This window comes from Uloborus diversus, chromosome 7, assembly GCF_026930045.1.
Source record: "Uloborus diversus isolate 005 chromosome 7, Udiv.v.3.1, whole genome shotgun sequence".
NCBI classification, from domain to species: domain Eukaryota; kingdom Metazoa; phylum Arthropoda; class Arachnida; order Araneae; family Uloboridae; genus Uloborus; species Uloborus diversus.
In genome coordinates this window covers 138,780,061-138,993,518 of record NC_072737.1, presented here as the reverse complement: position 1 = coordinate 138,993,518, position 213,458 = coordinate 138,780,061, and the positions used below count along the sequence as shown (strand labels likewise).

Sequence of the window (213,458 nt, the reverse complement as noted above, 5' to 3'; positions counted from 1 at the left end):
TGTTTTGACTCCTCTGCTCTATTTTCTGGCTAGCATGGCATCTTCAGGCACCATGCTTTCACCTTAGAGGGAATATATTCACTCGTCTGGAACCCCTGGTTATAACAGTGTAGGACTCTCCCTCCATAGGAACATTTTCAAAATATAAGTTTTAAAAACGCGACTGTAAGCTATTTTGGCAACGTGAAAGAATGGATCGGGGGTCAATGACTATCTCATAGCAATCTTTTAAAATGAAAGCTTCAAAACTCAATTTCAGATGGTATTCGAAGATGTTAGAGGTGGGAGGGGCTCTTCGCCAGTAATTTTTCAAAACTGAACTTCTAAATAGTTTTAGAAGAACTTTAATCAGGCCTGACTAATACTCCGTCAGTCCGTGCCCCGGCACGGAGTAAAAATTTTTGAGGGGCGCAAAATTGCCAAATCAAAATGAGAAAAACATTTGCAACTGAGCGGCTGAAAAAAAAAAAAAAAACTAAGTTCTCTGGAAAAAATACTGGCACCATCAACAAATGAAGAGGATGCATCGCAATATCCCTTTATACCGTAGTCTGCACAAGTTTGAAGTAAAAGATGTTAATTCTTTTACAAATTACAGAGACTTTAAAAGCATTTGAAACGAAGGAGAATCATCAGTTGGATCAACACCAGCAGGGGCGCCCCGAAGGATTTTTTGGGAGGAGACAAATTCTCTGCCGAACGGAGCTCCAACTTTGCAGAATGATAAATTTTGAATATGCACACATGTACTTACATCTCTAGTAAATAGTTACATTTAGGAATTTAAATGTTTCAATTATGTCTCCAAATTTGCAGAATCGTCAGGCAAAATTTGCCGGATTATGAATTTTTTGGAAGATCACAATGACCATCGGAGTGCCCATAGTCTCCAGGAGGGGGCAGGGCCCGATCAAGCCTAACTGGTGCCCAGGTCCTGAGTAGATGTTGGTGCCCCCCCCCCATGAGAAAATGCACACCATAATAAAGTCAGTATTTCATACTAGAAACCTAATATACTAGAAACTACATTTTAAAGGAACATTACTACATTTGAAAGGAAGCCTGGGATTTGAATACCAAACACTTGATGGTCACCACACTAATCACAGTTAAAATTGCCTTACCTTAAGACGAAAAAAAGTTAAAAAACAATTTAAAACTGCAAAAAAAAAAAAAAAAAAAAAATCTTACTAATTTTGACATCAAGCTTTAAAAAGTCTTCTTTCTGGCTTTAACAGAGGCAAATGTGTTGATCAAATAATCGAAATCTATGTTTGATGTCACAGAATTTTTAATGGTCAATAAGGAAAACGCCTGTAAAGTACCCTGAGAAACGCAGCTTTTCAAATGATTTTTGATTCTTTTCAAAAAGGAAAAGGAACATTCACTGGAAGAACTGCTGATAGGCAAGGTAAGAAGAAGCTGCAGGGCTGAATCCACATTCGGAAATGTATGTGTAATGTTTAATGATCTTATCCTTCTAAAACATTCTCCAGGAACATTCAACATTCCCAGAAGGGTTACTTTTTGCAAAAATTTGAAAGTGTGTTATTCTTCTGGAAAACGTTCATACATGTCATCTGAGTAATTATTTTGAAATTCCGGAGCTAGGGGACAACGACTTCTTTACGCGAAATGTTTTTAACTTTATGAGGTTTTGAGCTGATTTTTAAAAAAAATTGAGCCTCCTTTCCCTTAAAGCTGAGAAAAAGTAAAATAAGCTTTTAAAAAAAAGTAAGTAAGTGAATTTAGGCTAGGCTATTTTGGTGCCCCTAAATTTGTGGTGCCCAGGTCCGCGGACCCGCCGGACCGTGCGTTAATCAGGCCCTGGGAGGGGGGAGGAGAGCGGGGTAAACATCCCAGTTTTTCAGAAAACGGGCAGCCAATTTGATTTTACTAATGTAACGAAAGGAAATCCTTCGCGGCGTTAAGATTTAAAAGAAAAAAAATAACGAAAATTACAATTTTTTTTCTGTAAAATTTGAGAACAAAATGCAAATTTGAAAAATATATATACATATATTTAGAAAAAAATCAGAGAACATCTGTACTAATAAGAAAAACCAACTAAGAGCCGCTGAGATGAACGTTTCAATATCTTTAAACAGAAAAAAAAAAAGCTACTGTTGTAGGACTAAATTTCGCGAGCCGTAATTTTCACGAAAAGGAAGATAACGGTGATTTCGCGAGTTGAAAATTTCGCGATTTTTTTGTAAACAGAAGCGAAAGTTGAAAAATCCGACGTAAAAAGGTTTTTTGCTAGATTTAAAATTTTCGATTATGACGGGGTTGCGAAAATTAAAACCTCGCGAAAAAAGTGCTTTTACAGTATTCCGTGCAATTCGGAAACTCATAGCAAGCTTTAGATAAAAAAATGCATAAATTTATAAATAAACAAGATAGCGTCTGGGGAGCTGATGTTTTTCTGTTTCTGTTTTTCTTACTTTTATTTTTTTTCTTACTCTGAAAATCTCATAGCTAAATGCTGAAAAATGTATGTGCCGCTGAAATACAGTTCAAACAGATAAAAAATCAAAGTAAGAGAGAAAGAGAGAAGTGAGATTTAAACGATTGTTATGAAAAGTCGCACCAGAAGTTGTTAAATAATTGAAGGGAAAAAACGAAGGTTAAAACAAGAATTCTGCAGGAGATTAATGAGGCACGATATTTAAAATGAAACATAGTAGAAAAAATGACCATAGTTACCGCACAAAAGTCAAAAATAAAATAATAAATAAATAAAAACACCTCCACCCAAAACAATGAAATATTCTACTGGGACTGTAAGCGTTTGAATTCAAACATGTTAAAATATAAGGTAAGGGCGAAAATTTAAAAAAATAATATTGCGCTTTTAGGACTGTAATTTTGAAAGAGTTCCTAGGACCAGGGGCGGCAAATAGGGGGAGCAAGAGGGGGCGGTTGTACCCCAAATATTTTGCGCAAAATATTAAGAAATCGGGAAATTCAATTCACATAAAGCGCGAATCAGTGATCATATGCAATAATTAAAAAAAAAAAAAAAATCTGCAGACGATCTTTAGTAAAAGTTGATGAAATTCGAGACCTGTCCAGACACGAGCAACTGTTTTTCGCTATTTAGGGTAATAACTTAGAAATTCATGAATCATTTTCAGAACTTCCAGAATAAAAAACAGATGGAGAATAAGTTTGTTTCAACTGAAGAAGAAATTTCCTCATATGGGTTAAAGATGATGCGTCTGCTTCTAATGTGAAAGGGCAGTGCACAGGTGTGACTGGCCCGATTTTTACGAGAAGTTCCTTGGTATTTTGAGTTCATTGTTGCGATTATGTATTTAAAATGTACGTTCAGTTAGTGAGTGAACATTGATTCCTCCTGTTAAGAGGCATATTTGAGCAATTCAATACATTGTATACTTTCATGGACGCTATTTTTGAAAAAAATTCGTGCATCAACAAGTACTTTTGTTGGGTTTACTTTTGTATTTCTTTAACTGAGAGGTACAAAATGGTATTCAAAAGTTAAAGCTAGAACTCTTGATTGAGCTCCTATTAAGAGTTTCTTGTTAATTTGGAATTATTAGACCCATTTAAAAAAATATTTAAAAAAGTGACAAAAATTCACATGATGATGCAAAGTCCTATGTTTGGCTCAATATTTTGTATCAAATAATAGATTCATTCAGTGTCTAATGAAATTAACACAAGATTTAGTGATAAATCTAAGTTCAATATTATATGTGCAGGTTATTGAACAAGATAAATAAAATATTTCAGTTACATGTAAAAGTTGTTGAACGAAGCAAAAAGAATTGTTTTGTGAAGAGCCAGTGTACTTCAATGATGAAAAATGAAGACTACACTGTTAAAACTACAGGATGCATTCGGCACCTTTCAGGAGTGAAACGCTTGTTCACCAGCGGCACCCAATACGGAGCCGAAATCGCACCTCTAAATAGGGTGAAAAACAGGCACCTTTTAAAAAATAGGCAGCCGGGGTGAAAAGAATGAACCTTCGGAGAGAGAAATGGCACCCTTACTGTAGATCCCCCCCCTCCCCCGTATTGTGTGCGTTTTTGAATACAGTTGTGTATTTTTCTTTTTTTAATAGTTTTGTTTTGATTCATGATAGTCTACGTTTTGCACACTTTTCACATTGCATGAATTCAGTATTGGAAATGATTAAAACTTGTAATTACAGCATTTGACCATATTTCAGAGTTTTCAACATAGTTAAGAAGTGCTCACGGCCTTAATTCATCTGATCGTTCTCTACATCAGTGTTTCTCAACCTCTTTTGACCCACGGGTCGGTAAAAACAAATGAAAAACATTGCGGACCTGTGAAATTTTTATCCTTTTCTTAAAAATAAATAAAATAAATAATAATAATTATAATAACTCTCGGCGCTGTAAAAAACTTGTGAAAAAATTCTGCGTACTGATGAGTTTTTTTTTTTTTTTTTTTTTTGTTTTACAAAGTAATATTAAAAATGAATAAAACAATAAATATCTACAGACTTTATTTGGTATCAAAGAGTTGTCACAAATATATTTAAAGTTAAAGACGAGTAATTATTTGAATAATCATAGTTAAGTTAATGATCATTTATAACCGCACCGAAAGTAAAGTGTAGATGTACATATGAATTATTTACATGAACAGCCAAAAATATTCTGGGATATTAAAGTTACGGAAAAACAAATTCGTTTCTCAAACGTTCAAAATTTCAATCAAAATAACAATAAAATAAAATGCGCATAAAATTTTTCGACAGTTAAAAATTTAAAGAAATTCCTAACACTATCGAATAACCGCTAACAGGAAATGATTCAAACACTTGAACGAAAAAGCAAAAGAAAAAGATAGACGGAGAGAGATTTCTTTTTTATTTTTTGCGCTCGCTACACGAAGCACAAGAATCATTTTTATTTAGGCTCTCACTTGTTGATTATTGCAAATATCATTGCGGTTACTATTTCGGTGATTAAATGTTGCTTATCGAGTACTCAAGAAAATAATGATAGATACATTTAGTAGCGTTTTGAATGATGGAATTTTCACGACAGTAACGGTAACCTGAAAATAAACAACTAACGGTACTACGGTATCGTAACGGACTAACGGTAACTAAAAACCATTAAACGTACTTTTAACTATGTTTGAAAGCCCTAAAAGCTACAAAGTGATCAAAAGCTGTACTTACTTGTTATTTTAAAGAATTATCCTACAAAAGTTGAGATTTAATCCAATAGTGTACTTCATTCAATGTGAAAGACGTAGAAGCCACGCGTAGTGCAGCCTATCATTCGTCCGCCATATTGAAGTGGTTGAATGGTGAATGTATGCCGGAAGCGCATGCGCCAGCAAGTCATTTAGCGATTGCTTGCTGTTTTGGCACCCCTGTCTACGACTGTCTGCTACTTTCGCACCTCTGCTTTACTTCCTGGCCAGTATGGCACACTTGGTCACCATGCTTTCACCTTAGGGGGAATATATTCACTCGTCTGGAACCTCTGGTTATAACAGTGTAGAGCACAAATTTTAAACTTGCGTGGCTTTTTTTAAGAGAAAATTTTTAAAGATGCATTTTCTAACATAACTTCGTAGCTTCAATTATTTTTCACCAATTCCAATCAACTCAGCTAACTGTGAAAGATCATTTTCGTGTCTCACAAAGTGTGCAAAACGTAGACTATCATGAATCAAAACAAAACTATTAAAAAAGAAAAATACACAACTGTATTCAAAAACACACACAATACGGGGGAGGGGGGGGGATCTACAGTAAGGGTGCCATTTCTCTCTCCGAAGGTTCATTCTTTTCACCCCGGCTGCCTATTTTTTAAAAGGTGCCTGTTTTTCACCCTATTTAGAGGTGCGATTTCGGCTCCGTATTGGGTGCCGCTGGTGAACAAGCGTTTCACTCCTGAAAGGTGCCGAATGCATCCTGTAGTTTTAACAGTGCAGAAGGTTAGAGATTTTTTTTTTTGGTGCATGATGGGACAAGCAAGACTTTCATCTTCAGCTATACTGCCAAGAGCATGCCACTGGACATTGACGGAATATAGTACCAAGATTTCCTTTTTTTTTTTCTGGATTCCAAAAATCGAACATTAAAAATTTACTTTAGAAACGGCAGCATCAAGATCTTTTCCGTTACAGTTTACTATAAAATAAATTAAAAGCGTGGAAATTAAAATTTGAATTTCTTTAATGACCTTACTTAAAAAAATGTACTGGTATTTTATTTCATATTGAGAAAATTCATGTTTAAAAAACTCGACCCCCCAAATGAAATGTTGAAATGCCGCCCCTGCCTAGGACTAGTGGAAAACCCTAGAACCCTCTAACTTGATTCCTATAACATCATCGAAGATTGTGTACAGTTGTTTTCAAAACTTTAATTTTGAAAAATTTCGGAGGAAGTCTGCGCGAATCTTACCCTTTCCCCAAACGTCATCAAAGATTGCTTACAATTTGCGTAGTTATAATTTCAATTTCGGAAAGTTTTCGCGGAAGTTCTTCCGAACCTTTCCTTTCCACTATTAAAGATCAATTTTTGTTTAAACGATTTCAATTTCGAAAAATTCCGAAGGGAGAGGCACTTAACTCTCCTCATCCAGACATTCCGAAGATCGTCTAAAACTGTGATTTTGGAAATTAAAACTTCTGACAATTTACTATGGGAAATTCTCCAATCCCATTCCTTCTCTTAAGATGGCTTACAATTACGTATTTTGGACGAAAAATGTAGGGGGATGATCCCAGACCCCATCCTGTTTCCTTGCTTCAACAAGTGTTGCATGCCGACCAAGTGGTGCAATGGTTAGGCGTTGGCATCTTACGCCTGAAGACACAGGTTCAAACCTGGCTCCAATCGATGGATTTTCAAGAGGCATAGAATAGACAGCGCACAAGTCGTATGATAATGCGGCATGTGAAAGATCCTTCGATTATTCGTTTGGCTTGAAGTACTCTCGGAAAAATTAAATTCCCAGCTCAGTTTCGCATTGTAAGAGCCCAGGTACCTCCATCTGATACGGAAACTAGACGTCGATATTATCGTGGTACGGTGCCACATGAAAGAATGGATGCTACATCGGGAGATCGAATTAGGTCTACAAAAGTCAAAGCCTCTAACAAAGCGCCAATAGAAAAAAGACAAAGATTGTTAACAACTACAATTTGGGGGGGGGGGGGAATTTTCCTCTCTAGACGTATCGACAACTCCTTCTTCCCTTCCCTTTTTCAAATTTTGTTTACAGAAATAAAATTTCGAACCGTTTAAAATTTTGTTTTGAGCTTTCAAGTTCGAAAAATTCCAAAGTAAGGTCCCCTTAACATTCCTTCTCTTCCTTATATCATCAAAGATTGTCTAAAATACAGTGATCTCTCGCTTGTACGCGACCTCTGTTATACGCGTTTTTCAGTTATGCGCGATTTTCTCACGGGCCCGGCCAGTGATATAGGAAAACAATGTTAACTCTTGTTCATTTATACACGAAACCTAAAACGCACATTTCACTTATGCACGATATTTTTTTTTCAAGCTTTAGTTAAATTACGTATATTTACGCTTTGTTTATCGGAAGATTTGTACACTTCTTGTTCTGTCTCTTGAAATGCATTCACACGCCTTTATTTTATTGTTCGGATACTTCAAAGAACGCGTTCTTTTTTTGCACAAGTGTGCAATTGGGGGTGGAATTAGTCTTGTAATTGACATCGAGAGGAGAGAACGGATTACATAAGAAAAGGTTGACGTCACTAAAAATCGTGGTCAAGCGGTAAGCACTGACGTATTCTATCCAGGATCTTTTACATCCTCGTCTGAACACGTGACATTTTTTAGGTTTTTGGCGAATTCGCTTACGTACTGTACAGTGCATAAAAAATGTCAAAACGTACAATTTCAAATTTTTCCTTTTTATTAAATTACAATGCATAAACAGAAATTATGTGCGTATTTATTCATTAGTATTCATAGTGAACTATTAGTATTACTTAACAGATGTGAACTTATTGCTTTTAAGTGGACTTACGGGTTTTTCACTTATTCGCGAAAATTTCGTTGTCCCCTTTGGTCGCGTATAAGGGAGAAGTCACTGTAGTGTTTTCAGAGCTACTGTTCGGAAAATTTTCCTGGGTGTAACCCCTGAACCTCCTATTTATGCGCAAAATTTACCCATGACACAATGTTCACATTGCTCTTTTTTTCTGAGCAATCACGAATTGTTTACTATTTTCAATAAAACGTTGTACGATGTCCGTCCCTTGATTTTATTTTTCTATTATAATGCAGGCTTCCACGTGCCTCGGAATCGTATTATTTATACGACCTTCTCGACTGTACACAATCTTTTTTTCACGAAAAAGTACCCAGCACACAGCATTCAGAACATAACAACCAGCCCCTGTCATTCATTTGATTTTTAAAGTCTTGAATTCCAATTTTCGTTGCGATAAGAGCCATTAGTAGAACCCAACGAGTAAAACCTAGCGAGTAGGGTCCTATCGCAATTCGTGATTGCTAAAAACATAATCTGATTTCAAAATCTCAAAATTCAAACTATTTATTTATTTATTTGCACATAGAAAAAGGATTAATAATATGCATGTAACACACAAGCATAATTCTACTAATTCCAGATTCCACATAGATAACACAAGTCCCCTAATTTGTGTGCTCATATTCTAGTAAGGACTTCCACCTAAACCAGACAGTAGATCCACTCTCTCTCAGACAGCTGTCTTATGAATAGAGAATTGGAAGTCACCAGAATCAAATCTGTCAACCGATTTAAAAATTATTATTAATATTTACAATTTACATTAATTGCCAAGTTACTTTGACACATTTTATGCGTTTGCCAAAAAATGTAAAAAAGAGTATGTATTTTTTTATTTGTTGGGAGGGGGGGGAGGCTCTTTATACATGCAGTTCACAAGGGGCGCAATTTTTCCCTTTTGCACAGAGTGGTTCAAAAGTTAAATCCGGCTCTGCTTTAATGATGTTGAGAGGAGCAGTTCCCCGGAATTCTTTGTAAATTGGAGGATTATCAAAGCGATTGTAGGCCATCTTTTGGAAAGCGTTAGGCAAAAAAAAAAAAAAAAAAAAAGATCTTTTAAACTTTCCAATGCCAGTTTTTAGAAATTGAAGTTCCCAAAACGCAATTTTAGACGATTTTTCGAAGTGTTGTGTAGAAAAGTGTATGGGGCATTACACCGGCGTTTTTTCGATATCTTGAAAACGCGATTGCAGGCCATCACTGATGGATTTCAAAGACCTTATCTTTTCCCTCCTTGGCAACAGGGGCGTAGCTAAGGGGGGGGTTTTGGGGACGAAACCCCCCCCGAAAAGTTAGTCTCAAAAAAAAAGAGAGAAAAAGAAGAGAGAAGAGAAAGAAAAAAAAAGAAGAAAAGGGAAAAATTCCAAGCGATTATACATATATATATATATATATATTATATATATATATATATATATATATATATATATATATATATATATATATATATATATATATATATATATATATATATATATATATATATATATATATATATATATATATATTATATATGTATATATATATATTATATATGTATATATATATATATATATATATAAGAAGTAACCCCCCCCCGAAAGTCGGGTCTAGCTACGCCACTGCTTGGCAACGTCCCTATTTTTATTTATTTTAAATAAAAATTTTGTAAAAAACTTCCTAAAGTTTTTCTTTACCAAAAACATTTAAAAGTAATTCGATAGTAATATTTTAGATTTATACCCTAAAAACTTTTGTATTTGTCGAAAACCAATAAATCTCTAGTTAAAGTTTTGTTTTTACTTTTGAATATTGAACCACTGGTGTAACTTTTCATTATAAACCCTTAAAATCTTCTCTCTTATCTTTTCTTCTGTTAGAAACATATTTCTGCGCTGTGATTTTTTACATAATATTTTTATCAAGAAAATAAGAAATATAAATAAATATATCAGAGTTTTTTTAAATATGATTTGCCATTGGTTTCTACAATGTACTGAATACTTTTTTGTTCCTGTTCCTTAAAAATTGTTTTAAAAGGTACAGTTTGGCCGACCTTCAGTTAGGTGTTTCCATCGGCCATTTGAAACAAAAAATAATCGGCCATCGGCCGTCTTTGAAACATCGGTTAACACCCGGCATCGGCCCATAATAGCCATCGGTCTAGCCCTAATTGATACACCACGTGATTTGCAGTGCGAAGCAGATAACACTGTAGTCACCACTGTACCTCACTCCCTGTGTCCTGTGTCTCAACTTGTATGGTGGGAACCTGTTGCTCCCATGCTGCTTTTCTTAACTCTGGTTTGTTCTATCGTAAAATTTTACAGTAAAATAGGATTTACGACAAACGTTACTGGCAATGTGGATGCTTTTACCGTAAAATTTCAGGGCTGCGGAGTCGGCAGAAAATTGCCGATTGTAACACCACCTGGATTTTGAAACGTCCGACTCAGACTCCGACTTTTTTATTTTATTTATTCATTTCTCAAATACCCCTTCTTCATGGGAAGGTGGTAAAACCCCTAAACAGAGACTGAAATATTAATCCTTTTTTTATGAAATTTTCGCGTTGTATTTTATTGTAAACCTAAGATGTTATACAACGTTAGAAATTCAACTTGAAAATCACATTATCCAATAGCTGCGATTTCTAAAGTGAGAATACTTAGAAATGCCATTTTAAAAAAAAATATTGAATAGGAGTAATTTGCTCCCCTTTAATATTTAACTAACAGATGTTGATCAAATCCTGTGCTTTCAATTTTTGAAAGCTGTAACTTGAGTGATTTTTTTTTTTTTTTGCTTAGTCAAAACTTTTTTCTTGACAGGGGGCGCTCCTCCCGGGTGACACCCATCTGGCGAGTTCCACCTTAACTTAATCTCAAGAGTTTGTAAAAATTGAAATACTTTAATTCTGAAAATTTTCCCTATAATATTCCCCTAAATCTTAAATTTCATCTCAAAAATTTCAAGGAAAATATTGCACTATATTGCGGGGAGAGGTCGGGTACATGTACGTCTGGAGCAAATTTTACCCAAAATGCGGCGGATACAGCCAGCTTTGTACGAGTAGCTTTTACTATAGCTACATTTCCTGGCTCAATTTTTAATTTTAGTTTTATTGGCAGCTTTAGAATTAACCTTAATAAGAAGATTTTAGATTAATTACAATTATTTAGAGTTGTAACCAAGAAATCATGTACTGATTTTATTTTAATCTTTTTAGTGATAATGAAGCTTTCTTAGATAAAGTCTTTAGATTTAAAAAAAAAATAACATTTATATTTTATCAGATCTTTTGGACTTGCGTTCTCGGGCCAAACCAGCACTTATTTGAATTTACTAAGCAAAGTAACTCAGACATAAATGAATACATAGATACCTACATAGGTACATACGCTCAGTTTTTAATTATATAAGATATTTAATGACTTAAACAACCATTTATGTGATAGAATTTTTCTTTTCATTTTAATACAACTTTTAATCTTATGCAATGGTTTTGCTTTGTTTAAATATTAAATTCAAACTTCGGTAATATTGATTTTGGCTATGTTTGACGATTAAAAAAGCGCTTTGTTTCGACCAATTTGACGAAAAATTTTAAATATGAGTCAATTGTTTCTCGTTATGATTATTTCCCCAAACGTACGGCATACTCTGATTTGGATCACAGGAATCAAAAGATCCCAAGGAAAATAACATTGCAAAAAAGGACAAGATTAGAAAAAATAATAAATTTAAACAAAGATAGCTGGGTTATTCCAAGCGAAATGAGCAAATCAGCTGTGGCTGACATGTCACAGATTTCAATGAAAATTTTTATTCAAGTAAACCATGCATATCTATGAGGGAATGCAAAATCTTAATATATAAAAATCAATGTCCTGAGATAACATATATCAACGCACAGCCAATACCGCTGAAGCCTCGGATTTGAAATTTGGCAGGCATGTCCACATGATTACGAAAGTATCCACTAAGAAAGGATTTTTCGAAATATCAATTAGTTCAGGAGAAATTAATTAAAACCCCTTAATTTCTGTGAAATTAAAACCTGTCATTGAAATTCAAATCCCTTATTTTTGGAGGCTTTCCTCCATTCAAATCATTATTCAGTACTTCTTCTCAGTTTTGCTCGATACTGAATTTTAAATTTGATATTGTTTTTGTTTCTCACGCGATTCTCGAGGCTTTTCTCAAGTCAAATAATAATGTTTCTGTCTTTTACTTTCGTTTTTTCAAAACTAGAAACGAAGTTTTTAAGAACATCATCACAGGTCTTTTTTTCAACACGACCAATTTTATGTAGCTTGCTCGAAAGTCAGTTCATCAAGCAGCTTAATAATTTTAGCACCAGAAAAAAAAACTAAATATGTTGTATACAAAGAAGTTCTTGCTTAAACACAGGCATAACAATAAAATGTGGATGGCCTGTGTTTGCAAAGATAATCAATACTTTAAAAGGATCGTTAATAACAGTTAAAGATCGGTTAAGGACAAGTGCATATATATATATATAAGGAGTCCAGGGGCCCCCGTATCCTCCCAAAATTAGAAAAAAAAATATAGGTAATAAGTAATTATTATAGGGGATTTTCGAAACTAGGTGCACCAAGCAAAGCCCGTGTCCAGGATTTCATAAAGGGAGGGGTTTTGGTTTCAATATTTTTTCATTAATTTCAGCATTTTCAGGAAAACACACTAGTGTGCCAAAAAATTATTCATTTCTGTTTGATGATCACAATGAGGGAAGTCAAATTCCCAAAGCGGGGAGTCACATTCCCAGAATATTTCACTTTAAGTAATATTACCATATATATTATTGTATTTTTTTCGGTGGAACGTCGTTTATCCGGCCCCCATTTAAACGGATAAAATTTGTAGAGTTAAAAAATATAGACCAAACCAAACCCAGTGGCACGACAGCCCATGGGGACTAAGGCCTACTGTGCTCATCTCAGTCTTCCTGACTAAGGGCTCTGGGGTGCTAGGCAGATGTTCCGGTTAGGTGGTCAGCCTAACGCGTAACCTCCAGGATTTAGTGCCCAAGCGCGCTTGGTACTCATTTTATCGGCAAACCAAAGGGATGAACGGCTAAGTCAACACATAGGGATAGAACCCGGACCTGTGGCGTGAAAGTCTACCACTGAGCCACTGGGCTTCAAAAAATATATACGCACTTAAATAATAATTGTAAATTATGGTTGGTGCAAGAGCGGAATTATAAATGCGACAAATATTCGGTTTTTGTTTTGATTAAACATACAACTCCTGCATAGAACATACAATATAGAACTATTAATTTAACAAACAAGATGGAGATTTTGGTGCGTCACACTGACACCGCTGCAACTGAACTATAAATGATAAAGTATCTTCGAGAAACGGTACTATTTAGATTTGTTAGAAAACATTGTTTTTTTTTTTTTTTTTTTTTTTTTTTTTGGTTTAATCTATACTAATATTATAAAGGGAGAGGGCGGATTTTTGTGTGTTTATATGTTCGAGGTAATCTCTGGAACCACTGCACCTATTTGAAAAATTCTTTCACTATATGAAAAGTGCTTTCTTACTGAGTGATATAGGTTATAATTCGAAAAAATTCAATAAATAGTTCTTTTTACTTCCTTTTACAAACGAGCTGATATGTGCATCACGTGACTTCCTTTTACTTCAATTTAATGTCATTTTCCCATTACTGGCAATTTTAATGTGATTCAACAGTTTACTCTCTGAAAAAAGATCTCTTTTTCCAAAATATGATTTTAGTCGATAAAGAGAAGGCATTTCTAAATTTCTAGGAAATTTAAAAGGGAATGGTAAAAAAAAAAAAAAAAAAAATGCCGTGCACAAACTTTAACATTCAAGTTAATTTTAAGTCAAGTTTGCACTTTTCTTCATTTGGTTTATTATTTTTTCACCAATGGGAGGGGTTTAACCCCTAAAACCCTTCCCTTGGACACGGCTCTGCACCAAGCACTGTTAACCCTGCTAATTCCATTACCCGAGCAATGCCGGGTACGGGAATGCTAGTATCTTATATAATTACTAGCAAAAATACCCGGCGTTGCCTGGGTCAGTAATAATTATTAGAAAAAATCGTTACTTGCTTTTGTTTTCTGTTTTAAGTAAAAGAATTTAAAACACATCTTTTTGACGTGATTAAAAATCGAGTTTCTTCCTTACCCATAAAACTAAAATAGCAATCAGTATAAAAACAAATTAGTATTGATTAAGAAACGAAAGCACTATATTTAAGCATATACAAATTTAAAAAACATGAAATTAATCTTCTCATGTTTTAAAAAGATTAATCTGTTGATACTTTTTTTTTTAACATGGAGTCGAAAACCTTCTCTGTATGGCTAATGAAGTACGAAGTGATTAAAAAAAAGTAGCTGCGCTCGTAATCCCCTTATACTTGCTTTAGTTATTTCGGGAAATTTCAATCATTGTGGCTCTTGGTGCGATTTTACCGAATTTGCGAAAGTCGTTTCGAGGTACCTTCGATGATGCTCCCCCATTCTTTCCTTACTTTGTAAAACGATATGATATTAATTTTCGTTACAGAGATATCGTCGCCAGATGCTGAGATATTTTTGGTCACCATAAAATGGCGCTAAACAGTTTCATCCCAAATGTTACCAAAATAAGTAATAAAATTTGGTAATTGTTTGAAATTGTGCAAAAAGGAAAATTAATGAAAGTTTTTGTGCTGTTTATGGATTTGCCTAATTTAGTTGCTGGATTATTTAACACAGTAAAAAAAGTCTTTTGAAAATTCTTTGATTGGCGATATTTTCTTTACATGGTGAAAGCTGAGAAACATTATGACGTAGTCTTCGGCTTCAAAAACAGCAACGTTGAAAAAAACTGCCAAATGCATCAGCTACGGAAATCTTTCTGCAAAAATTTTGGCGATCTGCTGGTTGTTTGGATAATGAGTAAGTGTTCAATTAGCATAAATAATAATAAAAACCATTAATTACTTTAAAGTTCCGTTTAAATGGAAAATCATCAGCCAAATCATGTATTATTTGCCAATCTTGTGCAAAAATCTTACTTCAAGATTTGACTTGAGAAAAGCCTTGAACAATCACGAAAAGCAAAGAAAGTCAACAATACAACAATTGTCGCTATCGACAGGGAGTTGAGATGATACACTAAATACTGTATTGAGTTGAGGAAAAGCCTTCGAACATGGATCTAAAAAGCTCATAACTCGTTTTTTATTCTACTTAGAAATTTCGAACAGGTGTCATCTTCAGCAGAAAAATCAGAGCTTTCGATGGACATATAATGTAAATATGTGCAAGTATTTTTTCATCCCAATGTTAGAGAATTTATACAAAAATTGTGTTTTATTGCCCCCCTAAGGGGGTTTTGCCCCCCATAACGGGACGAAAACTACCCTATGTGTTATTCTGATGCATAAGCTATATTATTGTAAAGTTTCATCAAAATCCGTTCAGTAGTTTTTGCGTGAAAGAGTAACAAACATCCATCCATACATCCATACATCCATCCATACAGGACAAACTTTCGCATATATTAATATTAGTAAGAAAAACTGAGCGTATGTATCTATGTATGTACCCATGTCCAAGTTTCTTCTCCCGAACGACAGTGCACTGACCATCGATCCAGGTATCGATGGATTCGTAATATTCCCGTCTTTATGTTTGGCTATTTAACATCACCCTCTCATAATAATTAGCGGAGATATTAATCAAAAACTATATTAATTACTAGCAAAAATACCCGGCGTTGCCTGGGTCAGTAATAATTATTAGAAAAAATCGTTACTTGCTTTTGTTTTCTGTTTTAAGTAAAAGAATTTAAAACACATCTTTTTGACGTGATTAAAAATCGAGTTTCTTCCTTACCCATAAAACTAAAATAGCAATCAGTATAAAAACAAATTAGTATTGATTAAGAAACGAAAGCACTATATTTAAGCATATACAAATTTAAAAAACATGAAATTAATCTTCTCATGTTTAAAAAGATTAATCTGTTGATACTTTTTTTTTAACATGGAGTCGAAAACCTTCTCTGTATGGCTAATGAAGTACGAAGTGATTAAAAAAAAGTAGCTGCGCTCGTAATCCCCTTATACTTGCTTTAGTTATTTCGGGAAATTTCAATCATTGTGGCTCTTGGTGCGATTTTACCGAATTTGCGAAAGTCGTTTCGAGGTACCTTCGATGATGCTCCCCCATTCTTTCCTTACTTTGTAAAACGATATGATATTAATTTTCGTTACAGAGATATCGTCGCCAGATGCTGAGATATTTTTGGTCACCATAAAATGGCGCTAAACAGTTTCATCCCAAATGTTACCAAAATAAGTAATAAAATTTGGTGATTGTTTGAAATTGTGCAAAAAGGAAAATTAATGAAAGTTTTTGTGCTGTTTATGGATTTGCCTAATTTAGTTGCTGGATTATTTAACACAGTAAAAAAAGTCTTTTGAAAATTCTTTGATTGGCGATATTTTCTTTACATGGTTACAGAAACATTATGACGTAGTCTTCGGCTTCAAAAACAGCAACGTTGAAAAAACTGCCAAATGCATCAGCTACGGAAATCTTTCTGCAAAAATTTTGGCGATCTGCTGGTTGTTTGGATAATGAGTAAGTGTTCAATTAGCATAAATAATAATAAAAACCATTAATTACTTTAAAGTTCCGTTTAAATGGAAAATCATCAGCCAAATCATGTATTATTTGCCAATCTTGTGCAAAAATCTTACTTCAAGATTTGACTTGAGAAAAGCCTTGAACAATCACGAAAAGCAAAGAAAGTCAACAATACAACAATTGTCGCTATCGACAGGGAGTTGAGATGATACACTAAATACTGTATTGAGTTGAGGAAAGCCTTCGAACATGGATCTAAAAAGCTCATAACTCGTTTTTTATTCTACTTAGAAATTTCGAACAGGTGTCATCTTCAGCAGAAAAATCAGAGCTTTCGATGGACATATAATGTAAATATGTGCAAGTATTTTTTCATCCCAATGTTAGAGAATTTATACAAAAATTGTGTTTTATTGCCCCCCTAAGGGGGTTTTGCCCCCCATAACGGGACGAAAACTACCCTATGTGTTATTCTGATGCATAAGCTATATTATTGTAAAGTTTCATCAAAATCCGTTCAGTAGTTTTTGCGTGAAAGAGTAACAAACATCCATACATCCATCCATACATCCATACATCCATCCATACAGACAAACTTTCGCATATATAATATTAGTAAGATGACATTTAGGTTTCGACATAAAATCCCTATTTTTCGAAGGCTTTCCTCCATTCAAATTATTATTCAGTGTTTCATCTCAACTTTCCGCAACAATGCTTTTATTAAAATTTATAGCGGATGAAGAAAACCATTGAGACAAAAGATCCGTTGCCTTTTTTTTTGTCTCAAATATGAGTAAATAAAATTCTGGGTTTTGTTTTAAGGGCTTCTTCTGTAATCGGGGGATTTAAAATGTTTACTTTTTGGTTATTTTTCCGAAATCTGCCGCAACATTTTACTGATTTTTTTGTTTTTTTGTTCAAGCCTGATTGTTGAATACGCGTCACTAGACATAACTTTTATTTTCGGAGGTGGGCGACGTAGCTAGTCATTTTTAAACGCTGTTTCAATATGATTTCTGTTAAAAAAAAAAAAAAAAAAAAAACAGTATGGAAGGATGACATTCAGCAATTATTAATGTTAGCGTTGTTAATTTGCAACGAGCGCCAGGGCCCGACTAACTAAAAGTGAGGTCCTCTAGGCCCACAATAATTTCGAGACCCCTTGAAGACTGATTTTTGGGGGCTCTTTGTCTATCACAGAATTATATAAATCATTTATCATGTGTATTCATGAATGCCCTTTTAGGCATCTCATAATTGTGACATGGTAAACTCGCTACTGGTAGAATTAATAAAAATTATCCTATAAGTAAGTTTTTTTCCAACAAAAAGTTGTTTTTTTAATTATTAATAAAAAAAATACATGTATTTTTCGCGTAGTTGTAATGCTATGCATAATTCTTTGAGTAATTTGGTGCCCGTCAAGATAGGCCCAGGCGGCCTGTGCGGTAATCCAGGCCCTGGCGATCACGATAATAACGCAAACAGAAACACTTCGACACAAGAGAGCAGGGGCGGACTGGCCCTAAACTTTTAATGTGGAAAAAAAATTCATGCCGGCCCCATCCAAAAACGTTTGGCTGTAGTTTTCCAAACCTAAAAAGTTTCTAGTGTGTTTTTTCAACAAAAAAAAAAAAAAAAAAAAGGTTCCTCCAGCAGCCCTCACCTTTCTCAATCCCGCTGAAATACCTAGAATTTTTTTTTTTTTTTTTTCAGAAATCCTTATTTAACTTTTCATTTCAAGCGAACTAGTGGGCAGATTGATTTAAACTAAGCATACAGCAAACGCCCATAATATACAGATGATATTTCAAGGATCTAACTTTCTCAAAAATATTTGCAAGCTTAAATTGCTCTACGCAATAAAAAAACCACTGTGAAAACTGTGTGGCTTCTTTGAAAATCCGCATTTAAGAGTATTTCGTTTATGTAAAAGTGAATAAAAATCTTTTTTAAAACAAAACGTAATACATTTGAGGCAGTAAGAAGCAAAGGTGTGTAAGCAGACATTTTCAAGTTTTGAGTAAAATTCGTATAAAGATTACATCCTAGGTAGGCTTTCATTGAATTTTTTCTAAATCATGCTGTACAGCGGCACCTACCAGGGCTGCTGGTACTATCTCTTGCCCCAAGACAGAGGAGGGGTCCACCTACCATTTGTACTGGTTACCTCCAAATTTTCAAATTTTCCTCTTGCATCCCTTGCTTCTCACTACCTCATATGGCCATGAGCGGTACTATTTACCCTTCAGAAAAAACTCTTTTTTTTTAAAAAGTCTTTTCTTAAAATTGTATTGTACGTATTCAAACTAATGAAAATTTTCATGTAAACCAAACGTAATATATCCGTTCAGAATGAATACATCACAGATCATGAGACAGTGAGAACTGATCGGAAATATCGGATAAGCCCGAATTAATCTACAAAAAAAAAAAAAAAAACGAATGTCGCCCGAAAAAGTCGCCATTTGTCTCAGTGAGAAAACTGATTTTCAAAGGTATCTCTCAAAATGTTATCTAGTGAGTGAAATTTGGGGGTACGGCAATGCCCCCGCCAAGTCGAGCGCGAAGCAAACACTGCCGTACCATCCTTTACTGGAACCATTTCGCCCAGGCCCCTATTTGAGAACCTTCTGATGAGACTAGAACGCAGAAATTTTCGTCATCCAGTAAGCTATAATCACATACTTAAAATTCGAAATTTCAAGTCTGTAGGTCATTTAGTTCCGAAGTTAAGCGAAAGCAAAGTTTCGCATTTATGACCCTCACTCACGATCATCAAAATAGAACTAGTACTTCCCATAAACTCAGAGAGGTGAAATTTGGTACAGAGTTAGGGTTTGATGACCACATAAAGGGAAAACTATAAAAACTAGGCTAATTGAAGATCTGGAGTGACCCTGATTAGAAAACACAAGAGCCCAACCAAACTATAAGAGATCGACATACAATCTTTACAAAAAATATTCAACTTGGCGGGCCGCTTCATTTGATGTCAAAAATCGAAAGCTGAAGTATCTAATGAAGAACCCTTAGGTGTATTAGAGATATGGTAATGCCCCCTTCTACTATCGGTACATAAAAAAATCGACTGTCATTGCAAAAGTCCAGCGTTGTGGGACACCATCTTCTAACTTAATCTAGCCTAACTTTAGTCTACTCGAACATTACACAAATTAAATGTTTCTACAAAAAGAAGTGAAATCCCACCAAAAACATTCTGTAAAAAACTAGCCAAATCTCGATGGAGCTGCTTGTTTATCTCTAAAAAGTAGTGAAATCTAGACAAAGTCATGACAAGTCTAAGGTTCCTTACTGCGATTTCTTTATTATTATAGTTAATGTTGTGTGACTTGGCCGTTAAAGGGTACACAAGGGTACAAAACCAGGTGCTCCATGACACCATTGCACCAGTCTGTCGCCAGAACCGCTACCCATTGACGAGGGAAAATTGCCACTTGGAAAACGTGTAAACAAAATTGACTTGTACCCACTAACGTATAAAGAATGTTTAACGGCCAAGTCACACAACATTAACTATAATAATAAAGAAATCGCAGTAAGGAACCTTAGACTTGTCATGACTTTGTCTAGATTTCACTACTTTTTAGAGATAAACAAGCAGCTCCATCGAGACTTGGCTAGTTTTTTACAGAATGTTTTTGGTGGGATTTATTTGTCAGGTTCTAAGAACTAAAGTGAAAATCATGGGATATACACTTGGGGTGGGGGGATTGCGGTCTCCTCCCAAGGCCCTTGGTTTTAACGTAGATTTATATTGCCAATAATTTTAATACGGTAATTTATATGCATGTAAAGATGGTTATGACCAAACTCCCCTCCCCTCTCCACAGAAAGCAAGTTCTGGCAGCGCTTGTGCTTTATGGTATATGTGTGGCCTATGCTACATATTAACTTGCCTTTAATAATAATATTCCACTGACACAACGTTTTCAAGTAAGAACAATTTATTTATCAGCTTCCAAGATTTAAAGTGAAAACGAAGAAATGCATTGGGAAAAGCAATAAGATGTGCGTATTCTTTTTCGTAAGTAAATATGTTCAACTAGAGTTTAACCTACGAAGATGTTCAACAAAGTGAAACTTAACCGCTTAAACCAAAAATATAACTATTTATACTTCTATTGTACGAGTTTACATGCTTGCTGAAAATAAATAATAATCGAGTAACGAAAGAAAGCACAACACAGAAATGGTCCGATTTAAACCTTTTTAATGACATAAATTAAACGAAATTAATGAAAACGAAATAATATTTGAAAAAAGTTACTCAAGAGTAATAAACTAAAAATGACAAAATTAATATTACTCTTCAAGAATCAGTGAAAATGTTTTCATACAAGGCCCTAATTTCGTCGAACTGAAAAATCTAATAATTACTTTGTAAATTTCAAATTAGTGCTAAATCTTATCATTTTATCCGGAAAAATTTTATCCGAAATTTGAAAGTATACTATTTAACGAATTTAAACATTGCATTTATCAATTTGACACTGAATAATAACATTAAAATTGAAAAGTATATGATGATAAGATTTTTAAAAATGTACTTTTCGTACTAGTTGCAATATGGTAGTGCTACTAATAAATTAAAAACTAAGTTTCTGGGAATACTGCATTTCAGATTCGGAAATTTTAGATTTGCTTTTAAGATTGTAACATTAAAAATATAAGTAAAAATAGATACATTATTTATGATTAAAATGGGCAAAAACACTTAAAGCAATCACACTTATCAATCTAGCTAAGAAAGAAACTAGTATGTTGTGGCCATCACGAAACTTTCTTCTATATTTTTCCTTTTTCTGATCCCTCCCCATGCTTGACGAGGAAGCAATATTCCTAACAAAAACAAAATTACACATGCAAAAACTTGACGACCATCCCAATGTCTGAATTATTGCAAAAGCAAAGCAAAGAGCGAAAATTGAAAGTTATTTTAAAAGCCTTGCTTGAATTAATTACAAATATTTTATTTGTTAACAAACATAAGATGGCAACAGTTAAAAATTTTAAATCATTGAGATAATATATTTCCTATCATTTCCATACAATTAAAATCACGAGAAATACGCAGACGACAATCTATTACGATTTATCTTTCTTATTGTTGCATTAATAAAAATATTTTTATTCGCAAAAAAAAAAAAAAAAAAATCAACACCTCTTGGAGCGATCGGCGTCAAAATTAAACCAGAGCCTGTTTACATATGGATTCACATATATTCCAAATTTCAACCAGAACGTAGCATTACTTCTTGAGATAGGGCACTCAAAATGGAAAAAAAGAACGGGTGATTGCGCTACCCCCTTTTTAGCTGTTGACACAAAAATAAAATCAGTTCTTATACCCACTAAGGGCTACTTGCCGATAAATTTTTCTTTCATTCCGTTCATTATTTCTTGAGATACAGCAGTCACAATCGACGACAAAAAACGTTCTATAGCTCAACCCCCGTTTGAGTTATTGACACCAAAATTGAATCAGCACCTGTTCCTGTTAATACCAACATACGGACCAAATTTTGTTTGATTCCGCCAGTTACTTCCTGAGGAATAGCAAGCACGCGTAACTCGAAAAACGTCCCATTGCTCCACCCCCCTTGGAGGAATTCGCGCCAAAAACTAATGGGCACAAGTTCACATAGGGGCACATATGTGTACAAAATTTCGTTCGATTTCATGCGGTAGTTTTTGTTGTAGAGCGGCCACAAAAAACTGGTCACACACAGACGTGACACACATACATACACACACACATACATACATACACACACACATACATACACACACACATACATACACACACACACACACACAGACAGACAGACATTTTCCAAAAATGGTCGAAATGGACTCAGCACACCTCAAAACGTACGAATCCGTCAAAATTCGAAATTCGAAAATTTGCACGAATCCAATACTTTCTTCTATATATTAGATATAGAAGAAAGTAAAAATCTATAAACAAACATTACAAATCAGTTAACAGGAAAAAAAACTTCAAAAATAAAGATTATTTGATGAAATATTATTAAATACTTAAAATATGGTTAAAGAACCTATTTTTTTTTTCTTCTATAACTAAGTGTATCCCTTTAAAAGATAGGGAAACAAAATTTTACAGTATTTAAGACATAATAATTACTTAAATTTTTCAACATTCCTTTTTAATTTTATCAAAACATTTCTTTCAAAGCATGTAACTTATATTTTTGTCCTTAAAAGTAATAGATTAGGAATATCCGTTAAAGACTACTTGGTACTAAAGATAAAAATAAAAGAAATCGGAAGAAAAAAAACACATTTCTACAACATTAATCTTTCTTACAAAAAAAAGTCTACTTTGTTGAGCAACAGCATCAATGGTATCCTCTGAATCTATTTGATTTAAAATGTCCTTCTCTACAGACATCAACATGAGAGCTTCTAAATTTTCTTGAGAAAGGGTTAAACAAAAAATCATGAGTGTAAAAAAGAAATGAATTAAGTTCAGGAAGGCCATGCACATCCTCATATCTTGGACAACCATACGAATTGTACTCAGGGCAGGTTCTGGATACCGGAACAAACCCTTCTCTCTTCTTTTTTTTTTTTTTCTTCAAGTTTAAACTGCACAAGTTTTTAATTCTTCCAAATCCTAAATTTCATACCGAAAAAAAGGGGGGGGGGGAGAGAAAAATGTTCTGCTGTCTTTGAGAAGTACATTAATAATCTTAGTTTATTATCTCCCTTCAAAAATTAATTACTCTTGAAAAAAAAAACATAAAAAATGTGTGTAACAATAATTGGATAAAATTCGTACAGTATTTAGGCTTTAAATTAAGTACAGTAAAACCTGTAGAGTTGACCACCCTTGTAAGTTGACCACCTGTCTATGTTGACCTCTTTTGTCAGGAACGGAATTAGTCCTATCTTATATAATGAAGGAAAACTTCTGTAACTTGACCACCTGTCTATCTTGACCACTAATGTACGCCAAATTTGGTTTGGAGCATTGTAAAAAAAAAACCTTTGTAAGTTTATCACTTGGTTTTTTTTTTTTTTTTAAACTTTCTTCAGTAAATTATTTTATTTTATTATTTATTAATTTATTATTATTGTATTATTATTTGATAGCTTTCCAAGAATGTTTTTAATGCTTTGATGACGGACTAGCAATTTACTAACTAAACAGCAGCATAAAGCTTATGCTGCTCTTTATTCTCCAAACTTGTTTTTCATTTGTTGTTCTATTTGAGATAGTTTTTTGTACTTTGTTCAGTAAAAATAGGTGTCAGTAGAAAAGTACAAAGTGTTTTCTTTCAGTTGCAATAGGTTGTGGCAATTCTGGAATTGCGCTAAGACCCGTGTATCTGTACATTTTGGGCCCTCTGCAACTAAATGGGTAGGGCATCTCCCTAGTGGCACAGTGTCTATTTGTAAAGTTAATAAGTCTCAATGCTAGTTTTTTTCCTTCAATTTCTAGGGCCGTCAGCCCCCTTGAGGAAGTGAGCACCCCCCCCCCCCCGCACTGCGGGTACGCAGATATGGGCTTGCTAAAGAGCCCTTCTGGCTTATTTCGAGTGCAAGGGATTAAGATATAGGACATTTTAATTTTGCCTTTATGAACTGAGAGAGTCGATCTTGTTGCTCTTTGGGCTGTAAGTGTCGCGATCAAGGTTAGCCTTGAACTTTTATTTTTTGAACTTTTCCTTTCGCTCACTGCTTTTCTGATTTGAAGTGAACTGATTGAGATAAAAAATAAATAGAATCGTTAGAACAACGAAAATGATTTTTTAATACAGTCCGATTTGCAAAGCTTGTTCTTTGAATTTGTAAATATTGTTAATATATTGAATTTTTTTTAGTTTGATAGTACTGTGATTTTTTTAGTCAATTTTAGTAACTCTCCATGAAGTCAAAAGATGCAAACGCCCAGAAAGAATCGGAAAATGGTAAGATTTTTACCTTGAAATTTAAACTCAAGATACCGATTATTACATTTTTTGGCGCCCCCGGGTGGGCGTTTGCAATTATATTGAATTAAGTTAAGGAAACTAATAGTATTTGATAAAGATAGTTTTTTTTTCTTAATACAAATGATGGAGAGTTTGAAGAAATTACGCACTCCATTACGAAGTGGTTTTTCGAGAATCGCTAACCAACTGGAAGAGTACTTAAAAACTACAGATTGTAGTCATGATGAAATAGAAGTCTTAATTAACCAGTTGAGTGAGAAATGGTGTGCACTTGATATGAAAGAAAAAGAAATTCATGAAATATTAGCTAATGATTCTGATTGTGCTCAAGAGAATTTTGATGTTGAATATAATGTGTATGAGTCGTACAAAGAAAAATTCATACGACTTAGAACGAAAGCCGAAAAAATGCTGCGCAGTACTAATAATGAAATTTCAACTGTTGTGACTGAAACGGAGTTAAATAAACGCCGATTTAAGTTACCGCGAGTGGAGTTGAAAAAATTTAATGGGGATATTAAGGAGTGGCTCGGTTTTTGGGGTCAGTTCAGAAAAATTCATGAAGACGTAAATATAGCACCTGAAGATAAATTTATTTATTTAACTCAAGCTACTGTAGAAGGCTCCCGTGCCAGGGAACTCGTTGATTCGTTTCCCACATCTGCGGAAAATTACGAACAAGCAATTGAATGTTTAACTGCCAGATTTGGTAGGGAAGACTTGCTTATTGAAGTTTATATAAGAGAATTATTGAGTCTAGTGCTGACAAATTCAATGGGTCAAAAGAAGATGCACCTGGCCAAATTATATGATAAAATAGAATCACATATCCGAGCATTAAATTCCCTGGGTGTTACTTCCGATAAATACGCTTCGATTTTGTATCCATTAGTTGAAAGTTGTTTACCAGAAGATATTATTAGAATATGGGAAAGAAGCATGACTTTAAAAAATGAAAATACTAAAGAATTAAATAAATTGACCTCTCTAATGAATTTTTTGAAAACAGAGGTTGAAGGGGAAGAAAGAATTTCCTTAGCGAAAGAAAGTTTCAACTTCGATTCGAAGCGAATGAAGAAACATTCCTCACCACCTCGCCCGAGTAGAAGGGAAGAAGAGAAAATTCCAACTGCAGTCGGATTTTTTGGTTCCACGAATTCGAACACGTGTGTATTTTGTGAGAAGAAAAATCATGAATCATCTGCTTGCCGATATGTGCTGAAAATGAATTTAGATGATAGAAAGAAGATATTAATGAAAAAGGGCTGTTGTTTTTGCTGCCTTAAAGTGGGTCATAGAACTCGAACGTGTAAAGTAAGAATTAATTGTGAGCGATGTAATGGAAAACATTCAACTATAATGTGCAACGAAAATAAAAACCAAGAGCGCGATAAAGTGAAAACAGACGTGCTGAAAGAGAATGACGGTCAAAATGCTATCAATGACACAGTGCTAAATAACCGCACTTGTAGTCCCAACATTATGTTACAGACTTTGTACGTCAGATTACGAGGCAACAAGGGAGGAAAGATCGTGAGATGTCTTATTGATTCTGGCTCCCAACGGTCATATCTGAGCAAACGAGTCGCTGAAGAAATGCAATATGATCGTCTTAAAGAAGAGAAAGTTATACATAATTTGTTTGGTGGTAAAGAACACATAGAAAAACATTACCGACACAGAGTATTAATCAGCAGTATTAACAAAGAATATCACTGCAATTTTGAGGTACTTGACCAAGAAAAAATATGTTCTAAAATACCAACTTTGAAGTTAGATCCATGTGCGCAAGAATTGAATAAAAGAAATATAATTTTGACAGATCAATTGATTCCAAAAGAAACAGAATCTGAAGACATAGATTTATTAATTGGAGCTGATGTAGCAGGTAAGCTTCTCACTGGAAAAGTCATAGTGTGGACTCGTAGCTGTCGGAACACATCTTGGATGGACCTTGATGGGGAAAATGCCATTTGACGATCATGATGATAATTCTACAATGGTGGTAACAAATTTATTTATGAAAGATTTTATCATTCCAGAAATGTGGAACTTAGATGCAGTAGCTATTACTGGTCCGATCGCTAAAAAAGACATGGAAGAAAAAGAAATAAAAGATGACTCTGAACCTGAAAAAGATGAAAATGAAGCAAAAAAGACCACTAATGAAGATCCGGTGGAAGTTGATGACGTGCAATCAAGTGAAGTGGATGCTTCAGAAGATAGTGCAAAACCTGTTACTCCTGTCGAAGAATTGATGGACACTAAAACAGAAACAGATGAGAAAGAAGAAAGTATAGATGATTAAGAAGATAAAGAAAAGGATACACCTTCTAAAGAGAAAATAGTTACATCTGTTGAGCACGAAAATGATGCCAGTGTTGAGCATTTAGATGAAAATTTACCCATCTCTGATCCCGAGCATTTAGATGAAAATTTACCCATCTCTGATCCTGAGCATTTAGATGAAAGTTTACCCATCTCTGATCCTGAGCAAGAAGGCCGAGCTAACCAGTCGCTTTCTTCTCATCAAGTAGACTCTGAAGAAGCAAAAAGAGTTGAGAATCCTGACGACCTTCGTTCCAGGAGCTACCCAGCTAAACAGTTGCTGAAAATGAAATGGTGGGAGAATTCAATTCGTTTAAAGAAGAATGAAGACGAATGGCCACAATTTGATTTGGTTTTCAATGATGAAGAAATTTCTCGAGAAAAGCGAAGGAGTGCTGTGATAAATACCCAAGTCAATGTGGAAAGCGAAGATATGTTTCACAGATACTCAAATTATCCGAGACTCATTAGAATCTTTGGATGGATTTATAGGTTCTACTTGAATTCGAAGTCTAAAAATTCTAAACAAAAAGCAAATCTAAGTGTACAGGAGATGAAGAATGCGAAAAAAAAAAAAATAAGTCCGGAGTTGTCACACGTCCTGTGCAACGTGTGTACAGTTTAGAAATAAAAGAAAACGATGAAGGTACACTTTTGAGAGATAAAGCCACTACTCGGAAGAACCAGGAACCAGTGGTAACGCGAAGTGGACGAATAGTAAAAGAACCCAAGAGACTAGGCTCCACAGCAGATTGAGTTCTTCATAGGTGAAGAGCTCAAGGTGGGAGGATGTCGCGATCAAGGTTAGCCTTGAACTTTTATTTTTTGAACTTTTCCTTTCGCTCACTGCTTTTCTGATTTGAAGTGAACTGATTGAGATAAAAAATAAATAGAATCGTTAGAACAACGAAAATGATTTTTTAATACAGTCCGATTTGCAAAGCTTGTTCTTTGAATTTGTAAATATTGTTAATATATTGAATTTTTTTTAGTTTGATAGTACTGTGATTTTTTTAGTCAATTTTAGTAACTCTCCATGAAGTCAAAAGATGCAAACGCCCAGAAAGAATCGGAAAATGGTAAGATTTTTACCTTGAAATTTAAACTCAAGATACCGATTATTACAGTAAGTGTTACATAAAGAGGCTTCAAAAAGAAAGTTTTGAACTTGAAATTAGTAAAAAGTATGAAATATTAAAATGAATTCAAAAAGGAGAAAGCCAGAGAAAATTAGCTGGCACATATGGAATTTCTAAAACTACGGCGTCTAATATAGTTTAAAACACGGAAAAAATAATAAAACTATTTGAACAGTATTTTTAATTATGGTTTCACTTTCAATAATGTTAAACAATGAAAGTTAGTTGAACAGAAAGAGTAATAAGAGTGAATTCCTCGAAAAATGAATACACGGTGCGAGAAATGACAAAAAATATTTCAAAAAATCATTACTGCCCTTTATAAGTTGACCACCAAAGTACTTCACCTCGAGTGGTCAACTTACACAGGTTTCACTGTATGCAAAAAATACCTAATATCGATTTTACGTTCCTGTAAAATTTGATCTTTTCAAGGAAAAAAGTAAGGGGGCGACGGATAAAAAAATATTGGAAATCACTGCTTTAAATATTTATACTGTTTGTACTTTTATAAATTTTATCTTTGCTAAACGAAAATAGATGAATTGGACGGTGTTATACAAAAATGAGTTATCCAAAAAAAATTTCCAAAAAAATAATGAGTTATTCACATAGGTTGGCAGATAAACTGATACACTACAAAGACGATTTCTATTAATATGCCATCTATGAAGTTCAGTTTAGAACTCAATTTACTCAAAAGTACTGCTTGGTGGGTCCCATTTTTGTGTAACACCGTCAATTTGTTATAATTATAACTGACAGTTCAAGTTCTTATTATTTAAAGTGCTGATGACAAAAAAATTAAAAACACATGATGATTAAAAATATTAAACTTACCTAAAAAAATTTGTCACCCTTGAATTTAAAACACATGCAATCCCATTGAGCAGTCAACACGGTGTATAACAAATGACTCGTTTTTTTCCTCGGAGACAAAATTGTGGAGTTCTCAAAATTATCTAATTGGTTGAGAAAGTCCTGGATCTATCTATTGCAAAGTGCTGGGAAACAGAAGAAAAAGAAAAAAAAAACGAAGGATGAAAAGGTAAAAAAAAAAAAGCTTTTTAGCAGACGTTTTGCTCCTATTCATTCCATTCTTAGGATGGCGCCTTTCTCTTATTTTATTTGAAAAAGGTTCAATGTAATCTTTTCCCAGACAGTCTCAGACCGTCTCAGATGGCCACAAAAAAAGATCCCCACCCCCAATAAAACTCCTTACCAGAATTCCAGGAAACATCAATCCCGAACCGATACGAGAGACACCCACGGACCCTGAAGGCTTCGCTTCGGATGAAGACCACCCAACAAAGACATTGTTTCGTTTTCCCTACGTAACAAGATACGGTAATAGTTATAGGCAAGAACAGACTAACGTCCTGAGAGTGACCATTGAAAAAGGATCAGCCGTTCTCCTCTCCCTCCTCCCCGCCCCCAAAAAAAGAGCAGTTCTGGCTGCAGCCCTCGACACAAGAACGGCCGGCCAAGCTAAAAACTTTTTTTTTTAAATAAAATTGAGGAAAACGGCACGTACACATTGAATGCACAGAAAACGGCCCGAGTTAAGGACGGCCCATGTGGAATTTTCCACATCTCACACGTGGCCAGTCCGCCCCTGGCAGTGGCGGCGCTAGGCGTCGGCGACGTCGGCAACTGCCGACGGCCTCGCGCAGATAGGGCCTCGCAAAATTCTTAGAAGTAAATTCTCAGAAGTTTTAAGATATTTCCATGTTTTCGATTGAAGCTCTCATTAAGTATAACAGACGCAAAAGTAATCAAAATAGTGCGTGCAGGAGAGACTGCACAGAATCAGCCTTAGCAAAGGTTTGGCCCAATTCTGTCGAGGCCTGAATTAAAAATATTCATTGGCAACAGCTAATTGATCAGCTAACTCTATTCCTCCGCCCCTTTCTTTTTTCTCTTCTTTTCAGTTCTTTTCTTTTTTCTTTTGTTTCCTAAGTTCATCTAAAAGTAAGAAAATATCCAAAATGCTGCTCCTCCGAACTCTTCCCCCTCCACACACACACACACACCGAAAGCATTATGGAGCAACTGAAATTTTGTTTCCAGATCTTAAACTTCGCGATATTTCCAGCTTAAAGCTCCCAAATGCTCAACAACGTCGAAAATCGCTTAAAATTGCGTTTTTTTAGCTTGAATTTCAAAAATTACCGAGCGTAATATTACAAAATATGGCAATACAATCGCATTTTTAAGGATTAAATTTCAGAAAATATTCGGGCAAGGGTCCCCATATCGCCTTTCTTTTATGTCATAAGCAATTAGGCTTTTTAAACTTCATTAACAGAAAGTTCAAGTGGAATGGCTCCTGAATATAAAATATTCCTTAGTTTTTAGGACCATAATTTTCAAAAATTTTCGAGGGATCTCCCTTCCTTCCGGTAAAATCTTCAAAGTTTGTCTAAAATTCCGTTTTTGAAACTTCAATTTCGAGAATTTGCAGGAAATTGATTTTGACTTTTTTTTTTTTTTTAAAGAATCGATCTGGGACAGTCTCTGACCCTAAAGTCAATAAATATGGCCTATAATTGCATTTTTAAGGCTTCAATTTCTAGAAATTTCCACCGAGACCCCCTGTACCTTTTTTACCTTAACATCAGCCAAGAAAGCCCAAAATGGCGTTTTTAAACTACAAATTTCGAAATCTTTCCGGGGGAGAACCCCCAGACCCCCCTTTCTATCAGGTAATTTTTCCCACAGTCAAAGTGCCGGCTCCTCCCCCCACCACGAAAAAAACTTCTTTTTGACTGTGCTACTAATCACGAAATGTTTTTGTCCCAGCAATTAAGTGAATTGGGAACCCTAAGTGCCAATAGTTAGTACAAAAACTAATTCTATGAATTCAATTATTTGTCTCACAATATTTTATGATTAAAAGGGCCTCGCAAAACTGCATCGCCGACGTTTACTTTTGCTCTCGCGCCGCCACTGGCCCCTGCAAGAGAGGGCGATAACAGTTCAATGCTGATTGCGATATGGGGTCAGAAACATATCAAAACGATGATCTAAAACCGGCCAGTTTGACAGAGCATTTTTAACAACAATTTATGAGACTTTGCTCAGCTCAAGTTTTAAATCGAAACGGCAAATATGAACGGCACATTTAGCTTAACGTGAGGATATGTCGCAGGGTGGAGGGGGGGTTGGCGAGGGGAGATTCATCTACTTACCAAATATTGCTCCCAATTTAGGGAAAATAGTTTATGAAATTATTAATTCCAGAATTACTGTTAAGGTTCCTCGTGTTAAAGGATTTTTGGCGGGAGTGAAATGTACACAAACAAAACTGTACGATAGAACTGATATTCTATATCAGATGTGGTCAACTTATCTGTACACAAAACTGACTTAACATGTTGATAACAAATCGTAACACAAAACTGACTTAACATGTTGATAACAAATCGTAATCTAAGTTCTAAATTTTGAGTTTGTTGGCATTGTGAGAAACAAAAATCAGATGTAGCATATGTTGGCGAAGATAATCCTGAAGTGAATCTGCAGTATGCAGGTGTCTCAAGTTGCGCTATATTAAGGAGCAAAACAAAATATTAAGGGCACAGTTATGTGAGGAAGACATTAAGCAGAAAAAGTCGGCGCGAGAGCAAAAGTAAACGTCGGCGATGCAGTTTTGCGAGGCCCTTTTAATCATAAAATATTGTGAGACAAATAATTGAATTCATAGAATTAGTTTTTGTACTAACTATTGGCACTTAGGGTTCCCAATTCACTTAATTGCTGGGACAAAAACATTTCGTGATTAGTAGCACAGTCAAAAAGAAGTTTTTTTCGTGGTGGGGGGAGGAGCCGGCACTTTGACTGTGGGAAAAATTACCTGATAGAAAGGGGGGTCTGGGGGTTCTCCCCCGGAAAGATTTCGAAATTTGTAGTTTAAAAACGCCATTTTGGGCTTTCTTGGCTGATGTTAAGGTAAAAAAGGTACAGGGGGTCTCGGTGGAAATTTCTAGAAATTGAAGCCTTAAAAATGCAATTATAGGCCATATTTATTGACTTTAGGGTCAGAGACTGTCCCAGATCGATTCTTTAAAAAAAAAAAAAGTCAAAATCAATTTCCTGCAAATTCTCGAAATTGAAGTTTCAAAAACGGAATTTTAGACAAACTTTGAAGATTTTACCGGAAGGAAGGGAGATCCCTCGAAAATTTTTGAAAATTATGGTCCTAAAAACTAAGGAATATTTTATATTCAGGAGCCATTCCACTTGAACTTTCTGTTAATGAAGTTTAAAAAGCCTAATTGCTTATGACATAAAAGAAAGGCGATATGGGGACCCTTGCCCGAATATTTTCTGAAATTTAATCCTTAAAAATGCGATTGTATTGCCATATTTTGTAATATTACGCTCGGTAATTTTTGAAATTCAAGCTAAAAAAACGCAATTTTAAGCGATTTTCGACGTTGTTGAGCATTTGGGAGCTTTAAGCTGGAAATATCGCGAAGTTTAAGATCTGGAAACAAAATTTCAGTTGCTCCATAATGCTTTCGGTGTGTGTGTGTGTGTGTGGAGGGGGAAGAGTTCGGAGGAGCAGCATTTTGGATATTTTCTTACTTTTAGATGAACTTAGGAAACAAAAGAAAAAAGAAAAGAACTGAAAAGAAGAGAAAAAAGAAAGGGGCGGAGGAATAGAGTTAGCTGATCAATTAGCTGTTGCCAATGAATATTTTTAATTCAGGCCTCGACAGAATTGGGCCAAACCTTTGCTAAGGCTGATTCTGTGCAGTCTCTCCTGCACGCACTATTTTGATTACTTTTGCGTCTGTTATACTTAATGAGAGCTTCAATCGAAAACATGGAAATATCTTAAAACTTCTGAGAATTTACTTCTAAGAATTTTGCGAGGCCCTATCTGCGCGAGGCCGTCGGCAGTTGCCGACGTCGCCGACGCCTAGCGCCGCCACTGTTGACAACCAGAAAAAGTTACTTGGAAATAATGAAACTGGTTGTTTTTATCAACTATAAATTAGATGACATAATATTAGTTCTAATAGAGTTCAAAAATTAAGCACTAAAACTTTGGACACTTTCACACAAAAATTGGAAGTTTAAACGTGCAAAAAGTGCTTAAGAGCTTAAATTATGAGTTTACTAAACTGTCCTGAATTTTGAGACCAGCTTTGACAGCGAAAATTTACTCAAATGAAGTCTTAGTTCAAAGTAATCACTTCAAATAAAAGTGAAAATCCATATAACAGAGAATATACATATATGAGGAGCAAACATTCAAACCATGTTTTCTCCTTCGGATACAGTTTTTCAGGAAACACAAAAAACTAATATATTTAAAAAAAACTCGTATTAGACCCCAATTATCATTTTTTTAGTTGTATTACTGATTACTAGTAAGACTTGTAGGCGTACTTTACCTAATAAACTTAAAATGAATTAGAAAAATGCATTTGAAATTTGGAGAAATCGTGTTTTGACCGAACTCAAAGGAGGAAACGTGTTTTGAATGTTTACAATGTGGATAAAACACTTTTTGAATGAAAAAGATAGTAACTTAAATTGCTACGATTACATTTTTTAATGGAATAAAACTAATTAATGACATAATAAAACTGATTGTTATAAAATAAAGCTAGAAATTTATATGTGAAAAAAAATTGTCCTGCATAATCCTCATCCAAACAATCGCACACTACTTCCTCCGTTTCATCATTGCGTGCAGGTAAATTATAAATAATGTCTTTGTACCAATTAAAATCAGGTTGATTTTGCCACTCTTCGCCATACATTAAGTTTAAAAGTTTGTCTACGTCTCTTTTCTTTTCAACTGATATTCCATGGCTAAGAGGAAGAGATTGTAAGACAACACTTTTCACAATGTGCATCTATTATTTCTTCCATCCCTAAATTAATAATAAAAATTTAGGTAAAAGCACACCGCTCTAAAATAAACAAACAAACCAACATAGCACCAAGCAAACAATAACATAACCTCTGAAACACTAGACACATTGGGAAATAGCTGAGTCACGTGATCAGTAAGAACAGCTCTGATTGGTTGACTGGAGGAATCACTGTTTGACTGGAAACTGGCTCTGGAGGAAACACTTTTTGAATGAAACCTGAATTTTATAAATAGGTTTATAATGGGAAAAAATATGTTTTGGTTGAAAACAATAGCATATTTTTGTACCATTTAATGTTGAGTTCAAAGAAAAATCACTAACTCATTTTTTTTTCATTTTTGGAGAAAACACTGTTTGAATGTTTGCTCTTCATATGTGTGTGTATACAAATCCAGTTTTCGTCGGATCTGGACCAAATTTCGCAGGGAGGTACTTGGGCGCCCGAGTTGGAACGTAGGCGGAAGGGGGGGGGGGTGTTCAAACGCCAAAAAAGAACCGAACCGTTCGAATTTTGATTTTAGGACCGGAAAATGGCATTACTTGACTCTTTGTAACCGAAATAATTATCCAACCACTTTGATTATAGCGCCATTTGAAAGCCCACGAAAAATACCCATAAGGTTCATTCATTTCCTTTGAATTGTAAAAAATAAAAAAAACTAAAATCACCAGGAAAAAAATTAAAAAACATCGTTAAGCCTAACAGCCCAGTAAATTTAGGATTTTTTGCACCACAAATTTATAATTAGAATTATTTTTAGAATTAGTTCCTTATAGCATGTGTAGAGGTATAGGAATGGAATGGTCTTGGTTTTGATATTGCTGGAACCACTTGTATTGAGCTGATTCTACTTCAGGAAAGGTGCACATCTTCATTCGTTTAATTTGGATTCATGGATTAGTGCCGCTTTTGAAGAATATTTCTTTTTGATTGTTAGATTCCTTTCAATATCGTAAATAAGATTTACTTTACTTTCTAAATTTAAGGTTTTTAGCTTTCTCTTAGACATCTTTAATAATAAAGACAAATCTCTCTCTCACTCTCAGGAACTTATCAGCAAATGATCGAACTAAAGAATGAAGGGGGTCCTAACTTAGGTCAGCATTTGAATAAAGGTACAATCAGTTGAGTTGACAGCTTAAAAGCAGATTCTTTGTCCAGCAACATGTCTAGGAGTAAACAGTACAGTACAACAAAAGACAACAAGTTATACTCATTTCCGCACGTGTAACTCCTTTATTGCACATTGGCTCAACAGGTGTTCTCCTTGCTTTAGAAATCTAAATGAGCAGGAATTGCAAGTGAAGGTGAATGAATTTTTCTCTCATAGTCACTTGTGTTTCTTTCTTTCTTTTTTTCATTCCTTCGAAAAAAATTTCAAGTCATGTTTGAAAAAAACTTAGAGTTAAAGGAAGTTATCTTTGAGATATGGAGAATAATCAGCATACAATAAAAGACAAAGGGGTTGAGACTTGATAAAAACTTCGAGTTAAGGAATATTCGAGTTATCGGGAATTGACTGTATAATAAATTAGTTTTAAGTGTTGCTGACTGACTTTGTAAAATAAAAAGAAGAAAGTTCTAACTTTAACCTTGGCAGTAGAATGTTGCATTGAACTTTCTAAAATTTCTTTTGAAGTCAAATATACTAACAACAAAACAGCAAAGTTCACCTTCACCCACATGGTTCAAACTTACCCTAAATGAATGTAATGTAATTGTGCAAGCTACACCAGTGTGTCTCAACATTTTTCGACCTGCGGACTGGCAATAGATTTTGAAAACAATTCGCTGACTAGTAATGTTTTTCTTCTTTTTATTTTTTGCAAAAAAAATTAAAATAAAAACAAAATTAATAAAATAAAATGAATAAATTTAAAAATAAATAAATAATAACTTATCACTTGAAAACTGCAAATACTTGTGGAAACATTTTTTTTCTTTTTTAAAAAATTCTAATAATAGTAAGTGAATGAATAACTATTATATTAAAACTTTACTTGGTGACAAAGTACTGCTACAAAAATTATTTATATGTTAATAAGATAAGTAGTAACTGTAATAATTATACGTAAGTAATCAATGTTGCTGAAAAATCACAGAAAAGAACAAAAATTAATCAAAAAGATGTCGTGTAGGATAATATTATTATACTATGGTGTTTTCCTTTTCTTCCTTCTTTTTTCCATCAAGGAAATTTTATAACATGGACGAGCAAAAGTCTCTGTGGAATGGTCAAATTTTTTCATGAACTGGTGTTGGTCTGCCACTGGTTGAGAAGTGCAGAGCTATAGACAATTGATAAATCTCTAAAAATACAATGAAATAACAATTCCAGTAAAAAAAAATCAATTTAATGACATAAAAATAAAGTTAAAAACAACTGGCACATCTTATGTGCTATCACAAAAAACATCCAATACATCACTTTTTCCTTTACCTCGTGATTTTGTTTTTCTGATTGAGCAATTATTAAAAGAGTTTTTCTTCTGGTCTGAAGAAGTTTGAGATGATGAATCTGAATCAATATGAAAAAGTGGATAGGTTTTTCTGATTTTATGTTGTGAGAAAACAGAAACATCAATCGTTCCCGAATTATTTTTAAATCGTCTTTCAGAATTGAGTGAAGAGTGAAAACTTGTAGGCAAATATGCTCGTGGTTTCGGTTTACTTTGCCTAGGCATTGTAGCTATTAATCTACATTGCACTTTTTCAATATTTAAAGCACCACAGTCTTGAAAAATAATATCTAGATCTTTCTTTTCATCAGTTTCAGATTTTAGAGGCATTTCCGTCTCTTGCACACAAGGCATTGTGAAATCTTCCAAAATTTCGGTAATAAAAGTGTCACAAATCTCGTTCTTGTAGCTTTCATCTTGATTAGGAAAGAGAACATCAGCTTTTGCAACCAATATGTCAGCAATCCTTTCCAATTTCATTAACAAAAAGTCTACAGGAAGTTCGAAATCAGCCTCATCCACAATTTGAGGAGTATGCGGTTGAAAATGCTGGAGACATCTTCTCTTGATCATCTGCACACTGTCTTTAATGCGGATTTTTTCATAGCTTTGCATCTTTGCGCCACGGTACGTAATCAAAACAGATCTTATGAATGAAAACAAATAAACATGGATGATGAGTATAAATAACGATATGAAGAAATATAAACTTCTACGAATGATGCTTTCAGAATGCAAAATTTCACTCCTGCTGTGATCCGGAAACAGCGAATCAATGCTCTTGAGGCAAATGAGCAAAGGGTGAGGAGAAATAGTGTCCATGAATGCACATTGTTTAGCAACTATATTTAAAATGAAAGTAAGCACTAACAATACGAAAAATAGCGTACAAATTTCCCTCCAAGAACAGCTCAATTTCTTCAGTATTCTTTGCAACCTTGAACTAAAGCACAAGATCTTAAACGAGCGAATTAAATGTAAAAATACCAGAATGGCATTAAATGATCTGATCGCCGTTTCAAAGTAAATGATTCTTTCGATGTCAATGTTCAACTCGAGTTGCGTTACTTTGAGCTTATTAACAGTGTGATTAAATTCAAGTAAGTAACAAACATAGAAAACGATATACAGAATTGAAGTACCCAAAAATGTGCATTCATGAAAATTCCACTTGTCCTTTTGGTACTCTGACTTGTTTTTAAGAATTTTCCACAAATGATTTTTGCACTTAAATGCAGTCACATAAAAATAAATTAGAAGAACTATAAATTTTAAATGGTACGAAGTGTTTGTAATGTCACTTAATTTTACTGATGGTGTATCGAGATGCATTGTGATCGTTCCTTGCGGGGATGCTTCTAACAAAAATGAAACAGACGTAAGTAACGAAAAAACTGGATTAAAAAGCATGAACTCTATGGAAGCTGCCACAGATGGTAGGTTTAACCAATTTACGAGATTTTGAATTTGATCCATGCCATCAAATTTAACACTACTCAAGTTGGATGACCTTGAAATGAAGTATTGGCCATAACTGCCATCCAGCAACTTTTCTTCATGAAAATTGTGTCTATGGCTATCATTGCGAACATGTTGACCATCACCAAAGACACTAGAACACAGAGCACCACAACTAGAAGAACTGTTGTAATATTTTAAGATGCTAGTTCCAACTAGTCTTGAGCTTGTCGAAAATTCTATACCATACTCTTGATCATCATAAAAGGAATCTGTAGATCCATAAAAGCCATTCAAAAAGTCTTTTTCAAGCCAGTTCCAAACTGCTTCTTTGGAATGATGTGCATGTTTCCAAAAGAAATTCTTTGGCCTAGAAAAAATATGATTGGATATTATTCTCTTTTTAAAAATTTGATAAATAAGCATTTTTTAAAATTAATAATGCCCATACTTTGAAAATGCATTTTGAATTGCTCTTCGATGTTGATACCGCTCATTTGTATCTTCAGGCAACATCAGGAACAGCAGTAGGACAAAAATGAACAAAAACTGTGAAGTTTCGCTATAAAAAAGAGTTGAAAACTCTATTTTTGAAAAACGTTAATCAAAAATGGACAACATCAACACTTACAAGTACAAGCAAGAAATTAGTAAAAAATTACCCCACAGTAAGAAGTCTTATCATGGCAATTTAAAAAGAGGGAGGGTCGCTCTTGCTCCTAATGCACCGAGCAATTGTTTTAACTGGCAGAGACTTACTTGATGATTTAATAATCATTGACATAAAAAGAAATAACTCTTGTTATTATCAACAAGCAGACGCAATCAGAATGTTACTTTCCTTATTATCCCCCCCCCCCCCCGCACTGCGCGGTCTGCGGGTATGCAGATCCGGGCCAGTCAGAGAAACACAAACTGAAAGCATGTATGTTTGAAATTCTACACAAATTATGATAAAAATACATACATGTGGCAGTGAGAAGCAAAGGGATGGAAGTGGATTTTTTAAAGTTTTAAGAAAAAAGTATTTGAAGTTCAGTTCCAAGGTAGGCTTTCATTGAAATTGTTTTGTAAATCCTGCCGTACAGTAGCACTTATTAGAAATAAAGTCGGACCCCGATTTAACGAATTCATTGGGACAAACTTTTGTACATTAAATCGGGGTTATTTGTAATATCAGGGTGTGGAAAAAAATAGCATTTAGACTTATTTTATCTATAAGTCCTAATAAGCAATAGCGCATAAATATCTAAAGGAAGAAAGCGTAAATTTTTTGTTCAGCCTTCCACAAATTATTACACACTAGTTAATTTGAAATTTTAAAGATCTGAATAATAGATGTTTGACTATTTCCTTGATACTCGGCTTGAAATGGTTCTCTTTCGACTTTATGGAGAGTAGAAAACACTGTGCCAATTTACAACCTGCTGCATGAAGCATGAGATACGGTTTTAATTTCCAGGCCATGTAAGGCATTTGAAAAAGTAACAGTTTTAAGGGGAGTTTCATTACGGCTTTCTGCATCAGAATCGCTATTCATTGGTTGACCCCTCATCCTTTGAAAATAGCAGATTCCAATAAAACTGTTTTTCTGCTTTGGACAATATGGATATGTCTTTTGAAAAACAATCAGATATTTCCTAACTGAAATGGACAAAAAAAAAATATTTTTTTTGGCAGTTCAAATGATTTTTTCATTTGAAGTCTATTATTCGTTAAATTTGGAATTTTGCTTTCATTTTAGTTGGAGGAAAATAAAAATTCGCTAAATCGCGAAATTCGTTAAATAAAGGTTCGTTAAATCGGGGTCCAACTGAACTAATTCTATCTCTTGCTCCAAAACAGAGGAGAGGTTCTCTCACCATTTGTACAGGTTATCTCGAAATTTTTATTCTCACGTACATCCCTTTGCTTCTCATAGCCTCATATACATTAGCATATTTAATGGCTTGCTTATTCTGAAACAAAATTTTTACAAAAACATAATTTACATCGGGGCTTTAATTGTCACACTTATTCATTTAATTCCAGTGTCAGTCACCTTGTATAGTGATCAGAGAAGTCTGACTGTCATGAGAAGGTCATTAGTTGAAATCCCGGCACTCCCTGGATATATGGTCTTTTCTCTCTCCTGTCTTTGCTCTTACTTTGTGCAAATGTGTTGTGTTGTATATGGTTGCCTATCCTATAAACGTGTTCTTATGGCAGGTGTGTAATGTGGAAATACAAATACAAAAGTGACGACCAGCAACAGGCTCTGGGCCCAGCTAGGCTGGTCCTAGTCAATTTACAATCCCCAGTGAAGATCAATGGCCCTCTTAAAACTGTCTACTCCCTTGCTCATTACCACCTCTTCCGGTAAGCTGTTCCAAGGTTCCACTACCCTGCTAAATTAATTATTTTTCCTAATATCCAAGTTAGCCTGAGATTTAAATAGCTTGAAACAATGACCCCTTGTCCTGTTTTCAGTGCTAAACTTTAGCCCCATAACATTTTTCATTTTAATAAATTTATACAACTGAATCATGTCCCCTCGGTCTCTTCTTTGCTCAATACTGTATATTTTTAGTATTCTAAGCCTGGAATCGTAGTCTAAATGAGAAAGTCCATTTATTAGCCTTGTAGCCCGCCTTTGAACCCTTTCTAATACATTAATATCTTTCTTAAGAAAAGTTGGACGTTGCACCCAATTACGATACAGTTGGGAAAATGTAACAGCAGAGCACCCCAACTTTGCCAGATTGACTGGCACAAGACAACAACAACATTTATTTTCAGTTTAGCTAAGCATCAATTTGACTTTTCACAAAGCTTAATAATTTCAAAAACAAGTATACAGGCTTTGGAATTTTTTTAAAGCATGCTTAGTTCTGTGTAAGCTTATCATGTACAACATCGAAATGCAAAGAAGGTCTTTTCACATGGCTGCAGTTGGCCAATAAATACAATTGAAAACAAGTAAAATAAAATAAATTATACTAAAAATGCCAACCTGTAGAAAGAAAACATTATTTTTTCTTTAATGCAATATCTCCTAAACTGTTCCAAAATTTGCTCCCTTGGTGGTCTCAAGTATTTCTTGAAATACTCCATTCTAGCAAAACTTGGTTGACTTCCAAAATACCAACTTTGCGCTTTATTGCTACTGGAATCTTCAGAAGAACGAGGTACTTGTACTTTGGATAGATAATGGCATTTTATGGAATATATGAACACCATCAAAAAAATCTGAAATATTAAAAATAGGGAGAAAAAATTAGTTCTATATATCACAAAGTACAACAGAAACATAATCGAATACACAATATATACATCCATACGAACAATACTGGCAGGTATGGCCTTTCAAATTTTTCCAAGGAAAGGAGGGGTCAAAGGACATATACTCAGTGTATGTTCTGTCGAAAAACAACAAAAACCATACCCACATATATGTAAATACATTAATTGCTTAAAGCTGGGGGGAGGGCAATTGTCTCCTCCTGTCTCCCCTGATTGAGGGGCTTGAGTTGTGACCAAAAAGTGCGGACGCTTTTTGGAAATAATGCATTCTGAATATTCGATGGCACATAACAGCAACTACATTAGGAGTAACATCATGAAGTTAGGTATGAATTTTTAGGGTAATTGAACCAAAAATTTAATGAAACTGCTTTTACAGTGGAAATTTGCATTGTTGTTCTTTAGAAAAAATAGCAAATAAACGAAAAAATGACTTGCAAAAAATTTCTCATTTCGGGCAATGAATTCTTAGCTGGGTAATCTTTAATATCAAATAAAAGTAATCCAACTACGGGCTTGCAAAGTCTTTCTGTGAACTCAATCATACAAGTTCAAATCCTTAACTTTTTTCTCTTTGTTTCTTAGCTGTTATAATCATATTCTTCGACATAGACCACCCATTCACCCATAGCATTCAGCATACTATGACGGACAAAACATAAACAAGACTGATAACTTTTTTTAAAAAAAAGAAAGAAAAAAAAAGCTTTTACGAATAAAATATGGATGTCCTAAAATTTCTATCATTTTATGACTTCAAAATACTGTTTCCCTCATAAATACTTTGTAATACAAGGAGTATTGTTGAGCCCGTCAAGTTCCTTGTTTGTCATGATGTAATTGCACTTTACAATGATTTAGCTTGTTTGGTTCACAGGGTTGCCCAACTGGGGGGGGGGGGAAGGGGAGTGAAAAAGAAGACCAATCGTGCAATTATTGAAGCAGCAAAAATCAAGTTTTCCTGATACAGTCATTATCACAGATGAGTCATAAAGGCTAATAAATTATAAGATTACAAAATTTGACACATATTCAAAATTTCAAAAAATAGACAGAATAAAAGCCATGCCATAGCTTCCAACCTGGAAAGTTGAAAATTAGGACAATTTACTTACATATTTAGGTAATGAATCTATTAGAACAAAAAACTTCTTTCTATATACATAAAAATAAAACAGACCATTTTTAAGGAGCATTAGAGAGTTTACTTTAAGGGGTTACAGTATCTCAAAAATGATGAAAGGATCAAAAAATGTTTTATCGCTTATTTCCCCAAAACTAAAAACTATTCTGAACACAGGGGAAAAGTTTCATTGCTTTAGTTCAAATGTTTAAAAAGTTATGCGTGGTTTTGGGCCATGCTTGCTATGTGTTCTTATGCAAAAGAAAAACTTTAAATTGCTTTTTCTCAATGATCGTTTTTTTGTGTTGTCATGTCATTAGAATCCCTAAGGTTTTGTTTCTATTAAAGATACAATTTTAAAGTTATACTTTTTGCAATTGGGGATAACATATTTGACAAAACATTGCATTGGATAAGCATTTTATAAATTACTCAAATGTTTAGAGCATGTTAAACTTTTAAAAACCAAATTAAAAAAAAAAAACTTTGATTTTTTACATAATTAATCACAGAAAATTTTCTAATAAACTCATAAGCAAATGAATGCACAGATTTTTAGAGATGATTATAGTGATCGTTTAGCAAAAAACTTTTTTTAATTAGTGCAAAAATAAAAAAAACCTTAAAAATTTTAAAAAATTGAAAATTTTTCAATTTTTAGAACTTTAAAAAAAAGTAGGCAATATTTTAAAATTTTGAAAATAAATTATTGATTAAGAAATAGGTATGTATGTTACGGTTTCAAAGAAATATAAAATTTACTTAAATTTAAAAAAAATGTTTGAAAGGTACTGTGACCCCTACTTTAACATTTTAAGCAGTTTGTGGAAGGAAAGAGATTATATGAGCAATATTGATTTCATATACAAAACAGAGGGCAAAATTATGTACCTTACTCCAGGACTAAAAGACCTTCAAATTTTTATAGTTATGAATACTATTTTGACTTCAACAAACTAAAATTACACAAAAAGAAATTACTGTGAAATAGCACAACAGTGCAGCGCATGTACTTTTTAATGCGTGTGTTAATGGTATGGTTTCTTTTAAGCTGATAAAACTGTTAAAAAAACTGAAAAGTTAACTAAATTATAGTTATTTTTATGTTTGACTAGCTTTTACTGCATAACATACAAAATAAACAACTATTCGTACAATCCAATTAAAGTTACACCACTGTATGGGCGAATCCTACAAGTTGGTAGCTCTGACACATAATGTAGATTGAAAATTATGAACATTTCAAATTTGACTCATGCTAAAAATTCAGAACTACTTACCAAAATTGGTGTTATCATCAAACAAGAGCAAAGCACAGCAATGAAGACACACTGAAGCCAATAAATGCAAAACGATGTTGAAAATCTAATAAAATTTTTTTCAAGTTTTCAATAAAATTTGGCACAAAAAGTTTCTTACGTTACAGATTAACAAAGATATGTTAGTTAAATAAAAATAAGGATAAGTATCTAATGAACATGATTATTTGCTTAAAAATATTTTATGTTCTATGCAGTGACCATATGTCACCATCTGGAGCGTGATACCTAAATAGGAATTGCAAGTTTTTGAAAAATATGAAGTTAAAATGCATTTTTAAGCAGGGTTGGCAAGTTTCTGCCAAGGCGGTTAAAACCACTGGTAGAAACCGGTTAGAACCGGCACGGCAAAAACCAGTTTCTGCCACATTTGCGGCAGAAACTGGCAAAAACTCACAAAATGAAAAGAAAATTAATTATTGACACACAGTGGAAAATACATGGAAAAAATAATTAATTGCTAACTAAAGCACAATCAATTGTTACATTGCAACAAATGTTACATTGTTTGGACCCTGCAGTTGCCTCTTGGAAAAGGTGGTTTCAAAAATCCAAACAGTTTTCTCAATTTAATGTGAACAAACAAGAAACTTAAGAATATTCTTGCTACAGAAGAGTTAGTAGGCAATGCATCAAGGAACAAACAATGTTCGTGAAACTTTCATCTATTATATATTTTTTCAAACTGGTCCACCATCTAATAACTGGGAAAGTGGTAAAAATTTAACTGGAAAAATAAGTTTCGAGAAATGGGGCCAATTTGTTTTGCAAAGCTGTGACATTAGGTTAATATTCGCAAGTAAAATTCTGACACTTTCTTCTTGAAGCACATGATGATTTCAATCACAAGCAATTTTGATGAAACATATAAAGCGAGCAAATTACTATCAGTAATGCCTGTTTAATTCTGTGTGTCACTCCTCTTGCCTAAGAACCCATGATTTTTGTCCTTTGTTAGATTAATGCAAATGTTACAACCATCTGCAGTGGAAAAGTTTCCTTTCGAAACTAAATCGAGGGAATTAGCATAGGATTTTATTTTTTACTATGATGAAATGAAGTTTGATATCTCAGTTTATTTAAACAAATATCATTCAGTAATTACTTTAAAAGTTAAGTAAAGTTAAAGTTCTTAAAGACACTTTTAAGTTATTGCCAGTTTCTGCCGGTTTTTACCGGTTATAACCAGTTTCTGCCACTGGCACGGCAAAAACTAGTTTCTGCCGGCAGAAAGCCAACCCTGTTTTTAAGACAACAAATTTTAAAATTTTCTGGGGGGTAAACCCCCTGACACCCTCATTCTCCCCACCCCACGTCATTGAGTGAACACTATACGCAGGATTAGGTTCAGTCAATACTTAAATCTAGTAGCGACTTCCTCTTATACCAAAAAACTGAATCCCATTATATTACCCTGTGTTTGAGATACATTTGAAGTAATTATTTAAGAGCCATCAATTTCATACACACCTTTACTTCTTTGACCTCTCAACGGCAAGCACATTTATGTCTAGGGCAAGTTACATAAAAAGCGTTCATTTATCTGTCTTTTGTGCATTAGCCCACTTAAAATTTTGTTATAAAACAAATGTAATTGTTTCTGAAAATTGTATGTATTTCATGTTTTCATAGAACATTAAAGTTTTCTTTTTAGCGTTTGTAGGGGGAGGGGGTAACATCACAAATTACCGCCCTGAGTGTCACCCATGCTGAGTATGCCACTGGTTCTATGTTCCAAAGAATGGTCCCATGTTCAGCACTCTATTCATAAGTAAATTTATTTGGAATCAATAAGTTCTCATTTCTTCTATCTTCTAATCGATGAGCCATTCAGCTCATATATTGAAAGAGGACTGTATACTTATGCGCCTTTGTACTTTAAGAGTTTTAATTTGCATCAAAAGATGGAGCTGTACGGTGACGGAGGAGATAACATACAAAAGAGGCCAAAGTTACACAAAAAACAAAGAAATTGCCAATGGAACACCATCCAGCGATAAAAGATGTGAATCCAGAAAATCTGTTGTCAAATGAGAAAACTCAGGAGGGATAATGTTAATCAAATTGATTCTTGCCCTGCAAAATTTACTGCATTGTTGAATATGATGATTAACTGTATCTGTTACTTTGCACTGAGAACACATTGGAGATGATTCAAGCATCATGAGAAATAGTTTTTGTTGCGTAATGTAACAGTCAGTGATAAGCCTGTTTAGAAGAATTTTTTCTCTTCTATTTCTACATTTAATTTTATTCTAGTAAGGAAGCTGCCTTTCCATTTAATACAATAATATTACTATTCATATATTTCTTGGAGTTGTGTTGGCAGAAAAAATTTCACTCAGATAAAACTCAGATGACTGCTGTAATGAAACCAGTTGATTTCTTTTCACATGGGAATGCATAAAAATGATTTAAAAATTTTCAGTTTCAACCCATAAGAAACAAATACGTATTACTGTAAGTTACTAGTGCAGCCAGAAATACCTTCTGGAGGGGGTTTTATGAAGAAAAATACCTTCTGGAGGGGGTTTTTGAGGAAAAATTCCTTCTGGAGGCAGTTTTGATCAAAAGTACTTTCTAGAGGGTTTCTTTTTGATAAAAAATACCTTCCGGAGTTTTTTTTTTTTTTTTGATGAAAAATACCTTCTGGAGGGATTTTTTGATGAAAAATATCTTCTAGGGGCGTTTTTTGATCAAAAATATTTTCTGAAGCGGTCTTTTTGATCAAAACAGCCCTTTCATATGCGTAAGCTACTGTATTAGAATTTGCAATTATGTTAAATCCAATGGTTCTGGGGGGCGTTTTCACCCCCAACCCCCCTCCTTTCTGTGCCACTGCTGTAAGTATTTTAAGATGAAAAATAGTGCAGTTTAACAATGAAAATTTGAGCAATATATCTTTACTGAAAATTGGTAAAACCTATAGCTTTCATCCATTTTATACAGAGGTGTCTAAATCATACAACAATAAAATTTTCGAAATGATACAATTCAAACAACATAACAATTCAAAAGTAAACTAACAGCACAGAAAACTGCTCGAAATTTAGGATTTTTTCGGTGCTTATTTTATTTTAGAAACGTTGATGATTCAGTGCATAAATTGATAAATCCCATTATGATGGGATGCTTATTCATTAAATGCAAAATTATTCAATATGATTAGTGTGGTGCCTTTACAAGTGTTCAAATGCAAAAGTTTTGAGATTTTTCATTTTTTCTCCTTGTTCACTGAAATTCTCAGATTTTTACTGGTTTCCTGGCAATACTGAATACATTTTCATCAATTAATTAAAAAAAAAAAGATTTGAAACTAAACAAAATTTTCATACATTGAGTCGGTGAGAATCAAAAGAAGCAAGTATCAAAATTAAAAATTTTGAGATAACCTGTACAAATGGTTAGAGAACCTCTCCCTTGCTTCCCGACAAGAGATAGAACTAGTGTCCTTCCCTGATCGATGCTGCTATACAGCAGGATCAAATTTGAAAGTCGACCTATGAAGTGAATTTCAATTTTATTTTTCTCAAAACTTTAAATAGTCCACTTACATCCCTTTGCTTCTCACTGCCACAATCATGAAATAATGTTCACCGAATTTTACCTTGAGGAATATTGAAGGGTAACAAATGCAGAAGCTAGAGTGTTACCAACAAGTATCCACCAAGCAGCATAGTAGAAGAATGAAGGTAAAGTGGGAAATAGGAACTGTGCATTTAAGTACTCATCTTGTGGGACAGAATCACAAAGCAAACTATTTTTCTCTTGAGTACCTATCAAGAAAAAATAAAAACTTTCTCTTCAATCAAATGTATCTTAAGTGATATTTAATACATGAAAAAAAAAAGTACACTCATTTTGCACTTTCATAATTTCATGTAGCTAAAATTTTCTAAATTAGTACCTACTAGAAATACACCGCCAGATCAGTCAATTCCCGCCGAGGACAGTAGTTTCGTGCTTATTAGCACTCATCAGCCCGGCTTAGAAAGTGGCTGAGCTGGAGGTGGAAAACCTCTTAAGGAAGCCAAGAGTGCCAAACTGGTAGCTAATATAGAATTAGGACTGACCACACGAGTGACCAAAGCAATGGTTATGTTCAACTTGAAGATTCAAGGCAAGGCATGGTATGTTCAGTAAGTTACCGCCCTACAGCCAGGGCTAAGGCAGAAACATACTAGAAATACTTGAAAAATCAAGTATTTCTGCCTTAGCCCTGGCTATAAGGTGGTAACTTACGGAACAGTACCTATTACATTAAAATCTAAGAACTGAGGTTAGCACATCTAGTACCAAAAATATAACTTTAAAAAAAAAAGGGTTTTAGCCCATGGTTTAGATCTATGAACTCACACTTTTAGTTAGAAGCTAATAGCTGAGACACTTTTAATTGAGCAACCACTTTCTTTTCATAAGTGGTCATTTTATTTTTTATAAAAACAATAGGTGAAATATTCAGTAAATTACCGCCCATTAGCAAGGGCTAAAGCAGAAATGCATGAAATTCAACGCCAGCTCAGTCATTTCCAGCCGAGGACTGCAGTTTCGTGCTTATTAGCACTCAACTTCAATCTTCAAGTTGAACCGAACCATTGCTTCGGTCACTCGTCTGGTCTGTGCTAATTCTATATTAGCTACCAGTTTGTTTGGCACTCTTGGCTTCTTTAAGAGGTTTTCCATCTCCAGCTCAGTCACTTTCCTATGCTGAGCTGTTGAGTGCTAATAAGCATGAAACTGCAGTCCTCGGCTGCAAATGACTGAGCTGGCGGTGAATTTCATGCAATAGGTGAAATGTTGATAAAAGCATTGGTGTATGGGATGTGCTGTAATATTGTGTATGTGCGCATTTACATAAGCAAAGAGAAAGAAAACTTAAATGTTGTTTTCAGTAAGTTAATGCCCTATAGCCAGGGCTAAGGCAGAAATACATGAAATACACCGCCAGATCAGTCATTCCAGACGAGGACTGCAGTTTTGTGGTTATTCCTACTTGCTATAGGGCGGTAACTTACTGAAAATACCATGCCTTGCCTTCAATCCTCGAGTTGAACCAAACCATTGCTTCGGTCACTTGTCTGGTCAGTGCTAGTTCTATATTAGCTACCAGTTTGTTTGGCACTCTCAGCTTCCTTTAGAGGTTTTCCCCCTCCAGCTCAGTCACTTCCTATGCCAGGCTGATGAGTGCTAATAAGAACGAAACTGAAGTCCTCGGCTGGAATGACTGAGCTGGCGGTATATTTCATTTAAATGTTGTGTTTACTCTTCAATGCTTTTATGTTAATCATGCATATGAAAGCTTTTCAAAAAATCAATTTGTTTTTTAATTTTACAAATGAAAAATAAGAGGAAATTTAAAAAGTACATTGTAAACTATATCCTGCAATATGAAAAGAAGCCAAGTTATACAAGTAATTAAACCAACTGGTTGTCAATAGAAAAAATTATGAGGGGTGTCGGTAATAATTAAAAACAAAAATGACTATATATGGAGTAGGCATGGTTCTGACAACTTACAACTTCTTGAGCCCAAAAGCAGCCTGACTCAGACTTGACAGCCCTGCCTCTAAACAGTCCTAACAAACTGAGCTACTTCAACTGACTATGTTTTATGCACATAACACATACAACAAAAAAAAAAAAAATAATAATTTGAATTTCAACCTCTTGAATTCAAATTATGTTTTTCGCAATCAACAGTGTGTGTGTGTGTGCAGGCGTGTGTGTTTAGGTGTGTGTGTGTGGGGGGGGGGTATGTGTGTTTGTGTGTAGGAATATGTGTATGTGTGTGTAGTAGGGTGCGTCTTATAATGCACATTTTAAAAATTTTTTTAATTTCTTAAGGGGCACCCTTTTAATTGCTTCCTTTTGATGAAAAAACAAACATATAAATTTTTTTTGGAATTTGAATAAAATTTAAATGGTGCTACCAGTGATTAAACTTACGTTTATTGGGAAAAATTGTGTAAAAATTAATTACTTTTTATTGACTGGCATATCTTAAATTAATATGAAATTGGGTTGCTTAGTAAAGAAACAAGGCATAAATATGTACTTCTTTTACACATAATAAGATTACAAGCATTATTTCCGGGTGTGCATGTAATCTTGAAATGTCAAATGAAAAAAAAAAAAGACGAAGCTTCGGTTATCAGTCCTATCATTGGTTTCCGCTTTCACTCTTTTGCATTCACCAATGTTGCCTTTTTTCTCCCCGTGTATTTCTGTCTATATTGCTGAACTATGAGCAGTAAAAATTGTTTCTCCTCTTCGTTATTTGTATTTAGCTTGTTGTATTCTTCAATTAAAGCTACACCACGCTCTGCAAGATCATTGGTTACTTGTATGTGAGCTACATAAGCTTTTGCAGAATGGTAATTATCATCTGAAGGCCATTCCATAACATCCCTTCCAAGAAAGCTTGTAGAAAGGCCACTTATCGAGAAAAATCTTAATGTATTTTCAGAAACAAAATCCTCTAAATTTTTCTCTTGGAATTCAACTATTTCAGCAACATTCATTGAATATCGTTTCATTAAAATATTTGTTCCTTTTGGTTTCTTTAAAGCAGAGACCATTTTGGACTTGGTCTCTTCAGAAACATAGGCATTAAAGAAAGCAAGAGCAACATTCTCTTCTGACAAGTACCAAAGATGTCGAGTAAGCTTACTTAAAGCAGCAGTTGAAATGGTTGCATTTTTCTTCTTATAAGTTAAAATGTCTTTCACCAGCTCAAGATCAAGTCTGGGTGCAAATGGAGCATGGGCAGCTCTATACCAAGCTTTTATATATATATACGAATAATAAACAAACAAACATCTAATATCGAGCATTCCTCCTTTTTTGTTAATTTAAATTGCTTTTTAGACATCCATATTTTTAAAGCATAAATTGCTTTAGCCATCCATCTTGCTCTATGCAGTGCTCCAGGTGCTTTAAAAGATTTTTGCGAATCAACATCTCCACCTAAAAATATAATGCAAAGTTCTAACAGTTCACGGTAATCATCACGAGGTTGAAATTCCTTCAACTGAAGTTTAGCAAATTCTAAGATGTCTCCTGATATATCGGCTACTTCAAATTTAAGAACATCATCAGTCAGAACTGTGTCATGTTCTGTTTTGTCCATACAAAGCCACTTGTTTTGGAAACGTTTGAACAAAGAAATTTCAGGACTACTTGATACACCTGTAGCCAACTTTATTACAGCTTCTAATAATAGTTCTAAAATGTGGTGACGGCACGCAAACCACAATAAATCTTTTGCCATCATATTCTGAAAAAGAATACAAGCACCATTTTTCATCCCTGTATTAACTGATGTTGTATCAAACACCATGAATTTTATGCGATCACAGATATCCCATGATTTAGCAGCTTCATACACCTTTTCAGAAATAACTTTACCTTTTCCTGAAGATAACTTCAGAACACCAAGGAGCTGTTGAACTTCCTCTCCTGATACTAAAATTAGGCAGCCTGTCAACCTTTTCGTGTCCCGTGATATCTTCCAATAATTTTCCATCCCAATGAAATACACAGTGGAACTTGCGGATTGAATTCTCTTTTTAAACTGATAGCAATCTTTTTTCTGTGTTTGATTCGCTGTCGCCCGATAGAGGAAGGATTAACATTGTAATCAAATGGGTTTAAACCCAAAACTTGTATTGCAGGTGTTAAAATTAGTGCTGCATTTCGGTCACTAACTTTCGCTAAATCCAGACTTGCAGCCAACTTGCTATTCAATACCGTTTTTCTGCCTCGTTTAACGTTTAGTTTTTCTATCGTGAATTCTTGTTCTTCAGAATCAGTCGAAACATTTTCACTTTCAGAAGAGGCTAAAACAGCTACACTTTCATGAGCTTCTTTTGCGGATTCTTCTCGAGAAATCTTTTTTCTCAAAATTTCTTCTTTTCTCTCAAGTTCTTTCTCTTTTTTACTTAAAAATCTATCAATGTTAACCATTTTTTCTTGGCGTCCTGGTTTACGTTGAGATAAAAGAAATTTTTTATCTTCTGCAATACTAATCATGCTTAAAGCATTGGCATGAGCAATGTCAAACAAATCATCTAATGAAAATTTCCATCTATTTTCTCTTTCAATTGTTGAAATAGAACGCTTTTTCTTATTTTCTTTATTTTTTTTAAGATTTGCCCATTCTCGGAAGAGTTTTTCTATTTTGTTAACCGCATGTTTTTTTAATATTGTTGGTTTGCGAGCTTTAGCCCATACTTTCATGACATTTAAAGTTGCTGAATGGCAAGCAATTCTAATTTTTTGTTTCATAATTTGTTTGTAACGGAAAAACAAATTCATAGTTTCCCTTTTTGAGGGAAGTTTTACATGGCTTAATGAGGCAGACATTTGGCCTATTAGCCATACAGATGTTTGTTTCCTTGTGTTGATACTTGATGCTGTCGCCAAGATGAATTTAAAAACTTGTAGCTCCAAACCCAGAATTAAATAAAGTTAAAATTTTAAATATTAAACTGCAAATAACATTTCACATTGTAAGCAACTAAACAGAACATGAATTTACGAATTTACACGGGAAAAAAAATACTGATAAGTATTCACGTGTCAAGAAAGAAAACATTGACGTATGAGCTAACTTGTGGATAAGAAGTAGAGAGTTGATTGCAGTTACAGTTAAATAGCATGATTTAATAAAATGTAAAATAAACTTGATGTCAATATTTAGATCAATTATCATTGATTAAAGTTTATGATTAAGAAATCATACATAATAAATATTGAAATATACAATGCAGGAAAAAAAAGCAAAAAAAGTTTGATTTGACTTATTTTGTAACGGTGGTAGCAACCTCTAAATATTGTCCAAATTTAATTTCTGAGGTATCAAAAAATTTTTTCCATCAAAAGGAACAAAATGAGAGGGTGCCCCGTTAGAAAATCATACCTTTAAAAATAAGGTGCACCCTAGTGTGTAGGCATGTGTGTTTGTGTCTGGGTGCAGGTATGATGAGCGTATGGGTAGTTGTGTGTATGAGTGCTTGTGTGTGGTGGGGAATGTGTATATGTGTGTGTAGGCATATGTGTTTGTGTCTGTGTGCAGTCATGAGTGAGACGAGTGTGTGTGTAGCTGTGTGTAGGCATGAGGGCATGGGTAGTTGTGTGTAGGTGTCTGTCTGTTTGTGTGTATGTATGTGTTTGTGTATGTGGGTGTATGTATTTGTGTGTGCGCATGTGTGTGTGTAGTTGTGTATGTATGCGCATGTGTGTAGCATATGGATGCAACCTGGAGACGGTTTTCGCTAGAGGAGCAGCATCGTGAGGAACCGGTTGACGGTGATGCTGCAGAGGGTGCTGGCGGGAAAATAAAATGACAGCACATCAAAACAGTCCAGTGAGAACAATAAGCAATTGTGATTGCTCAAAAACAGACACAAAGAAATTTTTTTATATAGTTGAAATTAACACCTGTGGTTAAATTAGAGTTGCTTGCTGCACTAACTTCATCAATATTTTCAACTACTGCCTCCATTTGGTTATCTGGGTCTCCAATTGAGAATTCATCAAGTAAAATATCATCATTTTGTTTATCTGTACCAGACAGCTGTCCATCTGATGGAGTTAGGTCATAATTGCTTATCACATTATGTTTTTTTCTCAGCCAACTTTCACATACTTGCCATGTAGAACTTATATTTTGCAAAGGTGAAACAGACTCGCTGAAAAATATTAAAAATGAATTTGAAACATAATAAACCAAAAAGTTGTACACGCTAATAAATAAAATACAGATTAAATGAAATGGCATGGACAGTATATCAATAAGTATACAACGATTTTCAGAAGTTTAGAACTAAATAAACAAAAGTGAAAAGAGGAAAGAATGGTGAGGAAAATCGCTCATTACTATTGTTCTGGTTTTGAAAGGATAAGACGCAGAGCAAAGAATTTGTGATTGAAACTTTTAATTCATAAAAATATACAAAAAGTACTCTATGAGGTTAAATCTCCATAAAACGAAATTACATGATAAAATTAAAAAAAAAAAAAGTTAATGCACAATACTTAAGTTAATTACTGCTGTAGTTAGTAAGTAAGGAGACTCAATTCCTTGCAAAATTTAGGTTTTCATTGCAAATGTAAGGCAAAGTTTAGGTTTTTAATGCAAATGTATAGTAAGTCGGATTGAAACCATTATTTCTTTTAGTGAGACACCCCCAAACTCCAAAGTGAGTTCCCCAGAGCCCAAACATTTTTTTCCAACTAAACACTGGTCAGAAATAGAAATAAATGAAAGTGCTAATTAATTACTAAAATTTGTTTGAAAAAAAGCATACTTTTTTTGGTCAGTTTCCTCATTTTTTGAGTACATTTTTAATGAATAAATAATCTGATATTATTTGCAGTATGTATTATCAACTTTATTAGGTTTTAACAGGGTTCGAAAATATCCGATATTTTGATATATATCCAATATTTTCAGGCCGAGGACTGCTGATGACCTTTGAAAAAAGTGAGAAAGGTGACAAATTTGAAAACAAAGGTGACAAAAAAAGTAACTAAAAGGTGACCAAAAGCAATTTGTTAAGAACTCAAAAAACAGAAAAGGATTATCTCTTTTTACTGACTTTTATCGAAACAGCCTATATGCTTTTTGTAAAGATTTCTACAGTTTCACTTTGAATAGATGTTTTAATTTTTTTCCATTTTTTTAGTTTCTTCTTTACAATCCTTTCTTTTTTGCTCTTCTTTTTGCTTCTGTTTCAATTCCAAATCCTTTTTCCTTTTACATTCCTCCATGTATGTTGTGTAATTTCCGTGTGCTTGTTGTGCACATTTAATCATTTCTGGACCAATTGGTAAAGAAAGCAAATGAGGATATTCTTTTACAGCGTCTTTAACTATAAGTATGCTGTTTGAAAATCTTTCAGTCCTTGCTGTCTTATTTTCACCAAAAAGATGCTTTGAAATGAAAAATAGTCTTTCAATGTCAGCATTACCATGTGATAATGCAAGTGAAGCTTTTATCACCTTAAAAACATTGGGAAACTTTAGAACATTGGAAGTTGAGTCCTTTTTTAAAATATGCTGCTGCCAGTAGATATCAATGGTTTTGTTTTCGGATGCTTCATCATCTTTTTCCAGCTGCAAAAGTTTCCATTCATCTTGCAACCTATCGAGTGGAACATTAAAAGGCATGATTTTGGTAATCTTTATCAAATCCTTACAACTACTAGATTTACTTCTCTCTTTTGGATCCAAAAATTTGAAACTTTTCAGTAACCCGTTTGATATGCAACTTTTTTCTATTACATACTTGCATGCAGTCACACAATACTTTTTAACACCTCTTAAAAACATAACCTTTTCATTTTCTTTCAGTTCTGACAGTTCATCTGTCACCTATCCACTAACAACGAGATCTTCAAGAGGTAGTCTGTTACTAACTGCAAACAGTTTATCCGTGTCTACGTTTGAAAAATCAACTTTCTTTATGACAGAGGCTTTTATAACTCGAGCCATAAAAGTTTGAACAATGGTCTCTATTTCTTGGTACAATTTGTGTATCATAGGCGCTTGGCATTGAAAGCGTTTCGTGAACTGCATAAACAAATCAGCAGATGAAAAGATAAAATGCAGCTCAGTTTTTATAGAAGGTCTTTTTAAAACATTTGCAACAGCTTTATATGACCTGCATTGCATAGCTGAATTCTTTTTCAAAGGCACATGTTTAAAAAAATAATACTGAAGAGCATCCCACTGTTCCAGTAGTCTGTTTGCTGCAGGTCCAAGAGTAAGCCAATGGGTAGTTGTGTGTTTCAGGAACTTGTGATGAGGTGTATTTAGTTGAGCTTGCACTTCTTCGAAGTCCTCCTAACGGGAAGGCCAACCATCAAAATAGCTATAAGTACTAAGAAGAAGTTCAGATGCTTCTTCACCTAAATACTGCAATGCTTTGACATACGCATCATGCATTGTATGAATACTGCAAGTACCAATATTTATTAGGCTTTTTTCTCGTGTCTCAAGGATAATAGGGTCAAACAACCTAAAAACCTTTTTATTAACATAAGGACCATCCAAAGGAAAGCATGAGACATTTATTCATGGATAATTACTCTCGGTAAGTGCTTCACATAGCTTCTCAATCGAAATTTCACCAACTGCCTTGCCCAAGAAGAAAGTTTTGAGATGCCTTGTTGTGATGCAACATTGGCTTTCAGACCAATATTTTATTGTTCGTTGCAGTTCTTTTTTGTCTTTGACATTGGTAATTTCATCAAAGTTCAAAGTATAATAGGATAAACATGCTTCTTTTAACGTACATTCCCGAAAATAAGGAACAAGTCGATCTGTAGAAGGGATAGAAAGACTGGTTCTGCTCATAGGGTGCAATTGCAAGCGATAAAAAAATTCCCCAATTTCCCGATAGCATAGCTATTTTTCTTAAACAACAACAAGGTAGGGGGCGGGGGGGACATATTTAAGATATTTTAAAAATTAAGTTCACTGTTAAAGCTACCATTCAGATACTTTTCAAAGATTTAATTATTCTAAAAAAAAATTCCTAAAATGCATTTCAAAAAAGGTGAGAAAGGTGACAAAAGTTGCAAAAGGTGACTAAAAGTAACCAAATTTTCAAAAGGTGACTAAAGGTGAGAAAGGTGACTGACTCCTCGGCCTGTATTTTCAACTAGCACGAACTACAGCCTTCAAAATAATAAATGCATCCTCAAATTACTCTTTATTTTCAAACATTATAACTACATCATGTAGACTATTAATTATGGTTTCTTTCATTAATTATATCTAATATTTCATTCTAGATTTCTATCAATTTCAATGGAGTTAATTTAGCATTAGCTGTTTTACTCATTTTTCTTCTGTTAGATACTTTTACAGTTAAATGACTCAGAAATAAAAAATATACATTAGTCCTTACAGTCATAAGATATTTTCTTCTTTCTGAGCTATGTTTAATATTTGATTAGGCACTTTTATTATGATTTAAATTTGTTGCATTACTAATAATTTTAGAAAGATAAACTACAAGTAAAAAAGAAATATTATATTACATTTTTATATGAAAGATGTATTAATACATCATAAAAAAAATAATGCATAACTTTTTGGTTATTTTTAATAATAAATGAACAATATTACCATGATATCCCGCATTGTACGGCATGCCGCAAAATTTGGGGTCACCAGATTTTCAATAACACTTGTCTGGTCCTTTCCAGCATGCCGGAAAAATCGAGGTTAGGAAAAAAAAATACTATAAAAATTAAATCCCCATTGGTTAGAGGAAAGGGGAAAAGTAGAACTTTCTGAAATCATATATTAAGAAGATATTCGATCCTTTCTTCACAAAAGAAAAAAAAAATCATACTACGCAAGTGAAATATTCAATATAACTCAGTCCAAGTCTTGCTCATTCCATTTCTGACATTTGACATTTTTTCGCAGATATTTGCACTTTATTCCAGGAATTGGGCATTTTTGTACATGTTGTGGATATGATTTAATTTTTTCTAAGCACAATTTTTTCCTAGAAAGTTGATACTTCATTAAAAGATATCTAATAATTCCTTACATTAAAATATATACAGATAAAATAGCATTTTATCAAATCAAGTTACCTGACATCCGAGAAAGCAACAGAAAATTCCAATGCATCTTTCTCAATTGAAGAGAAACTTTCGTCTAAAACATCAGGTACAGACAAACTGCTACTACGCTCTGAGCTATATAAACTGTTTGAGTCCTCCATTGATGACCTATCAGTAGTGGAACTTGAGTTGGACAATTTATTCTTCAGCCAGCAGTTGAAACTATCCAATGACAAAGAGTGAAATATGTTGCTAAATTCTGGATCTAAAGTCACTGGTGGTGGCATGGAAAATCGAAACAGGGTAGTGTAAATCAGTTGTGGCACAGCAGCAGCGGCCGATACATAAAAACAAAGTATAAGAGTTTCCCAGGTCATGTGTAAAATGTCATATTTGTCAAGCTGAAAATAAATATTAAGAGAAGTAATAAAAACCCCTAAAAAATTTCTTTGACTTTAAGATCCAGCAACTATTAAAACACAGTACAAAGGTATCCTAATATCTATTTTCTTGAAGGAAAGGAGAGAAGTAAATCAATACAGTCTCAAAACTGTAAAACATAAGTGTTTGGTAATACTATATAAAAATTATAATAATCAAATATTTTTTTCAATTTTCAGGAAAAACATTACTGTTGCTATTATTTATTTATTTATTTATCTTTTGCAGTTTTGAGACTCGGGTGCCATTTTACCTGAGTTCTCTTAATGATATTTACTTCTCTCCTTTCCTACGTTATAGAATTGTTGAAAAAAAGGGGAGAAAAGGGGGGGGGGGTATCTGCCAAAATGGTTGATCATAAGCAATAATTGTTTTTGTTTCTAAAAACTTTTTGATCTGCTGCAGCTCAAATTCTTCTCAACTTCTCCCATTCATGATGCAACCACAAAACAAAATGATACAAAAAATAAGACCAACACAGATCAATAGATTGAACTGCAAATGAGTAGAAGGAAAACTGTTTGCTGCAGAGAATATTGGCAGAATTAACATTATCATCATTTGCAAATGGAATTTTACTTAACAGAAAATTCATTGGAAAATATTGTATGTTTAAGATGCATTGCCTCCTTTTCCACTGTTTTAATTTTTATGCTCATAAGTAGTTGAAACATTATTTTCCACAAGCACTAATATTAGAGCAGATTAAAGCTCTAGACATGCTTTCATTGAAAGAATCAGATAACAAACTTCAATTTAGTAAAACCGTTACTGATTTGTTTGCTTCAAAAAAAAAAAAAAAAATAATAATTTGTAAATGATATTGCATCTTCATATTTAATTTTCCAAATTTGTTTTGTAACTCTCAATCAATAGTGCAGTCCTAGAAAAAAAGGGTGGAGGTACTTTTACAGATAGGAGCATAAGATTATAAAATGTAGGGGGGGGGGGGGTATTATCTTAAATTAGAAAAAAGTGGTGAGATGTCAATGTAAAATCAAAAAGTAGGGCAATCCAATCCCTCTACATTCCTCTCAACTACACCCCTAATCTCTATTAAAATGACTCATGAACCACCACTGGATGTACTATAAAGTGTATTTGGCGATTAACAATCGCCAAAGGGCGACCATTTCGTTGAAAATGGCTACCAAGAAATCAAGTCTTAGTGGGCAAAAGTGGAAACGATGTGTTTCTTTATTTGTAAAAAATCATACTGTATATTGTGTTATGACAGCATGCTTCCAATCATGAGACGTTCAACCTAACAGTCGACGCCACTTTGGCAAAGTAATTCAGAGTAAAATCCCTTAAGGTAATTTATTTTTTGCGCCGAATATGTTTAAAAAAAAAAGGTTACAAAAAGTCAAAAGTGACTACCATTTTTTTGTGACTCTGGTAGCCAGTGGCTAACCTTCAGAATTCCTAGTCTAGAGCTTTAATATACTACTTAGAAGGAGTACCAAAGGAAGAAAGAACTTAGAACGAGTATATCACAAAAGACTCCGATAAATAAACACATCTAATTACACAATATTATTTTGAAAAGCTAGAAACATTAACCATCAAGGCCTCAAAGTTGGAATAATAGCAGTCCCATCACTTAGGGGGGTCAGGGGGAAGCAATTAGCTTTGCAAATTCAATGTACTTGGGCACGGCTTTTGTTGTTTTTGATATTAAATGCATTGAGTATATCTCCTCTACAGCCTACACTACACCCACCAGAAAATAATTCAAATAATATATGGTTATAACTAACAAAAAAAGTAAATATTCAATGTAATACCTCTGTAAGTATGTCTCTTTGAAAAATGCACAATAAAAGAGCTATGTTTACACAGGAACACAAACAGCAAGTAAGCCTCTGGCAAGAAGTGAAATAAGATGTTGGAGATTCAAAATACAAAACATTCCACATATTGAAGTCATAAATAAAGGTAACAATATTTCTGTACAAAATCTGTAGTAAAAGAAAACAAGTATGATTAAAACATTAATTTAGCAATATGTTTACAGAAAGGAAAATATGTAGAACGATTGAAGCAATTGATTAATAACATAGAAAAAAACTAATAGTGCACCTTCAAATATTAAAAAAATGAAATATTTCCCAAAGAGAACATAAATACATAGATTATACACATAGTTAAAGGAAAACAAAAATGTTAAAACATTAATTTATTCTGAATATATTTCAAAATTTGTGGCCATTGTCCAAACATGCCTTCTTGAAAGTGCCCAGATATTCAGCAAGGTGCTTTGATTGATGCTGCTGAAATCGAGTATATACTCAGCAAAGGAAAGAAAGTGTATTGCATGAAAAGCAAATTTGAGTCACATTTCCAGCTCTTAGTAAGTGGACAATTCAAAGCACAATGACCCCTTTTATTGGTTAGAGCCAGAAGATACTGTTTCTCCCTGCCTCTGAGAGGAAGGGTAAAGTGAGTTTTATCCACTACTTAAGACTAGTTCAGTAACGTTTCAGATCTTAATTTCAACCAAAAATTACACAAAAACAAGGTTTGGATTTCAATTCCCAGATGATTGCACTATGCTATCAATAAAAGAACAATTTTTTTTTTTCAGATTTGAAGCTACATCAACAATTAATTTGGGTAAAGTCAACACACCTTTAAAAAAATCTATATATTTTTTAAATCTTCACCAATATGTATTTCAGCGACTATATCACCGATTTTAAAGAGTAGTGCTTGTGCTTGATAAACTTGTTTCATCTACTGGAACTAAAAGGTGAGTCAAAATCACACTTATAGGACTGTTACGAGCTAAGGCGTTTATCCTGTCAGTGTCCTTGCTGTGCCCCCTTCTGCCCTTCCTACAACCTTACCTTCTACAGTCTAAACCATTCCAATTTGACAAAATGCACCATGCCCCTAGTTTAAGAATTCTCTGACGCATCTTTTTGCTGGCTCAGCACACTCAGTTAACATGTGTTGTAAGATGAGAAAAAAACATCGTAAAAGAGAAAAGATTGGTTGATAAAAACTAGCACGTTAATCTACAGCAGTGTAAAATGTAATTACGTGCAGTTGTGAGCGGTTGATAAAAACTGTAGCAAGTTAATCTACAGCAGCAGGGGGCACATATGGGGGAGGGGGGGCAAGAGAGGGCTCAAGCCCCCCCCCTTTGTAATTAGAACTTCCTTGGTTTTAATACTTTTTTCTTTGCAGAAATGTAAAAACATTTCTTTTCCAGCAATTAATTAATAAGTTATTAAAAATGTCAAATTTTAATAACTGTAATCTGTACTGAAATCGGTTTCTATGGGGAAAATATCCTGCTAAACCATGGAGAAAATATCTGAGCCCCCCCCCCCCTAAAATATTGCATATGGGCGCCCTTGTACAGCAGTGCAAAAAGTGATTGCTTACAGCTGTGAGAAACCCATTTGTGTCGAGTGAAAATATACTTCTCCTAGGTCTGAAACCCTAGGGAAAGCAGGTGTTAAGGATAAAATTCTCCAGGGTTTATCCAGTTTGTACTCAATTTCAGAAATAAAATGAAGGAGATTTGGAGGAGTTTTTAAGGAGTATTAATGGAGTGTCATTAAGTGACATCACACTTTTTTTTTCAATATATTTACCCTCTGCCCCCTTTATCACAAAGTGTCACACTTCACTAACTCCTCCCCCTGTCACATGTCATATTGATTACAAACATATTGTTGCAAGAACTAAGTGATGTCACTTTTTGTCATCCTCTCTCTTCCCCTTGTCACAATTTCATGAGCCCGTCCCCTCCTTAAGGCATGATGTCATTTGTGGATGAGCCTTTTTACAATGCCATAACTGCGATTAACTAAACATATAACTTAATATAGTACAGCTACATATGTATTTTTAAATATTTAAGCACTGATTAGACAACCTGACTTTTATTGCTGAGAGTGGTGGAGGGAAAAACAATCATAAAACTTGAAAAAATAGCTAAGCACCATTTAAGCATGCTTTACTTCACTTATGAAATGTCTTAGTCTTCTAATAAAATTTTCAGCTTCAACTTTTATGAATTAACTATGATCAATTTATAAATCGACAAAAAAAAAATAATAAAAATAAATGCATGAAGTTACTACATTAAAATCACCATTGTGGCGAAGTTTGTTGTTGATCGAAGTATTTTAAGTTACGGTCACAGAGGAAGATTACGTAGTCTTGAACTAAAAAAGAAAGAGTTTTGAAGAAGTTAAAATCAAGTTGTAGGAGCTAGAAGGGCCCTTCAAAAAATTTCATAAATGAAGGAATATTGGAGGAGTTTTGAAGGAGCGTACGAACCCTGCTCTCAAAGAACCTTGAGTCACGCATGCGGCCTTGGTGGCCTGATCGGTAAGGCATCAGACTCTTAATTGGAGGGTTCCATGTTCAATGCCAGACTCTCAAAAATCCTCTATGTTTGTTAATCATGACTGGGGCAAGTTAAATATGTTTGTGGCCACAAAGTTCCCCAAGCTCCCTTTTCCAAATCAATGCCACTGGGTGTGCTGGATCAGGGGTTGCTCGGCTCCTGGTCTGGATCAGAAACAGCGGTCTTCCCTACCCAAGTGGTTAAACAACGTATAGTGGTAGGTACGAGGGACCCTGGAGTGTGAATTCACAATACAAGCTTTCTAAATAATTATTTTAATAACTTAAATTAAAAAATCAATTCAAGGCAATGTTGATAAACAACACTATATATACTTCTAGAAGATTTAAAAATTTAAAGAAAAACACAAGCATTTTCTGTGATGAAAAAAGCTTGGTTTCAGAATTTTTTAAAATAATAAAGGAACAGAAATAAAAATTGATTGTCAAAACCATCTGAGGTAGCAGTTAGGGATTAAGAAAGCAAGTGAATATTATCTATGGCCTTGAGAATTATCAAAGTCATAGCACGAAGGTTCTGACAAATGTAGTCTACATTGTGAAAATTAATTTCGTCACTGGACAAGCACTCAAAAGATGAAAAGTGATGAACCTGACTTAGTTTTATATTACATAAATATGTAAATTATTATGTTTTATAAAAAGAGAGGAAGAAAAAATCATTTTCCTCTGGAAGCACATTTGATTATAAAAGCAATTTTTTGAAGAGTATTTTATTAAAAAATGGACAGTTATTTTTACCTGTTTGAATGTAAGCGAATTTTCCATGATTGGCAATTCTCTTTCAATTTTTCCATCATCTTTTTCAACAGCAAGCCAGTTGTAACAGTTGAAATGATAATACTCCTCTGAAAAATTCAATAAACAAGTGAAAAAAGCTGTAATAGTTGGAAATTTTCTTTCTTTCCAACCATTAACTTTGAATATCACATTTAAAAAGAAATACTTCAAAGTTTAAGTTTATTACTAGCTGCCTTTTATGCCTGGCTTGACGATTGATTTTTATCAACTTATGGGAAATCCTTTAAATTCTTAGCTAGGGCATTGCCATGCAGATACCGCTAGAACTGTATAAAATGATTAACACCAGCAAACAAATACTTAAAGAACAGTTAATTACCTTATCACATAATATGAATCAATTTTACAACATAAAATCATTTTTACAAGTAACCTAAATAAAACAAACCGTTTTCAACATAGCAACTGCCATTAACTTAAACTGTATACTATACACAAAACAAAACTGAACAGTAATTACCTGTTTTCACATCTTTTATAACAATGTTATTCAAGTACCAAGATGGAGAAGGTCCATAATTGTTATGCCACACCTCAATCTTCATTAATGGTCCCAGATTATCTTGAGTACTGCAGAAAATGTATAAAGTACAGAATGAAGAAGGGTCAGTTCAGGTAAAGGTAAATAGAATTTCAACATTTTAAATTTAGATCCTTCCCTTATTATATGAAATGAGGTATACAATTTTGTGCATTGCTTCTGATTTGGTTATCATTAATTTTTAGAGGCATCTAATTGGCTTATCTTTGATGATGGAAAGAGCAACAGTAGGATGTCTTAGTGTTATTCTTGGGATTAGATGTCTTAATGTTGCTCTGAGGAAGTGAGAAGCAAAGGGATGTAAGTGGACATTTTCAAGTTTTGAGTAAAAACGTTTAAAGATAACGTCCTAGGTAGGCTTTCTTGGAATTTTTTTTTCTAAATCATGCTGTACCTACCAGGGATACTAGTACTATTATCTTGTCCGAAGACAGAGGAGAGGTTTCTTACTATTTGTGCAGGTTATTGCCGATTTTTTCCACTTACATCCCTTTGTTTCTCACTGCCTCATACGATAGGTGCATTCTGAAGTACTGGCACCCTTAATTTGTTAACTTTCAAATTTGCTTTTTTGTCATTCATTCAAGTTAATTGGATCCTCATAGATTTCTATAGCTTTTTTGTGGTGATGGGACACGAGATTAAAACCAAAATATTGTTCTAATTTTTATTCCTCATTCAAAGTGTCTCTTCTTACTAAAGTAGCTTATAAATATTAGCATTGAAGAAATAAAATGTTTAAACTTATCTGCTTCTGTCATTTATTATTACCCCTAGTTTGGATTCATTAGTTACCATTTATCCCTACTATAACAATGAGAATGAAATACTCTCTAAAAACAAGGTAGGGATATGTACCCTTTTGAATACTCCCAACACTGGGAGGAGGGGTGCATTCCGGTGTCCTGGTTGAACATTTCATAAAATCTGGCAAGCCTACTGTTGTGGGAAAATTGAAAAAATTTGAATTTTTGGAATAAAATCATATGGAATTGTATCATAAACTGAGGTCTTGTTCTCACAAAGGAAAAAAAGTAATAACAGTTTCATGCAAAACTACAGTAAGTATCTGAAATTTGTTATCTGTACTGAATATTAATTTATGAAGAAAGTACAAAAAATAATGAAAGAAATCAAGTTAAACAAAAGAATTTATTTGAATTTACCTCAATAAAAAAGTGTCCACCGATCCTTTTTGAAATGATATACATTCATAATCAGAACCAATCAACTGCCTTGTTTCTGTCACACCCTTCGCCCCATGAAGGACTATGAATACCTATTTCAAAAAGCAAGAAAGAATTAAATGCATGAATGGAAAAAGTCATGATGCATTTTTTGAACAAAACTAAAATTTTTGTAAGTGATTCATCAAATGAGTTCATTCAAAAAAAAAAAAAAAATTACATTTCATGACATCACTGTTTGCATACAGGGACTTGAATACGGTGATTGTGCTTCGGCCACCTCTTTAAAATAACAAAAGGACATGGCCTTAGTAACCTGCAAAAACTGAATAACAATGTCTCAACTTTTGATTAAAATTGCTGTTTTAGCAGGAGTTCCAGTTATTATTTGCGCCCAGACCCCTACTTGTCTAAATCGGTCATTACTTTCAAAGACAAATTAGCAGCTTATAACGTCACAATATGTAGCAAAAAGATATGCAATTATCATGGAGTGAAATTGGTTTATTGTTGATACAAGAGAATTTCTCATATCCTATAGTGACAAGGAGTCTCTAAACAAAAATCCAATGTTTTGTTCAATCATGGAACAGTTTTAAAATTATGCTCTTGTATTTGCATTTTCAGTGATAATTTCATATTAAATTAAAAAAACAACCCTTGAGTTATTTACCAGAACAAAACAGTACTTATTTATATAATTTGCATAATAAGTCTGATTTATTATTTAGAAAGCTAACCTATTTTTTAAAAGGTAAACATAGTGAGTATACTATGAAATTATGCCGAGTGTGAAAATTAATGCTAAATCATAATTAATATTACCCTTTAATTTATATCTGTGCATTTCTTTTGAAAGTTATGATAGCTCTCTTTTAATAATTTATCAATAAACGTAGGTAAAAAAGATACAAAGAACTTAAAATAAAACAAGACTACAAAGAATTGAATAACACTCATTGAATCATTAATTCAGTTTTTTGCTCCAAGTCCAATATAAAAATAAATGAATGGTTTTTAACTCCATTTGTTAAATAATGAATACCTAGAATTCTCATCTTAGGTTAAAAAATTCAGTGGTTTTTTTCTTGATATCTAAGTGCATGTTTTCTCTCCACACTTTAAAACACAAAATGGGGATAGCTACCATTTAAGTCTTAATTTCCAAAACATATAAATGTACAGCAAATGTATCATTACGTGCATATAAATATCTTTTTTTTTTTCAATTTAATCTTGAAAATACTTTTTACAAAAGAAATTATGCATAACCTCTCTGCGTTGAAGAAGATAACTACCATTTTTATAAAATTCACTTCAGGTGATTTCCTATATTTAGAATTGTGATTTTCAACACTGAAAATTTCCTACTACATTTCTTCCCCACCATTGGTCAAAAACCAAAAAATACCTAAATGCAGTGAAATCTGTTGCAACGAAATTCAAGGAACCACAAATTTTATTCATTGTAATGGGGATTTCGTTGTAATGAAATTCAAGCAATGTAACAGCAATTATATTGGGACTAAAAATTCGTTGAAACAGAAATTTTGTTGAATGTTGTAACAGGATTTCACTCAACATAAAATAACTTGAATTAAAGAAAATAAAATATGACAGAAATTATACTTTTATTATTACTTTTTGAATGGTATTTTTCAGCGGGGAAAGAACACAGATTTTAAATAAATACTTACAGAAGCTGTAGTACCAGATGAAGAAAACATTCCAGTGGATACATATATCAAGTACAGTTGCTTATGGTCAGTACAATTATCCTTTAGTGAAACAGGAACACAAGGTAATCTGACATTTCTCTTTCTTTGGAAGTTGAGGAAAATGCATAAACAGTATATGATGAACAATGTGACAAAAACAATAGCAGGAAAAGGATTAAATTCTGTTTCAAGCAATTCAATGTTGGGTACTAACAGCAGATCCCATCGCAGAGGAATTGAATAAGCAGTAATTTCGGGTACTGAGCAGCTATGAAGAGATAATACAAAAATTATATCAATCTGTAAAAGAATCTATAACTTTGGAAGCATCTCTTTTTTATTTGATTCTAAGAAAAACAAAAAGTAAAGTAAAAATCAACTTTTTATTTCATGAAAATTCTATTTTAAAAAATATTTGAATTTAAATAATATTTTCCAACATTTTGTTGTGAAATAACTTAGTACATAAAAAAAAGTTCATGCAAAAATATGAGATAAATTACCTGCATTTTGTCCAACTATAATTTGATGACTCCAGAACGTAACAATTCTGTACAGACCAAGCAGTACTAGACTTGCCAAGGCAAACATCTTTCCAAACATAAGTATTATATTCACATACTGTTTCTTTATATGCTTTATCAAATACAAAAGGCATACTTAATACACCAAAAAAGTAAGCACCTGGATCTGAAAAGAAACATTCTAATTAAATACATAACACATACAAATAAAAATACATTTTTCATACATTTGTTTCTGAAAGCAAAAAATAGAATATCATGAATAGGACACTAAAAATGTTTTAGCACAGGTTGCAGAATCTACATGGGGGCAGGTTATTAGGAACTCCTTAAGCTCCAAAACTCAAATTATGATCAGTTCAGGTTTAAAAAAAAAAAAAAAATCTTAGAAGAAAAACAAATATCTATACTGCAATGGGAAGGTAAAGAGAAGCCAATAGCACAGCCATGGGGTGGGTCCGGAGGGGTCTCCAACTTCCCCAAAATGAGTAAGAAAATTTCAAAATGAAAAAGACAATTCTTTTTAACACTTTTTTTTTTTTGCTAGCGTAATGCAAGAAAACTTGAGTTTGAGTACATACAATGGTACTCCTTTGTATGTACCTACTCCTTTCCTACTCCTTGAATAATATCCGCACCTCAGACTTAGAGGAACGTAAGTCACATTATCATAATTTTACAGTAGAGAAGAAAAACTTTTTTTCTGGCGCAGTTAAAGGATGGGACGCATGCTCTTTTAACCCTGGTAAAAAAATTAAAAGGATTTTTTGCAAAGAATTTCGTTCACATGGCTCGATCTGGAATAGGCTTCCACATACAATGCACTGATAAAAAGAAAATCGCAATTTTTAGACTTATGTTACTCTGGCTCTGAGATAGATATAAAGAAAGTCAAATTTGAAAACTTGCTTTTTTTGTTCCATAAAAAAACATAATTACTGCATAAAAAATAGATGTTGCATCAAAATATATTCACTGAGAAGTTCTTAATAAAATACAACTTCAAAGTTAAAGCATGGTCCCAGCTCGTTTGATAAAACAGGGTTGGGGTAAAAAATTTTTAGTTTGTTACGGGATTTTAAGCAAAATCATGTGTGTGGACATCTACTATTGGGGTACGTGTTTTTTTTTATTTTCTTTCCTTTTTCAAAGACTGTCTGTTAATTAGATCCTCTGAAATGAGATCCCAGCTATGCCCTTGAAGCATAGCATCTGAAGAAATAAGTTTTTGACACATTTGATGAAACATGCTTTGAAATTCATACTACAGTATAACGCCGGAAGTTTGGAATTCATACTACAGTATAGCCTTTATAACGCCGACCTATGTAACGCAATTCTCTATAAACTGCACAACTTTTCAGAAGTAAACAATAGGTTTTTAAGTTTAAAAAATCCCTTTGTTTTTCCTCGCAACATAAAAATTGTTAGGAAAATTAAATTGTGAAACAGTTTTTCATCTTTCCAACTTACTTAAAAGCTTTTAAATGAAAATTAATATTCACAGTAAAGAGAAAATATCAGATGGCTCTTAAAAATGCAGCTGTAATGCAAACTATGAAGCTGGCAGAAGTGCAGGATAGTTCAATTTCTTTTAATTGTAAAGCATATTTATTTGTGAATGATTAGTTGTATAATTAGTGTTTTAAATTTCATTGCAGATAGAACTAATTCTGAAGTGCTAATATATATATATATTGAATATTAGTTTCAAAATTTGTGAAATGACCTACATAACGCCAAAACCTGCATTAATGCAAAAGCTCTTGTCACAAGGTGTGCGTTATAACGGTCTTCTACTGTAACAATAGGGAAATGCTGGACGTTTTTCATGCTTTATTTTCAGTGGACACCAAATAAACAAGTTTGTACAACAAAGATAAAGTACGAGCATTAGATGACAGAAAAAAGAATCCCGGCAGGATTATAGTTTCAAATGAAAAAATGAAATTAATCAGAAACACATACCTTTAATTTTATCTGGAGGAATAAAAACAGTTGTGTCATTATCATGAACATTGAAACTTTTCTTAAAGTCATATTGTTGAAGTGTTGGTAAGCTTCCATACCTAGAATACATGTTGTATGTTGTTAGATACATAAACTTGTAGCGTAGAGAAATTTAATATAGAACAGAGTTTTAATTTAATATAAATAAAACTTTAAAAGTTTTGGACAGAATGACAGTGCATTTAGTTATATCAGCATGTCACAGATCATACAATCATTTAAACAAATTCAACTTATTAAAATTTCTTGACTTAAAAAAAATGTTCAGCATTCTCATTCTAAATCAAGGAAATTAGTTTCTTATTTTAAACTTTTAGTACTTTGGCAGTAGCTTAGATACATTGTACTTTAAGCATCATACTGTTTTTTTTTTAATTAATGCATACTTTTTCAAAAAAGGTGAGCACATATATTGATAAAAACGCATGAAAAATTCAAATTTTATTGCAAACATATCTTTTGAAAATAGTCAATAAAAAAGTAAATTAAAAAAAAGAAAAACAAACACACACAAAAGTTATTCAATGGAAATCATGGGGAATGATATAAAAATTACACTAGAGGAAGAACTTTCAAAGCACAGTTGGTTCTCTATTTAATGACTTTCAAGGAACCTCAAAAAACTGCCCATAAGTAGAATGTGTCCTTAAACAGAACTTTTATAAAACTACAGTGGAGGTATCTGGAGTGTTAAGAGTCGTTAAATAGAGAGTCGTTAAACAGAGAGCCAACTGTACTTTTAGGTTTTATTATTCTATCTTTTACAAGCCTAACTACTGTTTGTTAAAATGTAAGATTCAAAACAATTAACTTATTCATTTTAATTCCTGTAAAAAGTCAATCCAAAGTACAAAAAATAAAAATTTCTTACTTTATTACAATAGAAGCTCAATTTTTTAAACATTTATTTAAAAGCAAAATAGACAGATTTAAAGCACACTAAAAAAACCCTTGCAATCAGAATGATTAAATAACGCCACAAACATGGTCATGCACAATTATTTGAAATGATTCAAAAAAAAAAGAAAAAAGTTAAAGACACAACAGTCCGTATTACTGAGAAAAAATATGCTTTTCATGCAAACAATTTTCTTCAAATAAGATTTCTTCATATAGGCAGCTACTTTTCACATAGGCAGTGCAGACATGAGCCAACCCTAGGCACCTGAAACTTTGCTCACCTATAAAAAATAACCAGGTTGAGACAAATTTTCAGGTGGTTAGAATTAACTCTAAGAACAATCAATCAAAGCAAGAATGCCTGTTGATTTCAATACTATTAGTATGTAAATGTATTCTGAAAAGATATACCTTCCCAACAAGATGGCATTTACATACATCATATACACCTGAAACTTTGCTCAACTGTCAGTAAATATAATGGTTGAGACAAGGTTTAAGGCCCACACAATGCATGTGATGAACAAGTCTATATCAAACTGGCCTTGAATGAATGCTCCGGCTTACTGCTAAACTTCTAGATTAAAATATTTCATACATCAACTTTCATACATTACACAAAAAAAGAAATCACATATGCTTCAAGTTCATCCAAATGATCTTGAAGAACACTGAACAAGTGGGAATGATATCAACAAAAATAATCCAATCAAAAAATATAACAATTTTCATCTTATTAAGACAATACACGGATGAGTCTTACAACTAGGTAACTACAAATTTGGCAAAAAAGGCCTTCTCACTTTTGTTGAAAAGTTTTTTTTCAGAAGATGCCAATACTTCTAATTAAATAAAATTTAGAAATGGTACTAACCTAATAAATAGTAACATAACATTTAATCAAGTTTTCAAATTCCCCAAAAAATCGTGAAAAAATATTAATTTGCTGAGTTAACCTCAAACAGCTGAATTGTAATTACCTACATAAAATACACCGCCAGCTCAATTATTCCATCCGAGGACTGCAGTTTCCTGCTTTTTAGCACTCATCAGCAGGAAATAGGAAGTAACTTAGCTGGAGGCGGAAAACCTCTTAAAAGAGCCGAGAAAGCCAAACAAACTGTTAGCTAATGTAGAATTAGCACACCAGATGAGTGACCGCAGCTATGGTGCGGTTCAACTCAAAGATTGAAGGCAAAGCTAGGTATTTCGCAGTAAGCAAGTTACCTAGTTGTAATAATCACTCCTTGATGTTAAAACTGATTTTGAAACTACACCATTAGATGTTCCTGTAAACAAAAAACACACTGAATTGTAGAATGCAACCTAAAATTAATAAACTATATTTTTACATAATGGTTGACAAATCTTGTAACAGTTTCCTGTACAATATGATAAATCAATTTAAAACTGCATATCTTTTCCTTCACACATTTTAAGATTTATTTATCAGTGAATGGTAAATCTTTCTAGTTAGTTAGGAACAAAGGAGGTTGGGAGCTTCGAAGAACAAGGGATATGAATAAAAAAAACTCTTTCTTCACAACACAGTGAGAATAATTGGGAGATTTAAGCAACAAATTTTTAACAAATGTAAAATTAATAAGAGGTAACCAACAAATATATTAGTTTTCAAATAATAATTATTTGCATGGAAAAAATCAAAAGGTTTTACAAAATCAAACTATTACTACCATAGTTGTATTTACACTTAGATCTTTCGAAATGATTGTTTATTTTCAGAAAAATAAAGATAGTAAATTACATATTCATCAAATACAGTTCATAGTAAAATTATAATTTATACTAGTTGGGTTTAGTTCTAGTCAAAGAGAAAACGAAGAGTAAGCCTAATTTTTGTTCTAGATACTTGATACAATAAATCTACACAGAAAATTAGCAAGCATGATTGCTTTTAGAATAACACATGGAAAAAACTAAATACCAGCAGAAAAACACAATTACAGTTTATATGTAGAAATTAATAACAATTAAAAACTGAATTGACATATTTGTTAAAATAAGTTCTAAATATAATGTTACAGACATTGTATATAACAGTAAAGAAAGAAAAAGTAAAGCAGCAATTATTTATATTACCTAAATAAAACATCCACAGAATTTGAATGATCACTTATATTTAGACTTAAATGAAACACAACAGGAAAGTTGACATCATCCTCAGAGATGTTTATTTGATGTATATTCATGTACTCTTTTGTCAAAATGGAACTATTTTGTGCCTAAAAAAAATGTGTGTCTTGAAGATTAATACTCATCGCTTCAGTCAAAAAGCTAACCATTTTAAAGGACATTTATAAAATCAGTTATTTCTCATACAAATATAAGAAAAAAGTAATTCAAATTCAGACATGCCAAGTCTCTAGCATCTGAATTTTTTAGACATATCTGGTTTTATACGGTAAAGTCAAGTAAGTGCTTACAATCATTTCATCAGCTGCAACTATTTTATACCTCTTATAGCCGGTTAATCTTGAGCATTTTTCGTCTGATTTAAGAATTCATAATTCCAAACAAAAAATCATTATGATTAAAAAATAACGTAATCAACTCTTTTATTTCAATGAATTTAATCTCACATTTTCAATTACTCTAGGCATTCAGATTTTGGTAAGGGTAAGATACAAAATTATACACGAAGACATGAGTCAGTGAGAAGTAAAGAGATGTAAGTGGATATTTTTAAGTTTTGAGTAAAATGTGTTTAAAGTTTTGATCCCAGGTAGGGTTTCATTGAAAAGTTTTTGTAATTCACGCTGTACAACAGCCCCTAACAGGGCTATTAGTACTATCTCTTGCCCCAAGACAGAAGAGAGATTCACCTACCATTTGTACTGGTTATCTCCAAATTTTTAATTTGCCACTTGCATCCCTTTGCTTCTCACTGCCTCATATGTAATATTTATGCTGGGATTTCTTTACCATAAGGAAAGATTTTAGGAATTTCTGCGGAATTTGATTCTCTTATCCAGTAAGGTTATGTATTCTTAACTTTGAGTTAACATATTATTTGAAGATAGGATATGGGTTTTAGCTTAGCACCAACAGTTGGTTCAAATAAGTAGCTTTAACTATATGAAAACATCAATCTTTAGTTACATTAGTTACAGCATGTAGCAAAGCTGAAACTGAATTGAAAAATGAGAAATTCACCTTAGAACCCTTTGCTCGATCAAAATATGCAGTAAATGGTTCCTTCGTTTGCTTTGTGACATCGACCATTTCATCACAAGACAATAATGTTATTAACACAGCCCTTTCTTCAGATGGAAAAGGCTGCATAGAGCTTTTACTAGGTAGCAAAGTAATGTGGTCAAATTCATGCACAATTAAGACGATACAACTTCCATCATAGTTGCAAGATTCATCCACACACCTGTGAGAGAAAAATATTGCTCTTATTCATATTACTGAAAATTAATGAATAAATTAAAATAGTTGTTGACCCAACACAAGTTCAAAATAGTACCTTTTGAAACGATTTTTTTCTAATGCCGGAAATGAGTAGGTTTCCTTTGTCATTGGAACTCTTATCTGGTTCAGCTGAAGATACTTTGGCAGCAATTTATTTTCTTCACTAATGTACACAGCACTGATATATGAGTGAGGAGTTCTGATAGATACAGGTTCCTCCGTTTTTAATCTATTTCTCATTATAGCCTATTGAAAAGAAAGAAAAAGCATATTTTTAACTGAACAGAAAAGTTATCTATAAGGCCACAAGAAATATTTCAAGTGAGGGGCAGTGGTTATGCATTTGAACATACATGTAGTCATACATAATTGACTACATGATTATTAATTAACAATTTACATACATACATGATTATTAATTCAGTTCTTTATGAAGAGGGTTCTACCCCCTCATTACATTACAGCTATAGGGTAACTAATCTTTCTAATTTGGTCCATAACCAAAATATACTAAAAGTACACAAATCAAGACATACCAAAAACCTACCGATTTACAACTGAAGTTCTTTGTCGTATCTGACTTGCAATATGAAATATTGAACACTAATAACTGATCCATCTTTTAATCTATGATATTAATTTGTGCATTAAGAGAAAAATCTGCAACTTATCTCCCATAATATAATATTATGTGTAGGAAAAAACAAAGCAATATTTTTTGATTCATTTCAACAGTACAGAAAAGAGAAACTTGACATGAGGACCTCCTTGGCTCTTGATTGCCTCGCTTAAATTTTAAGAAAACTTCATTTACATGCAATTCCAGATTAGAAGAACAACCCAAATTAATACTTTCATTAATGGTTTAGAATTTCATGATAATTTGGATTCTTGACATTTTAACATTATTACAAAACTATCATAAAATCAAAAAGAAATTTGCGAAATGAGGCACGCCTTGTCAGAGGTGGAAGTCTCATTGTAAAAAAAATGAAACAAAAAATACAAAAATGCCAAAACGTATGGCAAAAAAGTTTTCAAAGAGCATCAAAAACAAGTGATTGCCTCAATACACCTACAAGCGATGTACAAGGCAACATCCTAGGTATGTGGCCCATAGTGCTGAAAATAAGAGAAATTGCCATGGGGGGGGGGAACCAAGTGTCTTGTTTGTGACATAGGTAATTGAATGAAATGAAAAAAAAAAAGTTCTTATCTTCAGCACTGCATCTACCCCTGATGCCCCCCTTATGAGTACATTTTAATTTTTATAATCATGTACACAAAAGATTTATACACACAGACACATATATATGTATACACACACAATGAAATCAAATACAAATGCATAAAACTCACTATGATTTCTTCCAACATATGCTCCCTTGCTATATTAATTAATTCTGCATTCTTTACAAGTTTTGAGTTTGCTGCAAAGGCTAATTTAGATAAAAATGTCAGGAAGCCATGCTTGAATAACTCTGTTGCAAAAAAATTATAAAGTGCTTCCCTTTGCTTTTTAAGTTTGTCAAAAATATTGTATGCTTTCTGAATCTCAAACAGGTTTATCTACAAATAAAAAAGACAAAAACAAGATTAAAATAGCAAATCTTGAAATCAAAATTTATTCAGGATAAATATTTAAGTCTTAAAATAATTCACTTACAGCCTGTTTGCTAGATATAATTTCACTTAACACGGAAAGCATTTGAGTTGCTTCAACCTAAAAAGAAATATATCAATAGATTAAATTATTTTAAAGTATTTTGTTTGAAGATTACACAAATGGAATTGCTTTCTAACTTGCATTTTTGAGAACTTCCAATAGTAGGTTGATCTAACTGATGCTGATAAAACTCAATACATATTATTACAAGTGGTTACTAAAACCATTCTTAATTTAACCATTGTTCTGCATAGGGTGAAACTGTTTTACTTTCTGTTTCCATTAGAGCCATCTTAGAATTTTTATTATAATCTTAAGATTGCTCAATCCATTTGCACAAATGAGACATTTTTACGCATATATTTGCATTTTATTCTCAGAATTTTAAACTTTGAATTTTTATCTTTATGTACTTGGATATAAGGATCCATTATGTTTCATAATATGAAGTACTAACTTATTAAAAAGAATGTTTTATACCTGAAAAATCATAATTTGTACATGTTGCAAGTGTGACCTTTTCACTTTAGGGTCCCCTGTACCTACCACTATTTGTGATTTAACCAGTTGGATGGGACAATGAAGTCAGCTCTGATTTTTTGATCAAGACCAGAATCCGAGCTATCCCTGGTCCAGCAGCCCCCAGAGGTATCATTTCATTTGGAGGACTTTGTGACCACAAGCATATTTAGCGTCCCCCAGTCACCATTAATGGAGAAGGCGGATCTTGGACTGGCTAGGATCGAACCTGTGACCCTTCAGTCACAAGTCCGATGCCTTACCAATCAGGTCACCATAGCGCAGGTGTGACAGTATGATCATAGCCGCAATATGTACAAATCATTGTTTCTTAAATACAAGATTTAGAAAATTGATGCCTCATATTATGATACAAAAAAAAAGTACATTTAAACAAATGGAAGTTTAATAGCCAAAGTTTAAAATTTTCAGAATAAAGTGCAAATATGTGTGTAAAAATGTCTCATTTATTCAAATGAATCTTTGGGTATGATGATTGGGCTGTTGGTATATCACATGCAGTTTTGTCTCAGCCCTGGTTTAAGGACAGTAAATTGCTATGAAAAATACTGTTCAAGCACTAATTTTCATGAATCGCAATTTTTGCCGAGACGAATATATCAGTGAATTTGCGAGCTGAAAATTTCGCAAATTTTTAATGAATCTAACCAAAAGTAAAAGTAAAAAATATTTCGCTAGGCTGAAATCTTTGAGATTCCAATGAGTCTGCAAAAATTAAAGCCTTGCAAAAATAAGTGCTTTTACAGTACCCAAGCATTTGCTTGCAATTTACAAGTTGAACTGTATCATGACTATAGATCCTCATTGGCGAGCTAAATTTACTTTAGCTACCGGTTTGTTGGCACTCTAAGCTTGAATGAGAGGACATCTGCCTCTGATTTGGTTATTCACTACTTGAGACCGACGAGTCTGTAACAAGGACGAAACTGCAGTCTCTGGATGTGATATACGGGTTGTTAATATATTGCATGTAGTTCATAGGAGTGCATTTGGGTATTTGAAGCTTCAGATTTTTGATGTTCTACTGTAATTACTCTTAAATATTTTAGTGATTTTTATATTGTTTAAAAGGTATGTGCAATTTGAATCATTTAAATACAAAAAAAAAGTTTTTTTCTTTTTTTTTTTGGCAAAACAACACAAGATGGCACATTATTTAGCTACAAAAACTTTGACAATAAAGAACAAAAATTACAAGAAAAAATACCAACCTTTGTGGCAATTTTCAAATCATTCATGCAGTCAAGTAGACTGTGAATTATTTTTTTCTGTAACTTTTGGTCTTTAGAATTTAAAGCTAATTCACCATGTTCATTAGCATTATTTAAAGATGAAACAAGGACGTGAATCTGATGTAAAGCAGCCTGATTATGCTTCTCTCCTAAAAGTTTCTTTAAGATAGATCTTGGATGAAAGGTTTCATTATATCTGAAATTACGGAAAATTTTAAGACTCACATACTTAACATTTTTTATGCATAATATACAGTAACGATAGAAAAACTCCACAAAACTGTTAATTATAAGAGGATCATTCAAAAGCATTTAAATAATTTTGAATAAATTTTGCATTGCATTAACAGAGGCATAAGCAAAGAGAATGTTTTCAGATTAAGAGCTGAAAAAAGGAGACCAAAAGTTCATTTATGTATTATCAAGGTATGTTCTCTTTTTTGAAAGAATGCTACCATCAAAGCAAACCTACTGCTGTACATATTACTGCAATCATATTCCAATTACCGATCACTAAAACATGTAAATCATGATGACAGTGGATATTTTGAAAATATCGTAATATAGTTCATTCATTAAAATTTGTAAATAACTACATAATTTTGATTAAAATGTTTTTTTTTTTTTAATTTAGATTATTTGCAGTACGTTGGGAAACCTGAGAAGAAAAATGCATGTCCTGTCACCTGAATTTTATGTAAGAATTGTTTTTCAATTTAATTTGGAACATCCATTATATCATGAACCCTTAATGCAAAACTCACTATTTTTTTTAATCAAATGAGGCAGTGAGAAGCAAAGGGATGTAAGTGGATTTTTTAAAGTTTCAAGTAAACGCATTTGAAGTTCATATCCTAAGTAGGCTTTTATTAAACATTTTTTCTAAATCATGCTATATAGCAGCACTCACCATAGCAACTCTGTACCTCAGAACCAGAAGGATGAAAGTTCAAAAATTGCGATTTTCGGTTTATTAGTGGATTGTATGTATAAGGTCTATTCCGCATCAAGCGATGTGAACGGAATTAAAAAAATAATAATAATAATCAATTTTTTACCAGGGTTAAAGGGTTACAGTACCTCAAAAGTGATTAAAGAATCAAAAAAAAATTTTATTGCTTATTTCAAAACTAAAAATTATTCCAAACATAGGAGAAAAGTTTTTTTCATTTTAGTTCAAATATTTAAAAAGTTATGAGTGGTTTTAGGTTTCTCTATGTGTTCTTATGCAAAAAACACTTTAAATTGCTTTTTCTTGATTATTCTTTTTTTTTTGTGTGTGTGTTTTCATGTCATTAGAATCCCAAAGGATTTTTTCTATTAAAGATACAGCTTTAAAGTAATACCTTTTGCAATTAGGATAATATATTTAACACAACTGTGCATTAGATAAGCATTTTATAAATTACTCAAATGTTTAATGCATGTTATACCTTTAAAAACCAAAATTTTGTAACAAAAACTACGATTTTTTACGTAATTAATCACAGAAAATTTTTCTAATAAACACATAAGCAAATTAATGCACAGATTTTTCTGATCGTTTAGCAAAAAACTTTTTTTAAATTAGTACAAAAACAAAAAAGCCTTAGAGATTTTTAAAAAATTGAAATTTTCCTAAATGTTTTTAATTATTTTAAAAAATAGGCAATATTTTAAAATTTTGAAAATAAATAATTGATTACAAATTAAATATGCATGTTATGGTTTCAAAGAAAATTAAAATTTACTTAAATGTTTCAAAAAAATGTTTGGAAGGTAATGTGACCCCTTAAAAAAGTGCAGACCCCATCCTTTGCATGGTCCAGAAAAAAGTGTTTCCTCTCCACTGTAAAATTATCATAATGTGACTTACGTTCCTCTGGCTCGGAGAAACAGATCTAGTACAATCTCTTGCCCTAAAACAGAGTAGAGGTTCCCCTATCAGTTGTACCTCCAAAGATTTAATTTTGGCACTTACATTCCTTTGCTTCCCTTTACCTCAAAATGTAAATTTTTGACAAATAAGGTAAGCTCTATAGGGTCATGCCGTCCGTATGTGCAAGGTCATGCGGCGCACGATGGCGCTAGTTTCAAAAAGGCGCCGAGTTCTACCAATCAAAAATGCTCCAAAGAAATAGGAAGAATCTCTCTTACCAAAAAAATAAAAATGAACTTTTCATGAAATCCAGATCCTGATCAAGCCAAAGTGATGCCCAGGCCCTGGCAAAATTTGGAACCCTTCCTACAAGAAAATTTCCACATTTTTCAAGTGGAAGTTTTCAAAAAACAGAGGAAGAAATTTACCCTATTTTGGAATCCCTAAAATTGTGGTGCCCAGGTCCATGGATCTGCTGGATCATGCATTTACCAGGTCCTGATTATATCCAATTGTGGCGGTGAAATTACACTGTTTATTAAAACAAGTAGTCTGCTCGCTATCTATCCAAAAGGAAAAATGAATGCCATGTTGTGTCTAAATATGCTATTCAAAAGTGCAATCTTTTACAGCGAAAACACATGATGCTAATTATTGTATGCATTAGCAATTTTTTTCCTAATATGGAGCCATGAATTCTATTTTGGTATGTCTATAGTACACAAGTCTGAGTGAGCATATGAGGCACAAGAAATTCATTCCCTATTTTAGTTTTTGAGGTTATGTTGTATTGTATCTCAACAGTTGACACCAACAAGACACAAGCTATAGTACAGCTTGAGGACTTTGTATTTTCCAGGGATGACGTTTTATTTCATTTGAAAAAAATTAAAGAGACTAAGGCTCCGGGGCCAGATAATATTTATCCGAAAATTTTAGTTGAATGTGCAGAGGAATTAGCAGATGTAATCGCAAACATTTTCAATGCTTCTTATAATTCGGGGACAGTGCCAGAGGACTGGAAGCTGGCTAACATTACACCGCTCTTCAAGAAAGGGTCTAAAGGGAGTGCGGGAAATTATAGACCTGTGAGTCTAACTTCGGTGGTTTGCAAAATTTTTGAAACATTGATGAAAATTAAGATAGTAAATTTTCTAGAGACTAATAATCTATTGACTAGTTTTCAGTACGGTTTCAGGAAAGGTAAATCTTGTGCAACTAATTTATTACATTTCTATGACAAAGTTACCATGGCTTTGGACAATAAGAAGCCTGTAGATGTTGTTTACATTGATTTTCAAAAAGCTTTCGATAAGGTACCGCATGTTGCTCTACTTAGCAAATTAGCCGATATAGGAATAGGAGGGAAAACTTTCATTCGGGTAAAAAATTGGCTGACCGGAAGGAAACAAAGAGTAGTTGTAAGGGGAAATTATTCTAATTGGAGTGAGGTCTTAAGCGGGGTTCCTCAAGGATCAGTGTTAGGGCCTGTTTTGTTCATTGTCTTTACGAACGATATTCACAAAAATATTTCTGGGAACATGAATTGTTTTGCTGATGATGTCAAAGTTATGGGGACTGTAGAAAATGAAGAACAAGCAAATCAGCTGCAAGAGGATCTAGATCATATTACGGAGGGGGCTGATAAATGGGGTATGGCTGTTAATGTTGGGAAATGTCAAGTGCTACATTTAGGGCATGGAAATAAGTGTACAAGTTATTATTTGCAAGGTTCAGTCATTAGTCAGGCAGACAAAGTTACTGATCTGGGGGTCTTAATAAGTCAGGATTTAAAGTTTAGCCAACAGTGCAGCATTGCTAGCAACAAAGCCAATAAGGTGCTTGGGTTTATCAATAGATCTATTTCAAATAAATCTAAAGAAGTTCTTCTGCCCTTATATAGAAGTTTGGTAAGACCCCATTTGGAGTATGCTGTTCAGTTTTGGTCTCCTTATCTTAAGAAAGACATTAATGTACTGGAAAGGGTTCAAAGGCGGGCTACAAGGCTAATAAGTGGACTTTCTCACTTAGATTATGATTCCAGGCTTAGAAAGCTAAAAATGTACAGTCTTGAGCAAAGAAGAGACCGAGGGGACATGATTCAGCTGTTTAAATTTATTAAAACGAAAGATGTTACGGGGCTAAAGTTTAGCACTGAAAACAGGACAAGGGGTCATTGTTTTAAGCTATTTAAATCTCAGGCTAACATGGATATTAGGAAAAATTATTATTTTAGCAGGGTAGTGGAACCTTGGAACAGCTTACCGGAAGAGGTGGTAATGAGCAAAGGAGTAGACAGTTTTAAGAGGGCCATTGATCTTCACTGGGGATTGTAAATTGACTAGGACCAGTCTAGTTGGGCCCAGAGCCTGTTGCTGGTCATCACTTTTGTATTTGTATTTGTAATTTGAGAAATATGTCCTTTTTTGATTTCAAACTATTGTTCGTGGTAATTCGAACAATGTTATCATAGATGAAAAATATTGTAAGCCCATTTGCATATATTTATTTGTGCATAATATTAATGTATTGTGGACATCAATTTTGGTTCACTTTATAGTTCCAAAAAGTAACAACTTGACCATAATTACTCGATCCCTCCTTCACTTTTTTCTTTAATTATTTGTGCATTGAAAGAGCTATGGACAATGAATTTGTTTTATTTATCATATTCAATACCTTCTTAATGATTCCGTATTTTAGAAATATTGGTTTTACCGCAAAGGATTTCAGTTTCAGTTTTTAAGGAGGAATACCTTCTATACTTCAAATTAGAAATATGAGTAGTACCCTGTTATGTTTTAACAGGCATAAAAGTTTAATTATTCATCAGTAAGAGATTAGAGAGATATTTAGATCGGCATTAACTTTGATATTTAAAATATTTTCTTTAACAAAAACGCATTAGCATATCAGAGGAACTACTGAACTTGAAATAACTTCCGAGATATGAAGTAAAAACATACTGTAATCCAAAATTTAATACAAATCTTTACACATTGTTTTTTTCTTTTTTCTCTTTTTAATAAATTAAATGCCAAACTTTTTTTTCCACGTCATATTTGTCTAAAAATAATGTTTCCGGCTGTATGTAGCCTATAGTTTTGCGGGACGCCACTGCAAAAAGGTGCTCAAAAGACATTTGCACGACGGCGCCGATCAGGCTTGAAGCGGGTCTGGCTGTATTTTTCATGCAACAGGTGCTTTAAACTGAGGTTAAGAGATGAAACAAAAGTCAATGACACATCAGCACCATTGAGCACAGATACAAACAATGCAAGTGGAGTGTTGCTAACATCAACCTAAAATGGTTCCGCATAATTATGGTGTCACAAAAATTTAAGTCATAGAAATGTTTGTGCTATCACAGACTGCAACATGATGCATTTAAATGTTAAATTATTACTTTTAAATAATACATTAAAGCTTAAATAGAAATCTAAACACTAATGTGTTCAAAGCAGAGCCAAAGCCAATAAATTTATTTATTTATCTATTTTTTCAAATCTTTTAAACGAAAATTTGAATAAAAAATTTTAAAAACTACAAAACCTTTTTTTTTTTTACATGTTTTTAAGAATATGAAATTTTCAATTTCGAAATCAATAAATATTTTCATACTTTGGACAATTCACATCAAATCAGACTGCCAAATGACAGAAGAAAAAAATGTCATATATGGCGGTAAAAATGATTTTAACAGAAAAACTTACACATATTGCACCATACTTGTATTTAAAGGCAAGGGTTTAACTTCTCTATCTAAGGAGCAAACTTTTGTTGGTGCACCAACATTATCACGTACCAGTACATTTAAAAATACTGTAAAAAAAGAAAGAAATGCATACAGTGTATCGACATACTATAAGGAAGAGAAATAAATGAAATATTGCAGTAATTACTCATATTCACATTTCAAAACATTGTAAAAAAAAAAAAAATAAACACACTTGAAGCTAGAACTTAAGGAACAAAAATTAAAAAAATTAAGAGTAGACACACAAATGTATGTATCTATCATTGATAGCAATTTTTTTTAATAATTATTATTATTATTAACAAAGATAGTATTTACCAAAAAAAAAATCCATTCAAAAATTCATAAAAAACAACACTTGCTGAACTAATCAATCGCAAAAATCTTACTAATATTGCATAGTTACTATTTTTAGCAATGCAATATATAACTCATTAAAATTAGGTTTTTATTAATACACTAGCAAAAATACCCGGCGTTGCCTGGGTCAGTAATAATTATTAGAAAAAATCGTTACTTGCTTTTGTTTTCTGTTTTAAGTGAAAGAATTTAAAACACATCTTTTTGACGTGATTAAAAATCGAGTTTCTTCCTTACCCATAAAACTAAAATAGCAATAAGTATAAAGAACAAAGTAGTATTGATTTAGAAACGAAAGCACTATATTTAAGCATATACAAATTTAAAAAACATGAAATTAATCTTCTCATGTTTAAAAAGGTTAATCTGTTGACACTTTTTTTTAACATGGAGTCTAAAACCTTCTCTGTATGGCTAATGAAGTACGAAGTGATTAAAAAAAAGTAGCTGCGCTCGTAATCTTCTTATACTTGCTTAAGTTATTTCGGGAAATTTCAATCATTGTGGCTCTTGGTGCGATTTTACCGAATTTGCGAAAGTCGTTTCGAGGTACCTTCGATGATGCTCCCCCATTCTTTCCTTACTTTGTAAAACGATATGATATTAATTTTTGTTACAGAGATATCGTCGCCAGATGCTGAGATATTTTTGGTCACCATAAAATGGTGCTAAACAGTTTCATCCCAAATGTTACCAAAATAAGTAATAAAATTTGGTGATTGTTTGAAATTGTGCAAAAAGGAAAATTAATGGAAGTTTTTGTTTTGTTTATGGATTTGCCTAATTTAGTTGCTGGATTATTTAACACAGTAAAAAAAGTCTTTTGAAAATTCTTTGATTGGCGATATTTTGTTTACATGGTGAAAGCTGAGAAACATTATGACGTAGTCTTCGGCTTCAAAAACAGCAATGTTGAAAAAACTGCCAAATGCATCAGCTACGGAAATCTTTCTGCAAAAATTTTGGCGATCTGCTGGTTGTTTGGATAATGAGTAAGTGTTCAATCAGCATAAATAATAATAAAAACCATTGATTACATTAAAGTTCCGTTTAAATGGAAAATCATCAGCCAAATTATGTATTATTTGCCAATCTTGTGCAAAAATCTTACTTCAAGATTTGACTTGAAAAAAGCCTTGTACAATCACGAAAAGCAAAGAAAGTCAACAATACAACAATTGTCGCTATCGACAGGGAGTTGAGATGATACACTAAATACTGTATTGAGTTGAGGAAAGCCTTCGAACATGGATCTAAAAAGCTCATAACTCGTTTTTTATTCTACTTAGAAATTTCGAACAGGTGCCATCTTCAGCAGAAAAATCAGAGCTTTCGATGGACATATAATGTAAATATGTGCAAGTATTTTTTCATCCCAATATTAGAGAATTTATACAAAAATTGTGTTTTATTGCCCCCCCTAAGGGGGTTTTGCCCCCCATAATGGGACGAAAACTACCCTATGTGTTATTCTGATGCATAAGCTATATTATTGTAAATTTTCATCAAAATCCGTTCAGTAGTTTTTGCGTGAAAGAGTAACAAACATCCATACATCCATACATCCATACAGACAAACTTTCGCATATATAATATTAGTAAGATTTATTTTTAATAAATTAAGTTAATGTATTTTCTTCATGACATTGGATCTAATGGTGTGTTACTACATAAAATAAAAGCTTTAGTTTCCCAATAAATACATGTTTTAAAGTAGATATATATAAAAAGCATTACATACATATCTTTCTAATATTAACAAAATTTGCTCTAAGATTTAGTTATAACAAGAAATAAACCACATCAGAAAAAAAATGGCTAATAATTCCACAAAGGTACTCGACCCCTATTCTAGGATTTACCATTTTCCTCTGTTGTGTGCCACAAACAAATATTTCTATAAGTATAGCAGAGGTGAATTGGTAGAAGGTATCGGAACTCCATTCCAGTTTACTGCTTTTTTGGAAAAACAAATTCCCCAATAACATAAAATTGATCGTGATTCAGGATCACCCACTTCTCATTAGTGTTTCAGTACTAGAAAGTTTATGAATTCACCTCTGATGTATAGACAAAATTTTTAATATAAGAAGGATGCCAAAAAAAAAAAAAAAAAAAAACGGGAAAGAAAAATCTATGAAATAAGTGGATCATTTTCAGCAAAATTTTTAAGTATTATTATTTGTAGTTTCTCAAAACAAAATTATAACTCACCATGATAAGAGTTATGTTCATGTCCCGCAGGAAGAGTGAATCTAATATTTTCGTTTAATCCAAAGTAAATTAGATGTCCAGCTTCCTCTTCTTTAAAAGAATATCTTATTTCATAATAAAGAGGAGAGTGGTCTGTTTTCCATTCCAAGCAATGCAATCGAAAATCAAAGTTGAGGCTGTATCCACTCAAAGGCATCAAGGTACATCGTCCATTAATGGGTCCAACATGAACTTTAAAGTACTCCACAGCAAACCCTTCTTGATTATTATCTATACAGAATTATAAAAAAAAAATACAATAAGTCGTTCGTTTGACAGTTTGAAAAATGCTTCTGAGGAATCATATTAATAAATTTAGGGGGGAGGGAGGTGCATGCTGCAAAGCACTATTGAAAAGGCAAGCAAAAAAACATAAAATAAGCTCTAGTTTTTAGAGCACTTTGTCTACACCTTCAATTTCATCAAGGTAAAATAAATCATAATGTAAACAACTTTAGGTAGAAAACATTACGTGTTTACATTACTAGTAAAGCTAAGCAGAAACAAAAGAACCAATTCCATTTTTTGAAGAGCTGCTCGAAACTTCAAAGTATAAAGTTTAATTTGTACAGCAAAATTTTAAAAAAGGCACATAAAAAAGCTAATTTTACATTGTAACGGCACATGAGAGCAAAATCTCTTTTATATTATTTAGTTATAAAGCAAAATATATATTTGATTTGGCATGAAACTAAAACCTAAATGAAATTAATACAGCATAAAAGGACTGCATGCATGATTTATAAAGCTTAGTTATTGTAGCACCTTGAAAATTAAAAAAAAAAAATTAAAAGTGTTTTATAAAAGTAAGTATAAATTAAAATTTTATTTCTTTCTGTTTTAAATTTGCACGGAATGCAAAAATAACAAACAATTTTTGAAGCAAAAGTAGTTTAAAAACCAATAAATAAAAAAATTCACAAATTGCTTATGAAAAATGATGAGTCATAGTTATTTACTTAAGGCTGCTCTTCAGTGGGGAAGAAAAACGATCTCGCTTGAAAATGGGCCTTTTCTTTAAACGAAAGCAGTGTACATCAGTGAAATGATTGACACTTCAACAAACAATAGAAGAACGGTGACCGATGAAAGTGTGGATCATGTGACCTGTCACATTTTGCAGGGGAACAAACCGGACACTCCCCCTGCTGTGCAAGTCAAGGGAGGTATAGCTGTCGGCGAAATGAAACTGCAGCTTTTTACAGACCCTTCCAAGGAAATTCTAGTTCTTTCCCTCTTGAGTCTTGACTACATAGGTAAAAGAAAAATAACTCAATGTGAAAGGCGCGGAATTTTACATTGTCGCACATTTTGCAATCCTACTTGTGATATTAATTTATTTGTATTCGCGCTAAAACTAATTTTGAAATGAAGATTTTTTTTCCCCCATCAATAAGGTTTCAGATCTCATCTAGGAAAAATTAACGAATGAATGAATATTTGCAATAAATAAATTCATAAATTTGTTTTATTTTTAGAAAAATGTTCATTATTGAAAATTGATGATTTCAAAAAAGGAAGGAAAAAAAAAAGATAGCCTGCATGACCACACTGAATTTTAACGAAATGAACTCTAAATTCTAACCAAAAAAATTTCTTTAAAAATGGATGATCCTACTTAATATATTTTAAAAATCAAGTGCCGAATAAAAGTGGGGACTAAAAATACCAGTTATCGGTTGGCGAAATTGTTTCGCTTCCGCTGCCTGTTTGCCACTCTCCCCAACCCCATCCGAGTTGTCAGAAAACATTCTTCTTAAAAATGAAACTAGATCCTCTTTGCATAGTTAATACTTGATTGTACAATTAACATTAATGCCACTAATTAGTTACATTAACCTTTATTTTAACTGATAATATTTATATTTTAATGGTAAATTAAATGCTACTTTGTTGGTTATTTACCTGTTTTACAAATGGAGTGGCGACTACAAAAAATGTGGCTACTATAATTGCCTTTACTCACCACTGGTGACCAGAAAATTCCCCCAATCTTTATCTTTGAATCCTTTTCTTTTTGAAAAAATATTTATTTATCTAATTACTATATGCAGATGAGAAGGCTACGATAGCATTTCTCAAGGGGTTGTTATGGTGAAAGTTCTTTCAAATTGAGCATAACGGCAAAGTCGCGGACGGCAACGGAAAAGGATTTCCTGAATTTGAAAAATTAAAGATTTTTCTGTGATCTTTGTATGCAGGGGTGCTCACCCTGCTCCAAACTCAAAGGCACAAATCACCCCTTCACCCACTCTCAAGGTTTGTAAACTATCTTATGCTGAAATTTTGAAATAAAGCTAAACCTAGCACTTTTAGAGTCTCAAATTCCCAGTTACTAAATTCGGCAAAATACATGAGGTATTACATACACTATATGACCAAAAGTATTGGTACACTTTCAAAAATTCACAATTTTACGGATTTCTCGAGAAATAAAAGACCAATTGCATTCTGCTCTGTAATTTTTTTTCACATGAAAAGTATACTCCAGACGTCAAATCCAATAACAATTAAGTCTGCTATTCATTTAGGGGACCAGCGACAAAATATACATTCTTATCATGAATCACTCTGTAACGATGGCAGGAAAGTGTTACCAGTTTGCGAACGACCCCTTACCATTCGTCGCATATCCTAGAATTATAGAAATTCGGCTCATTAGATAGCTGATAACTTTTTAAATTTTAAAGAAATTGAGGTGGAATTTTTTTCATGGATTGTAGGAAGTATCTGAGCTTTGGATTATGAATGTTATAAATTGCTATCTTCCGTGCATGCGCAGTGAAAAATTAATTGCTTTAATTGTTCATATTTCATCAATTTTTCCATATTTTAACTTCAAATTTTATTATTATGTCTCTCTAAAATGCTGTCAAATATTCTAAAAGTTTAGTAACGTTCGACGAAATACTCTGCGTGATATGAGGCGAAAACCTTCAAAAGAAATTTGCATTTTCGAAAGAAATGCTTATATTTCCATGGGTATAAGAGATACTTTCACATAAATATAAAAATAAGTGTTTGATAGATTTTTAACTCATTTCTGAAAATTATAGCTTATTCCCAGCAATTTACAATGAAAAATGATCAAAAAACTTTTTTTTTATTTCCTCAATTTGTTGTTGGTCCCTAAATGAATAGCAGACTTAATTTTTATTGGAAAATGACAACTAGAGTATACATTTTATGCGAAGCAAATTATAGAGCAATTGGTCTATTATTTCTCGAGAAATCCCTAAAAATGTGAATTTTTGAAAGTGTTCCAATACTTTTGATCATATAGTGTATATAGTGCTTCTGCTTCAACACATTGAGTTTTTATTAAAATTTTCTAATAAGTCTTGTGAGTATTTGATCCTTGTTAGTTGTCATGTAATAAATATTAACGGTTGTCCTTTTTCTCAGGAGGTACGAAAATATTACCTTGATATATATCTGCCTGAAAAAAAAATCTCGAAATACTTAGGTGAAAAAAACCTCAATGTCTCGCTCTGCCAGATTTAAAGTTTTTATCGCTCTGCCTCGTTTTCATGCATCTTGCATTTAATGAATCAATAATAAAAAATAAAAAAAGGGCAAGAAACAGATTTGCAGGAAATACATAAAGTTACGACAAAAATGAAAATGAACAGCTTACATTTAGGAAAGCAATTATAAGTACAAGTAAGGGTATTTCGCAATTAAAAAAAAAAAAAGAAAAGAAAAACCAAGACAACTTTTTTAAAAAAGTTCTGTGTTACGCACTTCTGTGCCGAAAAATTATAGTATCGCGTCTTCAGTCACAGAATAAAATGAATGTTCTAATTAAATGATTATTAGTAATTTTATCATTCGAACTGAACAAAAATCTTTTTTGAGATCCCACATTTTCTATTCTATTGACTCCTAGTAATATGTAAATACAGCGAGAGAAAGGGTTTAGCTTCTTGTTTAAGAGAGGGAACCATTTCTATATTTAATTAATATGATCTTTATCGTAAGCATACGATAAAGATCATATTAATTAAACTCAATTACTCAGAAATACAGTCGATGCTCGATATAACGACCATCTCCGTCCCAGAGAAAAAGGTCTTTATAATGAGTGGACGTTATAGGAGGAAGAAGTTAAAAAACATATATGCATGCATCAAGCATATTACGTTCCTCCAATAAAGTTTGCATTTTTTCAAAGATTCCAGTTAAATTCCTAAAGTATTTTTTATCATAGACATTTTTTAAAAAATGGGTGAAAAATATTATGACAGATTTTAAAGTAGAAAATATGGGGAAAAACTGATTACATACTTAAAAATCATTTACTTAAAAATCATACTTAAAAATCATTTATTTTCTGAAGATGAAATCAGAAACACTTGTTTGCCTTTTTAACGCACATGATTTTTGCAAAACACAATTTTCCATTTCAGTTATAGATGATGGGTAGTGTGCCTTTGAAGGAACATTTAAAAGTCCCTTGAACATTCCAAACCTATCACACTAGAAACTTTGGTCTCAATTCCTTTTTCATCTGATCATGATACATCAATTTATTTTTATGCACAGTATCGAGAAATAGTTAATCTTCTGACAGATGCTCGACACATTCTAAATCAGAATCGATGTTAGCATAATTGTTTTAGTTTAAAGCTTCATCCAGTTTCATTTTCTTAAAAACATTTTACAGCATTTCATCTTCTTCATCGAAATTTTCATCTTGGATTGCCTGACTTCAGCAAGTTGCTTTTGCATTTCAGCGGTAGATTCCAATTCCTTTTTCTTTTCAAAATCAATATGATGAAAGCAATTCTTGATGGTCTTTTCTGGGGCTTTATTCCATGCTGCTTCAGAGAGATGCAAAACTGTAAAGATCTTAAAAACCACGTTATCAAACACTAAACTAACATAAAATGTGTCAACCCCTTTTACTTCAGAATCCGGAAGTTTCACTTTATTCTCCCTTTATTTTTTCTGTGCTGTTTTTAGTAGTAATCCCGCTCCACTCCCACCTCCTCTCAAAGTTGGATTGAACACTGAAGACTACATGCAGCTGTCCGTAAACAATAATGAAGGACATTTCAAACTACAAATTTGCTTTATTGGAAAAAACACCGGAAATAGTGTCTGCTGAATTCGGTCGTTGTATTGGATTAGAAGATACAGAACGGTCGTTATAGCAAAAGCAAATTAACATTAAGTTCATAGGGACAAAGTTTGCGCTTTTACCACTGGTCGTTATAATGGAATGATCTTTATAATGAGTGGTCGTTATAATGAGCGTCGACTGAACTCCCTATTTTTCCAAGCACTCTGTTTGGGGGCTATGCCTTTTAATTTTCTCGAAAATAAAATTTTCAAAATGCAGTTTTAAACGATCTCTGGTAGTATTTGGAAAATGGGAGTTCGGAAGCTTTCCCCGAAATTTTTCGAAATAGTCTAAAAACGCAGTCTTAGTGTGATGTTGGGGGGGGGGGGGGCGGCAAAATTTTCAAAGTGTTATAAACATGATTGTAGGCCATCTTTAGTAACGTTCTGGGACATGCAGGTTCTTGAAATCAAAGTTCCAAAAATGCAATTTTAGAAAACTTTTTTTTTATGGTCAAAGAAGGACTTTTTGCAAACTTCCTTCCCGAAATTTTTTGAAATTAAAGTCATAAAAAGGAAATTTAAGACGATCTTTAATGATGTTTTTTTAAGGGAGGAGGAGGAGGGGGGGGGGGGTGCTTATGTGACCTGAAAACCATTAATGCCTGTAATTAATTTTTTCTACATTGTATTAAAATAGTGATCTAGCTTCTGAGAATGAAAATAGAAAGCAGTGAAAACTTGTAACCCCCATTCTATATTGTTCACACCTTAAGGCTGAAAACGTCATAAAAACTAATACATACAATGCTTAGTAATTCTAGCATGGTGTGTTTTTTACATTAACCGAATCATATTAAATTACTAATATATTTTTCATGATGTCCTATGTATTTAATGAGTATGTTGGTGTACGGAATGTTTTCCGCAACTGAATAAATGTTTTTGAAAAGTATTTTTATTCTCCAAAAATACAGCTTCCAAATTCTTAAAAAGATAAATTAAAAAAAAAATAAATAAAACTATTTCTATTGCGAAAACTTTCTGAAGACATCAGAAAGCCTTCTGTATTTTTGTTTTCTTATCAATCTTAAATGTCGGTATTAGTAATCTGGAAATTTTGTATTTGGATGAAATTTTGTTTTTAATTTCATCCACATTGATGTTTTTTTTTCCCCGAAATGTAATTTTACACCGCCCTCCCCTTTTAAAAGTAAAATCTAAGTTAAACCTTGAATGATCACAAACAATTAGTAACCATGGCGACGAAAATTTGACTTCTTAGTAAATATTAAAACAACGAGCTAGAGTTATTCTTGTCATCATGACAATCTGAAAAATCAGAGCAACATCAGCTTTGGTCAAGTAAAGATAATAAGCATTCGCAATTGCTCAAAAAAAAAAAAAAAAAAAAAACTTATTTTTTTCTGGAAGAATAAATATTGTCCTGAATTTTAGTTGTTTTCCAAAAATGATAGCGCTGTTGGAGAAATAATATTTAAGCAAACGTACTTAAAAAAATATAAAACATGTTTTTTAATTGTAAAGACTATCTGTACAAGCTTGATTCGCTCTGAAAAGTATGGAATAACACAAGTACATGATTTTTTGATTTAAACACTCAAAACTTGCAGTTAATCACAATATCGATATATTTAAGCTATTTCCAAAACAGTTAATTAAAAATAAGTATTTTAACTTATTATTTTTTTTCATTGTTTCTGGCAATAAATAAAAACTCGAGGTAAAACGCAGGAATTATGACACAAAATATAAGCTAGGAAATATTCTTTAATAAAAATAAAATTAGCTACAATTCGCATTGCTGCACTGGAAAATAAAAATTATGCTATTTTGTTTCTCACGTAATGTTTTAAAAACTGTATAATATCGTACATGTCTTAAAATAAGGAGAAATATTGCGACCCCATAAGAAACGTTTCACGATTCTATTTGGGGTCAAATTATGCATCGTTTTCTTCCTTAGGAAGTTTTCTAAAGAGAAATACAGTAAAATCCTATTACAACGTATACTAATGCAACGAAATACTTGTTTCAACCAAATAAATTTCTAGTCCCCATTCTGAAATTCGATGAATTTTACCGTATATTATGAGTTACATGTTCAATGTGTATCTACCTTCTAAAGAAATTTGATGAGTCTGGCTCTTAAAGACACAAATAATTTTCAAAAACGTTTGTTGAGCTGCGGAAAGCACTTGATGTGTGTACATTTGTAGTAATATAAAACACATGTAAAACGATGCAAAATACCTAGTATCTGGAATCTGGAATACGATTTAATCCATATATAAAAATATTTTTCTACTGGAAGGGAAAAATGTCAACTTTTCGCATTTGACAGCATTGTAACAATGTTCATTATATTGTTAATAAACAATTTGACTCAGAAATATCCCTTTCCAATCTATTTCTTTTCAAACCGCAAATTTGAAAAAAAAAAAAAAAACAGATGTTGCTAATTTAACAGCTAATAGCACGCATCTACATGAAATCACTTTCAAAATCACTTGATTCTTCAAGAAAGCCTTAGGAAAAAAGAGGAGAACTTCCAGCGAAGGTCATTGAGGGGAACTAATGAGAGGGTGATAAATCTTACACCCCATTAGCTCTCTCCCCTCAAAAAAGGGGCGTTTACTATGAGGGGCAGAGCGAATGCAAAAAGTGAACGTATTTTGAAATTTTTTTCAATAGTTAGAACCCGATATTTGTTTAAAAAATGGTCGCATTATTTCAAATAAGATCTCAAAAGAGAGCTGGAAATATTTTGCGTGTTATGGCGTTCTTAAAATTTCGATAGCACGAGTTCTAGATGTTTTACAGAGCGAAATGTCCAACAGTACCTCGTTTTCAAAGAAATTCATTTTTTCTCGAATTTTAAAAAATCGGAGAATGGACACATCAAAAAAGTAAAAACTAAAATACGCAGACATGGTCTTGAAAAATACTCAGAAAAAAAAAATTGATTCGAAAACTTCACAGGAATTTGTAAAACAAGCTCCAACTTTCCTCGTAGGTTAACATTAGATCCGAATCTTTCAGACTCTCAGTGAAGAGCACCCTTAAATCTCATTTTTCTCCAAACAAAATAAATAAATAAATAATTGGAACATAAAAATGCAAATACATTTGAAAATATCAATTTTACAGTTTTGTGGAAAATTTTAAACATTAGTTCATTTTTTTCAGCAATTTTGGTACATTTTGAATGCACTGGTATACCCTTGGTTAACCAGTGCCTAACCAAGGTGTCCTAATAGAGCTACTGGTTGATGAAAACAAATAAAAACATCGTATGGACACTAATCTTGACGTCATCAGATCAACACCTGACGTCATCAATCAACCAACTGCGGTCAACCAGCAGCTCTATGCGAACAAAACTTAAATCTTAATTTAAATTCAAAGTTAATAAAAAAAGTAAGTAACCTTTATTGATAGCATTAACTTGAGCCAAGTATGAATGGCCAACTTTTAAAATACCAGGTTTCAGAATTAAAGTATCAGAGTTAAAACCAGTAGTAGTATCTGCCATATTCAGAGACAACAAAGTTTTAGGCCTATTAACAAGGTGAGGCGGAGGTAACTTCAGATCCACAGTGTTGTCTCGCACTGGATCTCCAAAGGAAAACAGATCATTTTCTAGGGCTGAAACAGAAAATGAAATTTTGGCATTTTAATATGTATATTTCAGTCAAATATGATGCTTCAGGAAAAGCAATTAACACAGTCACAATATAAACAACCACTGTCAGTTATAAAGTCACTCCACAAACAATCTAATGGGATAGTTCATAATGCAGTAATTTTGATCATATTGAACAAAACTTTTAAGGAGGAAACTTTTTTTCGTATTTACCATTATAATCATCTGACGATTTTGTACGAGGCATTCCAGCACCTTCAAATATTGTATTTTCATCAAGACCAAAGCGATGACTACCTAAAGAGTAATTAATACAATTAAATTTATTCATTAAAGAGTATGAAAGAATGCATCTATATGAAATACAGTAGAATACCTTTATAACGCCAACCTATATAGTGCAATTTTCGATAAACTGCACAACTTTTTAGAAGTAAACAATAAGTTTGGCAGTTCAAAAAAGCCCTATGTTTCGCCTTGTAAAGATAAAATTTGTTTAGTAAGTTAAATTTTGAAACAGTTTTTCATCTTCCAATCATCGTTCAAAGTTTTTAAATGATTAGTATTAATAGTAAAAAAGCATCAGATTGTTCTCACAAATGCAACTGTTATGCAAACCAAGAAGTTAGTAGAAGTGCAGTATAATACACTTTCTTTTGATAGTGAAACACATTTATTTGTGAATGACAATACATATATTATTTTATATAGTTAGCGCTTTAATACTCATTGCAGTTAAAACCCATTTTAAAGTACAAATATAGAGATATATTCTGAACATCAGTTTCAATATTTGAGAATTGATCTATATAATGCAAAAACCAGTATAATGCAAAAGCTCTTCCTAAGGTGTGCGTTATAACGGTCTTCTATGTCTGTATATGCATATCTATCTAACGCTCTATATATGTATTAGTTCATAGGAATAATAAATACAGTGAATGAAAATAATCAAAGAATAAAAACAAGAACACAGTGCATCTACCAAATGCAAATTACCATATTCTATATTAATATTTTGTAAAAAAATTAAATTTAAAAGTATAGTTTAAAAAATATATCTAATATGCATCATACCTTGAAGCTATCAGAAACTTTTTTCCCATGGAAATGGAAGCATAAAAAAAGCATTTTCTGTTACAAGGTTCATTTAGATTATTTTATCACAAAATAATTTATATCAAGTCAAATGTAAAAAACATTTTTAATGAACAAGTTCAGACTATACACTAAGAACTATGCAGTACATGAACCTGAATAAACGAAGGTTTTGGAAAAACATGGAAAATTCAAAATAATAGTGAAACAAAACAAATTAATATTTATAACAACCACCTTGAGAACAAAAATCATACTACATTACTAACAGACACAACTTATTTTGTGAAAGATTGCACTCCAGTCCAAGATTTATGAACATATGTACATTTTAATTTCTAAAACCATACAATATCAGTGGAGTAAATAAATAATCTTAATGACTCCGTTCTTATGGTTAACAAAAATAAATTTTGAGAGAACTTTAAATGTAGAAAATCATTAAATTATCTGTTATATATTCATGAAATATTTTATATAGATTTAATAATAACTAGTTTCGTACAGGCTGATTTCAGAGTTGTCTTTTAAAATAAATAGTGGAGTTTAAGTCATTCTAAAAATGATTTACAAACAATTTTTCCTTGTCTGAGGCAAATGATGCCATGCTGTACAATATTGAATCTTATAACGCATGAAAAAATTAAAATTATATAAAGAGGCTTGAAAAAGAAAAAAAAAATCTAATGATACAAAATTTTCAAGTTAAAATACAATAATTGAAACAGATTTTCAATAAAAGAGTCCCTAACATTTAAAAAATATTAACAAATCAAATGATATTTAGGGAAAAATATCTGGAGGTAGTAATCCATTAGAGGTCTGAAAAACTAAAAATGCGAAAGTTATGGCTATTTTTAAGGAATTACTGAAAATATATGTAAAGATTAATTACTTTGATGGCGAGCAGCTGCACTTCCACCTTCACCAGGTAAACCCTCTTCAGTTATGAGATAATCTGGGTTTAACAAATCAGGAACAGGGTTTGGCAAAAACTCAGGATCAACTAATTAAAAAATTTCACTGAATATAAATTTATTTTAACATATTTAACTAGAAACAAACATAAATGGGAAAAGATACATTACACAAATCCAAGACTGATAAAATTGAAAAATTCCAAACAGAAAATCGTTAAAATAAAAAACAACGACATCAATTTAATTATATAATTGTAGCAAATATTTAAACCTAAAATTAACAAAAGATTCCCAAGTAGAGCCTAATTAAAATGTTTCAAAGCTTAGAACTTATATAAAAAATTATGTTGAGCTAAAAAATATAAAAAGTTTAGTAATATTAGTGAATTTAAACTTACCATTTAAATAAATATTTCAGTAAAAAATATAATTCATAATGGATAAATTAAAGAAAAATATTTAAAAAGTATATACACCTATAAATATAGCTACTTTTTTCTTCACTTTGATGATTAGTTCACAAGCAGTTCATATGTTATCAGAAATATTATAACGCAAATTATAACCTATGAAGGTATTAAAAGTTGAGGTACCTTGATTATGTAATTTGGCATATTTAAAGCTGGTGCTTCACTGGCGCACAAACTAGCAGAATTTGCTGAAGGCATTAAACCGGCTCATTGAAGCGATTGTAGCACCAGGTATTTAACACAAAGGCTTAGAAACCGGTGATAGTTAGATTATAATTTGATTTATTGAAGACTAAGGAAATCTGCTAACTCTGAATGAGTTATGCATTAAAGACTTTCAAAGGAAAGATATTTCAACTATAATTTGATCCATCAAAGACTATCTGATGTAGTAGAGAACTTTAAAATCAGTTGACAAAGCTTTCAATTAAAGATTTAAAATTTTACAAACGCAGAACTCAACACCTAGCACAAAAACATTGAAAAAAAAAGATAAAATCTTGTTAATATTCTGACCCTTTGCCCGAGGGAGTCAGCAAATCAGCATGCTTCAAACTATTCATCAGTTGGTAGGCAACATGAATAAAACAAACATTTGTTTTTCAACAGCAGTAACAAATGTTGTGTTTCACTGTGTAGTAAAGTGTGCAGGTTCAAGATAATATTGTCATTCAAATTTATTTAATATAATCAGAAATTAACATCAGAAAAAAAGTAAAGCAATTAACTGAAAAGTAGCCCTAATTAATAAGTAAGAACTGAAAGTTCAAAACATTTCAAGGAAATAAGAAAAACAAAAGGATGAAAAATACAGGGGTGCTCTCCCTCTTAAGGGCAAGGGCGCACCCCCTCAATATCAAAAAGACCCTCCGCCACAAAAATTCCCCTCAAAACACCCTCCCCCCCTAAAAATTTCAAAGGTGCAGTCTGCGCCATCACCCCCCCCCCTCTCCCCTAGGTGAACGCCCCTGAGAAATACAAATATTTCTAAGCAAACCCAAACGGATGTAGAAAAGTTAATGCTCATATCTACAATCTTTATCTTTACTAATAATAAAGCTGAAAGTCTCTCTGCCTGGATGTCTGGATATCCAAAGGATATCTGGATGTCTGGATATCCGAAGGATATCTGGATCTCTGTGACGCGCGCATAGCGCTCGACCGTTTGGCCGATTTTCATGAAATTTGGCACAAGGTTAGTTTGTAGCATAGGGGTATGCACCACAAAGCAATTTTTCCAAAATTTGATGTGGTTCTTTTTCTATTCCAATTTTAAGAACAAAACTGTCATAAGATGAACGAGTAAATTACGAAATTATCATAAAGTGGAACCGTAACATGGGCACAAGCCAATTGGAGATACGAAATTATCATAACGTGGAACCGTAACATGGGTACAAGTCAATTGGCGAGAAAATTCACCATACATTTGTAAATATACGGGCAAACCAAGAGATCTTTTGATTTTTCTATTGCGGGTAAAGCCGTGCGGATACCACTAGTAAAAAATAAAAATTAAATGAGGAAAAAAAGAAATTAAAAAAAAAAACATGAATATACCAGTATAACCAACTTTTCTTATTACATATAAATGTGCTGGTTTCAGGATTTTATCACAGTGCTTTTGATCATATATTTTACCAACTAGTAAGATGACCCCAAGTATCATGTTGAGAAAACAGAGACGGAGAAAGGGGAGGGGAGCTGTTCTGGGAGAATATCTGATCCACATCAAATTTGAACCAAGTTGCAAATTGAATATTATTGGGTTGCTACCAATCCGGATAACATACAGTGGACTTTCTCTATTCTGAGCAATCATGGGAACAAACAGAAGTGTTCAGATTATTTGGGTGTTCATTATAGAGGGAGACTGGACAATGCATGTACCTATTTTCTATTGCATTAGTGGATTATGTTCAGTACTTTACTAGGTGAACTATACCAGTAACTGAGGTAGAGGTCTTGAATTTTGGATTGATGGCTAGTGCAATGTCTAATTCAACTCGGTAGGATCTAAACTCTTGCATTTGTTTGCTTCATTTTTAGTTTTAAAAGTTTAATGTAACATTCAACAATAAAATTTACAATACAGATATCGGTAGAATACCTAAAAAAAAGTTATTTTTTATATGTTTTTGCATTGTGCATCCTCACGCAAGGTATGTGCTATCAACCAAGGGAAAATGTTTCTGGGCAATTCTCAGCCACATTTTGCTTAAAGGTAATCATACTTTAAAGGTCTTGAAAACAACTTGATACAATAGTTGGATTCTTGAAATATAGTTCAGTGGCAGAAACTTCTGGCGCATATTACTCAGCTGAATGATTTCATGTGATGCAGTAATATCCAGGAAAATAATTTTTCTTCTTCCTCTATCTATTTTCATTTTAGTGCCATTCAATCAGTGATAAAATCGTGAATGTAGTTTAGACTTTCCAATTAGATTCATAGGAATTCCTGAGTACCGATTGTGAACATGTTCAGTATATAGAAAGGTAATAATTGAAGGGGATTGAAAATAGTGTTCATAATACTGAGGTGTTCATATTATAGGGTGTTCAGAGTACAGGGAGGTCAGCCTATGTTAAGTTAATGGAGTTCCGCAGGGACCATCAAAATGTGTTCAGAATATCGGGGTGTTCACATTAAAGAGCATTCAGATAGAGGGAGTTCATTGTAGTTTATTTCAATCACAAGAAAAAGTATTTTTAGTTTTTGAAATAATCACATAAAAATAAAATTTTTTATTACTATTCCATGTTAGGTTGTCATCATAGTGTGCTCTGCCTTCAAGAAGTGTATCAGGAAATGGCAAGAAATCCATAGCATTGGCACCTTGAAATGTTCGTGAATTTCTTTTCAAACGCAATTGTCTCTCCTGCACAGACGATTCTTTAATCTCTAAAGTGAAGAAAAATATTAGTCAAAAAAAGTTTAAGATTTCATTAAGAATTCAAGTATAACAAAATTATATGCAAATAAAAAATATGGTATTTACTTTATAATAACTAAGAACGACTTTAATACAGCTCAAAAGCTGCTGAAAAGTTAGAGTTAAAGATAGTTAATAGCTCTTCATTTAAATCAAGCGCAGATCCAAAAGGAGGGTGTTAACTTAACCCCTTTAATGATATTACAAATAAACTAAGACTAGATTTTGAGAGGCTCAAATGAAGTAGGTCTAGATACCCTATTTGTAGTTGAATTTTACATTTATGATTCCCCTTTTAGATCTGTGTGCTCATGTTTCAATAATGACCCCCTCTAAATTCAGAAGCAAGATATGTCCCCGCTTGAAAATTAATGATACAATATCATAACACTCTTCAATATACAGTTTTGAATAAAAGAAATGAATGACAAAGCATTGCAAAAACTTAAATCCCTAACCAGAATACAGTAATCCATAATTCCCGACAGTTACTTCCCCAAAAACCAAGTGAATGTCAAGTCCTAGAATTTTAAATCTACCTTACTAGAAGGGGGGGGGGGGGGGGGGAGGGGGAATATATTTTATAAAACTTTGGCTAAGAGAACTAAAAAAAAACATATATACTATTTAATATAAAAATGCATGCATATAAAACAAACTACAAGCACAATTGCAATTTTTGATTGCTTAATCAGTTTCTTCAAAAATCTTAGTGGCTGCTTTAGTTTCTTGTTCTTTTTGTCAAAAAATAAAACTCTTAACTCAGCCACAAGAACATCTATTTAAAATGTTGCCAAAAGTTTCAGCATAAATCTTTCTTACTTGCCATGAAAAAAAAAAAAAGAAATTCCTGGGAAATAAAGGCTGTTTGAAAAGTTATATATCAAAACTTTCTAGCAAAAGGAAAAAAAAAAAAAAAACCTATTGGTCAAAGGAGAAGAAAATGCCAACTAGTGTGAACAGACTTCAAATAAAGAATTTATTTTCCCGTTTCTAGTACAGAGTAAAATGTTTTTAGATAAATAAATTATTATTTGAGTAGAATCAAAACTTTCACTCACAGATATCAACATTTTATGCTTTATTTATTTGCCCATAATTAAAACTTAGATACATAAAGGAATTACTATACAACATAATTTACATATATTAGCAAACCATCAGCCTGCATTACCTTGGAACATTTTAGGATCTTCAGGGAATTCTGGCAAGCTAGGAAATGGAGGAAATTCTTCACTTGCATTCCCTAAAAGAAAACAATGTGATTTCAAATTATCATGATGATATTGATATGGTTTCATGACCTGAAGGAAATAAAAAATGATAATTTTAAAACCATCAATACAAACACAAAAGTGATGACCAGCAATGGGCTCTGGGCCCAGCTAAACTGGTCCTAGTCAATTTAACAACCTCTAGTGAAGATCAATGGTAAGCTGTTCTAAATGCCTACAGCCCCAATGAAGTAGTGGTCATTCCACGAAAAAGTCATTTGATCCCGCGTGTGACACCTCATACTTTTAATTAAATAATAATAATTTAAAAGGATATAACGAAGAAAATTTTGTTGCTTAAGAAATAACAAAGGTACGTGCGATTTCTTAAACAAAAAACTCTTTCCTCACCTTTTTTAAATCATAATTTTTTAATGAAATATATGAGCTGTCACATGCGGAATAAAATGGCAGCCTTTTCGTGAATCAGCTCTAGTAATTATTCCTGATTTCCAGATTACCCAGAGATTTGAATAGCTTAAAACAATGCTCTCTGGTCCTGATCTCCATGTACAAATTTAGCCCATCAACACCTTTGTTTGTGAAAAATTTAAACAACTGAATTATGCCCCCTCCGATTCTTTGTTCCCAGTGGCGGATTTACAGATTTGGCAGTCCGCCCCAGTACATGCTTGGGGGGCCCCTTTATCAGTCACACAACTAAAATTTATTCTTTTTATATTTCTAATGGAAAGGAAGATGACTAACTCTTTCAAGGTGACAGTAACAAGAATATAAATTATAAAAAAAAAAGAAAAAGTCAATGCCCCATCAGTATAGATGTTGAGCGCTCCAATATTGTTTCATCTCAGAATCTCCATGCAGAGAAGAGCATTCCAACAAATGGTTCCTGTACATATTTTATCTTTTTCAGAAAGAGGGCAATAAAGATATGCATAAATGCTGATTCGGTAGAGGTGCTTCCCCAGGTAGTCATGAACTAAGTAAAATATTTATCATGCACATTTTTATATTCCCTTCTGAGGTTCCTATGGTTGGGGGAGGGCTCTCACAATTGCAACAATTGTGACATGGTAAATCTGCCACTATTTGTTCCAGACTATGCATATCATGCCTTTTAAGTCTGTTAATCAAAATCTGAAAGTCCCCTTATATACTGTAACTTCAAATTCTACCGTTTACTTCAAATTTGAGCATTGCTCTGAAAATGTTACGACTCTTCTAATAAGTGGGCTCTGGGCAGGGGCGGCATTTCACCATTTCATTTGGGGGGTCGAGTTTCTTAAATATGTATAACCCCAAAGCGAAACCATACACACATTAGCTAACAAGAAGTTGTCATAAAATCGGTTTAATATGAATAAAATTAGTGTTTAGAAACAATTAAAATTTTGATTCATTGACTAAAAAGTTATCATACAAAACATCTCACTACTAAAGTTTTTATACCTTTTGGAAAAGTTATAATGCTTGATTTTTGGAATTCGGAAGAGCAGGGAATCATGTTACTTATGTATTAGTGCTCAATGTCGTGCTGTTTTACCAGTTCAGCTAAATGGAAAAAGTTTTTTTTCCCCTTTGCGCTTCGAAAATATTTCTCTAACTTCCTGAGACATTAAAAAAAATCTTTCTCTACTATTTGAGCTGTTTGTAATACAGTAAAACCTGTGAAGTTGACCACCCTTGTAAGTTGGCCACCTCTCTAAGTTGACCGCTTTTTTCAGGCACGGAATTAGGCCTTATCATATAAATCAACCTCTGTAAGTTGACCAACTGTTTAAGTTGACCACTAAATTAGTGCACTGCAAGTGGTCAACTTACACAGGTTTCACTGTAGTTAAAAAATAATTGAAGTATTACAAAGTTATGTATGAAAACACTTTTTATATCTTGCTCTTCAAAATCACCCAGGCTACTTCAAAAACTGTGAGGGGCTTAAACTTTTCATGATTGAATAATCTAGTCATGTCGGCGCTCTCAGCTTCAATGAGATATCATCTGCCGCCAGCTCTGTTATTCATTATTCCAGACTGATATGTCCATAACAAGGGCGAAACTGCAGTCTCTGGATGTGAAAACCATTCTGTCGGTATATTGCTTGTAATTTTTCTTGCCTCATGCTAAAAATTTTACTCACAGTTGAAACATTTTATTTTTCGTTTTCGAAATCCAATCCAATCATATAATAATCCCAGCCAATCATACAGAAAAATAATTATCATCAAATCTTGTGTTAATTTCATTTGAAACTGAATCTATTACTTCATACAAAATATTCAAAAACCAATGTTTAACTTCACATCATCATGTGAATTTTTGTCACTTTTTTTTTTTTGCGCCTCTTTAAAATTGACTTGGAGGAAGAATTTTTTGGAAAAACTTCACGATTGATTGAAATATACATCTATAAAAAATCTATTTTCAGTTTCAATTGTAGATTCAACTGTGGTAGTATGGTGCACAGATCAATTGTAGATTGAATTGTGGTTTGAATAGTCGAGTAGCGGATTGAAGATATAGATTTTGATAGAGTATAAAGCATTTTTCAAAAACCTTTTCCCGATGCAAACAAAGTGGATAAAAATTCAAACGAAGTCATACATCCTAAAGGGCATGAGCTTTTTCACCATTGAAAGAATCGTTTTGCAATAATTCTTCCAGTCGTCAAATCACTGCTTTGAAATTATAGAGAAATGTTTTTATCGTTTTAACGCTTGAAGATTATCTTGTGTCACTCTGCGATTGCATAATTATAGAGCCCCATAAAAGGTATTTGGTTGATATGTCTTTTTTTTATTCAATAATCACATGCATTTTTAAGAAGTTTCTATGAAAGCATCATAATGTATTGAGCAGCTGAAACCTGTTTCGAGCAGAAGAAAGCGATGAACACTCATTAAATAAATATACACTTAAAAATGAGAGTAAAAGTGAATGTAAAATATCAAGAAATTTTTTTGTGAAAACCATGCAGCCACACCACTTTTCACGAGCCTTGGAGATACCATCGTTACACTGGGCACACATTTGTGAAATATTTAGCCTATATGAGGCAATGTCTTCTTTCGTTAAAATTAACCATTGTTCTCTGTCAGTTGTCAAATAGTTGCTGAGAACCAGCGAGATTTCCTTTCATGAACATTGATTTCCGACTTACATAAATTGAATTCACCCACTTTCTATCATTCTGCTCAAAAAATTTGGGGGTGCGACCGCCCCCTCTTGACCCCCCTATTTGCCGCCTCTGGCTCTGGGGAACATGGATTTTTCAAACTAAGGAAAGCAAGAACTACTTGCAAACTACAACAGCTCAAACAAGATTGTAAAACCTGAGCATGAATCCAGTCACTGTTAGCTATTTCTGAATTTTAAAAATTCTCTGCAGCAATACTTTGTAAAAAATATCATCTGAATCTCTTCTGCTAACTGTTTTTCAAATTAAGTATTTAAAACAGAAAACTATTAACAAATATTAATGTTAGTTACTGAATTTTTCGTAAATTTGCTGAAAAATGGAAAACACATGCACTTTTTTTTTTTAATCCTAACCTTGTGGAGCTGAAGTTTATTATTATTATTTTTTAGCAAGGTATGGTTCAAAAGGTAAATCCGACCTGGCCATTGGTAAAACTTAATTGCACAACCACACAATTTATGAAGAAGCAAAGCTGCATTGTTAGACTTTTAGAAAGAGTTTCAATAGTTCCCTGCATTGCCATAGCAAGTTACAGAAAAAAAAATGTTATACAAGTGACTGTAATAGTAATAATAATGGAAATGTTTTCTTACTATTAGTACAACTGTTTGTACCAACAAGATATAACTTTGGAATTTGGTCAGAATTATAAATTTTCTATTTTATTCATATCTTAAAATAAAACAAATATTGGCATGTAATTTATATAAAAACTTACTGTCTTTGGAAATGTGGTCTAAGGTAAATGATTCTTCATCATTTTGAACAAAAGAAACATTTGTTGGGGAAGTATCAGAAGTTGAATTCGGAGCCATTATAAAGAAAGTAGATCCATCTGCTTGCACACACTCATAGTTGCCTATTAATGTTAAATATTGCTCAAATAAATGCATTTACATTATTTTCATACTACAATAAACTATTCACATTCAATAACTTAATGTAAAGAGATTAAAAGCAATAAACAAAAAACAATCTTTACTAATAATAAAGCTCAAAGTCTCTCCATCTGGATGTTTGTGACATGCATAGCGCCTAGGCTGTTTTTCCTGAAATTTGGCAAAGTTAGTTTGTAGCATGGGGGTGTGCACCTCAAAGCAATTTTTCGAAAATTCGATTTTGTTCTTTTTCTATTTCAATTTTAAGAACACTTTCCGGAGCAAAATTATCATAAGATGGACAAGTAGATTACAAAATTATCATGACATGGAATGGGAGAGCGAATGAACATGGCCAATTGACGAGAAATTCGTCATCCATTATTTGTAAATATACAGGTGAACCGAATGACCTTTTAATTTTTAACTACGAGCACAACCGTGCGGGTACCCCTAGTATAAAATAAAGCAAATGAAATCACAGGATCATTTGCTAGCTAAAATTACAATAACCTCTGTCAACAAATTCTATCAAATAATAGAGTTAGTATGTGATGTTATTGCTTACACAAATATAAAGTTACTTTCATATAATATATTTGAAGTTCAGAGAGAATAAAGAACGCTGCATTATTTTTGAAAGCCAAGAAATTTCATAACTTTTATTATCATCTCTAATGTATATGACTAAACAGATACTTGGTTAGCAGTAACGCATTTGGTTAATCCTACCATTAGTCACTACTTTGAAAATAAGTAGGTGAGGCGGTTATGGTGAGTCTGTACTTAACCCTCCATTTAGTTGCGTGATAAGTTTCCCTGATTTTATTTTTTTCCCCAGTTTGATATGCAAATGCAAGTTAAAACTGTAGCAGTCATGTAGGAAGGTAGACTTCTTCCAAGGTTATCCTTATCAACAAAAAAAAAGTCATAAAATATAATAAACTTTATCTGGTGCAGTACAACGGTATAAAGCTCTTAAACCATTTAACACCAAAAGTAAAGAAGTCTTAATGTTATAAAACTATTTCTTGATAACTTTTCAAATTCTCCATTAAATAATTTACATTTGCTTACAATTTCAACAAAAACAGCTTTTAAGGTGAGTTTTTTTATTTTAAATATTTTTTAAAAATTAAATTAAAAGATCTAATTTAGTTTTGTATAAATATGCAAAAACTTCTTAAAAACCACTATACATAACACATTAAAAACCATTGAGAAAACATCGAAAAATATCACTTCTCTGTAAGAAACAAAAGTGAAACTTTAATCTAGCAAATGAAATCTTTTGATCACAAAATAATTTGCATATAGTCAACTCTCTCCAAAAAATCAGAATTGTCCAAAACTAACACAAGATTCGAGATGCAAACAAGGAAGTTTACAACTAAACATTGAGTACGAAATTAAGATAGAAATAATAATGTGAATTTCAAACGGTAAAAAGGAATCAATTCTTATTTCACTTTTAATGATATAAACTTTCACTTTACATAAAGATAATTTGAATTAAAAGTATTGTTTGTAGGATATGTTTTACTGCAGGTATAATAATGATAGGTTTCACTCTGTGCTGCTTTCAAATACTAATTAAACCATTTAATTTTTCCAGATCATGTGCGTGTCACAGGTCTGAAATAGATTTTATTGCTAAACTAAACTTAAAACCTTACATTATAGGCAAGAAATTAAAACAGAACTATCTAAAAACAAGAAATTTGTTTTTAAAAGGAGTGATCTAAAACTCCTAAAAATACTTTGTTGAATTTTTTTATTTTGGGTATTATAATATCTTTTTTTAATGTATTACTGTCGGCTCCAAGAAATATTTGATTAAACAGGGGTATTTAATTAAGGTCGGAAATATTCTTTACCTTACCAAATTGACAATATTTGTCTTAAAATGTAATAATACTGAATCAATAACTATATAATGGAAGTAATCAATGTTATTGGTAAAAATATACAGTCGGATCCTGACTTACGCGAAGGATGCGTTCCAAGACTCCTCGCGTAAGTCGAAATTTTGCAATGTGAAAACGAGTGTGTACAGGCATGCCTGGTATAACACGGTTAACCCCGTTGCAGTTGGACAGTCCCAGAATTACATGTTAAAACGGACGATATATCTCTTCATAAACTACAAGGGGGTTAATTCGTTCTGTGTAGTATCGAAATTGTATTGCACAAGATTTTTTAAAAAATAACTTTTAAACTTATTTTTCACACTAATTAATCATGTACATAGTAAAAATCATGTCACTACGTATCGTGTTGTATCGAAACCATGTTCTACGAGACTAGGAAATAATGTGAATCAAGGGATGCATACCGTGTTATGTCGAAACCAAGCTTTATAAAACAAAGTAAACCTTATAAGAGTTATTATCAAACATTAACAGAATGTATAAAACAAAAACAAAATTCCATCTTTTTCATAAGTAACCTTTGTCTTGTATCAAACCCATGATGAATTAAATTCAAGTTTCATACCGTGTAATATCGAAACTGTGTTGTACAAGTACCGTGTTATACGAGGGACACCTGTATATGATTTTTATTAACATACCCAATTATTTTAGACATTTTTAAACACCTTTCAAACTGTTTTAGACTATTTCTTAACTATAGATTACTGTTACTTACATAAACTGCTGAAATTTAACCGTATTAAAAAAAAAGCTGCACTATTTAAGATAAAATACTGTTAAGATGCACAAAATCAATGACCAATGGGAGGGAGAGACATAAAATAAAACAGTATGGTACGTACAGTTCTGGACTTTTTCGGACTACCTTGACTTTTAATTGTACGTATGAAAGATTCACTAAAATACTCAATTGTCGTGCTACCTTCGATCCACTTTCTAGTTGTTCAAGCGTATCAAAAATATTGAGCTTTTCCTAAATTGTCGCAAGCTTTTACTTTTTGTTTCTATCTTCACAAACTTTAGATGAAACAGCACGCCTAGGAGCCAATGTTTCATCACCTTTCATGTTTAGAATAAGTAAATGAAAAATGAGGAGTGGTTGTAATACACGCAAAGCAAAGCTTGAACTAGTGCGGTATGTGGGAACTTGGACAAGTCAGTGATGCTAAAAGGATGACAATACACTCACGAATAGTGATGTAAAATACCCGGGTATTTATTTTTAGGGGTAAATACCCAGGGTATATACCCGGGTAAATACCCACAATGGGTATTTACCCGGGTATTTATTTCAAAAATTTATATTCAACTGGAATACTTTTCTTTATGTATTCCACTAAGTATGTATATAACCAACCATATGCAAAACAATAAATTTTTGTCCAAAAATTGTATTTTGATCACATATTTAAAGAATTACTGTGTGAAACAACTTAGCAATCTAATACGATATTCACATTAAATGTGTTGGATATGCCTAATCAATGTTGATAGTCAAATTTCAGATATAAAACGCCATTCTACAAAAAGTAAAAATCTTAACTGGTTACAAAAAAAGCAAACATCAATTTTTTAAGGTCCTAATCTTTTATAACCCAGTAATATGTTTCTGCATGACATCAAAATGTAACGAAATGTCGCTCAATTTATTATTACCACTAATTTATACCTACATCTTTTGCAGAAATTTCCTCCAAACCTAGTTCAAGTGTTCAGCCGTTATTCTGCATCTCACATGTGTACACGCACCCACACACATAATATACAGAAACGTTTAAAATTCAAAAATAGAAAGAATCAAACCAAAGATGTTCTGAAGAATGGATCTCGAACTAAGTGACTGGTCTACCCCGATAACGTGATCAGTCCTTAGTTCGCTTATTTCATTTTGATATTTTAACTTTCTCTTTTTATTGTATTTCAAGCATATGTATAGAGTGTGAGAAAAAATAGAGACTTTACAGCTGTTTTACAATGTTTTAATTTAAAGAACAAAACTATTTAATACTAAAAATAAATGCAGTACAACATAAATGTTAGCATAAAAATACTTGATCAATCCTTTATCAGTAAAATGTGTTTGAAGATGCTTAAAATTTTTTTAAATTAATTCTAAAGGAAAGAAACTGCTGAGGTTCGTTTCAAAATGATAAAGAACTGCTAATGGGAAAGAAAAGTTAAAAGATAGCTGCACTTGCAGCAGGAAAGAATTTTGATACTGTCTCAAATGTTTTAAAAAGTTTGTTTCAAAAAGAAAATCATCACCTTTTAATACCGCCTAATTTTTTTTTTTTTTTCGAAATGCGCAGTTACTAGGGGATTTACCCTGCCTTTGGATAAATACCCAAAAAAATATTTATCTTCCCACCTTACATCACTAATTGCGTGTATTAAAAATAGTTTGAATAAATTTTCATCATGAAGTACCGGGGAGCAAATACAAATGAGCAAGGCAACAGAAAACAATATTTTGATTTTTTTTTTGCTTATTAATTTGAAAACTGTTTCTGTATTTGCCACGTTATCACTTAAATAGCAATAAAATAAGTAAATAACATCATAGTCTTAATAACTTCTCAGTTTATTCTTCCAAACATCCCTCATGCTTCCTTTTTTTTTTCATTTTGGATCTTTCATAATGTCATGAAGTCTTTCAATAAAAAATATTATAAATGTGTAATACATATGTATGTATCAGTTTTACCAATTATTTCATATTTAGATTTTTTAAATAAAATCCCATTCATTTTTTGCATTTTTTTGTAATATACCCAGTTTTTCGGCATTTACCCAGGCCTTGGGTAAATACCCGGGTAAATACCCAAAAAATATTTACCTACCCGTTGGGTATTTACCCGATCCACATCACTACTCGCGAAGTCAATATTTTGCAGTCAATAACAAAGTTGACACTAAACATCATGATTCCTATCCAAATATTTTCATGTTTCCAGTGAGAAATTCGCTTTAGCTATAAAATTCGTTGCTCGTGGGAAACCCGCATTACAGCTATTTTGCTTAAGTCAAATCGCATTGTAGCGGGAGTTGGCTGTATTGAAACAAGCTAAGTGAATGACAAAATAATATAATAATTCATATATTATAAGTGTGAAAGAAAAATTATAAAAACGTAACTTACAACCTCATCAGCTAGGTGCAAAAAATATAATTTAATATTTTTTCATCAATAGTTGTTCATACTTGATTAATTTTTATTGAAAAGCTTCTCAGGAAAATATTGCAAAATCTGATAAATATTATTTGATTACTCGGAGAAATTTTTTGATTATATATAAGTTGGGATTTTTAACACTACCTCAATGGGGAAATATTCGGTTCCAAGAGGTTTTATTTGTATAAGCAGGGTAATTGTTTATCCGTTACCTGATTAAGCAGGGCTGACAGTATTACATTGTTAACTTTTAACATTATTAAAATATTTAAATTACTACTTACTAAAATGCAATCGATATGCAGAGTCTTCTATCACCCAGATTTTCCAGCTGTATTTTGTAGTGGATTCCTCACAGTTACTGCAAGATGCTTTGAATCTAACTGCATTATCCTGATTTACACCAAACTTATGACAGTCAGAACAATAGATGTTTAACCTACAACAAACATGGAAAACATCATGTTAGTATCAACTCCATTTTTTGTTAAAATAGAGAAAAATTTGGAAAAAAAGTGGGCAAAACTTATCAAAAAGTAAGTACAGTTTTAGAAAAACTAAAAATGGACATTTTAGGAAAAACAATTTAGAATAGAAGTTGCCATTGCCCCCATTTCAAAATTGAGCTTGGTTTGATTAAACACTCACTTTGGGACAGACTTGACTCTTTTTGGCAGAAAAAATCATTCCACCCTGTAAAAAATCATTTTTCAGAAAAGTGGTAGTAACTTTTTGAAGTGAGGGGGCAGTTGACCCCAGTCCCGCCGCTAGGCATCTGAGCGTCCGCATGCAAGACTGACTACGGCGTCCCCTCTCTTTATATAGCTGGTTCACCAAAAAAGGGGGTGCTAGCGGTGTTGCCCATAAAGCTACTTATTTGGGGGGGGGGGGGACATAGGGCTATATTACTGACTGGTAAAATACTGTCTATGGTTTGGGAGGGGTAATGACCTTCTGTATCTGCCCCCTGCCTTGATAACGTTTACCTCTTTTTCGAGTATTAAAAAAGGATAATTGGAGCTGGCTCCCGGGTATTTTTTTAGGAACATACACTAGGCAACACAAATTTAACACAACTAAGACTATAACCTTCCCAATAATTTTCTTCTTTTCTTAAAAAAAAGTGTGTATAATCGTCAGTTGCCTCAAAGCAACGGCAGGATATCTAGTGTTATTCCTAGAATTAGATATGTTATTGTTGCTCTGAGGCGACTATATAGTTTATATATGCAGCAGAGCTTGCTTAATGGAATAGGCAATTTGCCACGAAAAATTATTCAAATAAGAGAGATATTCCATTATCCGGTATAAAAATCGCACACATCAACGGTGTAGTACACTGAAATTTTATTATATTAAGCAGGATATTCTTTTATCGGATATTCCAACAAGTGGGCTCAACTGTATATACATATAGAGAGAGAGAAATCCGTCGCAAGATCAAAAAAATAGGAGGTGTATGGAACTGGCGATTCCTTACTTATTTCAAGTGAGCATATCTTAAATACATAGAAAGAATAGTTTTCAGCTTTTGGTTTAAGAGGATGGTGTTAATAGATCTGAAGATTGACAATATGAAACATCATAATAAGTGCAATATTAACTAGGAAAAACAGGGGGTCCCGGGGCTTCTCCCCCGGAAAATTTCCGAATTTGTAGTCTTAACTCATTTCAGACGATCTTTGGTAATGTTAGGGGTAGAGAGGTTCGGTGGCTCTCCCCTGTCTATTTTTTAATATTGTAGCTCTAAGAATGCAGTTTTAGACAATCTCTGATGATGTTGAAGGGAGTAGAGATTTGACAGTCCATCCCAGAAAATTTTCCTTTGTAATTTTAGAAATGCATTTTCTTTCATAATATGAAGGGATCGGAGGACGTCCCCCTAACCCCACCTGTTTCTCAAAATTGAAGCTAAAAACACAGATATTATCTCCAATTATGTTAAGGAGAGAGAGGCTCGGGGGTTCTCCGTTGGAATTAAACTGCAATTGTAGTGCTAAAAATAGAGTTTTTAATATGATAGTTTTGTGATGTTACGCGAAGAGATTCGAGAGCATAAACCAGGAAATTTTTCTAATTTGCAGTCTTAAAAATGCATTCAATTATCTTTAGCAGTGGTAGGGGAGAAGAAATTTTGAGCATTCTGCCGGAAATTGTTTGAAAATGCAGTTCTAAAAATGCTGTTTTAGACGATCTTCGGTGATGTAAAGGGGAGGAGGGAGTTAAAGACCCATCCCAGGAATTTTTTCGAATTTGTAGACTTAAAACGCACTCTAGACTTTTTTTTGGTAAGGTTAGGGGCTAAAAAGATTCTGGAGTCTACTCTCAAATTTTTTTCAAAACTGAATTCTTAAAATTGCGAATGTAGGCAATCCATGATTCATAAGTAACTTATAGAGGATCGACAATTTTTTGAAATTGAATCTCGAAAAGCATAATTTTTGAAAACTTTCAGTGATGTAAGCCTCCCCCACCCCCCAAATGCTATATAGTTAAGTAATAAAACATTTTGATATTTACGTTTTGATATTACTGATATAGCAACCAGACCTAATTAGGCAATGTCTTACAAATTTGTTTTATGGATTATAATATGAATAAGTATCAATAACATAAAAAAAGTGATATACGTGATAAAAATACGTAACATAAGATTTCGTAACTTTTGCCTCGTAGCATAAGAACATATAACAGTGCAATTTGAGTAAAGCTTGGAATGGTTTTGAAATTTGCAAAAAGGATTGAAATTATGAGATTTTTGAAAAAATATTTACATCTAGCTACAGTGTGAAATGAAATTACTTGAAGTTATGAAACGTTTAACTTGGGATTTAGTGCTCTGAGCAAGTGCCCTTTGTGCCCATGACCCCATCTCGCCCAGGAAACATGTTTACCAAAGTACAAAGCTCTGATTTTTCTTGCAGGGCCATCCAAAGAGATGACGAAGCCCAGGGCGAACACTTTCGCGCCCCCCCCCTTTCCCCATACACACTTATACAGAAATGAAGCTAGTTATTATCAACAATTAAGATATTTTCATATCGTAATTGTTGGTAATAACCAATTTTAATCATTACATAATTAAACATGTTACCTGTTGTGTATCAAAAAAGACAGGAATTAAATCTAATGTCATATTGAATCTAATTCCTGTCTTTATGCGTTAGCATTTTTAAAAACTATTTAAGAAAAATACGAAATAAAAATGAAAGTATAAAAAAACTGAAATGAAGCTCAATTTATGGTGTTCCCCTTTCATACCTCATCTCTTGGCACCCTGCTCGGCCCCCTCTTTGGAATGCCCTGTTTCTTTACGTTAAACATAACCATGCCTAGACATATGACAGAAAGAATATATCGCAGCCAGCCGTCAAACTTCCCACCACAGTCCTGCGCATTTTACTAAGATTTTGGCCTGGAGTCTGGGGCGGCTAAGTGGCCGAAATGCCTATATTCCGCTCGGTTGTTTTCTTTGGCACTGGCTACAGGTGATAGCAAGAATAAAGCTGAAAGAATTAAAAGAATTCTTGCTATTATTAAATGGTCTTGCACTAATGGTCTCCTATCGGGGGGGGGGGGGGGGCAGGGGGGGGCACCATTTGGAATCAACATTTTTTTTTAAAGACTCAAAATTTTAATTTGTCTTTACTTTTATTTATTTTCTGATTTAACAATCTGAGGCTGAATATGGCACCCCTTGAACATCGCACACCGCGGGCGGTGCAAACACGCTTACAGCGGGCCTGGTTGACCCCCTTTCCCCCCCGAAAAAATCCCAAGTTGATGCAGTATGTGCATTAAAATCGGCAACTAAGTTTCAAAATACGTTTTTAAATTCTCTGTCCCCCATAATCTTGGGCCTCCAAGTTTTTCTGCTTGCTATTCAAGGTCATTTAACATCTATGAGTGTCTCAGTACAAAATATAGAGATCACTTCAGGACAAGCACTTTGTTTGACATTTGCTTAAAGCCATCGATCCGCCCCGTGTGAGACCAAAAGTGAATTTAAGAATTTATGATATATTTCAATTTTTCAAAAATATATCTTACATTATATTTAGGACTAGAAATTCGCTTGACAAGGTATGAATGGTGAAAATTGCTTCCACATTTGAATGAAGCAATTGCCTGTTTGGTGATAGTTTGACAGTTGAAATTTTCACCCTAACTCCAGTTGATTAACCCTCAACACCAGTAGATAGTGTTAATCGTTGACCGCTTTTTCATTTCTTCACTCTCCTAAAATTAGTCTTATCAGTAAACAGTCAAGTTACCTGATCCAGTTCAGCCTTGTCAAAATAAAGCATTTTCCTGCATGTCAAACATAACCAGATCATATTATCAAATTATCATGCTGTGGTGCGAGTTTCATTGCTGATGACCACAGGAGCGTTACTCGATCAGTGAATTCGCTATTATATAGATGAGGATATCAAATTTCAGCGCAAACGGAGCTCAATATTTCAGGGATATAATCCTTACATTTTCATCTAGGACAGATTTTACATAAAATGCCTTCATAATTTAAATTTGTATTTTAATGTAAACTTTTGTGACACCACAAGAAAAACCCTTTGTTTCTGAAAATTGTATGAACTTCATGTTTATATTAAACATTACAGTTTTATTTAGTTTTTGGAGGGGGGGGGGAATACACCACAAACTACTGCCCCAGATGACATACATGATAGGAACACCACTGCATACAGTAAATGATACTTACATCAAAACTTTTTGAGCTTGATGTATTTCAACAACTTGAGAAGCAGAAATGATCTTTTCATTATTTGCAGTAACATTTATGACAGCTGCTGATAAACCAGGGGAAAAATACGAAGCAGAAAGTGCAAAATGAGAAAAGTTATTTGAAAAAAAAGCAGGTGGACTAGCAGAATGGAAGCAACTCAGATGTCCTTGATCTTTTGGTGAACAACTCCACTGATAACTAAAAATATAGACATGCACTAAGTAGTAAAAAGACATTGGCAAATAGTGATTTTTCACACATTGACAAACTATTATTTTTATAAAAATACAAGAAATGTACCTCAATGAGTTGCTTTCATTAAGACTTGACATATATTGTGCTTTCATTTGAATAGTATCATTATAGCCCAGACAACGAACAAATCCTCCATCAATAGAAATATATGGGACTGGCGCCTCAACTTCTAAGATAGCTGTGGACGTACCATATACAATTGTGCCAACCATTTCCACCTAAAATATGTTCATCAATAACCAAATCCATAACATATTCAATGCGTACACAACAAATGCAAACAAAACACTGAATTTCAAAAATATTAGGATACAAATTATTTCTGTATTGGAAAGGGTTCAAAGAAGGGTAACTAGACAAGTAAGGGACTTGTAGATTTAGATTATGATACCAGACTTAATAGGCTTAACATGTGTAGCCTGGAACAAAGGAGAATCAGAGGGGATATGATTAAATTGTTTAAATTTATCAAAATGAATGATGTTAATGGATTAAATTTTTGCACCGAAAGCAGGACGAGGGGTCATTGTTTTAAGCTATTCAAATCTCAGGCTAACCTGGAAATAAGGAAAAACTACTACTTTAGTAGGATTGTGGGCACTTGGAACAGCTTATCGGAAGAGGTGGTATGAGTAAAGGGGTGGATAGCTTTAAGGGGGCCATTGATCTTCATTGGGGACTAATAAATTTACTAGGATCAGCCTAGCTGGGCCCAGAGCCTGTTGCTGATCGTCACATTCGTATTTGTAAAAATGCTTTTTAGTTTTTAACTTTAAAGAAGAAGGGGGATAAAAGGTGACAAAGAATGCTCACAGTTAATATCAATATTAATGTTTCAAAAATGTTTTAAACTAAAAAAAAATCACTCTTCTTCAACAGTAAAGACAAAATTGTTCTCTTACTTTTAAGTGAATTTTGTACGATCCAACAGGCAGAAAATAAGCTGGTATAATAAGCTGCCTGTGATGTAATGTAGTTAAGGAATTTAATGATGATATTTCCACAGTTTCTATATCCCATGTATAATAAACATTAACTTGTTGACAAAATATTGCAATGTCAGCTTCTAGCAATAAATCTTCACCATATTTTGCCTGAAAAATCAAAATGAAGATAAAGCGCTCCACAATAACAAAATATCAAAATTCTTTAAATATGTTTACTTAGTGATTATTATATTTTTTAATTTAATATAGCTCCACACAAGCGGGCTTCGGCTTATGTTTCGCAGAAGAACTTTAAAAAGTACATGGGGAAGAAAATTAAAAAGTATCAAAAGTAATGTGAACTTACAATTCTATTTCTGGTGTGGAGGAATGTAATTTTCGGTTTTTGACACACTTGATGCAGGAAAAATGTGTTTGTAGATATATTAGCATGACTAAATTTATTCCAAACATTCACAGAAATCCAATATTCTCCAACTCTATAAAAAACAGATACAGTGATAAAAAATATCTTGCACAAATTTATGTCCCTATAACGTATGCAGAATATCATAAATAAGAGCACATTAAAGAATAGTTTCAGAAACATACAAAGTAACTGCAATGGGGTCGTTTCCAAAATTTTAAAAGTATTTTTTTCTGAAAGAGCACGTTAAAAAGTATAGGATCTGACTTTTTTAAAAATAATTTGTTTAAGTTTAATATTTTTCAAAAATTACTTAAATCGGTGATCTTTCATTGTTTACATTTCTTGCTGATGACATCACAAATGATGAAATGCCATTCAGAGTTGCCATTAACAGAGCAAAATATTTAATTCGCATCTTTACTCACGTGTATTGGCAACAATATGGTTGGTAGCGACCGTAGAGAGCAGTTTTAATTCGCTGCCTGATTATCATAATGTGGAAACGCAGTAGAAAGATGCGGCAAAGTGTGACGTCATAAAGACCACGCTTTGTTTGAAAAATCGGACATTTAAAAAAAACTGTTGGGAAAATGAAAGTATTTTCTGGGTCCATGTTTTTTTTTTTTTTTTTTGCTCATTCTATCCATTTTAATTACTAAAAGTAGTACTTTTGACTGAAGGAAACCACCCCATTGATAGCAGTCCATTAATAATGAATTCTTTGAATCAGTTTAATAGTTGAATAATATTTATCAACATTGTAGAAGTAGAAATGTCATACTTTTTATATGTGTGAGAAACAGAAGAGGTGTTAGTAGTTACAGGCAAAGAACCATCACCAAAGTCCCATTGGAAAGTTAAATTTGTTCCAAACCAATAGAAAACACTGTAAAATAACTGGATAATTTACAAGATTTGGTCCTTGAGAATGAATGGATGTGAGGTTTGCTATTTTCTGAACAAGATGTAGGTGAAGCACAAGAGATGAAACGCTACTGATATGGTTTTGAGCAGTAACATTGACTCGATACCTGAAATAAATAATGAAGATTGAGGAAAAATCAGAATTATTAAATGCTGAGAACAAAAAAGAAAGGTAGAAAACATTTTTCATCAGCAAAGTTATTGTTAAATATAAGCTGCAATATACATCAGATCAATAAAAGGGTACTGTAGTGGAGAGGAAAGCCTTCCATAGAAAGAAGAAGCAGATTGCAAGAAGAAAAGAAAAAAAAAAACTAACTTTTAATTTAGAATTCCAGAAATAATTTTAACAAAAATAGTGAAGATGGTTGTGAGTTAAAAAGGCGCTGGAATATTTTGGTGATTATTTATTGTAAATAAATTGTATATATTTATGGTTTTTATTTCAGCGGTTTTTAATGATTTTTAGATAGTAGAATCTTCTGATAAATAGTTCGATGATCAAAATAATACTTTTGACAATCATCAACAGGTACCATGTTATATGTCCAATGTAAAAAGACCAAAAATTTAAAAAAAAAGTGAAAATAGCAGTAAATTCAGAATTAGGAACGTTTTGATGAGCTGCTGTTCATGTATTAATAGTATACTTTAGTTGCATTACTTATCTAGTTATTCAAGATAACTCCATTAATAAATGGGAGTGAAAATAAAAATCCATTATGATTGCACAGAATTGTTTATATTCTCGCCTCATAGCAACAGTAAGATATCTAATCCCAGAAATAACACTAAGATATCTTACTGTTGCCTTGCGGTGACAATATGGAGATAAAAAAATAATATCCATATAAAACAACAAACCAAAATTTTATTCAAATTAGATTCAATGAATTAGAAAGAATTATATTTTAAAAATACCCTTAACATTTTTAATGCCTCAACTGAAAAACTAATCAGCATTAAGTTGTGGCCTTCTTGCATTTGGAGTGCCATGTTTATTCTTCAATAACTGCAAAATACTCGAAAAGTTTTAACTTTCTCAAATCAACTTCTAACCAAATAATTTTTTTTTCAATAAAATAGCATTTAAAAACTTTACACATTAAGCAATGTTACAAGAACTAGAAAAGTGCAAAAGAAAAAAGTGACAATATCAAACAGACGACAATACTTTGACAACTGGTTTTTAAGAAATTTTAACTAATTGAAGTATGCCCCCACATTTTAAATGTTGAGTTACTTTTCTGTCAGACTAAAGCAGTAGAACTTCGATTATCCAGGCTAATTGGGACCACTAGGGCCTCAGATGGCTGAAATCTCGGTTAATAGAAATTTTGAACAAAAAACTTGTCATGATCATATGTTTTAAAACTGTATTAAGTAAAAGTTTTATATAGTATTTAAAAAGATAAAAATGAGCAAATAAAAATATTTTACAATAATAAAAACTAAAATAGAAAAATAACTTGTAGCATGAATTTCCAGAAAATATTTTTCTTTTCAAATTGAAAATTCATTATTTTATTAAATTTACATTATTATTATTTTTTTAAATGTCTGTTATCTTTGTTACCTTTCTTTGTAAAAGACCCAAATTTTTCTCAATAGCTGCCTGATCAAGCAAAAAATAAACTTCATTATGGGTTCGGTTAACAGAAACCTCAGTTAATTAAGGCTCTTCTGTACTTATAAAATAGTATCTGAAGCAACTATTACATGACTTCCCATTAGAAAATACGAAAGGAAAAAAAAGTGAGGTGGAACAATAATAATTAAAAAAATTATAGCATGAAAGAAAAAGAACAATACCATCCAGCATGTTGATATTGATGCTTTAAATAAGGACTATTGGTTCTCTTCAGTTCTCCTATTCCTAACTGCCAAATGAATCGAAGATAACTTTCAGTTGAAGGTGTCGTCTTGGCTTTAAACACAACTGTTTCATCTGAAGCCAGTTCAAGCGTTGTGCTTCCACACATTTCAGTCTCGTTAACAATAAGGCAAACCTCAATGGCTAAAAAGTTTCAAACAATTTAATAATATAGCTAACTAAGCTAATGCCAATCAAATAATTAAGTAAAAATCAAAAAGTAAATGATAATGAAAGGGATTTAACATCCAAACGAAAAACAGACAGCCTTTGTTCTTAGAATAATCTAAACATGAAAAATGGTACAGACATAATGGTCGACAGCACATTATTCATTTCAAGCACACAAAAGGTTTACAAAAATACCCAAAATGTATAGTTGAATACTTGTTTTGAATTTTCAACATTCATTAAAACAAAATGAAAAATTAAATGAGCAATTTTATAATCTTTGAAATATTTTATTTTTCTTCCTTTTAGTTTTGTTTTAAAATTTCAAAAGCTTTGGTTGGTACCAGTGGCGCAACAACAAGAGGAAGGGCGGGGGAGGGGGGAGGGGAGTGATTTCTTTTCTTCACATAGAATAAATTGGTTTTTCTTTTTGAGTAAATAAAGACTTCCAAGTCATAAATATACATGGATGCAATGGCTTTATTTTTTATGGAGATGGCAGAATTATACATAAAATTTAAATAATTATCTAGATATTTAATCAGAATGATCAACTTCAATATCAAAATGTATCAACTAAATTGATGCAACCCTTTCGTCTCCAAAATATATATACAGTCGATTCCCGCTACAACGCGATACGACTTACGCAAAATGGCTATAACGCAATTTTTTCACCAGTAAAGAATTTTAGGCCTAACGCGAATTCTTCCCGCAACGCAAAAATTTTCGATGGGGAATCGTGTTGCACAAGTATTGGCTTTGTAATTGGCTACTATATATATATATATATATATATATATTTTTTCGTGAATAGACCTTCATTCCTTTTGCATTACTGCGAGCGGAAGTTCCCACATCGCACTAGTCTGAACATCGCTCACATAAATAACTACTCCTCATTTTCCATTTATATTTTTCATTCTAAATTAGAAAGTTGATGAAATATAATGACACCTAAGAGCGTTGTTTGATCTAAAGTTTGTGAAAGTAGAAAGAAAAAGAGAACTTGGAACGCATCCCTCGCGTAAGTCGGGACTCAACTGTAGACACATTAGTAGCATCAATATGGAGTGCAGAGGATACTGTCCGAACTACACCATTTTGGGGTGCCATTCAACATTGAAAATTGTATATTTAAATCAATTGTGTAGAACTATCTTCACATTTTTATTTCTCTTAAACTTTAAATAATATTAAATTTACCTAATATTTCATATTTTACTTTCAATATTGACAAAAAAAAAATGCTTCTTAAATTTAAATTTGTTCTATTCTATCGATTTCTTAAAATTAAAATTCGATTAAATATAATGCTTTCAATGTTAGTACTCATATATATGCAGCCATACTTATTTGTTTTTGTTATTTTCCACAGTTTTCAGAGGTTTACATTTAGAATTGAAGTGTTTACTGTATTTGCATGTGTGCTGCACACAATTTATAAAACTTCAAGATTAAAAATGAGCAAGGAAAAGAAAACAACTATTTTTCTTTTGTTTGATTTTTATTTTTCCTAATAGTTTGATTTTGAAAATAAAATAAAAAAGGTGGGGGGGGGGGGAGACACATATCAAGTGTCTCCGGCAAGTTTAACATAAATATGCATTCCAGTTTGATATAAATGTCAGGTGTTATTTTACTGTATATTAACTGAACATTTTTTTAAAACTCCCTTTACATTTTCTTTACTAATAATAAAGCTGAAAGTCTCTCTGTCCAGAGGATGTCTGGATGTCTGTGACGCGCATAGCGCCTAAACCGTTCGACCGATTTTCATGAAATTTGGCACAAAGTTAGTATGTAGTATGGGGGTGTGCACCTCGAAGCGATTTTTCGAAAATTGGATGTGGTTCTTTTTCTATTCCAATTTTAAGAACAAAATTATCGTAAGATGGACGATTAAATTACGAAATTATCATTACGTGGAACCGTAACATGGGCACAAGCCAATTGGTGAGATACGAAATTATCATAACATGGAACCGTAACATGGGTACAAGCCAACTGGCGAGAAAATTCACCATACATTATTTGTAAATATACAGGCGAACCAAAAGATCTTCTGATTTTCTATTACGGGCAAAGCCGTGCGGGTATCACTAGTAAGTAACAAAAGTTGAGATTCCTTAGATTTTCTACAACCCAAAATCATTCAAAATGTACAAAATAATTTAACTTTAGGGTAGGGGTGTTACATTTTAAGCATGACACCACAAATTACCCCACAGGGACAGGGTCATACACAGGGGGGGGGAGAAAGGACATTTGTTGGTTTGGACTCAAGCTGAAGGGGGCCCGAGATCTTTAAAATAGGGGTGAAATATATGTAGGAATGTAGGGTAAACAACATGGAGAGAGGCCCCTAAAAGTTATTTGTGACAAGTCCCAAAATTTCTATGCACGCCCCTGCACATGGAAATAACAAAGTCAGGATCGCCAGTGTGACATGTTTGCAACATTTTGACCCACAGGGGGGCATTGCAGCTGAAAGTCTGTGTACTGAAGGTACTTTATATTATAACTACAGTTTCATGGGTAGGGTATCTATATACCAGTTAAATGCTTTAAAAAAAAAGCAGAGAAACAATATTATTACGCCCTTCAAAGTGAAGTAATAAATTTTGTGCTGTCCCAAACAAGTTAAGACCTTCTTTCCAACCATCATCATAGATGGGCTGATACAGGAAGTCTAAATAAATTAAAGCTTGTGATTTTACTCTAAAAGCTTAATTTTGTACATTTCACTAGTATATATATATTTTTAAAGAAGAATTTATTATTTTATTAAATATTTTACTTGATAGCTAATGAATACAAGAAAATTGCTTAAGACAGTAAGTACTGGAGGATGGTTCTAACTCTAGCTGCTCATATTTGCTACCTTACAATAAAAGTGCATCTGTATGGACATGGACGGATACAAGGGAGGGGGGGGGGGAGAATCGTCCCTCCCTTGAAGGGTTCTATAGGATATTTTTTGACATTAAAGTTTAAGAAATATTTTTTAGGAAATCTGCAAAAAATTTATGGAGACTCTCAGCCGGAAATGTTTTGGAATATTTCAAACTTGAGTTCTTAAAAACGCAATTTTAAACCATCTTTGGTGTCATTGGAGGAAGAAATTAGGTTCATGCTTTCCTCTGCTAACTTTTCAAAACTGCAGTTCCAAAAATACAATTTTAAACGATATTGGATTATTAAAGAGAAGAAGGACCGGAGACTAAGTAGTTTTTCCAAAATTGAAGTTCTAAAAATGTAATTTCGCCCCTCCCTCGAAGGATTCTTTGATCCGTCTTTGTGTATGGACATCTACTATTTCAGAGACATATTGGAAAACTTCTTTCAAATAAGAACTCTGTTTAACAACTATAGGTCAAGAAAGACAAAATACTAATTTTCTAATTATTACATACCTTGAAGTCTTTCTTGAACATAGATTTTTGAAGAAAATGAAGGTCTATTTAAGTATTTAGAAGAGAAATCAGTAACTTCATTGTATGCTTCAACAATGACCTCATAAATACCAGGATTAATATCTTGCAGAAATAATGTGTCACCTATAACAACAAAAACAATTAATTAGAAATAAGTGCTGATTTCTTTTCTTGATTGAATAAAAATATTGAACAGCTCAGTTAATTACCAATATTAGTGAAATATTCATCCCCAATATGCCAATTAAATGAAACATTAGTTCCACGAGTTAAAGATGCTTGCAAAGTCAAATTACTTCCATATTCAACAATGTAGTATAATTTATTCAATTTAAGTCCTTCAGGAGCAAATTGCACGTAAAAGGGAAGATCAAGTTTTGTCTTCACTGAATCTAACAAGTTTGTAGCTGTCACATACACTTCATACACCCCATCTGAAAAAAAAGGCACAATTATTATTGAATAAAAGATTGTAAGTACTATCATAATATATTGATAAAAAAGTTTTCAAAAACCGATTAAATAATGAAATATTTTTTTGGCTGAGCTACCGAGTTCAAAATTTTGCAACAATTAACACATGAAAGCATAATATAATCCTTTTTATCATCATTAATTATTTATAATTTGTTTAATATTTGAAATTCTGTTTGCTTAATTTTATATTTACTTGGCTTTTTAGTTTTGCTGCGTTGCACATCTATGGGCTCTTGGTGGGATCTTTCAAAAAATTTTTTCACTTTTATTTTATATATATATATATATATATATATATATATATATATATATATATATATATATATATATATATATGTATATATATATATATATAATAATAATAATAAAAGTGAAAAATATTGAAAAGACCACACCAAGAGCCCATAGATGCGCAACGCAGCAAAACTAAAAAGCCAAGTAAATATAAAATTAAGCAATCAGAATTTCAAATATTAAACAAATTATAAATAATAAATGATGATAAAAAGGAAAAATGCAAACAGCTATTAAGTAGGAATAGATAAAGTATGAATCCAGAGCTCATCAGCCGTGGAGGTTTCTAATGAATCCTCCACGGCTGATGAGCTCTCTTTTAACTATGAACTAGAAGAGAATGTTTAAGCTCCAGTACATGCAATATAGAGCAAAAATGGGCAAAAGCATCACTTGCTAAGCTAAAAACAATAAACTAGAGCTCAAACCTAAAACTAAAAGCAGGGGGTTTCGCCTCGACTAATAAGAAAAACAAGTTCCGATAATTAGCCTTCCGATATTGTTTTCCTAATTAGTCGAGGCGAAACCTCCTGCTTTTAGTTTTAGGTTTCAGCTCTAGTTTATTGTTTTTAGCTTAGCAAGTGGTGCTTTTGCCCATTGTTACTCTATATTGCATGTACTGGAGCTTAAACATTTTCTTCTAGTTCATAGTTAAAATTTTGGTCTTTTGACCATAATTAATGAACCCTCCACGGCTGATGAGCTCTGGATTCATACTTTATCTATTCCTACTTAATAGCTGTTTGCATTTTTCCTTTTTATCATCATTTATTATTTATAATTTGTTTAATATTTGAAATTCTGATTGCTTAATTTTATATATATATATATATATATATATATATATATATATATATATATATATATATATATATATATATATATATATATATATAATATATATATTAATCATTTGAATGTTAGAGCTAGCATTTATTATTTCTCTATACCTATTGAAGTGAAATTTTTGCAAATGGTTCCTTATCCAATTTTTCCACACCTAGAAATAATATTCTTTATAATTGATACTACAGTAGCTTAAGGGAAATAGAATAAATGAATTTTATAAAACAGAAGAATTAATTTCTATTTATTTTTCTCTCAAGTTTAGCAAGCAATTTTACAACTTATACATATTATCTATGTTCTTTAGTATAGAATGTTATTTTTATGAGTTGTTCCCCAGACATTATAAACTGTTTCATGTATACTAGGTATTTTTCCTGTTTACAAGGGATGGATGGTCAGTTTAAATCCCAATCTTTGCATTATAAATTATACTAGCAGTACATCGCACAGCGATGCCTGTGCTAAAAATTTAAAGAAAACCCGTTGAATTAAAGAAAAACAAATTACATCAAAATTACATTTGCAGTAGCTTTCAAGTGTAAAAAAATCCATAATTCATTGCCAAATTCGCCAAATGAATTTCTAATTAAAAAGAAAATCAATTAACATACACACAATGAATTTAAAAAAAAGGAAAAATATTCATAAGCAACAAAGGCAACTTCCTCCAAAATATTTTAAAAGAAAGTAATTGAAAAATTGTCTGGAAAATGAACCTAGTGTTATAGTTGGAAATTTGTCTGGAAAGTGGACCTAGTGTTATAAGCAATTTCTCGAAAGAGACGCCTTGAAAATTGGCTCAATTAGCATCGCTTATATCTCCTGTTCTAATTAATTGAGAAAAATGAAACAAACATCTTGTTGGGGAAGAAAAACCCTTTCCAATGACATATAATGTTTGGGGTGGGGTGGGGGGGATTTTTTACCCTGTAATTTGCCAACATTTAGCTTAATTAGTTAATTAGAAAAAACTAATTCAAAATTTAGAATTTCGGCTTCAAGGTGCACGGCCCGGGGTACATTTGAATTTTTGTGCCAAGTTTCAGGGCTGTATGTACTATGGGGTCTTCTGGCCATCGAGTACAAACAAAGAAACACCGTCACCTTTACATATATATAGATTTCTCAAAAATAACCCTTTTTCTTTCGTACCTCCAAAGAAGTATGTATTACAAGTAGAATTAAAATTCGCTAATAGAAATTGTTTGTAGCTCAAAATGTGTATGGCGTTACACAAATATTTGCTGAAATAAAACAACTCAGGGACGACGTCCTGAACTAAAAATTTTTCAGAAGCTGAAAATTCTCAATTTGCCAAATGGAATTCTAAATTTTGCCAAACGATAAATTATGGGAAAGCAGTATGCACACATGCATAAACACAATAAAAAAGGACATTCAGGTAGCTAAAAATTGCAGTATTGCAATTATGTATCCACATTTGCCGAATCAGACAAAACTTGCTGAATAAGGACACATGTTTTGGGAGGTCAGACTAATCTTACGGGTCCTCAAATCTGGTGGCCTCCAACAACACTCTCACAAGTAAATTCAGCTAGCCTAAAGGAAATCATTTGACTAAGTAACAATGCTAGTTAATCTGACCCATTCCTCCACCAAATAAATGAATAAATAACGAAAAAAAGATAGTAAATGATGTTTGAACTACAATAGTAAGGGAGGCAGTTTTCCATTCCACACTATTGAAGCATGGGTATTTACTTCAAAAATGTATATTCAACTAAAATACTTTTCTGTATGTATTCCGATATGTATAACCAACCATATACAAAATAATAAATTTTTACTCAAAAATTGTATTTTGATCACATATTTAAAGAATTATTGTGTGAAAGAACTTAGCAATCTAATATAATATTCACATTAAAAGTGTTGGATATGCCTAATCAATGTTGATAGCCAAATTTCAGATATAAAAAGCCATTCTACAAAAAGTAAAAAGCTTAACTGGTTACAAAAAAAAACAATCAATTTTTTAAGGTCTTAGTTTTTTATAACCCAGTAATAAGTCCCTGCATGACATCAAAATGCAACGAAATGTCAATAAAAATAGTTTGAATAAATTTTCATCATGAAGTACCAGAGAGCAAATGCAAATGAGAAAGGCAACAGAAAACAATATATATATATTTTTTGCTTATTAATGAGAAAACTGTTTCTATATTTGCCACGTTATGACTTAAACAGCAATAAAATAAATAACATCATAGTCTCAATAACTTCTCTGTTTATTCTTCCAAACATTCCTCATGCTTTATTTATTTTTTTTTTCCACTTTGGATATGACTAATCTAGATTGTGATTTTAAAATCCTGAAGTTCATCACTGAATTGCTTATACTTCTCCAATTATGACATTGAAAGGAAATATTTTTTGGTTCAGGATATGTTTCTTTCATAATTTCATCAAGTCTTTCAATAAAAAATATTATAAACTGTGTAGTACATATGTATCAGTTTTACCAATTATTTCATATTTAGATTTTTAAAAAAATTCCCACTCACTTTTTGCATTTTTTTTTTTTGTAAAATACCCAGTTTTTGGGTATTTACCCAGGCTTTGGATAAATACCCGGGTATACCCAAAAAATATTTACCTACATGCTGGGTATTTACACGATCTACATCACTAAGTATGTGACTATACAAAATTCAAATTTTTTCAAATATTTTGAAAATAAGTACTGAGAACCTTTTGAACTCAGTAGTTTTGTAAATGCTCCTACAAGTTTTTAAAACTGTTTGAGGTATTGACCATTACTAGTTAAATTAAGGAGGCTGGGTATATTAACAAGAATAATAAAACTACTGGGACATTCTTAATATAATACAAAGTAAAATAGGAATATACACAAATACAAATGTGACAACCAGTAACAGGCTCTGGGCCCAGCTAGGCTGTTTCTAGTCAGTTTATTAGTCCCCAATGAAGATCAATGACCCTCTTAAAGCTATCCACCCCTTGCTCATTACCGTCTCTTCCGGTAAGCTGTTCCAAGTGCCCAGGACACTACTAAAGTATTGTCTGTCTTTCACAATAAGGCATATGACTCCTCTCTCATCCCGTGGTATCCAATGAATCTATTTCGCTGTTTTTGAAAGAAGGTATATTCGGATCATAACATTTTGTTGTAAAATCAGCAGTTTTTAAAATGTAAGAACGACTAAAATGACAACAGACAAGTGAAGCAAGTCATGTAAAGGACACTAGGACTTTTTTTTTGCACATTAAAATGCATGCCCAAGTTAAGGCTGTCTGGTTGTCTCATTTAGAAGCACGTGGATTGCGTACCGATCACCCCCGCGTAAAATGAAACTCGGCATTCGAGGGGGCATGGCGAAGTGCCTTCTCGTGAAAAACGGACAGTTGTAGTTTTTCCTAATTTCTAGTTTAGTATTAGATTTGAATAGCTTAAAAGAATGACTCCTTGTCCTGCTTTCTGTGCAAAAATTTAACCCATTAACATGTTTCATTTTGATACATTTAAACAACTGAATCATGTCCCCTCTGACTCTCTTTTGCTCCAGGCTATACATACTAAGCCTATTAAGTCTGCTCTGATATTATAATCTAAATCTGAAAGTCCCCTTACTAGTCTAGTTACTCTTCTTTGAACCTTTCCAATACAGAAATATCTTTCCTGAGATAAGGAGACCAAAAACTGAACAGCATACTCCAAATGAAGTCTTACGAAACTCCTATATAAAGGTAGAAGAACGATCTTAGAATTGTTTGAAATAGATTTATTGATAAACCCAACATTCTGTTGGCTTTGTTACTTGCAATGCTGCATTGTTGACTAAACTTGAAATCGTGATTTATTAAGACACCCAGAACAATAACATTTTCTGCCCAACTAATAACCGAACCCTGTAGATAACAACTTGTACGCTTATTACCATGCCCTAAGTATGTACACATTTCCTGCATTAAAAAAACTATTTTTAACTCACCGGAAAAGTAAGTGTGCTTCACAACTGCATAGGAGAAATCCCACAGTGGAGGTTGAGAAGGCACCAATTCTGTTGTACCATCACCAAAATCGAACAGAAACTGGACATCAGACCCTCGCCAAACAGAAGCCTTAAACTTGACAGGATCAGTAGCATAGTCATGGCCACTATCAACTTCGCTATCCGATCTTGAGGCATGCAGAGGTACGGCATAGAACCCAGACAGTGGCTGAAGATGCAAATCCTTGATTTCCTCTACTGCTTGGATAGATTGATTGAGAAAGATTGTAATTTCTTCATAATTGTTGTAAACTGTAACCGATATATTGTACACATCAGCTATGCCATAACTATGATATGCTGTACTGTTCTTGGCAAAACTAAAAATAAAGAATTCTTGTAAGAAAAATTCTTAACTAAACTATCAATCAATATAATATATTAAAAGCGACTAGAAAACAGTACAAATTTGAACTGAAAACAAAGGATGATTTGATAAGTAAGAATTGTTGAAAAAAAAAGAAAACCTAGTCTTTTTTAAAAATACTAATATTACAAGAATTTCTAACTTTTTGTTTACATAATAAAAAAAAATCACTTTAAAATATTAATAGCAATGCAGCAATGACAATTATTACAGCGAAAAAAAAAAGTGAATATTTGTATCCATTGTTAGATAGATATAGGAACAAATAGAGAAATTTAGTTGAGGAAGGGCATGAAAAATTTTCAAATTTTACACCAGATATATTGCAGGTTCTTTCTTACATCAACATGTTTGCCTTCTGTTACAATTCTGTTAGAAATGAACAAGTTTAAATCATAGTGAAGCTACTTCAACGGAGTACATTTTTTTAAATGAAAACACTGAATTCAAAAAGAGCGTCTTTTCTAAAATACAGAATTCAATTACTTTCTTTAGTAGTCAACCTTTTAATCAGGAGTGCAAGTGGACTCATGTAAAATTTTCTGAAGGCAGTGAAATTTTCGTAAACTATGAAGAAGCTACCCCCTCTCCCCCCCCCCCCCCCCCCCCGCCCACTCGTAAAAACTCTTACAAAACAAATATGCATACAAAAATCATTGAAAAAACATTTTTTAAAGTTTTTTTTAAATAATTTTTCAGTTTTAGAATGTGTTGTCGGCTTGAAATTTTCGGAAACTGCAAACCAAAATTTTTGGAAATTTCGGATCACGAACGCCCCTGGTTTTCTTGAATAATATATATCTTGGACTTATAAATGCTACACATAATACACAGATACACAGATTATGCATCAATAAATTTATGTAAAGTTACTTACCTATGCACTATAGTGTATTGGTCATCCATGTATTCTCCAAAATCCCATTCAAAATTCAAATTTGTTCCGTTTTTGACAGTGCACATTACAATAACTTTCTCAAAGAGTGAAACAAGAGTAGGAGAAAGAAGAATTAAATCCACATCACTAATATGTTCTTCCACTATGACTGTATCAGATTGTTCAAAAGCTCCGTAAAAACTTGACGCATTAAAATAAACATCGTACACTCCTGAAGAAGTGTACATATAAGCAATATTCACCACCAGGGCACCTTCCACTGCCTCATACTCAAAATTGCATTCTTCAAGATCCAAATGGCAAGTAATATTGTCTCCAAAGTCAATGAAGACATCAGGTACTGGCATAATCTGGTTGATATGCAAAGTAATGACGCCATATTCATTGACAAAGAAATCAGTGATGGTGTAATTCAGGAGAAGCAAAGCAACTGCAGCTTCAAATATCATTGACTCTTGCAGATATCCCAAACCATTTACAACTTTCAGCTGCAACTTATACTGACCAGGAGAAACTTGGTTGGATAGGCAAATCTGAAAAGATAAAACAGGTATTCAACAAAACATAAGATTTAACAACATAAACAAAATATATTGTATCAGATTTTATGTCCACCATACTATAACACTCATGAGAATACCAATACAAGAAACAAAGTTGAAGCATACTTTTGTTTCTCTGCTTCTTGTTTAAGGAGTTTTTAATTTCGGGTTTTGAACTATGCTTAATGAAAAAACTATGCACAATATTGAATGTGATACATGATTATCTTCACACACACTAAGATACATAAAAGGAAAATGAAACAAAGTATTGAAAATTTCCTACTTTGGTAAACCAGTTGATTAGTGCATGGACAACGTTAACTTGATTTTTGTAAAGAAAACACAAAAAAGAAAAAAACTCTTGTAACATGTGTACGCAACAATGTTGGCCAGAGCAGGGGAAAAACTGGCCGGAAGAAACTTCTTTTAAGAATTTATCACATAAATTGCAATTTTGTATGAAAAAGCAATAGAAGATAATAATAAATATGTATCGTTAGATCTATAAACATTAATTACAAATGATAAATTACTAATCAAATTATTAAATATTACGGTCAACTTCAAATTAGAACAACAATAAAAGTCTCCACTGCAACTAATTCCATTACAGTTCAAAGGGGGAAAGTAGACGTCATTTAAGTGGGAAAGTATTTCAACTAAATTCATTTTTTCATCTAATTATCTTGCACAAATGATGAAGAAAAAATCTAATTTTAAGAAAAGAGAGAGAGAGAAGAAAAGACCTGTTGATGATATTATCTGAGGAAAGCATTTGAAATTCAAAAGTAAAACTCCAACTGTAATGAACTTAAAGCTTAAAACAAATTCTACTTTACACAGAAAAATTTGCTTGCTTGATTGGTATCAAAAACTTAAACAGACAAGTGTGTTTTCATCTCTAAATTTACAAAAGAATATTAATTGCATTTTCAATCAGCATCATTGTTAATTACAGCTCTATAAAGATAAGAAATAAATAAATGAATTCCTTGGAAAATTCTGAATTTTTTGATATGTCTTGACCTGTAGTTCTCAGCTGTTCGAGGAACAAACACATATGTTTATTTCACATGACTCAATGCCTATAAACCCCCAAAAGGATACATCTGACATAAGGGTTACAGCAAGTTGAGGACAATAAGCACTCTTAATTGTTTAATAAAAAGCTGTAGAGTTGATTCTGAAACTGAATTTTGCTTATACCAGAATAACCTCACTTCTAGATACTCAAAATGATACAACTTTTCTTTATTTACTTTTTTTTTTTTCTTTCACTTTTCTGAACAAATTGAGTTTTAGACAAAAGTGTAAAACACACTAACTTAGAATGCACTGATATACAGATTAGAGCCTTTCAAAACTTAACATCATGAATACAGTAACATGTCAGCAAATAGCAACTTACTTCGGGCACAGCTGTCACTTTCTCTTCATTCTGTATGTTCCATATAAAAACATTTCCCAATGCATTTGGCTTCACATCTACACTCCAATTGTTTTGAAGAGGATGCCTGAGCAAAAGGGAAAAGAAAAGAAAAAAAATTAAAAATAAGATTTGACCTAACCAATGCATTGTTACATCAAAATGTGAATCAAAGAGGGGCATGAACCAGAGCTACAAAGTCTGATTTTGGAGAGTCGGAGTCGGGGGTAGAAAGTTTTAAAATTCCAAGAGTGGGAGTCAGTCATTTTCCTTCTAACTCTGCAGCCCAGGCATAAATGCTGTTATCACTTTCTGTTCGTGAGATATTAAATTTCAAAATGTGGCATATTTTTAAAAGTTTATAATGGAAACAAATATATATACATACATAGCTATCACTATGAATTTTCTATGATTTTAATTATTTACAGATTTAAAAACTTTCTTGTTGAATTTTCAGTTTTTCTTCACAAATAAAGAAAAGTCGAAAATTTTAAAAATCTTTAAGATTTAAAATACCCTTACATTTTGCTGGAATGGCTCTCAAATGAATTATTCAGCCCTGAAAAGCATTTTTTCACTCTATAATGTGGTAGTTTATCATGAAAGTTCAAAATAGAATAAACATTTTGGGAAGAGCTATCCAGAATGTTTCCCAAATAACAGGTGTAAAATTTTATAGAAAACGACCAATATAGATAAAGTGCTTACTATCACAATTGTACAGCCATCAATCCAAATGGATTCCCAATGGATCGCCATTGGTAAAACATGAGGGTCAGGACACCCCTCTCCCTAATTTTCATCAAAGATATCTGAGGACTAAAAGGGGAGAGGGACTAATTTAGGGACTTCAATTTCAACCAAGAGAGAGGAGAGAAAAAGACAGCCTCAGGTTATTTATTTGCCCTAATACCAGAGGTGACGGCTCGTACGCGGGGGGTAGGGGGGGGACAAGGAAGGCGACTGCCTCCATCACTTTGAAACGTAAAGGGGTTTTGCCCCTCCGCCGCTTTTCTAAGTTCAAAATTAACAATTGATCAAAATATAATAAAATTGGTTGACTCACATGTTTGAAGAAAGAAAAATTGACTTAATAAGAGTGAATTTCATGGGTTTTTTTGATTTTTTTTTCAAGTTTTTGTTTCACAAAAAGCATTGTGTTTTCCTGCGTATTATCCGCAGGTTCTAAAATCGGCCTGAAGAAAAAATCTTTGTAAAATCAGTGGATAATACGATGTAAAAATTAAATTTTGATTTAACATACAATTTTAGCAGCAAAATCAAAAACGGGAAGAAGTAATAACTTTTAAGGTATAATCAAAATTAATCTAAAAATTATGTTTTCTTCTTGAAATCATGATTATAGTACGATAATTACTTAACGACAATGAGTAAAGTCAAAGGAGCACACGGACTTATCCTATGCATATGAAGGCTTCTTCCTTTACTGTATGGTTGTTTACTTTACATAGAATGAATCGCGTAAAAGGAACATTCAAGCTACGTTAAATAACAACCAATAGGCAGCAAAAGAACATTTAAGCTATATGAAATAAACAACTTACAGGTCGTGAAACGTTCTCTGTTGGTGAATCCTACTGTATATATTGAGCAACCTTGCATCACTCTAAAGTTAGTGTCCCCGTTAACGTGTAAGTTTGAAGACGACAACTTCTTTAAGTTAATCTTTTTCAAAGGAATGCAAGTTTGAAGAAAACAATTCAGATTCCATGGTTTAAAATAGCATTTTTATGCGGAAAAATATTCATTGATATTTACAAATAAGAATCAAACATAAACTTAATTCATTCATAAAGTTGTTTCGATTCCACCAAATAACATTTCATTCCACTGTACTTTGGCTCCTACATCTCTAACTTTAAGAAAATATGAAGCGTCTCCCATTTGAAAGAGTGTAGTAGACTTCACAATAAATTAAAAGTGTTTTAAAATTTGTAACATTACTTCGGAAGATAAAAGTATATTCATGTCCATTATTCAATCTGCAAACATTTCTTTAATTGTTCTATTATTTTCTTTTCTTTCTCCCCATTGCAATTTTTATTTTCATGCATATTTTCCACTAAGGCTGTCAGTTTAAAGCAGATCGGAGACGGGGGGGGGGGGGGGGGGGGGGGGGGGGGGGGGGGGGGGGGTTGGATTTTGGATACCTTGTATATTTGTGTATGTATTATTTCATCCCCCCCTCCTGAAATATGTATTCAGTAGATAACCTCTTGAAACAACTGTCTTCATAAAGAGTGAAACTTTAAACGTAAAATAAATAAATAAAATAGTTATGATTGGCATTCATGCAATAAATAAAAAAGAAAATTTTGTTATACAACAGCGTCCAGCTAAATTCTCATAAAAACAAAACTGAAAATAGAGTTAATGTTCGTTTGAAGTTGTTAAAATATCTGCCTTAGCATTTTTCAAATATGTACTGTCAAAGCTATTGATAAAACAAACATTCAATTCCTTCCTTTGCTTTAACAGTCATTAGGTTTTCTTTCTCTACTAAGATGAACGCAAAACTAAAAAGACTACTCTTGACAAACGCAAAAAACTAAAAAGTCTACTCTTGACAATCTTTTTAACTTCTTAAGAAGCAGGAGAAATTTATCTGATAGCCGGAGGCTAAAAATTGAACACAAAGCAGGAGCCTCCTACCTAACACAGGAAACTTGGAAAGTCTGCCAACACAACTTTTATACTTCAGGCATTTAATACCCGTAATCTATCTACATACGGTCTGACCACGGATTGTATGGAAAGACAAACATCCGTTTTACAGCCGAAAATGGACGAATCTATTATTTTTTTTACCGATGTCAGCTTTTACAGAAGCAGAGTCTCATTCAAATGAGCGGAATACGCGCATCAAATTTTTACTTTTCCCCCTTATTCACATAGATTCGTCTTACATGGATGTTTGAAAATTCCATGCAATCCGTGGTTGGACAGATCTCAACTTCAACGACAGAAAAAGATTCATTACATGTTTCAAAAGTTCGCAATATTATTCAGGGGTGCCAGGGCCGCGCCAAGCTTGATCGGCGCCGTCGTGCAAATGTCTTTTGAGCGCCTTTATGCTCTGGCGTTCCAGAAAAATATAGTTAACACCTGAAGGGAGGTTTTGTAGACAAAAAAAAAAAAAAACTTTGGCATTTAGTTTATACAAAAAAAATGTGTGAATATTTAATTTCGCAATATGGTGTACGTTTTTACTTCATATCTCGAAATTATTCCGAGTTCAGCAGCTCCTCTGATTTGCTTTTAATGTGTTTTGGAGGAAGAAAATATTTTAATATCTAAGTTAAGCCACTTTAAATATCTATCTAATCTCTAAGCGATGAACAATTAATAAACTTTTATGCCTGCCAAAACATGACAACAGGAGCAGTAGCGCAACTAGAAAATAGTTTTAGGGGGGGGGGGAGGGGGAGGTACAAATTGAAAAAAAAATATCTCTTTTAATAAGAGGGGTCCGGGGGTTCTTCCCTGAAAAACTTTGAAACTTGTAGTTTGAAAAACACCATTTTAGACGGTCTTTGCTGGTGTTACGGGGGAAGGGGGGAGGTACAAGGGGCTCCGCGGAAATTTATAGAAGTTAATAAGCTTTAAAAAAGTGATTATAGGCCATATTTATTGACGTTGGAATAGGGGATAGAACTCTGGGATTCTAACAGATCTTTTTTTTCTTTTTTTTTTTATAGATAGAAATCGATTCCTTTTCTCCCCTTCAATTTTTCGAAATTGAACTTCCGAAAACGCAATTGTAGACAACTTTGAAGTTTTTTACAATAAGGGAATTTTGGAGCTCCCCCTGCAAAATTTTTCAAAATTAAAGTCCTAAAAACCTAAGCAGTATTCTATTATATTAAGAGAAATGTAGTTCAGAGGCTATTCTAACTTGAAGTTTTCGTAAGTCATGTTTTAAAAACCTATTTTTTTATTTTTTAAGAGAAGGAGGTTCGGAGGCCCTTGCCCGAATATTTTCTGAAATTGAAGTCGTAAAAACGTGATTGTAAGATGAAGAAAAATGCTAATGTAGGCATTAATTAGCATCATGTGTTTTCAGTGCAAATAGCATATTTAGACCAGGGTTCATACTCTATTTGGATGAAAAAATTCCATGACTTTTCAAAGAATTTTTCATGACTTCATAAAAATTTTCATGATCTCGTTGCACGAAGAGAATAGTGCTATTTAGTATCAAACTTGCCACTTTTTTTTGGAAATGAGCATTAACAAAACTTTTTCGTGAATGCCACTACCTCATCGAAGCAGTTAATTGTGATTGAAAAATATTATTGTACACCTAAAAAAGTAAACTATTCCTAGCAATAAGTTACCACCCCAAAGGCAGGGCTAAGGCAGAACTACATGCAATATATACCAACATACGCGCAATATTTCTAGATGTGATAACTAAGCTGTCTGCTGTCTGGTATATTGCACACACACTATTCTTTTATTTGTCTTCATCATATAAATTTAAATAAAGTAAAAATGCAGTGAATGGAACATAATGATGCTTAAATGTCTTTTTTTTTAACAGGCAGAATGATAATGAATAGGACAAAGATTGATTATTACTCAGTTTCAATAAATTTATTTTAAAAGTTTCCGTTTGGTGTCAACAGTACACTTAATCCTCCACATAACTTGACAGCATATTTTGATTCCTTAAAGTAAAGCCACATTTTTCAGTAAATTCATGTTTTTACACCAGATATTTAAAAAAAAAATAAAAAAATAAAATAACATTCAGTAGTGAATAAATCTTCTGATTCAAATGTACTTGTTTACTTATTTGCACATTTTCAAATGCGCATAAATTAATAGGTTCAGAAATTCTAGAACATAGTGTTTGATTCCTGACATTGAAAGTAGCAGTAGGCCGCATGGTTTAGTTTTGTGGGCCATGTGTTGGCACTACTGTTTTGGAGTATTAAGAGTTCCCTTATTTCTGCATTATATCGCTTGACAAAAGATCTTCATTTTCTAAAACCTTCAACAAATTAAGATAAACTGTGATAAATTTAATAATCAAGTTTCGGAGTAATTGAAACCAACTCAGATGAAACTGCATTGCGTTTTTTGAGTGGGTATGGTGAAATTAAGAACTTGCAAGTTCGCTACTACAGAAGTTAAAATATAAAAAGTGTTGAAAATAATGGTAAATTCAAAATGAGTGATGTCAAAGCACTATAATTGCAGACATTAAAATTCAGATTTGTTTTTGGGATCGTTCAATTTTCCAGCTTTAATAGCTTTTAAGTGCAGTACTGTTAAATCACTCAAGATTTCTAATGCTCTTTTAGCTACTGTTACTTTCTCTTTGCCCAGACATTTTTCCATGACCGAAAATAAATTTCCATGACTTTGAATTAAAATTCCAATTTTTCATGACTTTCCAGGTCTGAAATTTGCTTATTTTTTTTTCGATGACTTTCCAGGATTTCCATGACCCGTACGAACCCTGTTAGACACAACAAGGCAATAATTTTTCCTTATAGATAGGCAGCAAGGAGGATTGCTTGTTTTAATGAGCAGTATAATTTTACCGCTACTTTTATAGATATAACGAAAATTTCAATTTTATTTTTTTGGTTGGAGATTTTTCCCCTCATTTGGAGCATTTTTGATTGGTAGAGCTCGGCGCCTTTCTGACTCTGGCGCCGTCGTGCGCCGCACGACCTTGCACATAGGGACGGCACGGCCCTGAGGGGTGCCCCCCTAAGAGGGGTTATAGCGCAGATTGCGCCATTGAAATTTTTAGGGAGGGTATTTTTCTCATTTGTGAAGGGGGGCTCTTGCTTTTTTGCGGGGGGGGGGGGGAGTCTGCACGATGTTTGAGGGGGGGGGAGGGAGGAGTGCACCCTTGCTCTCAATGGGGTTAGGCACCTCTGTATTGTTTTGATGAACCCAATAATAATTAAACAGCCAGCTTTACGATTTCATCTGCACAATAAATCAATACACAAATCTAGCTACATTAACCACTATATAAAAAACTCAATATCGTGAGAAAACAAATAAACCAGACTCCTGAGTTGTTTTAAGACAAGAGCAACTTTCAAAATGGCTCCATTTACTGAAGAGCGGAAGTAGTTCTTTTCCAGATAGAAAGACGCTGATAAAATGTAATTCATATGAAGGCAGAAATGCGTTTTTAAAGCTTCTGAAAAGTAGTAAAAACGTCTGTCATAAATAACGTTTGTATCTAAGTAGAACCGAACTTCATTGTCAACTACAGTGTGTCCCCTTCCCCCCTTGCAGTGCTTTGACGCAGGTAAAACACTTGGGTCGAATGTCTCGGTTTTTACTTTTATGAGTTCTATTCTGTTTGCCTAAAACAGAAGAGAAATAATGCCATTAAGGAAAAACCGGTAGCGCTAAAGATCTCAGTTAACTCGCCTAATGGCTATGTTTACGATGCCATAAAAATCGGAATTGTGAAGTTACAGGTTATGGCAAGAGAAAAGAAAAAAACGTGAAAATTACAAAATAAGGACTTATTTCGCAGTCCCTTTCCAAAGATTATGATCTATCAAATGAGATATAGAACAATATTATTTTAGATGAGACATTATTTCGAAATAGAAACAGAATAACCACAGCATTTGCATCAATAGTGGGAGAGAATGAACTATTTTTTAAGGTATCGTTCATGAATGCAAAATAAGAACGTGTTGTTGTTTTTTAATTAAAAAAAAAATCAAGTTAACTTTTTAAAAGTAGCACATTTATAATTATTTTAATTCACACCCAAAATTTTGAGACCCTAAAAAAAGGAGGGGAAAAATAAACAGCAGATTTAGATCTTTAAACGTGGACTGTGACAATAATAGTGGAGAAAAAAAAAAGTTAGCACTTAGCAACAGTGCAAAAGAATAAATTAGTTTCCACCAAAATTAACTCATTTTGTTGCTTCGATATAATTTGATTTTATTAAGATTTTTCACAAGTTCATTTCTCTTCTTTTTCGGAAATTGAAATTCGAATTCAAAAAGTTTTAATGCTAAAAATACTTTTTAAGAGATCATATGAGTATCTATTACTGCAGGGGTTGCCCATCCCCTAAAGACGATAGCAAACTTCTCTCTAATATGGTACGGAGAACCCCCCCCCCCCTCCAAAGAACGAGAATCCCAAAATGAGAAAGATCAAAATACTCTAAAATTAATTCTTTCCCAAAAAGTTACGTCGGGCGCTGTCTGTACAATGATTCCCCGACGAGAGCAGAGGCAGGCCCCTTGTTGTTTTGGTCGCTGTGCCGTCCCCCCCCCCCCCCCCCCGAAAGACCGAGTCCCTAGTTTCCGACTAGGCTGACATGGTCTCTCGCCCGTCCTGCTCCCGCTTCCGCCTCGTAGACACTCGTTGTTTGTTGAGAGAGAGTGAGAGAGAGACGCATGTACAAATATCAACCCGCCAAACGTACAATCGTAATTCAATTTAAGCAAAACGTTGCATACATGTGACTAACCGCGAACAATTTATAATATACAAATCAAAAACTTGGCTTTCGTCCCGATAGCAGATGTATAAAACTATTCTATCGGGCATCGGAACTGAAATACAGAGATGTATTTCGCTGCCGGTAATTTTTAACCCGATACCGAAGTAAATTACCGAAGTCGCAAGATTCTGAACACAAAGTAATACACATCGGAAAAATTGCGTCATGCGTCACGCGACAGCTTCAATGGGGTCGTTTCCAAAATTTTAAAAGTTTTTTTTTTTTTTTCCCTGAAAGAGCATGCTTAAAAACATAGGATCTGACCATTTTTATTTTCTTCTATATCTAATATAGAGAAGAAAGTATTGGATTCGTGCAAATTTTCGAATTTCGAAGGATTCGAACGTTTTGAGGTGTGCTGAGTCCATTTCGACTATTTTTCGAAAATGTCTGTGTGTGTGTCCGTCCGTGTGTATGTTACGTCTGTGTGTGACCAGTTTTTTGTGGCCGCTCTACAGTAAAAACTATCGTATGAAATGGAACGAAATTCGGTACACATATGTGCCTCTATGTGAACTTGTGCCCATTGGTTTTTGGCGTGAATTCCTACAAGGGGAGTGGAGCAATGGGACGTTTTTTGCGTTTTTTACGCGTGCTTGCTATTCCTCAGGAAGTAATTGGCGGAATCAAACAAAATTTGGTCCATATGTTGCTATTAACAGGAACAGATGCTGATTCAATTTTGGTGTCAATAACTCAAACGAGGGTTGAGCAATAGAACGTTTTTTGTCGTCAAATGTGACTGCGTATCTCAAGAAATAATGAACGGATAGAAAGAAAAATATATCGGCAAGTAGCCCTTAGTGGGTATAAGAGCTGATTTTATTTTGATGTCAACAGCTGAAAAGGGGGTGGCGCAGTCGCCCGTTCTTTTTTCCCATTGTGAGTGCCCTATCTCAAGAAGTAATGCTACCTTCCGGATGAAATTTGGAATAAATAACAATCCATATGTAAACAGGCGTTGGTTCAATTTTGGCGCCAATCGCTCCATGGGGGGGGGGGGGGGGCTTATTTTTTTGTGTGAATAAAAATAGCTTTATAAATGCAACAATTCGGAACTCCAGCGCTCGAATACGCTACCTTGCGGTGATTTACAAAACTGCAAATGAAACTAAAACATTGCCACGTTGCGTTCCACGTGTGTCTGTTGACGTAAACACAGGCAGTTTGTTCTGAGTATTTATTAACGCAATCGATGTCTTAGTTTGCTTTCAGCTACAGAAATTAATTCGTCCCTTAGTAGTATTCTCGAGCTTCTCAAAATAATATTAGTTTTCATTATTTCCTTAATAATTGGTGAAAGCGAAAATTCTGGATTAACAAACTTGGATAACGTTATACAAGGTAAAAAATTTTATTGTTTTGTATGAATTTGTAAGAATATGGGGTTTTTTTCTAATCTTAAATTAATTAAACTTACCATATTTTACAGCAGCATTTAGTTGGAATGGACAGTATGCAAAATATTTTCTTGAATATATTATCGTAGAACAAAATGAATAACCGAGAAAGAATTTACTTTATTCCTTTTATTCTCAGCTGAAAGGTTTCGCCAAATTTGTTTAGGGTTATAGTTTTAGTATAGTGCGAGCAAAGTAGCCTTGGCGAGATTTCGCGTTTTTAGTTAAACCATTTTTAATTTTTATCATGAGTGGAATAAAATGGTAGTAAGATTACAGAATTCGATAAGTGAAAAGAAATAATGGTCAATCAACTGAAAAGAAAACTCCCACCATATATCCGTGAGAATTTTGTTGATGATTTGCATAACATGACACAATTAAATCGTAACTCACAAATTAGAAAAATCGAAACAGAAAATTTTTAAATTAACCGATTCGGGAATTCGAGAGAAATAACTCAGCTACAAATGGAAAACAATAAGCGCTAGCCAAGCAAGGCAAAAAAGTACCATCTTCTTTCGATAACAATTTGTAATGTCGTATTGAATTTTCTAGCATTAATTGTTATTCTTGTCAGGCCACAATTATTATTTAGTTTTATCAAGAATTGATAAATATCGAATTGAACATCGTGGAAATAGCTGCTAAGAACTACGAACTACGTAGTTTGCATTAATCTTTGACGTTTAGTAATGCTTCTTGAATTCTCATTTCTTTCTACGTGGGCCAGAATATCCACAAGACTTTGAAAATTAATTTAAAAAGAATAAAGCGAAAAAATCATACGTACGAACAAAAATCACAACACTTTTAGCATTTTCTTCGTTACCATGTGCGTTTGTTTTAGTTTTTAAGTCCGCCATTAGACAGTGACTTCAGTGCCCCCTATAGTTCGTTGGAGTTGCGAATAAGAAAGATAAATTGTAATAGACTGTCGTCTGCGTATTTCACGTGATTTTAACTGTTGGAAAATAACCAGAAAATCCATAGACTAATAATAAGAGTAGACCGAGCTTTCTCATTCTTGCTGATGAAGAAAATTGGTTCATAGATGTATCATGTGACTAGTGGAAGGGCTTGGCGAAGACTTTGGCAGCATGGTTGCTAGATGGCAGCATTATCTATAGTTTGGCATTCGACATGTATTTTAAGACAATGTGTTTTCATTTAAAAAAACTTCCAGGTGCAGAGATTGAACTGTTTTTCTTTTAGTTATGCATTATTTTGACATTAGTAATAGTTTTTGATCAGTTTTCGGTAACTTTTATTTCATTTGGAGCTGTCAGCGTTGGCGTGAACGAAATGGCGTAAACGTTTTGCGTTAACGCAAAAATGTACTAATCGGTATCTTAAATTGAAACTAGTTAAAAATCTTACCGTTTGCTGATTCTTCTTGGTCGCTTGCATCTTTTATTGCTTAGAGAGTTATTGAAATTGACTAAAGAAAATGCACAATACTATCTAAACGAAAAACTCACTATATTAACAAAATATTTACAACTTAGAATAACAAATTTACAAATCGGACTCCATAAAAGATCATTCTTCCGTGTTCCATAAATTCTATTTATTTTATTTCGCGCTGGCGTTGATCGTCTGCTACGATTAACGCCCGCTGTTGCTAGGATATTCACCAGTCACATGGTTTGGTTTATGAGCAGTAAAAGGGTTGCCATAGCTCGGTCTACTCTTATTATTAGTCTATGAGAAAATCGCGATGATTTAAAATTTTTAACTGTTGCCATCTTGCATTTGTTAACAAATAAAATATCTGTAATTAATTCAAGCAAGGCTTTTAAAATAACTTTCAATTTTCGCTCTTTGCTTTGCTTTTGTAATAATTCAGACATTGGGATGGTCGTCAAGTTTTTGCATGTGTAATTTTGTTTTTGTTGGGAATATTGCTTCCTCGTCAAGCATGGGGAGGGATCAGAAAAAAAAAAAAAGAAAAATATAGACGAAAGTTTCGTGATGGCCACAACATACTAGTTATTAAATGTGAATGAAAACTACACGCTTACTTGCTATTCTGTCTGCATGTTTCAGAAAGTAATAATTTCCCCCAAATGAAAAATAATCGAAAGTTGTTTTTTTTTTCTTTCATAGAATTTGTTATCTGTTTGTGGTCAACAATCGTCTTGTTTAAATAAGTTGCTTAAGTTTAATATTTTTGAAAAATTACTTTAATCGGTGCGCTTTCAGTGTTTACGCTTCTGCCGATGACATCACAAATGATGAACTGCCATTTGCTGTTGTCATTCACAGAGCAAAATATTTAATTCGCATCTTTACTCACGTGTATTGGCAACGATATGGTTGACAGCAAGCGTAGAGCGCAATATTTAATTCGCTTCTTGATTATCATAACGTGGAAACGTGGTAGAAAGATGCGCCAAAGAGCATCATTTGCGACGTCATCAGGACCACGGCTTGTCTGAAAAATCGGACATTTTAAAAAATTAATTTAAAAAATAACTGTTGGAAAAGTGAAAGTGTTTTCTGGGTCCATGTTTTTTTTTTTTTTTTTTTGCTTATTTCAGTGACTAAAAGTCTATCTATCAATTTCAGTGACTAAAAGTACTACTTTTGACTGAAGGAAACAACCTCATTCCGAGAGTGGCAGGCTTTCCAAATAGATGAAAGCAATGCCCTTTTAGTTACAAGTTACAGTGAGTTATACTGCCGTGGGAAGGTAAAGAGCAGTGTCTGCAAAAATGAGTTTTTGAAATATTTGAAGAAACGTGTTTTGAATACCCCACTAACAACTGACATGATGGACCTTGACTTTTGCTTCGTGCTCCGTTTTCAGCGGAAATCAAATAACATTTGATAGTAATTTATACTAGCGAATATCTACTCGGAAAAAATCCAGCAGATAATTACGTCGGATTTTTATTGTTATTTCGGGAAGAATAGGGATTTTTCATTATCTTTAGTACAAATATTCCTTACATCATGTACACAATCAAGAAAAATGATCAAAAACCAGGGATTTCTCGGAAAAACCAGTAGAGTTGACAGGTATGAAAGCAAGCTTGTGCAATAATCTACAACACGCTATATGACAAATATTTAAAAAAAAAGACAAATCCTGTTCTGTAGCTTTCCAAGGCAGAATGGTAGTCTCGGCTTGAAATGATCACTTGGGACCACAATGACGTTAATAACAATAACCGATTGACCACAATAAACGAATTTCGAAATCAGAGAAATTCACCAATAAAAGAAGCAGATACCGAGTTTCAAATTAAAATGAAAGAAATAAAATACTAGTTTAAAAAACTAAAAAAAAAACGCGCTTTCATAGCAAATGAACTAAAAAGTGAAAAATAATCTTTGGATGATAGTAGTTTACCAATCACTTAATTTTAATGTAATACAAAAAAGCGTGGGGGGGGGGGGTGTCTATTTACATTTTTGCTTGGACAACAAATGGAAGAAATTCAAGACAACTGATAAGAAGCACCCCACGCTTTTTGTATTACATTAAAATTAAGTGATTGGTCAACTACTATCATCCAAAGATTATTTTTCACTTTTTAGTTCATTTGCTATGGAAGCGTGTTTTTTTAGTTTTTTAAACTAGTATTTTATTTTTCTGTTTTTTAGTCTTATGTTGGAGAATTGTCAGGCAAAGTTTTTTTTTTTTTTTTTTTCTGTATATGAAAATTTGAATCAGATTGGGACTTAATTGACGAATAAAACGAGTGCGAGGTAATATCTTAAAGTTAAGATAAGGGCACCCCGATGGGAACCTACTGTGAGTCATCGATGTATATTTGCGGAAATCATATTTATATTACTTTGAAAATTTGAGATGCATTTGAATAAAAGTTTTGTTCAACAATGGTCTGATCAGCAATGAATTTCCAATTGAAGGCTCACCTAAATTTTGGCATGAAATTAGTTTAAAACAATTATATTTCATGTTCTAATTACCTTGGAACATTGGAACAAATTTTGTCTGATGCAGAAAAATTAAAGGTTTTGTATATATTTTTAAATAATTTTTGCGAGCATTTTTAATGTATTTTTTTTTTAATTTTTCCTTTTTCACATTGTTGGATTTATGCCAAAATATTGATTAAAATTGGACGAAACTAACAATTAAAAGAGTTAATTAATTTGATTATAGAATATTGCATTGTCATCGGGTCTGAGGTCGCGTGCCAAATTTCAAAAGAATCCGATCGCAGGAAGTGAGCAAAATTTGAGCTGCAAGATTCCGTTACAAGATACATACATACATACAGGTGAAGCTAATAAAAGCGTGTTAAAAAGAAAAACAAACCCTCATCTTATGTTTATGCATGGGTGCCCCTCAAGGGCGATGGCCCCAGAACGAGACCCCCCTCAAAATTTCAATGGCGCAGTTTGCGCCATGAAAACCTCCATACCTTGAGTGCACCTCCAGTTTATATAGCACTAGCAGTAACCGAACAGCGATGATCGTGCTAAAAATTAAACTGAGGTCCGTTGAATAAAAAAAATTGACGTCCCCTCCCACTCTGATATGAAATGATCATTTTTCTTTGTATAAAATGCGTACTCATTTTTTTTTAAAAAAAAAAGCACCTATTTAAGTTTCTTCGGAATTTAAAACTTTTCGTCAAATGATTAATTTAGATTTACATTTGCTTTAAAACTCTATTTAGCGAGTGAAGCGGTTTTTACTGCAATATAAAATATTTCGCCAAATAAACAAAAACAGACATCAAATAATATCTTTCAAATGTAAAAATAATTTCGTAACTCTATTGTTTATCGCCAAACTTGCCCAGCAACCACGCTATCAGAATCCATCCGTCTAACGAAAAAAAAAAAAAAAAACATGCCGTGGACCATTCAAAAATCATCGTCAGAAAAAATGAAAATGTCGTGAATTTCACTGGGATAAAAACAAATCAAAAGTTTCTTTTATTTCAAAACAAATCAAAAACAATGAATTTTATTAACGGTTGTCTTAAAGCAATAATCCTAGACTGAACTGATCAGCGCCTAACGCGCCAAGCGACCACGCTACCGGGACTCAGTCTTTTTGCGACTGAAGCGGATGTTTTTTCTTTGGCAATAATAAATGTTTCGCCAAACAAACAAAAAGGTATATGATCACATTAACAGTAGCTTTCAAATCTTTATATATGAAGAGTTGCGTTTTCCGGCTTTGCCCGGTCTACCTTGAGAATAAAAATTGTGTCGAGTGACATATATTCAACAATCAGGCTTAAATAAAAGAAAAAAAAAGCAACATGCAAAATTAACTTTCCAAACATTGACGACAGATATTAAAATACTTTTAAGAAATTAAAATGCGAAAGATGGATTTTGGAAACGTAACCATGGAAACATGAAATAAAATAAGTTTAAGATATTAAATGCAAACTGAGGAAATAAATGGATTCAAAAAGCGTAACCTTGGAAACGTGAAAAATTAAATGAGTGACAACCTGAATCAAAATGACATATTTCGAAATTGATTTAAAAACGCTTGTAACTTTTTTTCCTTTAAAGATAGAAGCTAATTTTTTCGACTAAAGGTCGAGAGAGATCTGGAGTAAATAATCTCGCTTTTCCAATGCTGTCAAAAAGATAACTGTGGGACAATTCCTTCACTTTTTATTGATAGATTTAATGAGGAAAGTAGTGCCTAAATTGCAGCTAAGCCTAAAAAAGTTCGAGCTAAAAAGGCAAATTACTCCCGTCGTAATGAAGTTATAGCATCGAAACAAATTGCTTAGAACGCAGGAAATTCTACCCTTTTCAACGATATATAATATTAATATGTGCAAGTAATTTTTCAGCCCTTTAATAGCCAATAATAAGCAATTTACGTGAAATTCGGGACTAAATTGGAATAAAAAAAGAACTATTTATCGGATTTTTTTCGAATTATAGCCTATGTTACTCAGTGAGAAGGCACTTTTCATACATTGAAAAATTTTTTCAAATAGGTGCAGTGGTTCCGGAGATTACCTCGAAGATATAAACACACAAAAATTCGTCCTCTCTCTTTATAATATTGGTATAGATTTTGCATGGAGGAACATCAAAACATTCTTTATTTGACTCCATCAGTTCCGTTCAGGCCCGTCATTTGTTATGACTCGGTAGGCCATTCTAATAATAATTATCCATTTATATGAAATCAATTTAAATAAAACAAGATTGATAATAGATAAGCAAAGAGCTTACCTTCATTTGTTCATCTGTTGTTCACGTTGGGCCTTCTCTCTATAATCATTTTATATTTCCTTTAATTGTGTAGTGTTGTCATTATTACATGCTTTATGTAGTCACTGCTCAATAATTTAACTAATAAAGAAATTAAATACATTTATTAGCTAACGTTACATCACATATCTACACACTACGGTGGTTCGAGAGAGACTGACTGTTTTACAATATGGAAGCGAACGCGGAACAAAAATGAAAAAGTTTTGGTTTGGATTTGAAAGTTCGCGTTTCAGTTTACAGTTTTGGTTTGCGTTTAGCAAGGTTCCTCTTCGGTTCACTTCAGAGATCACTATTGGAACGTCATTTTTAATACCCCTGCTTGATCTCTGAAGTCATTATTTGCTGGTTGTTTCTATGTCTGGTAAAGTCAGGCTTAGGTAAAGGTTTGGTTAAGATATCTGCAGTCATTTCCTTGCCTGGACAATATTCTAAGTCAATTATTCCGGTTTCCTTCAGATGTTTGATGTTCTGGTACTTTATATCAATGTGCTTTGTTTTAGCGTTATACTTGTCACTTTGAATCATTTTTATGCAGGATTGATTGTCTTCCATCATAACTATTGGTAGTTCTTGCGGTAAATCCAAATCTTTTAAAAGACTAATTATCCATATTGTTTCTTGTGCTGCATTAGCTGCTGAAATATATTCTGCCTCAGCAGATGAAAGAGCGACTGAATTTTGTTTCTTGGTGATCCATTGAATAGGAAAGTTACCAAGTTTAAAGAGATTTCCACTGGTAGATTTTCTGTCAGATATGTCTCCAGCCCAGTCTGCATCGGCATAGGTTGTTAAGATTGGATTCATCTCTTTCTTTATAATCAACTTGTATTCTATAGTTGTTTTTAAGTATCTTATAACTCTCTTAACTGCTTCCCAATCCTTCTGTCTGGGTTTTTCATTCCTTCGGCTGAGGATGTTTACAGAGGCAGATATGTCAGGTCTAGTGATTGTTGCTATGTATAACAGTGTTCCTACTGCTTGTCGATATTTTTTATTATCCGGGAGTAAATTCTCTTCATCATTTAGTTTTAGGTAACCCGGTTCCATTGGTGTATCGCAAGGTTTTGCATTTTCAAGATCAAATTTTTCTATTATTTCTTGTATTTTGTTTCTTTGATCTAACATCATGTTTCCCTCTTTTGTTATTTCTATATTTATTCCTAGGTAATGATTTACGAAACCTAAGTTTTTTATCTCAAATTCCTTTTCCAGTTCTTCAATTATGTTACTTATGTCTTTCTCCTGCTATCAGCATATCATGTACATATACAATAATGTACACTGTATTATTACTTCTTGAACATTTGAAAAGCAATTTATCAGTGTTACTCTGCACAAAACCTAGTTTTAGCAAGAAATCAGCAATTTTCAAATTCCAAGCTCGGGCAGCTTGTCTCAAACCATATATGGCCTTATTCAATTTTTAAACTTTATTTTCTTCGCCTGGTTTTACATACCCTTCCGGCTGACACATGTAAACCTCTTCTTTCAACTCTCCGTGAAGAAATGCTGTTTTCACATCTACATGGTTTATTTTCAGATTTTTGTATATTGCGTTGAATAGGAAAGTTCTTATTGTTGTGTATGCAACAGTTGGTGCAAAAGTTTGATCAAAATCCTGTCCAAACTTCTGTGAAAAACCTTGAGCAACAAGTCGTACGCGAAACTTTTCTACAATTCCTTTAGAGTTGTATTTTGCTTTAAAAACCCACTTGCATCCAATTATTTTCTTCCCTTGGGGAGGATTAACTAATTCCCAAGTGTTATTTTTGTTAATGGATTTTATTTCATCTTCTATAGCTTCAAGCCATTTTGCCTTTTCATATGGGTTTTTAATATCTTCTAACTCTTTCCAGTTTTTCGGTTCTGTTATTTTTTGTATATTTGTAGTGTAAGCAAATCTGTCAGGAGGTATTCCTTTATTTTTTCTTCCTGATCTTCGCGGTTGCTCAGTTGTTTCTTCATCATCTGAATTCTCGTTATCTTCTTGTATATCGATTTTTATTTCTCCAGAACTTTCCCCTGCTTTTGTACATTTTCCTGCAGCAGTGTTTTCATTATCTTCAAGTAAATCAAGGCTTGAATGATCTTTGATTTTCATACTTAAATTTTCATTTTCAATAAATTTCACAGTGCGAGCTTTGATTACATTTTTTCCTTCAGCATAAATTCTGTATCCTTTACATCTGTTATCATATCCCACAAAAATACCTTGAATAGCTGTGTCATCTAGCTTTCCTCGCTTAGTTTTATTAATATACGCATACGCTTTACATCCAAATATTTTTATATTGGATAGATCGGGTTTATTATTTGTCCACAGTTCATAGGGAGTTTTTTCTTTAGCTTTTGTGAGGAGCCGATTTTGAAGGTAGGTGGCTGTGTTTATTGCTTCACCCCAAAATTTCTGAGGTAAATTTGCTTGGGACAGTAAACACCGAGTCATTTCAACTAAACTTCGGTTTTTTCTCTCTGCTACCCCATTTTGAGAAGAGCAATATGGTACAGTTAATTGATGCTGAATACCTTTTTCTTTTAAGAAATTTTCAATCTCTTGATTTATATATTCTCCACCATTGTCTGATCTTAAAGTTTGTAAAATCCGCCCAAATTTATTTTTAGTCATAGCGATATATTCCTTTAATTTTGTCAGCACTTCGCTCTTTTTAGATAGTAAGTATATGATTGTAAACCTACTAAAGTCGTCTATGAAAGTAAGAAAATATATTTTTCCTCCAATAGTTGGTGTCTTAAATGGACCTGATAAATCAGAATGAATTAACTCGAGAATTTATTTTGATTTATGATGTGTTTGCTTAGGGTAAGGTGCATCTGTTAATTTTGATTTGATGCAAGTCTCACATGAAAAATTGTGTGCACAATTTTCTAATTCTAATCCCGTTGCAAGTTTCTTCGATGCTAATTCTTTAATTGAATTGTAGTTTTTGTGTCCTAATCTCTTGTGCCAAAGTTCAATGCAATTTTTCTTATTGCACTGATGAGTTAGGTTAGCAAAACATTCATCTTTAGAATTATCTAATATTACTTCATAAAGATTTTGCTTTAATTTTCCTTCCAGAAAAGTCTCCCCTTCATATGTTAATTTGCAACGATCCTTTTCAAACGTTACAGTGCAACTATTCAATGTTGCTTTGCTTACTGACATTAAATTAGTTTCAAGATCTGGAACGTATAAAACATCTTTAAGTGTTATGTTACAAGTGTTCCCATCCGAAATCCTCGTTTTAAGTTTGACGCTTCCAATTCCATAGGAGCTTAATGATTCACCATTCGCGACTGTTACCGAGCTGTGATCATTATTCATTTCAGTAAATAAACACTTGTCATTAAATAAATGCGAGCTGCAAGCTGAATCCAACAAAACACTGTACCTCTGGATCTTGTCTGAGGAGAGATAAGCCAGATCCCTACTTGAGGTTTTATATTTTTCTTCTTTTGAAAGTGGGTCATCGGAACTCGCTTCACGATATGCGTTTGATTTCGGAATTCTATTCGTCTCGAAACAGAGCGATGAATTATTTTGGAATTTTTCATTGCTTTTGGTGTTATTTGTCTGATAGTTACTTTGTTTCTTTTTTAAATGCCAGCACTCAAATTTCTCGTGATTTTTCTTGTGACAATATGTACAGAATTTTTTATTCTCACGTTTCGAATAATTTTTCTTTTTATTTGTATTATTTGCTTTGTAAGCGCTTTCATTAATTGAAGTGGAATTTTCAATTCTTTTGTTATATTCGTCTGTTAATTTACCCTGTATAAAATTTGAGTTTAATTCTTCTTCTGGCCGTGCTTCCAATGCTGTAATTAATGTATCATAATTTGGGGGTAAGGAGCATAATAAGAGAGCAGATAAATGGGAATCTTTGATATCTTCACCAATAGCTTTGAGCTTATCAGTGATCTCAAGAATTTTAATAATATGGTTATTCATATTACCACCCTCTTCTAATTTTGTGCTGTATAATTTTCTCAGCAAATATAATTTGCTTGATAAATTAGATCGTTCGTGGATCTTTTTTAACGCCTCCCAAGTACTTCGAGCAGTGACTTCATTTTTTACGTGAACTATTTGTTTATCATCAATGGATAAATTTATTAACGCTCTTGCTTTTTGATCTTTTTTAGTCCAAGCTTCAGTTAGAGGGTTCGGTGGATTACCGATTATATGGTCATACAAATCTTCTTTAATGAGAAGCATTTCAGCTTTGAATTTCCACACGGCATAATTGTTTTGATTTAATTTATCAATTGTAAAGCGTTCTTTTGAAGAAGAAGCCATTTTAATTATACCGTTTTTCTGACCTTTATTAGATGTGCTTGGATATTATAATAATTTAATTCAATTGTATTAATTAGCTTTTGCCTTTAAATGAGATCCGAGCGAAAGAGCACATCAGTCTCATAATCTGTTATGACTCGGTAGGCCATTCTAATAATAATTATCCATTTATATGAAATCAATTTAAATAAAACAAGATTGATAATAGATAAGCAAAGAGCTTACCTTCATTTGTTCATCTGTTGTTCACGTTGGGCCTTCTCTCTATAATCATTTTATATTTCCTTTAATTGTGTAGTGTTGTCATTATTACATGCTTTATGTAGTTACTGCTCAATAATTTAACTAATAAAGAAATTAAATACATTTATTAGCTAACGTTACATCACATATCTACACACTACGGTGGTTCGAGAGAGACTGACTGTTTTACAATATGGACGCGAACGCGGAACAAAAATGAAAAAGTTTTGGTTTGGATTTGAAAGTTCGCGTTTCAGTTTACAGTTTTGGTTTGCGTTTAGCAAGGTTCCTCTTCAGTTCACTTCAGAGATCACTATTGGAACGTCATTTCTAATATCATTTAGGGGGTCAAGAGAGGGCAACTGACACTCCACCCCACTTTTAAAAAAAATTATGGATTTACATCTAAGTGGGCGTGGTTTTTATTGTGTTTCGTTGTAATTTGCATTGAGTTTACACACATTGACCCCCCCCCCCCCCCCGTGGAAAACGTCGAAATGACGAGCCTGGTTCCAATATCCATTTTCCATCCATAACTCGATCTCCTCTTCAGATGTCGTATAAAAAGTTTTGTATCATTTTTTCAGTTTTCCTGGTCAACGTTTTTATTAAATCTAAGGTTGGCGAAGCATTTCCGATCGTTTCCGCTGAAACTCGATCACTGATTTGAAAGCTATCAACGTTAATCGATGTAATCTGCCATGGAAGGTAAACCGTAGTAGTATCTGCAGAAAAATTTTGTTTTGAGGTCATTTGAAGAAATTTGTTCTGGTACATAATAACAGTTCGTGTTTTATTTTCAGAGGAAACCAAATAAGTAAGCTTGTATAATAAACCTACTGTACCATAGATGATAAAAATGGGGGGGGGGGGAACAGATTAAAAAAAACTAATTTGAATTTTGGCCTCTTGAATTCAAATGTTTTTCGCAATCACGAGTGTGTGTGTGTGTATATGTAGACGTGTGTGTTTATGTGCGTGGGGGCGGGGGTATGTGTGTTTGTGTGTAGGGGTATGTATATGTGTGTGTAGGCATGTGTGCTTATGTCTGTGTGCAGTTATGAGTGTGTGGGTAGTTGTGTGTATGAGTGTTTGTGTGTGTGGGGGGGGGGGAACGTGTATGTGTGTGTATGTGTTTGAGTGTGTGTGTGTATGTGTAGGTGTCTGTATGTATGTGTATGTGTGTGTTTGTAGGTGTATGTATGTGTGTGTGTATGTGTTTGTGTGTACGTGCGTGTATGTATGCGTGTAAGTGTAGGATTTTAACGCAACCCCGAGACGGTTTTCGCTAGAGGAGCAGCATCGTGAGGCGGCCGGTCGACGGTGGTGCTGCAGAGGGTGCTGGTGGGAAAATAAAATGATAGCACATCAAAACAGTCAAATGAAAGCAATAAGCAATCGTGATTGCTCAAAAAAAAAAAATAATATTTTCAGATACTGCCTATTACCTTTCCCCGGCAGAAATGATCACAGAAAGCGATACCTACTTTAAACATACAAAACTGATAGCGAAAATCGGTACGGAGTAATTTTGAAAGCAATAAGCGATTGACGATTGATAACCGCAAACACATTTTGCCGATTGACCATGAAGACAAAATTACTGGGCCAATACAGTAAACTCTCAATAACTCGAAGTCCCAAGGGACCGGCTAAAACCTTCGAGTTATTGGTAGTTAAGTTGTGGGTTAACTATAACTTTTACAAGATTTTGGGACTCAATGAAAACTTCAAGATAAAGGAATATTCGAACTATGAGGCTTCAAGCTATCGCGAGTTGACTGTAAAACAAAAGTTAAGCGACAAAAACATCACCACATGAAATTCAATAAAGCATAATTCTTTCAGGAAAGTGTATCGCACTGTCAGTTTTGTTTATTTTCGCTTCCAATAAGCCTTTACGATCAAAAAAAGCGTTTTGGCAAAAAAAAAAAAAAAAGCTAAGCGACGGGCAAATAAACCACACCCGCATGCCTCATAGAAGAGCTCGTGGGCGTAGTAGTTAGGGCACGTGGGCTTCAAGCACAAGTCTATATGCCCGTAGATAGACAAAAAAATAAACTTCGAAGTTAGAATTGCAATAAAAGAGCTAATGAATCCACTCTTCTACTAGTAATATTCAAGCCATTTTTAATGAGGACTTCTTCAGTGCACTTTTCAAAAAAGCTTTCTTTTTATTTTACTTCCTTGTACGAAGCAAACGAAGTGTATTGTACTCTTGTTTTAATCTGATATCAACCTGAATTTTTATTCTAATTACCAGGCTCGATGTTTGGATTTTTTCCAGGGAGGGAAGGAGGCGCAAAAGGTGTACACACAATGCAAGTTTTATCGGAAAACAAAAACTAAGCCTACTTTTACGTAAAAGCATGAATTTAAAAAAACCAGCGGAGCAATTACACCCGACCCCCGAAATGACGGGCTCGCGAATCAACACTTACTGAATTATTAACTAGTTTTTTTTTTTTTTTTCTTTTTGGCAATACATACCGATTATGTATTTATGATTGATTGTAAGAATGTAGAATTTTGCACCTTTTTATTTTGAAATTTTCAATTTACTAAAAGCTTTCGTCGCAAAATATATATATTCAGAATTATTTGAATCGACTTGTCGATCGATTAGAATCGCTAATCGAAACAAGCCAAACCTTCTAGAAGATAATTAAACTAGACTGTGGAGGGGGGGGGGATGAAAACTTTATGATTCCAGATTGATTACTGCGACGAATTATTCGTGAACAAAAATGGAAGGTAGTTTATTACAGCACCTTTTATTAACTTCAACGTAAGAACATGTAAAGACAAGCTAATGAAGTAATTATAGATAAGCTCGGCACTCTGCCAAGCCATTAGGAAATCATTAGTGCACAATAATAAAGTGCAAATTTTTGATTTATTATTTTTGTATAAGCTAATGCAAAATGATAAATGCACTAAAATTCTGAATAAGTTAGAAAAAGCGCCATTCGGTCTTAATGCTGTCGTTTTAATTAACTGGATAATTATTCTGTTATCTGAAGTTAATGGATTCTATGACATGGATGCTCAAATACGGTGATAGATTTCGCGAATCCAGAAATGACATTTGAATTTTTTTTTTTTTTAATTTTTTATTTCCAATGGCTGGCAGCAAGAAAAGGTTACAAAGAACAAAATAGCAAAAACAAACACAATACACAGAACAAGGAACAATACAGGAACAACAGAGTGAAATATTTAGCTGCCGATGCGCTCTCTTACTTCCCAATAACGGTCACACAGGCTACGTCTGGAAAGCTGGGTGCAAGTGTGCAGGTGACGAATGTCCATTTCTTCGTTTGAATTGCAAAGGGGACAATTGGGACTAACAGTCAGGGCCAGTTAAAAGTCGAAACAAAGCTACTGACTCTGCTCTTGGTGCTGAAGGGACAAAATCACGGTTTATAAACCAAACTTTGTGGTTGTTGACATTTGAATATGGAATGACCGATTATACATTGAAAATTAAATGAAGACATAAAATCAAAAATGAAGAAAAAAAGTTTTGCATGTTTCAGTACAGTATTCTTTCGATATCACGCAGTTGAAAAGACGGTAAAAAATTCGAGATATCAAGTTTTCGAGATCATAATCAAAAAACAATAACATTCTAAAATTAGTTACGATAAATAAAAATAAGTGGAAACATGCAATGAAAGTTGACAAAAAAAATAGTCTTAATAAGATAACGAAATTCTAATTTTTAAAATGGGCCAAAAATGAAGAAAAAAAGAACGTTCTGCAAAGTAACAAAATGCAGTGATTTACCACGACTAAACTTATCAAAGGTTTAAATTACCAAAGTTGCAGACTGGTTTCAAACGAGTTTCGAGCGTCTCCAAACAAAAGAAGTTGGACAAAGGATTGCATCATCCCCTTTTTACGGAAGTGGAAATACGGTCAAAAGGTTCAACGAAATGGAGTGAGAAGGGTGCGAAAAGTTTTAGGTAGGTTTTGTGGGCTTCTTAGGGCTTAAATTTTATGACACCCCAGGCTTTAGAATGAAAGTGACAGTAGAGATAAGCTTCTCCAAATCATTCCTAACCTCTGAGAGAAAATGAAGGGCGTGAGAATTTTTTGGAAACATTCCTCGAGTTGCTTCGAGACAATAAACGGCGGTTTTCCCGAAAAAATTATACTTGACATTGTTGCGTTCGACGAGCACGACCGAGAGCGACCGGTTAGTTAATCACGTGACAACTAATGATCACGTGCTCCAATCAACCAATCAACTGCTTAGAATGGTAACCGGTTGATCATAGAACGCTGCGGTTTGTAACCGGTTACTTACCGGTCGACCAGTGAGGTTCGTCGAACGCAACCTTTGAAAAATATTCAACATAAGAAAGAAAAAAAACATTAGATAGACACACAAAATCAGGGGGAAAAACAATTTTTCGTCATATCAAGGTTTTCGAAATATCGAGAGTATACTGTACTTGCAAATACATTGTGCTAAAAAAAAATCACAATCACAACCAGAGATGTTTTCAACAGAGCATTTCACTTTTCACTCCAGGGTCCCCCGTACCTTCCACTATCTGTAGTTTTACCAGTTGGATGGGACCCTGAAGACAGCTCTGATTTTCTGATCCAGACCAGAAGTCGAGCAACCCCAAAACCAGCACCCCCAGAGGTATCGTTCCACTTAGAGGACTTTGTGACCACGAGCATATTTAATGTCCCCCCAGTCACCATTAATAAAGAAGGTGAATCTTCGATTGCCACCAAAAAAAACCATTCACCATTCCCAAACACCCCCATAAACACCATTCCCAAAAACTGAATTCAAAAAGTCTGTGATAAATTGGTTGATCATTCAAAACGTTGTATTGAGTTAAATGTATCCTATTTTGAATAAATATAAATTTTAAAACATATTACAACGCTAATTTCATTCTATCACTAGAAGGTGTTATTTTTAGATTACATCTATGCTTGTATAACTTTATGGATCACTTCATTTCGCCTTTGTGTGAGGGGGAGGCACCCCTTGCTACACCGGCGGACGCGACTCGACTGACTATGTTCGAGTCTGTCGACACAAAACATCGCTATGGAAACTTTGAAGTCGGATTGTTGCCAAAAAATATTTTTATTATAAATAGTTCCCCCCCCCCCACGCTGTGCAAATTAGAGCTCCTAAAAGGTGAACAGTATTCAACTCTCGCCTAAAAATTTCATTCAACATTACCCTGAATAGTCTGACCCCTACACCAATATTCTGCGACGTGTTTGGAACTAATAAGAGGATAGAAGGTTTGGAATTGGGAGTCCTTCGAGTTTCAACTGCACGTATGGGACAAATATGTCTGCCGCGCAGCTAGACCCGTCAACTCAGGGATTCAGAGAGATCGGTTTTGACCTTACGAATATGTCACTTTGTCTAAATGCATTTGTCATCGTGTTTTGTAGCTCGACACAACTTCAATTAATAAACCACGTGATGTAAAGACAAGGGTGCGTAATTGTTCCCTTTTCTTTTTCCTTCTGAGGTTTAGAAAAAAATAAAAAAATCCTCTGCTGCAGACATTTAAAACTGACGACGCTATAAGATGAATGATCTTTACACGGTTTTCATTGAATTATAGGATTCGGGTGCGGGAGGAACTGGATATACTCCGACATAAGGAAATGCACATACGATGACATATTGATGCAGACGCAGAAAGAGATGTGGCAGGAGGAAAAACGCTCGGAGGGGAGGAACGGAGAAAAGGAAATTACGGGCTTGTGTTTTGTAACAATAATGAACAAGAGTGGGTGGATTCTGTCAGGAAGAATCGAATTCGGTAGTTGGTGATGGAAACTATCGCCAAGCCAGTAACGTATGACGTAGTGAGCAATCGTTTCTATTTTTCTTTTTTTCCACATACTTCTAAAATCATTTAAAACATCGTACTTTATGGCGGATCTAGATCTAGCATTTGTTTTGTCAGGAACTTGTCGGATGGGGCTCATGACTAAAATATTCTTTCATAAATAGGGGGTTTGGGGCCAGGATTTTTTCGAAATTGAAATCTCCAAATCGCAGTTCTGCGTTATCTTACTCCCGTTAAGGGCAGTAGAGGAGGGAGAGCATGCACACTACTTCAATCCTGGATCCGCTTTGATTGCACGATTTTATCGTACACTTTTTTTTAACTTGTGAAAAATAAATTTAGTGAAATTTCTAAATTTAAACCTGTAGCAAATGTTGCATTATATGGAAAGATTTCGGATTGATCTGCCATTTCCGTTGATAATTTTGAGAAAAGCTCGAGTTGGTCAATCATAACTTTGCGAAGGATTCGTTCTGGTTACTTGTAGTTTCGTGAAGGGTCCGTTTTTTTGTAGAGAAACCAGTTTAGATGGGTTAAAAAATCCTCTTTTTTATGTCATAAAATGTCAGTAAAACTATTCAAGAATATGTTACCAAAATTTCAGTAAAAAATTGCAATTAGTTCCGATGCTATGAACATTCAAAGTGATTGTGGAAATTCGAAAACGTTCAGAGCATTTTTTTTCAAACGCGTTTTTTTCGAAACAACTTTTTTTCAACTGGTGAGCATTTTAGCCCAAAGATTTATTGATGAATAGTTCGGAAAATTTGTGTGAATATTCTTTATTCAATTATACTCCATATGACCCTAACCTTTTGATGATATTGTGAATAAAAATCTATTTTTAGCAAGAAATTTGAAAAAAAAATGATAGAAAAATATAACATTGTAATCAAACACCTCAAAAACGTACAATTATCAACTTTTTTTAAAAATCACAATGAGGTTTGTCTCAGGAAATATGTTGTTTTTAAGAAAGAAAAATTGTAATAACTAACAGACAAAAATTGTGGCTTCGGTAACGCCCACCAGCAACAAGCTCTGATGGAGACTGCCCCATGGACAGCAGCTTCTAACTCCGCTAATTCTGGTAGAAATGGCTTAAAAAAAAAATAAAGCACTTCAAAAGATCAATAAAATATCCTCCAAAGTTTAAAGAAATTCTGATTATTTCTTTCCTGTTAAAAAAATTCAGAAATAACACCAAAATTTTAGGCTCCTGAACTGGTCCTTAATTAAGTGAAACTTAGTGATAGGTCCGTAAATTGCTCCAATATTTATTTTTCCAGAACTATTTTTGTTAATTCTGGCCAATATTAACCTTCATTATTTTCAAATAAGATATCTTCATATAAATAATAGCCAATGATCGAGTAACCCGCGAGTTTAAACAACGAAACTCGTGCCACGGCATGATAATTTGATAATATGTTTTGGTGATGTTTAATATGCAGAGGAAAGGCTTTATTGTGACAAGGCTGAACTCGATCCGGTAACTTAACTTTTTTACTGGAAGAGGCAGTGTCATTTAAGGAGAATGAAGAAACGAAAAAATGGTCAACAATGAACGCTATCTACTGGAGTTTAGGGTTGATCCACTGGAGTTAAGGTTACAATTTCAACTACCAAAATATCACCAAACAGGCAATGGCTTCGTTCAAATGTATGTAGAAGCAATTTTCACCCGTCATACCGATTTTCTAGTTACATTTATATTCCCAATTTTATCTGAGATAACAGTTGAAGATGCCCTGATGCTAAAATTGGAGCCGAATGCATGTTAGAAATGCCTCAGTAGCAATATATTCATATCGATTCGCCAATACCCGAGCAGCGGAGACATCATATCCCTTGCGCGGGGCTCACAAATGCCTTATCCATTAATGGCATTTGATTTGCATTGGATCAACAGCCGAGTCCTCGCGCGATTCACAATTACTCACCAATTGCGCGCACGCCGATTAAATGACACATTACGGCGAAGGACGGAGATCCAATATCCTGAGGAGGTATCTAATACTGGCAGGGGGGCACACTGATTACGCTGCACAAGCCACAGAAGGAATGAAACGCGGACGGCACGGTTCGATTTCCATAGAAATGTGTACCCTCCTCCTCCTCCGACCGAGTATTCTATTCCTTAAAAGGCAACTAAGGCTTCGAATTACTGCACAACGAGGAAATAATGATGCAGATGGAGATTCGTTCTGTAGCAATATTATTATGCTTGAGGTTTTTTATTATTTTATTATTTTTTTTTTGTCTCTTGAGATGTAAAATGAAAATTCTCTCAGGATAAACGGGTTAGGTAAATGATATTGTCAAATTATTTTTCCGTTTTGTGTAAGTTAACCCTCTACTACCCACAGGTTCGACGAGAAGCCATGTCAGCCGAGTCGGAAACAGAGTTGGCAAAAACCCGGGTTTTTTTAAAAAAGCCCATGGACCCAGGGTTTTTTGGGTTTTTTAAATAAAACCCCAAAAAACCCTACTAAAGCTGGGTTTTTTAAAAGAAATGTGGGTTTTTTTGTCTTTTTTTTTAGGGAAAATGGAGTGCTTGTAGCATATTGTAGTGTAAGTATATGGACAAAGCACAAAAATTGTCTTGGGGTAAAAATACTGGAAAATTCAGCGTTTTCTGAAGAAAAGTAAAAAAGACAACGAAACCCAAGAATAGTGAAGTTTAAGATTTTTTAGTTTCCATGATTACCAACAGTTAGGGCAAAGTTACTTCTCGAGTGATAAAATCTATTGTTCGTTTTTAATTACTACACTTTTTTTTTTTTTTTGCATTTTACTTTATTGTATTTCATTTTGTTATGCAAAACTACTGTAGAACGTCAAAGTTTCGTTAGTTTAAATCCCTTTTTACTGAATTCAGCTTAATCAAGACATTTCTTTGAACTTTATGTTGACTGTTTCTATTTCTGTGTACAGAGTAAGAAATATTAAACTTTTTTTAAGATAATGAAAGTATTGTACATCCTATTCTGTTTTCTGTTCGACTGTTAGAAAAACCTGTTAATTTCTAAAACATATACGTTGTTTATTTGAGATTTGTGACATGTTGGTTTGCAGAAAATAATTCACATGAAAGACTTATAGCTAGCGTAGTTTCTTCTGTACAATCTACAAATATCGAGAAAATCAGACGTGACAGGACTTAGTCCAGAAAATTTGAGTTATTTATTGACCAGTTAAAGAAAAAGTTAAATATATTTATTTAAAATCTTTGAAGTATTTTTTTAATGCCGTTAAGAGTTAAGAAATACTATTAAAGTTCAAAATTCCTTTTTTATGCCCATTGTCTGTGGTGAAGAACAAATAAAAAAGAAGTTTAAATTGTGAAAGTATTTAAATTGATTATTGTTTTAAAAAACTTCTCAGAAAATTTTAAAAAACCCAAAAGTGGGTTAAATAATGGGTTTTTTTAAATGGGTTTTTTGAAAAAAACCCATTGGGTCCAATCTGGCCAACCCTGGTCGGAAACTAGGGGCCCGGGTCTTGGAGGAGGGGCCCGGCGACACTGATGCAAAAAAAAAGGGAAAGAAAAAAAGAAAAAAAAATTGAAGGAAGTATAAGGAAGGGGGGGGGGACTCTGAATAAGAGAAAACGTAAAGATTAAGTAAAATTTACTCTTTTGGTATTTACTGTTGTGGCACTTAAAATAGAGTTGAATTGTTTTCGAGTAAGCAGTTTTGATTTTTTTCTCTCCCCCCCTTTTTATTCTTCTTTTTCCCCTTTTCTTTTCCCTCCTTTTTTTCTTCTTTCCCCTTTTTTTTTTCTTTTTTTAATTTTTTTTTGGGGGGAGGAGGGGGGCGGCGACATAACTGACAAGGGGCCAACCTGTCAGGGCTGGCCCCCTGTCAGTCAGGGTCGACCCTGACTGCCCGCCATGATTCTGAGGCAGGGTTGAATTTCCAAATGGTCGGGTAAGCAGCTGCCTAGGGCGGCAAAATGCATCTTTTATCACTTTGTTTTTACTATTCTTAAAAATAAAATATCAGCACATTTTTTCAAATTTTCTATAGCGACATCATTTTTTTTTTACATTAAACAGATAATTCTTACGTTCATACATTTTTCGAAAATGAACTATTTTTCAAGCATGGTAATAAGTTAGTCGAAGATAACTGTTAAGATTTTAAGTCTGCCTAGGAGCGGCGTGAAGCTAAATTCGAATCTGCTATGAGGTCACTACTAAATTTCAGCATTATATTTCCCTCTAGGAGCGTTATTCCCAATCGGTAGGGGTGCCCCCCCTCCTTCGAGCAAAGGCGCACCCCCCCCCCTAAAATCGCGAAAACTCCCCCCTCCAAAGCAAGAGCCCTCCCTAAAAAGAAAAATATCCATCAAACACCCCTTCCCCTAAAAATGTCAATGGCGCAGTCTGCGCCATGACCCTTCCTAGGTGGGCACCCCTGTAATCACAGTCACAAACCTACTCTGAAAATATGAAACATTTTTCAAACAAAATCCCACATTATACGTGTTAAATACATTATTCTTTAACAGTATGTGCATCTGCATTCTGCCACAGTATTTGCTAGGCTTTTAACCAGAATATGCTACGAGAAACGAGCTTATTGACTTGCTGGGTAAAGCCGCTAAGGATGCTGTGTAAAACCGTTTTTTCGGGTACAACCTTTTTTTCTCATGTGAACGGTGAATTTTCCATTTTTTCGGAGCAAAAGCGCTGATATACGAGGCACGAAAGTCTCACGTGAACGCGACTATAGAGACGTAGTTGTAGTATTTGGCTCGCTTTAACGGAACTCGGTGTAAGTGGGTTTCATTGTGTTGTGAATCCTCTACTGCTCAAATTATTATTTCCCATAGGAAAAAATATGTATTTGGGGAAGGGAAGACCCATAATTCCACGGGAAATAACCGGAATGCGGTTAAAAGCAAGTATTTTCTGAGGTAGAAAAGCTCCATGTGAACTGGGCTACAGCTATTAACTCCTTTCTTACAGAGTTATTAAAACTAGACCTTTTGTTTTTGAAAATCACTATTCTTGAGACCAATTAACTACTAAAGCCTAACGTGAATTATGCTTTTCTGATGTGTTATTAAACCTATAGTTATTTCTGATGGTCACTCTTGGCTTTAGCAGCTATCTGGACAAAAAAAAAGGAAAAATAGTACGAAAATAGCATTTTCAATTGTCCTTTCCCTGCAAAGCATGAGTAACCCACCAAATTGTTTGTGCTAATATGTACTAAGTAGTATCTATATTTTAAGAAATTGGTCATGGGTTCCTTTAAAGTAATGCGACCATATATTTAACCCAATAAACTCACGACCTCAAATTTTAACCTTTGCTCAAGGATCAACAAGTCAATTTTGAGAGAAAAGAAGCGCCAGTTTTTCTTATCACAATGCTACTAACATATCCTGAAAGTTTTGGGAAAATTGAAGGCGCAACTACCAGATCCATATTCATTTTGTCCAGCTTTGGGAAAACGACTCTTAAACCCTGCTTTAGGGTGAGGGGCATGTGTGTCATGTATGTATACAATGGTCTATCATGATAAACAAAAAATTGTTTTTAGGGCATTTAGGGCACGATTAAGCAAAGCTGATGCCCATGTCCTGGCAAAATTTGATGTCCCTGTCACAAGATAATCCGTTCATTTTTAAAGTGGTAGCACCGAAAAAAAAAACCCTATTTTTAGTACCCCTAAAATTGTGGTGCCTAGGTCCGCATATCCGCAGGGACTGTAGAGACTGCTTTAATCAGTCCCTGAAGTCATTGAAAACATGGCAACACCACAACGCGCGGCAAGAAATCAATTTGTGTGCAATATGAGGCGATTAATATAAAGCACATAATCTTCAAACACGCATTAGACATACGTTATTTAATGCAAACTTATTTCAGAGGCACTTAACATCTCCTTAAGTATCAAACTTCAATTATCTATCATTAGACTTGCTGAAATTCGAATCTCTTTCGCATAGAAAGGCATTTGCATTTAAAAAGAAGAAAAAAAGAAAAAGACCAAGCACAGGATCCTTACCACTCTGCAGGAAAACTAGCTTGACAGGGAACAGGAAACGTTTCGAACAATGGAGAATTAATTACGACCAAGAACAAGCAACAGAAGTGTAAACAAAATACCAAAAAGAGTAGGCTAATCGAGAGCGCGGAGAATTAACTTTTTACTAACTGAGAAACAGTTCCTCAACAAAGCTCGCTTTTAATCGGCGCTGAGTGCATTCAGTGTAAATACACTCATTCTAAATTGTTCCTTTCTAAATAGCTGGAGAGGTGAAAGTTAAAAGTGCTAGCCTTGTAGAGAGATAAAACGTACTTTCACACACACACATACACTCTCTGGCATAACTACGGGCTTGAATAGAGACTGAGCGAAAGTGTTTTACTTTTATCTTCAAGGGACAGCCGCGTTTCTGCTGAAATTTAATATCTTTTCCCGCTTTTACGTTTATCTGGTTCTGGGCATCGGCGCTGCATGCTTGTGCTGGATATTTATGCATGTGTGAGAGGAGGAGTTTACGATTTTTGAAGCGAAGTTTAAATTGTCGCTATCTAACGGGTTAATCATGAGTTGCTGCAAGCCAGAAAAGGATAACATTTTGAGGGATAATGGGTGGGCGCGATTTCACGGAGAAGGAGGGGGGGGGGGATTCCGCTTTGGCGGTGGGAATTCTTTTTTGCAAAGGGGTAACAGATAAGGGGCAATGAACTGAAAAATAATCATAGGTTAAATATCAAAAGGTAAATGGTGAGACCTGAAGCTTAAAAAAACATTTTGTAGGACTGAAATCCTTTTCTCGAACGATACGTGTAGCGGCAAGGTCAGATTTTCAAACGAAAAACAGTTTTTGACCAGAAACAATCAATAAATCATCAAATAATAAAAATTACTATAAAAATTTGTTTTAAGCTCTTCACGTAATTTACCAAATTTGAGAAACGTTCAAAGAAAAGTAAAATTTCTCGAAAATTAAAGATAACTCAAATATATGGAGACGGGACTTTTAATTGCTACGTGTCTCAAAACTTTTCAAGTTTAATAATTTTAACATTTCATCATCGCTTAAAACAAGAGATGAAAAAAAAAAAACTTTTTTTTTTTTTTTTTTTTCAAATATATTTCAAATAGTTTTTTTTCCCTTGATGAATTCAAAAGTTTTATTTGTAAAGTATGTACTACTTATAATATATCACGTTTGTACCTCTTCGATTTAGTTGTGCTTGTCCCATGTTCTGTTTTATCTTGAAAATTTCATTTTGTTTTTTATCATTTTGTTTTATCGATTTATAAAATTTATTTATTTTATATATGTATTTACTTATTTTCAGTTTCAAAACGCTAATTTCTGTCCCCCCCTCGCCTACTTTCGTTTCATTTCAACTTCTTTATCATTGACAAGCGGTAGACATTGCCAAGTTGGAAAAACACACAATAGTTAAATTTATAAAATTTAACTACCATTAAACTCGACCGACTAATTGTAACACAAAGAACTTAATAATTAATCCGGACTAATAGGAGATTCCAGGTCGTCCGAATTAATGAAAGTGGGGATTAAACAAAATAACCTTGAATTCAAGAAAATGAACAAAAAACTGCGCATGAAAAAAATCAAAAATAGTGTGTACAGTGTACATATATTATTTTACAGGCCTACAAAAATACATTATCGCGCTAACTCGCCATTTATTTACTTTTATTTATGTACCTCCAAATGGCTGCCCGGATTAAGTGAAGTCCGGTTTACTAGGGTCCGGATTATTGAGGATTTACTGTACCATGAAAACACATTACATTTCCACACCTTGCCACGCTTCAATTCGCCTTTCTTCATCCCAAATCAAAACTCATAAACCACTCCAAAGATAAACGATCCACAAAATCTATAATATCTGGAAATAGAACCTCCAAGAGACACTTGGGGACATCTCCCTATAATTAGACACGAACCAAACCCCCACCCGATATCGTTAGAACCGATATAAACATCATGCCCCGCGAGACTGCCTCTAATTGGTCGCTTTCCGCGTTCGTAATCGCCTCCCTCCCCCTCCTCCCTCTCTGATGGATGACCAGGAGGCACGACTGAGTCATCCGTATCTTTCTCTCACTCTCCTCTGAGGATCCCCGGCGGAGGCACAAGAGCAAAGGGTTCTTTGATGAATGCCACATTGGGAAGGTAATTGAATGTCTTGAAAGAGGTTGTTACTCTTTTAAACAATAAGGCAAAAATTGATTATATCATTTAAAGTGGCACATATTTAGCAAAGGTCAAACTATTGATCCTAATGGCAAGTATAAATATCTATGATTTTAAAACCCTGCTAGATTATTCAACAACAGAATTTCTAAAATTCAAGAGCAAATCAATGATTTTAAAACCCTGCTAGATGTTATGCAACAACAGATTTTTACAAATTCAAGAACAGAGTACTCTAATGAATGCAACATTGGGATGGTAATTGAGCAAGAATGCAAAAACTGATCCTATCGTTTAAGTGGCGATCCTTGAGCAAAGGTCAAACTATTGATCCTAATGTCGAATATAAGTATCTATGATTTTAAAACGATTTGTCGAATATAAGTATCTATGATAATATAAGTATCTATGATTTTAGATGTTATTCAACAACAGAATTTAAAAAATTCAAGAGCAAAGGGTACTCTGATAAATGCCACATTAGGATGGTAAGTGAATATTTTGAAAGAGGTTACTCTTTTGAACAAGAATGCGAAAATTGATCACATTGTTTAAAGTGATGCTCGTTGAGGAAAGGTCAAACTATTGATCCTCGTGTAAAATATCTCGATGATTTTTAAACAACGCTAGATGTTATTCAACAATAGAATTTTACTAATTCAAGAGTAAAGGATTCTTTGATAAATGCCGCAATTTGACGGTAATTGAATGAGCAAAGGTCGAATATTGATCCTTAAAATATACCCATGATTTTAAAAGTGGGCTAGAAGTTATTCGAAAAGAAAATTTTAAAAACTGATTACCTTCAATAAATATTTCTTTTTTTTTTTTTTACAAAGTCCATAAAGAACCTGTTTTAACATTCTTTCATAATGCTCTTAAACAAAGTTTTCCAACAAAAACGAATTTACTTAACTAAGCTATTTTCCCTCCAACAGACAGTAGTGCAAGATTACAATCAAAGCACATTGATTTAGGATGTACCGAGTAGTAACGTGCACATGGGGGGGGGGGGGGGGACACACCTGTCGGCCCAAGTCCGAGTTTGCAGGGGGCACGGTATTTTAAAATGAGGACAAGGACCATATAGGGGGGCAAGGAAGGGGGCTCAAGCCCTCCCCTAGAAATAAGAACTTCTTTGCTTTTACTGCTTTTTTTTCTTTGCAAAATGTATAAACATTTATTTTCCAGCCATTAATGAATAAGATATTAAAAATGTCAAACTTTAATATCTCTAATCTGTACTGAAATCGGTTTCCATGGGGAAAATATTCTGCTAAATCATGCGGAAAATTTTTGAGCCCCCACTTAAAATTTTGCATACGGGCGCCCTTGAATGAGGAGTAAAATATATGTAGGAATGTAGGGTCATTTGTGACGGGCCCCAAAATTTCTGTGCACGCCCCTGGTCGTCTTCCAAGTCGTGATAAAAATTTAATATGCATATTTTCGAACGCAAAGGGTACAATTCTTTTAAACTATTTCTTATTGTATCCTTGAAACAACTGCATGCAATTTTCGATGTGAATTCTGCCGTGTGCAGGTAAAAGGCAGTAACTGCAAATTTTTCATTATTTTATTTTTTTGCATTTTTGTCATTTATTGTTATCTTTACTGTGCAAGCTCGCTTACTTGCTTTCACTGAGAAAAGGAGCGCGAAAAAGTCTAATTCCAACATTTTTCAATTGTTAGTATTGAATCCACCACACATTTCTTCAAATATCTTGAAAACTCATTTCTGCAGATACTGCCATTTACCTGCACACGGCAGAATTCTTTAGTTTACTACACCTGCTGTCTCTCTCTCTTTTTTTTTTTTTTCAACTCCTGCCAGCGAAAACATTCACTCCATTTGTCTCTTCTCAAAAGTGACAATTAAAACCTTAGCTATTCCACGTCCTCGGCTCAGACATAATTCTTTATATTTTAACCACAAAATCAGAACAGCTCAACAGAACTATTCTCTCCCGTCAATAACTACTACAGTAGACCCTCGTTTTACACTGGTTTATTTTACGCGGTTTCGATTATGCGCGGTTTAAGATTTGGCACCTTTATTTTATTTTACGCGGATGAGTTTCGATTTTACGCGGATATGCGGCAATGCAAATAGATAAAATTCTCCCTTCTTTCCAAATCCAAACTTCTAAAGATTGCAGATTACGCGTAATAAACTGCATTTTGGCGTGCTAATACTCGAGTTTGGGCCACTGGAGACATTTTATGCGATTGGTTCCAGAGCCCTTTTCAGAAATAAAGTTATTAAACTCACACAGTTCATTACTCACTGAAAAAAGAGCTTTTAGGAGTGATAAAGGAGGCCAAAACCAACGAGGATACCGACTTCAGTGACACACAACCAAAAACATTCACATTGAAAATTTTGAGCCATTCCTTGACAACAGAAATGATCTTTCTGATTTGTTAGTAAAGGAAGATTCTATCATGGAAATGACGCAAGTGATCATAGATGCGTTCATGCTCTGCAAAGAATTACAGAGAAATGACTGCCAAAAGACTACCATAGCCAACTCTTCTTTATAAACAGGACAAATTAATTTATGTTTTCTTTATACATGTTGTGCACAAAAGTCGATATAAGTACACTTTAAACTTATTATACAATTAAACATCACTAAAATGAAGTTTTTTGTTATCTACGGAATCAAACCCCTATTTTAACAATAGTATTAGTTCTCAATTTACGCGGTTTTTCTTTACGCGGCCTTTCTGTGGAACGAAACCCCCGCGTAAAACGAGGGTCTACTGTAGTACAAATAATTCTCTACAATCTCACGTCCTCAATTCATATAGGATTAAATCTATCTCTTCTCAAAAATAACAATAAGATGCTTCACTGTATAACTAATTCTAAGCTATTTTATGCTTTCCGTCATCTGCGTTTTCTTTACCACCAAACAAAGAAGAACAATTCAACGGAAATGTCCTCTTCATTCGTGTCTTCTCAACTAAAAAAATAATTCTCACAATCATACGTCCTCCATGAATAACCCTCAGAAATACCCACGTTCATAAATAGTGTCCGTTTTCTACGAGAAGGCATTTGACTCCTCCCCCGTTCACGTGGCATCCGACGATTCTATTTCGCTGTTTTCGGCAGAAGGTATATTCGGACCATATCACTTTGTTGTAAAAGCAGCAGTCTTTAAAATGGAAGAATGACTAAAATGACAACAGACAAGTGAAGCAAGTGATGTAAAGGACACTAAGACTTTTTTGCACATTAAAATGCACGCTCAAGTTAAGGCTGTCTTGTTATCTCATTTAGAAGCTCGTGGATTTCTTACCGATCACTCCCGCGTAAAATGGAGCTCAGCGTTCGAGGAGGCGTGGCGAAGTGCCTTCTCATGAAAAACGGACAATACTTTTACACTTTTTTAACCCTCCACCAAACAATGAACGATTCAATATGGAAGCATCTTTTCCATCTACCTCATCTCAAAAATATCAATTATAACCAATTCTTAGCTATTTCACGTCCTCCATTCATCTGTGTTTTCTTCACCACCAAACGAAGAACAATTCAAAGGAAATATCCTCTCCATCCATGCCTTCTCAGCTGATATAAATAACTCTCTGCAATCCCACGTCCTCCACGCACAATCCCCAGGAATACCATATTCATATATAAATATTTTTACTTTTTTTTTAACGGTTCAATGGAAGCATCTTTTCTATCCAACTCTTCTCAAAAATAACAATTACTATAACTAATTCTTAGCTATTTCATGTCCTCCGTTCATCTGTATTTTCTTCACCACCAGATAAAGAAGAACAATTCAACGGAAATAGCCTCTCCATCCGTGTTATCTCAACTAATATAAATAACCCTCTCCAACCCCACGTCCTCCATGTATAATCCTCAGAAATACCACGTTCATATAAATGCTTTACACTTTTTTTAACGCTCACAAAACAATGGACGATTCAATAGAAGCATTTATTCCATCTATCTCTTTCCAAAAATCACAAATAATAACTGATTCTTAGCTATTTTACTTCCTCCGTTCATTTGCGTTTTCTTCATCACCAAACAAGGAAGAACAATTCAACGGAAATATCCTCTCCATCCACGGCTTCTCAGCTAAAAAAAAAAAATTCTCACAATCCCAAGTCCTCCAAGTACAATCTTCAGCAATATCACGTTCATAAACACTTATACGCAATACATTCTTTTTTTACCACCAAACAACGGAAGCATCCTCTCCATCTGTCTCTTTTCCAAAAACCACAAATATAAATCCTCGGTAATTCCGTTCATTAGGGGCTTCGAAGGTCCGTCCTCGCACAAAAGGAACACTCTACTATAGAGGAGGCAGACGATAGATATCCCATGCAATAAGCCGGCAGATAAATCAATGCCCCGATCGGCAGCAAAACTGCTATCGAGGCCCATATTAATCACCAGGTATCGCAATTGGAGGCAACTCCTGAGTGCTCCTGCAGCCATTAGTCACGGACAGGGAGAGACTTAAGTGACTCTCTCGCGAGGACGGCCCGCCAATGAGGGCATTCCTAGAGGTCTAGTCTCTGCCCATACGTAAATAGCATACGTTAATCGTGACGTCATCGCACGAGCACATCGTATCGGACGCTAGCAACTTACGCACTCACCGTACGTACGGTAACTGCGGTAGTCTCTGCCCAAAAATACCGGAAGTTCGTTAATATTCACTGGGATAACGAACGTACGGTAAGCATTAAACCACGCCTTTCTTCCTGTCCCTGTAAGCCAATGGAAAATTAGAATCGTTGACATGAGAACGCTCAGGAGACGAGGCTAGCCTCAGTTGTTTTGTTTTGATTCTCCTTTCGACGTCTGCTCTCAATCATAGAAAGATGGAAAAAAAATTTCTTGTTATTACTTACACCACTCGGGTACCCAAATCAGAAGAAAAGGGGCACAAAAGAAGAACCTTTTGACCTAAGAATCATAATGATAATAAAAAAAAGCATTTTTGTTGGAGTTTTTACCATTTTTTTTTTTTTTTTGTTTTTTGGAGCATTCAGTAACAAATTCCTAAAATTTAAAATATCAACTAGCAAAGAAAACAAAGCAATGGAAGGTTCTAATAAAATTCATTTTTAATATTTCTTCATTGATCTGTCAATATGATAATGAAATTACAAAATATTCCTAATGTAGCGAAATATCATTCTTTGAAACATTATTTTGAATTGTTTTGTAAATTATCAAAATAGCTTTAACACTATAATATTTTTTAAGAATTTGGCTGAAAGTACTTTTGTGCCAACTCTCAAATAAAAAAACAGGCATTTCTGGCACCATGGACATATTCACCGGGGGGGGGGGGGGCATTTGTCAATGAGTTTGAAAGTGTATACATCTTCTTCCAAGTACATTAAAAAAGAAAAATTACTGGTGTTGAGTTAATACTGCTATCATTTTAGAATTGCATTGCTTCCAAAATCTTGGGGGGGGGGGGCTAAAAGACCAGTCCCCAAACTGTCCAAATTATGGCCCTGCCCAGGAGGACACTGAACTTTAATCTTTGGGAGGAAAAAAAGTCTTCAATTATTTGCCGAATGGAATGCCACAAATATTGTCGCTGAATGAGGATAATTTTACCTAATAAAACTCCTAATTTTGCTGAAGCGGCAAAAAAATTTATCGAATAAGGAAAATTTTGGGAGGTCACAACGACTTTGCATTGGGACTTTCCTGGGCCTGCTCTCCCCTTCCATGTTGAGATGGTGACACCCTTGTCTGGCTCTGATCTATAAATTTTAGGCCCCCCTGGCAAAAAATTAGCAGAGCCCCTAACTGGCTACTGGAGTTCTAAGCCACTGAAGGCCGGGGGCCCATTTAGTATAGTGAGCCGCCCCGCGCTGCAGGTAAGTAGATCTGGAGCGGGGGCTAACTGAGCCCAGGCCCAAGGAGTTTAGAAACCCATCTCTCTTTAAATATCCAATGAATGAAATTTAATTTGTATTTATTAGGCTTTACATATGCAATTACGAAAAGAAAAATAATTGCTAAAATGTTTTTTCGTGAATTTCTTTCTATTTGTAATTTGAAAATTAAAACATCATTCAGAACAATTTGCATAACAGATTATCTAATAGTCGATAATATTAATTTCTGTGACTGCCTGTCCCTAACCGCATCTCCTCTGAACTGGAAATGTCTGCCAAGTCAATACTAGTACTGTTGAATACATCACACTCTAGGATTCCCCGTACCTACCATTTTTGTTCTAAACTGTTGGATGGGGACCTGAAGACAACTGTTTTTTGATCCAGGTCAGAAGACGAGTAATCTCTGGTCTTGCACTCCCAGAGGTATTAATTCTTTGAAGGACTTTGACTGTGACATATTTAACTTGCCCCAGTCACCATTAACAAACATGGAAGATCTTTGACCGGCTGGCATCGGACCTTGGACCCTTCGGGTAAGCAGGGGTCCTCCCCCAAGAGCAAAAGCACCCCCCAAAAAATACCTCTCAATTTTCTCCCCCCCCCCCTTCCCTTAGAAATTCTATTGGCGCAGTCTGTACCATGACCCCTTCCAGGTGGGTACCCCTGAGTTAAGAGTCAGACACCTTACGAATCCGGCCAACACACCCCACCTTTGGATACGGGTTGTTAATCTCTGTATTTATTGCACCCTGACTCACCCCTCTGAACCTTGAGGGGCCAGATATCCAGTTATGTCTTGAGGATATCCAAGGATGTCATGATACCCTAAAAAGCATAAAATCTTTGAGGCGGATGGCAAATGGGTTGGCGTGCAAAGCGAGCAGGGGAGTCGGGCCCCCTAGTCTAAACTATTTATTTCTGTGTCTATCTTCTCCGGATTGGCCGTGTCTACCTGTACCACTGGACACAGGGCAAATAGGGGAAGCCATTTCCACTCTTTAACGCCCCTCTAAACCTTAAAATCATTAATAGTCACCTGCTGCAAGTGGCTTTGAGCGCCTACAGGTGGCAACCGGGGGTTGGCGAGCCAAACGAGCAGGGGGCAGAGCCTCTAAAATTCCATTACAATTATACTGCAGTTTGTACAGAATATGTTTTAATATTCCTTTTTATAATAAAATGACAGCTTAAATAAAGAAATTTGTTTGAAATCAGCCGAAGGTATACAAATAAAGTGCATATTGAAGAAACAACAATGAACATTGATGTAAATGTGCATTTATTGGTTCCGCAACTGTGTAAAATTTTGTGATGTGTATTATGGGAATGATGATATGTATAGTGAAGAACAAGAATTCCAGATCCATCAATTGGGTGGTAAGGGAACCCTCTGAATTTTAGAAACAATCAAATTTGGCATTATTGTGTGTACGCAGTTTGTTTTCTTCCTATATAATCTGTTGCACACAAATCTTTAGACCCCCCCCCCCCATGGAAAATTGTGAAATGAGACCCTACTGTAGCTTAAGGGAGTCCTACGGAAGGTATACATGTGTACCTGAGCTTACAGCTATTATGTGCAAAGTCTATGATGGCTGCTGAGTGATGAATTTGCTGCTTTGAGTGTTCAACAAAAAGAAGCAGAAATATTGGAATGCATCAAAAGACAAGTATTTCAGGAGTCTTATACAATGTGTTGAATAGTTTAGATGCAAATTTTGTCAAACTTTTTTTCTGACCAAAATGTTCAGATTAACCTCACAGCAATGAAACATTGCTTTCTGTCAGCAATATTACCAGCTCATTTGCTCATTCATCATTATGGGATTACCAACTAATTTACCTCATCATTCGGCAAACACAACATCATTTTTAATTCCTAGTATTCATTTATATTTACTGATGGGAGTGAAGTAAAAGATCTTGCAGCTTGGCCCCAGAAACATTGTTGTTTATTTTATTTGTACAAATTAATATTATTCGACACGCAAATGGATCATATATCATACCTATAAATAAATAAAATTCTCAACCTGACCGTCTCAAATTTCATGAAAGTTTCAGAAGCCCTTCTCTCTGACATCTTAAATGTAACAGTAAAACCCCTCCAAACGGCCACCTCACTGATGTGAACAATATTTTATTCTCCGATTTCAAAGAAAATAACATTGTTAAATCTCTGTCCTGCGGACATCTCTCTATTGCCGACAAAAAAATTGTCCCATTAGTGTCTGTATTAGAGGGGTTTTACTGTATATAATTTTTAAAAAACTTTCATACATGATTAGTAATTAATTTCTGAAAGTTGTTAAAAAGCACAGCACTTCTTTCTAACTTGCTGGCAGTGCGTAAAATTTTATAATTCAATCTTTATGAGAGCTACAGAGCTGTATTATAACTCACTTTGAAAAGAAAGACATGCACTTCAGTTGAATGTGTAACTTAAATACTTTTCGGAAAAAAATTCTCTTTCCCAAAATTTTCAAATTAAAAAAAAATTGAGAATAGTGTCATTTTATAAAAAAAGAGCATGATTTTTACTGTATTTTAGTGAATAGGGCCAAACATTTTCAGAGTGGGACTACAACAAAATTTTAAAAAGTACATAATTTTAAAATTATTGGAATAAAAAAATGTTTAACTTACAAATCAGAGATGAAAGATAATGCGCTATTGTACAGCTCTGTAGTTCAAAAAAAAAAAAAAAAAAACTTTTAACTAGTGATGTGCTGGATCGTTAAAAGTTCAGATCTGCGGATAGGGATCACTAGTGTCTAGATCCGTGAGAACTACTTGTGGGTCAGTACACGCCAGAAACTGCAGGTAGATAAATTTTAAATCGTGGAGCAACAAAGAAATTGCTATTACTCGCAAGCATAAAGGTTTAACATTGAACTCAAAATTTTCTTTTATTGTGTAAACAAGATTATAACTCCTACTTGGAAATTCCTAACAAATATTCAACGGAGAAAATTTCATTCTTTCAACTAGTCCCAATATTTAAACGCACATATATAAGATCTCACTGTTCAAACTGCGAAAAACACTATGTTGGTTTTTAATTAATATCTTCATTAATTCATAGGTGTCCACCAAGGGAAGGTCAGACTACGGAATTGAAAATTTTAGGAAGGTTGTTTTCAAGGGTATTTTTCTCTGTTGTATTTGGGGAAGAGGTGGACACCCCTGGGTAATTAGTGTTACAAAGATGAGACCAAGCTAAGAACACAAAGGTCAAGTCACTTTTTGAGCGTAAAAAAGAATGAACAAAATCGTTTCATCTGTTTGGGAGCTACGATTCCACAAACACACACAAATATACATGTCAAACTTATTATCTCTTTCCTAATAGAGTCGGGGTTTAAAAATTAACTTTTTCAATTTCTGAAATGATACCTTATTTAACAAAATGAAAACACTTAACTTACATAGAATTTAAGAGTGTTTCATGCCTATCTATATTTAGAGTTCAAATATGTGTTGAAATTTAAGAATATAAAAGATTTGTTTAAGATCTGGAAAAAACAGATAAGGATACACATCTTTATCTTCCCTCGGACATCCGGCATAACACTAGTCAGGATTTTTTTAAGCCAATTTTTTGTAAAAATTATCCTACAATATTTGTTGCAACTGTTCTGAGCCCACTCTGAACATTTGGGATGCATTCATTATAATACATTACAAAAAAAAACCCCTGAATTTTTGAGACACAATGTCAAATTTTAAAATTGTGAAAACATATTTTTATCTGAAATATTTGTGTTGTTACACATCAAAGTAAGGCATATGCAGTTTTCTTTAAAATGAGCTATTATGCAACTCTGAAGCTCCCATAGAACTTGAGTTAGGTATAACATTTCAAAACACTGCCGGGAAAATAGTGTTTAACAAACTCAGACATTAGTTACTGATCAATTATGTAAGATAGATTTTTTTTTAAAGTTTATATACATTTGAGGTGTCAGAGAGTAGTAGGATTTCGCAAAGTTTCTTGAAAATCTGAAACGATCAGCTTGAGAATTTTGTTTATTTTATTGCTTGGTTTAAAATGGAATGACCCACTTACCTGTCGGAAAATAATTAATCTGTACAAACAAAATCAACAGCAAATTTCGTAGGGCCATGGTGCAAGATCTTTTACTTCACTCTTATCAATAAATATAAATGAACGCTAAGAATTAAAAATGATGTTGTGTTTGTAGAACAGTGACGAAGAATGTACTCGCAAATTAGCTGGTAACCCTATATACAGGAGGGAAAGCAATGTTTCACTTCTGTGGCGTTAATCACTTAACTTTTGATCTATTTATAAAGTTTGACAAACCTTGCATCAAAAATATCCAACGCGTGTGATGATTCGTCAATACTTTTCTTCCGATAAGTTCCAATAGTTCAGCAAGTTTCATAAAACTCATTGCGCGGCGAATACAGCAGCCATCTTTGTTTTGACTCTTAAACGTACGTACGAAAGGTTTACGCCAGAAAAATCATGGCGTTAATTTACCGTACGTTCGCGTTTTGGCAGCTGCCTTTTGCGTCCGGTAAGAAAGGGCAGAGACTAGCGAATTTTGTTGCGTACGTAAAAGTGACGTCACGGGTGGGCGTTGCATGCGTTAAATTTTTACGTATTGGGCAGAGACTAGGCCTCCTAATCTAGTACCACTCGGCGAGTGGTCGAGAATAAATCAGAAATGGGTTTAATTGCATTCGTTAGCACATTCAAAAAAGAGGTTTGGAATGCGAAGTCAAATAGTTTTAAAAATTAATATCCAGTGTTAGGGATAAGAATTGAAATATAAGCGTTATAATGACGCCTAGGGTAAGTTTTTAGGCCTCAAAACAAACACGCTGTGTGTCATTTTTAATGAATCAACTGCATGCACATAAAAATTAAAAAAAAAAAACTAATTTAATTGGTTGTTGGTTGGTTGGTTTATTTTTAATGGCGCAAGAGCCTCTGAGGGCTATACTGCGCCAAACAATTTTTAAGTACCAATTATATACATAAAACTAATTTGAATTCTGAAATTGACGAATGGGGAGACACGTTTTAAGTGAAACGTGTAAAAGAAACCTAAACGAAAAAGCCTCCAATCGAAAGTTTCTTTTTACTTTCTTCTATATCTAATATATAGAAGAAAGTATTGGATTCGTGCAAATTTTCGAATTTCGAATTTTGACGGATTCGAACGTTTTGAGGTGTGCTGAGTCCATTTCGACTATTTTTGGAAAATGTCTGTCTGTCTGTGTGTGTGTATGTATGTGTGTATGTGTGTGTGTCACGTCTGTGTGTGACCAGTTTTTTGTGGCCGCTCTACAGCAAAAACTACCGCATGAAATTGACCGAAATTTGGTACACATATGTGCCCCTATGTGAACTTGTGCCCATTAGTTTTTGGCGCGAATTCCTCCAAGGGGGGTGGAGCAATGGGACGTTTTTTGAGTTACGCGTGCTTGCTATTCCTCAGGAAGTAACTGGCGGAATCAAACAAAATTTGGTCCATATGTTGCCCCTAACAGGAGCAGGTGCTGATTCAATTTTGGTGTCAATAGCTCAAACGGGGATTGAGTTATAGAACGTTTTTTTATCGTCAATTGTGACTGCTGTATCTCAAGAAATAACGAATGGAATCAAACAAAAATTTTTTGACAAGTAGCCCTTAGTGGGTATAAGAGCTGATTATATTTTGATGTCAACAGCTAAAAGGGGGGGTAGCGCAATCGCCCGTTCTTTTTTTCCATTGTGAGTGCCCTATCTCAAGAAGTAATGCTACCTTCTGGTTGAAATTTGGAATATATGTGAATCCATACGTAAACAGGCTTTGGTTCAATTTTGACTCCAATCGCTCCAAGAGGTGTTGATTTTTTTTTTTTTTTTTTTTGCGAATAAAAATAGTTTTATTAATGCAACAATAAGAAAGATAAATCGTAATAGATTGTCGTCTGCGTATTTCTCGTGATTTTAATTGTATGGAAATGATCGGAAATATTATCTCAATGATTTAAAATTTTTAACTGTTGCCATCTTATGTTTGTTAATAAATAAAATATTTGTAATTAATTGAAGTAAGGCTTTTAAAGTAACCTTCAATTTTCGCTCTTTGTTTTGTTTTTACAATAATTCAGACATTGGGATGGTCGTCAAGTTTTTGCATGTGTAATTTTGTTTTTGTTAGGAATATTGCTTCCTCGTCAAGCATGAGGAGGGATCAGAAAAAGGAAAAATATAGAAGAAAGTTTCGTGATGGCCACAACATACTAGTTTGTTTTGAATGGAATTTGAGAATAGCTTTACTTCCGGCTCCCTAGCTTTATTTCCGGAGCCAGGATCGGAGTTGGACTGATTTTGACGTAAAGGAGGCGGAGTCAGTCATTCTCCCTCGGACTACGCAACCCTAATTATTTTTCTTAAAACAAAGAGTTATTTTTGATCTGAGGATAATTTGTGATCGTTAATAAGAACATAAATGATTTATTTCGGGGTTTTTATTTTCTGTCACACACGTTTCAAAGTTTCTTTTCGAGCTGTTCGTAAATTCGATGCAAAAAGTGTATGGAAAGCTTTTCCTTTCTCACGTTCCAATTCCTGAGTGCATAAGTGTTCTCGTTCTAAAAAGGAAAATTAAATGCTAAAACGTGAGACTCAATGCTGTAAGCGACATTTCTTCTTGATTTAATACTGAGTTCGCGTAGACGACTTCTAACCACACTGAACTCCCAAGTCAGTTATAGCTTTCGATTGTATGCACAATTCAGTTGCAATCTTAGACACAACAATCAAGCAAACGCAAACTGGCTGGAGTTTAAATTAAAATACAGTACATACTCGTTGCTAATAGAAATAGCGCGTTGATTTTTAAAAAAAATTAATTAGCTCCAATTGTCAACTTTTACCACGAAAAATTTTATTGAAAAACAATTAACCAAAGTGATTGTGTTTCATAAAAGAAAGTTCATTTATTTCCAATCTTTTTAATTCACACTAGCAGTACTCGCACAGCGATGCCCGTGCTAAGAAGTTAAAGGAAGTCCGTTGAACAAAAAAAATCCACGTCCCCGCCCCCCTTCTGATGTGAAATGATCATTTTTCTTCAACTAAAATGCGTACACACATTTTCAAAAGACCTATTAAAGTCTCTTTGGAATTTAAACCTATTCGCCGAAATACATAAAACTATTAACGGTAGCTTTAAAACTCAAAATAATCCTTCAACCACATACTGCATTGCTTAACGCGGCAAGCAACCACGCTACCGTAACCCTGTCCTTTAGCGAGTGAAGCGGTTTTTTCCCCTGCAATTTGAAGTGTTTCGCCACATAAAGAATGCTGTAATAAAAACGTTATAAAGAACAATCACAATTGAATAATCCGTCAAATATTATTTACTTAGATAAGTATAAGTATTTTGTTCTTATAGTCTTCAACTATAAGAACAAAAACAAACGTTGAAGAAAAAAGGAAAACAAAATCCAATAGAAAAATCCTACAAAATCAAATTATGTACCTGAACATCGGAAAAAAAAAAACGCATTCAAAAATCTGTTCACTGATATCCACTGCGTAGCATGGGCATGGTTCTTCGCAGCTATCGACACTGTCGGTCAGCGCCCTCTCAAACAGTTAACTCACCCCGCCATCTATTAGGAAGTCATAGAACTAAACAATTAATTTAGCATTTAATTTGCAATTACAAACATTTCGGTCAGTCTGATTAAAAAAAAACACCCTCATAGCCTTCCTTAATAAATGGATTATTCAACACAAAAAGAATTTTTCTATTCGAACCAGTAGATCCCGAGATTAGTGCGTTCAAACAAACAAACTCTTCAGCTTTATATTATTAGTTAATAATTAATAAGAAAAATAAGACTATGATACGTATATATACTTTTTTTTTTTTTTTTTGCAAATCATTTTCAGCATCGTTTAGGATTTTCTCTGAAATGTTCCCTTGAGATTTGCCTCATGGCAGACTCAAACCTACGTTTATTGGATCGTGAAGCCCGCATCTTTAGGTCGAGCCACCGTGGCTCCGCGTATTCTGCGTTCCAAGCATTTTATATTATAATATAAAATTTCCCGTTTTCATAACCTTTTTTATTGCTGATCCACTCATATTAGTCATAGCGTGATGTTATATAGCCTATAGCCTTCCTCAATGAACGGACTATTCAACACAAAAATAATTTTTCAATTCGAACCAGTAGTTCTTGAGATTAGCATGTTCAAACAAACAAACTGTACTGCTTTATATTGTTAGTATAGATAAAACTAATCATCACGGATAATAGTATTTTTACTACTATCAATATCGCGAGGGGCTTTTTCGTTTGGTATCCAGGGTTGTTATAAAAACTGTTTTTTTTTTTTTTTTTGAAAAAACAAAAACCGTTTTTTTTTTTTGGTTTAAACCAGGTTTTTTGGTTGAAACCTGGTTCATTTGGTTTTTATTGCTATTTGTGAGAAAAACAATTTTATTTTAGGAAAATCATGAAGATTTTATAAGTTAATTGTTAAGTAATGTTTAATGTTGATATTTGTACCTAATTTCTTGTAATTAATTAAATAATTAACAGTGAAATCTTGTAATTTCATTTCCACATGCTTGGAGATTTCTATATGAGGATATTGTTAAAAAATCTTTAACTACACTGGTGGACAATTGCTAAGGACGGATGGAAATAGCAGCGTTAGCGAACACAAAATGGAAGGCAAGGAAATATGGAAATTAGCATAAGTTCTGGACATAGTAAGACGTGTTTTGAGTATGCAAATTTTAGACTCACGACGTTGCTGGTCACGTGATAGCGCTGATAAGTGACAAAGGATTGGGTGCGGGATGACCATTCTTGTTTAAAAGCTAAGTTTGAAGGGAAAGAACCTATTGATGAACTTTCATTTTTCGGTATGTCTTCCCGACATTCCTTAGATGATTTTATGGGTGGCCGTGTGGTTAGCAACATCGAAGATGGGCCGAAAAATTTAGCAAATTTTGGTAAATTAGGAAAGATGTGAGCTTATGGATGCAAAGCCATCCTATCGAATGTCTTTTTTTCCTGAAATCATGTGACATGACTTTCCTTAAGAAATAAAGATGTAGTGAATGTCTTGGATATATAAATTAATAGAAACTAAATGATGCTAATCGCTAACTAACGAAGATGTACTTGAATATTATGTTCATTCTAATAGCTCATTTAATAGCTTTTCTTTGATTGGTTGTTAAAAGTAAAATTAAATTTTCAAGATGCAAAATAGTACTCAGAACCAAGATGTAACATTAGAAATCCGTACCAGAGCGAAAATTTAACCCAAAGTAGAACACACACACACACACACACATATATATATATATATATATATATATATATATATATATATATATATATATATATATATATATAAATATATATATATATATATATATATATATATATATATATAAATATATATATATATATATATATATATATAAAAATATATATATAAATAAATAAATATATATATATATATATATATATATATATATATATATATATATATATATATATATATATATATATATATATATATATATATATATATATATATAAACTGAGCACGTTACAGCAGTCGGCAACTGGACCACGAAAGCTAAAAATTGGAGCGCCATAAATGTTTTCAAGTATAAATTACATAAATAAATCATTTAGAAAATATTTTTATGCAGGCAACAACACCTTCAGGTGCCACTTTTAACTCTTTTTTCCAGTACTTCGAATGTAATTCTGCGACTAATTTAAGTTTTTAAAAGTTCGTATAGAACATGAAGGTTGTTTCTCATAGACTCCATAAAACTTTTTCAAAAGCATTTGGTCCTCAACTCAAATTACTTGGGGACACACCTGACCCATAATATCATTTGGGCTCCAATTATAATCCTTGAAGCAAATTATAGGCATGTCACAGTAAAACCTGTAAAGCTTAACGCTTTCATCAGGTACTTTTTTTTTTGTCATCACTTTTTATGAGTGAACCACCTTGCAAAGGTTTCGCTGTATTTCCGATTTCAGAGGGATCTGCAAGTATCCTATGAGCTCGACAATGGGGTTGATTCCGAAATTTTGAAGTATTTTCTTCTGAAAGAGCATGCATAAAAACATAGAATGTAACCATTTTTTTTAAATAATTTGTCAAATTTTAGTATTTAAAAAAATATATTTTAATCGCTGCGTAGATTCAATTTCACTTTTCATTCTTCTGCGCATGACATCACAAGTGATAAAAATGCTATTCACTGATGCCATTAGCGCAAAGCACAATATTTTGACATCAGGTAAAGATAAAAATATCATAGCGCAATTATAGTAATGAATTTCATGCTTGCTTCAGAAAAGCCTTCATTAAAGATTCTCATTGTGGTTGCTTTTGATATTACTGTTCAATGGCAACATTTTTTCTTTCCAACAATGCGTAAATATCTAGCGGGCCAATGGAGTAGAGCGCCAAGGTAGGATCACTTGTGACGTCATAAAGACCACGTCTTATTTTCAAAATAAATAAAAAACAACTGTTGGGAAAATAAAAGTTTTTCTGGCTCCATGTTATTATTAATGTTATTTTTATTTTATTTATTTATTTATTTTTGCTTATTCTATCAATTTCAGTGACGAAAAGTAGTACTTTTGATTAAAGGAAGCATCCCCATTCCACAATATGCCCCAACATGTATTTTAGTTTAATTCAAACAAAAAATAACTAGTATTTAAAAAAAAAATTCCTTTATTTCCTTTCCAATCATTCTGAAAAGCAAGTGGATGTAGCTATCTACCACGTAATCTACAGCAGGAAAGAATGCAGTATTGAATGATACAATGGGCTAATGTTCCCGTCTTCCCGCTGAAAATGAGATCAGGAATAAGAAACGGAGTCCATTGCGCTCCCTCCTCCCACGAAACCCGATATAGTTAAGCACCCCACGTAACCTTGGAGGAGTCCCCCCCCCCCCATCTTCTCTCCCCTTTTTACTTTCATTGACAAGTAGGAAAACACCCGTACCGCCTTCTACTTTCCTTCGTTTTCAGATGCATCAGTTAGCTTGCTTATGGAATTTTCTGGAATCTTGCCCAAATTTAACGAAAGGAAGTACAGATAGTAAATGGGGGTCTTTCCGAAATTTTAAAAGTATTTCTTTATTCTGAAAGAGCATACTTAAAAACATAGGGTTCGACCATTTTAAAAATAATTTCATAAAGTTAAATATTTTTTTAAAAAATCATTTTAATCAGTGCGCAGATTCAATTGCATTTTTTACGCTTCTGCACATGATACCACAAGTGATGAAAGGTCATTCACTGATGCCATTAGCAAAGAGCGTATAATATTTAATTCGCTTCTTTACTCACATGTATTAGCAATGATATGGTTGACAGTAAGTGTACTGTGCAATTATTTAATTCCCTTTTGAATTATCGTAACCAGGAAACGCGGTAGATAGCCCCCAAACGAAAACATTCAGCACACCAGTGGAATGCGCGCCGAAGTTCATCACTTGTGACGTCATAAAGACCATGTCTTGTTTGAAAAATCGGACAGTTTAAAAATTAATTAAAAACTGCTCTTGGGAAAATGAAAGTATTTTCCGGGTCCATGTTATTTTTATTTGTTTATTTATTTATTATTATTATTATTATTATTATTATTTTTGGTCATTCCATTAACATTAGTGAATAAAAGTAGTACTTTTGACTGAAGTAAACAACCCTATTGTGGGTGAAACAACAATGGTGGTACAGGACTTGTGCTTGAAATGAAAATAAAAATTGAGGACTTATAAAAGCATTTTAAAAAGGAGCCATACCATTAGGATAAACTAAATGCCTGTAAAAATCAGATTTAAATGAAACAGGTGGTAATACGTATTGGTGGAACACGTTACCAAATTGCAAAAATTATTAGTAATAGAGAAGAAAACACGTGAAGTAAGACATACTGCAGATTGCACACACATTAACGTGGCGCAGATAATGCGTATAAGAGAGAGAAAAAAAAAAGAACGAGCAAAGCTGAATCGCTATGCATAAAACAGTTAAAGATGAAGTATCAAGGAAATCATTTGGGGGATCGCGGGGGAGGGGAATTGCAGCCTTCCCCGCTAGATAAAAAAAAAGTTATGCTTTTTGCATGTATATTGCTGTTCTTTCCTGCAAAATGTATCGAGAAAATACCCTTTGCTTCCTCCGAAACTTCCATTTCGAAAAGCTTCCGGTAGAGTTTCGAGCCTCATTCCTTTCCCAAATGTCACCAAACTTGGCGTTTTTAGGATTTCCGAAACATTGCAGGTGCAGAGACCTTCAAGAGAGGGGCGATCGCCCCCATCGCCCGCATTTGTATCCACGCTTACCCCCCCCCCCCCCCCCCTTCTCTCTCTTCCTCCAAAGAAGGAACAAAACAAACATCGAACATTCTAGTGCAATAATGAACAAGTACTTAAAAGAATAATATGTTTCGTGTATTTGCCAAATCAGCATTTTAAAACCATTTTTACAAGCAGATCGGTAACATTTGAAAACATTCGGGAAATCGTTTTTCCTTCCAGAAAAAAAAACAAAAAAATACAAACAAAAGTCTGCTTTTGCTGATCATGAGGTACAACACAGTTATGAGTTGTTTACTGGTGCTCTTTTTCAATTAACTTCTGAATTGTAGGTTCTAATTTAGCCAAGCAGAGTCAGAGTCCATTTTCGAATAAAAGTTGATATATTAGATAACATTTCCACTGCCTTCTCGCACATAGCAATGGATACATATTACTAATTCACATAATGAACGAGTGGGTTTTAAAGCGCAAGGATTATGAGCAAAGTAATTTCCACAATATATTTTTTTATTTTTGTAAAAGTATAACCGGTTTGCCCCAGTTTCGCCAACTTTCAAAATCCCCCCCCCCCCCAGTAGCAGAAACTTTCTAGCCAGTCTGCGACACTATTTTCGGTAGTTGAAAATAATCTGCAGCATTATCATTAGTTTTACTTTAAGTTTTCGTAAAATACACAAGTCCTTTGTGAAAGTCAAGACTTGGACAATTTTCCAACTGGCCAGTGGCCACTAGACCCGAAAAACTTAGTAGCCACCACTGTCACTGAGTTTTAAAGCATTAAGGGGGGGGGGGGGAGGCAGCAGCTTTCACTACTTTCATAAAAATAAATAGAACTCTACACACTATGAAAAACAATTATTCAAGACATATTAATTTTAACATGGAAAATTTGCGTTGAAATAGGTTTTTAAATTTTTTAAATTAGTTAATGAGAAGTTGGCAGGAAACTATTTTAGATGAAATATTTAGCTTATAGCAAAGTCTTCAAATGAATGAGGATCAAATACAACTGTGCAGATAATAATACGCATTTTTCAAAAAAATATTTTATAAAAAGAAAAAAAAAACATGATTTATTGAACACTTTATGTTATCTTCAATAGTTTGTGTTGAGGTAAGCATCCAATTCTATTTTTGGGAACTTAGGTAAGTAATAGTATCAGTTTATTTTCATCTTGCGAATGACCAAACATGGCGTCTACGCGAAAAATTCATGGTTATAAACAGATGTTTGAATTTGTTACATAAAAGTAGTAATAAATTCAAAATCCTTAAAAAACTATAATTAAGTGAAATAGTCAGTTTTTAACACATTAGCTTCAAAAGCGATGCGAAAAAAAGGCACATTTTGCATAATTTTCAACAGTTTGCATTGCCAGAACACCAAGTAAACAGCACTCAATAACACTCACTACGTCACTAAACATTATACAATACGTTAGAAAATGAAACCAAAGCTATCTGAACACATAAGTAGGTGTTTTGACACCATCAAAACGGCATGCAAAGAAACTGAACTAAGAAAATAATTATAATAATGAAAAAAAAAAGCGCCTTTTTCTTTTTTAAGTGTTAGGAGAGAAAAGTTAACTTTTATACAACTAAGCTCTCTCTACAAATTATCCTCTTTATTTATTTTTAATAAGTTAGGGAGATGTGAACTAAAACAAATGAATACGTTTGAATCTATGAATGAATAGTGTCCAACAATTGAAGTTCGTCAAGAGCAGCTTTTGGCATTGAAACAATTGCGATTTTTTTTTTTTCATTTTTGGCATCAAAATCAGTCGTCTATAGCTATAAGCCATGGCAGGGGACGTTGTAGTGAAATAGCAGTGCATTCCCATGATTTTTTCTTATCCCTCAAGTTTAATAATAAGTTAGTATGTTGTGCAATAATCTGATATCTCTTTTTTTTTTTTAAAGATTAATCAAATTGACTCAAAGACATTTTTTAAGCGTTGCCTTTCCAATCAAAGATCAAAGTATATTTTATAATATTTTGAAACAGATTACGTAGTTTCAAAGGATGATTCGGCAAATTTGGAGAAAATAATGCAAGCATTGATATTGTTTTTTCATTCTTAAAATTTGTAAACTTTTTAAAGATGCCTAATGCTTTTTTCACATTAGATGCTCGTATTTTATCACTCGGCAAAATTGGAGTTTCCTTAGGCAAATGAAGAATTTCCCCTTTCCCAAAAATGAAAGTTCAGTACGTCCCAGCCAGTATACCTTCAAGATTCAAGGAAGCAGAGTCATTTTCGAGTTTTTGCGGGGGGGGGGGGGGACAAAGGTATTTAATGCAAAAAAATAACAAAAACCACGACCAATAAATCTAAATACATTGCTTTCTCACTGCCAAGGCGCAGCATCCCCCCATCCCTCCCAATGTCGGGCCTGCAAGAAACAGTTTTGAGGCATGACATTGAAAGGCCTTCTTCCCTGTGTCCCCTGCAGCACGGGCGAAACGAGAGGTGGGTGGGTGTTTAATCAAGTGCCGTGGACTTTTCCTCCCGAGTTCTAGCGTCATGTTGCCAATCCTAGTATATTAATATGCTGCACAATTAAGGATTGTTCTGAATATGAACCAGCCCCTTTCCCACAAGAAAAAAAAAGTGATAATGCCACTGCCTTTCACGTGAGTCGTCCGTATATATATGCACATGATGCCAGGCCTGTGTCCAGAATTTCATAAAGGTAGGGGTTTTAATGCCTTTACAGCCTTACTCAGGAAGGAGGCAACCACTCACAAACTTGAATTTCATGTCAAATCGCCGATCCCAGTTTGGCATTTGTACACCTGTAAGGACAACTGTGCCCCCCCCCCCCCCCTCCAAGGATAAATTCTGGCTGGGCAATTGGCCGCAGTATTTTTTCATTTCACAGCTTCTTTTTAATCATCTGTTTACTATGCGGTTTTTTGCAATTAGTATTAAAATCTGTATAAAAATGCTTTTATAATCTAGCATTTATATAAGGTTTTATGTTCTGAAATAATGCATAATAAGCTAAACAAGAGTATGTTGCAGATTCAAATTACATTACCGAACGCAATCAAATCACTAATAATCATTTTCATAGCAGCATCATATGCAAAATTCATCATAACCTCCTTACAATAAGCAATATTAACGCTGTTAATGCTTTTATATTGATAGATCATTCAGCGGTTAAACGTCTTAAATTAAAGAATAACTTCGGAAACTTTTTTTTTCCACTTTGAAGTTAATTTAAGCCAATTAAGTATGCATTTTCTTCATTTGGTTTATTATTTTTCCCCAATGGGAGGGGCTAACCCCTAAACCCCTCCCCTTGGACACGACTCTGCATGATGTATTATTTCATTTTATAAAATATAAATCTGAACTGAGGTATTCCATCTCGAAACGGCACATTGAAATATGCTTTTCAAGCTAAGAAACTGCAAATTTTAGTGATACAAAAATTACAAATAAATAAAATGAAAATAAACTCTGGATTTTGTGAAAATGACGTATAGTATTGCAAAAGCAGGACAGTGAATTATAATATTAGATTCCTGTCAATTATCAAAAAAATATGAATGACAGTTAAATTATGAGAATACAAATTATGAAAGTCGTTTCAATTTATTTCAATTGAGTCGTGGGCGATAAAATAAATTTCGATATTTTATAAAAAATATCAAATGAATAGGAAAAATGATTATGTCATAAAAAAAAGGAAAATAAAGTTAGACAATTGTTACAGAAAGAAACAACTAAGTGATATTTCAATCGGAATCATTGGTTTTTCTTTTTAAACATGGTTATGTTTGTAGTATAATTGCCGAAAATAAAATATGATAGCTCTTCAAATGAATCGATTAAAGAACAAAATTCACATTGAAAGGCCAGGATCGACACAATATAAAGAAAGGGCAAAAAACTGACACATAACGCCCACGCTGGTTTGTAAATAAAAAAACCACTCCAACTTTATACAAAGAAGAGAAAAAAAAACATTCAGACGAGTTTGACTAACAACTTAAAGCAAGAATTCCCTCCCGCCATGTGTTTCATAGAAAAAAATAATGAAAATGCGAAACGCAAGAAGGAATCCACCTGATCATAAATAGAAAACAGTTATCTAACAATAAATACATTCTTACCTCCTCAAATACAGAAATTTTGGTCCCGTTAGATGCACAGATATAAGACGCTCTTGAACGTGTATTCCAGATTGAAAGGCGAGGTTTCTACTGAAGTCCGAACACTTCAAGAACACAAGACCCATTATGCCATGAAAGCCAGATGATTGGAAACTGTAGCGCCATCTGTTGACAAGAATATAAAACTACTCAATAACAGTGAAGATTTTGGAGTTAATTTATAATCTTATAATTAAGTTGACTTATTTATTTTTTCCAGCAAAAAAGAGCTATCCAATGTACTATGAACACGAATAAGATAATTATTTATTTTCTCACTGGTTCCGTATTTTATCTTTATGATTATACGATAGAAAATGATGCAATATCTATATTTAATGCCTAATTAACTATAATTATTGTGTCAACTCGAAAAACAATTTATAGATGGTTTATGAAATTCTTTGCAACATAAAAAGTAATATAGTGTGACAACTAGGAAAGGAGACGAATTGTTTTTATACTGGAAATATTTTGTCCCTTTCTATAATTACATGAAGAGTTACAAAATGCAATGAAAAATAGTTTTACAGTGTTGTTTTTTATCCTTTCACGAAATAAGATTTGAACTTAAAACCTGCATATAAGGTCAGAGCAATATTTCAACAGAACGAAATAAGTTTTCAGATTTATTTTAATGTGAAAAAGTTCATCAAACTACGAAGGTAACTGCCATCGCTTCATTAAAAAAAAAAAAAGAGAGAGAGAGAGTATTTGTGTAAAACAACTTGCTTCAAGTCAGTGCCAAACGCAATATCATTAAAAAGATAAATCTATTTTAACAAAACAAGGAATATGTATGTGTGTATGTGAAAGTTCCCTATACAAATCCAGTTTTCGTCCGATCTCCACAAAATTTGGCAGGGAGGTACTTGGGCACCCGAGAAGGAACGTAGGGAGTTTTTCGAACGCCAAAACAAAACCGAGCCGTTCAAACTTTAATTTTAGGACCCGAAAATGGCATTAAGTGTCTCCTTCTACCCGCAGTGCCGGATTAAGCCAACGCGGGGCCCGTAGCAAATGTTTTCAAGGGGCCCTCGTTTTTACATGATATAGTAAAAAATTGTGCACTTCTTCATGGATACGGGAGATGGATTTATAACACGCATGAATACATAAATATGGATATGATTTTAGAGCTTTACGAGGGTTATAACCCTTTTTCGACTTATATTGCCCCTCGTCTTTCCCATCACTACATGTTTTTAGCTTTAAATTCCAAAAACGCAATTTTTGAACGATATATAAAAAAAAAGGGGGGGTCAGGTTCGGGGGCTTGCCCCCGGAAAATTTTTGATATTTCTATTCTGAAAACTCATTTTTAACGACTTCTGATGACATTTAGAAGAGAGAAGGTTCAGAGTTCTTTATTCGGAGATTTTTTGAAGCTGAAGTTAAAAAACGCGATTGCATCCCATCTTAGGTAAAATTAAAGGGAAAAATTTGGATTTACAGCGACACTCCTCATGCACTTTTTAAAATTGAAATCTTAAAGAAAACTGTTGATTATCTTTAATGATGTTGTAGAGAGAGAGAGAGGGGTGTCCAAGGAAGCCCCATTGGAAAATTTTCAAATTTATTACCCATTATTAATCTAAAAACACAGTTTTAGGTAGAACATTTTTAGACTCTAAAATGGTAATTTTATACGATTTTTGCTGAGTTTGGGGCGGGGGTGGGGAGTTCACGAAAGTCATCCCCTGGAGATTTCTTGAAATCGAAGTGTTGAAAACGTGATTGTAGACCATTGCTGGTTACGTTTGTATGGGATGGAGTTCAGGCACTCTCCAGCGCAACCCGGAAAATTTACAAAATTGATGCCTTAAAAGTACATTTTAGCCCATCGTTAACAATGCTGGAGGGAGAGAGGTACAATCCCAAAGGGGGGGGGGGGGGAATTTTTTGAAATTATAGTCCAAAATACGCATTTTTAGACCACCTTAGATGATGTTATAGGAAGGGATCGAGCTTGGGATTTCACCCATGGACATTTTTCAAAACTTGAAGTTCCAGAAAGCAGTTTTAGCGGGTTTTCGATTATGTTCAATAATTTTATCCCTGAAATTTTCTGAAATTTAATTTCGAATAAAAAATTTTCAGCTTCCTTTGGTGATGCAAAAGAAATGGGTTTGGTTCGGGTCATTGGCAGCAGCTTTTTAGTTCCCTCCCACTCAGAGGAAAATAGTTAAAAACGAGATTTAAAGTCTTTCTTCCACGCACAATTATTTTAGTTCTTCAACAAATTATACTCTATTAACAATTTATTTATTTTGCTCAGCATACGTGTAAACATTCAAAGAATCTTTTCTTCTCTTATGTCATGATCTCTTAATTTTGCTCCTTGTAGTGTCGCGGGCGGCAATTTTTGGGGGCGACAAACTGACATGAAGTTAAGCGAGCAAAGAGTTTAGGATGACTAATTATTACCTTTTCAGGACACCAATTTCGAAAGCTTTAAGACGAAAGACACTTTCAAACATTTTCTGGACGGTAACCCTTTCCTCCTTGTCTAATATCGCCCCAAAGACTGTTTTTAAGAATTGTGCTTGGGGAATTTCAAAATCCTCCTTCTCCTGCGTTCCCCCCAAAAAATTGCTTAACCCTTCAAGCGGCCGTGACGTAAAATTCCTTCACCCAGCGATGTATCGAAGAGCGGCCGTGTCGAAAAACTTCGCCATGAATATTCTTCCATAGAATTTTACGCCGCAGCCGTTCTCGAAGCAGAATATTCAAGGCCAAATTTTTCGACCCGGCCGCTCTTCAATACATTGCTGGGTGAAGGAATTTTACGTCATGGCCGCTTGAAGAAAGTTGCATTTTAGGCACTAAATTTCGAAGAGAACCGTGAACCGTCTCGATTTAAAAAAAAATTATAGCCACCTATTTCCCTAGCTTATCCATATTCGGAGGAAATGATCCAAACCACCACTCTTTACCTAAAGTTAGAACTAAAGATAGCATGCGTCTTGAAGATTCCAGTTTCCAACATTTTGTGAAGCAAATCCGTATCCCCCCCCCCCCCCCCCAAAGATAGCCCGATAACATTTCCAGTGATAATCCAAAATCGCGATTTGAAAATTTAAGTTAGAATTTTTTCCGGCTCCTCATCTCTTTCTCTAAACTTCTCACATAGCTTGAAACTTTGTTTTCAGCTATATTATAGGTCGATCCCTCAAACCCTTTCTTCCCAAAGATAGCTTGAAATTGACTTCAGTTTTGAACACAATTTCAGGAAAGAACCCCATCCTCTTTCCTCTACTCTAATCAAACAGCCTAAATTTGCTTTTTTTAGGCTTGAACAGCTGAAAGTTTCAGGAAGGATCCCTAAATCCCTTAAATTTAATAAAATACTTTTTGAGAAAAAAAAAAAAAAAATCTAAGAGAAAACTTTATTATCCGTTCTAATAAAACTACCAAACATTGCCTAAAATTGTAATTTTTAGGTCAGTTTTTAAAATTTTCTAACCCAACTGAGCTTTTTCTCCTAGCACTAAGAAAGATTAACTAAAATTGCGTTTTAAAACTTCAATTAAGAGAAATTTCTGGAAAGCAGTCAGCGATATCCCCCACATCCCCTTCGTGCTTCCTCTGACGTGACTAAAGATAGTGTTACCTACCGTCTCTAAATGACGCAAAAAGCCCCCCCCCCCCCCCTCCCACCTTCCTCTCTGCACCAATGATACTGGTCAGCATGGTATTATTCCATAACGAGTCTGCGCTTTAATAAAAAATATAAAATTTTTCATTTGCTTCAATATTTAGAAAAGTTAGATCTAAATAGAAAAATTTAAACGGGTAAAAGTACGGAAAAGTAGTTTTTTTATGGAATTTTTTTTCTCATGGCGCGGGGCCCCCAGAAGCGCGGGGCCCGTAGCATTTGCTACTTCTGCTCTATGGCTAATCCGGCCCTGTCTACCCGAAATAATTATCCGAACATTTCGATTTTAACGCCAATCGAAAGCCCACGAAAAATACCCATAAAGTCCCAATGTTATTGATCTAGGTATCTTAATAAATCAGCACTTCATGTTTAGTCAGCAGTGCAGCATTGCTAGTAACAAAGCCAACAGAATGCTTGGGTTTATCAATAGATCTATTTCAAACAAATCTAAGAAGGTTCATCTGTCCATATGGAGTATGCTGTGCAGTTTTGGTCGCCTTATCTGAGGAAAGATATTTGTGTATTGGAAAGGGTTCAAAGAAGAGTAACTAGACTTGTAAGGGGACTTTCAGATGTAGATTATGATACCAGACTTAATAGGCTTAATATGTATAGCCTGAAGCAAAGGAGGATCAGAGGGGACATGATTCAGTTGTTTAAATTTATCAAAATGAATGATGCTAATGGATTAAATTTTTACAACGAAAGCAGGACGAGGGGTCATTGTTTTAAGCTTTTCAAATCTCAGGCTAACCTGGAAATAAGGAAAAAAGGGTTGTGGGCACTTGGAACAGCTTACCGGAAGAGGTGGTAATGAGCAAGGGGGGCGGATAGCTTCAAGAGGGCCATTTATCTTCCTTGAGTACTGATAAACTGACTAGGAGCAGCTTAACAGGGCCAATAGCTTATTGCTGGTCGTCACATTTGTATTTGTATATTTCCTTCGATTTTCAAAAAAAAAAAACAAAAAAAAACAAGGCTGTAAAATCACCAAGAGAACAGTTATTAGCATTTTTTAAGCCTAATGGAACAGCAATTTTGTATCGGAAATTTATCGTTTGCGCGAACTCGTTTTAAATCAGCGTGAATAACACCATTCAGGAGGTTGCTATTTTTTTTTTTTTTTCTCGACTGTGACCAAATAAATTTTGTGTTTTTTGCTTTGAAGTGAAAATGTCCACTTTTGATTATTGTCCGTTTTCCACGAGAAGGCACCTGACTTCTCCTTCGCCACGAAGGTGTATTCCTATCATAGCGTTTGGTTGTAAAAGCAGCAGTTTTTAAAATGTAAGAATTACTAAAATGACAACAGATAAGTGAAGCAAGTGATGTAAAGGACACTAAGACTTTTTTACACATTAAAATGCACGCCCAAGTTAAGGCTGTCTGGTTGTCTCATTTAGAAAAGCGTGGATTTCTTACCGATCACCCCCACTTAGAATGGAACTCAGCATTCGAGGAGGCGTGGCGAAATACCTTCTCATAAAAAACGGACAATAGACTGTGGCCATGAAAATCCAGGGGGGGGGGGTTAAAGGGTATTTTTTACTTTTTGGAGGGGGGTGTCCAATTTGGGGGGGGGTGTTGTGGTATTTGGGGAAGGGAGGCACCCTCGTTTAATGTATCTTATGCAAACTACCAAAGTATAAAAGAGAAACAAAACATTTCAATAGTTAGTCCTTCGGTTAGCTGATATTTATGTTGTCCGTAAGTAGTTGCCAACGGGAGCAGCTCAGCAATGTTAGCGCTCGGTGAAAGAATAAAAAAAAACGAATGCATATGAAATGGGGAGATTCCAGTTGAACCACAGTTCAATTGAGTTTATTTCTATTGAAAACAAACAAATCTGCTCCTCGCAAAAAACTTGTGCCAACGCTTGATTACAGCAGCCAATGTTTCACTTCTCTTGTTTTCAACCGGCTTTGATTTGGACTCGTCCAAGGTCGAGCGCCATCAATCCTGAGCTTCACTCTATCATGCCATTTTCGTTATATGTTTAACAAATACGTTTGATTCTGAGAAATGTTTCCTGTAGTAGAGGATCAGAAGTCTGTTGATTTTTAGATTTCGGGATGCGCGTATCTAATGTTTTGAATCAATGATGCTCTCACAATATTGTCTTCTTAATTGAAAACATTTTCCCACATTTTTGTAATTGACCAGCTAATGGGGAGAAATTTTCATTAATGATAATGATCCCTTCATTTCCTAGAGTAGCCGTCGCGAAATTTCACCTCCTTAACAAATCCTACAAAGCCAACACAATGAGTCAAAGGAGCCGAACACAAAACGTTTCGGGAAAGCGATAAAGCAGGGCATCCTCGCATTGTTGCCGCGATGCTGGTGACACAAAAGACCCGCCGCCCATAAAACAAGAAATAACGAGGGCGCGGGCCGAAGCATTTGGTCGCAATACAGGCTGCGGGCTCCCTTTTATGAGAATAAACAGGATGATGATGTAGAAAAAGCGTCTGTTTCCATTGCAAGCATACTGTGGCAGGCAAAATTGAGCTTTTCCGAGATTTTGGTCAAAATATTTATAGGGCTCCATTATATATATACAGTGGCGGCGATTCGGGGGGGGGGGGGGTTACTTCATTTTCCAATTTTGGAACCAAAACTAAAAATTTAAAAAAGCAGAAACGTCAAAATTTTCAGGACATAATTATTTGCTTTACTTATATCTGATTACGAAACGTTATTTAGCAAAAGCAGTAACTTTTAGTTTATGTATTCATTGTTTAGGTATTAGTAAATCAATTGTTTTACTTAAAAACATGTCTTACTTGTTCAATATATATGCACACACAGTCGACTCCCGCTACAACGCGATTCAACTTACCCGAAATGGCTATAACACGAATTTTTCACGAGCAACGAGTTTTAGAGATAGCGCGAATTCCTCTCTCGTAACATGAAAATATTTAGAAAGGAATCGTGGTGTTAAATATGGGCTTTGTTACTGCCTACTAAATATTGGTTTCGTGAACTTCAAGCTCCCACACCGCACTAGTTTAAACATCGCTTTGTTAGGGTGTATAAATAACCACTCTACATTTTTCATATATTTTTTAAATTCCAAATATGAAAGTAATGAAATATTGTGTCACCTAAGCACGCTGTTTCATCTAAAGATTATGAAGACGGAAAGAAAAAGAGAAAGTTTGACAATTTAAGATAAGGTACAGATTCTTGATACGTTTGAATAAGTAAAAAGTGAATCGAAGGTAGCACGACATTTAGATATGAGTAAGTCTTCCATACGTACAACTAAAAGTAAAGAAAAGGTAATCCGTAAAAGTCCAGAGAAATTAGTTTTAATGTATGAAGTTTGCAGAGAAGTGTCTTAAGCAAATTACAAAACAGTATAAATATGGAAGCTGCTGTTGTATTGTGTATTTCAAAGACCCCGGAAGAGGGGTGTTACCACAAATGAAACGTTATAAAAGTAAAGGAGAAACAACTATACTATTCAAAAATATGTTAGAAATAACATCTGATTGCGCAAATAAATCATCTTCCATTTTTAAGTTATGAATATAAGTGTATCTACTAGTACTATTATAGTGTAGCGCTTTATTATTACTACATATTGTACCTACCGTACGGTTTTATTTTATTTCTTCCTCTTCCATTGAATGTGCGATGCACAAAACCAATAATTATTGGTTTCGTGCATCGCAACAGTATTTTATGTTGAATAGTTGAATAATACAGCATTTAAAAAAAAATACAGTAAAAATTCTGCTCTTATGCAAGAAACTAATCTATAGTTTAAAAATGGTCTAAAACAGTTTGAAGGGTGTTTAAAAGGGTCTAAAATAACTGGGTATGTTAATAAAAAATTCGTATACACACAGTTTTCCACAACGCGAAATTTCAACTTACGCGATGGGTCCTGGAACGTATCCCTCGCGTAAGTCGGGACTCGACTATATATATATATATATATATATATATATATATATATATATATATATATATATATAAATACGCAAGCCAATTTCCAAACATTAAACAAATTATATAAAAATAATGATGATAAAAAGGAAAATTGCAAATAGCTATTAAATAGGAAAAGACAAAGTATGAATCCAGAGCTCATCAGCCGCGGAGGATTCATTAAATATGGTCAAAAGACCAAAATTTTTTAACTATGAACTAAAAGAGAATGTTTAAGCTTCAGTACATGCAATATAGAGTAACATTGGGCAAATGCACAACATGCTAAACTATAAACAATAAACAGGAGCTCAAACCTAAAACTAAAAGCAAGGGGTTTCGCCTCGATTAATTAGGAAAACAAGTTCCGATAATTAGGAAAACAATGTTACTCTATATGGCATGAACTGGAGCTTAAACATTCTCTTTTAGCTCATATTTAAAAAATTTTGGTCTTTTGACCATATTTAATGAATTCTCCACGGCTGATGAGCTCTGAATTCATACTTTGTCTTTTCTTATTTAAAAGCTATTTGCAATTATCCTTTTTATCATCATTATTTTTATATAATTTGTTTAATATTTGGAATTTGGCTTGTTTATTTTATATTTACTTGACTTTTTAGTTTTGCTGCGTTGCGCATCTATGGGCTTTTGGTGTGGTCTTTTCAATATTTTTCACTTTTATTATATATATATATATATATATATATATATATATATATATATATATTAGAGATGCACAGAATATGTAGTCTATTTTTATTGTTTTCTTGAATGGTAAATCTACCGTTCATCATATGAAAATTTTTCTTGCAATTCATGTAGATTAAAACTTCAGATAATATTTTGAAAAACCTTGCGATTTATGAACGGCAAAAATTGTGAAACGTTTGCATATTCGCCAAGCAAACCGAATATTCGGATCGTACGAATGCTTCAATATTTTGCAAACAAACAGCAAACAAATTCAAAGGTACGCTAATCGGGAAACAAACATATTTTTATACTTATTAATTTTATCACATTCAAATTTATTTTAATTTAAGAAAACATACACAGATGTTAAATTTAAAGTTTGTTGCTTTTCATTTTTTTTTCAATCTTATGACTCATTACATTTGCCTAATTATTAAAAACGCATTTAAATATGACACAGTTACCGGAAAAAAAACTCATAATGTTAAGTAATAATAAATATATACAGTGAATTTATTACTATTTAACAGCGACCGCAATTTTTTACATAAAAACAGCAGCTAAAAAAAGGAAACATTTGGATATTAAAACTTTGCAACGCTTTAATTTCTGAAGTTTCAAACCGCATGAAACATTAAATATTGTTTAAAATCAAACCAACGAAAATTAATCATTGTAATCAAAGTTTAATAATCTTTTGCACCCTTGAAAAAATAAAATAAAAATACCTGGCATTAAAATACCATTAAAAATACCATAAAAATATCAAATTTCATTCCTCAATTTTAATGATGATACAATTTTTATGAATAAATTAACGTAAAAGAAAGTCAATTAAATCAGTTGTACTTTGCAATGATACTTTAAGTAACTTTGGTGTGTAAGGTAAATACAAGATTTTCATTAATGACAATGACATCTACGATAATCAATCACCAAATAATATATCAGAGGAAAGCAATTAATGTTTCACTTATGCACATAAATATAAATCCAATTGTCCATCAACTATATTAATTCGGTTTGTTTTTGGAATAAATTATTTTAAATGAATAATTATACTTAATAGACGAATTTACGATGTGAAATGGAAACGCATTTACATTTCAAAAATAGTTTTATATTTTAAATTGGCAAAATTTTTGAAAAGAACATCCGGTATTAGGTCAGAAATTCGATTTGAATTTCGATGTTCGGAAAAATACGGTATTCGGTGCAATCTCTAACATGGACGGATCCAGAAATTATTCAAGCAGGAGGCGATTGATTTTTTTAGTTTATCTCTACAACGTATTTCATTAACACATGCTTGGGGGGTGGGGGGGACATCATTTTTATCTGACACATCTAAAATATAGAGATCTATCCTAGGAGGTCCCCAAACCTATTCCTTTCCTTTTCCGTTGAAATAGTTATTCTAAAATTGCGTTTTAGAACTTCTATTTCATAGTGATTCAGGGGCAATGTTTCAACAATCCCCCTTTCCCTAATATGATTGAAAATCGTCTAAATTTGCCCTTTTTTGGAATTTCAATTTCGAAAAATTACAGGAGGAAAGTCACTGAACCCATTTCTTCCCTAAATGTCATCAAAGCTGACCTGAACTTGTATTTTTAGAACTTCAATTTGGGAAAAATTTGTCGGTGATGGGTTTCTCAAGGTATGGGCAATCGCCCCCTTCGCCCCTCCCTTTTGTATCCGTCCTTGACCTCTATATCCTGATAACAACAATAAAATAATTCCTTTGGGAATTTTGAAAAATTTGTAGTTATTGTGTTTTTTCTTTCTCAGATTTCTTAAATTTTTTTTTTCTAAACTTAACTAAAGCAGTAAATGGGGTCGTTTGCGAAATTTTAAAAGTTTTTTTTTTTTTTTTTGTTTTTGAAAGAACATGCTTAAAAACACAGAACCTGACCATTTTTTAAATTATTTGACAAAGCTTCATATTAAAAAAAAAATAAATAAATAAATACTTTAATTCGTGAGCTTTCATTGTTTATGCTTCTGCCGATGACATTACAAATGAAGAAATGCCATTCACAAAGCGCAATATTTAACTCACATCTTTACTCATGTGTACTGGCAATGATATGGTTGGTATCAAGCGTAGAGCGCAATTATTTTATTCCCTTTTGAATTATTCTAACCAGGAAACGCGGTTGACAGATGCGCCAAAGTATATAATTTGTGACGCCTTATTTTCAAAATCGGACATTTAAGAAAATGAATTAAAAATTAAGCGTTGGGAAAATGAAAGTTTTTCTCACGCCATGTTTTTTTTCTTATTCTATCAACTTCAGTGACTAAAAGTAGAACTTTAGACTGAAGGAAACAACCCCATTGGAGCATCCTCCTTCAAAAAAGACAGGAAGATGTTAATTGGGAAAAAAAATTGAGAAAAAATACATTAAAACGCTTAGCAAATAAGGAGTTTCGAAATAGAAGTGAATAAAAGTAATTCGTTCCAAACTAAACAAGTTTTCGGAACAAAAAGAGGGAATTCGGTGATTTCAGTGCTGCAAAACTAATTCCTCCAGCAGAGCCGCGAAATTTCTGAGGCCAATTACCTGTCTTTACCGAAATGATGCCACACGAGCAAAACAAAAATCCTAACGTAAAAAATCATTAGAAAACATCATTGACAGACACAAGGAAGCTAGGCAGGGTTTTAATGTTTGGCATTCTAATTTCCATTCGTCTTGGCTTCGTCGTGTGCTCTGGGATTTCCAACTGTTCCCACACTCCGAACAGCCAATCAAAGACCGAATTTTCTATTCGAGAAAATAGAACTTTGATTATTGCTACCCGTAAGACGTCGATGATCTCGTTCTCAAGTTATCCCGAGCACACAGTCGATTTTTCTCGTTCTAATTTTCTCCTGCGAGTTTTCGGTCTCAGATTGGGTTGTTAAAGACTTGGCTGGGAATCTTAATGAAATCAAAATGGGGCCGTCGCGTTTATTTATTTAGCTGTTTTGTTTGTGTACCATTAAGGCCGAAGCATAATAGTCCGAAGTAGTTACAGTTGCGGTTAAATGAGATTAGTTCGGATTTATTTGGACTTTCTCGTACACCACTTTTGAGAGGGGAAAAAAGGCTGGCAGTATTTAAAATTAGAACGAATGTTCGAATTCGAGCTCATATCGATTTCTGTTGGCGCTTAAAACAGAGCAAGATCTGGAAGAAGAAACAGGAAATCAAGGGCAGATGCAGCTTTTGGATTTGGTCGGAGGTGGTACAGTAAAAGTAAAACCTGTAAAGTTGAATACCCTTGTAAGTTGGCCAATGGATACCTGCCAAAGTTGACTGCTTTTTTCAGGTAGAGAATTAGTCCTAGTCCTATGTCATATAAATCAACCAGTAGCGGCTGCCCCCCCCCCCTCCACTTTTTATGGGACATTTATTTTATTTTCCAATTAAAGAACCAAAGCTAGAAATAACAAAAAGAGCAGAAATGACAAAATTTCCAGAACATAATTATCTGTTTTACTTTATCATCTGTTTACGAAGCATTTTGCCCCCCCCCCCCACCCCTCCACTTTTTATGGGAAATTTATTTTATTTTCCAATTAAAGAACAAAAACTAGAAATTAACAAAAAAAAAAGCAGAAGTGTCAAACTTTTCAGAACATAATTATTTGTTTTACTTTGTATATCCGTTTACGAAACATTTCCCCCCCCCCCCTCCCTCTTCTTTTTATTGAAAATTTATTTTATTTTCCAATTAAGGAACCAAAATTAGAAATTAGAAAAAAAAGCAGAATTGTCAAACTTTTCAGAATATAATTATTTGTTTTACTTTGAATATCCGTTTACGAAACATTTTGCCCCCCCCCCTCCCTCTACTTTTTATTGAAAATTTAATTTATTTTCCAATTAAGGAATCAAAACTAGAAATTACAAAAAAAAAAAAAAAAAAAGCAGAAATGTCAGAATTTTGAGAACATAATGATTTGTTTTACTTTGTGCATCCGTTAACGAAACATTTTGCTCCCCCCCACACACATACATTTTATTTTTTTAAACTTCTTCTACTGCGCATGTTAAAATTTTCTGAAGAAAAAAAATATTTATATGAACCGATTGCTAAAGAATAATGTATTAATTTATTACTTATTGAAGTACTGCACAGTACGGAGAAAACCCAATTACAGTGGCAAATAACATAAAAATAGCAATTAAAACAAATTATACACTTAAAATATTAAAACATCTGGACCTAAAATAGTAAAATAACACGTTGAAAATGTCTAAATCGCGACAATAAATGTTAAAAGGTTTGTAAAATTAAAAAAGACAAAAACTATTAACATAGTTAAATCTGGTAAAAATATTTTTAAAACACGAACTACTCCTAAGAGTCCTGCTTGTTGGACTCTCTACTTGAGCAAGTTGAATCGAATGAACAATATCAGAGCAGTCAATTCATTTTTTTAGCAGACATAAGGTGGATTTTTGCTATTGAAACTTCTTATATTTTCAAAACAGGTTTGCGACTCTGTGACTAAAATATGAATATCATAGAAGTTTTAAGCAGTAACTACCCACAGCCCAGAGCTAAGGCAAGACTACAAAGGAAGCTATTTACGTAAATTTCAAGACTTTTCGGCAGATTTTTCTTAAATTTACTTTTATTTATTCATTATTATTATTTTTTTTAATGAAGATTTATGCTGTTTTCTCTGAAGAGATTCAATCTTCTGCAGGAAAGAATAAACACACATATTTGTCCGAATTTTGTCATCTAATTTTAACTGCTTCAATAAAGGAGATTTTTTGGGTTCATAAATTGTTTTGTGTACGTGCTGAATCGTCATAATTATAATAGCGAATTCACTCATCGAGTATTGCTCCTGTCGTCACCAACAATGAAACTCGTACCACGGTATGATATTTTTTTTTTTTTGTAATGTTTGACATGCCTGGAAAAGCTTTTTTTTTTTTTTTTTTTTTTTTTTTTTGACAAGGCTGAACCATTGAGAAGGAATAGATGGAGAGAGTGCAACCCTAATATCGCGAAACGGCAACAATACCATGTGACCTGGGGAGTAATTTCTAGTTGACCGTAACCGCTGAAGAAGTTTTCATTAGCTGAAGCCATGAATGATAAAAACATTTAACTGTAGAAGGGAAAAATTAGATTTATAGCAATAAAGCAGTATTGTAGCATTATAAACTGTGAAGAAAAAGCCATACCAGGAAATCCAGTAACTTTTCTTAGGTATGTACAAATGCTTTTTACTTCTAAATAAAGAAAAAAAATAACATATATGTGTTGTAGCATTATAAACTGTGAAGAAAAAGCCATACCAGGAAATCCAGTAACTTTTCTTAGGTATGTACAAATGCTTTTTACTTCTAAATAAAGAAAAAAATAACATATATGTGTTGTAGCATTATAAACTGTGAAGAAAAAGCCATACCAGGAAATCCAGTAACTTTTCTTAGGTATGTACAAATGCTTTTTACTTCTAAATAAAGAAAAAAAATAACATATATGTGTTGTAGCATTATAAACTGTGAAGAAAAAGCCATACCAGGAAATCCAGTAACTTTTCTTAGGTATGTACAAATGCTTTTTACTTCTAAATAAAGAAAAAAATAACATATATGTGTTGTAGCATTATAAACTGTGAAGAAAAAGCCATACCAGGAAATCCAGTAACTTTTCTTAGGTATGTACAAATGCTTTTTACTTCTAAATAAAGAAAAAAATAACATATATGTGCATTCAACGAGTACATTTCCCACAGTTGCCTATAATTTTTAAATTTTTACCTTTAAATGTAATAAGCATTGTATATCATGAGTGCAAATAACATTTTAGTTCCATAAAAACACTTTTTACTTAACTAGTAATTATTTTAACGGCTCTCGAGTAATTTGTGTACGTTTGCTTTGTTGGCGAGTAGCTTCTCGCCAAGCTCCTGTGAACAGCAGATGCGTTTAGAACAAGTTTTAGATTTGAAAATAAATATTTGTTACTTTTATGCTTTAATTTAAATACTAGTGTGCCTGCGTATGAAATAATTTCAAAACATTGATTACAAGACACAAGGATCCATAAATTTTCAGTCAATGAGCGAACTCTTTAAACATATATTTGTACATGACTGTCATTACAAGGAATAAAAATCAAAATACATAAAAAATGCAGTTACATCATATTTTAAAATCCGGGAAGAAGTGGGGAGGGGGAGTTTGAATGACAGGCCTGGTATCCGTTATTTATTCAAAACTGGCAAAAGGTTAGCAGCGTTGCCTTTGCTAGTAACAATAATCAGAAACGATACCTTTTAGAACTGATCTTTCAACATTGCTCAAAACTCTGTTAATCTTCTAATAACAATCATAGAGAAAGTTTCAATACTATTTTTCAAAAAGCACGCTTTCAATTTAACTACACCGATGCACAACATAAAAACTTATCACAATAATTCAGGCTGAAAACTTTCGCTTACTCACAACACACTTAGTCGATCTAATATTCGGAACTCCAGCGCTCGAATGCGCTACCTTGCGGTGATTTATAAAACTGCGAATGCAACTAAAACATTGCCACGTTGCGCTCCACGTGTATCTGTTGACGTAAACGCGGTCAGTTTGTTCTGAGTAACGCATTCAACATGTCTAAGAACGCCTTCAACAACAGAAATTAATTCGTCCCTTAGTAGTATTCTCGAGCTTCTCAAAATAATGTTAGTTTTCCTCATTTCTTTCAAAAAAGTATTAAATGGTGGAAGCGTAAACAAGAAAACTCTGGATTAACAAAATTGGATAACGTTATACCAGGTAAAAATTTTTATTGTTTTGTATGAATTTGTAAGAATATGAGTTTTTTTAATCTTAAATTAATTTAACTAATCATATTTTACAGCAGCATTTAGTTGGAAAGGACAGTATGCAAAATATTTTCTTGAATTTATTATCGTAGAACAAAATGAAAAATGTTTAACCGAGAAAGAATTTACTTTATTCCTTTTATTCTCAGCTGAAAGGTTTCGCCAAATTTGTTTAGGGTTATAGTTTTGGAATTGTGCGAGCAAAGTAGCCTTGGCGAGATTTCGCGTTTTTAGTTAAACCATTTTTAATTTTTATCATGAGTGGAATAAAATGATAGTAAGATTACAGAATTCGATAAGTAAAAAGAAATAATGGTCAATCAACTGAAAAGAAAACTACCACCATATATAAACTGTGAGTACACATTTTATTTATTTTGTTCTGAGTGAATTTGAATAAATATCAGTTTTTCAATTCGATGAAGAAAAAAAAACGAACTTAACAACATTGACTGGACACTTTTCCTTAACCTAATTCCACATAAATGATTTAAATAACCTTTGTTACTACAGTATCCTACTGAAATAGAAAGTATGCAAATAAATTTTCTTGAAAATATTTATCGCAGAACAGATTGAAAAATCCAGAAAGAACGTTAAGAATTTGAACAATAAAAAATAAAAGTTCGCCAAAAATCTGTTTATAAGGTTATGGTTTTAAAATTGTGTGAAAGAATAATGTATCTTGACAAGATTTCGCATATCAGGTAAATCATTTCCATGACGAATGAATTAAATGCATGATTTCTTTAGATATCCAATCATATAGTCATAGAAATAAATTATCTAGTGTTAAACGTTACTCTTGACAGTCTGCCACGTATGTGCACTATGTGACAAAAATGTCAACAAATGCCGGAAATGCCACGAAACTGAACTTAATATGTACTAATGTATAGAAAAAACGGTACAAAATGAAAATACCGTTCGAAGCGAACCAAAAATTTATGAATTCCGAATTCAACATCGTGAAAATGGCTGCTTCAGAACAACTTACTGTGTTTTCTGCATTAATTGTTTACTTTCGTAATACTTTTTGGTTTCTAATCTCTTTCTATATGGGTCAGAAAAACCAAAAGACTTTGAAAAATCTTTTCAAATGAATAAGGCGAAAAAATCATACATAACAACAAAAATCACAACACTTTTAGCATTTTCTTCGTTACCACATGCGTTTGTTTTAGTTTTTAATTCCACCATTAGACAGTGACTGCAGTGCCCCCTATAGTTCGTTGGAGTTGCGAATTCTCAGATTCAAAAAATAACAACTCTTAATTGTTTCCAAAATATCATAAGAATAAATTTACGCAGACGATAAATTAAAAAATAGGGCGGTTGAATTATTCTACTTTGTTTTCTTCTTACTTGGCTTGGCTTTAATCTTCTGCTTTAATAATATTGTTTTTCGAAAGTAGACGATATTTTTTCAGAATACATATTCATTTGAATTGAACAGAGTTGGGCAGACTTCACCAAAAAAAAAAAAAAATAAATAAATAAAAGGATGCTTTTAATTTTCACGAATTGTCTCGATCTACCAGAAATGTGAGCAAAAATTATACATAAATTAGTAATGTTAATAACTGTCGAATAGTTATTTACGTAGATAGTTAAAACAGGAAGAAAGACCTTCATTCTAAACACTTTCTGGTAAACAATCAATGTTTAAGAGTTGAAATTCAAAATAATAATATCAACAAATCAAATAAATATTTACATTATGTGCTGAAACAATTCAAAATCTAATTCATCCGAAATCAGTCCTTATTAAAAGATTTGCACTGTATGTTATCTGCTACTTTTGTAAGCTTGGTGTAAAATTACTGACTGCTATTCTTGCCAGTTCGGAATTAGAGTCTTAGGTTCTAAAATTCCTGGAGTCGGATTCTGCCGTTTTTCTCTCGACTTTGCAACCCTAAATTGTTGCAGGGTTGCAGAGTCGGAGTTGGACTAAAAGGGTCGGAGTTCGAAGGTTTTGAAACTCCGAGTCAAAATCGGAGTCTGACTGCTTTAGGGGTAAAAAGTTGGAGAATTCCCTGTGAGTTGGAGTCTGTTCTTTTTCTTTTGACTCCGCAACCCAAATTTGTTGCAGTGCTGCGGAGTCGGAGCCGAACTGATTTTGAAGTTCAAGAGTTGGAGTCAAAGTTCAAAGTTTTTGAAATTCCAAGACAAAATCTGTTTCGGACTGCTTTAGGGATAAAGGAGTCGGAGTCGGAGTCGAAGGCTCTAAAATTCCCTGGGTCGGAGTCGGCCAGTTTCTTCCGACTCCACAACCCTAATTTGTGGCTGGGCTGCAGAGTCGGAGTCGGACTGATTTTTAAGTAAACTAGTCGGAGGTCGCAGGTTTTGAAACTCTGAGACGAAATCGGAGTCCGACTAATTTTGGGGTAAATGAGTCGGAGTCGAAGGCTCTAAAATTCCCCGTTTTAGAGTCGGTCGTTTTTCTTCCGACTTTACAAACCTAGTTTGTAGCAGGCTTGCGGAGTTGAAGTTGGACTGATTTTGGCGTAAAAGAGTCGGCATCAGGAGTCTAAGTCCTTATAAACTGCCAGAGTCGGAGTCGGACTGCGTTTCTGGGTAAAGGAGTTGGAGTCAAAGGATCTAAAATTCTCGAAGTTAGAGTCTGTCATTTTTCATCTGTCTCTGCAACCCTAATTTGTAGCAGGGCTGCAGAGTCAGAGTCGAACTGATTTTGAAGAAAAAAAGTCGGAGTCGAATGCTCAAAAATTCTCGGAGTCGGTCATTTTACTTCCGACTCCGCAACTCTAATCTGTAGCAGGGCTGCGGAGTCGGACTCGGATCCGGACTGATTTCGATGCTAAGAGTCCGAGTGCGACGGTTTTTTAAACTCCGAGTTGAAATCGGAGTCGGACTATGTTTTAAAGAAAGGAGTTGGAGCCAGAGTCTATCATTTTCGCTACAACTCAGCAGCTCTGATTTGTAGCCCCGACTTCATAATTAGTGCCATCGTCTGAAAAATATTTAGTGCCAAAAGAGCGATTGCGTGCCAAAACGTGACAACTTCCCAGCCAAATTAGTCACCTGACCTGGGAGAAATGTTTTTGAAGCTTATCTGATTGAGACATTTGCTGTCGCTCCCTCCATTAGTATTCCTTCTCAATGGGCTGAACTGGATCCGGTAACTGAACAGTTTTATTAGTAAGACTGTTATTTTAAGAGAATGAAGAAACAAAAAAATGGTCAACAAATAATGCTGTCTACTGGAGTTAAGGGTTCATCCACCGGAGTTAGGGTTAAAATTTCAACTAACAAAATATCACCAAACAGGCAATAGCTTAGTTCAAATGTAGAAGCAATTTTCACCCGTCATACCTTTACAGGCGATTTTCTAGTAGAAAAAAAAAAAAAAAAAAAGGCTGGAAAAATATTAGCAGTAAGTTACGTTATGAGTTCTTGGAATTTGGAAATAGTTAACTGAGTTTCGTAAGAGTGAAAACAATGGGAACGTCTGTTTAATTTGCCGATTTCAAAACGTTGTTTAAATTACGTAAATGTTACCTGCTGATATTTTTTCCCTTGAAAGTACTTTTTTCGCAACAGGTCTTTGAATTGTTTTATTTATGCTAATGAATTAATTGAAAACTAGTGCAAAACAACGTGACTGCTAAAAACCTTTTGCTAGATTTGAAATGACACGGAAATGTTCACACGTAAATTACGTCATAATTTGAATAAATGGATGGATGGATGCAGTGGCGTAGCTAGACCCGACTTTCGGGGGGGGTTACTTCTTATATATATATATATATATATATATATATATATATATATATATATATATACTAATATATATACATATATAATATATATATACATATATATATATATATATATATATATATATATATATATATATATATATACTAATATATATACATATATATATATATATACATATATATATATATATATATATATATATATATATATATATATATATATATATATATATATATATATATATATATATATATATATATACTAATATATATACATATATAATATATATATATATATATATTAATATATATATATATATTTATATATATATAATCGCTTGGAATTCTTCCCTTTTCTTCTTTTTTTTTCTTTCTCTTCTCTCTTCTTTTTCTCTTTTTTTTTGAGACTAACTTTTCGGGGGGGGGGTTTTGTCCCCAAAACCCCCCCCTTAGCTACGCCCCTGGATGGATGGATGGACAAGTCACCTTGGCTTTGTTGCTCTATATACTAATTTGAAAGTTAAATAAACGATAAGTTTAAATTTCTTCCTGACAAATTGAAGTTTTTGCAATCCAGGATTGAAGCCCGGCGATTATTCGTGTCTCGAAAAGTTATAATCTTGAACACATTTTAATCCATTGTTTCAGATTCTATATTCATGCTAAAAATCATAAAAAAAGAGAAGTAATGAATCGTTATATTTTAAAAGTTAATACCATAATACATGGAGTAAACATCAAAAAATAAATTATCTTTGCAGTAAGACATGTGAGCAATCGTAATGTTAAACAAAAGTTACAATAAAAAGTTGTGTTTCTATTCACAACTATGAAAAGAAAAGCCCCTATTTATTTAAAAGGAGGAAATATGAAAATAAAAAACGTACTGCAAAACAAATTCATTAAATACTGTTTTTTTTTTTGCTAAGACCTAGTGCCAATTTGCGCATGTTCAGCCGTTCTTCCTAAGTAGTGTTGAAAAAGACAGAGATAGCAAGTACGAGTGGAAAGTGCCTATCCTCAACCTATCACCCCTTTTTGAAATGGAATCTATCCTGAGTGGTATTATTTGCTTTTGAGAACGGACAGTACCTTTGGTGCGAGAAATTCTTGTGTTAGATATGATTTTAAGATGTACGGTAATGTCACAATAACCGTATATAAGCATTTAAAGTTAATAATAAAATAACAACGCGCAAATAAATATCCAATATAAAACAGATATATGCAATAACGATTTGTACGTTCAAATCATTATTTTTCGAGAACAAGAAAAACTGTTTAAGTAGCAGGGGAATGTGGGGCAAAGTGAAATGGTGAAATATTTTCTCTGCTTTTAGCGCCATCTATCTAGTAATACTTTAACTATATAGTTACACCAGTAGCGCAGCCAGAAATACTTTTTAGAGGGATATACTAGAGGGATTTTTTGAGCAAAAATACCTTCCGGAGGAGTTTTTTGATCAAAAGTAACTTCTGGAGAGTTTTTTAAATTAAAAATAACTTCTGAAGGGGGTTTTTGAGCAAAACTACCTACTGCAGGGTTTTTTCAATCAAAAATATCTTCTGGAGGTTTTTTTAATCAAAAATACCTTCTGGAGGGTTTTTTTTAGTCAAAAATAATTTCTGAAAGGGGCTTTTTGATCAAAAGATCACTTTTATATGCATTAACTACTGTATTAGAATTTGCAATTATGTTAAAACCAATGCCTCTGAGGGGAGCACTCCCTAACCCACCCCTCCCTTCGATGCGCCACTGAGTAATACATGTTGTCTACTTCAGCCTCGAAAAAATTACCTCTGAAAATCAAATAATATGATTAAACAAGCAATTTTTAAAAAATGACACTCGTATTGTAATATTTTGCTGCAAGTAAAAAATTATTTTTGTTTTATTAAATGCTCAGGTTCTTGTTACTAACATTTTAAATACCAATTGAGACCCTACTAATATTCAATGCAGTATTTATTTGGTTAATATTATGCTTATTTGTATTTTTAATGCTTTGTACAGTTAGCACGGGGTAAAACTGTTTGGACGGTCAAAAATACTGACTTAACTGACTAAAATTAAAAAATACTGACCAATACTGACTAAATACTGACCATATACTGACTAAAATTTAAAAGATTTACAAACTTTGGCGTAACAAAAAAGAATATAATATTTAGTAAAATAGATACTAGCTTTGTTTGTAATGTGCAGCAACATAATGTACAGCTTATTTGGTACAAATTTTGACAGAAAGCTTAGTTTAATTCATATATTTATTGTATAGTGAATAAAACTTTTCTGAAAGGAGGAAAATAAATTAAAAGATCTTGCAACTGTTTCAAATATTATTAAGTGATTTAGAGCAGTTTTTTATTCATTTTTTTTCTTTCAAAACTCAGTGGAAAACAAATTTCAGAAAAACTCTATCAGGAAATACAAAGTGAAAAAATATATACATAAATTATACACTTAACTCTGTTAATTTTAAGTTAAAAAACATCCTCATATATATAATAGCTGATCGAGTAACCCGCGAGATTCAACAATGAAACTCGCGCCACGGCATGATAATTTGATAATATGCTTGAATGTTTAACATGCAGGGAAAGGCTTTATCGTGACAAGGCTGAACTCGAACCGGTAACTTAACTGTTTTACTGGTAAAACTGTCATTTCGGGGGAATGAAAAAACGAAAAAATGGTCAACAATGTACGCTACCCATGGGAGTTGAGGGTTAATGTACTGGAGTTAGGGTTACAATTTCAACTACAGTGAAACCTGTGTAAGTTGACCACTTGCGATGCACTACTGTAGTGGTCAACTTAAGCAGGTGGTCAACTTATATAGGTTGAGTTATATGATATGATCTAATTCTGTGCCTGAAAGTACAGGTCAACTTAGACAGGTGGTCAACTTACAAGGGTGATCAACTTTACAGGTTTCACTGTATCAAAATATCACCAAACAGGTATTAGCTTCGTTCAAATGCAGAAGCAATTTTCACCGGTCATACCTTGACGGGTGATTTTCTAGTCCTTTAGCAAATTTAGAATACATTTAGAAAACTGTTTCATAATTAATAATAAGCAATTTTTTTTTTTTTTTTTTTTTTTTTTTGCACGTACAAAAACTACAACTTGTCCCAAAAATATAAATACAAGCATAAAATACAACTCACAGTAAAAATACGAATGGAGGAATTTATTTCACGTATGTGTATAATGATTACCAGTATGTGAAATACATGTTAGGGTAATTTATTTTGAAAATACCATGTGTTGAATTTATTAAGAAAACTGGAAAATAGGGTGTCCCATAATTACAGATACTTTTAATTTATGAATTATATTTAAGGTTGAGAAACACCTTATGTAAATATAAAATTGTATTTTCATTACCTCTACTTACTACCCATGGTTTTCCATCGTAAATATCAAGTTATTCCTGTGCCGAAAAATATTGACTTCCAGTTTCATATAACTTTGGTGCCTGATGTCCCCACTCTTTTTACATTGGGTTTAAGTTTGGACTAACCGATGGCCATTCTATGACATTGATATTATTCATATTGAAATACAGATTTGTTGAAATTGATGCATCAGTTAGCGCTTTGTTTTGCTGAAATACAGTTTGGTCCGCCCAGCAAATCCTGTATTGGAATAAGATGGTACTCTAATAGTCGAACTCGAGAAAGCTTCTTGTTACAAATCGGCAAAAACGTTAGTCAAATAAATCCAACACCACAACAAACCCTACGTTTAAACCAGGCAAAAAAATGATATTTTATGGTGACAAATAGCTGTCAACAATATTTAGTACTGAGAAAAAGTGGAACTTGGATGAACCCGATGAATAAAAATTTTACTGGCATAATTTAGAAAGCGAACAAAAAAGTTTTTTTTTTTTTTGTAGTAATGACTTCAGATGCTTTTAGATTCAATAGACAAGCATTTATTTCTGGTAAGAAAATGTGAGCTCCCATGACTATCAGCAAATATTCGAGAGCCATTTTATTCTGATGCAGAATTTGCTGGGAGTACCACTTTATGTGTTTCGGAAAGATCAAGCACCTACTCATGTGCCTAACACAATAAATATGTACTATCAATGTCATGGGCTTCCTATTGCTTAGTTCAAACAAAAATCCAATGGAAAATGTGTGGGAACATCTAGCAAGAAAATTATATGAAAATGGAAGCCAATATTTTTTGACCAAGGGCCTTAAAGGGGCGATAGACCAAGCATGGAACTATTATGAACTCATCCAAAAGGTAATGTAAAACTTGATACTTTTGATGGAAAACCACGTGTTTGAAGCAAGTAAGGATAACAGAATCACAAGTTCATTCTGTTACCCTTATTTACATTTGTAACTGTGCTTCTCAATCTTAAATAAAATTTATAAATTAAAAAGCATAGGCGGCTCGCAACGGAGACAACCGCCTCCTCACTTCCAAAAGTAAAGTATCCTTGCCCCCCCCCCCCCCCCCCGTTTCCAGAGTAAAAAATAGCAGTCGATTGAAAAGTGATTTTTTAAAGAGTGGAATGATTTTTTTTACAGAAATAAAACTAAAAAAGCACAAAAAAATGGACTTTTCCTATGCTAATTCATGAGTGTAACTTTGGAAGGGAGAAGTTTACGGCTTCCATCCGTCCTGATTTTTCAGGCCACATTCCATACATTTACAGGTATTTTAATCAGTTTAACAATACCATCTAAAAATATAGCCTAATTTTATTTAAAAAAAAAAAAAAAAAACACTGCTTCAGAGGTGCCCCTCTCTTTTAACATCCCCCATTTCTGACCCTCCGATTTTTTTGGTGCACTACTAACCTATGCTAAAAAATGTCAAAATTATGGGTTACACTATTTTGTTCTTCTAAATAAATTCAATACATAATGCAGGGGTGCTCACTACCCTAAGATCAAGGGCACATTTCCTATAAATATCGCAAAGCCTCCCCCCCAGGTAGGCACCCCTGCATAATATTTTTTCTCATAAATTAACTTTACCTTGTGCTTTTTGTACTGTTTATTTTTAGTATGCACATAGAAATAAAATGTCCTACCATTCATATTTTTACTGAGAATTGTATTTTATGTTTTTGTCTAAATTTTCGGGACAAGGTGTAAGTTTACTTATACTGCAAGAACTTATGATGTAAGTCAAAAGCAACAAATTAAAATAAGAATTTAAACGTAATAAATTTTTACTCATCTCGATATTGTACACAAATGTAGCTGTCATGTATATTGTATACCTTACTGCTCGAAAAATCTTCATCTGACCTTGTACTTTGGGCAAAACAGGAAAATGTTTTTAAGAATGTACCCAATATCAAAGGGAAGGGGGCAGAGGAGCTAGGTTTTACATAAAGGTAGAGTTCATCTCAATCCGATAAAAGAATAATAAAAAATTTTATCAAGTAAAGCGTACTACAGTGAAATCCCGTTATAGCAGACGTCAAGGAACCGCGAATTTTGTTCGCTGTAACGGTAATTTCGTTGTACTGGAATTCAAGTAATGCAAAGGAAATTAAATCAGGATTAAAAATGCAATTCATTGAAACGGATATTTCGTTGTATTGGCATTCGTTGTATCAGGGTTTCACTGTATAACTAAAAACTATGACTCTGCATCACATGGTTCTTGTTGCACCGAAACGTTTGTTACTTCATAGACAGAGTTCTAACATAAATCTGTACCTCAGATCCAGAAAAAAATAAATAAAAACAAACAAATAATTAAAAAATAAATAAAAAAACTCCTTTCTAAATATTTACTAGTTTAAAAAAGAAAACAAAATGTGCGTCCCATCCTTTGTATGCGCCAGACAAATGCTTTCTCTTTCTCTTGTAAAGCAGCGATTATATTGTGACTTATATTAGTCTGGTTAAAAGGTACAGAATTAATTTGGGCAAAGTTTGACTTGGTTTTTTCTCCAAGGTAGAGCTACAAATCATTTTTTTACGATGGTATATTTAGTCCACAGTGTCGGATCTACGATTTTTTCGAGTCAGGGCAAAAACATGAAACTGGGACCCTTACTTACTTCCTTCAAATTTTACCATCGAGTTTCAAAAAAAAAAAAAAAAAAAATCCCACATACACACAGAGAGAGAGAGAAATAGGGTACATTTGCTACTTCCGGGAGTTCCCGACCGGGGCAAGGGCCCCGGCTTGCTCGCTCTTAGATCCAGCACTGTTAGTCCATACAACTAGAAAATTCTTGATGAAGTTCAAGACATATTACCTTTTCATAGCATCATCCTTCTTAGAGGCTGTAACTTTGCTTGGAAATATTCGAAATTTAAGGTTTCCTCTTATAATGTCTAGCTTGAATGATACTTTGCAACTGTGATCTTTTGACAAACCCTAAGAAAAAAAGTTCAAACATTTAATTTCACTTAAATTCGAACAATAGCTTTTAAATGACATTATGCACTTTTAGTGCATTTTGTGATAAGTTAAAATTTAGCTGATAAATGAAACACTAGCTGCGTCGCCCGACTTTGCACGGTGCACCTCAAAATAATAGTTATGTTTAGTGACGCGTGTTCAACAGTCAGGCTTAAACAATAAAAAATCAGTAAAATTTTGCTGTAGATTGCGGAAAAATAACCAAAAAATAAACATTTTAAATCCCTCGATTAAATAAAAAGCTTTTAAAACAAAAGCATACATTTTATTTGTTCATATTCGAGAAACAAAAATGGCAACAAATCTTTGGTCTCAATGATTTTCTTCACGCTACAAATTTTGAGAAAAAGCACTAGCTGCGTCGCCCGGCTTTGCACGGTTTACCTCGAAAATAAAAGTTATATCAAGTGACGCGTGTTCAACAACCAGGCTCGGAAAAAAAAGTATAATTTTGCTACAGATTGCAGAAAAATAATTAAAAAGGAAACATTTTAAATCCCCCAATTACAGGAAAAGCCTCAAAACAAAATACAGAATTATTTGTTCAAATTCGAGAAAACAAAATGGCTACAGATCTTTCTTCTCAATGATTTTCTTCACGCTACAAATTTTAATAAAAACACTAGCCTGCGTGCCCGGCGTTGCACGGGCTACTTAAAAAATGAAAGAGATGTCCAATTGATGTTTTTGTATTACTCTGACATCAGTTTCTAAAGCGCTAAGAAGTAAATAAATACGCGTAATGCAATGTTTGTAAAACACCAGTTGAGCATATTTTTGTCAAAATTCTCTTTAACGTTAATCATAGTTATCAATGATACAAGTTATGAGTATTTTCAATTAGCACAAAAGATGAAAATATATGCATTATCAACGATAA

At 33.5% G+C, this 213,458-nt stretch overlaps 1 protein-coding gene across 1 annotated transcript; it reads right to left on the bottom strand.

The window, feature by feature from the left end:
- Positions 1-36,374: 36,374 nt before the first annotated feature.
- LOC129226909 (uncharacterized) lies at positions 36,375-148,356 on the bottom strand. Its single transcript, XM_054861538.1, is given in 33 exon segments — positions 36,375-38,315; positions 38,397-38,507; positions 40,938-41,173; positions 43,631-43,715; positions 47,277-47,445; positions 53,111-53,361; positions 57,286-57,656; positions 59,484-59,657; positions 62,824-62,930; positions 63,344-63,453; positions 64,591-64,703; positions 66,309-66,597; positions 73,338-73,444; positions 74,558-74,767; positions 74,865-74,921; positions 76,616-76,832; positions 82,208-82,316; positions 84,826-85,095; positions 93,379-93,597; positions 93,809-93,892; positions 95,589-95,699; positions 100,194-100,265; positions 104,169-104,309; positions 109,719-109,873; positions 116,574-116,692; positions 116,694-116,823; positions 118,529-118,733; positions 122,177-122,320; positions 122,407-122,631; positions 127,792-128,171; positions 129,096-129,649; positions 131,070-131,175; positions 147,968-148,356. Coding segments are annotated over 33 exon segments (7,914 nt in total). The 3' UTR covers positions 36,375-36,421.
- Between the last annotated feature and the right edge of the window lie 65,102 nt (positions 148,357-213,458).